General features: G+C 44.4%; 5 protein-coding genes across 9 annotated transcripts; 3 read left to right on the top strand and 2 right to left on the bottom strand.

Moving 5' to 3' along the window:
* Positions 1-39,824: 39,824 nt before the first annotated feature.
* Positions 39,825-81,512, top strand: SLC17A5 (solute carrier family 17 member 5). Of its 3 annotated transcripts, none has more exons than XM_075923773.2 (11): positions 39,826-39,995; positions 49,986-50,182; positions 51,615-51,848; positions 53,939-54,026; positions 56,679-56,765; positions 59,999-60,117; positions 60,897-61,055; positions 65,625-65,757; positions 69,078-69,225; positions 76,582-76,672; positions 78,471-81,512. In XM_075923773.2, the coding sequence occupies exons 1-11, from the start codon at positions 39,911-39,913 to the stop codon at positions 78,606-78,608; spliced, it is 1,479 nt and encodes a 492-aa protein (XP_075779888.2). In that variant the 5' UTR covers positions 39,826-39,910; the 3' UTR covers positions 78,609-81,512. The 3 variants fall into 3 exon arrangements, with proteins under 3 accessions (XP_075779890.2, XP_075779888.2, XP_014432423.1); XM_014576937.4 differs by lacking the exon at positions 39,826-39,995 and adding an exon at positions 41,588-46,337; XM_075923775.2 differs by lacking the exons at positions 76,582-76,672; positions 78,471-81,512 and adding an exon at positions 75,785-76,549 and having other exon boundaries at positions 39,825-39,995.
* A 42,443-nt stretch (positions 81,513-123,955) lies between these two features.
* EEF1A1 (eukaryotic translation elongation factor 1 alpha 1) lies at positions 123,956-128,059 on the top strand. The gene is given in 8 exon segments (NM_001286922.1): positions 123,956-123,984; positions 124,687-124,875; positions 125,601-125,780; positions 125,859-126,155; positions 126,376-126,526; positions 126,677-126,933; positions 127,129-127,363; positions 127,656-128,059. Coding segments are annotated over 7 exon segments (1,389 nt in total). The 5' UTR covers positions 123,956-123,984; positions 124,687-124,731; the 3' UTR covers positions 127,781-128,059.
* On the bottom strand, positions 127,828-150,612 carry MTO1 (mitochondrial tRNA translation optimization 1). Its single transcript, XM_006129889.5, has 12 exons — positions 150,206-150,612; positions 147,129-147,328; positions 146,169-146,286; positions 145,113-145,402; positions 144,434-144,546; positions 144,087-144,277; positions 143,645-143,775; positions 141,673-141,877; positions 141,424-141,595; positions 140,257-140,375; positions 139,575-139,732; positions 127,828-139,325 (listed from the first exon to the last, which is right to left on the bottom strand). The coding sequence occupies exons 1-12, from the start codon at positions 150,405-150,407 to the stop codon at positions 139,149-139,151; spliced, it is 2,076 nt and encodes a 691-aa protein (XP_006129951.3). The 5' UTR covers positions 150,408-150,612; the 3' UTR covers positions 127,828-139,148.
* A 14,144-nt stretch (positions 150,613-164,756) lies between these two features.
* On the top strand, positions 164,757-183,160 carry CGAS (cyclic GMP-AMP synthase). Of its 2 annotated transcripts, XM_006129891.5 has the most exons (5): positions 164,951-165,845; positions 171,739-171,961; positions 179,304-179,558; positions 181,334-181,436; positions 182,749-183,160. In XM_006129891.5, exons 1-5 carry the CDS (start codon positions 165,222-165,224, stop codon positions 183,101-183,103), a joined length of 1,560 nt encoding a protein of 519 aa, XP_006129953.3. In that variant the 5' UTR covers positions 164,951-165,221; the 3' UTR covers positions 183,104-183,160. The 2 variants fall into 2 exon arrangements, with proteins under 2 accessions (XP_089633268.1, XP_006129953.3); XM_089777142.1 differs by lacking the exon at positions 179,304-179,558 and having other exon boundaries at positions 164,757-165,845.
* A 4,860-nt stretch (positions 183,161-188,020) lies between these two features.
* DDX43 (DEAD-box helicase 43) lies at positions 188,021-261,343 on the bottom strand. Of its 2 annotated transcripts, none has more exons than XM_075923770.2 (17): positions 260,277-261,343; positions 259,049-259,119; positions 253,865-253,997; positions 252,119-252,268; positions 251,459-251,540; positions 247,520-247,676; positions 247,312-247,430; positions 246,901-247,011; positions 245,069-245,210; positions 241,782-241,882; positions 230,132-230,219; positions 229,882-230,009; positions 222,851-222,964; positions 221,615-221,749; positions 206,756-206,843; positions 193,056-193,189; positions 188,021-188,546 (listed from the first exon to the last, which is right to left on the bottom strand). In XM_075923770.2, the coding sequence occupies exons 1-16, from the start codon at positions 260,641-260,643 to the stop codon at positions 193,076-193,078; spliced, it is 2,100 nt and encodes a 699-aa protein (XP_075779885.2). In that variant the 5' UTR covers positions 260,644-261,343; the 3' UTR covers positions 188,021-188,546; positions 193,056-193,075. The 2 variants fall into 2 exon arrangements, with proteins under 2 accessions (XP_075779885.2, XP_075779886.2); XM_075923771.2 differs by having other exon boundaries at positions 259,049-259,104; positions 260,277-261,339.
* Between the last annotated feature and the right edge of the window lie 1,922 nt (positions 261,344-263,265).

Raw genomic sequence — 263,265 nt, 5'->3', positions numbered from 1 at the left:
GGCTGCTGCTTTTTTCCGGCTTGGGAATCAGTCTAAACGTGATTCTCTGGAAAATAAAGCCTTTTCTGGAGGATTTCTTATTCCTACTTTATGTATATAAAGTGTATTTAACCCTTTTTATTGTACATACTGTATACAGTATACTGTAATGTTTTCATTTTTTTAAGCCTTTTTTACCCTTTTTGCTCAGTTCAGCTGCTGCTGCTGTTACCGTGTGACTCATTTTTTGCTGAAGCTCACTCACTAGGCTCTTGCCATTTTGATGCCGGACTATCAGGAGTGCCGGACTATTGGATGCCAGACTATTGGAGTTTTACTGTAACTGGAAATCACCTTTCCACGCTCCCACCCCATTGCTGGATCTGGCCCCTGGGGGCAATGAAGCCCTTGGCACAAATGAGGGCTGGTTTACAGCTAATTTAACTTGTGCTGATTGGTAGCATTGAACTGACCTTGTTGAATTGTAGGTATACTGCAGTATAACTGTTAAGTAAAATCATAAGTAAGGGACAGTTGTCCTATCTGGTGACCTCTGGAGCTCCATTCTCTGCCCACACATCTTTCCTTGGGCACACACTTAGCATGAGTTCTAAAACAAACTCTACACTACCCAGTTTCCACCAAGTTGAGGTACCTAGGTAGGAGCCTTTTGCGCTGCTCCATATTGGAGAACAAGATCTGGTCCACTGTAGTAGTACCTAGCACTTATACAGGGATTTTCATCAGTAGATTTCAGAGCACTCCTACAAAGAAGGGCAGTATCATTATCCAGATTTTACAGATAGGGCAGCAACTGTAGATAAGTAAGTTGCCTTTCATCCAGGGGTTTGCATTATTAAAAGTCAAATGTACTAGAGCTGCCCATCTGTAGCTAGGGACTGAAGACCTCCAGTTCAGCAAGAGACGGAAGTATGTGCCTAAAGGTGAAAAGTCCCATCCAGAGCTTTTCATTTTTTATTTAGGTGCCTAAGTAAGGGCCTGATTTTCAAAAGTCCTCAATTCCATTGCTCATATTTCCAGAAAGAAGAAAATAAAGCCTGACATGCATTCTGATTCTATTGAAAACTTGGCTCATGTGTTGCATTTGAAAATCTTTTCCTAACCACAGTCTTCCATATTGAGTACCAAAAGTCATCCACTCTCTTATTTGCAAGTACACATGGCAAAAATGACTCAGGCTATGCCGTGGAAAATGAGCAAGTCCTGGAGCCTTGAGCTTAACTACTGTCCCTATAATCCTAATGAAGTGCTAACCTTTATGTTCTGTTAGGCTTAACTTCTGCTGTGGGTAGCAGTTGCCAGGCAACAAAAGTTCTCACAACAAACTTTTTGGTGGTCTATGTTTTGCTGGTGGCTGCAGTGACACTTTCTCTTAAAATATTTACCATTAGGAAAAACAAATAAATAAGTACATATACACATCCAAATCACTGTAATTTATTTATGTAGGGTTCGGTTGGGGGCATGTTTTGTTTTGGGGATTTTAACTCGGTAATAAAAATAATGTTATGAAAAATGACATTTGTATATTTGTTAATATCACTTTTTACAGCACACTTAGTAGCTACCTAGGAAGCTGTGGTTTGTTAATATTACAGCCTTGCAGTTAGCCACTAAGGATACAGCTACATTGCAGGCTATTTTAGAATACAAGTCACCCGTTATTTCAAAATATTTTTCAAAATAAGGGGTGTGCTATTTCGCAATCCCTATAAACCTTGTTGTAAAACCGTTAAGGCATGGCTTGAAATAGCACATACTTTGAAATTTGGGATTGTGTACATACACCAAATTTCAAAGAAGATATTTCAAAACAGATTCAAAATAAAATACGCAATTTGCATAGCACAAATTGTGTATCTTATTTCGAGTTTAGGGTTCTGTGTAGACCCTAAGGCTGTGTCTAGACTGGCAAGTTTTTCTGGAAAATCATCTGCTTTTCCAGAAAAACTTGCCAGTTGTCTACACGGGCTGCTTGAATTTCTGCAAAAGAACTGACGATCTAATGGAAAATCAGTGCTTTTCCGGAAAAACTATGCTGCTCCCGTTCGGGCAAAAGTCTTTTTCCGAAAGACTTTTGCACAAAAGGGCCAGTGTAGACAGCATAGTACTGTTTTCCGCAAAAAAGTCCCGATCGTGAAAATGGCGATTGGGGCTATTTTGCGGAAAAGCGCGTCTAGATTGGCCACGGATGCTTTTCTGGAAAAAGTGCTTTTCCGGAAAAGCGTCCGTGCCAATCTAGATGCGCTTTTCCAAAAATTCTTTTAACAGAAAACTTTTCCGTTAAAAGCATTTCCGGAAAATCATGCCAGTGTAGACGTAGCCTAAGTGTTCTGTGAAAAGTGATATTTTCATGTTTATTAATATCACTCTTCTCAGCATGCCTCACGGCAGATTAAGTCTTGGATAAGAGAGGAGAGAAGGTGGAGGCTGTGGGGACCCAGAGAGATGGGAGGGGTAATAGGTGACTGGTGCCTGCAAGGTGAGGTGTATGGAGAGAGTCACACAGAGGAACAGGGAAGGGACATGAGGGACTAGTCCATTTAGCAATCAAAATTTTAGAAGGGCATAAGGGGTGCTATGAGAGGGATGGTGTGCAGAATACATTTTGTTATGTGCATCAAGGCAAATGCAGATGTTCACGACCAATATAAACACATGCTACTGGCTGTGGGAGTCTGTGAGTGGTCTGCTAATCAGCTGGCTGGCACCTGAATCTCTCCTGGGTGGCCTTCCAAGTGCTCAGTTTACAGGGAACACTGGTGGTGTGCACCGAAGCTGCAGAGCCAGGAATTGGTGCCCAAAGCCCCGACACTGAAGCTAATCAGCCTACCATACCAAAGCTGAAGCCTGACCCCCCCCATCAAAATGAACTGAGATTAAATCACTTTGCTCTGCATAGTACTCACCTATCTCCAGAAAAGGTGTAGGACAGTGCATCCAGGAACAACAGGGAAGGAGGGGCTGTAGCATTTCCCCCTCCATCCTGCACAGAAGGGTTTTCATGGCCACAAAACAGCTCCTGATAACTGCTTTTGAAAATCAGTGCATTAGAGCACTATCAGGTTTCTCTGCTCTCCCTCATCCTATTTATCTCTATTTTCACCTTGCAGTTAGGTTTTGTCTAGAATAGGATTTAAAAGTCTGTTGTTGAATTGTGTTGGGCTTGGTCTACATTAGGGTATGTCTACACTACAAAGTTAGTTCGAACTAACGGACGTTAGTTCGAACTAACTTTCCTATGCGCTACACTAGCGCTCCGCTAGTTCGAATTTGAATCGAACTAGCGGAGCGCTTAGTTCGAACTAGGTAAACCTCATTTTACGAGGACTAACGCCTAGTTCGAACTAGCTAGTTCGAACTAAGGGCTGTGTAGCCCTTTAGTTCGAACTAGTGGGAGGCTAGCCCTCCCCAGGTTTCCCTGGTGGCCACTCTGGCCAACACCAGGGAAACTCTATGCCCCCCTCCCGGCCCCGGACCCCTTAAAGGGGCACGGGCTGGCTACGGTGCCCGTGCCAGGTGCAAGCCTGCCAGCACCCAGCTAGCAGACCCTGCACCTGGCACGGCAGAGAGCCACCCACCCGATGCCCCCCAGCCCACCCCCTCTTGCCGGGACCAGGCTGGCGGCTCCCGGGAGCTTGCCCTGGACCGCAAGAGGCGGGCACCTTCCTGGGCTAGTGCGGACATCGTGGACCTCGTCCACGATCTCCGCACTAGGCACAGGAAAGTGGCCGTCTAGGGCAGGAGAGCTGCCAGCCTGGCCACCCAGGACCAGGTGTGCATGAAAATCAAGGGGGTCCACTGAGACCCCCGACACTGAGCCCTGAGCTTACAATGGCCGTCCTGGGTCAGACCAAAGGTCCATCTAGCCCAGTAGCCTGTCTGCCCACAGCGGCCAACCCTAGGGACCCTGGAGGGGATGGACCGAAGACAATGACCAAGCCATTTGTCTCGTGCCATCCCTCTCCAGCCTTCCACAAACTTTGGGCAGGGACACCACTCCTACCCTCTGGCTAATAGGACTCCATGGACCCAACCTCCATGACTTGATCTCACTTCCCTTTAAACTCTGTTCTAGTTGTAGCCTTCACAGCCTCCTGCAGCAAGGAGTTCCACAGGTTAACTATTTGCTTTGGGAAGAAGAACAACTTTCTCTTACTAGTTTCAAGCCTGCTACCCATTCCTTTCCTTTGGTGTCCTCTAGTCCTTCTTTATGGGAACTCAGGAAGAACTTTTCTGAATGCACCCTCTCCACCCAACCCCTGCTTTTAGAGACCTCTATCCTGTCCCCCCTCCGTCTCCTCTTTTCTAAGCTGAACAGTCCCAGTCTCTGTAGCCTCTCTTCATCTGGGACCTGTTCCCAACCCCTGATCATGTTAGTTGCCCTCCCCTCTCCCAGCCTTTCTCTTCCCCTCTCCCACCTCCTTTTCCCAGTCTCCCCCAGTTTTTTTCAATAAAGACAGAGTCAATGTTGGAAGAAACGTTATCTTTATTTTGTACATCAATAAGAAGGGGGGCTAGGGAAGGGCAAGTGGAAGGAGGTGAGGGAGGAATGGGGTACGAGCCCCCGATGGGGAGGACTGGGCTGGCTCTGCGGGCTTCTGGGGGTGGAAGCTCTCCTGCAGCCCCCCAATTACTCCCTCTCCCCAGATGGCAGCCTGCGGCAAGTGCAGCCGGGCTGATGGCCGAGTGGTGTGATGTGCCCAGTGTGGGCACTCAGGGCACTCCAAGCCAGAACTTCTTTGCAAGCGGGGCACCCCTTAGAACTGTGTGTCCGGGGTGGGGGTCGGGACCCTTTAAGCGCAGCCCTCGGCTAGCCTGAGACAGTATCTCCATGCTCTAAGTCCTCCTTTTATGCCCTGCCGGCACTGCTTCCGGCCATCCTTAAGCCCTGTTCAGAGTCCACTCAATGTGGACTTACTAGTTCGAACTAGCAAAACGCTAGTTCGAACTAGTTTTTAGTTCTAGATGCGTTAGTTCGAACTAGCTTAGTTCGAATTAACTAATTCGAACTAAGTTAGTTCGAACTAGCGCTGTAGTGTAGACGTACCCTTAGAGAGTTAGGTTGATGTAAGGCAGCTTACGCAGACCTAACTCTATAGGGCTACATCTACACTGCAATGCTATTTCAGCTTATGTAGCCACCACTGGGTGGATTTGAACCCTGGAATATCTGAAGCTTAGTATAGGAGCCTGTACCCTTCGAGCTAAAAGCTAGCTGGCTCTCAGCCTATGTTGTAGAGGTCTCTTGTTCTTATCTGTTGCTGTGGTGTAGGTCAGGGGTGCGCAACCCGAGGAGGTCGCAGCTTTCTTCCTGGGGAGGGGGGGGTCGCAGCGCTGCGCCGGACACCATTTTGTTTTCCTGGCTCGGGGTGGGGGAGCAGACCGGCGCTTGAAATTAAAGCGGCCACAACAAAATGTTCTGGTCAGCATTTTTTTGCTCCTGGGTGTTTTTTTGTTTGTTTGTTTTGCTCAACCAAAATTTTCCCGGCCACTGGTCTAGGTGCCACTGCATAGGAGAGTAAACAACACTAGGTGTGTGGGTTACAGTAGCTCAATCCAACACATTCAAAAACTCTGGTTAAAGCAAAGCTTGTACTGAACTGGTGGAGTTAAATATTTGGTGGGAATTTAGGCTTTAACTCAAACATTTAAAACAGTGCTGAAGTAAATATTGCTGTGTGTGGACTATCCAGTTCTGCACCCAGTTAGTCAGAGCAGCCTCTGTTGTTCTGGGCAGGTCTACATTAGAAATGTGCGTGGAAGCAACTGCACCATGCAGTTTAACTGCTATAGTGCTTCTGGTGAAGACACCCTAAGCTGATGGGAGAGAGTTCTCCCGCTAGCTTAATAATTCCAGTTCTGCGGGAGGCAGTAACTATGTTGGCAGGAGGTGCTCTCTTACCAACATAGTGCTGTCTATACTGGGTGGGGGAGGCTAAGGTCACTATGACTGCACTGCTCAGAGGTGTGGATTTTTCATCTCCAGAGTAACACACTTATATTAAAGTAAGGGTATATCTACACAGCAAAGTTATTTCGAAATAACAGCCCTTATTTCAAAATAACTTTCCTAGCGTCTACACAGTCAAACTGCTATTTCAAAATAAATAGCGGAGCGCTTATTTCGAATTTGGTAAACCTCATTCTATGAGGAATAATGCCAAATTCGAAATAGCTATTTCAAAATAAGTGCTGTGTAGACAGTTATTTCAAAATAGGGGGCCTCCAGCCTTCCCAGAGTGCCCTGGTGGCCACTCCAGCCTCAACCAAGAACATTTCTCTCCCTCTCCCGCTCCCTGGAGCCCTCAAAGGGGTAGACTCTGGCCATCGTGCCTGTGCCAGCTCCAAGCCTGCCAGCCCAGAGCCAGCAGTCACTGCCCCTGACCCAGTGGCCCCAAAACATGAGTCAGCAAGCCACTGGAAGCCAGCCCTGCACTGCTCCCCAGGAGCAGTCAGCCAGCTCCCAGGAGCCTGACAGAGCCTTCCTGGCCCAGGGTGGAGATCATAGACCTTATTCAGGTTTGGGGGAATGCCCCCAACATCCATGATCTCCGCACTAGATGGAGGAACGCGGCTGTCTATGGCAGGATAGCTCTTCTCCCCTCTCCCGCCTACTTTCCCCAGTCTCACCAGAGTTTCATTCCTTCCCCCTCAGTTTTGGTAAATAAAGAGAGTTTGTGTTCATGAAAATATGTGTATTTTATTTGACATCACGAAGGGGGGTTAGGGAGGGGTAAGTGAAAGGACGTGAGGGAGGAATGAGACACAAGCCCCCAGTGGGGCAAACCAGGGTGGCTCTTAGTGCTCCTCAGGGTGGAAGCTCTCCCACAGGGACGCCTGGATACTGACCACCCCCCGAAGGACCTCCCGGCTGGCAGCCTGCAGAAAGTTCAGCCAGGTTCACAGCAATGCATCCAAGAGATGCACCAGAGTACCCAGGGGCAGCTCTGGCTCCAAGTTGCAGAGTGCTATGGTGTCCCAAATGAGGGCAACCAGAGCATACAGAGACAACATGCTTTGCTGTCCTTCACTGAGGTAGACAAGCAAGCAGGGAAAACTGAGAACTGGCTGTTGGGGCGGGGGAGGGTCCCTTTAAGCACAGACCTCAGATAGTCTCAGGCAGCACCCCACACAGTAAGTCCTGACCTGGTGTCCTGCTGGAACTGGTTCCGGCCAGCCTTAAATACGATTCAGAGTCCACTAAGTGTGGACACACTCTTTTGAAATAGCAAAATGCTATTTCGAAATGCATTGTGTGTGTAGACGCGTTATTTCGAAATAAGCTATTTCAAAATAACGCTGTAGTGTAGACATATCCTAAGTGTGTAGAGTAGGCCTGGCTTCTGTGCAAAACATGTACTGTGCTAAAGGTTCTCATAACAAAATTAAATGCAACTGATTATAATATTCTTATTAAAATACAAAGAGGTTTGTGTTCACCCAGGGGGCCAAAGGGTGGGGTCAGGAGGGCCATCTGACCTGATCCTCATGCTCAAAGGGGGGCTCAAATTTAGATACTTGTTAATTTTTTACATTTGATAAGTTTCACAAGTTATTCTTATGTGCATCTCTATTGGAGCAAAATATCGCACACACTCTCAGCTTAGTGATAGAAATGTAGCCGTGTTAGTCTGGGGTAGTTGAAGCAAAATGCAGGACAATGTAGCACTTTAAAGACTAACAAGATGGTTTATTAGATGATGAGCTTTTGTGGGCCAGACCCACTTCCTCAGATCAAATAGTGGAAGAAAGTAGTCACAACCATATATACCAAAGGATACAATTAAAAAAATGAACAAATATGAAAAGGACAAATCACATTGCAGAACAGAAGGGGAATGCGGGGGGGTGGGAAGGGGGAGGAAGGAAGGTAAGTGTCTGTGAATTGCTGATATTAAAGGTAGGGAGAGTGGGATGTTTGTGAGTTAATGGTATTACAGGTGATAATTGGGGAAACTGTCTTGGTAATGGGTGAGAAAGTTCAAAGTCTTGTTAAGTACTTGTTGGCAAGTGTCGAATTTTAACATGAATGACAGTTCAGAGGATTCCCTTTCAAGTGCAGATGTAAAAGGTCTTTGTAGCAGTATGCAGGTGGCTAAGTCATTTAGAGAGTGTCCTTTCTGGTTAAAGTGGCAAGAAACTGTTTTCTCTTTGTGATCTTGTCTGATATCTGTTTTGTGGGCATTAATCCTTTGGCGAAGTGTCTGAGATGTTTGTCCAATGTACATAGCAGACGGACACTTTCGGCACATGATAGCATAGATTATATTTCTGGATGCGCAGGAATATGTGTTCTTGATCTTATAACTCACTTGGTTAGGTCCAATAATGGTATCAGCAGAATGAATATGTGGACAAAGCTGGCAACGGGGTTTGTTGCAAGGGAATGTACCAGGGTTGGTATTAGTGTGGTATGTCCTGTAGTGGTTGGTAAGAATCATCTTGAGGTTAGGTGGTTGTCTATAGGAGACTATGGGTCTGTCTCCCAGAGCCTCTTTGAGTATGGTATCCTGTTCCAATATAGGCTGTAGTTTATTGATAATGTGTTGGACAGGTTTAAGTTGGGGGTTGATAATGTGTTGGACAGGTTAAGTACAACCCCCAACTTAAACCTGTCCAACACATTATCAATAAACTACAGCCTATATTGGAACAGGATACCATACTCAAAGAGGCTCTGGGAGACAGACCCATAGTCTCCTATAGACAACCACCTAACCTCAAGATGATTCTTACCAACCACCACAGGACATACCACACTAATACCAACCCTGGTACATTCCCTTGCAACAAACCCCGTTGCCAGCTTTGTCCACATATTCATTCTGCTGATACCATTATTGGACCTAACCAAGTGAGTTATAAGATCAAGAACACATATTCCTGCGCATCCAGAAATATAATCTATGCTATCATGTGCCGAAAGTGTCCGTCTGCTATGTACATTGGACAAACATCTCAGACACTTCGCCAAAGGATTAATGCCCACAAAACAGATATCAGACAAGATCACAAAGAGAAAACAGTTTCTTGCCACTTTAACCAGAAAGGACACTCTCTAAATGACTTAGCCACCTGCATTCTGCTACAAAGACCTTTTACATCTGCACTTGAAAGGGAATCCTCTGAACTGTCATTCATGTTAAAATTCGACACTTGCCAACAAGGACTTAACAAGACTTTGAACTTTCTCACCCATTACCAAGACAGTTTCCCCAATTATCACCTGTAATACCATTAACTCACAAACATCCCACTCTCCCTACCTTTAATATCAGCAATTCACAGACACTTACCTTCCTTCCTCCCCCTTCCCACCCCCCCGCATTCCCCTTCTGTTCTGCAATGTGATTTGTCCTTTTCATATTTGTTCATTTTTTTTAATTGTATCCTTTGGTATATATGGTTGTGACTACTTTCTTCCACTATTTAATCTGAGGAAGTGGGTCTGGCCCACAAAAGCTCATCATCTAATAAACCATCTTGTTAGTCTTTAAAGTGCTACATTGTCCTGCATTTTGCTTCACTCTCAGCTTAGAGCTGCAAATATAAGAAAATAAGAATTTTTTAAAAAGCCAGAAAAGCCTTTTTTTTTTAATTCAGCCTATGTCTCACTTTTTGTTGTGCCTTATTTTGTTTTCATGTGTCATCATTTTTTAATTTTTATTATGGCTAGGGGTCTCAAAGGTTAGAAGAGGCCTAGGCCTCTCTGGACCTCTGTTAGGGCCTGTTCACCCAAAAAAAAATGTCTTATCTGGAAGTTTCCAAGACCACAGAAATACCCACTGCGAAAAATCTCAGTCTATACCACCATTTTAAATGCTTGGCTCCTGGCAACACGAGAGATTAATTTGTGCATGCAACTAGAGAAGCTGGGCATTGCACAGCAAGTTACTGAGAGCACTCTCTGAGTAAAGTTTATCCTGAGACAGAATTCTGTATTTTCAGAATAATTTTGAAAGCACAGCACAGAACATGAAAGGATATAATCATCTTCAGCTGCCTCAGCCCAACAAAGTGAACACACTGAGGATTGCAGTTCTGAGGTATTAGAAGTCATCACTGCATCCAGAACACTGGGATTGCCAGCAGCAAAACCAGTGGAAAAATTCATTTCCATTTGTTTTCATGTTCTGGAGTTGGCGTACACACTGAAAACCTAAAGATTTACACACTTCTGATAGATCTTGCGAAGAAGATATTCTGCATGTAACATCTTTGTTACCAGCTGAACCATTTATTATTAAACTTCCCATCCTCTAAAAACTGAAAAAATCATTGAATTTAAATGAATACAGTTTGTGAACCAAATGCTGCTCATTTTCCTCAGGCAAGCAGTTTGACTGACATCAGAATAATGAAAACAACCTTTGGCTTTGTGATCACTGAAAGCCATAATACCCAGTAAGGCTGAATTGCTATGATGCAAAGACTAGAATAGAATGTCTAGCTAGTAGGGCAAGAACATCTATTTTTCTGTAAAAAAGCAGAATCATAGAATCATAGAATACTAGGACTGGAAGGGATCTCGAGAGCTCATCAAGTCCAGTCCCCTGCCCTCGTGGCAGGACCAAATACTGTCTAGACCATCCCTGACAGACATTTATCTAACCTACTCTTAAATATCTCCAGAGATGGAGATTCCACAACCTCCCTGGGCAATTTATGCCAGTGTTTGACTACCCTGACAAGAACTTTTTCCTAAAGTCCAAATTAAACCTCCCTTGCTGCAGTTTAAGCCCATTGCTTCTTGTTCTGTCCTCAGAGGCCAAGATAAACAAGTTTTCTCCCTCCTTCTTATAACACCCTTTTAGATATCTGAAAAGTGCTATCATGTCCCCCCTCAATCTTCTCTTTTCTAAACTAAACAAACCCAATTTTTTCAGCCTTTCTTCATAGGTCATGTTCTCTAGATCTTTAATCATTCTTGTTGCTCTTCTCTGGACCCTCTCCAATTTCACCATATCTTTCTTGAAATGCAGAGCCCAGAACTGGACACAATACTCCAACTGAGGCCTAACCAGCGCAGAGTAGAGCAGAAGAATAACTTCTCGTGTCTTGCTCACAACACACCTGTTAATGCATCCCAGAATCATGTTTGCTTTTTTTGCAACAGCATCACACTGCTAACTCATATTCAGCTTGTGGTCCACTATAACCCCTAGATCCCTTTCTGTCGTACTCCTTTCTAGATAGTCGCTTCCCATTCTGTATGTGTGAAACTGATTGTTCCTTCCTAAGTGAAGCACTTTGCATTTGTCTTTATTAAACATCATCCTGTTTACCTCAGACCATTTCTCCAATTTGTCCAGAAGACGAAATAAAGAAAATGTAAGTTGGAATACAGTACAGTAATTCTGAAAACGTGTTTGGCACATGAGTTCGATTTCCAGGGGAAATGCAGAAAAAGGAAATCTTGTAAGGATTCAAATGGCTAGTACATTTGGTATAACTGTCAACTATCCTCATTTTATCAGGAAAAATTTTGAAAATGAATTTAGTCTGATTGAGCATTAACCAAATCACTGGTCATTAGAAATATTGTGTTCTGTGTTCAAACCAAGTTTGGGTTCAATGAAAGGGAATGAGATAGGTCAGGGAAATTCTTAGCTTGTGCCGTCCAGGAGATCAGATGAATTATCACAATGCTCTCTTCTGGCCTCCTATTATACAAATGTATTACAAATATTCAGCAAAATAAAGGTTAAAGTTCATTTTATTTTAGTTTATCATTTTATTCTCTGTGCAAAATATTTAATTGTTCCAACAGTGGAATATTAAAACATATGTAACCCTCTTTTTACTCCCTGGGTTACTCAGGAGCAGGTCACACTCACACGTGTGCCTGGGTGCCTGATGGTGTTAACATACAAGAAGATGCTGAGTACCCCAGTGGTGATGTTGTTTAGTTGGGGAAACGCTATCCACCCCCTTACTGCTGTCCCTTGCTCATAAAGAACATATAATGGCGGTGCCTCCACCTGGCTGGCCCTGTAACACACTTACTGGTGTGCCTTGGGAACCTCCAGGAATAAACTTATTCCAACAATAAACTGGATCTAACTCCAGAACAACAATTATAAATCATAAATAATATACATATAATAGATTGCATTAGAATGCACAACCTTTACTTAACTTAAAGAAACAGGATTTTTAACATTAAAAAACAGTGTTAAAATTTTTAACATTAAAACATGTCGACGGAGGCATGTAGATTTGTGTATTCGAAAAAGGGAAATGAAGCCGCGATTAAAATAATCGCGGCTTCATTTAAATTTACATGGCTGCCGCGCTGAGCCGACAAACAGCTGATCAGCTGTTTGTCGGCTCAGCGCGCTAGTCTGGACGCTCCCCTGTTGAAATTAAAGCCTTTTATCGACATCCCCTGTAAACCTCATCCTACGAGGCATAAGGGGGATGTCGATAAAAGGCTTTCAGGTCGACGCGGCACATCCAGACTAGCGCGCAGAGCCGACAAACAGCTGATCAGCTGTTTGTCTGCTCAGCGCGGCAGCCATGTAAATTTAAATGAAGCCGCGATTATTTAAATCGCGGCTTCATTTCCCTTTGCCTATCTGTCTAATCTACATGCCTCCATCGACGGAGGCATGTAGTCTAGACACACCCTTAGATAGTGGGTAAGGCCTAATTAATGATGCAACCCAGCCAGAGAGGGGCCAGGTGATATTATAAGTAGAAGAAGTTAGAAGCAGAAGGGGGATATAGAGAGGAACTTTATAATATTTTTTAAAGTTTGGTAAGGAAAAGTCCAGGATAGTGATAGCCAAGAGTCTGATGGAGTGAGTTTTGACTGCCTATGCCAGGCTCCTGGACTGGAACTCATTGTCAGCGGTAAGCCTGGATTCCACTCCCAACCATAGGTGATAAGATGACAAAAAGCCCCTGAGAAGGGGATAGGAACTACAAGGAGCCCTGAGAAAGGTATATACAACACCAGAAGTGAGGGAGGCATACTGACTGGAAAGGTTAGAAAATGTGCTTTTATTGTGCTTTGTTACCCAGAAAGGAGGGATACGCGCTTAAGTGTGACAACCACCTTGAGCAGGAGTGACTATTATCAGGGTTTCCTCCCTGTGATGCCACACACAGCCATGAGGGGATACCCCAGCAATGAGTCCACTCTTCTACAAGCTCTTTTGTACCCTTTCTATTCTCCCCATAAAGGCACTTTAATCAGGGGTGGCCCGTGGATGCAGGCAACCTCGGCAGTTGCCTAGGGCGCTGTGTTCAATAGGGCGCCCAATGATGACATCACGCCATTGAGGGCTATGGAGGTGGGGGCGCTGATTTTTTAAAATAAGCTAAACCAGAGATGAAAGTAAGACAATGCACACTGGTGCACTGCTCCAGTAAGAACTGGCTATGGCTGTCTACTGCAGGAGGAGGTGCAGCTTTCTTTCAACTGGACTCCCAGGGCTCTCCTTCAGGGTGCCATGCTCAGCAGCAGCCAGCCAGGTGAAAGGGGCTGCCTCAGGGTGCACTCCTTCCTCTCCCCAGTCCAGGACGGCTCTAGGCCTAAGCCTTCCCACTCCCCACATCCCAGTGTCACCTTCATTCCTCTCCCTCCCGGCTGATGTGGGAAGTGGGCAGAGGAATATGTGTCCCATGTTTTGTAGGTTCCTCTTACTCCTTGACAGTGGTGTAAGGGGAACAGTAAGCAATAAGCAGAGTCTGTAGGAATCAAGGGGGAGACTTCAGCTCCCTCTTCCCTGCACTCCCTAAAAGTTGTCGTTACACCTTGTACTACTCCCACACACCCCCACCCCCTACCCTGAGCACCCCACATCTTCCAGACCCCTTCCCTGATTGTTGCACTCCACACACACACCCCAGACCTCTGCCCTGAGCCCCACATGACCCTAGCCCCAATTCCTGTACCCCTCAATACAAACACCAATCCTGACTCTGCACCACCCCCGATCCCAGCCCTAAGCCCCTCTTCACATACCCCAACACTGATTCCCACACCCCCACATCCACACCCCCTCCCTTGAGCTTTTCACACTCACACAAAGCACACTTCTTGCTCTGAGCTCCTGACACTCCACGCCACACGTTCTGTCATTAAGCATTCTCCCAACCTCTTGCCCTGAGCCCCCCTGGGGGGGGGGGGGGAAGGAGCAATACAAGAATATCTAAAAGAAATTTAAGTTACTTTCACCTCTGAGCAGAGTCACTGGAAGGCATTTTGTTTAGCCTTCAAATCATTTTCATGACTCTTTTCTGCATCCTCTCCAGCTTTTCTACATCCTATTTAAGAATGTGGGCAACAACACTGTATGTATTCTAGTAATGATCTCACCAGTGCTGTATACAGTGGTAAAATGACCTTCCTGCTTCTACACACTACTCTCCTGTTTATTTATACAAGTATCTCAGGAGCTCTTTTTGCATATGTCAAGGCTGTTCCCCATTCCTGCACGACAAATGCAGAAGTGGAGGCCCGTAAAAGCACCCCAAAACCATATCTCTACAGACTTTGGTACAAAAATTCACCCCAAAATCCTAACACCTGGATTTCGAGGAATATCTGCTGCCACCACTCAAGTATTTCCATGAAAAAAAAAAATCAAGGAAGAGATGACTTGGGGACTCTCATCCCTAAGGTAAAACTAGGACACCAAAATGAACCAATACCAGGTTAATAAGAAAAAGAAAACAAACTTTTATTATCAAAACAAAACTACCATTGCAAGCATAGCTGAGGTGGCTAGATGGTAAGAGCCACCAATTGATATACTCAGAGAAAATTCCCTGGGTTAGAAAGCTTCATTACAAAAGGAAGGGGGAAAAAAAGCCCTTTAAAGAAAGAAAAAATATATTTGATAGCACAGACCTCAGTTCCAAATTCCCAAACCAGAAAACAATAAAACCTGATGGGCTAACTAAACTTTGGCCTACTTACACATTATAAGAGGTCTTTTCTTGGAGAGATACCAGCCTTCCCATCTCCCTGTTACTTGGGAGGAAACTGCTCTGACTCAGACCAAGGAGAGAAAAAGATAAAAATTCCTTTGTCCAAGTTTGAAATACCTACCTGCATTGTTAGTGGCTGACTAAATACCTGTCTAAATTAAACTCTTAGCCATCAGGTCATCCCTCCTGATTATGACAGCATAGCATAGCTCATGTTCAGTTGATTGCCTAGGATGGTTGTGCTTTTATGCATTTTGCTTGAATGGGACCAGTTTACCAAGTGATTCAGATTAACTGTATCACTACAGCCTCATCATTATTTACCATTTCACCAGTCTCTAAGTCATCTCCAAATTTTATCAGCAGTGATTGTATATTGCAGATCACTGATTAAAATCTTGAATAGCATCAATTCTAGAACCAATCTTTGAGGGTATGTCTACATTACCCTCCTAATTCGAACTAGGAGGGTAATGTAGGTATACCGCACTTGCAAATGAAGCCCGGGATTTGAATTTCCTGGGCTTCATTTGCATAAGCCGGGCGCCGCCATTTTTAAATCCTGGCTAGTTCGAACTCCGTGCAGCGTGGCTACATGCGGCACAGAGTAGCTAGTTCGGATTAGGCTTCCTAATCCGAACTAGCTGTACTCCTCGTGGAATGAGGAGTACAGCTAGTTCGGATTAGGAAGCCTAATCCGAACTAGCTACTCCGTGCCGCGTGTAGCCGCGCGGCACGGGGTTCGAACTAGCCGGGATTTAAAAATGGCGGCGCCCGGCTTATGCAAATGAAGCCCGGGAAATTCAAATCCCGGGCTTCATTTGCAAGTGCGGTATGCCTACATTACCCCGCTAGTTCGAACTAGCGGGGTAGTGTAGACATACCCTGAGAAACTCCACCATAAAAAACCTCAATCAGTGATGATTCCCTATTGACAACTACTTTCTGAGATAATTCAATTAGCCAGTTCTTACTCCATTTAATGTGGGCTCTCTTGATATTGCATGCTTCTAGTTGTTCAGAATACATGTAATACTAAGTCAAATGACTTACCAAAGTCAAAATATATTACAACTATAAAGTTATCTTTGTCAGCCAAACTTTTAATCTCATGAAAAATACAAAAGCAGGTTTGTTGGGCAAGGTATAGTTTCCATAAAACCATGTTGACTGGTTCTATATTCCTGTCCTTTAATTCTTTATTGGCTGAATCTCTTATCAATTTTGCAGTATTTTGGCTGGGATGGACATCAGGCTAATTGGCCAATAGCATGGGTTCCCAAACTGGGGAGTGTGAAGAAATTCCAGGGGGGCGCGAAGCAACCCAGCCTTCCCACCCCATCCACACACCCCCAATCAATCCTCTCCCCCTAAGTTTTGCTGCTATTTTTGTTTTCAGCCCTGGTCAGTTCTTTTTTTTTGCTCAACAAGTTTTGCTGCTATGGGAGGTGTGTGAAGGTTTCTCAACAATCAAAAAGGGGGCATGATGCCAAAAACTTTGGGAACCACTGGCCTATAGAGTTACCCAAAACTTGCTCTTTTTTGTTTGTTTGTTTGTTTGTTTGTTTGTTTAATATTAGCACATTGTTGGCACTCTTTCCATCTTCTGGCATTATCCTGTTATTTAGGAAATAACATTTCCTATTACTTAGAATTATTAAAAATTAATATCAGTGTACTAGAAATGTCCTAGATTTTTAGAATTTGTGGGTGCAAGTTATCTGGGCATGAGATTTTTAAAATGGTTATCCTGGATAGATGATATTTAACATCCTCCTTTGTTACTGAAGGACTGTAAAATATTTCCTCATCTTTATATGATAAGAATGCATCTTGCTGCTTCTCTCAAATGCAGAACTGAAATTTACTGAACACATCATCCCTTTGTGCATCATTAACAATTCTGCAATCTCCAGCTAGTAATAGGTTTATACCAGCAGTTCTCAAACTATAGCAACCCAACAACCCCCATTTTGATTTAAACTTTTTCACAGATCCCCAAGCCAGCTTCTAATGTCTCAATCCCACCACTCCTCTTCCCCACAACTTTCCGCCCCTTCTCCTGAATCCAGTAGCAAAGCCAAGAGGGGACATGTGGGTTGGCCTGAATTTTGGGCAATGACAAGGAGGAGGGGTAGAAGTGATCAGGGCTACCTCTGCCTGACAACCAGCCTTGCATAAGGAGGTGATATCCACTCTGACCAGAGATCCCCAGAAAAATGGGAGGCCCTGTAAAAATGTGTCCCTGCATCCCGAGCCATTCCGCACTCCCCTTGACAGTTAACAAAGGGCTTGCCCTGCAGTGTGATCAGGGGCTTGCAAACCCCTGTACCCTGATGTTGCCAGGAGTGCTGGGAAGGTGGAGCCAGGCAAGCCCTGGACTCTACTTCCCGGCTGGACCGTCAAGCAGGCAAAGTGGGGCAAGTGCTGGGGCAGGAGCAGAGCTGGGGTTGTGGGGAGTTGGGCTTGGACACTAATTGGGTGGGCTACAACTACACAGATCCACATGTGGCTATGCCCCACCTCTCAGCACCTCCTGCACAATGCAGAATAGCTGTTCTGCAGCATGCAGGAGGCACTGGGAGGAAGGGGGAGGAATTGATCAGTAGGGGCATTGACGCCAGACATGACTTCTGAACCCCTCGCCCCACTTCGAGAACCATTGGTCTATCCCATTGTTATACTGATTTGTTCTGTTCCTGATATTCTTTACCCCTTCCTTACTATCCTTAGCCCTGGAAGCCATGGGTTTCTAATTACCTTAGTTAGTATCTTGAGACTTACTATAACTGATCCTGAACTGTCCACTCCTCCTCCCCTATATCCATGCCTATAAGTCCTTACCACCAGAGATTTTGCTCTCAGCATATCTGGTTGCACCTGCAAATTTAGAGTTTTGAAGCTGTGTCCCAAGAATAGAGAAATGGAATGCAGACCTTTTCTCAAAGGGAAATCATCCAAACATCAAATAAACAATATGTTGCATTGTTCATTATTCCCTGCATGGGAACTTTTATATAACAGTAGTGCATAAATAGAGAGAGGGAAGAGAAGAAGTATGCTGTGTATTCTAGTTGAGCAGTCTTCATCCAAAGCTGACGTGAAAGGAGTCACTGAAGAATCACATTCTAGTCAACTTCTCAGAAAAAAAAATTTAAAGAAAAATTTAAAGCAGTGACCCACTGTAACAAAGACTGTAAAAAATTACTATTACTGTGAGAAAATACTGACCCTATAAATCTACGTCAGAGTACAGCCAAGCAGATCAATATTGTCTTTGTGGCATAGGTCCACTAATGTCCTAAACCAGAAGGGAAAACTATGGTTTGGGGAGTACATTTGATCCACTGTACCCTGCTGTTGGACCTCTCAGGCATGTGTCCAGGGAGACTGGTCTCCACCCCTACCCATCTGTCCCCCGCACCACAAGCCCCAGTGCTCCAGGAACCACAGTCAGAGTGCAGGGAGCAACAGTGTTGGATAGAAGATGGAGAGTCTTGGGGACACGGAGTATGGGGTATTGAATAGGAGGCGGAGGATCCTGAGAGAGTGGGCAGAGAACAGGCAGGGTGTGGTCAAAGGGGCAAGGAGCAGGAGGGTTGGATAGGAGGCGAGAGGTCTCAGGGATCAAGGAGCAGAGGAGTTGGATGGGGGAGATCAGGGGGTGGAAAGCAGCAGGCTTGGACAGGGAGCAATACCACCTTCCCCATCCTTCCCTAACTGGGCCAGCATACAATTTCTGAACCTCAATGTGGCCCTAATGCCAAAAACATTGCGCACCCCTGACCTAAACCCTTAAGTCAAATGCTAGGCAAAAATCTTACTTTAGAAGTCAATGCTACTAAGTTCTTCTACAGCAAAATCCATTTTGTGTCCCTGAAATCAAGAGCTGGTTGAAATTTTTCAGACTAATCATTTATTTGCCAAAGTACACTACTTCAGTAGACCCAAAACTATTTGCAAATTTCATGCTGATTTGCCAAATAGTTTCAGCCAAAAAATTTTTGGCAGGAGGGTATCATTCACAAGAGATTCTCCAACTACTCAGAAAATGGCTGAAGAAAGTGATTGTTCTCCTCCCCTCCAACTTTTAACCCAGTGGCAAGGGCATTGTTGATGTATGAGATATAGGTTTAATTCTCACCTTCAGCTTATGCAGAACAAAGACTTGAATGTACATCTTCCACCTTTCAAGCTAGTGCCATAGCTACTGGACTAGAGCATATTCTAGGACATGAGGTGTCAGTCTCAGCTCTTGAATAAATTCCACTTCATATAAAATACCTGAATATTCACTGTAGCAGCAAGTAAGTGCGGATAACTCGATAACCTGGTGACTAAAGCAATGAGTGGGGGGGCCCAAGTTCAAGTCCATTGATGATTTCATTATTTATACATAAGGCACAGCTTTTTGAAAGTTGTTGGCCAATCAGCTGAAATACTCCAGAAATAGTATTGAACCAACTATTTTCAATTTTTTACAGGCAAGCTGCTAGCTGGCAGTGAGACACTTTGCTTATCTGCGTCTCTGCAGGTATGGGCAAGTGCAGCTCCCATTTGGTTGTGGATCACCATTTCTGGCCAATAGGAGCTACAGGATGTGGTTAGAAAGGGGACACCATTTTCTGCAGTTCCCATTGGCCAGGAACAGCAATCCACAGCCAACTGGAGCTACGATCACCCATATCTGTGGAGGTGCGGGTAAACAAAGAGTGTCATGGCCAGCTAGCAGTTTGCCCTTACAAGCCACAACCCAGAGATTGAAAACCCCTGGGATACGTCTACACTGGCCAGTCTTGTGCAAAAACAAATGCAAATGAGGCGTGGCAATGAATATTGCTGCACCTCATTTGCATACTTAATGAGCCACCATTTTGCACATGGGGCTTTTGTGCAGAAGGAGCAGTCTACACTTCTCTTTATTGCACAAAAACCCACTCTTGCGCAAGACCAGTTCTACCGCTTATTTTCTTTTCCATATGTTCTTGCGCAAGACAGGCCAGTGTAGACATAGCCCTGGTGTAAGTGAAGTCAAAATCAGACCCATAGTCTCTCAGTGCACCTATATATAAAAAGGGCATCTTAATTTCTACAGATTTAGAAAGACAATAAATTCTGATCTATACATAATTATCAGTGCAATAATAAAAAGCTTAAGCAAAGTAAATCTAAGATAATGCAAATCTTATCAAGATATAACATATGGGAACAAGTTAATGACCCTTAGGTGGGAAGGAAAGGTTGACTTTTTTTTTACTACCTCCCAGGAGTTGGATTTGGGTTTAAGCCAATGGGAGCTGAGAGATTTTGCTGGGGGCAGGAGCAGTATAACACAATTTCTCAGCTCTCGTTGGCCAGTTTCCAGCAAACAAAAGCTGAGAGATTTTGCTGGGGGCAGTGGCAGCATGGGAAACCACACATCTCCCCAGCGCAGAGAGCCACATGGAACAACCAGTTGGGGGCTGCTGGCAGGCAGGGAAGCCTTTTTGAGAGTGCTGCTGGCCAGAAGTTGCTTAACTAAGCACCTCCCACCCAGAGCCTGCCTCTGACACTCCACCCCCTCCCACACCCAACTCCCTCCCAGACCCTGTATCATCTGAAATACCCTCCCCCAGGCCAGAATCCTCTCCTGTGCCCATATCCCCTCCTCCCAATTCCCTGCCCCAGGTCACAACCCCTCCTTCATCCAAATTCTTTCTCAGACACCACATTGTCTCCTGCACCCCAGCTCTCTGCCCGGAGCTTCCTTCTGCATCTAACCTCTGTCCAAGGCTCTGCACCCTTCCATAGTAAAGAGCAGCCCTTGACCACTTACCAAAATCTTGGAGTGGGTCCCTCCTCAAAAAATATTGCCCATGTGATATATTGTTATGTCTTCCTTGAGGTCGTTAGCTATGCCATCACAGCCTGTTCTCTTTTATTCATCACCCTGTCATCTCTGCAAAAAAGGATGATTCTTAGCAATGGAAGAAATAGATTCTCACCTATTCTGCACTATGGCCATATTCTTCATAACATCTTTTTTGAGATCAAACAGAATTCAAAAGAGCAACAGTTACTCCCACTGAAGATTCCACGTTCAGCAGAGTTGCTTTTTTAGGAATGAAATAATTGTCCTTAAGTGGCAGCTGCAACTTGTTGGGTATTTTCAGTCCTTGGCATCTTCACTTCCCAATCCCAGCTGCCCTCAGGCTTTCCCAGCAAGAAGAAAGAGAGACCATGTGAAGAGATCAGCAGATGTCAGTGCTCCAGAATGCACATGGCTGCCTCACTGTCCTGCCACACACCCTTGATTATAATTATAATACAATGTATTCTACTGTGGCTTACTCCTATTTTGTTTTGACAAAGGCTTGCAGTAACATCCGTGTTACATGGTAGGTTCAAATAAGTCACTTAACACATTGGGGATAGTGAAGAGATGCAGTGCTTCAGTGGTAATTCCTGAAGGTGTTGTGTTACAAGTAGCACAGTCTCCAGGGACCCCAGGGGAGCACTCCTGCTGCACCTACTTGGAGGGGGTGTTGTGTACACTCCCCTTGCCCCATAAGTCCAGCATTGCTGACTGCAGTAAGGACAGGGAACTCTTTCCCAAGCCTTCTGATGCCCCAGCCAATGCCACTAACTGTATTGCAACACCCTGCAGGAAGATGAATGCAAGGAGTATCATTAAAATGAGTTGGAGAGAGAGTGCATGGAGCATAAAAATGTAGGCACACCATGATGGCAACATAAACAGGTTTCCTTTTTAAGAGCTCTTGGAAGGACCAGGTGACTCTGTCTCAGAGCTTACTGAAGACAGCATTGCCATGGAAATCACAAAAGTCCTGTAGATTGTGATCAAAGAGAGTGGGTGTGGCTGCATTCTCCCTTCCCAGCCTAGATCCACAGGCAGCAAAATCTATGTTGGTGCTAGGAAGCCCTGAGTCATCTGGAGCAGACAGAATGCCTCCAGACAGCTGGAAAACACATTGTACTGCCAAAGTCACATAAGCCAATGCTAACTTGGTCAGTATTACCTTACGCATGATTTAGTAATATTTTGTATACCGCTTTCTGATGTGAGCAGACTGCACAGGACAAAGTGCTTCCAAATTCTGCTATCCTTTGATTGCCTCTGCTCTTCCTTCCTCTTAACCCCACCATCACTGAGTACAGGGACTCCTTGCACGTACATAAGGAACATGCTTCATAACCAGGGTCGGATTTACACCTCATGTGCTCCTAGACACAGCATCTTTGGTGCCCCCTGCCTCCCCTGTGGCCCTGTCGGGAGCCCTCCTCCCACATCCCCATATGACCGACCCTGTGTGGTTCACTCTGCCTCCTAGCCTGGCTCTAAGAAGGGTGCTGTTAGCCTGTTGGCTTTTCATTTGAGGAAAAAATGCACCTGCTAGCTGTTTGCCACCACCCGCCTGACAAATCAACTTCAACCAGCTCACGCTGTTCTGATCATGTCAAACCCATCTGATAGCTTTCTTATATAGTATAACAAGTCTTGTGGATAAGGAAGAAGCAGTAGACTTTAGTAAAGCATTTGATACGGTCTCACATGACCTTCTTGTCAATAAACTAGGGAAATACAACCTAGATGGGGCTAAGATAAGGTGGGTGCATAACTGGCTGGATAACCTTTCTCAGGGAGTAGTTATTAATGGATCTCAGTCATGCTGGAAGGGCATAATAAGAGGGGTTCCTCAGTGGTTGTTTTGGGACCAGTTCTGTTCAATATCTTCAACGATAGATGATGGCATAGAGATGGCTTATTAAGTTTGCAGATGATACCAAGCTGGGAGGGAAGTGCTTTAGAGGATAGGATCATAATTCAAACTGATCTAGACAAACTAGAAAAATTATCTGAGCTAAATGGGATGAAGTTTAATAAGGACAAACACAATGTACACCACTTAGGAAGGAACAATCAGCTTCACACAACAGAATGGGAAGTGACTGTCCAGGTAGGAGTACTTCAGAAAGAGTCTAGGGGTTGTAGTGGACCACAAGCTGAATATGAGTCAGGAGTGTGATACTGTTGCCAAAAAAAATCATTCTGGGATGTATTAACAGGAGTGTCATGAGCAAGACATGATAAGTCATTCTTCTGCTCGATTCTGCACTGATTAGGCCTCAGTTAGAGAATTGTGTCCAGTTCTGAGCACCACATTTCAAAAAAGAATCTCCATCATTGGAAATATTTAAGAGCAGGTTGGATAGACATTTATCCAGGATGATCTACATGAGGGATCGGCAACCTTTCAGAAATGCTGTGCCAAGATTTAACTTATTCACTTCTATTTATGGATCTGCATGCGCCCAGACTGAGTCACCATGGGTACAAAATCCCAAAGAGCCCTGAGCCCACACCTGCATCCTGCATGTGCAGAGTCCTCAGCCTCAGCACTGCCTCCTCCCACTGCCCATAGTGCAACCTAACCTGCCTTTGGGGAAGGGAGGAGGACATTGGCCTCTCACACACCACGAGAGCCCATCCAGCCTGTTCAGGCCCCATGCAGCCCAATTTGCAGTCTGCCCCAGAGGTGCAACTGAGGTAAATGCCCAGCGGCGGGCGGGACTTTTCCATGGCGTGGGGCAGGGCAGCGCTCATCCATGTGTAGCTCTGCAGCCCACGTGGGAGAGGGGGGTGAGTTTGCTTTCTTCACCTCCCTGCCTGCCCTCTGGAGCTAGTGCTGCAGCCTCATGTCTGCAGGCAGGCCACGAGGCTCTAGCAGCAGTGCAGGCTCCCCACATACCACTCAAAATCATCTTGCATGCCACTTATGACACATGTACCATATGTTGCCGACCCCGACCTAGAGGGTGCTTGGTCCGGCCATGAGGGCAGGGGATTGGACTTGATGATCTTCCAAGGTCCTTTCCAGTTCTAGTGTTCTATGATTCTATGATGCCAGAGTGGCCCTTTGTGGGCAAAAGCAGAACTGCAGCATATTTTCTGCAGGGAAAAAAATTCTGCCTCCCCTGGACAAGAATTTTGTGCATGCTGCAAACACCACGTAATGGGAGAGAACATGTGAGTCAAGCACTGTGAGAGGTGTCTTGGCAGGGAATGAGGAAGATCAGGAGGCATCCTCTCACCCAAGAACTATTGAGCAGTGCAGCTAGCTGCAGCGGGGCAGCAAAATAGCCAAAAATACCATAACTTGCAATTGCTAAAATAACCCCAGTTGGGCTAGAAAATCACAGACTTGGCAACTTCAGTTGACCCCCAGAATGCCAGTACCCCTAGCCCTAAGCACATGTTTACTATACCTATAGAAATTTAGCCCTACTTATAACTGCCTTTCTTCTCTTAATATCTTAATTCTTCTCTTCCTTTCCTCTACTGTGCAAAAGAGGTAACTGTCTAATCTGCAAAACTGTATAATTCTAACATACTAGCAGGTATACTCATATTTCTTTGACTTCATATCTCTTCACTCTTTATCTGGGTCTTCTGGCATGACTAGAACATAAGAACGGCTGTACTGGGTCAGACCAAAGGTCCATCTAGCCCAGTAGCCTGTCTGCTGACAGTGGCCAGCACTAGGTGCCCCAGAGAGGGTGGACCAAAGACAATAATCAAGCGATTTGTCTCCTGCCATCCTTCTCCAGCCTCTGACAAACAAAATAGCTTTCTTTTAAAGCAGCAAAACCCCGTCACAATAATGGTCTTCTGTTGATATGTGTTTTAGTAGTTAAATTCCTGGACTGTCATTGCTCATTAAAAGTGCTGTTATATTAGTGGAAATTGGGTAAATATTGCATTTTATTAATATCAGCAGAACTGACTTAAATGGGGCCTGTGTGTTGTATAGTCTTGCTTTAATCTTTGTATTCATGCCCGTCAGTGTGAAAGAAACTATTTGCATATAACTGCATATATATTTGCATGTATAAGCAACCACACTTAAGTTGAGGCCCTTGGCATGTGCTGAGAGTATCACTGTGGCCCCTGGGGCTTCTAAAGTTGAGTAGCTCTGAATCGGGGCAACGGTGCTTTGTCATGATGTATAACTGCACAGACCTCTTCTGGACCATCAAGAAAACACAACAATAATGTCACATGCTTTCTTTCACCAAGGTAAGACTCAAATATGCAATCCTTTTTTCCAGTTAGAACTTTAAATGAAACAGTTCCACCTGCTGTTCTATCTAAGATATGTCAAAAAGTATGTCTTTTTCTACTTAAGGTAGAAATGTAATGCAATTGTGATAGGAAACCTTAAATATTAATTATATTAAATAATCTTTACAGGGTTAGAAAAAAATTGACAGCAAAGTGTGGAAACTAAAATACCTTGTGCCAACTGTGGATTCTGGTGTAATTAACCAGGAGTGACAGAAGACCTGAAGAAGAGCTCTATGTGACTAAAAAGCTTGTCTCTCTTGCCAACAGAAGTTGGTTCAGTAAAAGATATTACCTCACCTTCCTTGTCTCTCTAATGTCCCAGGATTGACATGGCTACAATTACAATGCATACATGTCGCTTAATGCTTGACTAGAATGCAATCACATACAATGGTGGTGAAAGCAGTGTAAGAATCTGGAGAAAACAGAAACCTCATACTTTTCCCACTGTCTTTGAATTTATTTTTTTAGCTGGCACACAGATTTAACAGGTCTCATGTGATGCTATTTGAGTACCTAAAAGGTGCACAACCTAGTACTCTAATAATAATTAGTGATCTCAATAATAAAAATGTGTTAATGTGTCACATAAATAGCTGTGGGGGTTATTTGTGAATTAAGCAAATATTTACCTAGACAAAAATCTTATACTCAGACCTTACATTCATTAGACTCAGGTTTTGGCAGACTGTTATTAAGAGTGCTAATGGAAATGCCCAGCTGCTGCTCCTGGAGAGTTCAGCTTAAACTCACAACAGGAAACAAATCAGTCTCATCTGCAGTGAATGCTGGTAGTGGGGCCAAATAGCCAGCTCCCAGACCTTTTAAGATCTTTAGAGCATGGGTTCCCAAACTGGGGGCGTGCCCCCCTGGGGGGAGCGGGAAGAAATTCCGGGGTGCGTGAGGCGACCCAGCCCCACAAAGCCCTGTCAATCCCACCCCAAGTTTTGCTGCTATTTTTTTGGGAGGGGGGGCATGACAGTTTCTCAAAAATTAAAAAGGGGGTGTGATGCCGAAAAGTTTGGGAACCATTGCTTTAGAGCATAAATAATACTTTGAACAGAATCCAGAAGTAAATGGGTGGCCTTTATAGATCACTGATATGGTGCATTTGTAACCCACACATCTTCCAGGTATGGTTCACTGTCCCATGTAGTGGCACTTAGAACACTTACAGAGGGAAAGAATGCATTTGCTTCTACTGCCTTAGCAAAGAGCCAGCTGGCTTTTAGCTGGTATGGTAGAGGCTCATGCACTGAGTTTCAGATAGCCCAGGTTCTATTCAGCCTATCAGTATTACATATTCATAACTCATTCTTCCTAAGGAGATAAACACTCTACACCAGGCATGTCCAAAGTCCGGCCCGCGGGCCAATTGCGGCCCGTGTTCCGGTTTAATACGGCCCCACAGGTAATTTGGCAATATCTATCTTTTATGGCCCCCAACGAATCCATATGTATTGAGATGAATACATTGTAAAATCTCAGTTAATGTCAGTTGGTCTAAATCAGTTATAAATATATTTGGACACAACATGTATACTTGGTGTTATGTTCCTGTTCATATTTTTTGAACTTAAAAGTTGACAGACAACCTTTATTACCAATAATATGTAATGTACTTTACAATGTTCTTGACATATTTCAGCTTCTTGGATTTTTTTTTCATCTGGCCTTCAGATATGAAAGGCAGAGTGATTTAACACCTGTTTAGATTTGTCATCCATGTGACGAAATGAAAAGTATGCCATTTGCAATAAACTTTGCATAAAATAGTTAATTTGCATTTAATTTTAATGGTTCAAGAATGTCAGGCAAAATGGTCGGCCCTCACGCTTGTTCACTTCATCAAATCTGGCCCTCTTTGAAAAAAGTTTGGACACCCCTGCTCTACACGTTTGCATACTGAGGCAATAACGTGGATTTTCAATGTTGCTGGCCCTTTTAAGGGAAGTCTGGGCCTTCCCACAATGGTGAGTTACCTTAAGGGGAAGGAACTTATTTAGGAAGCTAATAGCGTAACAAGCCCCATGGCCTGCTAAAAGGCCATTGAGTTTCAGTTGGAGGATGGTGCTGCTCCTCTTAGAAAGAGATGCTCTGTAAAGGAAGATGAGTTCCAGAAACCACGGATGAGAGCTGCGCAGTTCTTGAGCCGAAAGGGAGAGGACTTTTTTTCTTCAAGTATATCTATATTCAGGGCTCGACAAATCCGCTTATGTACTTGCCCGAGGAGAGTAGATTTCAGCCGGTCGCCCCATTCACCGGCAGTGTGCGCATGTGCAGTGCAGGTCTGGCACATGTGCGGTGCGGGGATGGTGAGTGGGTTTTTGCCACAGTCGTCGAGCCCTGTCTATATTTATTAAAGGACAACCTCAATAAGGGAATTTTTTCTTTCATGCTACCAGACTGTGTGAAGTTCAAAAGGGGTACACAAGGGGTTATAAAATAACTAGATAATTTCATGGAGGTTGGGTCCATCAATGGCTATTTGCCAGGGAGGGTAGGAATGGTGTCCCTAGCCTCTGTTTGTCAGTCTTGAAATGGATAACAGGAAAGCAATCACTTGATGATTCCCTGTTCTGTTCATTCCCTCTGAGGCATCTGGCATTGATCACTGTCGGCAGACAGGATACTGGGCTAGATGGACCTTTGGTTTGACCCAGTATGGCTATTCTTAGGGGCTCTGAAAGAAGGCCCCTTCCAGCACTATGTCACCAATTGGCCAACAGGGCAGGCATATCTATAGTGTCTAATGCTGTGGTTCTTCTTAAATAAACTGACAGGAAGAATCTACAGCTATAGAAAAAGAATTGCTTCTCTTATCCTAAACACAAGATCCAGAACAAATCCCAAATGTGCTTCTAGTTTGCTTCCTGCTCTCAGAAAACTAACACCAACATCAGTGGAACAGAAATTGTTATTCCACTGACACTTGCGAGCTAAGTCTATCAACTTTGTATGCGATGATGCAGCTGGCAGCAATATCAAGTTTTTTCTGATTTCCTCCTGCACTTTCTAGTACTACAGATAATCCAGGCAGTTATTTTTTACATAGCTGTGAAGATAAGGCATTGGACATCCAGCAGAGGATGTTCTAAAAGGATTACCAATAGAGTCATCATGAGTCTGACTGAGCAACACTCCAGTCTTGAAAAGGTCACAAAAACAGATGTGGTCTCATCAGCTTCCTTTTGTAATCTGCAGCCTTGTGTGTGATGTATTGCGCCACCCATTTCTTTTATGCTATTATGCTTCCGAAGAGGAAATGTGTGGCTCATGCACTTTCATGATCTCATGCTCTTTCCTTCCACATAAAACTATTCAACTTTGGCAAGCAGAATGACTTGCTCCAGACAGATTTTTATAAAGCCTGAAAGGTTTTGGGCATTGTCCTCTAAAAAGTTTTTTGGGCTGGGTTGGTGTATGGTGTTTGTTAGTTTGTTTTGTCAGCCCCTGAAATTTAAAACTTAATAGTCACTGATTTTTCTTCAATAGAGGTTACTCTCATATTTGCATACATATTTCAATTTTCACAAAGAGCCTAATTTTTGTGAAATGCTGATCACACACAACTCCCATTGGGCTATAAATATCCCTGAAATAAATATCCTGAAATAAGTGATGTTGTGCAGGTTTATGCCATGACTGTATTTTGCCTCTAGTCCTCTGTAGGAACAATGGTTGCTAAACATTTTTCAGGATCAAGCTTATAGTTTTAAAAAACAAAGAAAGAAAACCCAGCACCAGATTATGCCAATGTTAGTAATTTACTGTTGGAGGGACATGAGGGGGACAGAAAGCATCAATATCAGAGAAACATGGAGGAATGATGCCAGTAGGTAGAGCCAGTGTCCAGATGCCTGTCTTGGTGGGTGGTGTAGATTGAGTCCAGAGTACTAATGAGCTTTCAGAAGGGGGATGACAACAGGCTTTAAAAATCAGGTGTAAATTGAAGAAGGTGGGGAAGGGAGATATAGTGTGGTATCTGGCTGAATTACAGGTTGGACCTTTTTGGTCCAGCATGCCTGGGACCTCTCCTGACTCATCCCGAATGAGGAAGTTTGTCGGACCAGAGATGGTCAGTTCTGGCTCTTCTGCTGCCAGCCTCCAGGTTCTCCTCAGGACCACCAGGCTCTTGGCTGGGCTCCCTCATGGCTGCTGACCCCACTGCTGGCCCCAATCCCGGCATGCCACTGACCAGGCCAGGCTCTCTGCCCCAAACCATGTTCCTGCTTCACTCCTAGTTCTGCTCCTGCTTCACTTCCAGTTCTGCTACCAGTCCACCAGCTGTGAAACAGCCTCTGAGCCACCAGCCCCCCAGACATGGGACCAGCTCTGCTTCTAGCCCCCAGGCCAGGCTTGGGCTTCAGTTCCACTCCCAGCCTCCTGGCTGCAGGACTCTCTGGCCATGGGACTGGATCCACTCCTGGCCCCTGGGCCAGGCTGTGACTCCACTTCAAGCCCCCAGGCCACAAGCTAGCCTCTGGGCTGCCAGCCTTTTCCGCTCCTGGCCCACTGGCTGGACTCCAGCTCTGCTCCCAGCCCCCTCTGCCATCAGACTCCCCACCAGCCCTCGCGGTTCTCTGGCCAAGAGACTCTCTGGTTTGGCAACGTATGGACCATAGATGTGCTGGACCAGAGAAATTCAACCTGTAGTATCTGGGGTAAAGGCCTTGGACATTTTTTAGTCTTGGGAGAAGTAATAATTGGAAACAAGCTTTGTTGCAAAAGTTTAAACTGAGACCAACACTGCTGCGGGGAGACAGAAATCCCAGGACAAGCAGGAAGAAACAGTGTACCTTATGTAGCCAGCAGGGTCATTTCACATTTTGCCTGAGAAGGCCCATGGCAACCACTGACTCGCAGTGCAGTGCTGGAAATGCCAGCTGCACCCCAATCTCACTGACTTCCCACCACCACCAGTGAGTACAGGGGTAGGGACCCTTGCTGCCTTGCTTCCTTCTTCCAGGGGGCTGCGTAGGGCACCAAAAGTGCTAGAGACAGTGTTCTATCCAAAGTACAGGTTTCTGTATGGACCCAGGAAGGCTCAGAGTGCTGAGTGTATTAGTCAGATACTCCATATTCTTTGCTTGTGGGAAATGATCTTATAGCTTCAAAACAGAAGGGGTAAATGAGGCCCCCTCACTTTGCCTCAGGCAGACAAGCCAGAGTCTGAGTAAAAATGCAAATAGAATAGTTGACAAGGGGTGAGAAAAGGGGGTTCCCATTCCCTTGCCAGTGTCAAAAGGGATCAAGTTAGCTGTCCACCTTATGCAGGCAAATGCCCAAGGCAAGGTGGAGTTAGATAGCCTTCTCTGGAGAAGAAAAAAGATTTGAGGGGAAATTGTCTGGGTCCTACAGCCCAGATCAGGGAATTAAGCTCTTGGCCAACCCTTAGGAAAACTGAAGCAGAACAGGCCTTGATGTTGGTGTCTCCAGCTAAAAGTGGGGACATGGAAGCAGCTACAGTTCCCTGCCAAATATATTAAACACACCGCATGATGAGAAATGCCGTCGTAGAGGGCAGGGCAGCTGCTTTGGAGATGGTAACAGGTCTGAAGCCAGCTGAAACAGGGAATTCTGCTCACCTTAACTCTGTGTGTGGGGAACCAAAGACCAGCCCAGTGGGGCATGGAACAGGACTCCTCCTCTGCCCCCAGACAACCTAAGATTAGACCAACAGAGTTCCTGGGTACTGGCCTCAGGAAGAGACATGGAGTGGAGAAAGGAATTTGGCTATTCAGAAGCTTGAAGACTCTCCCTTTCCCAACTGTTCCGCTGTGAAAAGCAGTGTGTGGTAAATTACAAGACATTCAACATGGAGGCAGCCCTAATATTTCCCCTTGGGTCCAAAGAATGGCTGATTGTAATATTTTGAGGGGGAATGGGGAATCTCAATCCAGACTTGAGGCAACAGACATGTTGGGGAACCACAGGATACCAAACACTCTGCATAGAAACCACATGGGAGATGGAAGTAGGAGAATCAGGTCTCAGATTTACACACCCCACGGTTTTGAGTAACAAGGGTAAGAAGGGACATGTGAAAGATCAGCTACATTGGTTCTAAAGAACTTTTACAGGATGTTTGTGAAACAATTCAGCAGAGAGTTCTAAGGGCTTGCTAGCAGGAGGTTTGTTATATTTCAGGTGAAATGTGAAATTGTGAAAAATAATGGCATTTACACAGCACCCATACCTCAAAATAAGCTACATAATTTGTGCTATGCAAATTGTATATCTTATTTTGACATTATTTTGAAATAAAGCGCTATTTCAACAAATCCCTTAACCCTTGTGGAACGAAATATATTTCAAAATATATTTTGAAATAACGAGCACATTTAAAAACGCACAATAGCTATTTTGGTATCCAAAAATAGCTCCACTGTGTAGACGTAGCCTTACAGTGCAGGTCAGAACGACAGTTCAATCCACTTCTTTAGGAGGGGAGATGAGACACACTGACAATATCCTGTAATATTTTATACAAACCTATGAAATTAAGATAAATGTTATTGAGTTAGGGGTAATACCTGTGGATTATGTTGTATTAAAAAGGTAATTGTGTGCATGTTTTTGCATTGCATGTAATGAATTTTCTCCATTATTAGCTTTTACAGCTGCCCCCTCCCCAGGAACAGATATGCATATATGAACTCAAACTGGATTCTCTAGATAACAACATACAAAGAAAAGACTTTTTTGGATAAAAGCTTGGATTTTACACTGAATCAGGTCCATAAGGTTGCCAGCTTCACAAAACTAAACACCCGGCCTAACCCCCTTCCCTGCGGCCCTACCCACCATTCACTACATCCCCCCTCCCTTGGTAGCTTACTCTCTCGCACTCTCACTCACTTTCATTGGGCTGGGGCAGGGCGTTGGATGTGTGTGGGAAAGCGTGGGTTCTGGGCTGAGGACGTAGGCTCCGTGGTGGGACTTGGGATGAGTGAATGAGGTACAGGAGGGGGCTCCAGGCTGAGGAGGGGGCAGAGGGATTCAGAGTGAGGAAGAGGGCTGTAAGTTCAGGCAAGGGATTGGTGTGTAGGAGGGGGGTGAAGGCTCTGAGGTGGGGTTGGACATGAGAGGTTCAGGATGTGGGATGGGGTTCTGGGCTGGGGCAGAAGTTGGGTGCAGAGAGGGTGTGAAGGTTCTAGCTGTGAATGCAGACTCTGAGGCTGTGTCTACATTGGCATGACTTTGCGCAAAAGTGACTGCTTTTGCGCAAAAACTTGCTGTCTGTCTACACTGGCAGGGAGTTCTTGCGCAAGAACACTGATGTTCTAATGTGTGAAATCAGGGCTTCTTGTGCAAGAAGAATGATGCTCCCGCTCAAGAATAAGCCCTCTTGTGCAACTGTTCTTGAGCAAGAGGCCAGTGTAGACAGGCAACATGAATTTTTTGCGCAAGAAAGCCCAATGGTTAAAATGGCCATCGGAGCTTTCTTGTGCAAGAGAGCGTCTACACTGGCACGGATGCTCTTGCGCAAAAGCACATCTTTTGCACAAAGGCACATGCCAGTGTAGACGCTCTCTTGCGCAAATACTCTAACACAAAAACTCTTGCGTTAAAGAGTATTTGCGCAAAATCTTGCCAATGTAGACGTAGCCTGGGATGGTGATGAGAATTTTGGAATGCAGGAGGGATCTCCAGGTTTGGGGAGGCAGGACTGAGGTAGGGGGTTGGGGCTCAGAGCTGGGGTGTGGGCATACCTTGGGCAGTTCCAGTAAGCAGCACAGCAAGGCTAAGGCAAGCTAGTCCTGACCTGCCCTGGCACTGCACTGCACCCCTAATCAGCCAGTAGTTCCAGCTCCTAGGTTCCGGGGCTCCATGTGCTGCTCTCACTATAGGCACTGTCCCCCATCTCCCATTGCCGGGAGCTGGTAAATGAGAGCGCAGAGCTGGTGTTCAGAGTGGGGGCTAGTTTGCAGAGTCTCCTGCTCCCCCAATCCTGCCTAGGTGCTGGACCTGATGGCCATTTTCAGGGCACAACATGGTGCCAGGACAGGTTGGGATGGGACTAGCCTGCCTTAGCCCCACAGCACTGCCAACTAGACTTTTAATAGCCAGGGTCCCTTTTCAATCAGAACTAGATACCTGGGCACCCTAATTCAGGGCCTTCTCCCTGATCCACCAAATGGACAGGACCCCTAATTCACAGAGGGCCCCAATCCTTAGGGGAAGAATGTAAAGACTTGGCTTACTGAGGCTCCATACGACTGTGTACTTATTCTGAGCAGAGGAAGATGTAAAGAACCTCTCAAAGATCTTTGAGAACTGAACAAGATGTCAGGTACATGCCTAGGATTGTGAAATCCAATGAAGGGTGGCTGGTATAGTAGGTCAGAGGAGGCTAAGCGTCCCAAAACAGGATGCAGCACACTTCCTTTGGAGGCATGCCACCAACCTGCTACCTTTGGAGTCCTTTTGCTGAAAGGGTGCTCCCAGGTCCTGATCCCTTCCATGTTCCACCTCAACACCCCACACACACATCCCAATCTTCACCCAGGGTCCACCCACACTTCTTCTCTTCCTGTCCCCACTCTGTATCTTCTTCCAAGGGCCCCCTTACACACCACTTATGCTTCTCTGCTGCTTCACTCGTAGACCTCCCACCTGCCTCTTGCACCTCTTTGCCCCTTCCCCCCGGCCATCCCCTCCCACAGCTTGCACCACTTCACCCCCAAAAGGTTAAGAGGCATAAACAGCAGGCCAATCAGCCTCTCTGGGGAAGGGCAGAAAAAGGCATAAGCCCAGGGAAGGCCTTTTGGAAAGGTGGGAAGAGAGGCATGGGTGTTGGGATGGAGCAGGAGGCAGGGCCATATTCTGGATGGCAGTGCCCCCTCCCACTTCTAGGGTGCTTCCAATGCTCAGACTCAGCCTTCCCAAATGTGGGAGTCATGCACCACCCATGTTGCCAACAGTGCCTATTAGAAGAGACTTCCTTATTTCTTCATCTCTGCACAACTAGATCTGGAGTTGCTGAGTGATGCAAAAAGCAGCAATAATGCTCCTTAGCAAATCTAGGTGAGTAATAATGATGACGCTTATTGATAGTACTGTAGCAGTAATAATTAATACTGGAAATAGAGATAGCATTGGGGAGGAGTGCTGAGAAAACAATCTCTTATGTTTTAAATACAGCGTTGACAGCCCTATCATAGGCGTGCACAGGACATTTCATTAGGGTGTGCACCCAAATAATTTTTTTAAATATACTTTGTGTAGACCTAGCCTAAGTACCAGCCGTTCCAGCGGCTTGCAGAAGCCACCCCATGGAATCTTGGAGAAGAGATGGGTGCAGGGTTTTTGGAAAGGGTGGGGCAGGAGGCAGGGCAAGGATGTTTGAATTTGTTCAGTTAGAAAGTTGACAACCCTAAGAGTCAGAAGAAGTTGCCACAGAAGGGGGAAGATGGGAGAGCTACCTGCTTTTCCCCAAACGCATGCAAAAGGATTGCAGGCCACAGCAAGACTGCACTAAGAAAGGTTCAAACAGCTTGGCTGTGTCTAGACTGGCAAGTTTTTCCGCAAAATCATCTGCTTTTGCGGAAAAACTTTCCAGCTGTCTACACTGGCCATTTGAATTTCCGCAAGAACACTGACGATCTTATGTAAGATTGTCAGTGTTCTTGCGGAAATACTGTGCTGCTCCCGTTCAGGCAAAAGCCCTCTTGCGCAAATCATTTGTGCAAGAGGGCCAGTGTAAACAGCACAGTACTGTTTTCCGCAAAAAGGCCCCGATCGCGAAAATGGCGATTGGGGCTTTTTTGCGGGAAAGCGCGTCTAGATTGGCCACGGACGCTTTTCTGCAAAAAGTGCTTTGGTGGAAAAGCATCCTTCCAATCTAGACGCGCTTTTCCAAAAATGCTTTTAATGGAAAAGTTTTCCGTTAAAAGCATTTCCGGAAAATCATGCCAATGTAGACGTAGCCCTTCAGTGAAACAAAGCCTGGGCCCATAAGGGGCCCTTTTGTAGATGAGGTTTATTTCCCACTATCTCTTTCTGTCATGGGACCCTATTCTCTCTGTTTAGTGCCACAAATGGACCATTTTGGAGACCCCAGATAATACTCTGAATGACGTATTCAGCAGTTTCTGCTTACTGTTTTATAGCTGTCACTGACACAGCCACACCAAAAACCAGTGAGATTCAGTGGGATGGAGTCTCTCTGGGAGTGATGTGACAGGGTGGGACAGTGGGTCCCTCTGCTGGGAGTGCAGTGAGAATGGGGATGAGTTCCTGAGACCTGTGCTAAGTAGGATGGCCAACACTGTATTTAAAAAATAAGACTATTTTCTTACCACCCCAGCCCCACTCTGCCTCCCAATACTATTATTGGTATTATTAATAATAAAAAGCAGTACACACCTACATTCACCAGGTGTATTTCTTGCTGCTTTCTGAGCACTCAGCAACTCCTGATTTTGTTGAATGGAGATGAAAAAATAAGGGAGATCCCTTGTAATTAAGGGCTGTTGGCAAATCCTGATTGCCACTGCAGCTGTCGTTCTCCTAGCTCTGTTCCTCAGTGCTGGCCTCATCTCTGCTAGAGTTGCTCAGGCCTGGCTCAGAGCCTGTCTCTAAGGACTGGGCAGTTGTCAGAGGAGGATAAATGACCCCTACAGCTTCTACCTGCCCCTCCCCAGCTCCACTGCACTCCCGTCTCCACCCAAAACTGCTACCTCTGCTACCTTGGCTACCACCCTGCACCAAGCCCCCCAGATAATCCCCCACACAACCCTTGGCTCTGCCTATCCTGTCCATAGGCTAGTTGAGGCAGCTGCCGTGGAGCTCCCCCCCACAAGTGTGGTGCCTGGGTGGCCACCATGAACTTCCTATGGACGGGATGGCTCTAAGTGTTGATGGGGCTATATTGTTAATTTAGAACAAGACTTTTAGCCTTGCAAACACAACAGACACCAAATATTAAAATCATGGTTCTTTGTCAAAATTCTCACTGGGGAGTTGTGCCAGCAATCTTGGCTAATCACAGCTCAGCTCTTGCCTATCCACACACACCTTTTTGCACAAGAACTCTTACTCTTTGTGCAAAACAGCTGTTTTTGCACAAAAACCCTGCAGTGTAGACATAGCCTCAGGGATGTAGATTTTCCGCATTCCTGAATAACATAGTTATGCCAATATAAGTGTAATGTAGATCAAACAGCGGTGCAGGTGCCACATTTTAAGCAAAGACACTACTTATCTTGACTGAGAAGCACTTTTCTCATTAGTGTACGTAAGCTGTCTCCCCCAGGAGGTGGTCACTAGATGAACGGAAAAATTCTGTCTACCACAGGGGTTAGGTCAGTACAAGTTGAATCTCTTTAGTCTGGCACACTCTGCTTCCGCAACATCCATGATTTTAGTTAGCCAGATGTCCACTTATCATGGGTGTGGCCAAGTTTCCCACAGTCCCATAAATTTTATTTATAGCCACCAATCCTTGCTCTCAGTGTTCTGTGCTATTATTTAGTTCTAATTTATCCCTAAATGTCTTTTAAGAGCCCAGTAAACAGTGGAAGTGATGGGAATGCCACTAAGTGTAAGCATTTTTTATGCTTTATCTTATTTCCTTATGCCAGTAAAGTAAAATTGTGTAACAACACTAACACTTTGTTATGGAGGGTGTGTCTACACAGCACTCTAAACTTGAAATAAGATACACAATTTGCTTATTTCGAGTTTATTTCTAAATAGCTTATTTCATCCTTTTGTGCCAAATTTTGAAAAACAGCGCTATTTCAAGCCATCCCTTACTCCTCATACAATGAGGTTTACAGGGAGGGCGAAATAGCACTTTGGCTATACAGGCAGTCCCCGACTTACGCGGATCCGACTTACGTCGGATCCGCACTTATGAACGGGGCTTTATCGCCCCGGAGGTCGAGGTAGCGGATTGCTACCTGCGAGCTCCGGGGCGAGAAAGCCCCGTTCGTAAGCTGCTCTGGTGCCCCTGGTCTGCTGGAGACCGTCTCCAGCAGACCAGGGGCACCGGGCGGGTTCCCGCGCTTCTGAGGCTTTGCCAGAGCAAAGCCTCAGAAGCGCGGGGAACTGCCGCTGCTGCCGCTTCAGTCCCGGTGCCTGTGGTCTGCTGTGGTCCCCAGCAGACCACAGGCACCGGGACTGGAGCCGCAGCCGCGGGGGTCCCGCGCCTCTGAGGCTTTGCCAGAGCAAAGACTCAGAGGCGCGGCACCCCATTGCTGCTGCGGCTCTGCTCCCGGTGTCCCTGGTCTGCTGGGGGGGGGGCGCGGCTAGTGTGCCCCTCCCCCAGCAGACCAGGCTTTTGTTTTGGACCCTGGAGTAGAGCAGCTGGGGCGCTGCCGATTGGTCCTGCAGCGCCGCTCTGGGCACTACTGGACCAACCCGGCAGCACCCCAGCTACTCTGCCCCAGGTCCTGATTCAGCCGCTGCTGGTCAGTTTCAGCAGTGGCTGAATCAGGACGCCTAGGGCAGAGCAGCTGGGGTGCTGCTGGGTTGGTCCAGTAGCGCCGAGGAGCGGTGCTACTGGAGCAACCCAGCAGCACCCCAGCTGCTCTGCCCCAGGCGTCCCCAAGTCAGCCGCTGCTGAAACTGACCAGCGCTGACTACAGGAAGCCCGAGGCAGAGTTGCTCTGCCCCAGGCTTCCTGGAATCAACGCTCATCAGTTTCAGCAGCAGCTGGCTTGGGGAAGCTTGGGGTTCTTAAGTTGAATCTGTATGTAAGTCAGAACTTGCGGTCAGTTTCAGCAGCGGCTGAATCTGGACGCCAGTTCCGACTTACATACAGATTCAACTTAAGAACAAACCTACAGTCCCTATCTTGTACGTAACCCGGGGACTGCCTGTATTTTGAAATAGTGGACGGGTTCAAAAGATGAGGGGATATGTACTTATAAAACTTACTGCAAAAACGTACTATCTTGAGCAGCTCCCACTCAGAAGTGTAGCAGGGGTGCTAAGGCAGGCTTCTTGTCTCTCCTGGCACCACAGACCATGCTGCACTCTAGAAGCAGCCAGAAACAGGTTCCCAGCCAATGGGAGTGCAGAGCTAGTGGTTGGGGAAGGGGCCTGGTGCACTCTTAGTGCCGGGACAGGTAAGTAGCCTACCTTAGCAGTCACACTGGTCACCTGAGCCTCCTGCAGCAATGAGATCCAGTGTCTGACATTCCAGTTTGAAAACCACTGATATAGGGTGTATGAGTACAGTAGCATCACAAGTACTGTTCCATTTATTTGTCCTGGATTAATAAAGGTCTGGTAAATCCTCCTTCGGGCTTCCGTGTCATTCTGTTACACCGGTTTGAGTCCGGTACGGTTACAGCTATGTCTCCCAGGGTGTGAGTTTTTCTTACCCCTGAGCAACATAGCTATACTGATGTAAATTCATAGAGTACACCCAGCCAAACTGTGTTGCAAGATCACGTTGAAGCTATTATGGTTGATACCACAAAGGTTATGTACTTATAAAACTTACTGCAAAATGAATTTATCAGTATGATCACAAAAACAAATATAGCAGACTCTTTTTCACAAAGTTAGGAAAGCTGAACACTGCTAGTATACTGGAGGAAATGTTTTCCACTAGCTGTTTAGTTGATATAAATTGTGCAAATTAAAGTTTAAATAAGAAGCATCTCTTACAAGTTTTGTCTATTAGTTTTCCATAGTTGCCCTTTATTTCCTTGAAATAGGCATTTTAGTTATGTATGAACCAAAGCCATAAAACAGCTAATTTAATGTCTGTCTGCAACTGAACTCAGATTGAGAGAGGGAGAGTAAAGCTGTGATCCTTGCCCCCAGGCAGGGGCACAAATAGGGGCATACCGGACATGCTGCTCATGAAGGCCCACAGCCACAGGAGGCCCAAATCTAGAGGTGAAAGTAAGACAGTAAGCCTCAAAGCTGTGCTCCGGCAAGATGAAGACGGCAGGCTGAGGCACTCAGCTACAGAAGCTCCCAGTCTGGCTCCTGGAGCTCTTCTGCAGACTACCTTGCTAAGGCAGCCAGGCAGATGAAAGGGGCTGGCTGGGGATGTACATGCTACCTTAGTCTGGGGTAACCCCAGTCCCAGACACACCACTGCCCTTTAGGAAAAGTGAGAGAGGCCCTGCAGCCTCATGTACCCAGAACTTTCCTGCTCTTCCTCTTCCCCTGACTACCAGGGAGCCAGGGAAAAGTGTGCAGCCTGCGGGCCTTCATCTTACTCCCAGCTGCCCACTGGAAGAGCAGAGTCACACAATCTGCACACATCTGTTGCTCCCTGATCCTCAGGAAAAGAGGAAGAGTGGCACTGGCAGCGACCCGGTATGTGTGGATGCCCAAGCAAAACGGTGCCCTTGTCCCCCCTGCACTCACCCCACCCCTCCCCGCCCTTATTCATGAATCCCCCAAATCCTCCTGCCGAGCCCCCCACACCCTCAGCTCATGTGCCCAGCCCTCAATCTTGCACCTCTCACATTCCCCTGCCCCGCCCCCCCCGTCCTTGTGCCTGAGCTCCCCAAACCTCCCTGCCCTGAGCCCCCCACCCCCTCAGCTCCTTGCCCTGCTTCCTGCCCCTCGCCAGCCCGCTGCCCCATGATGCACGTGGCATGAAGGAGCCGGATACAGCAAAATCCTCCCCACGCCCAGCGGGAGAGACTCCGTGGGCCCCCGCCACCAGCCCCGAGAAGCTGCCATCACCAAAGATGGCGGCTCAGGGGGTAGCTCGTGACTGGGCGGCAGCGCGGCGGAGGCAGCTTCCGCCCGGCTGCAGTCACGTGGCCGCGGCCGGCCGCCCCGGGCCCCCCTGGCTGCAGAGCCCTGGCCGGGACTCGGGTCCACTTCGCGGTGGCGACTGGCGGGCTGTCGCTGGGCGCGATGCGGCCGCCGGCGGGCCGCGAGGCGGAGCCCGAGCACGGGACGGACCGCACCCCGCTGCTGGGCGAGTCCCAGCCCGGCCCAGGTGAGAGGGGCTGAGTCAGCAGCTGCCCGGGGCTCCCCTGCGGGCGGCGCGTCTGGCGGCCTCCCCGCGTTGCTAGGGCGCGGCCGGCGGCAGCTTGGCGGAGCAGGGAGCCCAGGGACTGAGGGGTCCCCCCGATCCGTTCCGCCGGCCCCTGCCCCGGGGACCGGCTGCGATGCTCTGGCCCCTGCTGAGCCACCCGCCAGTGCCCCGGGACAGGGCGGACCCAGGCGCCTCCTCTGCTGTAACCTCCCCTCTGTCACGGGGCTGGCCACCGGGCGGGACGGAGGCTCCCGCGGGGTCCGAGCCCCGTTATCCCGCCGGCTGCTAAAAGTCCCTTTTAGGGAACTGGGATTTTCCGCAGTGCCCCCAATTATTTGTAAAGGGTTGAGCATTTCTCCTCCCCCCACTCTCCTCCGTCTGAATCTCTGGTCCTTCTGCACAATTAACTGGTTGCTACGGGAGTATTATATTGTGAGTGATGTATACAGGTTAAGTAAAAAGAATAGGGCGGGGAAACTAAATCACAGGTAATTTTAAAGAGTGAGGCAGGAGAAGTAAATCAGTGCTGATCTTTAACAGTCTCATTATTATTTCTCATTATTTATTTAAAACTGATAGCTCCTTAGAGACCCCAGGCTTTGTGTTGTGTATTGTACAAATATGTGGTACAAGACAGTCTCTGCACCAAATAATATACATTCCTGGGCCCTGATCCTGTAAAGATTTACATGTATGCCTAATTTTAAGTGCAAAGGTGGTTATGTGGATGTAAAGTTAAGTACATGTATAAGTCATTGTGGGATCAAGTCTTGACCTTAGCACAACTGGTGGAAAAAGCAAGCAAATAGATTTCAAGAGAAGAGGAAGTTAACAAAACTGGGAAAAAAAACAACCCTGATTTTTCAGTTTGTTGGCAGTTTCAGAAAGTGGAAGGAAAAAATTGGAACTCTGCGATGGTATGCGCCTTTCTGCCATCTCTTGGCAGAGTTCCACAAGTTGACTGAAAAAATAATTTATTTTGTTTCTTTTAAATCTGCTGCCTATACATTAATTGGGTGCACTTCTTGTGTTATGTTAGTGAAGAAATAAATCGCATTTCCTTATTCTATTTTTCCACACCATTCATGATTTTCTAGGCCTCTAACATATCCCCTTACCCTTTAGTCATTTCTTTTCCAAACTGAAAAGTCCCAGTCATGTTAATCTCTCCTCATATGGAAGCTGTTCCTTACCCCTAATCATTTCTGTTCCTTTTCTGTACTTTTTCCAAATACAATTTATCTGCTCTACCACAGGCGTCCACAGAAAAGCCTGGTCTGCTGGGGGGGGGCACACTAGCTGCGCCCCCCCCCCCAGCAGACCAGGGAGACGCGGGCGGCGGGACCGCCCAGATGCGCCGCGGTCCTGCCGCCCGCATCCTCCGCGGCTTTGCTCCGCGTCTCCCTGGTCTGCCGGGAGCCTCCCCCCAGACCCCCGCCCCCCCCCAGCAGACCAGGGAGATGCGGAGCCGTTTTTTCACCCCGGAGGACACGGGCGGCGGGACTGCGGCGCGTCTGGGCAGTCCCGCCGCCCGCGTCCTCCGGGGCGAGAAAAGCCCCGCTCGTAAGTACGGATTCGACATAAGTCAGATTCGCATAACTCGGGGACTGCCTGTATGTCTCTTATTGTCTTTTATCTATTCCTTTCCTAATGATTCCCAATATTGTGTTAGCTTTTTAGTTTTTAGACTACCACTGCACATTGAACAGATGTTTTCAGGGAACTATTATCCCCACTGATTCCAAGATCTCTTTCTTGAGTGGTAACAGCTATTTTAAACCCCATCATTTTTTTATGTATAGTTGGGATTCTATTTTTCCGAGTGCATTACTTTGCACTTAGCACTGAATGACTCCTGCCCTTGTGTTGCCCAATCACCCAATTTTGTGAGATCCCTTTGTAACTCTTTGGATTAGTCACTGTTCACCCCATTTCAAGAACATTTGTAAGTTGAACAGCAGTGGTCCAAATGCAGAAACAAACTCCATGCTCCAAAGGCAAAGCCGCAAGCAGAACAAATTCTGTTGCAGTTAAGACCTGCCTCTGGAGTCAGGGCTAGGGATGTTAATGATCGGTTATTTTATTAGTCGAGTAGTCAATGGAATTTCCATCCACTAGTCGACAGGCATGTCCGCATTTCTCCTTTGAAATGTACAAGAGCCCCTATTGAGCCATCACTGTAAGCAGAAGAAAGTTACTTTATTTCTGTAAAAGAACTTTGGGAGATCTAGTAAACAAAACAGATTCTGTGAAAGAGAGTAAGGGACAAAAAGAGATAGAAAGAGTCAATTATGGACAGTGTTTCTTTCCTGGATTCACTTAACATGTTAAAGAGTTCTCTCTTAAAAACCTAAGTAAGATGCAGGCAATGACTGAAAATGCTTGTCTTTTTGTTTGTGTGTGAATTATGAAGGAATTCACTTGTAGGAGTTTTGATAAAAGAACTTTACAGACTTATCATTTTCACTTAGCAAATACTTAAGACTTTTCTTTTGATGGGAAGGGGGTTGAAAGTTTAGAATACAGTGCATACTATGATAATGAGGAATCATTAAAACATTTATTCTGTAAATTTTTATCTTCAAATTATGCAAAAGTAAAAAACAGACCACAGGTTGAACCTTTCTAATCTGGGACCGACTGGTCTGGCAACATCTATGGTTTGGCATCCTTTGGGACCCTGTGGTTGGAGCAGTGTGTGTGTGTGGGAGGGGGGACTATGGCAGCAGAATCATAGATGTTGCCAGACCAGAAAACCCCAGTAGCGGAGCCAGATTGACAGCAGGGGTCCAGCGGCCGAGGACCCAGCTGGGGTTGGGAGAGGAGCTGGTCCAAGTGCCCTTGGGTCTTCATTGACCTCCCCTAGCAAACTTCCTGGTTTGGAACCAATCAAGTACAGGGGTGCCAGACTAGGGAGGTCCAACCTGTACCTGCAGGTTAGGAGAAATGTTTTTGGTAATGTTCGGGATATTAATTATGAATTAAACAACCCTGTGTTCTTAAACTCTGTGCAAATATCAATTCTAATTTATAAAAATAAACCTTAAATATAAACACAGGGCCAAGTCCTGCTTATTTAAATTAATGTATACATAGAGTAAATCTGCTGACGACTCCAAATTATTTTGATTTACAGTACACTCATTAATTGAGCACAATTGATTAGATTTCCTAGGGGCCGAGGGGAGGGAATCAGCTAATTGTTACTGTTAAAACAGTCAAATCTAGCCTCATGATTACTGAAAATATTTCATCTAATTTTTTCTTCCAGACCCAAGAAACCATGTAATAGAGTACAAATGCAAATACGTTTATCTTAACTGACTGCATTCAGTTCCTTGTGGGCCAAAATTATGGATCTTTTAAACTTGATTGGAATGGCAGTCTCAAAAGAGCAATTTTTCATGGTTACAATGGGAAAATATACACAATATAAAAGAACGTATTACATATCCAAAAACACCCATCCTTACATACCTGCAGAATGTATGTAACAATACCTGATTCATGAGAACATTTGGAGTTACTATTGTCTGTCACATTTATCTCTTGGATAAAAACACTAGATAGTCACCCAAATAAAATATAAGCCTACACTTTGCAACAATCATCCTAACTACTTAACTAAAAAGGGTAACTATGAGGATACAGTTTAGCAATAAAAAGATGGTTAGAATTAATCAACGCTGTTGCCACAATGTATGTTTAACAGGAATTTTTAAACATATTTCTAGGTAACTGAGTTTTAAAAGGCCCTACATATTGGTTTCACATGCTCCAGAGCCATGACTTCAGATGCTGTAGATAATATAATTCACCCAACAGCAGAAAGATGGGAGGTCACAGTATTTACGAGAAGTGAAAAAATGAATAAAGAGTTTCTAATAAATATTTCAATCTTATTCCAGCATGCACTTTGATAGCAATCTACAAGCCATAGCAAAACTCTTTTGTAAGGAAAAAAACGTGCCAAATTAGCTAACTTATACTCAGAGAGTGTTTTGTTGGTTTTTTTATAAAAAAAGGTATAGATAAGAATCTCTGCACTCAGACCCCACTCAATTTTTGTCATTTATTGCAATTAAAAAAAATTTACTAAAACCAAGTTTCTCCAATGACTGAGTTATAAATTTTATACAAAATATTGTTCCAAAATCTGTTATATATGAAAAAACCGCCTCCTACAGCTCCCAGAAGGGTGAGGGCCTGAAGAACATTGCAAAGGAAGGGGCTATATTTGTTTTAATTTTAGAAAGTATTTGCTTTTGAGGGTTATTGATCAGAGTGTGGTTGGTTGCTTCAATATTCAAAAGAGTATTAATATCGTTGATATTCTTAGTTAAATAATTTTTTCTTACAACAGTGATATTGTGCAATAAAGGGAAACTGTTAAATGCTTACGGTTTCCAGTCCATTCTTACATTATTTAATAAAATATATATCGGCTAATAGGGCAAGTGAGGGGAGGGGACTAGACCCATTCTGGGCACCACCAAAAATTATACAAACCTGCCGCCCCTGGCACTCAGCTGTGTGGGGCAGCCACTTTGAATGCTGAGGTGGCGTTCAAAGGGACAGTGCTGCACAGCTGAGCTTGGGATCAGCCGTGTGGCACTACTGCTTTGAAGTACTCCCTGTCCCCCCCCCCCCCCCTTGCTGTCTCCCTCTGATAGAGGCAGTGGGGGGTCGGGGTGATCGACTAGTCGACTATCTGATAAGCATTTGCTTATCAGATACTTGACTAGTCCAGTGTTTCTCAACAGTGGTACAGGTATCCTTAGGGTTACTCGAGGGCAGTTTGGGGAGTACATCAACACAACTGAAATTTGAAGATAACTGAATTTTTGTTTTAAGTTTTACAGCGTTTTATTATTTTTGTGCTTTTTACATCCAAAAATTTCATCGTCTGCCTGGCTACGATTAAGTTGTTTAAACAAATGTATTGCAATCGTAGAAAAAAAATTGTGTGTGTCTGAAAACTGTAAGTACTGAGGGTATTTATTTATTTATTTAGAAAAAGGGGTACTTTATTTAAAAAAAAAGTTGAGAAACACTGGACTAGTCCTTAACATCCTTAGTCAGGGCATGCAGCTTTAAACATCCCTCAAATATGAAATCCAGGGGTTCCAACGTCAGGTGAGGCTATTATTCCCCCACCCCCAGTAAATGGCACCCTTGCCTGCAGGCCAGATCCAGACCCAGCTTGCTTTGATCAGACCCATGAGATTCGAGGCTCCCCCACCTGCTACTGGAAGCCAGTACTACTAATATGCCATCTGCAGTGTCCCTATGTGTCTGGAGTGTTAGCTCCCTGCTGGGTGGGAGGTGAGCTCTGAGTCTCAGAGACCACATGAAGAAAAGTCAAGGGCTGGATCCAGCTTGCAGGCCATAGGTTCCCCATCCCTGCCTTAAACTTTATAGATTTCATGAGGAAAATAAGTATTTCTCAAATTGTGAGTCCTGATCCGAAAGGGAGTTGCAGGGTGGTCGGAAGGGGGGTTTATGATATTGCCACTTCTGTGCTGCCTTCAGAGCTGGACAACCAGAGAGTGGTTGCTGCTGACTGAGGGTCCAGCTCTGCAGAGAGCAATGAAGAAGTAAGAGTGGCAGTACTATATCATGACATCCTTACCTCCACACTACCGCTGGCAGCAGCTCTGCCTTCAAAGCTGGACTCCTGGCCAGCAGCCACCGCTGTCCGGCTGCCCAAATCTGAAGGCAGCGTTGCCAGCAGCAACAGCACAGAAGTATTGCAACCCCCTCTTACAATAACCTTGCAACCCCTGCACATCTCCTTTTTGGATCAGAATCCCTACAATTACGACACTGTGATATTTCAGATTTAAATAGCTGAAATCATGAAATTTACCAGTTTAAAAATCCTTTGACTGTGAAATTGATCAAAATGGACCATGAATTTAGTAGTGCCCTACTTGTGGTAGAAGTTAGTTGTAAAGAGGATTGGTAATTGTTTTGCAGCTTTTGTGACAAGGAGTGGTGGTAGTTCCACCCATAAGGGATGCGTGGAAGAAAGCATGTTGCTCATAGGAGCAGCAGACGCTTGTGGCTTTCTACTTGTCAGTTGTTAAAGCAATACATTCTTAGGCTTGCACAATGCGCCATGCTCTCATTTGAGCGGCTCACCTCACCCACAAGAACAAATACAATAGTACAATATCCTTAAACTGAAAAAGTATCTAGGAATTTTCTGTACAGACTGTCCTCCTTAAAAAAGAGGGGGAGGAGACTATTTAAACATGGTTTTGAAAGCAACAGAGGTGGGAGCTGAAGGGTCTGATCAAGGTAAGGAATTGAACTTCATGTGTGTCTGTGTTGGACCCTGCAGTAGCCTTTTTCTTGTTCATAATCATTTTGAAAGGTGTGAGGAGAGTGAGATGTATCTTAGAAAAGTAAGTTTTGAACTTTCTAAGCCTTGACTAACTGATCGAGCATTCTCTAATAATGTATCCACCTGTTGATATCTCTGATAAACAAAATAGATGGTGAGCAATGTACTGTATGGTGGAGTCGTGTTTATTAGGTCACCTTAATTTCTTGGATTTTTGTACAGTACATTCATTTTCCAGACTTTATTTCTTAAGGAAGCGTAATAAAAATTCCAATTAATCTACATCTCCAATGGAGTGTTAGATCATAAAAAGTCATGAAGCTTCCATTACTATTATTTGTTTAACCTTTCTATTAACCATGATGTCTAAATAGATTTAGCCATAATTGTATTCATTCTTTGGAAACTGTCTCATAATAACCAATGGCTTTCAAAGCAATTTAAGAGAGGATAAAGTTGCTTGACTAGTTTTGCACACTGAGGACTTCTTGATCTTACTTAAAAGTTAGATGTACCTCTTCCAAATACTGTTTAAAAACAAGATTTTCAGAGTTATCACACCCTGTTAAAGATGGACCTGTGTTTCTTTTGCATAGGGTTTTTATGTAATTTAAATTTTTATGTGTAGAAAAATAAGTGCTTAGCATATACACAAGCATAGGATTTTAAGCTGGTGGTCATCAATCTATACTTCAATTTCAAGTGCATTGCTGGTAAAATGTCTATTAGTTCCAGATTTAGTTCAGCAGTAGAAATCCCATTCTCCTATAACCTTTTACAAATCCAACCTAATCCTTATTTGTTTTTAAAACTCCTTGAAATGTCTGTCTATAAACACTGGGCATCAGTTCAGATTTCTTTAGCAAAGTAGCATTATATTTCCCTCCTATGTGTTCAGATTTCTTTGAATCCGTCTGATCATACTAAACTTACCCAGGAAGCAGTGTATGCCCTGATATGTCTGCAGAGCAGATTGTTTTCTCTTAGTGTCATGCTCATAGTATAATTTTAGTTATGCACCAGAGTAATCCATTGCTTCTGAGTAGCAAGGTGTCTGGATCCTGTTCTTCCTCTGTTACATTTAATTCTGCAAATGTTGCTTTGAAAGTCTAGCCACACAACAGTTCATTTTCAACTCTTGACTATGTTCCCCATTCTCTCTTAAGTCCCTGTTCTGGCTTAATCTCCATGCTTTTAAATGTTAGTGATTTTGGCATCAGTTCAATTTACTTTTAAAGATGTGCATCTTAGAATTCATTCTTAACATTTATTTTATTCTGTATCGGATGTTTTTAATTGATCCATAATAAAATTTTTCACAGATGTTTTTCTCTCTTCTGGATTTCCTACCAAAATATCTGTTTGAATGTGTGTGTTTGTGTGGGTTTTTTTTAATGGGTGTGCTTTAAATTGTATTCATTCATGTCTTTTATCTCAGCATTTATCAGCTGTTTTGATTCTGGCACTGTCATTACTCTAGTCTAGTAGTCTAGTTCATAAACAGAGTTTATTGTTGTTGAATTATCTGGAGCAGGCGTAGGCAATAATGCAACAGGGGTAGGCAATAATTTTCAAAATGCAACAAAGTATCTCTAGGTCAGACATCCAATGCACTAATACACTTGCTGTTTTCTGATTTGCATGGTCTCCAGCGATTTCTGCTTTCATCAGGACCCCTTTCCACTAGAGCTGGGAAGCCAGGTAGCCTTGGTCAAGTTCATTTCTAAGTCACATTTCATTGCACCCAGGCAATTTGCCTAATTAGCAAATTTTTATTGTATAAAATAAGAAAGTGAATATTAGATTTTTTAATCTAATTTCCATGTATATTGAAATTAAATAGTCTAACTTTTATGAATATATAGTTAGTATATTAAAGTATATTGATTGTATTTAAAGTATTCAATCTAATAACTAAAAATGTTCTCATATTTATAAATTGTATATAATTTGCTCTGTCTCTCTTAAAGAAGGTGATTAGTTCCCAATTTCCATAGTGCACAGAGCAAAAAAAAAATTGTTATCTGGTTTATTGGGGTTGCACTATTTGAACTGTTGGAGTTACCTTTTGATCTATAAATGAGAAGGTCAGAGTGTAGCAAATGAGAGAGCTTCACTTTGCTGATCCAAATGATACATTTTTACTACTCTTCGATCCCATCAACTTGGAGAACATGTGCTGAATTTTCATGGGTCACATTTCAGTTCTGTTGTGCTACATTCTATTTATAGAATCACATTAGTACAAGTAGTGTGAAAGGCAATCAAATAAATCCCATTTATCAGCTTGCAGATCCAAGTCTGAGTTCAGTGCAGAGTTAGAAATCTCACCTTGTTATAGACTCTATAATATAGAGTACTATCCAAGCCAAAATTTGACCTGGAATCTGTAGAAATGTGACAACCGTGGAACCCTAAGTGGCCATTCTACAATATCACTTCAAGAGTATCTCTTAAGTCACAAATAGAAAAAGACTACTGCACACATTTCAAAGTATATACCGTAACACCTTGCCACTAATCTTGTTTTCTTATTGTGAAGCTTCAGTTTGAATAATCATGTTTCAGAAGACCACTTGAAACCACTGTAACCATACTACTAAATCCCTTTTGTAAAAACCATGCACCATATTTATACTTGAGGTTCAGACTTTTGACTGATACATATTTATACTTTTAACTGCCAAGAGATATAGGAGAGTTACAACACTTATATGGGTTAGGGATATAAAAAGTCATTTAAATAAGAAACCATTCAACTGCTAAAAATCCTAACAGGCTATGTCTAGACTATGCTCTATTTTCGAAAGAGGATATGCAATATCCGTGGGAATTTGCATATCTTCTTCCGATCTCACTTTCAAAAGCGGAGCTATCAAAAGTGAAAGTAGTCTGGACACGGTTTCTTTGGGGGGAACCCCTTTTAAAAAAATGCTCTTCCTTAAAAAAGGAGATTTACAGGGTTTTTTCGAAAAAGGGTTTTTTTCCCCAAAAAATAATGCGTCCAGACTGCTTATCTTCTTCCGATCTCACTTTCAAAAGCAGAGCTTTTGAAAGTGAAAGTAAATTCCCACAGAATTTGCATATCCTCTCTTGAAAATAGAGCATAGTTTAGACATACCCTATGCATATTGCAGACTCTGAAGTATAAAGCTTAAATTAAGAGCCTGCAGTGAAGCCTTCCTGGGAGCAAGGGCTGCCAGCTCTGCTTTCAGGGAGGCTTTGCTGCTGGCTCCCTGGGAGTGGGGCTGGCAGCTCGTGCTGGCCCAGCTCCCACGGAGCCAGCATGTTACCTGCAGCTGGGGATCAAGTGGACCTGTCACAGACAGGGGCTGCTCCAGCCAGCTTGTGAGACCCTGGGCAGGAGCTGGTGGGTAGGGACCTGCTCCAGCCCCTACTGGATAACTATTTACACCCCTAGTATGGGTCAGCAGGGAACTAGATCAAAATCTTATTTTCCCAACCCATTCAGTCACTCAATATGTAAAATACATTTTTGGGGTAAATAAACCATGTTGTCTGTCTTTTTATTCATAATTATTATGACTAAAATGCTTTTAACTCTTTTGTGTAGCATGTAACTTAAATATCTTGTGTTTCAGTGCCTACATGCTGCTCTGCTCGCTACAATTTAGCATTATTGGCCTTTTTTGGATTCTTCCTGCTTTATGCATTACGTGTGAATCTAAGCGTTGCTCTTGTAGACATGGTAGAGCCTGATTCAAGTTTAACAAAGAATACAACTTCCCAGGTGTGTCCAGAACATTCTTCTACCCTAAACATCCCTCGGAATACAACGGTAGGCTTAAATATATATTTTCTAAAATATGTGACATTATTTTCAACAGCATGTTGCAACTGAGTTTGATGTTTCTAGAGGAGGGAGGCACAGTTTCATTTTTGTATTTTTTACCGTCAGGCCTTCTCAAATATAGATTGGGTCTGTTAGAGCTATTCTGAGATCTAAGATGTTTAGATGAACAGTGTTCTGCTGTCCTAAAGGACAAGACTATTACATCCTTCTAAAATATACTTTGCAGAATGGCTACACTGACCTTGTAGGTTTAATATGACTCACTCTGCATAGTGTGTGAGAAGAGGACATTCTCTATTGTTGTATCTGCATCAGATCAATTGAGAACTCATTGTCTCTGCCATATTATGAAGCTGCATCTGTTTTTTCATAGTCTTCACTTTCTGTGAAATGTTGTTTATATCTTTACTGCATGCATAATCTTTATTTCCTCGCTCACAGTTCTGGCTGGTTCTTCGTAGCTATCCTGTTTCTTTCCTTCCCTCTCTCTGACCTTTGAAACTACTCTCCCTGATCTATTTCTAATAGACTTTGACTTTGTTTCTATTCTCCCTGGAACACCTGTTTGCCAAGCCATCTCTCTCCCCTGAAGCTCTTCCTTGAAACTTTGTCATTTCCTATGAAAAATGAATTGATTATTTAAAAAAAAAAAAAAAAAAGTCGAGGGCCCGGAAGATGTATGCATGTCTTAACTGGCAACTGTGCATCTAATTAGGGTAAAACTCATCCTGACTTTCCTTTTTCACCTTTTTAGCTCATTTAGGACTTGCTTGTTGAGTCTAATCTGAATTTAGACCAGAAGCTACTTGGGACAGGCACCAGATCCCTCCTTGTTTCTGTGAAGTGCCTGACAATGCACCTGGATGCTCAGAATTAATTAATGCTGATGCAGAACTTTTATCTCTGATGTTCTCCAAAACCACTTTCTCTACTGTGCCCTTCCCATCTCTTACATTTCTACCTATAAACTTCACAACTTTGGTCTCTGCTTTTACCTGTCCTCCAGTCTTCTGTTAAGATTATCTTCCCATTTCTGCTACACTGATCTCCTCACAGCAGTGCATTTTTCTCTTTTCTTGAATGTTATCACAACATTCTTCCCTGAAACTTTGTTACTCCCATATACAACTGTCTGCTTTCCATCTGCTGCCTTTCCTGCCCCCTTTAATCTTTTTGTCTCACCTCTACTTTCTCTTTCTTCTGTGTCTTAGCCTGCTTCAAGCCATAATGCAATGCCTGTTCCAAAAAATGTCTGCCTAAATAAAGGCTAAGTGAGTAAAATCCAAGATGAAAGGTATAGAGACTGTCATGGACCAAAACTTAATTATATTCTTTATCTGATGTAAAGTATTGTACAATGTAGAAAGAGTGCTAGTTAAGCTCTTTTTTTTTTTTTTCTTTTTTTTTCCTCCTTCAGGGGAAAAAGTATTCTTGGGATGCAGATACTCAAGGATGGATCCTTGGTTCTTTTTTCTATGGCTACATCATTACTCAGATTCCTGGTGGATATCTTGCACGTAAAATAGGAGGGAAGCTGCTGCTGGGGTGTGGCATCCTGAGTACCGCTGTCTTCACTCTGTTCACCCCCTTAGCAGCAGACCTGGGGGTTGGATACTTGATAGCAGTCAGAGCCTTGGAGGGGCTTGGAGAGGTAATGGTGTTCATTGTCTTGGAACAGTGGTCTCTAACCCTTTTAAGCATGAGATAACTTTTTGAATTTGTGCAATCCAAACCCAAATACCCTTGCCCTGCCACCTTTGTGCCCCTTCTCTGAGGCTGCCCCTTCCTGCTGACTCCATCCTTCCTTCCCCATCCTCACTCACTTTCACCAGGCTGGGGCAGCAGGTTGGGGTGCAAGCTCTGGTCTTGGATTAAGGGATTTGGAGTGTGAGAGGGGCTCTGAGCTGAGCTTGGGGCAGGCAGTTGGGGTATTGGAGGGGGTTGTAGGTGCAGGCTCTGGGAGGGCATTTGGATGCAGGGGTGCTCAGGGATAAGGCAAGGGGTTGGGGTACAGGAGGGGGCTCATGACTGGGGTAGAGTTTCAGGATGTGGGTTCCAACTGAGCACTGCTTACCTCAGGTGGCTCGTGGGTGGTGGTGCAGTGGGGATAAGGCAGGCTTGCCCTGGCCCTGCACCACTCCTAAAAGCAGACAGCAAACTCCATCCCAAATCCTGTGGTGTCCCTTCTCTGCTCTTTGGAAATAGGATACAGAGTGGGAGGGGGCACCTTGACATCAGCACCCGCCTCTTCCTCCCCTGCCTTGCACAGAAAGCAGGAGGCTTCTGAGGGGACAGTTCCAAGGCAAAGGACAGGAGATGCACAACGGTGGGGGGAGGGGAAGCCGAAGTGCCCACACTCGATGCTTCTTTGCTAAACTAGGGCTGTAAGCTACTAGTCAACTACCCGATAAGCCTAGTCACTTCCTTTCTCCCACCACCGGCAGCTCTGTATCAGAGGCACCAAGTGTGGGGGAGCAGAAGCCAGTGCTGTGAGGAACTGGTTTAAAAGCGCCCTCTCCACAGGATGATGCAGCAGGGGAGGCAGAGGCACAGCAGGGGAAATGGCACAAGGGGGACCTGATTGCTACGCCTCTCCCTTTGAATGTACAAGAGCCACCCGCAGCTCTTGTACTTTTCAAAGGGAGAGGCACAGCACCTCTGCCGTTGAAATATACAAGAGCCATGGAAATTCCATCAACTACTCCATTAGCTGATTAATCAAAATTTAACATCCCTAGGCCAAACTGGTTAGAATCACCCATCAGAGGCTGCAAGTAGATCAGTAGATCCAGATCTATTAGCTGGTTACCACTGCCTTAGAATGTGAAAATACCCTTTCAGAATCTGTCTACAATAACTGAGTCTTATGAAGAACATTGTCATTGATAACTAGAGGGCCACATTTTTGTGGAGAGCCATCATTCTGATGTGTGAAGGGAGGAATATCAATAAACTGCTTAATTTTACTTCTACTTTCATTGAACAACTTTTTTAAAAATCCTCCCTCCTATTAATTTACAATCACCTGCATAGTTGGGGTGAGGAATGGGTCTCATCTTGTATTAACTCTTAATCAAAATTAAAATAATTCCCTGTATCAAAATAGTTTTGTTTTTCTAGCACAGCAGTTCTTAAACTGTGGGTCAGGATCCCAAAGTGAGTTACAGGGGTTGCATTCCTGTTTTAATGGGGTCACCAGGGCTAGCATTAGCCTTGCCTGGGGCTGAGGCTGAAATCTCCAGCCCTACTGCCTAGAACTAAAGCCCAAAAGCTTCAAGTTACAGGTCCCCTACCAACAGCTGAAGATTTTAGGATTTGGCTTTCCTCTCTTCCTCTTTCTTGTCTTCTACCCCACCCCCAACACCCAAGGTGGCTAGGTTTGGGTGGGCTTAGGCTTCGGTCCCCCCTTCTGGGGTTCCTTATTTATTTTTGTTATCAGAAGGGGTATTGATCTAATGAAATTTGATAATTCCTGTTCTAGCATATGAGAAAACAAGAATTAAAAAGAGGGGTTTTTTTGTACTTTTGCATCCTCATTATGCACAAGGCATTTTCACAAGCAAAAGATTAATTCTGCCTAACTGTCTATTTGCATTTTTTGTCGAATAGCTTCTTGTTGATTCATGAGACTAATAGGTTGTGCTGATGTTCTGAAGTATATGGTTTAATTGAGACATGAACGTTTGAATAAATAAATCTGGAATTACCATATATTGAACAGAATAAAAAATTGTTTTCTAGGGGGTTACGTTTCCTGCTATGCATGCCATGTGGTCATCTTGGGCTCCACCGCTGGAACGCAGCAAGCTCCTTAGCATTTCATATGCAGGTGAAAGAGAATGAAATGTTCAGATTGATAATAGGATTGTACATTTTTAGTTTATCAACAATTTTTAAAACTATTCCCTTATCTAGTTAAAAACATAATTTACCCTCATTACGAGGTATGCTATTTTTGTGCTGTTTCAGTTCTCTTCAGGATAATGATTTAAGAAAATAGCCTATAACAATAAGATGAACGCTCCTTGCTGTCTGCTCCACACATGAAAACACAGTGCAGTACAACTTGTTTTTGTGGTCCTAAATAGGGATGTAAATCCCATTTAATTGGTTAACTGATTAAACATCTTGTTTAATGCCCCAAAGGGTGCCCCACAGGTAGGGCCTGCCGCAGATGGGACCTGCTCCAGCCCAACTAAAGCAGCCCCTGTCCATGGTGGGCCACTACGAAGCTGGTCAGCCTCTTGCCCCCTTAACTGGTAAAAATTCACATTTCTAGTCCTTACATACTTTGACAATTATATTATACATGATGATGCAACAAATTACTGAAAACTATGCTGCAAAGATGCTGTATAATAAATAAACTAATATATTTTAAAACCAAGAAGAAAAGAAAGTCACAGGCAAGAGTAAAAACAGAATTCTATGTTAATGTATGTTTTCTATGAACCTTGTGTTTTGTTTAATTAGCCAATCTGTGATTGAAACTTTCTTCCAAAGTGAACGTGCACATCTCTTAATATTGCCCTATTTCAGACACATTAATCTGTTTTTACTTTTTAAGCTGTCTGACCAACAGAGCAACACAATGATATCTGCTGGATTCAGATTAGGTTTGGAAAGTGATTTTGTAAGATCAATATTTTGAGGTTCTGTACTGATAGTGTTTAAATGATTCCCAGGTTAGATTGCCTTAGTTTACAAGTACAGGCAGTCCCCGGGTTACGTACAAGATAGGGACCGTAGGTTTGTTCTTAAGTTGAATCTGTATGTAAGTCGGAACTGGCGTCCAGATTCAGCCGCTGCTGAAACTGACCGCCAGTTCTGACTTACATACAGATTCAACTTAAGAACCCCAAGCTTCCCCAAGTCAGCTGCTGCTGAAACTGATGAGCGCTGATTCCAGGAAGCCCGGGGCAGAGCAACTCTGCCTCGGGCTTCCTATAGTCAGCCGCTGGTCAGTTTCAGCAGCGGCTGACTTGGGGACGCCTGGGGCAGAGCAGCTGGGGTGGTGCTGGGTTGCTCCAGTAGCACCCCTCGGCGCTACTGGACCAACCCAGCAGCACCCCAGCTGCTCTGCCCCAGGCGTCCTGATACAGCCACTGCTGAAACTGACCAGCAGCGGCTGAATCAGGACCTGGGGCAGAGTAGCTGGGGTGCTGCCGGGTTGGTCCAGTAGTGCCCAGAGCGGGTGCTGCAGGACCAATCCGCAGCGCCCCAGCTGCTCTGCTCCAGGGTCCAAAACAAAAGCCTGGTCTGCTGGGGGCGGGGGGGGCACACTATCCGCGCCCCCCCCCCCCCAGCAGACCAGGGACACGGGGAGCAGAGCAGCAGCGGCAGTGGGGTGCCGCGCCTCTGAGGCTTTGCTCTGGCAAAGTCTCAGAGGCGCGGGACCTTCCCCCCCCCCCCCCCCCCGCGGCTGCGGCTTCAGTCCTAGTGCCTGTGGTCTGCTGGGGACCGTCCCCAGCAGACCACAGGCACCGGGTCTCAAGCGGCAGCAGCGGCGGTTCCCGCGCTTCTGAGGCTTTGCTCTGGCAAAGCCTCAGAAGCGCAGGAACCTGCCCGGTGCCCCTGGTCTGCTGGAGGCGGTCTTCAGCAGACCAGGGGCACCGGAGCAGCTTACGAACGGGGCTTTCTCGCCCCGGAGCTCGCAGATAGCAATCCGCTACCTCGACCTCCGGGGCGAGAAAGCCCCGTTCGTAAGTGCGGATCCGACATAAGTCGGATCCGCGTAAGTCGGGGACTGCCTGTATGAGGATGGCTTTTTCTTACCCCTAACTGCCATATCTTCCATCTGAATCTTGGATTGGAATGTCAAGGAAGGGTCTTTCCTGCTCATAAGACATCACCAGTAATAGGTTTCAACATGAAATTCTTGTTATTTACACAATCCCACTGAAGTTCATAGGGTTTGCCTTGCCTAACTGAGAACAGATGTTGGCCCTACAAATGGAACCTATTTAACAGTTCTGTTGGCTATGGAAATACTATCCAGCTTTCACACTCATAGCTTTGGTGCCTTTGTATGGCTATCAGCAGTTAAGACCAGTATAAACTGAATGGGAGAGTCAGTAGATGCAGTCACTTTTCAAAGTAATATTGTGTTTTCAGTTTGCCTCCATTTCACATTTGGAGTCTGCCTATTTATCTGAAATCTGTAATAGGCCAAGAATTCATCTGTTTTTCTCATTCTCTTTCATAGTTCTATGGTGTGTTGAATGGCATGAGACTTTTCTATTCCATTTTTTCATTCTATTGAAGTAGTTACAATAATAGTGTTGAACTTCAGTGTCATTCCCAGTAGCTGAAATGACAGCCCTCTAGTGGTGGTGAAAATATTTATCTGCATACTTTCTAATGGTAAACTAGCAATAACAAAATCCTCTAGTAATTCTGACCATTGTTTGTTTTATTGGATCAGCCCATATGCCACTCAAATGTATATTGGCAAATTGAAAAACAAATTGTTTTCTTTTAGGTGCACAATTTGGAACAGTTGTGTCTCTTCCATTGTCTGGCTTAATTTGCTACTACATGGACTGGATTTATGTATTCTACATATTTGGTAAGTATTTAGGTTTTTAAAATTCTAAATGTACTCCTCTAATGAAGATTTCCTTTTGCATGTCTTTGACACCTCTTACCTGATGATTGAAAATAAGGGATTGAATACTTCGATAGGTGTGGTTACGGTTATCCATATTCTGGATCAACATAAAATGCAGTAACATTTTATTTCATGGGAAATCTAAAAGGCACTTTTCCTTGCTTTACAAGAACAGTGATTCACAAAGACTTCTTGAGGGAAAATAACTGCTTTATTAATAGTAATAATGATTCTGTATTTCTCAGGAAAAATATAAGTTTTATTGTTTTAAAGCTGCTAAACACATTTCCATTCTGACCCAAACTTCCAAACAAAACATTAAAATGTTGCTTGCCTTTGTTAAGCAAAGGAATTCTTTTTCCAAGAATTCATCCACACAGATAATACTAAGCAATTATCTTTATTATCAATGCATTGGGGAGGGCTCAACAGCAGCTTCCAAAGAATTATTAGCAGTACAAGTCTTATATATCAGTCACATATATCATGCATATCGTTATACCAACTACAACTAGTTTATCAGTACAGGCAGTCCCCGACTTACGCAGATCCGACTTATGTCGGATCCGCAGTTACGAACGGGGCTGCCACGGGCGAGAAAAGCTGCTCCGCGTCTCCCTGGTCTGCAGACCAGGAAGACGCGGAGCAAAGCTGCTGCCCGAACCCCCTCCTTCCCCCTCCCACGGCTTTGCAAAGTGGCGGGGGGGGACTCGGGCAGCGAGGCAGCCCAGGCGTGCCTGGGCTGCTCCGCTGCCGGCTTCCCCAGGCTTTGCAAAGCCGCGGGGGGGCTCGGGCAGCGGGGCAACCCAGGCGTGCCTGGGCTGCTCCGCTGCTGGCTTCCCCAGGCTTTGCAAAGCCGTGGGGGGGCTCGGGCAGCAGGGCAACCCAGGCGCGCCTGGGCTGCTCCGCTGCCGGCTTCCCCGAGGCTTTGCAAAGCCGCGGGGAAAGCCAGCAGCGAGACAGCCCAGACGCCCCGCGGCTGTCCCGCTGCCGGCATCCTCAGAGGTTTTGCTCCCCGTCTCCCTGGTCTGCTGGTCTCCAGCAGACCAGGGAGACGGGGAGCAAAGCCGCGGAGGACCCAGGCGGCAGGACCGCGGTGCGTCTTGGTCCGCTGCCCGCGTCTTCCTGGTCTGCTGGGGTGGGGGGGGGGGCGCAGCTAGTACCCCCCCCCCCCCAGCCTAGGCTTTTCTCCGGACGCCTGTGGCAGAGCAGCTGGGGCGCTGCCGGTTGCTCCTGCAGCGCCGCTCTGGGCGCTACTGGACCAACCCAGCAGCACCCCAGCTGCTCTGGTCCTGATTCAGCCACTGCTGGTCAGTTTCAGCAGCGGCTGAATCAGGACGCCTGGGGCAGAGCAGATGGGGTGCTGCTGGGTTGGTCCAGTAGCGCCGAGGAGCGGCGTTACTGGAGCAACCCAGCAGCACCCCAGCTGCTCTGCCCCAGGTGTCCTGATTTAGCCGCTGCTGAAACTGACCAGCGCTGACTAGAGGAAGCCGGAGGCAGAGTTGCTGTGCCCTGGGCTTCCTGGAATCAGCTGCTGATCAGTTTCAGCAGCAGCTGACTTGGGGACGCTTGGAGTTCTTAAGTTGATTCTGTATGTAAGTCAGAACTGGCGGTCAGTTTCAGCAGCGGCTGAATCTGGACGCCAGTTCCGACTTACATACAGATTCAACTTAAGAACAAACCTACAGTCCCTATCTTGTACGTAATCCGGGGACTGCCTGTACTTCAAGAAAGAACAGATCTTTGCAAAAGTATATGGGGGTAGGGTAAGGCGGGAGAAAGGATTGGGTGAGATAAGGAAAGGCAGAGCAGAGACAACAAGGTTTAACAAAACAGCTTCTTGTAAACCTGTGAGAAATAAAGAGGAGGTCACAATTTTAACAAGCTTAGTGAAAGTTTCAACAATGCTCAAGCTATGCTGTTATCTTAGTCAAGCCTTGAAGCCCAGCACAGGAAAATAAGACTTTGTCCTAATACCTTGTTGCTTGAGTCTTCAGAGAAACTACTGCCTTTAAAATAAGGTAAATTCCTGTAGGATGTTGTACATTATGCCTTCATTAAGCAAATTTGTTCTTATATTGGACTAAGTGCCCATAAAATATTCTGAGGTCAACCAATGTAGAAAAACCTAGGACTTCATTTCTTGTTTGCTATGTGAAACTGAGTTATCTTTGATCCCAGGAATAAATGTGCTTTTCTTATCTGAAGATCCTCAAAAGTAACTTGAATGGATTCTTCATTTATAGTGTGAAACTCAATATTGTTTCACTAGCAGAGCCACAGGAATTGAGCTTGGGATTCACTAAGGAATGCCTTGAAAAGTGAGACATAGTCCTCTTACCGAGAACCACATTCTAAAATCTGATAGCAGTTTGGTGCCAATGCTTCAATGAAAAGGGAGAATGTATTTGAATTGACCACCACAAGTTCCATTGCTTCAACAACCTTTCACCTGCATCTTGTGTACTCCATCATCTATCTCATATTTGGGAGTGGAGGCCAGGAATAAATTATAAATTATTAAACAGTTCCTGATTTCATGGTCCTAAAAAGCAAAACCAGCCCTAACCTCCAGACAAAAGTGGGTGGATAAACCAGTGGAAGAAGAAGATCATTTTTATTATATTGAAAACAAATACACTTGAGTAGTACTTCTGTGATCTTCTGGTATTCCATCACAGAAACTGTTTCCAGAGCTTATAGTGTAATAGTTATTGCTGCTACTGCCAATTTTATTATTGTTAAAAAAACAAATGTTTTTAACACAGCCTTTACTTACTATTTTCATATTTCAAAATTAGACATACTGCAATCCCTTAGGCTTTTCATAACTGTGTATCTTGTATATTTTTAGATTCATATATGTGTTTATTACTTTCTTCCTGTGTCATCCAAATACTTGTCTTGTAGTTATTCTGTGTAGTGAACTGACATCAGATCATTATAGCAAGTAAGGTCACTTTGAAGATGCCTCCTTGCCCATGCTAACTGTTAAGGTGCATACTCTGTCCTCATCTAGAGCAGAGACACTGTTGGTATGAGGGTAAGAGTTTGGCCCAAATATTCTATTACCATTTTTTATTTACTTGAGAGAATCATTTTTCCCTTTTATGGTTTTAAGTGTTTATCTGTATAGTACCTGGGAGCTTTCTTCAATTTAATATGCAGCATTTATTTATTTTCAATGTAAGGTGCACTTGGAGTATTATGGTTCCTCTTCTGGATCTGGCTGGTGAGTGATACTCCAGAAACTCACAGTAGAATCTCTCATACTGAAAGGGAGTATATTCTCTCTTCCCTTAAAGATCAGGTATGTAGTTTTAATACAACTTCTCTTTTACTTAAATAAGAGCAGGAGCTATTGTGAGACAATGTTTAGAATTTTTAAAAACTCTTCCTTTGACCTGTTGGCATATGATAAATGATTTGTGTGCTTACAGGAACACTTACATAATTCAGAACATGAATGCACTATAATGATTAATGCTTGCGTGTCTTGTAGTTATATATTGAGAGTTTATGGTGTTCTCAGTGCTTAAGATCTCAGATTCATTCACACGTATTTGAGGAGTGACTTTAAGTCTCTAATTGTTGATAATGGTAAGGAGGGATTTGTTACAGAAGGAAAAGCATTCAGAAAAAAAATCTGATTCCAAAATTATTTGAAATCATTGTTAGTTTGCAACATACCAACAGAGTAACATTTTTGTTTTCCCTATGTTTTTAATGCTGCTTCAATGAAAGCTGAACATACACACAAATAAATTTTGCCTACATAAAAAAGTAATTGAGAATAAACTCACTTTTATATTATGACTTCAGTTGCAGTGGTTTTTTTTAAATAAAAAGGCAAAAAATATAACTTTAATTGACAACATAATAGACTTCTGACTTTCCACTTGCTTCCTCATTTGTCAGGTTTTGTTTAGCTCAGTTAATAAAATTAGCAATAAAAATCATGCATTTAAGGGTTCAGACTAACTTTTGAATGTGTTCTTCAGAATCCAAAATCAGATTTAGGTACGATTCAAAATATCTAGAAGAAGTATTCCTATGAGTTGTCCTGATGATTCTTTTCCTTTTTCATAGCTTTCTTCTCAGAAGTCTGTACCTTGGGTACCCATACTGAAATCCTTTCCTCTCTGGGCTATTGTTGCAGCACACTTTTCTTATAATTGGACTTTCTACACTCTTCTCACACTATTGCCTACTTACATGGAGGAGATCTTGCGGTTTGATGCAAAAGAGGTGAGATAAATGAAAATATTCTAATCCATTTCCTGTTACAGTTCATAATTTATGGCATGTCTACACAGCAGGGCTAAAGCCGAAATAAGCTATGCAACTTGAGCTATGTCACTTATGTAGCTTAAGTTGAAATAGCTTATTTTGGCTTTTGTGCTGTCTACACAGCAGAAAGTCCGAGTTAGAGACCTCTTCCTCTGACTTCCCTTATTCCTCATAAAATGAGGGTTACAGATGTCAGAATAAGAAGTCCTTCTTCTCGGCATCATTTCAACATTATGTCAAAATAACTGCTTGCTGTGTAGATGCGGAGTGTGTTATTTCGGAATAACAGTTATTCCAAAATACTGCTTCTGTATAGACATAGCCTCAGTTTTCTTCTGTGTAGTAGAGTGGTGATATGGTCTAATGTTTAGAATAGGGATGTTAAGACACATTTAATTAGCTAAGCAAGTAGACGATTCTATTAGTCGATAGGGTGATGTTCACTACTCCCACTGTGGTTCTGCAATTTGAATGTAGTAGAAGCTAGGCGTGCAGGCAGTCAGGCTCCTACTACATTTAAAATGCAGGGCTGCAGCAGGGTTAGCTCTCAGGGGTGGCGCAAGCAGGGACTGAGCAATCCTGGTTCGTGCCAGCTCCGGGACCAGCTGGCTCTTACTACACTTAAAAGGCAGAGCTGCAGCGGGGGACCTGGCGCTAACTCGGGCTGCTTCGGTTCTGGCTCACGTCAGCTCTGGGACCGCTGCACCTCTGCCTTTTAAATATAGTAAGAGCCACCTGGCTTTTACTATATTTATAAGGCAAGGCCACAGCAGGAAAATCAGCAGTCCCAGCTCGCGCTGGGTCCCCGACTGCTGCGCCTCTGCTTTTTAAATGTAGTAAGAGCATCTGCCCCTCCCCCCCCGCCTGCGCTTCGTGGGAGACAGTGATGGGAGGAACCAAAGCCTGTTTCCCCCCCCCCCCCCCCCCCAGCACCAGCTTCCCCACACCCTTGCTGCCTCTGATACATAGGCCTGGCCTGGGGAGCACATGGTTGAGGGTTCAAAACCCACCCTTCTCCTCCCACCCTGGGAGCAACGAGACTGCCAACACAGGATATGGAATGTCGTGAAGGTAGGGACGTGGGGCAGGTTAGAGGCAGCAAGGGGGGGAGCAAGTAGTCAAGTAGTGACTTGACTACCAGATAAGCCTAGGCTTATCGGACAGTCAACTACTCAACTAGTTGCTTACATCTCTAGTTTAGAACAAGCTACTCAGCCAGGAAATTTGACTGCTACCCCCAGATTATAATTGGCATGTCATATCTCTAACCTCCACACATTGAATTTTTCCTGCTGATGCCCCTTAAATTATTCCTTAGCTAAACCTCCTAAATAAATACTTCTCATGATTTATTAGCCCAGACAGACAAAGGAAGAATCACAGAAAGTAGCATGAATTAGAAGAACAAGAGGAGGCTCCAAGTGTAGTTAGAAATTAGTAAAATGTAAATTAATAAAATATATATCTCTGACTAAATAGATCATCTGAGATCCTGACTATATTGTCATATTTTTCTGGGACCTAGTTATAGGGACATCAACTTCCAAATCACTTTTCGGACAGACAAAGGAAAACAGATAAAGAGGCTTGCCTATATTTATGCAGCTTAGTAGCCAGGTGTCCTGATTCCTACATGGGTGCCTAGGCTGCTTGACTGTAATGGTTACATTAAGAAGAAAGTTCTAGCATCATGTTGAAATAGTTTGCCAAGAGAAGTAGGCAGGGAACAAATTTAGAGGTGCTTGGAGTTAAATAAAAGGTTGGAAAGCATAGGATGGTGTCCTTCCTATTTAACACGGGTGGTTGGATGAGAGCTGTTGGTAGCTGTTGGTTAGAATCCTCAAGCAAGCCCATGACAGAGGTGTCTGCTACCACAGCCTTTAATTCTGCTACATTGTAAAACACTGTTGCTTAACTGTAAGTAGTACTGTGTGCAGTGCAACTTTCCTGGATCTCTAGTGTTTTTAGAGCAAGCTGACTTCAGGTCATTTGACATTTAAAAAAAACCAAACCCTCTTGCACAAGAGTGTTGACACTTTTTCAGTTGGGAATTATATTAATATTTAAAATGCAATGCTGCCATACAGTGTCAACACTATTCCGGTATCTGGTTTCAACAGAGGTGAAAGTAATGCGTGTAGTACCTTGGTGCACCGCTCTAGTAGGAAAGAGCTGGCCAGCAAGCACTGGAGCCTACTGCTGCAGGAGCAGGCGGAGCATGTTTCTAGCTGGGTTTCTGGGGCTCTCCTGCAGGCTGCCATGCTAAGTAGCAGGCAGTCAGGCAGGTTAAAGAGGCTGGCTGGGAGCGCCCTTCCCACAGTGATCCGGAACTGCCCCACCCCAGGGTACCCTTTAGCAAGGGCAGGAACAGCTGAGGTGCTTCTCCCTCCAAGATTCCCATGACAACGCTCCTCTTTTTCCCCTTCCTGTCACTGTCACCAACCCTCTGCCCTGAGTCCCTCCTCACACCCCAGCTTGGATTCCTGCATTCCTTCACACGCATTGTAACCCTTTTCCTGACCTTCCCCGCCCCCCCATGCCACCAAGCCCCTGCTCTGACTCCTACACCCCTTTGCCCTTAGCCTCCCAAATCTATAGCCCCCTGCCTGACTCCTGCACTTTCCCACACACCCCAACCCTGAGCCCCTCCTCATACCCCTTAGCCCTGACTCCTTCACCCTCCACACACACCCCAACCTTCTGCCCTGAGCCCTCCAGACTCTGCTCTGCACCCACATACAGACACCCTTCCCTGACCCTTAGGGATGCGAATGGTTAACCCGTAATCTGCACTGTTAAGGGTGAAGCTCTTTAGCCCCGCGGGGCCCCCTGCAGGCGGCGGGCCATCTGGAGCAGTCTGTTGCTGGCACACCACAGGTAGGGGTGCTCCAGCCTGACCAGAGCAGCCCCTGTCTATGTCAGCAACCCAGTTGCAGGGGGAGAGCTGCTACCTCTTTAATTGGTTAACCAGTTGAACATTGCATTTAATCAGCTAACCAATTAAATGGAATTTTACATTCCTAGATCCCACACTCTCCCAAGCTCCTGCCCTGACTTCTGCACCCTTCCACTCACAGCCCAGTCCTCTGCCCTGAACTGCTCCTCAAACCCCCAAACCTGACTCCTGCATCTCCCCACACACCCTAATCTTCTACACTGAGCTCCACACACCCTAAATCCCTGCACTGTCTCCTGCATCCCCACACAGCCACACCCCCTGCCCTGAGCAACAGCACCCTCCCTGCTCTGCACTCCAACTCACATTTAAATTTCTTACTGGTACTATCATATTGCAATACATACACCCCCAGCCTACTGCCCTGAGGACCCTTTAGGCAGGATGTTGTGATATGACAGTACTTGTAAGAAATTTAAGTTATTTTCACACCTGGATGTATGTCCAGCTAATAAAAGGGAACTTGTTAAAATATTGATAGATACTTGAAAGACACTTCAAAAGGGAAGTCTCTAGCACTGAGACTGATTTTAGGTGTTTTTACTTCTAGCTCTTCATAAAAACAGAAGTTTGAAAAACAATGGGCAGTATCTTTGAGTGTTGATTAGGAGGAATCCTGTTGGGAAGAAACTTGTGCCTTAGATTTCAAATGTAGCAGTAAGCTTTGATTATAGAATTAAATGTCATACAGAAGTTTCTATTGGGTTCTAGAACAGAAAACAAATATGAAGCAATATTTTATGCATATTACTTTATTACTGAGTTAGAGAAGTACCCCATCCAGTGAACATCCAAAAACCCCTTTAAGTCAAAAATTAGATGTTTGCAAGTTACACTGCAGAGAATAGTTATCAAGGTAAGTGAAAAGCCAAAAAGGTTAAGTTAATTTATAGTTTAGATGACATCAGATGAACCATTTGGAGTAGTACAGAGCACACTGGAACTAAACGCTGCTTATGTGGAAATCTCTGTGTGTGTTGCAGTTGGTTTAGTGACAACACTGAGTCGGCAGGGATGTAGAAATTACCATACTGGATAAGAAACCTAACAAAAGGCAGACCTTGGATAATCTGACCCATCTACATTAGGTCTCTATTGGATCTCTAATAGTTGTTGGATATTGGATTAAACTCTGAACCGGGAGGTTAATATCACTTTCAACATTTTTGTTAGCCTTAAGAATTGTGACTTAGACACTTGGCATTTGGTACATGTTCTGTGCTCTTTTGTCCTTTGAATTGAGTTGTCTTTCATCTGACAATTATTTCCAAGCCAATTTTTTGTTAAACGGAATACTCATCACACTGATTTTATGTGGTAACCTCTGAGCAGTATTCCTTCACTCCTACTTTCTAAAATTTAATAAAATAATGATGTAAAAAATGCAATGGTCTGCCTACCTTATCACCAGATACCTGATTGTCCTATGAAAGAACAGGCACCTATCCTGTTGGCTCACTTGACGGTTTTAGTAGAGCTAAGTATCTTCTTATCTCTGTAGCATAAATACTTCTTCAGAATGGTTTTTTTTTCAGTATTTTAACTTGCCCATCTTTTTGTCTATTCTCCAGAATGGATTTTTATCTGCACTGCCTTATTTTGGATGTTGGGTGTGTATAATCGTGTCTGGTCAAATTGCTGATTATTTAAGGGAAAAACAGAACTTGTCCACTGTGTGTGTGCGCAAAACATTTACTGTAATAGGTAGGTAAATTAGATGAATAATGTGCATTATTTTTCTTCAGTGTAAAACACTTAATAGGGCCTAGTTAGGGATAATATAGGCACTGTGAGTTTGACTCCGCACAAATGATCTACTGTGGGATCACTTGTGAGTGTTTGGGGTAAGGTACTGTTCAATGCTGTTATTCTTGGTGATTTCCTGGAGTTGGGGGTGGGGGACACATGCACAGTTAGGCCAAAATGTATGTATGTTTGCTGGACTAAGCATCAGTATTATGCTATTTCCTAGGGTTCCTTTGGACCTATGTGACTTAAGTTTGAGTGGTTTGATATGCACCAGTCATACACTGGCCTTGTCTTTATGTGTCTAGCTTTTAAAATAAAAGTCCCTCTTCCCATTTTAAATTTATACCCTGCTCTTAAAATGTGAGTTGCAATTTTTTTTGCAAATTTCTTCATCTATTGGATGTACTTATTTTCCCCAACAGTGAATGAGTTAAGAAGAATATTTGACACATTTTAAGTTTAGAAGTCTTCTAAACTTTTGTGTGCTGTGCTGTTGAGGACATGCTATGTATACATGACTGAAGAAATGTAAATACCAGACCTTTTTTTCTAATAATAATAAACAGAGTTTTTTCCTCACTAATCTGCACTGAAATGTCTTCTGGGGAAAAAGTTCATCAGTCCACTATGTTCATCTTTGCTTGTTAGAGGACAATATATCTATTTAAAAACAATGAATAGTCCTGTGGCACCTTAAAAACTAACAAAAAATATATAGTATCATGAGCTTTTGTGGGTAAAACCTGTTTCTTCAGATGAGCTAGAAGCAGCATCTATCATCTGTTTTCTCAGAAAAAAATAGATTCCACTAGAGTAGAAGTTTCTTTTACAATGCTTTCATCAAAGGATGAATTTTTCATCATCTAAGTAAGTGAGGAAACTCTTAAAGTCAACAAATGGTCTGGTAGCACTTTATAGACTAACAAACATGTAGATGGTATTATGAGCTTTCGTGGGCACAGCTTTGTGGTTTTGAAGAAGTGGACTGTATCCATGAAAGTTCATGATACCATCTACATGTTTTGTTAGTCTATAAAGTGCTACCAGACCATTTGTTGTTTTTTTTTCTGTAACAGACTAACTCAGCTACCCCCTGAAGCTATTAAAAGTCAGTGAGATTTAGCCCTGATTCACACCCATGGGCTATGCAGTTTCACCTACCAAAACTTTTAGTATAGTATAGACAGTACTATGTTGTTGGAAGGACTTCTCCCACTGACATAGCTACTGCCCGGAAGGTGGAGTACCCATAGGTAGCTTCTTCATTAGGCTACCCAAGGCTGCTATGCTGTAAGTGTTGACAAGTCCTGAGACTTGTAAATTGCTATCTGTAGTTCAATACACTTTGATGTTGACACTTGCCCAGGATCATTCAAAATGGAGACAAGTCCTACTCAATGGCTCCCTGCACCTTGAATTTGCCTGCTGACATGCTGAAGAGGAGAAGAGGTGCAGGAGGAAGGCAAGACTGGTTTCTAGTCATGGTCAGCAGCCTCTTGCTGTACTGGAAACATCTGTTCTCACTGTAATAGAACTTGTGATTCAAGGACTGGCCTTATCAGCCACCTGAGAGTCCACAACTCTGCAACAAGTGCGGATCATACTCCGCATCAAGTGATCGCCCATCATCATCACATTTTAGAATGTTAAGAAGTGGTTATCATGGACTAATCTTGGTATCTTCCAGGTTGCAGAACCTGGCTGATTTTAGTCACCCATGTCCAAGAAAATCTTTGTTACAATAAGTTTTGTACATACCTGTAAATTGGAGGGAAAACAGCTAGTTAATGAAGCCGAGGAAAGAAAAAAAAAAGATAGAACATTTTGAAATCCAGACCAGCCAAATTCAAAATGAAAAATCCTGAAATAGGTACACATTTTTAAAATAAGTTTTTCTCCTTTTCCTGACACATTGAGCTTGAAAAAGACGTCATAAAAGCCATGTCTTCATACTTTCATGCAGAACATCCATCTGCTATAAAGAGGGCAAGTAAGAATTCATAGTTTCCAAAGATATTACTAGACATGTATTTTAACTTTTTAAAAACTGACTGCCATCATTTCATGTGTGTGATATATCACTACATTGACAAAGTTCATATAAATCTAGACTCTTGTGTTTTCGTTGCTACTTGTATGTCTCAAGATACTTCAGAACTTACCTGTTGAAAAGAGCACCTTGGAAAGAACTATGACAAAATGCCGCATCAAAATGTTCTGAAATTAACGCTTTTGAGGAGCATATGGAACCACCAGTTGAAACTGACTAAAGTAATGTTGAGGGGTAGCTGTGTTAGTCTGTAATGTTAACAACGAGTAGTCCTGGGGCACCTTAGAGACTAACAAAAATATATTGGTATCATGAGCTTTACAGATGATATAATGTTGAACACAGAATTCATAATTTCGTTCCTGCTTGATATCTGATGGTTTGCAAAGCTCAGACTATTTTGAGTAATTACACATAGAGTTGCCTGAAGGTCAGAAAGTGTTTGCAGACATTCCTCTGAATTTGAATAGAAGTAACCCACCTTTATTTGATGTTCATGCAAAATTGTTTTTTGGTTACTCAAATGGTTGGGGAATGACTGTTCTCTGCAGGAAGATCTGTATTTGCATTTGAATTGGGATATTTGTGCCCTAAATCAGTGTTCATTGTTTACCTTTTGTTCATTCTGGTCCCTCAGGGGTGACAGGAGAATAAGCAATACCATGTGACTTAAGTGACCAGTTCTGATAGTGAATAGTCAAATTAAATAGCTCAACAAACACCTCACAGGCTGAAAGTTAGTCTTATCATGTTCGCGCAATTACAGTGATGAATCTACTTGCAAAAGTCAGGCTCAGTTCAACTTATTGTTCACATCTGATTCACGCAGTGATAGTCTTCCCCCATTTTATCTGCTGTGCAACCTCTGTTAATTTTATCATAATGTATAGGTAAAATGGACTTGATCTGATTGGGTTAGATTGATCAGTATCAATTACTTTCTGATGATCTTTCATCCAGTTAGTTTGCTCTCCTATAAGCGACTGGCATGGACATATACAGCACAGACATCCTAGATTCTCTTCTAATGGAGCCTTAAAATTGCAAATCTCCATTTTAATTTCAATAGTACCATCCTACATTTTGCACACTAGGTGGCAGTAATAATATAGAAAATACACCTAAATACATAACTTAGTGTTATGGTCTTTGTATGCTAAAATAACATTTAAGATCTGTGTGATAGTTAGTCTGGAGCTTTCTAAATGACAGTTGTTGTTTTTAGGTATGATTGGTCCTGCAGTGTTTTTAGTAGCAGCTGGGTTCATAGGCTGTGACTACACATTGGCTGTTGCATTCCTAACCATATCAACAACACTTGGAGGCTTTTGTACATCTGGTTTTGGCATCAACCACCTGGACATAGCACCATCGTAAGTATTGCTAAAGCTGTTTTTAATACAGATGACATTTTTGATGATCTTCATCATGTATTAACACTAAAGCTGAGGGGCTGTTACATTTAGGATTAATGATAACAATAGCAAAGCACAATTTTGTAGCTCCCAATGGCTGGAAAAGGCCAATGGGAGCTGCCTAGGCAGCACATGGAGCCCCCTCTCCCTCAGTGGGTGTGCTGCGTATAGATGTAGCTGGATGCTTTGCGTGACATGTGGGGGCATGGCAGGAAAGAAGCCCGCCTAAGGGTCCCACTAAGCTGCTGACCAGTAGCTTCCTTAGGTAAGTGCCTCTAGAGACTCCACCTAGCACCCCACTCTCTCCTGCACCCCAACTCCCTGCCCTAGATCACAATCCAAACCCTTGGCACTCTCGGGTCCTGCACTGGGTCATCAACAGGATTGGAACTGTTAGGTCCATCACACAGATATCTGCCACTGGAGCTAATGGAGTAACTGAGAGTAATAGTAAACTGCCAAACTCTACGTATACCAGCACTAAAAGAGGAGCCAGCAATGTTCCCTCTAATTTTTTCATTCACGTGCAGAATAAATTTTGTTGTGTGCCAAGGCATGAGCATATGTGCATCATCAGTAAAAACACATGCTGCCGGCTTTAGGTGCTGTGGGTGCTCTGCTAACCAGTTGGGCAGCATTTGAATCTCTCCTGGGTGGCCGCCCAAGTGCTTAGCTTAAAGGGATCATTTAGTGCCCTTGGTTATTAGTATGTTGGGTTCCATTCCAGACACAATGGATGGAATAGATCTAATAAATACAGAATCTTCTACTTATTTTCCCACACGCATGACCCTTTTCACCCTATCCCCTCCAACCTGTCCCAGTCCAGTCTTTCTACCTCTGAATTCTTCTTCTAATTCAGCTTCCTCACTTAGTCTGCCCCAGTCTCCATTCTTCAGATTTCTGTTCTCAGTCACTTTGCCCAGCACATCCTACTCTCGGTTCTCTGGACTCTCTATTCTAAGTGTCCTTGCCCAGTGCCGTAAATAGGAATTTTTGCACCTGGGGCAAAATATTAATTATGCTCCCCCTCTCCTTAGGTTAGTATCCATTGCACTTTTTACTTTTGCAGCTTATTATTTTTACTTACTGCATCTTCGCGCCCCAATTTATTATGCGCCCGAGGCGAGTGCCTCACTTGCCCCACCCTTGTTACGGCCCTGTCCTTGCCCATGCACCTCATCCTGCTGAGTGTGCTCAGTTCAGCTGGAATCTTCTGGAAATTTAGTCACTGCCTAAGAAGTCTCTAGAGAGCAAGTGAAAACTGCTGTTTTTTTCCCTCAGATCATATTTGGGCAGATATTCCTGGAGGGTGGAGGGATAGATCATTCAAGAAGCAACAGCTGCCAGTATTCCCATTCACCACCCTCCCCCACTCAGCCACATTTCAATACCCTGCTTCAGAGTAGCGAAGCCTTAGCATTTTTTCAAAGAAAAGCTTGCCCAAGTTTTGTCCATGTCTAAAAACAAGATCCAGGAAAAATAAGTCATGCTTGGAAGTAGGGATGTAAAAGGTTAACCGTTTAACCAGTTATCCAATAAGCATTAGGCTTACCAGCATGCTTACTGCATAACTGGTAGGACATCCAGCGACCCACCACCAGGCTGGAGCAGCCCTGGCTACTGTGTCTGTGTCATGCCGGAGACCCCAGCCAAGTAGGGATGGGCCAGCAGGACTCCAGCCCTTGTCACACCAGCAGAACCTGGCCGCAGCTGGGCTAGGTGGGAAGGTGGAGCCACAGCCAAACAGATGGGCCAGCAGAACTCTGGTTCCAGCCCCGACTAGAATGACAAGCCCCAGCCCTAGCTGCACTGGAGTAGCCTGGGTGAGACTCTGGATCCCCAGCCTCTCTGAGTTGGCTTTGGTGGGCCAGAAGGATGTGCTCTAGAGCAGCCAGGTGAGCATCTGGTTTTGGCTGCTGTCTGCCAACGGTTAGCCAGTTAAACATTAGTGTTGTCAATTGACATGCATTAACGCCTGCGATTAACACAGTCCAGGATTAACATGTTAAAATTTTTAACACGTTAACCACAGGTGTTTATGCTGCACTTCCCCTTTGAAGTGCCACTGTGGTGCTTCAAAGGGGCAGTGCAATGCAGAGCCCGGGATCAGCTGGGAAGTCCCCAGATGACCCCGGGCTCTACTGCCCCTTTGAAATGTGCAAAGGCAGTGTTACAAAGGAGCAGCCGCCTCATAGTTGAGCCAGGGATCAGCTGTGTGGTGGCTGCCCCTTAGAAATGCTGCCTCCACGTGTTTCAAAGGGGCAGTGGAGCCCAGGGTCAGCTGTGGACTCCCCAGCTGATCCCAGGATCCGCGCAGCATTTCCCCAGAACCCAGATCAGCTGGGGAGTCCCTAGCTGACCCCAGGTTCTGGGGAAGTGCCGCATGGAACCTGGGTTTAGCTGGGGACTCCTCAGCTGATCTCGGGTTCTGGGGAAATGCCATGCAGAGTTCAGGATCAACTGAGGTGGCGTTTTAAAGGGGCAGCCTTGGAGCCCGGGGTCAGCTGGGGACTGCCCAGCTGATCCCAGGCTCTGCATGGCATTTCCTCAGAACTGAGTGGCATTTCCCCAGCTGAGTTCCACTGCTGCACAGAACCCAGGATCAGCTGGGCATCATTACACAGCCTCTGTGTGCGTTTCAAAGGCATAGCCCTGGAGCCAAGGGTCAGCTGGGGCTCCTCAGCTGATTCCAGGCTCCTCATGGCATTTCTCTAGAGTTTGCATTTTAAAGGGGCAGCCGCAGAACCTGGCATCAGCTGGGGATTCACAGCTGATCCTGGGCTCCCCATGGCAGTGGAACCCAGGGTCATAAGGGCACTCCAGCTGATCCTGGTCTCCGTGTTGCACTGCCCCTTTGATGCACCACAACAGCGCTTCAAAGGGGCTGCGCTGCAATGGAGCCCATGGTCAGCTGGGGACTCCAGCTGATCCCAGGCTCCATGCAGTGCTGCCCTGTTGAAACGCCACCGCAGCGTTTCAAAGGGGAGGCGCATGCAATTAATTGCAATTAAATTTTTTAATCGCTTGACAGCCCTATTTAAACATTGATTACATTATTACAGTTTAACTGGTTAACAGTTTTCATGGTTATTTTTTATATCCCTTAGAAACAGCTGAACCACACTGATTGATGTTTTTTTGGAAAATTTCAAACTGAGGGTGTCCCAGCATTGAAGGGGGAGAAAATGAATTGTGGAATTACTGTGAATTTATAAAAGAATCTAGTGGTGAACTTGCTCATTGTCACCATAAGGGCCTTTTGCTATTCAAAACAATTGACACACCAGAGCAAGAATTTGTATAAGAAATATTATTTATTGCAAGGAAATACTTCCGTAAGTGAACAAAAATACTCACACCCAAGTAAAAAACATGAATTTATAATACACATGCATCTCTTATGTTATAAACATTTGAAATTATTGGAGAAAGGGCAAAATTATTAGTGTGGGGAAAATATGGCTTCTGCTTTTTTACTGAAATTTTAGCTAATTCAACCAATTACAGTAAGATATCTCCTTAATGATGAGGATTCTTAGTATTTCATCACATAGCTCACATATTGTTCCCACAGCTCTGGTGTGCTGAACACATCATGTATCTTACATTGTGCTCCTTATTCTGTCACTTAATCAGTGTGTCCATTGTATTCATGGATCCCCTAATATATGATAGAAGTCAACTGTGTCGCCAGAATCACAGGTCTGATGATAAATACCCAAAGGGGGAAGGACAGAACCAGGTGGACAGTTTTATCAAATAAAAAATATTTATTTATGACAGTGGTGAATTTATAGTATTTATTCTAAGATTCTTAATAGACCGTGTTAATAATGAATTTACAGTATTTATTATATTTATTCTATGATTTCTAGTTAAACGTGTCAGAGATATAAGGATGGGAATGGCAAGAGGAATAGTTTCTAATCTTAAAATATCCAGCTACTGTAATTAAATAACAGTGATAACTACAAACTCTTATGTACTACCCAAAAACAACTACAACACTAAGCTTATACAACAGGAAAAAATCAAATCATACATACCAACTTACACAGCACACGGAACATTTCACAGATATCAGTTTGGTTGCGAAGGCCTTGGTTACGCCCAAGAGTCGGGGGAGGTGGCTGGTCGGTTGATCAGGCCGGCAGCGCTTGGAAGTATACGAGAAGGCACACGCACGGTGGTACGTGTGTTGCGAAGACCTCCTAGAGCGAACTGTGCGATGGGTATTTATCCCCAAATCTGCACATCGCTTTCCCGCACTTGAATATTACCATATATGGCCCAATAGTCACCAAGTGGGGGGGTCTGTGTCCCAGGGGTAGGGCTGAAACTGTGCAGGTTTCATGCGACCAGGTAAGCCCCGCAGTTCTCACACCAAGGTGACGGGTGGGAGAGTCTGAGGCTATTTTCCCATTTTCACACCTTTCCTTTTTTCTAAAGACAATGATATGCAGGAAGGTTGCAGCCGGCTTCTCTCAAGGAGTAATGCAGCCCATTATAACAAGAGTGGCCTGGCCAAACTTTTTTACTGGGGGGGGGGAGCGTTTCTTTTCTCTAACAAACTGTTGGACCGTGCTTTGCAGATTTGTCATATTAAGCTTTCTGTTTCATGTTGATGCTTCACATTGTATAGGGAGTTGCACTGTGGTTATCTGCATCAGACTGTCTCTTATCATGTACACAACCTAGGTCAGAAACACAGCAGTGTAAGACGGTGAGCCAAAAATGAATTGCAAATGCTCCTCTGGGGCTCAAATGAGTTTTGGAAGTGCACATTAATATTGTTTCAGTGCTTACATATTTTAAGGAAGATTTGCTGCATGTAAGGTTCGTTAAGGGCTTTATAGAGTCTTGTTATACACATATCTGCCCCTAGAGGCTTTTACACTTTGACATTCAACTTCACAGAGCCTCATTAATTTTTATGCATTTTCAAGTTATCAAAGGAATACAAACCTTATTTAAAAGAAATAAACATCACTTCAGTCAAAACATCAAGATTTAAAGGAAAATGTAGTCTCTGCCTTGATAGGTTTGGTAAGTCTGTGACTTTAAAGAAAAATCAGCCAATAGACTCAAAGCTTGAATTTGTAGCTGCCTTGTAAATAGAGCCCTATGTGGATACAAAAATATGTGTCTACATGTGATCTACAAGCCACAAAAGTTATCTGCAGATACAGATAACAGTGGATTTGCAGGGCTATACATCAGGGGATGAGCTGACACTCTGAGTTACCCCCATCCCACCAACCGAGCCGGACCGGTGAGAGCTGTGTTGGCAGCTATGAGAGTTCACCCGGACCTTTGGACCCTTCACCTTCCCTCAGCCAGACAGGGAGCCTGGGAGACGGGAACGGTGCCGGGAACTGCCCTCAGTCCCACCTGTGAAGGTGGATGGAGGCTCTACCATGGTTTCTGGGCTGAGGTGCAAGCTGGTGTGGCTGGAGCAGTGCAGCCCAGGGCAGTTGGAGAAACCAGACTCCTTAAGCTTCTAGCCTGTCTTTCACCGCCCTGACTCTGGCCCAGGGTGACATGGAGGGAAGTGGCTCAGAGCCAAAGCCCAGCCATGGCAAGAGGGAGTCATGTTGGATGTCAAACAGCCCCTTGCCCCTGTCTCTACTTCCCAGCACCCCTGTCCAGGGCTAGTGGAAAATCTGTTTTTCACAGATTCCCACCAAGCTCTTGCCTTCTGATCCCTGTGCCAATACAAAATGTGTATCACATCCACTCTGCTATTTGCAGAAATGGTGCATGGAGGATATCTGTGGATATAAATCAGATACCCACAGATTTGCAGGGCTGTGATTGTAAATGTTTTATTCAGAACACACACAAATATACTGCTAATCCCATCTTGTGTGCATAGAATTAGCACGAATGAGGAGTCCTTGGGATTTGCAGCATCCCCTTGGTTTGAATTGATTTCCATCATATACAGGGTTTACAGTTTGGTTCAATGGCTTTCAGCACCCCAGTATACAAATTGTTCCTGCACTCCTGACTATAAATGTGCACCATCGCCTTTTATGGGCCCTCCCGTGTGAACTTTCTTCTGGAGTCTCCTATTGCTGTAAGTAGAATGGCAGGATATCTTTTCAGGAAGGCTTTTAGGTTCCATAATGTAAATACTGAAGTCAACATGAATTCTTCCATTGTACCTGGGGAAAGGCGGCAGGATTTTCTCTCTTTTGTGTTAAACGGTGCGTTAAACCAATATAGTTATTGGGAATATCTCTTTCCCCTTTGGTTAGCTCATGGTCAACCTCAATTAGTGGCTTTATATGGCTTCTGAGGGCAGCAAATCCAGCCTGCAAATAATGTCCCACTAAGCCTTTCTGCTTTTGCAATCCCTTGAGCTGTGAATTGGAAGTCTGAAATGTCTCGTTTTAGTTTTTCTCCTACCACTAATTTGCTTTAATGTTGTTCACTGGTAGAGCATTTTTCAAACATGGTGTCCATATGCCTTGCAACATCACTATAAGATATAAATATATTCATTTTACAGGCACAGAGAAGAGAAACTGAGGCTCAAAGAAGTTAAGTGATTGCTCACGATCACAGAGCAAGTTGTCATCTAAATAAGACTGTTGTGTGTGTTGAGATCAGCATACCCTGGGATCCCACAGAGATCCAAATGTCCGCAAGTGGACTTTTAAAAGTGGGAGTGGCAACTAGGAACATGGGTGGCTTTAGTTAAACCCACCCCCTATTTATGTGCTACAATCATGACCATACAAATCTGAAGGGAACAAAAGGAACTTGTGTTCTAAAGCCTTGTGTTGGTGAAATTTATGCTTTGCAATAAAAAGTAATTGGAGAAATTATTAATGCCTCCTGTCTTAGCAATGGCATCTAGGTCCTCTTTGTCTATCCCCACACATCACTCTGTTGTGCTCCATGTGCCACCCCACTTCACCTTCCACCCCCTTTTTCTCCTCACCTTTCCAGTGGTTCTATCCTCGACAAATTGGTTAGGGCTTCCCAAAGAAGGCATGGTATGGGGTAAGAAGCTGGGTAAGACTCTTGGCAGTTCAGTTTGGTTTGGGCTTACTTAAAAGGTGGCAACCCTATAACAAGCTAGCATGGATCAGCTAAACCAATAACTCATTTTAAGGTGACATGGAGTTGCTCTTAAAATAAATAAATGGGAGCCATTCCCACACAAGTACTAACTTGTCTTGGCTTTGTTCAGCTCATGTGATCTGACGAGACTATAATTGAGAGTGATTTGACTCCTATAACAAGCTGTTTCACTAAATATGGGAATAAGTTAATAAGCAATATGAACAATTTATTCTACAGGTATGCTGGGATCCTGCTTGGAATCACAAATTCATTTGCCACTATCCCGGGAATGGTGGGGCCAGTCGTTGCGAAAATCCTGACTCACCATGTAAGACTACTTGTTTATTGTTTCACTGATGAAGTTTTATATGCCCTCTTGTTTGTGAGATGGTGTTTTTTTTATACAAGAATTACACATAATGAGCATCCCAGTCTTACTGGGTTAGGTGGTTATAAAGTACTATACTCTGGCTTTTATTTTGGTGGCTGTAAAACTGGTAGTAAAATGTGAGGTTGCATTTTGAAGAGCCACATAGGAATTTAAATATTTAGCTGTGAGTGACTTTGGCCTTGTCTTCACTAAAGGTAGAGGAAAAAATGAGTGTACGTTATCCCAAGTTAGCTAACAAGTGAAAACTATTACAGAAAACCCCTGACTTCTGACGGCCTGTGTTATGACCCCCCACACTTACAACCATTTTTGTAAGTGCAGACTGGGCCAAAAATCCCTGACTTATGTCCTCGGTCCGCATTTACAACTGTGCACGGCTCCTATTGTAAATGAGGGTTCGAGTTATGACCCCCCTGACTTGCGACGCTTCCCTGGGAACCAATTGCGTCGCAAGTCGGGGGAGTGCCTGTATATGGTAAAATCCTATTGCGGACAAGGCTATTCTAGTTTTACACATGTTATCAGGTTGGAAGCAAACTCTGCCTTGGTTAGTTATGGAAAAATGATGGCATTTGAATCCTGAATTTTAAAAACTTGTCTGGTAGGCAAGGAAGGAACTGCTTTCAATTGTTGATTTGTAACATTTATTTGTAAATGTATATCCTGGGATTTTAGTGTATATTATAAAACACTGTAGAGTTCATCAGAGACTTGAATTAAATACCCAGTTTGAGACTTTTTATTCCTTGCACTACTGGCTCATAAAGTGAGAAACCATCATGTACATCTGAAAATGCTTTTCTTTTAGAATTATAGAATTATTTAAGAATACATTAGGGAGGGCAAGTGGGATGAGTGACTTTACTAGTACAATTAGTGAATTGAGTAACTTAGTAATAAATTGCTCCAACCGTTGCTTTGAAAAACACTGAAGTATTATTTAATATTGTGCGTCTAAACAGATCAGCTTTGTCTGGACAGCGTAACAAAAATTCTCTTATACTGTTTAGTGTGGTGTTAATACATTCTCGTTTGGCTACTCTTCTCCTTTCTTTACCAGTAAAAATACTTTGCAAGCTTGTTTGAATAGTGACCTGCTATTTCAAAATAGCTTTTTATACTTAAAAAAAATCTACATATATGTAAACTTCTATTTATTTATTATTAAAAAAACTAGCCAATACCATCCATGCATCCTAGACTTTTTTTAGACTGGCACCCTAGACCTCTTTAGACTACAAACCTTCATCCTAGTTTTAATGCTATCCCTTCACTACCACCAGTTGACTAGGCCAAAATTAGTCCAGGCTAAAATGTTGATGTAAAACTGATGGGGGGAATAGTAATATAGTAACAAATAATAAAACTAATTATCCATAAAGCATATTTGTGCTGCTCTGAAAACTGAATAGTCCTTTCCATTCTCCATGCAGTGGTTTAGCCAAAATGCACTTTGAGACAATACATTCAGGTCTTGTCTAGCTTTGTTAAACGAGAAACTGGGTGGACCAACGTTATCACAATGTTAGTAGAATATCATTTTAAAGCATTTTTTTACTGAATTTGATTCCTATTGTTATTTAAATTCACTTTTTGTATTTGTAATGCTTTTGATGTCAACATAAAATGGCACTGCATAGAATTTTCACTTAACAAGAATAAGTATGTTTTTTCTAGTAACTCTTCATGCTAAGATGCGGTGAACTGATTGCTTTCTTTTTTTTTCTCTTGGCAGAATACTGTGGGAGAATGGCAGATCGTTTTCTATATTGCTGCTTCTATTAACTTATTTGGAGCAATATTCTTTGCGTTATTTGGCAGTGGAGAAGTGCAAGACTGGGCAGTCAACAACCGCCACTTGCATAGGAACTGAAGGAGTTATTGAGATATCAAGGCTATATTGAATCACTGTTCTAAAGTCATGTGACCTGAAAAGTGCCTTTCATATTGATGCCCGGAAAGCTACAAAAGCTTTTCAGTTTAACCATTTTATCTGTGTACTGTTTGTACTAGAAGTCACTTGACGGTGCATGTACGTTATTTCTGTAATAAGAAACTACTTAGCTCTAGTAGAACAGCCTTATGCTAGGACTTTAAATCAAATACTTGATCTGAAACTTAGAATTTTAAATCATTGTGCTGGGCACCATTTTCTGCCACCTCTTAATATTTTCTAAACTGAAATGAGTAGGAAGATGTCTTCTATCATCGACATAGCAGAGGGGAGAAAAACAGGGATTGTAGTGTTGGGAGGTGGAGGAATGGCATGTAAAGAATGGTATGTAATAAGGAATCTTTTTTTTTATTTTTATGAAGAAGTTGACATGCTTCTCCAATTTTAATGTCCAGGAATTTCCTGGTTTTCTAGAGTTATCATATTTTAATTTTTCTTTTTACCAATATTTTAATTGGTGTTCTAGGACTCTTCTGCTACACACACTTCCAATATGTAAATGTTTCATGTTCAAGAACAGAATAATCAGAGAGCAAATTTACAACAAGCCTCTTACATATGAGATGAACAGACAGAGGGAGTTTTCTCCTTTCCACCCCTTCTCAGTGGGGTAAGATATTGACATAGCATATGTTCACTGGCCTGTGCATCAATAAAAGGAGTATGTTGCTATGGTTTGATCTCTAAGCATTGTGTAGATTGCACTAGAAGTGGAATGGCTAGGGGTATGTATTTCAGTCTGACAGCCAATTTTTTTATCATGACAAGCATTCAGAGCAATGGAAATCTCAAATTCTTCTGCTCATGTCAATATATGTAAATTTGTCAGTAGAAATGTACTAAAATGAGGCCAGTGCAGAGAGTAAGGACAGCACTTTTTAGTTCTCTTTGTACAATTGCTCTCACCCTGTTCACAGATTAAAAATCAGTGATATTGGGGGAATAAACTGTGCAACTTCATTTCTAGAAGTTGCCCTGGGCATTTTCTTTTTGGAGTCTGAGAGAATTGTGCTGTTAGTACAGAATTCATGCTTGAAATATTTTTTTTATTATTATTATTATTATTATGGACATTTGGAAACTATGCACCCAATTAAACCAGGACAATAGAAACTGAGTGAAAATTATAGTCTAGAAGGAATGGGTGATTGAAAATCTGAGGGACCCCTCTTAGGCGAGGTCTACACTACAAAGAAAAGTTGGAAAAAGATATGCAAATTGAAAACCATAATTTGAGTATTTTTTTCCGTTTTTCTTTCGAAAGAGGCTTTTCCAAAATTTGGCCCATCTACACAGGCTAAATTTCAGAAAAACCTCCTCTTTCAACATATCCTTTCTTCATCATACAATGAGGATTACAGAGGTGGCAAAAGAACATGTCTGCTTTTTTGGAAATTGTTCAAAAAAAGCAGATGCATTCCTTAGAGGCAGAGTAGCTTTTCCAGGATACTGCTGCATTCTAGACATAGCCTTAGAGTATTCACCATGTAGAGCAGGTTAAAAAATCCCATTTCCATAGATTCCTGGATTAAAGCAAGTTGGTGAAGGTCACTTTGCTTTGTTTTTTTCTACATGCCATCAAAACAAAAAGAGAGAAGTTTAGCATACCTGCTTTTGGGTGCTCCAATGGAGTTGTCTGACTTAATTTCCAGGAAATGGCTACTGCCTCTCCTTACCAGCTTTAGAAACCTTTTTGTTTGCACCTGCATTGAAGTGTCATGTTGGAAGTATGTTAAAGCTGTGTTGTCATAAATTAATTTCTACAATAAATGGCACCAAAATCATATGGAATTAATATTTGTACATGTAACCATAACTGGAAATGATTGCTTCCCAAAAATTGATCTCAGCAGAAATTAACAGATAATCCTAAAGATAGTTCAGTCTTAGTTCAAAAAAATGTATTTCCCTGCCATTTTGGAGTGATCCAGCAAGTAAGTGGTGTGGCAGTATAGGGCAAGGATTACATGTGCACTGCTAGTTTTTTTTAATTGACAACTATTTGGTAGACAGAGCTTTTGATGTTGGAGTTGTCAGTCTGACAGCTTGGTTACCACTAACATTGAATTTCCAAAAGAGAAATGGAATCTGAGCATTAATGTGATTGTTTTCAGCTCAGAGTTTACGACATTAAACATTAAATAGTGCCATTTATTGTTTGAATTATATAGGCCAGACTATGGAGTTTTGGAATTTCTGATTTTCATATCTATTTTTTTCTTCTTCTAATCTCATGTATTATTGACACAAATGCTCTGTGTTCTATTAATTTTTAAATGTAAAGCTTGTCTGGAAAGCAGGCACAGAAACATTACAGTAGATCCTGAGGTTTATTTCTAGAAAGCAGACCAAGGCTATTCTGAAAGAATCGAGGACATTTGTTGATACAGAGTTTGATCTGCAAAGCTTTAAGCACTCTGGTCCAGATCCAGCAAAACATTTCAGCATATGATTAGGCTTGATCATCCTGCAAGATAAAATTATAGAATAGAAAAACTATACTAAAATGTTACTTCTGCCTCCTCACCATGTTACTGCCCACTCCTCCTTTCTCAAGTCATCAATTTACTTTCTTCCTTGTACTGTTTCAGAATATTTTGGATACCCACCTTGACACCTAAAGGATCTTGATTTTTCACAAAGTGCTGGGTACCTCAATCATGTCCTATTAAGAAATTTCAAGCTGAACATCCAAAATCAATAATTTTTAAAAATTGTATATGTATATTTTGTATTTATTAATTTTCCTCCTTTTCATGTGTAACTGGTTCCTAATTTTATTTTGTCAGCTTTTATTTTTAATATAAGTAATGGTGTTCTATGCTTCTCTTTGTGTCGTACCTTACTGTAGTTACTAAGGGAAGACTAATTACCAGGTTAACAGCTGATCACTTTCCCAGAGGCGGAACACTTACTGTCAAACACCTTCTCAATCTGAAGCTCCTAGCCTCAAAATATATTTTTTTCCTCCCATCCTTATATCATTGGAATAGTTTGTGTCCACCCTTATAACTGATTGAGTCTAATTGACATATCAATATTTTCAGAATTTGTCATGAAGAGAAGACGATGTGAAACAAGACCTGGATATTGTAAAGGTAGCCTGATTTAGGTCACATCTTAAATGTTCTTCCTCCATATAAACAGTACTGTACTGGGAAGTCTACTGTCCACTATTATTTTGTATCTTTTATGTGTCTCAAAGTCATATCTCCTATAAACAGCTATAGGTGGTTGGCCAAGTCCTGTTCTGGAAGCAATAAGATAAACAAAATTTTTCTGCCTTTACAAAGAGAGTTTAATAGCCAGGCTATTACTGATATACATCAATGATATACTATTTCTGCCGTACTGTGCCAGTGCCAACATAATACCAAACTGATAAGTGTTAAATAAACTAGAACATTTTGCTGGCAAGAAGCCAAAACTCCAGCAGTACTAAGTTTAGTAATAATGAATTAAATGGTTCAGGATAGAACCTACTCACTAGGCAAAATATTCAAGTGGCAGAAATAGACTTCTGTAATGTCTTTCCTATTATGCAGATTTGCAAGAGACATTTTTTAAAATATGTACAATAGTTACTATGTACTTCTCACCATCCCTGGAAACTTCCCTCACCATGTCCAGTATCTGGTGAGGCAGAATATCAAAACTGGGCTAGTTCAGGATGCTGGTCGTTTCCAAGGAGCAGTCACAAAAGTGCATTTCTTTCCCACCAACCCGCTCTTTTCTTTCCGATGTACAGTACCACTCAGAATCATGTCTTCATGATCAAAGACCAGAGGCCTCAAAGGAAATCTTGGGAGAAATTGCAAAGAGCTGTCCAAAATATAGATAAACATTTAAAGTAAAATGGGATAACAGCCTGTATGATGTAATGATGAAGTGGGCAGTCCACAAAGTATTTTGATACCTTCATTGTGTTTTTAGGTACTGTTGCAAGCCAAAAAACTTCTGCTTGGCTTCCACATCACCCAGTAGATACACAAACTCGCTTGGCATCTAAGTATTTGAAGTAAAAGTCCCCAGGGTGCCTACGTTTCAGTCCCTGGGCATATGTACTGCTGCCTCCATCTGAGGGTCTGGGCACCTGTCTGCCACCTAATTCTAGTGCATACAGTGGGAAAGGTGGGCATTGGTCTGTCTAACTTGCATGTGTGGCCTGATCCAGCAGGCAGGCTCACAGCCCAGCTTCTGCATCAGGCCCCTCTGATATGTTCATACAAAATATCTGGGTGGCAGAAGAGGGAAGAGAACTTCCCTTTAATCTTTAGCTTAGTGGACAGAGAACTCACCCAGGATATGTGATTCACTCCTCACCAATGAAGAGTGTGTGATCTGAGGCTGTCCACATAGAGGTGACACCTGCAACCACTTGGCTATAGTGTCAGTCCTGTCACTCTTTGGCTCAACTAATATTTAATTATTCGATTATATAAAGTGGGACAACTATAATAGGAGAGATTGAGGGAGCCCCACCTGAGACTATCACATAGCATACTTGTGAGAGCACTCATTTGAAAGGTGGCTGATCCCTAATCCTATCTCCCCTTCAGGAGGAGGGGGCACTTAAACTGAGCGGGGGGAAGGGCAGTCTCATACATCCTGGATGAGTATATGAGCCAGCAGGCTAAAGATAATAAGGAGGGGCCTCCCCTTGACACTCATTGTGGTTTTGTTTTGGGCCTACATGCAACTTAGGCGTCTGAATGCCTGTCTTTTTTGGGTCATGGATCACAAGAACAGCTATGCACCTGTCTCCACGAGAGGGATGGGACATGACATACACGCCCTTCAGGTTACCATCTTCTCTTGGATATTAGACATCTCACTGCCTAGCATGCTGTTTTTGTAGATGATGGTCTAAGACACCTAGTTCTCCTTATTCACTGTATAGGGTGCCAAGGCGTCTAACTCAAGCTGTGTGAGTCACAGTGATGTCCTTGTGGTGTTGGGGTTTTTTGGTAGGCTCCTAAAAGGTGTTGTCATGCTGAGGCTCGCAACACTAACATCCCTTTGAAGATCCCACCAACCATGACTATGAATTCTATTAAGTACTTTTTAGCCCACCTACAATCTACCAGCTCTTGAACCAGAAAAAAAAATGGCTGCTTTGAGTCTGAATTACTTTGGCAGTCTGGCTAGTTTGGATGTTCCTGAGAACAGGGACCTTTTTTTTTCCCCTGTGTTAATTTTGAAATAAATGTCTTTAATGCCAAAGTGACCCAAAGTGCTTTTAAAGGAAATGTAGTTGTCTCTAGAGATCATTTACCTATCACCACTGAGTACAGCCACCAGAACAGTAGCTGGGGAAAGAGTGAAGACTGATGTAATAACCAAGGATGCTTCTGGAGAAATTTGAGATGTACAGAATATTTGTAAGTCAGCCCTGCACCAGCACTGATGCCCCTATCTCTTAACAAAAGGCACTAGACTCTGTAACAGTGGCAGTGCTTTAGATGAAGGCTTTCCATCAAAGCCTAGAGATGGCATTGTACTGCTGCTCTAGCATAGCAATAATGTTATTGTTTCCAGTTGTATTGCAAGAGTGCCTATGACCCCTTTGTGTTAGGCATCATGCAAACCATGTGCACTTAGTAAACGTTGGGCTGGGAGAGGAAAGCCCCCAGCTCCACCTCTTCTTCGTGAGACCCTGTCCCCCATGGGAGATAAGCCCCCGCCATTGCAGGGACAAGCTTCCAGCTCTCCATGGGCAGCACATGGTCCCAGCCTCTGAGCACAGGGAGGGCACGCTGCCCCAGTGTCCTCAGCAGAGCTGAAGCCCAGAAGCTGTGCTGAGCAAGGGGGCAGAGTACAGGCTGGGCCAAACTGAGCCGTTTAGGAAGGTATTGCCTTCCCCTGCCTCTTATACCTGCCACCCATGATGCAAACTCAAACAAACAGACTGTGCTGGGGGAAGAGACTGCTTATGCTGCTTGAGCTGCACCTCTGGGGGCAGTTTTGTGAGGCTTTTTCTTGGGATTCTCCAGCCTAGATCTGAACTGCCCTAATTCTACTTAACATGTGAGGTGTCTCTGTAAAACATTGCAAGCTGGTATTCAGCTCGGCCTTAGTGAGCTCATACTGTATAAAAAGCTTTACTTTAAAAAACTACAGAAGGAAAAGGAAATGCATTCATCATGGCAGACCTATGTTGAAATGTCATTGCTTTGTTAGGCATACCCTAGGGAGCTTACAGTGGTGCAGCGGTGCCACTGTAACACCGCTGAGGAAGCTACTCTAGGAGAGAATGCTCCCATTGACCTAATAAAACCTCCTTGATGAGTCACTGTAGCTTTGAGAGCGGGAGAAGCTCTCCCACTGATGAACACTGTGCACACTACCACTAATGCCAGCAAATTTACATCGCTCTGTGGTATGTTTTTTCACACCCTTAAGTGATGTAAGTTTTTATCAGCATGAAAGGTAGTGCAGACATGGCCTTAGTGTAACCTGGCTATTTAATATACCATGTAGAGCTTTTAACCCCAAAGTGTGTGTTGATTGTTATGGTTAACTTTCTGATTTACATGGTGCTATGTACAAGGTAATCCCAGATTTAATATAAACTAAAATGCTATGAGATACTACTTAGCCTTCTCTGTTAAAGAAAACAATTATAAACCCAGTAATTGATCTGGTCTAATTTATCACACTGTTAAAAAAAATTAACATCTTGTAAGAATCCATGAAAGAAGAAAGAAGTTAGAGAAGAAAACAGCTCAAAGGCAACTGATTGCATTAACCCTTCACTTATAGTGGTTTGCTTCAAACAACGGTTTGTAGTGCTCAAGAGGCCCTAAACTGGCAAGGCATATAGAGTGGATTATGTCAATATTTATCTACTAGTTTGTGTGCAATATGCTATGTACATATATCTCTGTACAGTATCATTGAACTAGTTTGCAGGTGGACTGGGACCATAAAGGAATCTTCATTCCCTCTTACAGGCAAATACCCATATGTCATAGAATGTAATTCTGTAGTGAGATACATTCCCTGTCTCACAATTTGCAATCTATGACAATTATTGGTGCTATTTTATACAACTGTAGGAACAGGAATAAGAGATGGAAAAAATAGCTTTTTATCATGTTTAAAACAATGGGTAAGATCTAATACAACATGCAGTAACTCCTGGCTGACACCTCTATGCACCTGGCTATTGCAATCTTCAAAGGGCTGTAACTCAGTACAATTAAATTTAATTGGGAGAATTAGTTCCATGGTAAATTTCTGTTGTTTATTTCCAGCCATTTCAACAAAGGGACTTAAAATTAGAATGACTTTATAATGAGAGACATACTTTTCCCGCTACTCTTCTGGAACTGAATTGTTTGCTTAGATTTTCTCAAGTGTATGTACACAAAAAACACTTTAGCAGTGTCCATACCAGGAAAACTTCAGCTTGACAGGTGAAAAATCAAGTAGGTGTGAGTGACTGAAGGCAGGGTTAAAGTTAAGATCACACGCTTGATTTAATAGTAGCTGCAGCTCGTACTATATTGAGATTGGGCTGCTGGACTATGCCTATCACGGGGGATAGCATTTTCTGTTGTTCCAGGAACATCTCTGGAAATGAAGTGTGGTTTCAGAAGCCACCTTCCTCCAAGGGATAGTAATTTGCTGCTGACTAGAACTGTGCAAAGGATGAAAGTTCTGTTTTGAGAAGGATTTTGTTCCAAAATGGAAAACATTTAAATTCTTGACAAATAACTTTTTTAAAAAGTCATTTGAAATGTTTCATTTTGATTTTGACTGTAAGTCTGTTGTTCTACATAAGTGGTTCTCAAACGGTGAGTGGAGGCCCAAAAGAGGGTTGAAACCAGGGCTAGTGTTAGAGTTGCTGGGACCCAGGGCTGAAACCCAAGCCCCACCGCCACTGCCCAGGGCTGAGGTGACAAGGATTGGGTTTTGGCCCTGGGTGGTGGGCCTCAGGCTATAGGTTCCTTGCCTGAGGCTGAAGCCCTTGGGCATTGGCTTTGGTCCCTCTGCCTGGGATGGCAGGACCAGCGCTTTGACTTTGACCCCCTGCCCAGGGCAGCAGGGCTCAGGTGGCTTCAGACTTCTGTCCACCCTCTTGGGGTCATGTAATAATTTTGTCAGATCACAGTACAATGAAGTTTGAGAATCCCTGCTCTATATAATAGAAGAGACAATAAACAAATTAGACATAATTACAAAACAACAATACAAACTAAACCTTTTGTTCCAACCATGAAAGGGGAGCCCTGTTAGAATTGGTGAGGAGGGGGTCTGCCAAAATGAAATTCTGACCCAAGCAACCCTATTTCATGAAGCATTTCTGTTTTAGCAGAACTGTGAATTCCACTGGAATATGATTCCATCAAGGACTTCAGCCAGCTCTTCAGCTGATCTGTATCTGAAGTAAATCACTAAACTTCCCCTGCTGTCTCGGCTCTATTGGACAATGTACTTGTTGGGCAGATCCAGGACTCTGCCCAGTCCATTCCACATCTCCTGCCCCCTGAAAACAATGGGGACTGGTCAGTAAACAGTTCCTACTTACGTCTGCAAGCCCAGCCCTAAAGTTTATTTGCGGTGTAAGGAGGGATGTGAGGGCTTACTCATCCATGTAAAGGAAGAGTGTCCAGATACTTACTCTGTTTTAAAAAGAACTGTCCCGTATTCAAGCTTTCCTGCAGGTCTGCTGACTGTCCTGTATTTTCTGTCTTCCCTGCTTCTCCATCACCCCACCCCATCCCAACATAAGTACTGGTATAACCTGCTTCTGGTGGGATCCCTGCTTGTCAGCTGCCTGCCCACCAGCAGTGAATGGAGAGATCCAGTGGCCAGTGTGTAAGGCTGGTAGCAGGGCAAAAATGTGTGGGGCTGTCTGCTAGTGGAACGAGGAGTAATGGTAGTTCGGAATAGGAAGCCTAGTCCGAACAACCTAGTTCGTGCCGCGTGTAGCCGTGGGGCACGGAGTCCGAACTAGCGGACATTTAAAAATGGCAGTGCCCGGCAACATGCAAATGAAGCCCGGGAAATTCAAATCCCGGGCTTCATTTGCAACTCCGGTTGACTACATTACCACCCTAGTTCGAACTAGGGTGGTAGTGTAGACATACCCATATTTATTAATAACTTGGGTGCCACAGTGACACAGCCAAACAAGCCACATGAACTCAGTAGTGGTGCACAACACAAAATTCATTCTGCTCATGGGAGGAAACTCTTAGAGGGAACACTTCCCCCAGCCTCTCCGCCCCCCGAGTTAATGTCACGCACATTGGGGTAATGCAATGCAATGCAATGCAAATGCAGGATAGTTGCGTGAGGGGTGTTGGGGGGGGCAAACTAATCCCTATTGGTAGGAGGACAGTGGGAAAAGTCCTTAGAGGGGAGTTACATGACACCTTTTGGTCATGTGTCCATCTTGCCCGGAGAGTGTTACCTCCAGAGATGTGTCGAGGAGGGGTCAGGGGTGTGGCTAATGGGGGTCAAAGTACATTTTTTAAAAATTCTTTGTGTGCACACCCTAATGAAATGTGCTGCGCACACCTATGGCCAAAAGGCTGCTGTTATCCACATTCTGGTGTGAACCCTGGCAGAAATCTGGGAGGAGGGAATGTGAGCCTGCATGCCCTCTGCCTATGTGTTGCCTCTGAAAGATGTATAACGTATTGAGAGAGGCAGGTCTGTCCCAGGGGCCCAGCCAGGCATGGAAGGTGAAAAGGGCCAAGCAGGAAGGGTTGAGTCAATCGGTCATGTTTCCGCACCCTCCCATTTGATAGAGGTGTATGGCAATGTGTGTGTGTGAGTGACCTCTCCTCATGTGGGGGAGGTATGCAAGGAGGGGGTGAACCCTAAAGCCTTAAAGAAGGTAAATAAAAATCCAACTATGCAGTATTTCTTGATAGTGATAGAAATGTAGCCGTGTTAGTCTGGTGTAGCTGAAACAAAAAACAGGACTATGTAGCACTTTAAAGACTAACAAGATGGTTTATTAGGTGATGAGCTTTCATGGGCCAGAGCCACTTCCTCAGATCAAAGAGTGGAAGAAAATTGTCACAGCCATATATACCAAAGGATACAATTAAAAAAAATGAACACATATGAAAAGGACAAATCAAATTTCAGAACAGAAGGGGGATTAGGGGGAAAAGGTAAATGTCTGTGAGCTAATGATATTAGAGGTGATAATTGGGGAAGCTATCTTTGTAATGGGTGAGATAATTAGCGTCTTTATTCAAATTTAGGTGTAAAGTATCGAATTTAAGCATGAATGACAGTTCAGAGGAGTCTCTTTCAAGTGAAGTCTTAAAAGGCCTTTGAAGCAGGATGCAGGTAATCAAGTCGTTGAGACAATGTCCTTTCTGGTTGAAATGGCAAGAAGCTGTTTTTTCTTTGTGATCCTGTCTAATATCTGTTTTGTGGGCATTGATCCTTTGGTGAAGTGTCTGAGACGTTTGTCCAATGTACATAGCAGACGGACACTTTCGGCACATGATAGCATAAATTATATTTCTGGATGCGCAGGAATATGTATTCTTGATCTTATAACTCACTTGGTTAGGTCCAATAATGGTATCAGCAGAATGAATATGTGGACAAAGCTGGCAACGGGGTTTGTTGCAAGGGAAGGTACCAGGGTTGGTATTAGTGTGGTATGACCTGTGGTTGTTGGTAAGAATCATCTTGAGGTTAGGTGGTTGTCTATAGGAGACTATGGGTCTGTCTCCCAGAGCCTCTCGGAGTTTAGTATCCTGTTCCAGTATAGACTGTAGTTTATTGATAATGTGTTGGACAGGTTTAAGTTGGGGGCTGTAGGTGATGACAAGTGGTGTTCTATTGTTGGTTTTCTTGTGTCTGTCTTGAAGTAGATGGTTTCTAGGTATTCGTCTGGCTCTTTCAATTTGCTTTTTTATTTCTCCAGGTGGGTAGTTGAGGTTTATAAATGCTTGGTAGAGATCCTGAAGTTTCTGGTCTCTGTCAGTGGGTTTAGAGCAGATGCGGTTGTATCGAAGGGCTTGGCTATAGATGATGGATTGTATGGTGTGTTCTGGATGGGAGCTGGAAGCATGTAGGTAACTGTATGAGTCAGTGGGTTTTCTGTTGAGAGTGGTGTCTAATTTTCCATTGCTGATTTGTACTGTGGTGTTCAGGAAATGGATCTCTCATGTAGAATGGTCCAGGCTGAGATTGATGGTGGGGTGTAGGTTGTTAAAATCTCTGTGGAATGTCTCCAGTGTTTCTTGGCCATGCGTCTAGATCATAAAGATGTCATCGATATAGCATAAGTAGAGAAGGGGTAAAAAGGGACGGGAGTTGAGGAAACATTGTTCTAGGTCAGCCATAAAGATATTAGCATAATGTGCGGCCATGCATGTACCCATGGCTGTACCGCTGATCTGGAGTTCTCAAACTGGAAATAATTGTGGGTGAGAACAAAGTTACATAAGTCTGCTATCAGATTGGCAGTGGTGTCCTCTGGGATAGTGTTTCTAATTGCTTGTAATCCCATTTTTTAAAATTGTATCCTTTGGTATATATGGTTGTGACAATTTTCTTTCACTATTTGATCTGAGGAAGTGGGTCTGGCCCACGAAAGCTCATCACCTAATAAACCATCTTGTTAGTCTTTAAAATGCTACATTGTCCTGTTTTGTATTTCTTGATGTTAATTTAAACATTTGTCAGCTTGGTGTTAATTTGAACATTTGTATTGCATTATTCTGATTGCTGTTGAATTTGCTTAAATATGAGTAATTTTACTGGGTGTCCTGTGTTCAGCATGTGGAAATATGGTCACCCTGTGTAAAGATGTGAAGCCAAGGGGCAATCCTACTTTAAGTAATAAGCCAAGAGTTACTAAATGTTTCCTTTATTGCTGTGCTGCATTTCACATCCTAAAGGACAGCAATCAAAACTGCATATTTAAAAGGAAAATGAAATGAAGCACATTTGGGCTTCTGAGTACTTGTTTGAATTCCAGGCCTCATTGTGCCATTCTTACTCAAACTGCTGAAGAGGCTCACTGGTGCTTTTTGCTTTTGTTTTGAAAGGTGAAGAAAAACACTTTTGTCTATTTCTGAGTAAAGGGGCCATGGGAGTTACAAAACAACGTCCTTTATACATTCTTTATAAAATTCCTGTCACCTTTTTTTGAACAGCTCTAAAGGGAAAATGGATAGGTGTGAAAACTGAAATTTGGTAAGAAATAAGGGGTCTGACCCTTTCATATTTGCATGCTGCGCATGTGCAGTACTCATTGTCTTTCACCACTACAGGCAGTCCCCGGGTTACGTACAAGATAGGGACTATAGGTTTGTTCTTAAGTTGAATTTGTATGTAAGTCGGAACTGGCTCCAGTTTCAGCCGCTGCTGAAACTGACCAGGGGCTGACTACAGGAAGCTGGAGGCAGAATTGCTCTGCCCCCAGCTTCCTGGAATCAGCCACTGATCAGTTTCAACAGGGGCTGAATCTTGAGCCTGGGACAGAACAGCTGGGCTGCCAGGTAGGTCCCTGCAGGACCAACCCGGCAGCACCCCAGCTGCTCTACCCCAGAGTCCACAACAAAAGCCTGGTCTGCTGGGAGAGGGGGGGCGCAGCTAGTGCGCCCCCCCCCCCCAGCAGACCAGGGACACGGGGAGCAAAGCCTCAGCGGCGGCGGGGTGCTGCGCCTCTGAGTCTTTGCTCTGGGAAAGCCTCAGAGGCGCGGGACCCCACCGCTGCTGCGGCTTTGCTCCCGGTGCCTCTGGTCTGCTGGGGACCGTCTCCAGCAGACCAGGGACACCGGGAGCAAAGCCACAGCGGCGGCGGAGTCCCACGCCTCCCCGGCTTTGCCAGAGCAAAGCCTCAGAGGCGCGGGACCCCTCCGCCTCCCCAGCTTTGCTCCAGGTGTCCCTGGTCTGCTGGAGACGGTCCCCAGCAGACCAGGGGCACCCGGAGCAGCTTTTCTCGCCCCGGAGGTCGAGGTGGCGGGATCACTGTGCTCTGGGCGGTCCCGCTGCCTGTGAGCTCCGGGGCGAGAGAGCCCCGTTCGTAAGTGCAGATCCTACATAAGTGCAGATCCGACGTAAGTGCGGATCCAATGTAAGTCGGGGACTGCCTGTACTGTAAAAGGTTTTGTACATTTAGGTCCTGATCCTCCAATACGCAGATCCTTACCTGCACACAGAGTCAGTGGAGTTTTGCATAGTGTGCCTGTGTGCGTAATTGAAGGATGGACTCAGGATTTGACTAAAAAGAGATTCTCACTGTCTGTTATTTGGTCTATAAATCCTTTGGAAATGTTCATGAAAATGCATAACTCTCAGTCCCAAATATTTTTATTAGTGTTTTTTGGCTTTTGTATCATGAAGTTTAGTTACATAATACACACATTTTTACATAATCTTCTTTATTGATATTCCATTCATGGTCAAACAGGCCTACAAAAAAACCTGTTTTTGTTTTAAAAAAACCCACTTCTATGGATAGAGAGGAGGAGACTAAAATATGTCAAGCAATTGCCATCAGCTGTATGAATACATATTAGATGGGATTGTAGAATACTTTTGGTGGGGAAATAGGGAAGTTAAATACCAGAAATGTACAAGTGCCAATACAGAACTGAAGAAATATCAGTAAAAAGGGATCAAATGTAGAGAAATATTCACACAGGAGTGATAGTAACTATCAAATATATGGAAGTATACAGTGTTATTGCAGATGTGGTCCTAGGACATTAGAAAGACAAGGTAGATGAGGTAATATCTTTTACTGGACCAACTTCTGTTGGTGAAAGTGACAAGCTTTTGAGCTTATTTAGACCTAAAAAAAGAGCTCTTTGTGAACTTGAAAGTTTATCTCTTTCAATAAGAGAAGTTGGTCCAATAAAAGTTATTGCTTTACCCTCTCTTGTCAATCTTTGGAAAGACAGGTGTGACTCAGTGGTCGTAAAGTGCTTTAAAGATCGTCAGCTGTAGGTAAATCAGTCTGTTTACTTGTGCAGCCTCCTACACTCCTCACAGCATTTCACAAAAAATAAGAGCATGGCTACACTACATGGATGCAGCTGTACTCTAATGTAGCTGCTGAAGCCAATTGAAAAGAGCTGTCCAAGTGGCTTAACCACTCAGCACCCCAAGAAAAGTTACAAAGGAAACTACGGCAGAGCTGGAAATCAAACCCAAACCTCTTGAGCCGTGTTCCTGTAGTGTAAGCTGAGTGCTTGGGTAGTCACCCAAGAAAGATTCTAATGCCACTCTGCTGTTTAGCAGAGCAGCCTCGTTTGGCAGCATGTGATTCTACAGGTGGTGCACATCTTTACATGCCTTGGTACACATAACAAAATTTATTCCACACATGGATGTAAACAAAACAAAAAATAGTGGGAACATTGCTCTTGAGTCCTAGGCCTTGTCAATACAGGAAAGTTGCACCAGTTTAATTCAAATCAGTTTTTAATTGAATGTAGTCTACTTGGTGCACACCCCTGCATCAATTTCAGAGAAACATTTTTGGTTTAGATTAAACCTGCTCCAACGAAATGTAAGTTAAACTGCCTTAAACTCTCAGACTGAAATAAGGCTGTCCTCAAAGGGATTTGGACCAGTTTAATTAAATCAGTTTAAAATCATACATTAACTTAATCCAGTGCAAACTTCTCATATAGGCAAGCTGCTACATGATGCCTTAGCCATTGCTTTCTATGGTACTGCTCATGTGAATACATTTATTCATGTAGTTAAGTGCTTGCAAAATCAGGCCACAGACCAGTCAGGCTTTGCTGTGTATCAGATTTCAGATAAAACATCACATATAAAAACAATTTTGCTACCTCTTACCATTTTATTAAAGTCCCTGTGCCTGGAGCCCTTGTGTTATCTGAGTATCTCAGTTTTAATTGTTAAAAAACTGTTTCTATACCTTGTGGTTGTGAAGGAAATCATTAATAACAATACTTCACTTAGGTCTTACAGAGCATTGCTCATAAGCAATGATTAAAGCACTTTACTAAGGAGGTCAAGATCATTGTACCCTTTTTACAGATAGGAAAACTGAGACAGAACCAGGGGTTATTTGCACCAAGTCACGGTCATAGAAATAGGGTCGTCTTAGTCCATGTCCAGTTTTTCCAATCATAATTGTTCAAAAATTACAAAAGTCAGAAAAGGAAAAGGCCCAAATGTTATTTTTAAATAGCTTATGATTTTTAGCCAATCTCACGGTTTTTGAACGTTTGATGTTTGCAATGCTGATAGCAATAATAATATCAGTAAGGAAGCTAGCAGTATGCAGACAGAAACTCCTTGATTTCAGGCTCTTGAGAAAAACATCTTGGTTTTATGAGAGTCATGGAGAAGCAAAAATGGCTTGGAATGCTGTCAGCTCAGATTAAGACACAATCTAAACCTGGCTGGTTTGCTTTTGCAGATGTTGGCTACATTCTGCAGGTCCACCATTTTCATTCTACAAGTACAATAGAAAATCAGTGTACGGCAGTCTTGCTTTATCTACATAAGAACAGACTGACCCACAAGGCCACTGAATAGTGGTTTTCCCCCATTCTCCTTCTCAGAGTGCTAACTTTGTTTTGGCCATTGAAATGCCAAGTCCATTAAGCAAGCGGTCAAAGCACCAATAGCCAGTTGGAATTGCTGAATTTAATTCTAAGGGAGCAGCTGGGTTCACTTTTAGGGTTGTCAGATGGTTTCAACAAAAATACCGGACACACTTGACATTATATCACAATCTACATTACATCTTATTTAGAAAATACCGGACATTTATATTTTCTCAATTTGTTTCCTGAACAGAAAGCTCAAATACTGGACTGTCTGGTTCAAAACCAGACACCTGGCAACCCTACTTCTGATTGAGGACCTATAGGAAAAACACAAACAGGACAAACAAAAGTCAAAACTAGGCCCTGTGTCTGCTCCATGACAAACACAATGTCCATCACTTCTAGCTAGACTTCAAAGATGAACGATTTCAGAGCATGTGCAACTTAGGCATGCTGCATAAGCACACTTTTACAAGGGCAGTTATTTTTCTATAAATTGCAAAACCATCTTTTTGCAAATCCCCCCTCCCCCCTCACCTCTACTCTTGCTGCCTAATTGAACTTGTCTGAATCATGATTTATGATTCAGGAATCAAACAAGAGTGGGGGTTTTCCAGAGATCACAGTTAATGGTAGCTCCTGTTTCTCTCAGGAGACTGCAGTTTAATTCATATCTTTTTAGCTGAGTCATGAGTCATAATTATGTAGTTGTATGTTTCTTTGTCTCAATGCACTAGGCAAGGAGGTTACTGTTTAGAGCCGCTGTCCCTGATTGCCAGAAAACACAAAGGAAGGGATTTAGAATGACTGAAAACACATTGCTGAGCTGGTGCATGCTTGTGGAACAATAGAGTGCTGGCTGGTCCCCATGCTATATAGAAAAGCTTGCAGTACACTCAGCATTCCCTCCCCCTCCCTCAAAATGACATTATGTTATGGACTCCCAGCAGCAAAGAAAAGAAGGTATATGTGGAGAATTACAGAAATTTAAGACATGCAGTTAATCAAAGTGAAAAACGCTTGGACCTAATTATAATTATATATTTAAAACTGATGCATTAAAGGATTTTTGGATCTGAGTCAAAAAAGAAACAGCAGAGCAGATAACACATTAGTTCAATAATACCAAAGCATTATTAGTTGTTTTTCATGATGTTGATAGCACCAAAATAGCACTTGATAATTTCAAACAGGTTTCAATCCTTTCCTGGGGAAGGCCCCTGCACTCACAAGCCGCTGGTTGCTTGATTAGCACCTTACGCTGAGAAGTTTTAAAAGCATAAGGGCTTCATGTTGAATTTTAACACCCCTTTCTTCAAGATCAAAAGGGAAAAAGCTATACAAGACTTGACAAAAAAAAACCACTTGATCTTGGCATACCAAGGATTTGATTAAAAACTACTTGGTTCTCTGAGAAAGGAGGTTGGTTGGTAAAATATAACCCTTATTCATGATGTGGTGATAAAGCATGAATAGCCATGCTTTATGCTTATCTACTGCTTTCTGTCTGGGGGTCTTAAAACAAGTTACAAGCAGCCAGTCTGCCATCCCCTCCCATTGGAAGGAAAGTATTAGAGTACATCTACCCTGCAATAAGACACCTGACAGCTGATTTGGGTTTGAGCAAAGGGGCTATTTAATTGTTTGGGCTCAGGCTGAACCTTGGACTCGAGGGCATTGCAAGGGGATGAAGGTCTCCAAACTTGGACTGAGCAGGGGCAGTCTAAGAATGGGCAGAAGGGGATAGACTGTTAGGTGACTGCCTTTTCTGTTCGGTCCTTCTGGGGCACATGACATTAGCTTCTGTTGGAAGACAGGCAACTAGGCTAGATGGACCTTTGGTCTGACCCAGTATGGCCTTTCTTGTGTTAACTGAAGAGCCTCTTAGCCCAAATCCTGCAAGTTTGAGTCAGTTGCCACAGGCTGATGGTGGTTATCTAATTGCAGTATAGGTGTGCCCTCACTGTCAAGACTAGCCTCGAGTTTGATGGATCATCCAATATTAGGATGATTACAGCCACTCTCCAAGTTACAAACAAGTTACGGACCAACATTTGGTCTGTAACTTGAACTGTTCGTAACTCGGACCCCATTGAGTTACACGTGACCACGCTGTTCGTAAGAGTGGGTCGCGTTCGTAACTCGGGAACCACCTTTATGACCGCTCCATGGGAGCTTTGGTTATAAGTGCAAACAGTCATAACTCGACTGTTCGCAACTTGGGGAGTGGCTGTATTTAACAGTCTTCTAGTGCAAACACAAAATGAGTAAGTAGCTCCTGGTTCCTTGCCCCCAAAAGCTTTAGGACTGTAACCAGTTTCTGATTGTCAGGAGGCATGAATGTTTTTTATTTCAGCCATTTGCTCAGGTTCTGAAGATGGTCTATGCAGTGATAACTATTAGGTGGTTTCCATTTTTTTCCACAGCTATGGTAAGCATGGACACTGATTCTACAGCTTGGAAAACCTGTGTACCCCAAAGACAGAATCCTGACCCCATTTTACAGAGAGGAAAACTGAGGCACACAGACACAAAAGGCTGTGCTTGAAATAGTCTGTGCCTGAGTTAGAAGGAGATCCAGGTTCAAACCACCAGACAGCTCTGTCTCCCAATGAAAGCTGTGATTGTTTGTAATGCTATTTGAAGTACCAAAGTTAAAATGACTTCACATTCTTTCGCAGCTAAGCCAGGGCTGGACTAAGGGGGGGCGGGGGGACTAGCCAGGCAGCTGCCCAGGGCACCAACCTATGGGGGGCACCTGATGGTGGCTCTAAGGAGCGCCACGTGCCTGGGGCTGGGGGCCGCACGGTGCCCCTTAGAACTGCAATCAGGTGTCGCGCGTCTGATTGCAGCTGTAAGGTGCGCAGCACGCCGGAAGGCAGGGCCCGTATGGGCCGTGCACCCGGGGGTGGAGCTGCGCATGCATCACGTGCCCGCTGCCCGGGGCGCAGGAATAGCTCGAGCCGGCCCTGAGCTAAGCTGAAGAAGATGCATTAGTGAAGAGAGTGATATGATGTTTTCAAAAACAGAGAAATTGACTACTATTGAATCCCTAATGTAGTCTAGTCCAGCTTGAAACTTTGAAAGACAAATATTTAAAAGAGATTGGGTAGCGTTCTCTGAAATGCTTCCAGTTCCACATACAGGGTCAGATAGGCAGGCAGAGCTTCAGAGTTTCAATACATGGATGAGATGATGGTGTAGAAAGGAGGGGTTTAGATTTATTGGAACTGGGGAAACTTTTGGGATATGGGAGCCTATGTAGGAAGGATGGGCTACACCTAAACCAAAATGGAATCAGACTGCTGGCACTTACATTAAAAAGGTTGTAGAGCAGTTCGTAAACGAAGGGCTGGGGAAAGCCGATGGGTGCAGAGGAGCACGTGGATTGGACAAAGACATCTCTTAGGGGAGGGTCTATTAATAGAGATTCTCTATGCTCTAGTCAAGAGAAGAGGATGGAAGTATGGGTCAAATAAGACCTAGTCAATTAAAAAGGAGTCTTAACACATCAGGAAATGGCAAACAGATAAATATTGACTAATTTTTAAAGTGGTTATACACAAATGCTAGAAGTCTAAATAATAAGATGGAGGAACTAGAGCGCCTCGAATTACAGGAGGATATTGATACAATAGGCATCACAGAAACTTGGTAGAATGAGGACAATCAATGTGACACAGTCAGATCAGGGTACAAAATATATTGGTGGGGGAGTGGCACTATACATGAAAGAAAGTGGAGAATCAAGTAAAGTAAAAATCTTAAATGAACCAAAATGTTCCATAGAATCTCTATGGATAGTAATTCCATACTCCAATAATAAGAATATAGCAGTAGGGATATATTATTGACCATCTGATCAGGATAGCGATAATGACTATGAAATGCTAAGGGAGCTTAGAGAGGCTATCCAAATAAAAAACTCAATAATAGTGAGGGATTTTAACTATCCTAATATTGACTCGGTACACATCACCTCAGGACGGAATGCAGAGATACAATTTCTTGATACTTTAAATGACTGCTCCTTGGAGCAGCTGGTTCTGGAACCCACAAGGGGAGAGGCTATTCTGGATTTAGTCCTAAGTAGAGTGCAGGATCTGGTCCAAGAGGTAAATATAACTGGACCACTTAGAAATAGTGACCATTATGTAATAAATTTAACATCCGTGTGGTGGGAAAAACACCTCAGCAGCCCAACACTGTGATATTTAATTTTAGAAAGGGGAACTACACGAAAATGAGAAGATTAATTAAACAGAAATTAAAAGGTAAGTGACAAAAGTAAAATCTCTTCAATTTGCCTGGAAACTTTTCAAAGACTCCATAATAGAAACTCACCTTAAATGTATGCCCCACATTAAAAAACAGTGAGATAACCAAAAAAGTGCCACCGTGGCTTAACAGCCAGCTAAAAGAAGCAGTGACAGATAAAAAGACATCTTTTTAAAAGTGGAAGTCCAATTCTAGTGAGGAAAATAGTAAGGAGCATAAATGTTGTCAAATTAAGTGTAAAAATATAATAAGAAAATCCAAAAAGGAGTTTGTAGGACAGTTAGCCAAAAACTCAAAAAGTAATAGTAAAATGTTTTTAAATACATCAGAAGCAAGAAGTCTGCTAAACAACCAGTGGGTTCCTTGGATGATTGAAATGCTAAAGGAGCACTCAGAGATTATAAAGTCATTGCAGAGAAGCTAAATGAATTCTTTGCTTCAGTCTTCACAGCTGAGGATATTGGGGAGATCCCGAAACCTGAGCCATTATTTTTTGGTGACAAATCAGGTATTGTCCCAGACTGAGGTGTCATGAGAGGAGATTTTGGAACAAATTGATAAACTTAACAGTAACAAGTCACCGGGACCAGATGGCATTCACCCAAGAGTTCTGAAAGAACTCGAATGGGAAATTGCAGAACTATTAACTGTGGTTTGTAACCTATCCTTTAAATCAGCTTCCATATGTAATGACTGGAAGATAGCTAATGTGACACCAAAATTTTAAAAGGGCACTAGTGATGATCCTGGCAATTACAGGCCGGTAAGTCTAACATCAGTACCGGGCAAATTAGTTGAAACTATAGTAAAGAATAAAATTGTCAGATACATAGATGAACATAATTTGTTAAGGGAATGTCAACATGGTTTCTATAAAGGGAAATCATGACTCACTAATATGCTAAAGTTCTTTGAGGGGGTCAACAAACATGTGGACAAGAGGGTCCAGTGGATATAGAATACTTAGATTTCCAGAAAGCCTTTGACAAGGTCCCTCACCAAAGGCTCTTAAGTAAAGTAAGTTGTCATGAGATAAGAGGGAAGGTCCTTACATGGATTGATAACTGGTTAAAAGACAGGAAACTAAGGGTAGGAATAAATGGTAAGTATTCCAAGTAGAGAGAAGTAACTAGTGGGGTTCCCCAAGGACCTGCCATGGGACCAATATTATTCAACTTATTCATAAATGATCTAGAGAAAGGGGTAAACAGTGAAGTAGGAAAATTTGCAGATGATACCAAACTTCTCAAGAAGACTGTGAAGAGCTTCAAAAAGATCTTACCAGACTAAGTGATTGGGCAAGCAAATGGCAAATTAAATTTAACATTGCTAAATATAAAGCAATGCACATTGGAAAAAATAATCTCAACTATACATACGATATAATGGAGATTAATTTAGCTACAACTACTTGAGAGAGATCTTGGAGTAATTGTGGATAGTTCTCTGAAAACATCCATTCACTGTGCAGCAGCAGCCAAAAAAGCAAATAGAATATTAGGAGTCATTAGAAAAGGGATAGAGAATAAGACAGAAAATATCCTATTGCCTCTATATAAAACCATGGTACGTCCACATCTTGAATACTGTGTACAGATGTGGTCACCTAATCTCAAAAAGATATATTGGCATTGGAAAATGTTCAGAAAAGGGCAACACAAATTATTAGGGGTTTTGGAACGGGTTCCGTATGAAGAGAGGTTAAAAAGACTTGGACTTTTCAGCTTAGAAAAGAGGAGACTAATGTGGGATATGACAAAGGTCTATACAATCATGACTGATGTGGAAGAAGTAAATAAGGAAAAGTTATTTACTTATTCCCACAATATAAGAACTTGGGGTCACCAAATAAAATTAATAGATGGCAGGTTTAAAACAAACAAAAGGCAGTTTTTCTTCTCTCAGCGCACAGTCAAGCTGTGGAACTCCTTGCCAGAGGCTGTTATAAAGACCAGGACTTTAACAGGGTTCAAAAAAGAACTAGATAGATTCATGGAGGTTAGATCCATCAATGGCTATTAGCCAGGATGGATAGGAATGGTGTCCTTAGCCTCTGTTTGTCTGGAAATGGATGACAGGAGAGGGATCACGTAATGATTACCTGTTGTGTTCCCTCCGTCTAGGGCTTTTTGTATTGGACACTGTTGGTGGACAGGATACTGGATTAGATGGATCTTTGGTCTGACTCAGTATAGCTGTTCTTAACCTCCTAAAATAGTATGTGGAACAGATTTTTAACAAAAGGCATCTGTATAATAACTCTTAAGAGTTGCAGCTGAGAATTTACTAGATTTTTTTTTTCTTTTTTAAAGACAGGTTTGTAAAGGCAGTGTTCATAGGGGCAGTCCCTGGAGCAGATTGCCTACATGCTGGGTGCAGACTTCATCATAACATTCAGAGATCAAAGGCAAGAATATTTAGAAAAAGCCAGGTACAGCTGCAGTAGACTGAACTTTTTCATTTAACAAGCAGGGAGAAAAGGACACTGGTGAGAGAGTGCATTACACTCATAGGGTATGTCTACACTACAGCACTAATTTGAACTAACTTAATTTGAATTAGTTAATTCGAACTAAGCTAATTCGAACTAGTGCATCTAGACCTAAAAACTAGTTCGAATTAGCATTTTGCTAATTAGAACTAGCATGTCCACATTGAGTGGACCCTGAACCGGGGTTAAGGATGGCCGGAAGCAGTGCCGGCAGGGCATCAGATGAGGACTTAGAGCGTGGAACTGCTGTCAGGTGAGGTCCACGATCTCCGCACTAGACCAGGTGGGCACCCGCCTCTTGCGGACCTGGGCAGGCTCCTGGGAGCTGCCAGCCTGGTCCCGGAAAGAGGCGGAGGGCTGGGTGGCAGCGGGAGGCTGGTTCGTGCCGTGCCAGGTGCAGGGTCTGCTGGCTGGGTGCTGGCAGGCTTGCACCTGGCACGGGCACCGTAGCCAGCCCGTGCCCCTTTAAGGGCTCCGGGGCCGGGAGGGGGGCAGAAGAGTATCCCTGGTGGTGCCAGGGATATTAATTTTTGTATTAATTTTATTTGTTGCACATGTTGTTAATTACACATATATTGAGATTGCAAATAGATAAGATAGTAAAGATATAAATGAAATAATATTTTAACTTTCTAATTTTTAATTTTGCGCCCCTAAATGTATTGTGCCTGTGGCAAGTGCCCCACTTGCCCCACCCTTGTTACGGCTCTGAACCTTTTTCATGGTCACATCACACTTTGTGGCTCATAGTCATCCTCTGATCAGCCACGACACCCTGGTCTTTTTCCTCCTCTGTAGCTTCCAACTGCTGTGTCCCAATTTATAACAATAGTTCTTGTTGTTAATCCCTAAGAGTATGTCTACACTACGGTCTTATTTAGAAATATCTTATCATCTTATTTCGAAATAGTTATTTCAAAATAGCTTATTTTGAAATAACGCGTCTACACACAAAATGCATTTCGAAATAGCATTTTGCTATTTCGAAATAGCATGTTCACACTGAGTGGACTCTGAATCACATTTAAGGCCGGCCGGAATCAGTTCCAGCAGGGCACCAGGTCAGGACTTACTGTGTGGGGCTGATGCCTGAGGTCTGTGCTTAAAACTGCCAGTTCTCAGGTTTCCCTACTTGCTTGTCTACCTCGATGAGGAACGGCAAAGCATTTTGTATCTGCTTGCTCTGGTTGCCTTCACTCGGGACACCACAGCACTCTTCAACATGGAGCCAGAGCTGCCCCTGGGCACTCTGGTGCTTCTCTTGGACGTGTTGCTGCGAGCCTGGCTGCACTTTCTGCAGGCTGCCATCCAGGAGGTACATTGGGGGGCTGTCAGCATCCAAGAGGCCCTGCGGGAGAGCTTCCACCCTGAGGAGCACTAAGAGCCTCCCTGGTCTGCCCCACTGGGGGCTTGTGCCTCATTCTTCCCTCACATCCTTCCACTTACCCCTCCCTAACCTCCCTTCCTGATGTCAAATAAAATACACATATTTTCATGAACACAAACTCTCTTTATTTAACAAAACTTGGGGGGAGGGAATGAAACTCTGGTGAGACTGGGGAAAGGAGGCAGGAGAAGGGAGAAGAGGAGGTGGAAGAGGAGAGGGGGAAACCTGGGAGGAGGGAGCTGGAAGGGAGAAGCAAGGGAAAGAAGGGGGAGGGGAAGCTCAGGGTTGGGGGGTCTTGCGGGACCAACTTGATTGTCATGCAAACCTGTTCCTGGATTCGGATGTGGCCTTTGGTGGCCAGGCAGGCAGCTATCCTGCCATAGACCGCCGCATTCCTCCATCTAGTGTAGAGATCATGGACGTTGGGGGCATCTCCCCCAAACCTGAATAAGGTCCATGATCTCCACCCTGGACCAGGAAGGTGCCTTCCTTCTCCGGGCCCTGGCAGACTCCTGGGAGCTGGCAGACTGCTCCTGGGAAGCGGTGAAGGGCTGGCTGTCAGTGGCTGGCTGGCTCATGTTTTGGGGCTACTGGGTCGGGGCAGTGACTGCTGGCTCTGGGCTGACAGGCTTGGAGCTGCACAGGCACTGTGGCCAGAGTCTACCCCTTTAAGGGCTCCAGGGAGGAGGGAGGGAGAGGAGTGTTCTTGGTTGAGGCTGGAGTGGCCACCAGGGCACCCTGGGAAGGCTAGAGGCCCCCTATTTTGAAAAAAGTGTCTACACAACACTTATTTTGGAATAGCTATTCTGAATTTGGTGTTATTCCTCTTAGAATGAGGTTTACCAAATTCGAAATAAGCACTCCGCTATTTCAAATTTATTTCAAAATAGTGGTTTGACTGTGTAGATGCTAGGAAAGTTATTTTGAAATATCTTCTCTGTGTAGACATACCCTAAGTGTGTGACTTTACACTATTCATTTTCATCACTTTTCTATTACTCAAGTTTCCAATCCAATCTTCCTCTGTACTGACTTCTCAACTTTGGCTTCTCTGTACTGTACTTCTCAACTCAAGAAAAGAGTTCTTTCAAAAAAAGGCATGTGTGGACAGGGAAGAGGGAGTTCTTTTGAAAGAAGAGGAAAGAGGAAAAAGCACAAGTGCCCTGGTGACCACTCCATCCATAGTAATCACAACTTAAATGCAAGATAGCATTTGAGTATGGATGCTATCTTTCAAAAAAGCAGATTGCTTTTTTGATGTGCTTTTTTAGTGTGGAAGCTCTATTTTGGAAGAAGTTTTTCTGGAAGATCTCTTCCGGAAACGCTTCTTTCAAAAGAAGCCTTGCAGTCTAGACATATCCTCAGTTATCTTCTCAAGGAAAGATCAAGTTGGGCTGGCATGATGTATCTTCTGTAAAACTATGTTGTATTTTATCCCAATTCTGTTTTCCTCTATGTCCTTCACTATAGCTGCCTTCTTTTCCAAATTTGTTCTAAAACCTTGCATACAATGAGACCAAACTAACAAGTCTGAAGTTCCTTTTCTCCTTTCCATTTGTACCAAGTTTTATTAAAAAAATAAGTAGTTCGCAATATGCCATCTGCTGCTAAGAGATCCCTTTTTACAAGCTATAAAAAACTGTTAGGTCAATACAGTCCCATAGTTCTTGAGGCAATCTTGGAGCTAGTCTACACGGGTGCACCAGTCAGCTGTACCACTGTACTGTGTCTGGTGAAAAACACCCTATGCTGATAGGAAAGATCCTTCCTGTCAGTGTAATAGCTACCGCCTCGTGTGGAGGTGGTTTTATGTCAGTGGGAGAAGCAGCCTTATCAAATAGTACTGTCCACACCAGGACGTAGCTGTTTAGATTGGTGTTATTTACGTTACGAGGGAGGTAACATTATTGGCATCATTGAGTGACATAACGCAGCTAAGAGAATCTGTATCTAGACAAGCCCTCACTAAGAAAAACACAAACAAAACACATCTCCATAACACAGACCCTTTTTTACTTTAGCTAATTTTGCTCTTTTCTTTCCCATTTGCTTTGGCTTGCACTTGCTGCACTATGCTGATCAGGTATACGTGGTGAAGGAGAACACCCAGGGGGCACCAGCCACATGATCTCCCCATCCCAGGACAACCCCCTCACCGCTCTCGTGCTCCACCCCCATCTCGCCTCGTCTCTCCCCTCCACTTCTATTACCTCCCCCAAAAAATGCAGCCTGAGGAACCTCTCTCCCCACACTCCTCAGCAGTGGGAGGGAAGGTGGAGAAATGTGGCCACAGCTCATTCTGCTCCCCTGGCCATGCTGCTTCCTGTCCATGAGTGCAGGGGCACTCCTGCCCCCTCCCTCCAGTGACATGGCTGGAGAAGTAGAGCAAGCTTGGAGCCACCTTGCTCTGCTTGCCCACTGCTGCTGGTGAGTGTGGAGGAGGGGGCTGGACCCCTGCTGCGGGCACAAGGCCACCCGGGACTGTGGCACCACTAGCTGCTGGTTGGCCCCTTGCCCTTCCCACTCATGGCATTGGGGAGCATGTGCTCCCACACATTGTCTATGATACTAACCCTGTGAGATATAACCAAGACAAGAAAAGTGACAGCTTCTGCCCCATAGTTGAAAATAGGAATGGTCTACTTACTAGGACTTAGATTGAATGTGGTGTTAAAGATTGGGAGTGGCTGATGGATTACTTTCACCCAGTCAAAGAAAGTAGTAGAGAGGTAGTTGTGTTAGTCTGATCTTGCTAAAACAAAAGGAAAAACTATGTAGCACTTTAAAGACTAACAAGATGGTTTAATAGGTGATGAGCTTTCTTGGGCCAGACCCACTTCATCAGATCATATTCTGAAAGAGAATTGGCATGACCATATATACCAAGTGAATACAATGAAAAAAGTGAACACATTATTAAACTGACAAATCAGATTTAGAACAGAAGGTGGGGCAAAGGAGAGGGAGGAATGGAATAGCTGTTTATAAGTCAATGAATGGCTAATCAGAGGTGATAAGTGGGGAAGCTGTCTTTATAATGTGTAAGGTAATTAGCATCTTTGTTAAGGCCCATTCCTAAAGTCTCAAATTTATACATGAATGAAAGTTCTGAAGTTTTTCTCTGTCATCTGGTGTTAAAGTCTCTTTGAAGTAAGATGCATGTAGTAAGGCCGTTAAGACTATGTCCAGGTAGGTTGAAATGCAAACTGACATGTTTTTCCTTGTGAAGATTTCTGATTTGTGGGCATTAATTCTTTGGCGAAGTGTCTGAGAAGTCTGTCCAATATACATAGCAGAAGGACATTGTCAAAGAAATACTGTGTAAAATAGTTAATAATAATCTTTGCAGTTAGTTTCACCCCTCTCCCACCAAAAAATGATTCTTGAAACTCTCTACAAAGTTCTTTATTTGGGTTTGTCTTTATTGTGAGCTATTGCTGGTGAGCACTGCTTCCCACAGTTTCCCCTCTTAATATGATTATGGCAGACAAATAGTTTCCATTTCCCTGCTTTATTTAGGACTGAAAGCATAACTTGGCTACATGGCTCACTGTACAGCACTATGAAGTAAATATTTATGAATGTGTTAGCATACGAATGAAGCAGAAGTTATTTCCTTCAGCGATGTGATTTGCAGCTCACTTTCTATGACTCTGAAAAGTTGAATTTAGAGATGAAATCTAAAGTACCTTAAAATAGTATGTAGGGTAACATTCTGTATCCAGGTATTCACTTACTGTATCCACTTGTCCTGTTTTTCACACTGAAAAGATATTCTAATTTAGGTGCACATGTAATGGAAAAATAGTGCAATCTGTGCATGTAACTGAACTGTAAAATACCTCCTAAAGTTGAAATTCTTTATGCTCCTAAATCAGTCAAGATATTTATGTAAATTAAAATTTCTAAATGTATCTGACACTTGGAACATCCTATTTTGTGTGTGTATGTTTCAATGTGCTCTATGATCTTAAATGATCAGGAAATGTCCCAAGCAAACAGTTTTGACAAAAGCTTTATTAAAAAATGGTTTTCCTCAAAAAAAAAAATTCAGCAATTAAAATACATTGGGTAAAAGTTTTTGGTTTTATTGAAAACTTTCAGCACATACGATAAAAACTGTCAGTTGCCAAAAACCAACAATATTTGGAATATTGGGCTTTTAATTAATTGTTCCCTCTTTCCCCCAGAAAAGGTCTGGGGTAGGAGCTTTGAATAAGAGTTCAGTCAATTCTGATAATCATATCCATCTGCAAGCACCTTTAACAGTAATTGTATGTGTCGGTATTGGAACAAAGTTCTACTATGATTACTAGTTAGTTACACCTTGAATTGCTTTAGTAATTAGGCTTCATTGTGCTGCAGAAAGTATCACATTTAAGTATCCAGCAAAAACAGAACTTTATAACCTCTTGCTGCATCTACCACTTGGTTTTAGTTAGCAGTGTAAGTACCATACACATCTGAATAGTTCCAATTCCAGCCAGTAGAGGGTAATAACACATGACTCACTGGGTAGTTTATTATCAGCTGACCTCTTTCTAAACGGCACTGCCCTTAAGCATGTTTAACTTGTGTAATGATTCCCTGACTGTAATGTGACTATATATTTTAAGTTCAGATTTGTGTGTCATATTTCTCCCACTTCATCCTTCACTCAACTTCTAAATCCTCTCTCTATCTGTGGCATTAGAGCTTGGCAGAGTTTGACAGTTCGGCATGTCAGTCTTGGCTGATGTTCATTCTTGAATTCCGCTTGAATGCCATGGGAGCTGACTCACATGAGTTGATGGTTACAGGGGCTAAAGTCTACTTTTCGCAACCTTAAATACAGGCTTTTAACCTGTACCATTCCTCCACACAAGCATGACTGTTATTTTAGAGAAGCATTACAGTTGAATAGATTAAGAGAGCAAGTAGTATATATGAATCTATGCTCATGATATTATATTATTTAACTGTTCAATAGCCATATTTCCAATAGCCATATCTGTTTTACTAACAACTGTGGGAAATCACAGGCTGTTGTGAGCACATTTTTGATCCTCAGTCAGGAATACAAGCTTTGCCAGATGGGTTATCGTGTATGATTGTAGTTGTTCATCTAGTCCAATATCCCTTTCTTAAGATTGATCAGTACCAAATGCATCAGAGAAAGATGGAAAGATCAGAAGGAGCATGTGATCATGTAATCTAATGACCTGCAGAATGCAGGCCTGTAAATTTCACCCAGGAAAAATTTTCATTCCTGTTTTCAAAACTCCAAGTGGTGGAAAAGCTACCACTTTCCTGAGAGGCTGTTTGGTTAATTTCTCACTATTAAAATCTTGGCCCTTCATTTCAGGCTTTTATTATTCTAGCTTCCACTTCCAGTCATGGGTTTGTCTTATCCCTTTGTCTCTAGATGAGATTCTTCTAATGTAGGACAGTCTGCTGACATAGGTCCCTATAATATAGACTGGCCTGATCTACACCTAAAACGTAGCTTGACCTAGCTACATCATTCAGAGCTGTGAAAATGTTTGCTGAGAAGCTGCAGTGCTATAGCTGTCACTCTGTAGCATAAATGTATTCTATGACTGGATTACCTATTAAAGAGTTGATTTAGATTTAGCACCTCAAGTCACTGTAAGGCGTGTTTTCCAGACCTTGAACTGTTCCCATGGTGGTTCTCTGAATCCTCTCCAGTTTTCCAGCATCCTCCTAGATTTTTGCAAATGGCTTGATGTGGTAACCATGGTTACCAAAGTGATGGTAGGCAAGTAGTGGAACTGCAATAGTATTCTAGGGACTGACTGACTTGTATGTTGCCACAGCATCAAGACAGGCTGAATGAAGCTAAGAGGTAATACTGAAACTGAACAAACTACTTGACATAGCCTTTCCTTCCCAGATTTTTCTGGAAGGAAAAAAAAGCTAATTTTGTTTGGTTCAGATTAAATTATCAATGGCACGAGAGGCAAGAGATTTAACCTTTTTAAAAATGCACTATGGAGACGATAAAGCATGTATAAAAAACTGAGAATAATCCACCTGACTGGCCCCAACCAGCAGGCTTCAGTACATGTTCATGGCAGTCTGTCACTGTGCACAGTGAATACACATATCTTTTGATGAATTCCTTAGCTATTCCTTACAGTGCATAGGGGCTGCATAAGGTATCTGTATTTTGAGGTCTTTGCATGATTTCCATAGAAAGTGGTAATATTAAAATACCAATGTTTGTTTCACTACAAAATAAATAGGCACACCAGAAAGAGAGAGGAGAATTTTGTAACACACACACATATCAAAAATATTCAGGCAAAACCACACAACAGTTTAACACTAACAAATTATATCGTAGTGGTTATTCCTCAACTTCCTCTCCCTTTTACCTCCCAAATACTCTGACTTGCATTGGTGTTTGGTCACTCTTTCAATGCCTGGGGTGGGGCCATACTGTCAGCTGGGTTAACACTAAAGGATGTGAAGCTATGTCAGTTTATAGCGGTGGAAAATCTGGCCATTTTGCTTGGAATTAAAAGGTTCTAGTATTCTATAGTGATAGAAATGTATTCTATAGTGATCCTTGGTCTCTTCCCCATTCCTTATCCTGCCCCGGAAGAGGTAACTTTGTGAAATAGCTGCCCCTATGCAAGAGATTTGTTTTTCATGATGACTTGGGATATGTAGAATAGTGATAGAAATGTAGCCGTGTTAGTCTGGTGCTAATTATCTTACCCATTACAAAGATAGCTTCTCCAATTATCACCTCTAATATCATTAACTCACAGACATTTACCTCGCCCCCTTCCTCCTTCTGTTCTGAAATTTGATTTGTCCTTTTCATATGTGTTCACTTTTTGTAAATTGTATTCTTTGGTATATATGGTTGTGACAATTTTCTTCCACTATTTGATCTGAGGAAGTGGGTCTGGCCCACTAAAGCTCATCACCTATTAAACCATCTTGTTAGTCTTTAAAGTGCTACACATTCCTGTTTTTTGGGATATGTAGTAGGAGAGGTGAAAGTAGGCTGGTACGCAGATTTGGCAAGAGCTGGCTGAGCTGCAGCAAAAGCCAGCAGAGAGCTATTTAGAGTTGGCAGGGGCCCGGTTTTCAATAGGACAGTACATGTAGGAAATTGTAAGTTATTTTCACCGCTGTGCAGTAGAGACAAACTATAAGCAAGCCCCTTTTTCCTTTTAAAATGGGAATGTTCAAGCTGCCATGGAACTATTCTCTCCAGCATAGGTGAACTATAGAAGTTCAGCATCAATGAGGCTGTGTCCAGACTGAGTTTTTTTGAAAAAAGTGGCCTTTTTTCAAAAAAACTTCACCTGCATCTAGACTGCCGTTGCATTCTTCCGAAATTAAATTGAAAGAACATGGCAGGTTTTTTTCAAAATTGTTAAACCTACTTTTACCAGGAAGAACACTTTTTTCAAAAGAGCTTTTTCGAAAAGCGTTCTTGAATGCAAACAGGGCTTTTTCAAAAGAGAGCATCCAGATTGCAAATCGCTTTTTTGAAACCCTTTGGCTGTCTAGATGACCTATTTGAAAAGAGGCTTTTTCAAAAGAGCTCTTTCAAAAAAGCTTCTTTTGAAAGAGGCTTGTAGTCTAGACGTACCCTGAGTGTCATTCCATACACCCAAGACAGTCACACTGGCTTTTTGTTTTTTATCATACTGGGGCATTTATCAGGCATTGACAGTCTAAGATGGTCCTATCAAATATTTACAAATTACATATTTCCCTGTAAATGACAGAGTTAAAGAAGTGCCCAGAACACAGCTTTTAAAATAGTTCAGACAAGAAAGAGGGATTCGGAAACAGCACTTAACCTGGAACAGTTATGGGGGAAGCTTGTGCATATCTGTACATACTGTGTCTGATTTAAACCAGCATCAGTCCATTTTCATGATCAATAAAATATTCACGTGTGTAAAATCCTGTTTGTTGGGCAATAGACTTTCTGTTCTCTGCTGCTATGTGGCTAATCCAGTCAGGATGCTTTGGAATGGTAACTGCTGGGGTTTAGTAAAAGTTGCTCAACTATAGGCCGTTCTCACTGATCTTAAACTTCTCTGTGATTTGATAGTAGAGATCTAGTCATGTCCTGGATGTCATGTGTTTTATGAGCAGGTAGAATGAGTGGAAAATCTGGCTTCTCTCTGAGTAATGGACTTGCTCATTGGCTTAACAGTTTAATAATGAAGAATAAATCTCTCAGCTGAACATCTCAAGAATCAATGTAATGCATTTTCCAAAGGATTAGGTAGTAAAGTGCTTTTTAGAGGTTGTGAGCAAGACACAAGAAGTCATTCTTCCCCTCTACTCTGCATTGATTAGGTCTCGGCTCTGGTATTGTGTCCAGTTCTGGGCACCACATTTCAGGAAAGATTTGGGGAAGCTCCAAAGAAGAGCATCCAAAGTGATTGATTCTAGGTTTAGAATAGGGAGTTTAACTGACTAGTTAATTAACTGATATTCAACTCCTGAATTTTTATTGGTTACTCAACTATTCTATAGACCTGGGGAGGGGGGCGGCAGCCAGTATGCTCCGGCCCCACTCCCAAGGAGCCCCCTGCCACTCTGCGCTGCTGCCTCTGTGCCAGGCAGAAGCTGGTCCATGAGGGGAACCAGTTTAAAAAGCAGCTCCACTCACAGGACTGGCTGCTTCCTGCCCTGTGCTTTTTCCGTTGATACAGAGGCATCAGCGCAGGGTGGCAGCAGCCCCTGTCTAGACTTGATTATTCCATCCACTTCTAGTATTCCATGAAGTCTCTTAAAAAAAAGTTTCCTATTTCTTTTACATCTGTTCCCCACTATTCATACATCTAAGTGCTTGTCTACATGTGGAGCTATTCCAGAAGTTATTCCTGAATAACTTCATGTGTGGACACACTCATTCCAGAACAAGTGTCCTGTTAATGATGATTAGAAAGTAACAGGTGTTCCCTCTGTCAACTCTTCCCATGCCTACACTATAGGCCTGACTTATGAGTTTCTATAGCACTCTCACCCTGTCACCCTCAGGAATTAGGACATTCCTTGCATATTTAGCTGGTGGGTTCTTGGTGATTCTTATGAGGTCCAATAGAAGGGACTCCATGAAGCTGGGATAAGCCATGCTGCAACCCATGAAGGTACTTAGACATCTAAGTACCCTATTTTAGACTCCATTGCAATCTGCTAAACTTCCATTTGGGGGGCTAGCGACCCCTGTAAGTGCCTAAACTAACTTTGCACCTAAGCCTTGCCTCAGGACATGCATGCTGCAGTCCCATTCTGGGCACCGATCCTCCACCTATGTGCAATACTGCCTCCGGATAGGTGTCCAGACACTTATCACCTCTGTAAACCATAAAGCAGTTCTCAAACTGGGGAACAGATGGTTGGCCACGTAACTGATATGTGGGGACCCAGTTCAGGCGCACAAACCTCCTGAAGGAGAAAAGAGATGGGACCAGAGAGTTAGAATGACTCTATTTCCTCTAGTGTTTAGGAAACCTGAGAGATGGTAAATCCCTGCTCAAATCCCTTCTCTGCCTCTGGAGTAGTGGAAACTTGAATTGGGCGGGGGAGAAGGTTTCCTGAATCATGTGTGAGTACTCTAGACCAGTAATTGCTGACCTTTTTATTTTTTCATTTCATTTATGACCCCTCAAAATTTCAAATAGAGGTGCAGACCCTTTTGGAAATCTTTTACAGTAATACATAGTGGAATCCCAAAGTCTGGTCCACAGGTTGAAAATCACTGAGCTAAACTAAAGCTTGTAAGGAAGGTTGCTGCCTCTCCCACTGTTTGTATTTGACTCCACTTTAGTAAACTGTCAATGCCTCTTCCATTGATTACAAGCAGAGCTAGGCACCTCAGCATCTCCTATTGGCCTAGGCATTTCACCATCTACTGTACAAGCTTTGTGGATTTCATTCAAAGACACCCATCTCTTCCCATTCACTGAATAGGAAACCTTGTATTTATGCTGTTCCTGTAGTGTTTTTTTTTCTAAACACCTGAAAGTTAAGTGTGTTAGTACTTGATGTTGCAAAACCTACCTTGAGTAATTAAAAGGTATCTCTCATAGAGGAGCATGTTATTAGGACAGAGAAATGAAAAGGCAAGTAAACTTGCCATGCAAAACTTTTTTTGTTTTAGTCTGGACTTTGAGCCCCTTCGTGATGTCTCAAGTTGGACACTGAAAAATAAGATGCCCAAAATTACACATCACTTTTGGAAACCTTGGCCTTTGTCACTGTCACTTTGTAGCCCCTTCTGAAATGTCAGACAGTTGTATCATGCCCCATGTAGGAAGGGCAGGTTACAACTGCCATTCATATAAAGAGAGAGACTACTGTTGACTCTGGCAGGCAGATCAATAGTCAAATAGATATTTCCCATGAAATCCACAGACTTTCAGCTGAATTACCGAAGTTGTTACTATCTTCAGGAATACGACTTCTGATTCAAAATTACTTTATTGCTGTAAATATAACTTCCTTTATGATCTTGGTATAATACTTGGAGATGCTGGATTTATAAGTGGCTATCAAGAGAAATAAGAAGGATTTTTGGTTTGGTTTTTGCTCAATGTGAAACAAAAGTCACTGAATACTCCTTGAAAGACTAAAATTGAACTGTTTGCATTCTAAATTAACATTTGCTTTAAATAGTCTCGTTTGTGAACATTCCTGCAAGCAAACTGAGATTGGTTGACTTAGAAGGGAAGATGCCAATTTCTAATGTTCAGGACAAGGGAGAAAAGGTTCCATTTGTTAAACTCGGCATTTATCACCTAAGAATAGTTCTGGGTGGGGAACAGTGAGTGCTGCAATTATATCTTTTACAACTTTTTAAAGATAATGTTGTCAACCATTCAATACATTCTAATCTACGTACCAGAATGGGTGGAGGGAACTGAAAGATACTATTTCCAAAAGCCTTTCTTTTTAAAGTAAAGGCTAGAAATGGTGTTCAATTTTCTGATCAGACAATACTCTCTCAACCCAGATTTCAACCTTTGCCTCTGTTAACAATAAAGTATGTTGTCTTTTGGTTTAGAAAAGGCACCAAATTTCATGTCAGGGACTTCATTTCCCTCTCACCATACTGCATGTTCTCTTAGGTGATTGTTTGCTGTGACTGAATTAATTTTTTACCTTTTTGGTATGATCTGTAATATTAACATTCTGAAAAATAATTGAATTGCATTTAAATTATCCATGCTTTTCCTTGTATACATTTTTAGGAAGAAAATTGAAATTACCAACCTTTTACAATTTGTCTTTTTCCCTCTTTTATAAATCAGTGAGCTGATTTAATATTATCTGAACCTGTTTAACAGATTGTTATTGTTTGTCCTTACCCCTTCTTATTTGTTAATTATGCACTTTATTAAATAAAAATATTTCAAAATCAATTAACATTTGTGAAAAATAGGCTTTGAGCTTTAAAAACTCCTAGTTTGGCCAGATCTGTGTAAAATATTATATGCATACACAGGATGCAGTTAATTCAGGCAAACTTATCAAAAATTATGTTCACTTACATGTTGGAGTCAAATTCTAGTCTTCAGTTATTTTAATGTTAAAAGAATGCAACAGTTCACTACAGCTTGAAGAGAGTTTCATGCGTGTCTATCTTCTTAGTTGGAAAAACTTCCAGTAAGATTGGATTGCTTAACTTAAAGATAACTATTTAAAACTGAAAGTTCTCTTTGCAATATAATGCTTCTCCACTTCTTTATTGTCCCTGTTGAGTGCAGGCATATGTTCAAAAGCATGTGAACAGAGCAGTCTCACTGATTTCAGTGGACATGACTTGTGCTTAGTCACACGTGTTTAAGTGCTTTGCTCCATTGAAGGGGTATTTGTATGTGTGCGTGTGTGTGTATATATGTGTGCATTAACTTCTAATAGAGGCACTTATCATAAAGAATAGCTATGGGTAAGGAACAGTGAGGGCTTCGATTAATTTTACCATTTGGAAAGAACAGTTATTGGAAGTGGTTGGGTATGTTTCTTTAAATATTTCCCCTCATCCCTATTGTGAAAGCCCTCATGCTGTATAGACTTTTCTACTAACTTTCCCTATTCTTTCCCCCAACCCCAATGATAGCCAAAGGAAGTTGCAGCTAGAAGGAATCACTAGCAGTGCAGCTCCATTGCAGTCCTGAAAGACTGATAAGGGACACAAGATGCATTATGAGTGTTGGATGTGAAGTGGAAGTGTTCTCACTATGACCAGGATTTCTATCTAGTGTGAGTATATATATGTATATTTGTGTGTGTCACACATACAGGCTACAACATTTCAGTCCTCCTCTGGAGCATGATGAAGCTTCCCTCCACCCCCTGGTTTGCAGGGCACCTTTAAAAGTGACAAATAGAAAACTATTTTAGTCTGTTGTCTTCAAGTAATTTCTGTTCAAACTGAATTTCCTTTTGATACATTTATGTCACTTTTGGAATATTCCTGAGTTGGTTTACATAGTTTATTTTCAGATTTCTTACTTAGATTACTCAAGAGAATAGGCCAGAAATAATTCAATCCATGTAAATCATCAAAAAATTATCCCTAACAATATCCTCTTTTGTGAGCTGTTTTATACCTCACATAACCCTGACAAATAAGTTCTCATATTATCAGCACACTCAATGGTTCTCTTGCTCCATTGACATGTAAATAGAATATGTCCTTTTTTACAAAAAAAAATCTGACTTCTTGCATTTTAGAACATTGTAGAGGCTCAAAAATTTCTCTCAGCTTAGATTTTAAACTTTTTGTTTCTTACTCTACTAAAGATTCAGCCACAGTTGCAAAAAAGATGGACAAGAGACTACTTTGACAAACGCCTTTGGGAAGTGTGGCCTGTCTTGATGTAACTTTGAAGATGTATGTATAAAATGTCAATCACCTTTTGTATTTTTGTCTGATGTGAGGAGAAAAGTCCATTAAACCAAAATCCACCATACCACTACAAGTGTATCCACTGTGATAAAGCTGCTTTGATTTTTGTCATTCCTGTGGAAGTCCTGAGATAAAATGTCTTTCTGAAATTCTTATGTGTTGGATTGAAAAACATTTTCCTATTGCCAGACTGAAGATCTTTGCATCTGTGTTAAGGAGCAGAATCGGTGTGTCTGAGGGCATTCACTAGGACAGAGCTATTCAACTTTGGAAGCCCTGGGGGCCACAATCATACAGCACTTGCCAAGGGCCGCAACTTAAGTGTGGTTGCATATACATGCAAATATATATGTACAGGGCTTGACTCGCCATCCCCACACTGTGTATGCGCAAGACCCGCATGGAGAAATCTACTCGCCATCCCCACACTGTGTATGCGCAAGACCCGCATTGCACATGCACGTGCCGCCGGTGAACAGGGTGACCAGCTGAAATCTACTCGCCACGGGCGAGTAGATTCACTGATTTGTCAAGCCCTGTATATGCACATATATATAAACAGCTTCTTTCATGCTGTTGGGCATGAATACAAAGATTAAGGCAAGACTACACAACATGCAGGCCCCATTTAAGTCAATTCTGCTGATATTAATAAAATGCAATATTTACCCAATTTCCACCCATATGACAGCACTTTTAATGAGCAAAGACAGTCTGGGAATTTAACTACTAAAATGCATATCCACAGAAGACCATTATATTGACTACTTTTTTGTTTTGGCTCCGACCTGAGGATCGCGTGTTGATCCCCACATAAACCCAAATCACTACACAGGCCACAAACAAACAGGCCGCATGTTGAGTAGCCCTGCTCTAGGAGGTTTGTTAGTCTTATAGAAAAGGGCTCCCTGTTCTGTAGCAAATGTGGCAATAATCCAGTTAGCACAACTTGTGCCTTCTTAGTGGCACAAATGTGTGTGTCAGGAGGTGGTGTATGTTTAATTTTTATTAGATAACCAAACTTGCCCCATCCTATGCCCTTTAGGAAGAGAAATTACAGCAGTATCCTGCAGAGGAGTTGCTGATCATTGTTTATCTGTCTGGCTGAACAACTCCACCCACAATTCTCCCGTGCAGAAGCAGCTTTATCAGTAGAAGAAGGCTCCTACTGACACAGTTTGTGCAGAGAAGTGGTGGTCTTACACTGAGGCTGCGTCTAGACTGGCAAGTTGCTTTTGCGGAAAAACTTGCCAGCTGTCTACACTGGCTGCTTGAATTTGCGCAAGAACACTGATGATCTAATGTAAGATTGTCAGTGTTCTTGTGCAAATACTATGCTGTTCCCGCTTGGGAAAAAGCCCTTTCACAAATGCTTTTGCGCAAGAGGGCCAGTGTAGACAGCTAAAAACTGTTTTGCGTGAAAAAGCCCCGATGGCAAAAATGGCGATCGGGGCTTTCTTGCACAAAACCACGTCTAGATTGGCACGGACACTTTTCCGCAAAAAAAATTTGCAGAAAAAACTTTTCCGTTTAAAGCATTTGCAGAAAATCATGCCAGTCTAGACGTAGCCTGAGAGAAAAGGCCCTTCTATTGGAATAAACTGCATCCACATTATAGGGTTACACTAACTGTAGTCTCCGTTGTGTAGATGTACCCTAATCTTATCCTAGGAAAGGAAATAAATCTTGATTCTTCCCACATGTTTTAGGTAAGGAAATGAGGGAATTGCTCTGGGTAAGAAGAATCAAGGTGATGTATATGGAGGTTAAACAGGCTGCTTTTATGCCCCACCATAGAAACCAAATGGCAATTATTTGTTTCTGGCGTGGTCAGGGAATCCTATCTACAAATAATCCAGATCATCTGGCCCCTTTCCCACTCTCCACTTGCTGCAGCTTTTATTTTGCTGTTCACTCAAAGCAACTGCAAGGGGACTTGGGAGAGGATTGAGAGGAGAAGCAGGGAAGAAGTAGTGGGTAGGGGAATTTGTAGGTCCCAAGGGATGTTACTGTCACCACATTTGTTCCATCTCCCTTTTTAACATAAGAACATAAGAACGGCCGTACTGGGTCAGACCAAAGGTCCATCTAGCCCAGTATCCTGTCTGCCAACAGTGGCCAGCACCAGGTGCCCCAGAGAGGGTGGACCGAAGACAATGATCAAGCGATTTCTCTCCTGCCAACCCTTTCCAGCCTCTGACAAACAGAGACCAAGGACACCATTTTATCCCCTGGCTAATAGCCTTTTATGGACCTAACCTCCATGAAATTATCTAGCTTCTCTTTAAATTCTATTATAGTCCTAGCCTTCACAGCCTCCTCTGGCAAGGAGTTCCATAGGTTGACTACACGCTGTGTGAAGAAGAACTTTCTTTTATTAGTATTAAACCTGCTACCCATTAATTTCATTTGGTGTCCTCTACTCCTTCTACTTAGGGAACTAATAAATAACTTTTCTTTATCAGCCCTCTCCACACCACTCATGATTTTTTATACCTCTATCATATCCCCCCTCAGTCTCCTCTTTTCTAAACGGAAAAGTCCCAGTCGCTTTAACCTCTCCTCATATGGGACCCGTTCCAAACTCCTAATCATTTTAGATGCCCTTTTCTGAACCCTTTCCAAGGCCAAAATATCTTTTTTGAGGTGAGGAGACCACATCTGTACCCAGTATTCAAGATGTGGGCGTCCCATAGTTTTATACAGGCGCAGTAAGATATTCTGGGTCTTATTTTCTATCCCTTTCTTAATAATTCCTAGCATCCTATTTACCTTTTTGACCGCTGCTGCACACTGCGTGGAAGTTTTCAGAGAACTGTCCACGATAACTCCAAGATCTCTCTCCTGATTTGTCGTAGCCAAATTAGCCCCCATCATACTGTACATATAGTTGGGGTTATTTTTCCCAGTGTGCATTACTTTACACTTATCCACATTAAATTTCATTTTTCAATTTTTGATGCCTAGTGCCACACATCCTATATGAACCAATCTAAGATTGGCCTTTGGTGGTGGTGGTGGTTGTTTTTTAATACTAAGAATATTAATATGGGTGTTAGTGGCAGCAAAAGGATCCATTAAATATAGATGTATTTCTGATCTTCATTTGTTTGAAAAGAAGGTGGTTGCCTTAATTTTTTCATGTCTTCACACCTCAATGCTAAACCAATGGAAAACCATTGTCTGGTGTAACCATCTTTCCCAAACAAATGTCTCCTAGAAGTAAGAAATAATATGGAACAGTGAACAGAATGGAGTTAAACCAGTGGTCTCCAACCTTTTTGAGCACAAGATCATTTTTGGCAATCCAAGATCTACCTCAAATATAAATACTCTTGCCCCACCTCCTTCCCGCCCCTTCTCCAAGGTCCCACCCCAGCTCCCTCCAGCCTCCCTCTCTTGTCCATCCTCACTCACTTTCATCAGGCTGGGGCAGAGAGTCGGTGTCCAGGCTCCGGTCTTGGATTAAGGGATCTGGAGTGTGAGAGGGGCTCTGAGCTGCTCTTGGGGCAGGCAGTTGAGATGTAGGAGGGGGTTCTAGGTGCAGGCTCTGGGATGGTGTTTGGATGCAGGGGTGCTCAGGGCTAGGACAAGGGCTTGCGGTGCAGGAGGGGGATTTGTAGTGGAATTGAGTCCGGTACGGTTACAGATTCATGACTGGGGTAGGTGTTTGGGAAGTGGGCTCCAGCTGGACACTGCTGGTGGCTCCTGGTTAGTGATGCAGTGGGCTAAGGCAGGCTCACCCCTGCCCTGGCCCTGGCCCACTCCCTAAAGCAGCCAGCAAACTCCATCCCAAGTCCTGTTGTGCCCCCTCTCTGCTCTGTGGAGAAAGGATACAGAGTGGGAGGGGGCACCTTGACATCAACACACCTCTTCTTCCCCTGCCCTGCACAGAAAGCAGGAGGCTTCCAGGAGCCGGGAGGGGGGCGGGGGGGAGACAGCTCCAAGGCAAAGGGCAGGAGATGAGCAGCAATGGTGGAAGGGGCAGCTGAAGTGCAGGCATTTGATAGCATCTTGGCCAAACCAATCAGGATCACCTATCAGAGGCTCCAGGATCTACCAGTAGATCCCGATCTATTGGTTGGTGACCACTGAGTTAAACAGATGAGTTTCACTTAAAATGTCTTGATCATTATCTTCTTGTTCATTTCTTACACCCTTTCTTATTAGGTTCGTGGTAGGGCTAGTCATGGAGAAATACTGCACAGTGTGTAAACTTTCTGTATCTTTTCACTAAAAGATAAGACTTGTCATACTGGATCAGCTAGTCTATTGACAGTAGCAAATGCCATCTACTTGAGAGGAAGGTGCAAGAAAACCTGTGATGGATACTTATAAAATAACTTGCCACCAGAAGTTTCTATTTATCAGTCAGTGGAGGAAAGATTTAAAAGTATCAGGAACTGAATATTTGAATGGTCAGACCTGAGTGGTTAGACTATTAGAATACTTTGCACGTACACATACAAAAGCATTTGACTGATATTATTCCTATTTTTCAGATGAGGGAAGTGACATGAAGTCATTGCAGAACATGGATTGGATGTTGCACAGTGCGCAGCTTACAATAAACTGCTCCTAGAAGACCTAGAATCTAGATCAGCTCCTCCCCAGTGTTTATTGGAACTTTATTTTTCTCACCTTTCATCTTTCTCAATCATATCTGCCACCAGCCTGAAGGCTGAGAAACTCTTTTTATGCCATGTGGAACTGAGAGATCACTTGAAATTACAGCAACAAATTAAAAATTATTGCAGATACTGGATGAATTGGGGCACCAATGGTTGGACAGAGAGCTCTTTTACCTCCAAGACTGATGGTTGAGTGTTCAGAAAATACTGCCTATTTGACTGGTGTAGGAATAAATTGAGTAGACTTTCTAGGAGACACTATGTAGAACTCTGACTACTCTTGAAAATAGTCACTTATTTGCATGCTTAATGTGGACTCTAGACCAGTGGTCTCCAACTTTTTAAAGCACAAGATTACTTTTTCAATGTAAGTCAATCCAGGATCTACCTTAAACCCAAATACACTTGCCACCACCTCCTTCCCCCCTACCTTCTTGGAGGCCCTGCCCTGCTATACTCTTTCTCAGAGGCCTCACCCTGCCCACTCTGTGGAGATGTGGTACAGAGGTGGAGAGAAAGGGAAACCCTGACATCACCACTGCCTTTTCCCCCCTCCCCCACCCGCACAGCAAGCAGGAAGATCCTGGGGTGCAGCTCCAAGGCAGAGGGCAGGAGAATCATAGTAGTGGGGGGAGAGGCAGCCAAAATACTGGCAAGTGATAACCTCCTAGACAAACCGGTTAGGTTTTTAAATCAGTTAAAAAGCAAATAGCTGTTTATGCAAGAGCTTCCACTATTTCAAGCCCTGGTGGAACTGACCTGACGATGGCAACCAAAGGATATCTAAAGGAAAAACAAAGACTATCCTTTCTCCATACAAGTTTTTATTCCCTTCCCCAGATTTGTTTAGAAAATGATCTTATAGGCTACATCTACACTGTAGCCTTCTTCCGCAAAAGCTTATGCAAATGAAGCACAGAGTGGAATATTGCTGCGCTTCATTTGCATAATTAATTAGCAGCCGCTTTTGCGCAAGAGGTTCCTTTTTTTGGCGTAGACGGCTCCTTTTTGTGGAAAATCCCCCTTTTGCGCAAGAGCCATTCTTCCTCATTTTTTCAGGAAGAACGGCTCTTGCACAAGAAGGGGTTTTTGCATAAAAAGGAGCCGTCTACACAGCTCCTTTTTGCGCAAAAGCGGCTGCTAATTGATTATGCAAATGAAGCATGGCGATATTCCACTCTGCACTTCGTTTGCATAAGCTTTTGCAGAAGAAGGCTACAGTGTAGATGTAGCCATAGAGTGGACAAGAGCAGTCTTTATGGATTGTGGTCATTCCAAGCACAACTAAGCACAGCTCCAACAATGTGAGTGTTGAATAATATGTCTCCAAACTAATTACATGAAGAATTTCAGAATAAAACATTGAAAAATATACCCCCGTCATAATCAGTGGTCAAATTCAGTTAAAATGATTGCTAATGCATGTCTCCGTAATATGTGATAATCCACTGTAACACCTCAGTATGATTAAACTAAACTGTAATTCTTCAAATATACTCATGTACACATACCATGCAATAGTCACATAGAAGACTATTATCTAAATATGGTTAAATATCTACAAATACATTGAAAATTCCTTTGATTACCCAAAATCTCAAATATCCATTTGCTAAATGACAATGACAGGAAAGGTGGTGGTATTGAAGCTGCACCTTTATTTCAACATGTGCTCTGCTAATTTCTAATCTGCTTTAGTTTCGCGGGCTGGGAACCCTAATAATATGATGTACATCAGTCTCAAAATTCAATGTCCTGTGAAGTGCATCACAGATTCCCCAGGTAATAAGAACACTCTTGAACAGCTTTCACAACCATATTAGAGCAAAGTTTTACGCTAATGGCTGCGTCTAGACTTCCTGCTTTTGTGGAAAAACTTGCCAGCTGTCTACACCGGCTGCTTGCATTTCCGCAAGAACACTGACGATCTCATGTAAGATTGTCAGTGTTCTTGCGGAAATACTATGCTGCTCCCGTTAGGGCAAAAGCCCTGTTGCGTAAATGCTTTTGCACAAGAGGGACAGTGTAGACAACGCAATATTGTTTTGCGCAAAAAAGCCCTGATCGTGAAAATGGCGATCGGGGTTTTCTTGCGCAAAACCATGTCTAGTTTCGCACGGACGCTTTTCCACAAAAAGTGCTTTTGCAGAAAAGTGTCCGTGCCTATATAGACGCTCTTTTCCGCAAATGTTTTTAAAATGTTTCCGTTAAAAGCATTTGCGGAAAATCATGCCAGTCTAGACGTAGCCTACTGAGTGTCTATCCAAAAATGACAACACACATAAATATAGGGAGCAGACCTCATGAGTATTCAGTGATATCTGTTTATTCTAGTGAGCAAATTAAATCTTTGCTGCAGATAGCACTGCAAATTTGTGATATTTGTGCAAATAAGTGCCTTTGTCACAGAGAAGGAATCAAACCGTTGTTTTTATTCAGAGGGTCCAGCTAAATTCATCTATGGAACCCCACAGGAGAGAATAGCATGCATGCAGCACCACAAAATATATGTAACGCAGAATCTTATTACTAATGGCGATGCATAAGAAAATCCCAGCTTGACTTTGAACGAGGAAGACTGAGAAAAATAATCTTTTAATTTGTAAGAGCTTGTATACACCTGGAATTGTAAAGAAATAACTATTTTGGAAGAGAGTCTCTCTTTGGAAGAGTAATGGTGTTAGTCTGTAACTTCAAAAACAATAAGCAGTCCTGTGGCATTTTAGAGACTAACAAATATATCATGAGCTTTCATGGGTAAAATCCACTTCATAAAATGGGTATTTTGGTAGAGTTAGTCAACAGGTGAATCCTTGAATTTCTGAAGTCCCAGTTTAGCTTAATTCATGCACTAACCAAAAGCAAGGAACACTTATTCTGGGGTAAGAATGTCCATGCATTGATTTACTCAGGTTTCAAATTCACACACACCTTCCTTTAATTCAAATTAATTTAAAAATGCTGACAAGCCCTAACGTAAGCACACTTAATCCAGAGAAACAATTAATAGTGGAACCTTAAGTTGTCCTTTTTATAAAAAGCTGTTGTAGCAGTGTTGGGCCCAGGATAGTAGACCTAACAGATAGTACCTCTTACAGGACCAAGTTCTGTTGATGCAGAATAAATTTTATGTGCACCATGGCATGTGCAGACATGAATCTCCAAAAGAAACACATGCTGCAAGCTATTGGAGGCTGTGGGCGCTGTGCTGATCAGCTGGATGGTATTTGAATTTCATATGCAGCTCCCCAAGTGCTCAGTTTAAAGGGAACACGGGTGCATTGGGTGGGGGTAGGGGACTAAAGTAGTATGGTGTTTTCAGCAGATATATAAGGATAGAGTAGCACAGGTGGCGGAAAAGGTGATTTTAACACGGAAGGAAGCGTCATGATCTCTGGGGATCAGGAATAATGAACGGGATGGAAAGGGGCAGTCGGTGGAACATAAGGAAAGCGGGAGATGAAGGCGAGGCTGCACATACCCAGGGTGGGTAGGAGAGCTTGAACGTCTGAAGGGGAAAGCAAGTAGCTATGGTGACTAGACAAGAGGACTGGGCGCCTGGGAGCTTGTGTGAGAAAGAGACGGGCTGCGGGGCTTGCGGGGCACGGGGAGCAGCTGGAGGAGGCGAGTGCCGAGGGACGGTGCGTGGCGGGTAGCACTGCGCGGGCTGCTGCCTCGGGACAGGCCCATGGGCAGGGTCTGGGGGGCAGCGCAGGGGGATGGGACACAGGCCAGGAGATTCCTTCCCCCCGACTGCCCTGCCCTGGTGACCGTGTCTGAGTAGGAGCAGGTCACGCTCAGAGAGGGGGGAGGGGCTGCCGCGATTCAGGGCGCGCGGGAGGGGTCATCACCAAATTCCGAGCGGAGACACCCAGCGGGGCTGCGGCTGGCAGCGCCCCCTGTCTCGCAGCGCGCAGAGATATTTGTCCCGGCTCCCTGCCCAGCCCGACGCCAGCGGCGGTGGGAAGGAGGAGCGAGTGGAACGCTGGGAACGGTGACGTGTCCCGGAGGCTCCGCCCTCGCACAGGATATATAAGCGCAGCGGCTCACATTGTCGGTCTTTTTCGCCACGGGTTTGCCGACGCTTAGCAGGTGAGAGGCGGCCGCGTGGAGCAGGCCTCGGTGGGGGGAGGGGTAGGCCCGCCCTATGTGGCTGGAACAATCGAGCGCGAGGCGCATGGTGGTTGAATGCAGCCCTGAGCGGGGAAGTTGCGGCGCGTGCTGGGGCTGGCGATAGGCAAGGGAGGCGCGAGGCGATGGGGGCCCTTCTGTGGGCGGGGGGGGGGTTCACAAAATGGCGACGTGGCCACGCGCTGCCCCCGGTGGGTAGCGTATGGAACCCGGACTGGGGAATCCCCTTCGCGGCGCGGGAGGGGGGGGGAGGGCTCCCCGTCTGCCGGGCGGTGTGGGCCGGCCAGACGTGCGGGGGGTGGGAGCGGGGTCGCGCTCCCTAGTGCGGGGCCGCTCCCATTCCTCGCCGCCCCTTTCAGCGAAAATGGCCGCGTCTCCCGCACACGCGCCACAAAATGGAGGACGCGGCGGTCCGGGCGGAGTGAGTCAGTGACACAAAGAGCCGGGCCGGCCGGCGCTCGCCAGGCCGCATGGCCGCTCTTTCGCTCGCGGTGGGAGGGAAGCGTTTCTCGCCTTGTGTGCCCCCTCCCTCGCGGGGTGGGCGGAGCCGCGGCCCTCGAGTGCCGCCTGGGCCTAGTCGCGGCCGCCACGCCCTGGGCCGGGCGCCGCCCCGTTAGCGGCGCTCGGGCCCGGGCTCATTCCTGCCGCCTTTTCCCTGCCTAGGAGTTACCCTTGTAACGCGAGAGCGGCCGCCGCGAACCACCCAACATGGGCAAGGAGAAAACCCACATCAACATCGTCGTGATCGGCCATGTCGACTCCGGCAAGTCCACCACCACCGGGCACCTCATCTACAAGTGCGGGGGCATCGACAAGCGAACCATCGAGAAGTTCGAGAAGGAAGCCGCGGAGGTACCGCCACTAGCTTGCTTGCAGTGCAGAATGGAGGCTCAGCAGCTGGGTGTGGTTGCTCCAGGCCACAGTTGGTGAAATAGCACCTCTTTTAAACTGCTGCAGACTGTAAAGATAAATCCATCCGTCCGGACTGGGAGAAAAGACCTGACCTAAGTACAGCAGGGATTTTCAGAGTTCCCAGCCTCTGGCAGGGGTTTCAATTAGAGAACACTAAGCTGCTCTATATCAGCAACTGTTAATTCTAGGTTTTTTTAAAGGCTGAGCAATACATGGCTCTTGTACCACAAAGAGCACCAATGAAAAGCATTACAACAGACTGCATCTCAAACTTGAGTGACAAGATTACCCTAGCCAAAAATTGCCCCAGGGTAAATAGTACATACTCTAGCTGTGGAAGAGATTACAGTACTATGAAAACAAGAGCTTATAGTGGACACTTGATACAGCCTTGGCTCTGCTTGGTCTAACTTTAAGAGATGTATTAAATATAATTAAGAGATTGAGGGCCAATGTGGTGTCAGGTCAAATACCAGAAAACAGATGGTATTTCTCACCAGTGATGCCAAATGTATTCAAGCCAAAGTGCTCTTAGCATTACAGAAAACTAGCTGCAATGGAAGCTCTTTACTACTTTGAGAGATGTTCCCACTAGCATTGGAAATAATTTAAACTGCTATAAAATAGTGCAAGATGTACTAACACACTTTTTTAAACACCTGTAGATGGGCAAAGGTTCCTTCAAATATGCCTGGGTTTTGGACAAGCTGAAGGCTGAACGGGAGCGTGGCATCACAATTGATATTTCTTTGTGGAAATTTGAAACCAGCAAATACTATGTCACCATTATTGATGCTCCTGGACACAGGGACTTCATCAAGAACATGATTACTGGCACCTCACAAGTATGTAAATGTGAATTCAGTTGGGTTTGTTATCTATTTGTGGTCTGTGTAAAAAACTAATTATCCTCTTCTCCAAAGGCTGACTGTGCTGTCCTTATTGTTGCTGCTGGTGTTGGTGAGTTTGAAGCTGGTATCTCCAAGAATGGGCAGACTCGTGAACATGCCCTTCTGGCTTACACGCTGGGGGTAAAACAGCTGATTGTTGGTGTGAACAAGATGGATTCCACTGAGCCACCATATAGCCAGAAGAGATATGAAGAAATTGTCAAAGAAGTCAGCACTTATATTAAGAAGATTGGCTATAATCCAGACACTGTAGCTTTTGTACCAATTTCTGGTTGGAACGGGGACAACATGTTGGAGCCTAGCTCTAATGTAAGTTTGCATTTATTTTGTATATCAATTGAATTGAAAAGACTGCCAGAGTGAATTGTCACAATAATATGCATTTGAATGGAGATTAAATTGTTAAACTTGTCAGATCAAGGCAAGTTTCAATGTTTCACAACTTAAGATACAAAGAAGAAATACTCGTAAATATTCAGATATGTGAATAGGAAGGACACAAGTTATGTTTGTGCTGCTTTTTGTTTAGATGCCCTGGTTTAAGGGATGGAAGGTTACCCGTAAGGATGGCAATGCAAGTGGAACTACCCTGCTAGAAGCTTTGGATAGCATACTGCCACCAACTCGTCCAACTGACAAGCCTCTGCGCCTGCCTCTGCAAGATGTCTACAAAATTGGCGGTTAGTATTTTGTGTGAAGACTAGTTCTGTAAATTTGTCAGTTTGCTAGTGACATTCCAACCCTTAAACTGCAGAAATGGTAACATTTGTCAATCTTTGTATAAGTTTAAGTTTTAAGAAATAAACATCCTAGAGGGTTTTTTCTTTCAGGTATTGGTACTGTGCCAGTTGGTCGTGTGGAAACTGGTATCCTGAAACCAGGCATGGTGGTAACATTTGCTCCTGTCAACGTAACAACTGAAGTAAAATCTGTTGAGATGCATCATGAAGCTTTGAGCGAAGCTCTGCCTGGTGACAATGTTGGTTTCAATGTCAAGAACGTGTCTGTGAAAGATGTTCGCCGTGGTAATGTTGCTGGTGACAGCAAGAACGACCCCCCAATGGAAGCGGCTGGCTTCACTGCACAGGTACTGTTTGGAACCATTTGAAGGTCTTTGGAATTCAGTTTATGGATTGATTCCAATTGTAATTCTCATATCTCCTTCAAAATGAATACTTTGACATTCTTTCTAGAACATAAATTACTTTTGACTTGCACTGGGAAAGTCTGATCAAACTCAGTTACTTGGTGGTTACATTAGGGTGTGGTTTTTTCCTTACAGGTAATCATCCTGAACCACCCAGGCCAAATTAGTGCTGGTTATGCCCCTGTACTGGATTGCCACACTGCTCACATTGCTTGCAAATTTGCTGAACTGAAAGAGAAGATTGATCGTCGATCTGGTAAGAAGCTGGAGGATGGTCCTAAATTCCTGAAATCTGGAGATGCTGCCATCGTTGACATGGTCCCAGGCAAACCCATGTGTGTCGAGAGTTTCTCTGACTATCCTCCTCTGGGTAAGTGGTCCTCTGAAATGCTGTATCTGTGGCATGTTCGTCCCTTGCTTTTAGTGCCTCAATTCATTTCTCTGGCATGATCCATGTTTGTGAGGTGTCAAACTTAAAGCTTCCTTTAAGCACAGTGCTCCCGTAACACTTTCTATTGTGAAGGCCAAATTCCAGTTTGAATTCAGATACCTTGCAGTTTGTTTACTTTCTACCTATGTTGTGGGGGGGGGGTGGTGGTAGAAACAACCCTGAATGAGACAACCTCTATATATGAACATGACAACTTTGTATTTGTTTCCAGGTCGTTTTGCTGTGCGTGACATGAGACAGACTGTAGCTGTTGGTGTCATCAAGGCAGTTGATAAGAAGGCTGCTGGAGCTGGCAAGGTCACAAAGTCTGCCCAGAAGGCTCAGAAGGCTAAATGAAAATTCTATACATCAGCTGCCACTTCAGTCTTAATCAGTGGTGGAAGAAAGGTCTCAGAACTGTTTGTCTCAATTGGCCATTTAAGTTTAATAGTAAAAGACTGGTTAATGATTACAATGCATCGTAAAAGCTTCAGAAGGAAAGGAATGTTTGTGGACCATTTGTTTCGTGGCAGTTTAAGTTATTAGTTTTTAAATCAGTAAATTTTTTTAATGGAAACAACTTGACCAAAAATCTGTCACAAATTTGAGACCATTAAAAACAAAGTTTAATGATAAGTTTGTGTGTGGATTAATGATGCTATAGGAAAGCTATACACAATTACAATAAAATTGAAATGTATTTGGGTGAGTTAAGGTGAACTGAAGAGCAGGAATAAAAATGGAATCTCTGCTGATTGTCCTTTTAATAGTTCAGTGGGATTCATCTCTAATTCTCTTATCCATTTTTATAAGCCTTAAACATGTTGACAATCTTCCACTGCACAAATCAGATTCCCAATGTGCTGCATTCTACAGAGTAATAAATGCCTAATGTAAAAACGTGGGATACAGTGAAGTGAAAGTGCCTTTCTGTGCCAAGTACAACTAGATTAGTTGGGTGTCTTGCACATAGCTGAATCAGTTTGTCAACTTAAATGCATAGGTAAGTGAGCAGTATATTCATGCACTTAGGTCACTTGAATAATTTTGATTAGAATGTATGGAATAACTTCAGTTGACTGACTTAAATCAGTTGAAATACCAAAGAGGTGGTCTTGTCAGCAATTCCAGTTATTTTGATAAAATATACTTGGAATTGTCCCACTTTATGGTAACGTTTGGAATCTAGAGCAAAAGTCATGGAGACTGCTTTGAAATTGCTGTCACACTTTTGTGTGAGCCTGTTGAATCTAGTTAATGCCATCTAAAAATCTTCATAGGAATTTTCAGTTACCTACTTAATATCTTACTCAATAAGTAAGTAAACAGTAGTTCTAGGCTTCCAAGTTTCAAAACTAGTGTGACAATGGTTCAGAGTAAATGTTAAAGGTGCATCTATACTTAAAGGGCTGGGCCTACTGGGGTTTGAAATATTTTTGGCTGTTTGACATGAGCCTTCTGGGTGCTAAAGGAATCAAATCCAAACCTGCAGGAGAACTTGAAGGACTAGCTTAGTTTTTTCATGCTCTTATCAATTCTTAACTAGTAGGTGTGTAATTACTAGCAAATGTCTCTGCTGTATGAAATGTTATCAGTCCACTAGCTTTTGATACCCCTCAGAATAAAGTTAGTATGTCACCTTTCTCTGTACATTGAAAGCTTTCATCCTCCTAAGATGAGTGTTACTACAAACCTTACCCATTAAAATGCAGGATACTGTCACAAAGTGACCTTTGTAGCATAATGGCTTTGAAAGGTGATGGAGAAGTATCTACCTTTTACTCAAAAGTAGAAAATAGTGCAGGATGAGCAAAGCAACAAGATTTCTGGGAGCAGAACTCAGCCCAAAAAGTTAGCTGATCAGATTCAAACTGCAGGAGCAAAGGTCTGACAATCTAAAAAAATCTCCCCTCCAAAAAATTCAAGAGTTGGTTAATTCTCTCAACTTATGCAAGAACCACCAGACTTTAGGTCAAAGGCAAGTTTATTTTTGTATGGTCTTAACTCAAGCTCTTAACTGTAGACCCTTACTAAATGCCATCTTTGATTATTAAACAATTTACAGTTAACAGTCTCAATTTATGCTAGGACTTTGTTTGAGCACTCCAGATTTGACCATGTAACTAGGCTAGTTTTGCTTTTTTTGCTCTAAGAATGCTGTGGGGGAGGAAGAACACCTTTAAAAGCTATGAATATAGTCTTAGATTTTTGTAAGCTAAATTTTGGGCTTAGTCTAATACCACAGCTGAGAGCAACATCTGATCTGATGGGTTGGTTTCCTAAGCTATTGTCTTCCCAGCTTTTAGGCTGTCCAACTTATGTAACTTGATACTCATTTGTGCAATGCTTGATTAAAATTAGTTCAATTAGGAACAAGTTGTACTCAACCACAATAAACCACTATTAAAATTGACTCTGCAGGGATGAGTGCCTTGTGCCTTCTTCCCCTCTTAATCAAAAACTCACTCAGAGTCTGCTCAATGTTTGAAAGCTGCTGCCTTATAGTAATAGGCTAAGCAAATATGTAAAGCCAAGGCTATGTATAAAGGACAATTTTGGGAAAAGCCAAGTAAACTGCTAATGAGCTTGTCTGAGCATGTACTCTTGTTCATGCATGGTCAAAGTAAGCCATATCGCAATTAGTGGGGGGAAATGTCCTGGATAAGCTATAATGCCCAACTAGGATGTTAGATTCCATTTATCTAAGTGTATAGTCCATACAGTTTACTAACTACATGACTAGTCAATGAGGATCTCTGCAGAGTTGCAGCAGGGGTTGCTCCAGGAGCCAGCTTGGGTTAGGTTGCGCTCCCCCCCCCCCCCCCAGCTCCATGTGGCACTGCTGCTTTGAAGCACCCCTTTTTTTCCCCACCCTCTTTGCTACCTCTATTAAAAGGTGGGGAGGAAGCAACTAGCTGATAAGAATTTGCTTATTGGATAGCTGACTAGTCATTCACATCCCCAGTTGGGTTTTTCCTGCTGAAATCTTTTGTCCTGGCTTGTGATAGCTTCACCATGATAAAATACAGAAGCTGAAAGATGGAACTACTGGATCTTATCCACACATGTTTTGATTACACAATTCAAAAGAATTTTCTTATACCTGCTGCACCCCTCACAATTCATTATTTACTGGCTCATTTGTTTAAGAAGCACCCACTTCCTTCAGAATGACTGACTGTAAAGCCTTCCATGGTGTGAGAGGGTGGTTGTGTACAGTGGTCAGTAAGCAGAGTGCAGGACACAGTGCATGGGCATGCTCAGCCATGATAAGGATGTGTGGGTGAATATTCCAATTTAAAAGCTCTTTTATTCTTTGGGGCTGACAGAGCTGTCTTAGTAGTTTTCTTCCATAACATTTAAAATATGTGAACATGGTATTTGTCAGTAACTGGTGGGTGCAACAATGGCACACATTCTAACAAGTGTACATGACCTCAGTATTAATGCACAAGACAACACTCACTCTGCTCCTGGCTGAAAAATCTTAAATGGAACACTAGCAGTGTCTTTGCTGGCACCTCCAGGCCCTATGCCAAAACAAGGCTGCTGTTCTTTTGTTTTAAAACTGTTTGTAGTTCCCACAAAATAACTAAGTCTGAAGTAAAAGGAGACAGGGCCCTTGTTAGCCACAATTGAATATGGTTTTTCAGTTAAATGCTCATTTTACCCTGTCCAACAAAAGTAATGACCCACAGAAGTTACTTCTTGCTTACAAATCAGAAGGACAATCTTTCCCTGGTGTACCCAGAGATGTGACAGCCTCTCTCAAGACTGTAAAGAGGAAATAATTCAAGCACTTTGCCTAGGCTTACTGATGGAGAGAGGAGCAAGTGTAGGAGCACTGTTTAAGAACGTGGTTGTATGCTAACCAGGTGCCTGCTAGACCCCCATTTACAGAATGGGAAATAAATTCTATGGCACTATCACGTACAATGCTAAGTAACAGAGCAGCTATATAAAGGAGAAGGGAAGAGGTACTGGTCACCCTACTGTAAAAAGCCCTGATCTCCCAGGCAGTCAACAAAACCTGCCCACCTCAGTGCTGAATGCCCTGGTAAAAGAACACTCCTGTGAAAAGAGCAAAACATCAGGAAAAATATTCAAACCAACCCAAAGGATTTGCCTGGATTTAAATCTTGGCCTGACAAATGAGTACTGGTCAGACATTCCTATTGCCCACATAATCAATGCTACATTATTTGCAAGAGTAAGTAAGATGTGTTTGCATGTCTATCAGTGCTAGGCAAGATGGTCCTTCCACTTGTTCATGTCTCCACCAAACCTGCTAAAATAGCTGTAGAAACCATTGTCTGGCAAAGTGCCTTATCACCTCCAAATGCTTTTCCCAGACTCGAGCACATGGGTCAACTTGGACATTAGTTGGGTTTTGGAATCCATGTGCTTAGTTTTGGCCAGCTGGCAATTATGGATTTCAGCAATGGCAGATTGAGCAGGAGGATGAATTAACATGAGCAGCCTTCTGAGCCTCTCTCCATCCAGGTATTTAAAAAGTTATTTTGCTGGAAGAGGCTGTCTCAGAATCTCCCTTTCCTGAGTTGGTTGTGTGCATGGACTGTTAAAAGGGTTCCTGCTACTTGTGAGACTGCTTCTTAAAACCTGCTTTATTTCAGCTTGTGGTTTGAGCTGCTGAATAATCTCAGGTCCTGTGAAGTTGGGCCTACGTACCTGCAAGCAGCCAAGATTCTGTAAAATGACTTTGCATAGAGGGAAGCCAGCTGACCCCAGGGTGCAATAGGGAGCGCAAAGAGCTCTTTCAGTTCCAGGGTTGCAGTAGTGAGAGATTGGGTGTGGCACTTTATCTGCCACCCACCCCTACACATCTACAGGGCATCAAGGTCAAGGGCTTTTTCCACTCAGTGTGGAGATCGGGTTAGGCATAGGGATTTGCCCTGTTGCCCCATGGTTTCTGCCAGGGATGGAGTTGGGGGCTTCCCATATGCTATGGCTTCTGCTTGGAATGGGGTTAGGGGCATATGCCAATTTTGGTTGGATGCATGCCTGGAGGTTTTATTATGACAATCTTTCATTAAAGATTACTTTTTAATTCATGGAGACTCCAGGCCAATCCTAGATGATTGGCACCCTACAACCCAGTGGCTAATCATGCAGGAGGCAAAAGACATCACAAGCCTGTTGCTTGGAGGAACTGCACGAGTTACAGATCTCATTCTTGTTAGCTCTCGATTTGTTCTGAAGGATCTTTCCATCTTATTCCTCACCATCACTTCCACTTCTGCCTTAAAAAAACTAATCAATGCAGAAGAGTCTTGCTGTAATGAGGTTGCTTTCCCCACCCGAATAGCTGTCATCTGATGTTATCTAGTTTCCCAATTCCTGTTTTTAAATCTTGGGCTCTGATTATTAAACTGTTTATATACCATTTTGGACAGCCCAGAGTCCCTACTTACAATAAAACTTAAAAAATATTTGTTAGCAAGCCCACAGGAAGATGATGTTTAAAATGATGTTAAAAACATGTTGCCCATTTCCTTTGTAGGTGTGCACCTGCCTTAGAGGTACCGCTGGGGCTAGCTGTAGCGCCCCTTAGCCTGCCATGATCATACTGCAGAATATTGGGTGTTGCCAGTCCACATCCTCTCAGTTCCTTCTTACCACTTGTGGGTAGTCAGAGTGCCTCTCTTGCTTGTGAAGACCAAGCAGTTTTCTTCCGTAGGTTTTTAGGCCTTCTGGCCTTTGTTTGATTGCAATTAGTATTAAGTAGTTGTTTAGTAATGAATTTAGCTAATGGGTAAGATCCCCACTGGGACTTCATCCCAACATGACATGCCCTAAGTTCCTGGGTTTACACCCTGCTTGGCCTGTGGCAGGCCTATGCCTGTGAGTGATCCCCTGCAACAGTTGTCTTAAGTGCTTGGGGGAATCTCACACATCAAGGATAATTGCTGGTTCAGCAAGCACTTTTAGCTTCACACCCAGGAGGAAGAGGACATTCATCTCAGGGAGCACCTGATGGCATCAGTTCTCTGCCAAGCTTCTGAGCCTGCTATGCTGCCCTGAGTGCTATGGCCTCCATTTTCAGTGCCCGGCTCGGTTCAGCACCAGTCACTAGTGCTGAAGGTGAAGAAGCGCTTGCCAGTGCTAAAGAAGATCCAAGGTCATCCAGTAGAGAGACTAGGCCAGTTTGCCAATCGGCTCTAGAGCAGCACGAGTACCCCAGAAAGGACCTCTGAAAGGACTCTGATAAGCAGTATGAGACCCACCACCCTGCATGCACCATCATCATTCCAGGGACACATCCAAAAAGACTACAGGTCTCTCCTCTGACATCTCAGGTGCCACCAAAAGTTATAGCTCTCCAAAAGGGCAAGGGAGTGCCGCCTGTTGCTGAACAACCCTGCAGCAGGTTGCTACCATTCTGCTAATTGCTCAAACTCTCTCTCCAGTCATAAAGACTTTCCATGCAGGGTTGACTAACAACATTCTATGACTAACAATGTTCACCCTCTCGTTGATCAACATCAGGCACTGGCAGCGTGGGACCACTCGCCTTGTATTACTAGTCTCTTCCGCACTATTCCCCTGACACTGATGGCACTGGCACTGATGGCACTGGGACTGTTCATGCCAGATCAGTGCCAGCTACGTACATGCCAGATCAGCGCTTTCTGGTAGCCACAACCAGCAACAGACCTAGGCATCAATTGCGAAGCCCCCTCCTGTATCAACAGCAACACCATCACCCCAGTCGACAGAAGATAGCTGCTGTGATGCAAAGGTCCAGTTCAACCTATCACCCTGGTCTCTGAGGCAGGATTGAGCACCAGTAACTACTCTAGCTTTCACAGCTGTGCAGTGGCAGCAAGGCCAGTGGCCAACACAGTGGCCATAATGGAGAGCATGAGACATGCCGGTGATGACAATACCCCCTTTGCAGCACACACCAATAGCTGCATTGGAGCAAAGATCAATTGGCCAACTGGCACCATGCCCAGAGCTGGAAGCTTCCTCAAAGTTTGGGGTGTAGGGTCCAGTGCCCACCCCCAAATCTCCCTTTCCAGTGGCTGCTGAGCCCTCAGTGCTTCCACTGGCAGTCAGAACCTCCTTCACGTCCCCATATGGAGGCAGTTGCAGGGCCTTCCCGGGATGGCTCTCTTCATGAATTTATAGAACACCAGGCCCTTCCCCAGGCAGGTGGTCGAGAACTTGGAGCTGGAAGTGCAAGGGTTCCCTGTCAGATGCCTTCTGGATTACATAGTTGGGAGTGCTTGTGTATTGCCTTTCCACCAGTGGCACTTAGTTCTGTTAAAGCTGAAGCAGGACAAAGTGCAGGTCAATCTCATAGCCCTGGTATGGCCTCACCAGCACTCGTTTGGCGTCTTTCTGTGGCTGGCCAGCGGCAGTTACCTCTCCATTCAGATTTGCTGTCCAAGGATCACTGGACTCTACTGCATCTGAACCTAGCATTGCTGCACCTGACAGTGTGGCTGAGTATGGACCAGCGAAAGTGCTGTGTTGGTCCAACAGATCCTTCTGGGCAACAAGAAGCCATACACCCAGGCTACTTATATGTCCAAGTGGAAGTGCTTTGCATGTTGGATCTCAAACAAGCAAGTTTGCCCTGAGGCGGCCTTGCTGCAGGTCATCCTCTGCTTCAGGCAGGTTGGTTTTTGCCACCGCATGATGGCTCAATTCTTGAAAGGTGTGGAGTGCCTGTACCCATACATCTGAGACCCATTTCCCCTTAAACCGTTAGCTTCCTGCTCCCCTCCTGCTCTTTCCCTGGAAGGCATCCCTTTTTGGTCACCAGAATGTTGGTGCAGTGGGTGTCCAAGATCAGGGCCCTCATGATGGAATCTCCTCTACAGTCTTCCACAGGGACATGGTCCAACTGTACCCACATCCAGCTTTTTTGACCAAGGTTGTTTTTCATATCCACAAGGACCAGGATATCTACTCACCAGACCTCTTTCTGAAGCCCATGCATTAGATAAAGAGCACTGGTTGTATACTCTCAATGTCAGACAGGCCATGGACTCCTAAATTGATACAATGCGACCATTCTGTAAGCTATTTGTTGCTGTTGCAGAAAGAAGAGCTGTCCAGTGTAATCCCATGTAATTTCGTCCTTGCTAAGAGCTGTTAAGAGTGCTCCTGCCAGCAACTGCAACAGCTCATTCCACTAGAGCACAGGCACCTTGGGCGGGTTTCTTGGCTCAGAAGCCAAGACTCTTAATACATCTAAAAGGCAGAGTTGCAGCGGGATTTGCTTGCGAGCCGGGAGCTAACCCTGCTGCAGCTCGCTGCTTATTGACTAATCGACAAGTCAATGGAAAATCCATCAACTAGTAAATTAGCTGATTAAACTAAATTTAACATCTCTAAGCATGAGTTGTTTGTCAGGAACACAAATGCGAGAATGGGTGAAGATAGCAACAAAAGTTCCTTTGAACTTTCAAAATAGGTCTAACTTTTCTACATAAAATTGTTGATTAAAAACAGAGCAATAGCAGGGAAATGACATGTTCCTTTTCCAGTGAATCACAGATCAGCAAAACTCAGCTGGTGTAACTGGTATAATGCCAATGAAGCCAACAACAAAGCCCTGTGGTTTCGTGCCAGTCTAGTTTCTGGTCAATTTCTTTAAGTGCTGAGTATAGTATGCCACTTCCACCACAAAAAGTTAAAATTCAAGACTCTCAGGTAGATTGAAATTGGTATTATAACAAATGAAGTTCCACAAGATTTGTTGATGCTAGGCACTGAACAGTTCACAAGCAGAGGGGCAGAAACTCCTGAGCCTTCCAAATCCACTTGCAACCAAGTGCCAATCTCACCAATTGAGACTGTGATAATAAATTACACATTAATACTTTGCATTACAGCAGCCCCTAGATATGCCAACAGAGGTGGTGACACTCTTCCCCCCCTCCCTCCTTGTGCCATGCATTGTACACACAGATAATAAGAGAAAATCTCTACCTTGAACAGCTTCCAGGTTAAGTGATGCACATAATATCAATCTGTATTGGGTTCTGAACCCTTATAAATTTCATTCAAGCCTCTGGGCCAGACAAAGCAGCAATATTTGTTTTTTCATATTTTGTTTGCATTTGCTCACATTTAATCTTTTTAAAAGTAACAGTCAGTTTGCAGGAAATGTCAATCTCGGCCTTTAAGTGAGGTACAGCCACAATGTACTTCATTACATGCTATTATTTTGAGTTGTTAATATCACAGTCTTCAGCACAAATATGTTACTATCACACTGCTGGATGGCTGGAGTTTAGAGATCTAGGATTTCTTCGTATTGCTTAAAATTGCGCCTAGGTAACAAGATACCTTTTCCTCTTTTATAGCAGCGGAGAGTGGCGAGCCTCCTTCCCTGAGCTGACAGAGCATTGGATCTAGGGGATAGTGAATAAGCCTGCTCATTTGCAGCTTTCATACTTGAAAGGAAATACCCTTTAAGACTCCTCCTTATCCCAAGAAACAGATATCCTGGTTACTTCCAAGGGCTGGTAATCAATTCCTAAGACACTTGCTGAATGTTAAGCAATTCTTTTTTGGAAAAGGCACTATCTTTTTAACATGGAAGGAGATGGGAAAAAGGCCTATAGCTAGACATGTTCTGCAAAGCCAGTTCCAACATGGAATTTATAGCAGCGCTGTTTTCTGTTAAAAGACAATATTTATGTCCTTCAAAGATTTATAGGGAAAAACAACTAAGAGAGTAACTGAATGTAAACAATGATTTCCTGTGTACTAGTCCTAACATGCTTCTCTGCAGCACTATTAAGTCTATATTATGTTCCATGGACAATAGGTATTTTAAGCTCTGTTCATCCTCAGAAGTGTGTGTTGCAGCATTGTAAAACTAACTGCAATCTCCAAAAACAGCATTATAAATATATTCTCCATTCCCATTGCTGTTTTTGCAATAAGTGATTTACCCCTATGTTTTCAAACAGACAAGACACACTTGTGCTATTGTTTTGACATTGGTGAATTCAGGCTTATGACAAACTCCATTCAGTTTCCCAAGAAGCCACGCAGATGAAAAAGCAGTCACTTGAAAGCTATTCCATATCTGACCTAAAAAAATGTAGTGCTGCTCTGAAAGATGCCTGCAGAAATGGCATGGGGAGAGAGGACTGTGCATTTGTCTCATATTCACTAAATAAAAAGATGTTTTGTCTCTTAAATGCCAACCCTGCAAACTCAACCTAGAGTAAAGCTGGGGTCTTTCTCTCTCACACCTATCAGCCAGTATTAAAAGTCAAATCAGTCCTTCAGTGAAGCCCATGCAAACGCGTTGTCTTTGCTGGGTTATACAGGTGTAACCAATAGAAAGTTAACACACAACTCCATTGGTGGTGTGAAAGAACAGACAGACTCTGGGTTCCAAAGCCTTACCAGTGTTGATTATGAAGGGCTAACAAGAACAGAGTTTAGTTTTGTCACTGAAGTGAGCAAGTTTGTTGAATGAAGATGACATTCTGCAATATCACTTTTCTGAGGAAAAACAAATAATGGAGTACAACCAAACATTAAGGCTACGTCTACACTGGCACCCTTTTCCGGGAATGCTTAAAACAGAACAGTTTTCCCGTTATAAGTATTTCCGGAAAAAGGGCTTTTCCAGAAAAGCATCCTGCCAATGTAGACGCGCTTTTTCCGGAAAAAAACCCCGATCGTCATTTTCGCGATCGGGGCTTTTTGCGGAAAAGACTACTGGGCTGTCTACACTGGCCCTTTTCCGGAACAGTTCTGGAAAAAGGACTTTTGCCTGAGTGGGAGCAGCATAGTTTTTCCGGAAAAACACTGACAATTTTACAGTAGATCATCAGTACTTTTCCGGAAATTCAAGGAGCCAGTGTAGACAGCTCGCAGCTTATTGCTTTTCCGGAATAAGTGGCCCAGTGTAGACACAGCCTAAGTCTTCCCATCCTACCATGCTCTGGGGTAACCATTTCTCACTTTATATGCATGGCATGAGTGAATAGCTTCTGGAAAATAAATAAACAAACTTAATAAAAAGTGTTCCTAAGCTTCATCTCAATTTGAAAGCCAACTTTTCTTCATGATCATATTAGAAACCAGCCCTCAGATGAGTTACCTTCCAAAGTTAATTTTAAAATTTGAGGCCCAGGGGGTTGTATTTGAACATTATCATCAGCCCACTTCAGAACTGGCGACAAATATAAAATAGCAAGCATACTGAAGACAATAAGCCGAGAGTTACTGGGCTCTTGGCTTTCTAATTCTCACTAGCCTCTCACGCTGCTTGCTGCTCAACACTGGGCGAGGGAGACAGGGCGTGTCAAGGACCATTGAGTGATTTCACTTGGGCCCCCTAGGCTGTTGGCTGTGTAAGTGAAACTTATGCCATGAGGGCAGGGGACTGGACTTGATGACTCTCGAGGTCCCTTTCAGTCCTAGTATTCTATGATTCTATTCTATGATTCCTCCTCGGTCAACACCTCTGAAAAAATTGCTGAAAAAAATCACTTCTTGCCTGATATCCCCACCACCACTTTATTTTAACTCATGAGATGCATGGCATACTGATGAGCTACTTAGATTGCTGGTCACTCTAGGAGTTCATGGGGCTACTGACTTCAGCTTAACCTGATGACAGATATAGGAGACAGCTACAATGGTTTTTGGCTCTAGGTGTGCCATATCCATCTGCATACTGTCTATAGAAGGCATTTTGACACAGCCATTCTCTGGTTCCTCCTCATGAAGCACAGCTCAAGCTTGAGTTCTGAAATTTACTCTTCCCAAAAGCATTTCCCTCTGGTAAGGACTTGCCAATCCTTCTGTGCTCTGTGTTTTGCTTATTGGTCTTCACAAATCTCAGCAGGTTAAGGATGGCGGCTGGTGTAATTCCAGGAATACGGCTGACTGCTCCAATCTGTAGACACAAATAGTAATGAATCAAGTGGTGAACACCCATTCTCTAAAGCTTTCCAGTGACCCTTATTCTAGCCAGTGAATTCTAACTCCAAAATAGACACACCCAGTGTGTAATTCTATCCCAGCTCCCCAAGAAGGTAAACATTAGACACCTGTACAAAGAGTCCCTTGTGTAGACATGGACGCATATAGTGCTTAGATCAGATTCCATAACTGTTCCACCCCAGCCCCTGACCCAATGCCTCACCGTCTGGGGGCGGTTGGAGTCTAGTTTTTCTCGCACTTCCTGTGACAATGATGCATCAATGGCAAAGTAATCTAAATCCTCAGGCAGCTGGAGAGCTTCATCTCGACGTACCTCCTCTATTTCCTGTTGCTGGCTGGCTACATGGCACTCATAAATAGCTGCAGTGGGAGTTGGGGTGGGCAGAGAGGAAAAAAATTATAAAAATACAATGTATTTACAGCATAGGAGCTCTTGCTCCCAGAACTGGAATTCTGAGTAGTATTTACAAAAGTACCTAAGAAAATTAGGCCTCTAACTGTTAGGGACTAGAGAGCTTAACTCCTGTATGTGCTTTGGAAAGTTTTACCAACTCAGCTTGTAATGGGAATAAATAAACTATGTTCGTCTCACCCCAGGAGAGGCTGGTCCTTTGGGGCAACTTGCAAGCCATTGTTGGAGTGGCATGGTAGGAAAACACAGCACAGAATGAACATGGAGACAATTCCTCTAACACCCCAAGAGGAGACGAATAAGGGCCTGTCCAGGAGAGTTGATGAATGGGTCTCACGCTGTGGTAACAATTCTTCCTCCACTGAAATCCATGCAGAGATGACAGGGGTTTCTGCTCTATACTCATTTGCCACTGAACAAGCTCTAAAGCCGTTGAACAGTTCTAGTTACGGAGGACTCACAGACCTCCTACCTTCTATTTTCAACCTCTCTGCCAGTTCTCGCCATTCAGCAAACTTTTTCAGGGGCTCTGGAACAACTCGTGCCAAAAGCTCCATGGTGACCTCTGGATACTGAAGGATGTCCAGGGCACTGTGACAACAAAAATAAATTTCCACAGTTATCAAGGCCAGCAAATTACCTAGAACACGTAAGCAGCTGTTCACAGCAAGAGCCCCTGAATATAGCTTTGGTAAGGTCAGTTCAGAGATGAATGATAACGGAACCTGTCCACTTTTGGCACCACACCAGATGAGTAAGGGAAAGCAGCTTTCTGTGGAGAAGATGGCACATGGGGGTAGGTGAATAGAGAGGATGTAACTAGATAAAACTGGAAAGTACCTACCGAGGGAGTTTTCAGGTACTGACCTGAAAAACAACAAAAGGAAAGATGAAGAGAGGGGAGATGAGGGAGTAGGACCACAGTGTCCAAGAACTGCTACCACCTGGCTTCATGAAATGATTTGGTGATCTCTGTTTAGCTCAGGGGTGGGCAATAATTTTTGCCCAGGGACCATTTTAAATTTTTTTTGAAGTAGCCCCGGGCCACCCCAGAAGGGGCAGGGCCTAAACATGAAGGGGGGGTGCTTCTCCCCCACCTCCAGACCATTACTGATCTGGGGGAGGGGGAGCTCCTTTGCCCCCCTTCCCACTAGGCACCATGCCCTGAAAGAGGCTTGGCATGCTCCCCCAGGCCAATCAAGGCCTGGGGACAAGGGAGTGTGGGAAGCCTCCTCCCACCCTGCGAGGAGCACGTGGCACTTTCACACAGCTGCCTCGCCCTCAGGCCCTAATTGGCCCGCAGAGGTCCTATTGCCCACCCCGGTCTAGCTCATAGTGCCCACATCATCAAATCATAAACTCCTTTGCCAGCAGTCTCAGCAGAGGTGGGAAGGGCTGACCTGCATTAAAGAGGGAAGAACCTTCACACAACCAGGGAGATAGTTACTCCAGAGCAGGGTTAAGGTTCACTGCAGAGAAAGTGCTACTTTGCCACAGCCTCTTCGGTTGTTGCCTGCCTGCCACCACACCACCTCCACAAAATTAGATTTACCGAGTTTTAAAAAGTAGAGGAGAGAAAAGGGGTCTTCTCCAGAAGCACACTCTAGACAGACAAGAAAGGATCAGCTGTTGCCTTTACCTGGCGAGTGACGTTCGACCAGAGCTTATGGAAGCCTCTGGAACCAGCTTGGACCATTTGGTGGCACTGAACTGAAGAGATTTTAGCACTGCAATTGCCTCCTCTAAAGCAGCCTCCATCCGAGATGCTTGTGCATGTCGTTGTTGGGACACACAGCCAGCTTCCTCAAACCCTTTACAGAAAGAGTGGACATGAGCGAGAGAAGGTGCACAGTCAGGGCAGTGGACATCACCAGAAGAGATTGCCTACCTCGGAGGGTGAGCCTTCTGTCCGCGTTATCAGGCCGCAGAGACATACGGAATTCCGCTCGGCTGGTGAACATGCGGTACGGTTCTTTGGTACCCAGGGTGGTGAGGTCATCAATCAAGACTCCAATGTAACCCTCTGTGCGGCTAATGATAAAAGGGGGCTTGCCTCTGACCCGCAGGCCAGCATTGATCCCAGCAATTACTCCCTGCCAGAGAGTAAAATGATCACAAATTGCTGCAAAGCCAGCACAATGGCAATCCCTGATCCACACCTGCTACCAAATATAAGCCACTAGGTCTGTATAGCACACTCCATATCACAGGAAGTGTGTGATGGTCTGTGATGCTTTAACAAACCTAGTGGTCTTTTAGAAAAGAAAAGATTCTTCACAGCCCTTCCAGAGCTCTGAGGATCCCTTCCTCATTCTCCCCTACCTAAAAGCAGGGTGTCAGGTGACTATCTTTCAGCCTCAATGCTAGGCCAGACTGCTTACAGTTATCATCTTGATATTTAATCAATCCAGAGGGGCTCAATGGTGAGCACATGTCCCCCACTCTTCTTCTGCAGCTCTTCCAGCTGCATTAGTTCATGCTACCAATGATCACACCTAAGCACTAGGGCAATAGCCTCTCGGGTGGATATTAAGATTCATTGGTATTTTTAGAAACAAAGTTTGTAGAAAAGCTGTCCTTTGCTCCTGAATGCTCTGACATTCATGTGTGCACAGTCCCAGAATATATCCAAAATGCAGGCAGTGCCTAGCTGGGAACAGCACTGGTATCGCTCATAGGAGGAGAGCAACAAGGCAGCCACTGTCCGATGCAGTATATGGTTTGCAATGCTGTTCAGTAACACTAGATAGTGGGTTTTTTACTGCTAATGTTTTTCCCCTCACAGTCTACTGCTGATTGGGGTTAGAGTTCTAAGACACTGTCAATCGGTGCAGCCACTGGAGATTGTTCACATGTGCTCCCAGTCATGCTCATCAGGATTACAGCCTACACACTACCCATTTTGCTGTGTCTACACTAACAAACTTCATAGATCTAATTCATCACTGGTATGAATTCATCAGTGGTAACTGTCATGGAAGCCAAGTGCAGGCAGGATGCAGGCAGGCTGTGAGGAGAGTTGGATGGACACGGGCTATGTCTATACTGGGAAGGTGACAAAAGTGCTCTCGATATGCAAAAATCACAGAAAGTGAAAAGGTCAGACCAGATTTCTGTCTCCCACTGTCGACATTCATTGGCCATACTGCTACCACCCTGATGACAGACAGAGCAAAGCTATGTGGGTAAGCATCCCACAATATAGTGTTGTGGGAAGGGAGAACTGATCCTTGTGTTTGTTGAGATTCCCTTGTAGCTCTGTGAGCTCTCTGTCCTAAGGAATGTCAAAGTAGCACAGCAGTCTCTCTAGCCCTCCCACTACAGCAGAAAAGCAGCATTCCAATTATCTGTTTTACATTTGTTCTCTAAAGGGAGCAGCTCACTCAGCTGTCAGATACTTCCTGGAGCTTTGAAATGGGAGGGGCACATGCCTGCAGGGCAGCAGAGATCAAAACACTGAGAAGAGCCATCAAGGCAGGCACTGTAGGATACCGTAGGAATCCAGTTTCTTTCAACAAAATAAACAGCAGAGTTTATTTTGGATCTTTGTTGACAATAAAGGGAGGGGAAAAGATAAAAGTCTTTTGCAGGGGTGGAAGTTTTTTGTTGCCAAAACTGAGTGTTTTTCTGACAAAAGTTGCATTGTAGTATAAACATTCTCGCTGTTTTGTCACCAAAAGGCAGGTTTTGGTGACAAAACATGCCAGTATAAACAAGTGGCAAAGTTGTTCCCTGGGTGCTCTCCAGTGAGGACTTCACTGGAGATGTATTACAGCTCCTACGTTTGCAAATTCAGAGGCCTTTCAGGGAATATCCATTTCCCTTCTGAGTATGAAGCATACCCTCCCAGATCTGCTCACCTGAGCTGCAGCTTCTTCATAGCCTGTGGTGCCATTTATCTGCCCAGCAAAGAAGAGCCGCTGAACAAGACGGGATTCAAGGGAAGCACTGAGCTGACGGGGGTCCAGAAAGTCATACTGAACCCCATAGCCTATTATAAGCAAATCAGAAACACAAAACCAGTCAGTCACCAGAAGAAGAAATTCAAATACCCTTACCCCATTCCACACTGTAAAGTTATAAGAGTTCCCACTGAAAGCCCAGCAGGATATAATCCGCAACCCCCCACAGCAAATGCAGCAGCTTGTATGCTTTATCACATTCCCTCTGGATAGAATAGGAGAAATGTTTCTAGATACCTTTGCAATGTAGATGCAACGTAGACTCCTTGGCAACCCCTACAGAGGAAAGCTGAGAAAGGGACAGCTTACACTGGTTGGAGTGATCTGACCCTCAACTCACCTGGCTGCACCATCTTGGCTTTCTCCAAGCCACGGATGCAGGCAATCACCTGCTCCTGTAGCTCCTGTGGTAGAGTCATTGACATCCCTTGGGGGTAGATGACATTGGAATCCAGACCTTCAGGTTCCAGCCATAGCTGATGAATGCGATTTGGGAAGCGCAGAACTTTTGATTCAAGAGAGGGACAGTATCTGCAAGAGGGAATAGCCATCAGTACAGGGATGTTGGTGTAGGAAAAAAGCAATCTGTGACAAGCCTCCCTGAAACCACACAAGGAAGACCCACAGAGCTTCAGATACGATGTCAGATCACTACACAAAGATCTCTCCAGGATGCCCTATACTCACCGGGGCCCTCTTGTCGTCTCCTGTACATGGTTGTTCAGGTGCAGGTTATCATGGATGATTCGATCCACTTTGGCATTGGTGAGAGTCCGGTAGCATGAGAGCTGATCTTCTGGCTAACAGAAGTCAAGAATCACTTGGGCTTAACTCAATAATAATACTTTGCTCTTATTTAGCACTTTCCATCTAAAGACCTCAAAAATCTCTACAAATGTTACCTGACATTCATAACAGCACAGAAAGGGGGCAGTGTTGTCATACCCTCTGCACAGATGTTCAGTGATGTTAAACAACAAGCCAAAGAGCAAGTCAGTAGCAGGGAGCAGTAAAACCTTGGATTCCTTGAAACCAGGTACTTTGCTCTAATCAACACATGCCCTACCAAATCACAGCATCTCAAGGAAGGTGATGGGAATGGGGTGAAGTTCCATGGCATTCCAGATGGCCTTAGTTTCCCATCTAAGGGCTGATGTCTCAAAGAAGCTAATTTCTAAGTCACCAAGGTGAGGTAATTGGACAGCCTGACTGCATGGGTCCAACACTGACAAGACAACTTCCTCAGCCAACAGATCCCTCTCACACACTGACTTAACAGTGCACATCACAGCAATACAATGATTACTCCGAGAGCACTCTCCCAGCTCACCCCAACTGTATGTGCATTATCAGCATTCCATCTCACCTTGATCCATACAGCCTCACTGAGGAAGCTGAATGGCACAGGAGCGTTGTCAGCCGTGTGTTCCTCCAGCACATTGAAGTCAATAGAGTCTTTGGCCAGTCGAGGTGGGGTCCCAGTTTTCAGCCGCCCCACAGCAAATCCCAGTTTCTCCAAGGTCTGAGCCAGCCCAATGGAAGGCTGATCCCCTAATCGTCCAGCAGGATGCATCTCTAATCCAATGAAGACCATCCCCCTCAGGAAAGTGCCCGTAGTCAGGATGACACTCCTAGCATGGACTCTGCTTCCATCCCCTGGAACACAATCGGTTTATAGAAATAAGCACATTTCATAATAACAAGCCCTCCCTGTTTCTAGTGCTAGTGCCAGCTCACATTCTCCACTGAATTTGCGGTGCCTCTTGTCAATACAAAGAAAACTAATGGAGACCCAAAACCAGGTGCAGTTTAATCTCTCTTCAGAGCCTTATGTTTATAACCTTCCCAGTATTCTGTCTCATCCATACCTGAGAAGACAAGACCAAGTGCCAGAGACCAGAGGAAAGCCAAATAAACTGGGGACCCAAATTTCAATGACTCTGCCCTCTCCTTCCCACCATAACTAATGACTACCCTGAAAAGATCACTTCTACAAGCCGGTCCCAGGCAGTCTTTCAGCTTCATGAGACCGTCAGAAAGGAAGTCAGTTGGTGCTACATGTGATGGGTCTAATTAGGATAACACTCAATAGACACTGTAAAAACTTGTTAGAGGGAAAGGAGTTTGTCTTCGGCACACCTGATTAATTGAACAAAATCTTCTCATACAACCTGGGACATATTCTGAATGACCAGTCAAGAGATAAAAATGTTTGTAAATCTGTTCTCCAAACTACCTAGTTCTCACATTTTTCTTTGTGATAACTAGATTGTTTTGCCCGTAATCAGCCTAAACCAGAAAGACTCCTTATCCTTATACCCAGTCAGTCAGTTTGAGGAATCAGACATGTTTACACTCATGGTCTTACTTAGAACCAAGACATAATCAACCCAATGCAACTCCTTGAGCTTCCACAACATACCTAGAATGACCCCACTGACTTGGCATTTCCCAGGACGATCTGGCTCTGGTTCCAATAGGAGAAGATCCTCTACAGATGCTTCATGAACAGTCAGCAGTGGAGTGTTAAGGATTTCTTTCTACCATGAAAGAAAGGAAGTAGTGAATGTCTATCCATACATCACTAAGATGGGCCAGCCGTCCTTTCAAAATAATATCTTAGAACCTCTTTCCAAACACATTCAGAAACAGCTTCCCTCCTGAGCTTTCCTCGCCCCATTCATTTCCCACTGTCGTCAAACCATTTCACAGTACTTGTGAAACTCTCTGTCCAGGAGATCCAATCACTGCACTGTTTGGGATTTATTAAATGTAAAAAAAAACCTAGCAGATTTTAAGGGCAGAAGGAACAATTAGATCATCTACTTTGATCTACAACAAAGGACGGTGTTTAGCTAGTTACCCTGTATTGAGTAAATAATATAAAATAGCCTGTGTTTGACAAAAGTATCTTGCAGAATGGCTTCCACTCTTGAAGGCTTATGAGATGGAGAATGTACCATTTCCTATTCCATAGTGGTTAATCATGTTCACTGTTAAAAAACTGTGCCCTTGTTCCACTTTGTTTAGTTCAGTTTCCAGTTATTGGTTCTTGTCATGTTTTTTCCACTAGTTTAAAGAGTCCTTTAGTAGCCAATGTTTTCTTCCCGCAAAGTTACTTCATCATCGCTAGATTTTGTCTGATAAGATAAACAAATTGAGCTCTTTCAGTCTCATATTGTAAGATGCTGTTTCCAGCTTCAAATTAATTGTTTTCCCCTCTCAATTTTTCAACATCCTTTAAAAAATGCAGCCTCCAGAACCGCAGTGTTATAATTAGACCAAAGTATTACTTTTCTCCCATTTATTCTGACAAGTCAAAAAATTCCCCCAGCCCATTTTGCCACATTATTTCTCTTCTTCCTTGCCACGTCATGCTCACCTGCATGTTTTCTTTATAGAGTTTTCTATCAATCTGTGCACGGAGACCCCACACAGCAAGCCCCTTACGCCGGTTGAGCACCTTGTAATGAACTCCAGACTGATCACAGATCCGAGCACACAGCCCATCCAGGGCATCTACTTCTCTCATGAGATGCCCCTTTCCAATGCCACCAAAGGAGGGATTACATGACATTTGCCCTAGATAAAACACAAGAGAGCCTTTAACGTCAGCTAATGGCTGCCCTACATTTTCTGAACTCTAGCATTTATTATTACTGTTTAACAAGAAGGCATCACAAGGCCACAATATCAGTTCTAGTATTAGATTAGTTATCTTGGCTCCTAGTCTCATACTCAGTCTACATACATCACAGAAACTACTAAAAGTTGTTTTTGCATAGCTACAGAATCCACTGGGTTCTGCCACATGTGCAGAGCTGCTAAGGGAAACAGACTGTGCACAAGTATCCTGGTGAAGCTTAGCTGTTTCTTATAGTTATCTTTCCAAGACAATGTAGTCACTCAAGCTCCTGTTAGCTAAGGACAGTGTTTCAGTGACAGATAGTTAGACATTCAACCTGAGGTCTGGTCTACCCTACAGATTTATATGGGTACTGTTACCCAGCAGTGTGAAAAATGCACATCTCTGTGTGATGTAGTTATTCCAACTTACCCACCCCTGATGCAGTACTATGAAGTACACAGAAGTACTATGTTAGCGGGAAAGCTTATCTCATTGACATAGCTACTGTATTTTGGGGAGTCAAATTAACTATGCCCACAGGAGAGCTCTCTTCCATCAGGATGAGTGTCTTCGTATAAGCACTACAATGGCACAGTAGCAACAGTGCAGCTGCACTGATGCAGTATTTTGAGAGTATACCTGCCTGCCCATAAGATGGAATGGAAGTTATATCTACACTACCAAGTTTTAGTGCCAAAAGCTGCCTTTTGGCAACAAAACAATTAGAGCATTCACACTGTAATGCGATTTTTGTTGAGAAAAACCCCCAGTTTTGCAAAAAAAAAAAACTTCCATGTCTACTAGAGACTCTTTCTCCCGCTATTGTCCACAAAGATCCACTGTAAACTCTGCTGTTTCTTTTGCTGACAGAACTGGCTTCTACCACTATCCCACAATGGCTGTCTATACTAGGAAGGTGTGGAGACAAAAGTGGTGTCAACATGCAAAAGTTGCCAAAAGTGAAAACCAGTCAAAGCCAGTTTTTCTGCCTCCCATTGTCTATATTTCCTGGGCACGTTGCTAGCACCTTGACGATAGATAAGCGCAAAGCAAGGTGGGTAAGCATCCTACAGTGCAGTGTTGTGGGAAGGCAGAGAGGATTCCTTCCTAGCTCTGTGAGCTCTCTGATGAGGAATATCAAAGCACCACAACAGTCTCTCCAGCCACCCCCTGCAGCAGCTGTCTGCCTGCTATTGAGTTTCTAGTGCAGGACAGAACAGAAGCATTCCTACAATTTTTTCTTTGTTCCACAAATAGAGCAGCTCACTCAGTTGTCAGATACTTCCCACAGCTTTGAAAAGGAAGGGGCACATGCCTGCAGGGCAGCAGAGATCACAAAACATTGAGCAGAGCCATCATGGCTAGCATTATGGGATACTGGCAGAAGCCAGTTCTCTTGACAAAACAAACAACAAGAGGCCACACTGGCTCTTTATAGACAAGAAACGAATGGGAAAAGGCAAAAGTCTTTTGCAAAAGTGGAATTTTTTTGTCACCCTGACTGGGTGTTTTTCCCAACTAAAGTTGCATTATAGTGTGTACAGCAGAGGTGGAGAGCCTTTTCTGGGTCAGGGGCTGTTGACCTCAAGAAAAATCAGTTGGAGTGCTGCACACAAGTGAGAAGCAAATACAAACAAGCTCTCACTGACATGGCCCCCGTCTGAGAAGAATACTCTTCACACATTCCCCTTGCACACCAGAGCCTGGGGAGAGGGGGAGCCCAGCCTAGTAGATTGTGTGTGCTCCAACCCTGTGGTGAGGTGACAGGGGAGAGGGGAAGAGGGAAGGCTGAAGTCTAGGTCCAGTGCAGGTTATCCAATGTTGGCCCTAAGTCTTGGAGCTGGATCCAGGCAAGCTGGGGGCCACAGCCAGCCACCAGGATTTAGGTCTCTCAACCCTGGTGTACGCTCTCATTATTTTGTAAACAAAAGGCAGTTTTTGGTGACAAAACATGCCAGTGTACACAAAGCCAAAGCCTACCCTGATGGCTCTGCTCAGTGTTTTGTTCTCTGCAGTCCTGGGGGCACGTGCCCCTCTCCTCTGGTTTATTGGAATGCTTTTTGTGGCAGAATAACTGCTGCTGAAGCAGGCAGGGGACAGGCTGCTGTTTTGACGTTCCTCAGCACACAGAGCTACTCACGATGCAGCTCCCAGCAGCTGAGGATGCTGTGGGAGAATTCATGGGGAATCCCAAAATGTGCAGGGACAAGTTCTGCCTTCCCACAACATTGCACTGTGGAATACATACCCACATAGTTGATGATGGTGCCCCCAATGTGGGCATGATCTGTGGACGAAGTGAACAAGCATGAACACCCTTTGGCAATTTTTGTTTTGTTGACTTTCAGGAGTCAAGGTAAGTTTTGTCAACAAAACATGGTAGTGTAGACATACTCACGTTCTAGGTAAGGACATAAATCAGAGCAATGAAAAACATCTACCTTTTGTGATTATGGCCACATCTACACTATGGGTGCCACTGCGCTGTAGCTATGCCATGACAGCAGTATAAAGGAGACCAACGGAAAGTTCTCTCCAATGTATGAATTCCAGCTCCCAATGAGTGGCAGCTAGTTTATGAAGGAATTCTTCCCTCCACCGTGGCGCCACTGCCCTCGGCCACATGCCCCCTCCCCCCAAGCGATGCAGCAATGTCGAGCTACAGTGAAAGGGAAACCAGGCCGAGGGCTAGCAACGGACGTGCCCGACTGCCCCACAGCACCGAGGGCCAGGAATGCGCTCCCGGGCTCCCCACGATCAGCCGGGGCTGGGGACCGAGCGGCCACAGCGCAGCGGAGGCGGCTGACGCGGGCCCCGGAGGGCGCGGTTACCGATGGTATCGGCCTTGTGCGTGAGGAGCAGCGTCCGGGCCCCGGTCCGAGCCGCCGCTGCCGCCGCCTCCGTCCCGGCGTGGCCCCCGCCGATAACGAGAACATCCCAGCAGGCCGCGGCGCCATCGCTCCCCGCGCGGCGGCGCCAAGGCAACGGGTCGGGAGGCAGCGCGCGGCGGAGGCAGCGGCGGAGCAGGAACATGGCAGCGGGACCAACCGCCGGAGGGGCGGGGCTTCTCTGCAGTCAGCGGCGCGATGCACCGCGGCTCCGGCGTTCCACCGGGCTCCCTCTGGGCGACGCCATGTCTGTGGCGTTCTGACCCCGCCCCGAAAGTCGCCGACAACGAGCGGGCGGAGCAGGAAGCAGGGACCATCGCGCGTCGCTGCTGCACTGGAGGCCTGAGGGAGATGAGGTCGCTCCGCCTCCCCCGCCCGCGGAATTTCCGAGGCTGCGCGTCACGTGACCTGACAGCGTGTGGCTGTGGAGAGAGAGAGACGCGCGGGACCCCGCCTTTCCTCCCCATGCAGTGACTGCCTGGCTGGCAGTGTCTGACGTCAGAGGCTGGGCCCTATCGATGGCCCACGAGCTCCCATGGCTAGCAGGGCTGGGGGCTCGCCTGCCCCTCCCCCAGGGGATCGAGCTGCCATGGCGGGGGGGGGGGGGTTAAATGTGGGGGACACGTGCTGCAGAGCCGGGGGGGGGGGTCGTTGCTTTGTTGTTTTCCCCAGTAGGTTAGAAACTGTGGGGCCCACAGTGCGGATGGAACATTTCGGTTAACGGATTAAAATGGGTGCGGGGGGGGGGGGGGGCTGGAGCAGTCCTCTGCCCATGGCGAGCTGGGGGGTGGGTGCTGTTACCAGGTAAGCCTCTCCCATTGAGGGTGTTGCTTCCCTGCTTCAGTCGCATCCCTAGCCTGCCCCTAGCAAGAGTCTAGTGCTGGCAAACCAGTGAAGCCTTGTAAGTGCTATTTGCGATATTCAAGCTATTAGGCAGAAACTCTGCTTTTGATGCAGCCTCTTCACCACCTACTGTGTTGTCACTGTTACGCACAGTGAGTGTGTTTTCAAAACAAAATTCGCCCTTCTCTGTTTCAGCCCAGATATATTGCCTTCTGATCCTGTTACAGAGAAGTTTTCTCAGGCTTCTTCCCTCTGTGGCTTGGTTGGCTATGGAAGCATATAAGCATAGGGCAGCTTATGTAGACCTAATGTCTGTATCTACTCTACTACCTCCTTCCCTTTGCTCCACCTGCCATCCCTCTGCACTCTCAGTGCATTTCTCAGCCCCAGGACCCCCAGCCAACACCAGCAGCCCTATGATCCCTGGAGAGGGGTGGTTCTCTGCACTGTCCATACCCCAAGCACCCTTGTGGCCTAAGGGAGTTGTGGGAGGTGGGGTGGGGGCAACAGTGTGTGGAGACCTCCCACCTCTCCCTGCCTAGGAGCTTCTACCAGAAGGGAATGCTGCACCCTCTCCTATACCCCACCCCTTCTTAGAGCATACACCCCACTCCCTCTTACTCTTGTCCCCAAACTCCCTCCCACTATCCCCTCTCACTGCACCCTCTTCATCCCCCAATCTTTCCCCAGAGCCTGCATCCTCATCCCCTCCCACACTCCTAGCCCTATCTCAGCCCAAAGCCTCCACCCAGCACTCAGCCTTCATCTCAGAGCCTGCACCCCAGACCCTTTCCTGCATCCAAACTCCCTTCCAGAATCTGCATCCTCTCCTGCACTCCAATCCTCTGCCCCAACTCAAAGCCTGCACCCAAACTCTCATGGAGAGCCTGCACCCCTTCCAGACCCAAATTCCCTCCCAGAGCCTTAGGAAGGCTGGGAGGAGGTAGTTTGGGTGGGAGCAGAGTGGAGGTTCTTGATGTACTAGGCATCACCAACATTTCTGCAAACCTGCCACCCTATGAGTGGATTGCACAGGGTATGGAGAAGGACTATACCAAGGACACACAGCAGTACCACAAAGAAATCGAAGAACTGCAGCAAGCTTACCAAAGGTAAGGAAGGTGAAGAGTTGCTCTTTTGCAGCACCACAGACACACCACTTCTACAAAGAGGTGGATGAGATTCTTGGATGAGGAAGAGGAGGAGGAGGAGAAGAATGGGAAATGACTGCCTAGAAAGAAGTACTGCAGAAAAAGATTTAGGGATTATAGTGGATCACAAATTAAATATTAGTCAACAATGTAGTACTGTTACAAAAGAAATGAACATCATCCTGGGATATGTTAGCAGGAGCATTGTAAGCAAAGCACAAATGCTACATCTACATTGCACTCTCTTGTGCAAGAACATATGCAAATGAAGTGTGGTGATGAATATTGCCATGCCTCATTTGCATACTTATTGAGCCGCCATTTTGCACAAGGGGCTTTTTGTGCAAAAAGGAACAGTCTACACTGCTCCTTCTTGAGCAAGCACCCCCTCTTGCGCAAGAGCCGTTCTGGCAAATGAGGCATGGCAATATTTATTGCCATGCCTTATTTGCATGTGTTCTTGCACGAGAGAGCACAATGTAGATGTAGCCATAAAGTAATTCTTCTGCTCGGCACTGCCAAAGACCTCATCTGGCCACAGAGGATGCCTAAGCTCTAGTTGAGTGGGCTCTGATGATTGTCAGTGTTGGGACTCCTGCCAGCTCACAGCAGATCTTGATGCATGAGATAATCTGTTGGAAACCCTCTGTGAGGAAACTGGAAGGCCCTTCGTCCTATCTGCTGTAGCAATGAAGAGCTTAGTTGATTTATGGAAAAACTTGGTACATTCCAAGTAAAAAGCCATGGCTTTCTGGACATCCAGCATATGAAGATACCTCTCCTCCCTGGTTTTGTGTAGTTGGAGACAGAACACTGGTTCATATGGAAAGTAGACACTACTTTCAACAGGAAAGCTGAGTGGGACCGTAGCTGAACCTTATCTGTATAGAAGATCATATAAGGTGGTTCTAAGGTCAAGGTTTTAATCTCCAAGAGTCATCTCACTGACGTCACCACCAGGAAAGTGACCTTCTCTGACAGGTAGGAAAGGAAGAAGGAGCCTAGTGGCTGAAATGGCAGGTCAGTGAGCATACTGAAAATCAAGTTAAGATCCCACTGTGGAATGGGAGTCTGCACCTGCAGGAAAAATCTCTGAAGGCCTCTCGAGAATCTGACCATCATGTCATGATAAACACCATCTGGAAGAGTATGTCAGAATCCTGGTTTCTGAGATGCAGTAGGTAATCTAAGATGGTCTGCACCAAGGAGTGCAAGGGAGAGATGCTCAGATGCCCAGTTGGAAAACCTAGCCCACTTGGCGAGATAAGTGAGTCTGATTGATGGCTTCCTATTTCTCTGGAGGACTTGCTGGACTTCCTCTGAGCAGGTACACTCCTCCAGGTTCAGCCATGGACCTTCTACACTAAGAGGTATAGAGACATATGGCTGGAGTACAGGAGCTGACTGTGGTCTTGCAACAGGAGTTCTGGTCGATTGGGAACGGGCCAGAGAAGGACCACCTTCATGTTCATGAGCATGCTGACCCAGTGCCAGTGAGGCCATGCTGGAGAGATTATGATAAACTGTGCTTTGTTCCTCTTTACCAGGACCCTGTTGATGAGAGGGATCAGAGGGAATGTGTACATCAGGCCCTGTGAACATGATAGGAGTCATGATATCAGAGAGGGAGTCCTTGCTGGCAGCAAAATCGATGGCACTTTCTGTTTTGCCTGGTGGTGAACAGATCTACTTGGGGAGTTTCCCACATCTGGAAGATCATGCAGGCGGCTTTTGGGTAGAGTGGGCATTCATGGTGAGAGACGTACCTGCTGAGATTATCCACTAAGACATTCTGACATCAGGGAGGTGACAACCTTCCAGAAGGACATCATAGCTGATGTACAAGTTCCAGAGATGGAATGTCTCTTGGCTGAGAGCCAACAAGTATGAGGCAAGAAGACCTGTAGGCCAGTCAGACCACTTTGAATTTTCTGGTGTTTATATGTAATATTATCTCTTCTGGGGACCACTTCTCTTAAGAATATAAGCATGGTTATACTGGGTCAGACCAAAGGTCCATCTAGCTCAGTATCCTGTCTTCCAACTATGCCAGGTGCCCCAGAAAGAATAAACAGAACAGATAATAATCAAGTGATCTATACTCTGTTGCCTATTGCCAGCTTCTGACAAACAGGCTAGGGACACCATCCCTATCCATCCTAACCATTGATGAACTTTTGTAGCTCCATGAACTTTTTAACTCTTTTTTGAACCTTGTTATAGTCTTGGCCATGACAACAACCTCTGGCAAGGAGTTCCACAGAGTGTGTGCATTGTGCAAAGATCTATTTTTTTAATTTGTTTTAAACCTGCTACCCATTTATTTCATTTAGTGACCTGTGGAAGAAAACAAGCCTTCACTCTGCGTTTGTAAGCAACAAGTAGCCAGAGGCAGTTTTATTACGAGCTGAAGCAAGAGAAAAACTGATTCGAACGGGCGAGGGGGCGGAGCCCCCCACCAGGCAGATCTTCCAATACAAGCAATTATGAAGCAGTTTATATACTGTCCATTACATATAATAACAATAAACAATTAGTCTCCTTCCCATTACAAACACCAATGGCTAACAGTTATTTTAGTTCCACCCAGATGCTCCTTATCTCAAGGTCCCTGCCAGAGTCAGCATTCTATCCTTATCTCCATATGGAGGTGAGAGGCGAAGGCAGCGTCTTATTACAGTTCTTGTGTTGTCAAGAGTCAGAATTAGCCTGACTCTTGCTAACAAGACTAAGATGGCTGCATACAAATCCCTTGCTTCCACACTCCCCCCTTTTGTGCTTTTAGCACAAGTAACTTTCTAAACCTCTATTTTCATTAGGCATTGTATTTCTATTTCCAAATCAAGGGGATCTTCCCTACAAATTTTGGACGGTTATAACAGCAATACATAATTAGTATAAACATAAAAGCTATTTCTTTTATGACACCAACAATACAATAATCCTAAAATAACCAAAAGCAATAAAAGCATTAACATCCCAATATAATTCTATGATGGAGCTGTAATCATAGTAACATAACACAACATATCATAATTAGTACATGAGAGATATCCTATAGGCTAAATAAAAAGCATGCTTCTCAATCTGATATGTATTTTTGGGGCACATAAATTTGACCTTGTAATACAGAAATTTTCTGAACCTCTGATAAGACTGAAAGCAAATTTTGGAATTGGTCAGCTACTAAGGTAATCCAATTAAAGGGTATTTGGAACCTAAGGGTTAATTGCATTTAAAAGCCAATTAGGGAGGGCAGTACATGCTGATGGTACCTGTCCGTAAGCACAGAGCCTAGACCCTGAAAGAAACCCAAACCACTCCTACAAGTTTCTCCTTGCCAATATACAATACTTCACTTCTTCCACCAAGGCCAGTTCTTAATGTCCTTTTGTAGTCAGAAATCTTTGGGCTTTGGTGGTGTCAGCAGAACGGACATTCCTTTTTTTTTTTCCTGAAACAGATGTGGTTCAGCATCATGCAAGGGAGAGGTTACTAGCATGTCACCCTGTAATATTTCGGTTCTTCTGGCATCGAATGCATGGTAATGCTGTCAGTGGACAAGGGAGAGGTTACTAGCACTTCACCTTGTACTCATCTCTTATTGTCCTGCAGGAGGAAAAGCAGGACCAGAAGAAGAGAGAGGCTTATCAGCAGTCGGGGTTGAGTCATCTCGAGGTGAAGGGGTCTTTTTTTCAGTGAGAGCATGGGTCCAGATAGTCAGTTCTTGGAACTTCACAGAGGTATTGGTGGTTAGCAGAACTTGGTAAGGGTCTTTCCTGCAGAAGGCTAGAAAGGTCTTTCGCTGATGGACCTTTATGTAGACCCCATCTCCTGGTTCTAACGGATGTCAAGGTTGCTCAGGGTCCTTGGGTAACGCTTCCTTTACCTGGGAATAAAGAGACCTAACATATTTCATTAATACTTGACAGTAAAGAAGATAGTGTGAAAACTTCAGCCCAGCTTATTATGGCACCAGTCACTTTGATAAGGCCCTGTTGGAATGTGGTTGCCAGAGAAACCAGGGTCAAGTTAGTTGCAAGGCTGCATGAAGGGATCTGTGTATATCTTGGACCTCAAATTTAGGATTTATGTTGAAAGTTCTCAGCAAGATACCATGGACTGCCTCAGTTTACCCCTACAATTCCTTCCTCTTGACTTTAGGGTTCTTTAACCCACCGGGTTAAATACAGCAGTTTCAGGGTTTTTATTTACTTTGGAAGCACTGGTATAGCACCAGCACTATTATAAATGTTATAATCAAAACTCCTCACATAATTTAGCAGAACACTACCCAAATTCATCCCCAAAGTATTCCATCACCAATAAAGGTGCTGCCCATGATTATAGATTTGACCTCTACTACCTGGTTGAGTGCCGCAGAGTAAGGTGTTTTGGCATGGTCCATGGTTCTCCTATCTGTGTGTACCTCAGATGGCCAACCCTGATATGCCTTTGGGCGTCAGCCACCAACTCCTCAATCTCTGCCTGCAGGGCCAGCAGACCCTTCTCTAAGTATTTGCTTCCTCCATGCCACTCAGGATCCCATGTTAGGTTACCCGTCATTGCCGAAGTGCGGTAGAGCCGCGTCCCATCAACAGACAGTTGAATGGAGTGGTCTGTCTGTGTAGTCAAACACCAGTAGGTACCGTTTATTTGGACCAGCTCGGTTGGTGTGCATTTGTTTCTAGACAGATTCGTCATGATGGTATATGGGCAGGTACATAAGATTTCCTTATCAAAGTGGGGTACAGGGAGGCTCCCACACCTTCAGAATAAGCGATGCCCTTGACTCTGTCTCTATGTCCCTGCTTTGGTACAGGCAGGGAGGTTACCATTCTGGCTCACTGTGAGTGAGGAATCCCCAGAGGGGCCAAAAAGCTAAAGGTTATACTATGGCCTGTCCAGGTGGGCCTTTGGGCCCTCATGGATTCTCTACTTCCTCACTCCCATGGGTAGGTATGGGAGAGATGGGGACTCACCACCTCCATAAGGGCTGGTGGTCAAAGCTTGCCCTATCCTCCAACATTGCTCTTCTAATACTTTTAATTTAGTTTCATTAATTAGCAATCCAATCAGTCTCTGGTCCAAATATCTCGTTAGGTCTAGTGAAGTTGACACAGAGCTGGACAGATCCTTCAAACTATTCAGGATCAAGTGGTTGGCTTGGCTGGTGTCTAGGCCTCCACGGGCACTAGATATTACTGCATCTACTAGCCTGGATTCTATACAATTTCTGGGCTATGACATAAGTGTTGCTGACAGAGTTTCCAGGCCCAAACCAATCTACGATGGTATCTGCTAAGCCCCATTGTTGCTGAATCAGGCGCTTGCCAATTTGATTAGCCAATCTAGCGCACAGGTGGTCTATCCCCTCTAGGGCAATGTGGACCACTGGTCTGTTATTACCAGCCTTGGTTCTGGGACAGGGGTCTGTTCGGGGCATGATGCACAATCAGGAGGCTCTATTTTGTCCTTGTGGACCTGATTAATAATATCCAAATGAGAGCAAGTCAGTGATGGCTATTGGTTAACAAATAATTGCTATGCCTCAGGGGTTACCTTGTCTGGGCTTTAAGTGGTAAGCCCCAGTGGGAGTCAGTAGGTCCAACTTCAATGGCCTGATGTTAGTGTTTAGTTTCTTTCCCACAATATTCCATACAAATTTTAACACAGAGGACTGTGTATTTTTTTGTCCTTGTAGTGTCCATGTTATTACAATAAGCAAAATAATTATGTGTGAATGAGGGGCGGCCCAAAGCCGTGTATTCCCCATCACTATTAGTGTGTATTTGTTCTATGTATGTGACTTGAAGGCTGGTTACATTGATTGGAGTTACTGTTTCTCCTATGAGACCACAGCATGGTTCCAGAATGTTTAAATTATTAATGGGACCCCATGCAATTTCATAATTCTTGAGGCCTTTTAAGGCATCAGGCTCCAATGAGTAGCAGGTCAAGTGGCTATTATTGCAATGGTGAGGTTACTAGTTTCTCATCGTTGTGGACATCGATGTTGTGGGCATTTTTACTTAAATATTCTGATGTCCCACTTACCCGTGTTGTTTTACTCACAGATTTTTTGTTATTTCTGGCCAAACCATTCTCATGGTTAATGTGCAAGTTGCAAAGCTAAATATTTCTTTAGTCTGGCAATTAAAGCAAAGTGAACCCAGTGGAGGTTGGTACCCCCAGTCCTCCTTTTCATGTGGTGCACTCTTTGCTCCTTTCCTTCAGCTATAGGAGTAGCAGGAGCTGCAGCAGGAATAGCCGTATGGCTATCTTCTTTTTGTTTACCTGTGGAGACATTGTTAACATTCTCCTAGCTTAAACAATTACCAAACTATTATCCTTTCACTACATTTTAGAGTTCCCAATTGATTAAGTTTAGAGTTGCCAATTGATTGGGTCCAATTATTAATTTTGTTTTGTTTAAACTCACTCTTCTGCTTTACTTAAAATATTCTTTCATTAAAATAACAATATTCTACACACAACAACGTTTGCAATACCTATTAATTAAAACACAAAACAACAACAAACAGAACACAAACAGCATTATGTCATGACAGATAGGGAACCAAGGTTGTTGTTTTTTTCAGTTACTTGTCAGCTGGTACCAGCACTTTCTGACGTTCTGAAAGACAAAGAAAACATTTCTACCACAGTCGGGGTGGCACATTATACTTTAGAATACTTGTCTTATATAGATGTTCCTTACTAATTTTTTGAACAGCCTGTTGTTACCCAATGGTATGCTTTTATTTTGCACACCAGCTTCAGAGAGTTTGAGTGGATTACTTCATTGTTCAATTATTAAGTTAAAGGTGGCATGCCTCAATTTCCCTCTTGTACCGCGGATCAGGGTTAACGTGTGAAGCTTCAAATTATTCACGGTGGTAACTGTGAGGCTTTACTGCTATAGAAACTTTTCTTTAGCACAAGGTGTTGGCCAGTTACTGTTCCAGCAAGCAAAAAGCTTTTCTTTTCCTGAAAAGTATCATATTCAACTTTACAGGTTTACTTATTAGCACTATGTTAATAATAATAATATTAGCATTACATTTTCAAATAGGTGCTTATGAATATCTTGTTTGTATTTGGACAATTTACTTCAGGGGACAGTGGATTTTATATTTCTGTGAAATAGGCAGTCTGTATTCACATGCAACTTTGGATCTGAAAGCAAGCCAAAAGTGTTATCAACTAAGCCTGGAAGAGAGACACTGTGACATTCCCAAGCTTGGATTCTTAAAACAATGATTTGTTATCTTAGAGAGCAAATTTAACCTTGAGGGTTGTATGCCCTGAGACAAGTCAATTTGTGCCTTGTCTGTTTGCAATTTTAAATGAGAGGGCATTATCGAAAACAAAAATAAAACACATTCATTTGAACCTTACAAAGCAGATATACAAATTTACAATGCATTCTTTTATGCATTTAACCAATTAAAGTGTCAATAGAATTCCTTATTTCCTCTTTAGTAGATTTAACAAAGTGTCTGTAGCCAAATGTTTGAGTTTGATTGTTTCTTTGCCTACCTTATTGAAAGAAGCTGCAAGAAACAAAGAATCATTTTTTAAAGCAGGTTTCCTCCTCACATATTACAATTGCTTAATCCCTTCTATACTCCCACGGAATCACTTCTCACCTTCGCATACCCTTAATCACTTGCTTTTTCCTTCATATGGTCTTTCTTGATTCCTGCTAAATGGCCTTATTCAAATATTTATTATTGAAGTCACCTAATTGTAAATTTTAAACTTCTTAGTACAGGGTTTTTCATAACAGCCACACTGCAGCAGGGGTGTTCTATGCTGCTGGCTCTGGGGTGGCTCTGTAAGGAGATTTATGCCGCAAATGTGTTTCCTTGTTAGGGCAGATTTAGGTTCCAGTGATTACATCTTCAAATTCAATTTCTACCGGTTGGCTTAGGGTGACTTTTAATTTACCTCCTCCCATACCCTCAAGCCAAATATAATCGTGTGTGAGGGGAAGGTTTTAACTGTTTATTAATATTTTTTCCTTGAGAAAATATTTCCTTGGGGCTTGAGAATCACCTGAAGTTGCTTGGCAGCCCTTTCCTGCTCCTGCGTGCTGCTCTGTATGTGTGTGTTTCCAAACAAAATGCTTAGGGCCAATATGGCTTGATGGTCAGCAGGCATTCCTTCCTTCGGAATTTGGAGGAACACTTCTCACAAGCTGGTAAGTCTATTCCAAAACTTGGTGTTTTGCTTTGGATTGGGCAGATTTGTTACTAGAGCCCATTTTTCCAGAGGGAAGAGCTGATTCCTTTCAGTTATCTTTTATGCCTCCTCTCTATCTGTAATGATGTATAGCAATGGCCCATATGGGGCTGGGCATAGAGAGGAGCAGAGGGGGTGATGTTGTGCCAAATTCCGCCCTAAGCTTAGGAGAGGCAGCACAGTTAGTACGGGTGCGCTAGCTGAGAAATCCTTTCCTCTAACTCCTAGTGCATTCTATTGGCCCAGAGGCGCTACTGCTTGTGAATTACATTTCTCACTGTAGGGAGGACTTTTGCTTTTCTGAGCTTCAATCTCATCATCCTTCAGGGCTTTAATTTCTTTCTCTTTAAGTGTGAGGGTTTTTTAACAATGTTATTACTACTTTCTTGGTGTTTCCACTCTCCTTTTCAGTTCCCCACTTGATTAAATCCTTCTCTGCCAATCTGTTAAATGCTTACAGGTCCTTGGAGCATGATGCACATACATGTAGTATGCAGGAGTGCCTTTTGGTGGTGAGGGGGTATGCTTAGACTGATCCCCACCCAGTTTAGTCACTCAGGGGAGTATCCTGTCTACTCCCTACCCGCTTCTGCAGTTCATCCCTGCCCACTCAGTGGTTCATAGGAAACTAACTCCACACACTCCAAAGAAGGGGTCTGCTGGGTCTAGAGAGTCAGACCTTATCAACAGCTCATAAAATGAGAGTCGTCACTCCCTCACATATTCACTGGGTCTCGAAGTTCGGCTGACCCCCCCCTTGCTTTCAGAACTCCCTCGTGAGAAAGCTCTGGTGCAGCTAGAATCAGCATAAGTCTCAGACCTGGGCAGCGGCATTCATACTCCACTCATTACATTCATACTCATTCATTTCTCATGTCTAGATGCATCTCTCTCTAACCATAACCATATTGGGGGCAACAAACAACAATTTTCGCAGCACCGTGTGAACCTTAGTTCCTTATGTCCGGACTCAATACAACTTTTACCTTATTTGGGGGCAGCAAAAACAAATTCCCCAGCACCGCTATAACTTAACCATATTGGGGGTGGCAACTACAATTTCCCCAGCACCGTGTTCACTAACCTTATTGGGGGCAGAAAAGAAATTTCCCCAGCACCGCTTTGCGTCTGACCTTGTTGCAGATTCAATAAGTTCGGATGGCGTTAGCCCACAAGAGACAGCCGGCTCCACAGTCAGTCCTCCCTTGACCCCCAGTAGAGATTTCAAAAGGTCTCTTACCTCTTGTTTGGTGCCTTGGGGGTTGAAAGGGGAACTGTCCTCAGCCCTCTGCTGTGTCAATCAGGCGTTGCCATCCGAGTCACGGCACCAAATTGTGGAAGAAAACAAGCCTTCACTCTGCGTTTGTAAGCAACAACTAGCCAGAGGCAGTTTTATTACAAGCTACAGCAAGGGAAAAACTGGTTTGAACGGGGGAGGGGGCGGAGCCCCCCACCAGGCAGATCTTCCAATACAAGCAATTATGAAGTAGTTTATATACTGTCCATTACATATAATAACAATAAACAATTAGAATCCTTCCCATTACAAACACCAATGGCTAACGGTTATTTTAGTTCCACCCAGATGCTCCTTATCTCAAGGTCCCTGCCAGAGTCAGCATTCTATCCTTATCTCCAGGGCTTGACAAGCAGTGGCGAGCCCCACTCGTCAGCCGTGCAGTTTGGCACGCTGCGCATTTGCAGACCATGCTGGACACGCGCTGATCGCGCTGCGGTGCCATGCTGGCTTAAAATCTACTCTCCTCAGGCGAGTAGATTGACTAATTTATCGAGCCCTGCTTATCTCCATATGGAGGTGAGAGGCGAAGGCAGCATCTTATTACAGCTCTCACGTTGTCAAGAGTCAGAACTAGTCTGACTCTTGCTCTCTTGCTAACAAGACTAAGATGGCTGCATACAAATCCCTTGCTTTCACAGACCCCTAGTTCTTGTGTTCTGGGTAAGGATGTTAAAGACTAGTCTACTATCCAATAAGCAGAAGAGGGAAGTTGTGTAGACGTAGCCCTAGAGACCGGAGCATATTCACATTCTGGCACAGGAGAAAGCCCTGCCTCTTACCACCACTGCTCTGCCCTCTCCATCCCCCATTGCAACCCATCCTCTGAGGGATGCAGCTTTGGGGATTACCGGGGTGGCCTGGTGTGGGGCAGCAGCAATTGTCAGGCTCCCACACTCCAGGATCTGCTGGGAAGTGAAGCAAGTGTGCATTGAGTGTGCTCCACTTCCCTGCTGCAGGGGGGAGGGGGTAACCACTGCTGTTGCCTTGAAGTAGTAATCCCTGAGGCCACATCCCTTGCCCAATGTCCGTTGGCCCACCGTAGACAGGGGCTGCTGCCACCCCGCTGCTGCCTCTGCATCAAAGGCAGCAGCATGCGGGGTGGTAGGTGGGAGCTGGTATGCGTGGGGAAGATAGGAAGCAGCATGGGTTGGCAGAGGGCTCCCCAGGAATGGGGTTGGGAGTGCAGTGGCTGCTGGTCCCCCTTCTGGGGACTATTGTTGTGTAGCTGCTAAAATTTGATGCAGTTACACAACTATTCAGTTACACACTACCATCACTAATGTATAGCCTATATTAAGGAGATGTTTGTATTTGAGAAGATAACACATTGTCCTTTGGGCCTGTTTTATAAAGGTGTTTAGGCAAGTAATGGTACTTTCAAAAGCATTTAGGTGCTTTTATCCTTTAAAAATCTGGATTGTGATGAATATTTGGAGTCTGCACTCAAGAGCTGTGTCTATACTTGCCAGTTTTTCCGGAAAATCAGCCACTTTTCCGGAAAAACTTGCCAGCTGTCTACACTGGCCGCTTGTAAGTTTGTCAGTGTTCTTGCGGAAATACTATGCTCCTCCTGTTCGGGCAAAAGTCCTTTTGTGCAAAACTTTTGCGCAAAAGGGCCAGTGTAGACAGCTCAGATTTGTTTTCCACAAAAAAGCTCCAAGCGCGAAAATGGCGATCGGGGCTTTTTTTGCGGAAAAGCGCGTCTAGATTGGAACGGATGCTTTTCCGCAAAAAGTGCTTTTGCGGAAAAGCCTCCGTGCCAATCTAGACGCTCTGTTCCCAAAATGCTTTTAACGGAAAACTTTTCTGTTAAAATCATTTCCAGAAAATCATGCCAGTCTAGACGTAGTCAAGTTGTGATATGTGACTAAGCACTAAGGTTCTAGATAGAGAGGTGGTAATCCCCATTGGTGGAGCAAAAGCAACTGAAGAAGTTTTGACACTAGCTGATTCACTCTTAAAGACTCCAGACCAAAGAGTAAATTTGTGTATTAAATTTTTTAAAAAAATCAACAAAAAATTAGAATGAAAACTGCCTCCATACAAACATGAAGTATTCTATTAGAAAGTCTTTGAGATGTGCCTGCTGATGATAGTTGCAACTATTAGGCTACATCTACACTGGCATGAATTTCCGAAAATGCTTTTAACGGAAAAGTTTTCCATTAAAAGCCTTTTCGGAAAAGCACGTCTAGATTGGCAGGATGCTTTTCCGCAAAAGCACTTTTTGCGGAAAAGCGTAGGTGGCCAATCTAGATGCAGTTTTCCACAAAAAAGCCCCGAAAGGGTCTACACTGGCCCTTTCGCGCAAAAGTCTTTTGGAAAAAGACTTTTGCCCGAATGGGAGCAGCATAGTATTTCCGGAAAAGCACTGATGATTTTACAGGAGATCGTCAGTGCTTTTCTGGAAATTCAAGCGGCCAGTATAGACAGCTGTCAAGTTTTTCCGCAAAATCACATGATTTTGTGGAAAAACTTGCCAGTCTAGACACAGCCTTAATGTTTTCAATAACATTTGCTATTATAAAGCAAACAGTGTCTGGAATCCTTGTGCAAACACAGGTAAATGATGAAGTGCTAGAAGTAATAAAAACGATATTTTAAAAAGTAAATAAAGGCGTGAAACTCTATGAACAGTGGATGGGAAGAAAAATGTGGTCCAGTTCAGGCAATGAGCAGCCAAGACAAAGGCTTTATGCAGAGGCATACACGGAGAAGGAAGTTTTTCACTTTAAAACACATAGAATCATAGAATAATAGGACTGGAAGGGACCTCAAGAGGTCATGAGTGCAGCCCCCCCCCCCCCCCTCAAGGCAGGACCAAGCTCCGTCTACACCATCCCTGACAGATGTCTATCTAACCTGTTCTTAAATATCTCCTTTGGCATCTCATTACAACCCAGGGGAAAGAGGGTTCTGGGCTGGGGGGGGGGGAGGGGTCTCTAACCACGCAGCCCTGGGAAACTGGCGCCGAGTGGAAGGAGACGAAACTCTGCGCCCATCAGTCACCCTCTTTGGCCGTCACTGCGGGTGGCTCACACCTGCCACTTGAGGGGCTCCCAGCGCCGCCGGCTCTCCTGCAGGGCAGCTGAGCGAGCTCCCCCAAGACCCGCCCTTCGCCTGCAGCCACCTGTTCCGCCCCCTGGCTGTCGGTGTCCCCTCCTCGCCGGTGCGCTCGTCTCAGGCCAGGGGGCCGGGCGCAGCGCGCGGCGGATCTGGCCGGTTTTGCCTCAGGGGCGCGGGATGAGCCTGGGAACGCGGCCATGCCCCTCCCTGAGTTTCGTTTCTCCAGTGGCGGGCTCTGGGCGCGGAAGGGAAGTTGCCCGCCTTGGAGGGGGAGCCCGGCAGCCTGAGCCTGGCCTCGCCCTTGGCTCCCCGGTGTCCCGGGCCAGAGCGCGCGGGAAGCGAGAGCCGAGCCATGGGGGACCAGTGCGCTGCAGCCAGGAGGGCGAAAGGGGCGAGACAGGTGCTGAGCCCGAGTAGCGCCCCCGAGTGCCCGGGCAGCCATCGCGCCAAGCCCCCTGCGCGGGGCCGGAGGCGAGCTGGGGCAGCCGCTGGCGAGCGAGAGCGACCCATTAACGCCGGAGATGCCCCTTCTCCCACGGCCCCGCAAGGAGCCAGGCCGGCCAGATCCCGCCCAGAGAAGGGCCCTGCTCCCGGCCAGAGGGGAGCCGACCACGCTGGGAAAGGCGCGGCCCCGGCACAGAGCCATGCGGTCCCCGCTAGGACGGGAGCAGAGCCCAGCAAGAAAGACTCTGCCCGTAGAAAGAAGGGAGCGGGCCCTAAAGCGAAAGCCGCTGCCCCCGGAGAGCTCTGCTGCGCGGGGGCAGAGAGCGGCAGCGCTGGCCAGGCAAGCGGCGTGGGAGCCCGGAGGCTCAGGGATGTGCTGAAGACGCTGAGGCTGGGCCGACAGGATACGTCGGAGGCGGCAGAGCGTGTGAACTCGCTCATTCGCACATTGGTGTCAGACATCAGAGCCCGGGAGAGCAGCTTCAGCTCCATTGATGTCCTGGGCACGGGGAGCTACTATGAGCATGTGAAGGTGAGGAGAAGGGGCGGGGCTTCGCTTCAGCACTTCGTTGGACTCAGGGGTGACTCGCTTTTGTGGGGGTGACTTTGTGGGTCTAGCGGGTGCTTGGGTACCTGAAAACTCTTGTGTCAGAAAACTTACCGTGCTTCTGTCATAAGAATGTCTAATCTCGATATTGTAGAGCGTTTGTGGCCTGTCTGTGTGTCTGTCTGACCATCTGTGAGTCCCTTTGTTCAAGGTACCTCGGTCAGGGCTTGGTTGTGCCACACAATGGGATTTGCATGGAATGCATCAAATGGAAAGGGAGGGGTGTGATAGCAGGGACACCACGAGTGACCACAAGAGGGCAGCAAGCACCTCAGTGGGGAACAGCTGCTGGGGGAAGAAGCCAGCTGGAGGCCTGCGCAGCCTGCCTCTGCCCTGGACTGGCCCCAGGTTGCGGAAGGCTGGGTCTTATAGCTCCTGTATCAAGAAAGATTAAATGAGCTCTAATATTAATATGTTCTGACAACTTCTGTCAGTTCATTTAAGGGATGCTGGTCAGAATTAACATTTTAATATGTAGTCTTACTTTGTTACTAATTCTTTAATACAATTGAAACAATTGTAGAAAAATCTAGATTATATTCTGTCACTTTTTTTTCAATTCATCAAGGTCGGAATAAATAATTTACCATTGCAAGGGCTCATGAGTTAATACTACACCTGCATGTGGCTCAAGGGGTGCTACCTCACTATAAGTAATAAGACTAGGTAGAAATTGACTTTACATAAGAGCGAAACTGACACTGTCAAGTCACTTTCATAGTACTGTATTGCCAATCCCAATGTTGAAAAATCAAGAATCAGGCTCATCATATTAAAAAAATGTAGTTGAGATCTGCTCCATAAATCGATGTGGACTGGAGGCAGGCTTGATTTGCGATTGGTGACCTAAAACACAAAGGCAGGAGATAGCTGTTGTTTGCATTAGGGATGTGAAAGGTTAACTTTCTCTAGTGATGCTTACCAGTTCCAGTTAATCAGTGGGGGCTGGAGCAGCTCCCCACTCGCTGCTCCCTCACACCTGCTGTGAAGACTGATGAAAAGAGCTCATTTAACTTCTCCCTAATAGCTTTGTCTTTTTTCAGTGCTCCTTTAGCACTTTGATCATCCAGTGGTTCTACTGATTGTTTGGCAGCAGTGGTCCCTCTAAGCAGCAGCACACTAAACATTTTAGGTCTGCCCATGTCATTTTAAGAGCCATGCAGCAGCACTCATCACTCGCCTTCCTGCTGGAATGGAAGGTGAGTGGTGGCGGCGGCAGCGGCTGGTGGTTCCTGGCAGTGGGAGGCTGCCCTTTTGCTCCTCCTGGAGCCGGGGCATATGAGGTGAGGCTATTCCAGTGAGGCTGCCCCAGCTAGAATAGGCTTCATGCAGTTGCTGCTTTACTCCAGCTGGAGCTGGGGGCCACCTGTGGGGACCAGGACCGTGATACTAAAATTAGCACCGTGGGCAGCCTCTGCTCCAGTCCCAGCACACATTCCCACCCTAGGAGCAGCTGGGGCTGTGGAGGCTTGTGGGGCCAGGACCCCAATACTAAAAATAGCCCCACAGCCTTGGCGCCAGCCCCCGCAACTGCTTTCCACATTTAAGGCAGAAAGCTAGCAAAGGGGCAGGGGGAGAACTGAAGGGAAGATGGGGTGAAAGAGGAAGGGGCGTGTGCTGAGGGGAGAGGAGGTGGCCTAGGCAGAAGAAAGGATTCCAGTTAATCAGGCACCACGGAGCAGAGTGGAGAAGAGACAAATGCCAGGGGGCCAAGAGGAGACAATGAGGAAAAGGGTAGGAGGGAGGAGGGGAGGGAAGGTGTCAGTGGGGGTGGCGGAAAGGAGGGGACAGGGTGATGCTGGGGGAGGAGAGGGGAAGGACAATGGGGGCAAGAGGGAGGAAGAGGGTGCCAGGAGAAGAGGGGTTTAAAGGAGGGGTGGGCATGAGGAAGGCAGGGGATGGAGCAACTCCTGTGTGAGGACACAGAGGGGAGTGAGGAGAATGAGGGCAGAGAGTGGTGAGGGGGTGGGCACTAAGGAGAAAGAGGGCAAGGAAGGCAGGGGCAATGAGGGAAGTGGGGAGGCACCAGGAAGGGGAAGAGGTAAGGGAAGGTGCAGGTGTCAGGGGTGTTCTGGGGGTAAAGCAGAAGGGAAGACACATGGAGGGGAGGGACAGGCATCAGAGAAAAAGAGGAGAGAGGCAGGGCAGGTGGGTAGAGGGAGGTGTTATGAAGGGGGGGAGGTAGCTACAGATGATCAGAGTGGTACTAGAGGAGGAGTGGGCACAGGGGGAAGAGAATGGTGGGTACAGGGGTAGAGGAGGATGGGGAGTCCCAAAGGACTGAGGGGATTGAGAAGGGCAAGAACCAGAACAGCAGAGGAGAGTAAGAGATGGGGGACAGCAGGCACCAGGGGAGCAGATGGGATGAGGGGACGGTGGGAGACATGGCAGCAGATGGGATGAGGGAAAGGTTCATATTTATTAATAATCTGGATGGCACGGTGGCACACATCTGAACAAGTGGACATGAACTCAATACTGGTACACAAGACAAAAAGCACTCCGCTCATGGGTAGAAAATCTTAGAGGGAGAGCAGATGCATTATTTGGATGTGGCAGAGTTTTCCTGGGAAAACTCTGCAGTCTAGACGTACCCACAGTCTGAGCTAACACTAGTTATCTCTTATTCTGTCCAGCACAAACCACATAAAGCGTGGGCATGCATCCAAATGGTTTAGTGTATCTAAATAAAAAGCATGTTCCCACAACTTCCTGGTTATGTCTACACTGCAGGCTTCTTGCACAAGAACTGTTTTGCACCAGAGTTCTTGCATAAAAGTTCTTGTGCAAGAGCACATCCACACTGCCATGTGCTTTTGTGCAAGAGTGTCCATGGCAGTGTGGATGCTCTCTTGTGCAAGAAAGCTCTGATGGCCATTTTAGCCATACGGGTTTCTTGCGCAAGAAACCCCTGTTGCCTGTCCACACTGTCTTCTTATGCAAGGAGCTCTTGTGCAAGAAGGCTTATTCCTCATGGGGGGAGGAATAACGCTTGTGCAAGAAGCCCTCTTTTCTGACACTTTACTGTAAATTTACTTGCGCACGACGCACCTGCAGTGTAGACATAGCCCCAGTGTATGGAGTCTCACTTGCCTTGGGGGGAGTGCAGTTACAGAAGACCATGAGATGAACAGATTACATGGAAGTCAGAGATCAGTTTCAGCAGGATCTTGGGATGAGGCCTGAATGTGCCTGTGCTTTTGAAAAATTGTGCATGATAGGTGTCATACCCCTTCATGCCTCATGAAAATTGGCTTATAACTATGAATATTCATAACTCAAAATGCTTTAGGCAAAATGTATCATATGCTAGATAATGTTTAAAGTTAGTCTCTCCTGAATGGATATATTCTATTTCTGTGCATGTATCATTCTTGTATGGAAAGTTAGAAATATGAATCTGTGTATAAATCTAGATGTGCTAATGAGGGCCATTTATGATACTGTGCAAACATACTCAAACCAACGACCTGTGAATAGTCTAATTTTTCCTAAAAGCCTGGATATTGGTTGTTTCTGCATGTGCCCAGGTCACCTGATGCTGAAACTCATTTTGGATCTTGTACTTTTCCACTCAAGGTAAGAGAAGTTTGAACTGAATACAAAGAATTCCCCCCTTGGATATAAAGGTGGGAAACCAAACAATAGGGGCTGTTGCCAGGCACTTGGAGACCTCCACTTCCTACTCAAGATGCCTGCTGGAAACATCAAAGACCAAAGAAGGGGAAGGATCAGGTTTGAGAAGGCCCTCATTATCTAGCATGGCAAGCTACCCTCAGATGGAAAGCTGCAGAGTGTGGAGCAGTTTATGCTAATTTTCCTGTATGAGTGTCAGGAATGGGGGGGGGGAGGGGAAAGATATTTGCTTTCCTGGTTGAGCAGGTCCTGAAACACTTTCAATTCATGCAATGAGATAAATAAGGGCAGGGTGACCACTTTGTCTGCAAAGGAAAATATAATGGCTGGAGGTGGGACCAGTTCAGGGGATTTCTCATCTCTGCATTCCTTCTCCCCCTCAGTCTGGGGTTAGAATTAATGATAAATGCTTTGGCAGTGAGGTGGATCTGGCTCAGGAAGCCACAGGTCCTCAGAATGGCTATAGTTGGCATAGGAATTATGGAGGACAGACAAGTGGGTATTGGAAGGGGTACTCCTTGTATGATCCAGGGGTTTCCCAGATACCCTGGTGTAGTCATGACACTGCTATCAGACTCCATGGTGGAATAGCAGGATATTCTACAGCGAATGAAGGTGATCTTTCTATTTTGCTTTATCTTTGCACTTATAATGGAGGTAGCATAGTAGCACTCCTGTAATTTGTCAGAGGGGCAATTTTGGTAATGATCAATCTCTTGGTGCAGTACATGGTGACTGTGCAGTGAGAGAGAATGGTAAATCTCCACCAGGATTTCCACTGATCCTAGGGTAGATACTGGCAGAGGCAGGGGGGGCAAAGTGTACACGGTCAGCTAAGTTAGACCTGTAATGCATGGTATTGGGGAAGAGGGCAAAAATAGGTGCAATATTGTTCTTCTGTGTCAGTGTAAGCACAGGCTTTAAGCTAGTGACTGAGCTATCACCACCAAGGGCTTGGCATAGCTTTTAATTGTAAGAGTCCTCAGTGCCAGGGTAGTAGGGGAAGCCTTCCATCCCTGCCTCCTAGATAGAAATTAGTGCCAGCTTCATTCTTGGAGTGCCATCCTGGTGCCATCACTGCTGTAGCTAATGCAGAAGGTTAGTGAAAGGCAGTACAGGAACTTGGGCAGTGCTTTGATTAGCCACCCTGCCTTGTGTGCATGGATTGGTACTGGATTTGTCTCTGATGGGCTTCCTGGGTCAGAGATTGTTTGCCTTAAAAGCAGCAGAAGGAGTTGCTGTTGCTAATGGTCTTCATAGAATGGTCAAGATTTGAAGCCCTGAGATTCGGGTACACAATCTTGCAGGAATATACATATCTGGGGGTATGCTCTTGAATAGGGAGCGTATATGGGGACTGAAGAGAGAAAGACCACCCCAGGGAGAATAAAATGCCTACACTACTTTTGTTTACAGTATAAAACACTGAAGGAAACCTATCAGAACTAACTAGAATAAACTTTAATTGAAAAACTGAGAAATAGATTGTGATTAAGGAAAATGGACACCACAAATTCTACCTTGTACGATGGGCAACAAAAAAGAACTGAAGATGGGTTGCAGCCACCCAACTCTGAATCCTCTGCTACAGCCACAAAGCGTGCTACTCTATAAATATAATCTGACTTCATATGCATGAGTATGCACAAGAATAGAATCTGTATAGAAAATCATTCAAACGTGTGGATATAAAATAAAGCACATGGCTCCATCATCTTTGCACCTGTAATTAAAGTTACTAACTTCAGTAAAAGTAGGCCCTGACAGTGGTGGGAGAATTGAACAGCATAATGTAGATTTTTTTTTTTGCTGCAGTTCCACTTGTATATTCATAATCTATAAATTTTGCTAGTTTCACTTTATGCAATGTGTAGTTTACTCCCCTGCTTTAACAGGATGATTAAATCACTCCTAATCTACAGCCATTCAAAAATAAAACTTTCTGAAGGAGTTGAGAAGAGTGTCTGTGACAGCGTTGTATGGTCTTTCTCCTGTTGGTGAGTTTGCTGGTCTAATATATTTTAAATTGCAGTAAATGTTGTTCCCCTCTTCACTGCACATGGAAGTAGATGGGGGAATAAAATCCATCTGTTCTTATGTTCACAGAGGCATTTATAATGGAAATACAGGCTAAAACTTTACCTGAATAACACAGTAAGCATTGTATTTCTGTGATTCACAGATTTCTGCACCAAATGAGTTCGATATCATGTTTACCATGCCAGCTCCTAGAGTGGAACTGAAAAACTGTGATGATTCTGGTGCCTTTTATGATGTGAAATTTAAAAGAAATCCTCAAGGAAACAGTCTGGACAAATTTTTACAGAAAGATGGAAAATTAGCAGCCTGTAAGATGCTTTTGGCACTCAGAAACATTATTAAAGAAAGTGTAAAGAGCATGACCAGTAAGTATTTAGTAGACAATATTTTAACTTACAGATGTTACTGTCCAAATTAATGTCTGCATACATAAATCACTGAAAATAATGTTCTATATACAACTTGCGTTCCTGTCAGCAGTGCCTTCCATAGATGTGTGGACAAAATGCAAGAAAAATCTATAAATGTCTGAGCTTTTTTGCAAGAAGAGGAACCACAGACATACCGGGCCTGATTCACTCCAGCGTGTAAAATGGACGGGTTCTGTTGAATTATGATTCTGTTCCTATGCAATAGGCTGCTCTTTGCAAGTTGACAGGAAGGACAGTCAGGGTCTGATCTAGGGCCACACCTATGCTTGCCCAGCAGGCTCACTCAACATGGCCTTCTGCAAAGGTTTTGGTGATAGTCTGGTAGCAAAAAAGAATACTAAAAAAGTAGCTTTTTAAAATTCCTTTTTGCTAGTCCTTCCCAGCTTCAATAGTTTAATAAGAATTTTAAATCACTGCTTGTGCTGTAGATCACTCATTCTTCATCTTGTCTCAGTGAAATAGTGCTTTTAAAAAGTAATAGAAATGTAGCTGTGTTAGTCTGGTGTAGCTGAAGGAAAATACAGGACTATGTAGCACTTTAAAGACTAACAAGATGGTTTATTAGATGATGAGGAACAGCGCGACCAGGAACAGCTAACAGGAGAGTTTGGAGAGGGAGTTCTCCAGGTAAAAGAGGAGTAAAAACGGGACCCTTGTGGTAAGTGGCTGTCTGGAGTGTGTGTTTGTGTGTGGGGGAGTTATTTGCAGTGTGCTGAGCTTGTGTTTGTCTGTTTGGTTTGTTTGTTTGCTTTGTTTGAAGGAGCTTCTAAAAGGTTTGAAATCTAGAAGCCTCTGTTAATTGGCTGAGCCTCAGTCAGGGGGAGGGGCTACCAGAGCTATATAAGCCTGTGACTCAGCGGCCAGGGAGAGCGTGACCAGGAACAGCTAACAGGAGAGTTTGGAGAGGGAGTTTGGAGGGGGAGTTTAGAGGGCACTAGTGACTTCTGACCTTCTTTAAAACATAACTGTTAAAATAATCTATACTCCAGAGGTTTAAAAAGAATCCCAGTTTATACTTAAACTTATTCATTAGAAAAATGGAGACAGAAGCCCAGCAGCAGAGTGAGGGCTATCCTGTTTATTGCGTCGAGTGTAACATGTATGATTACCTGCCCTGTGGGCGGGTGGCGTGTGTGTGCACCCGTTGCAAGGAGCTCCTGACCCTCAGAGACCGAGTTCGGGCTTTGGAGGCCAGGGTGGCTGAACTGGAGGAGCTAAGGGAGGTAGAGAGCTATGTTGATGAGACTTTCCGGGACACTATAATACTGTCCCACCTCCAGTCTGAGAGCCCCAGTGTTAAGGAGGCTGAGAGTCTCAAGGGAACAGAGCATTCAATGGGAGCAGAGGGAAACCATCCCATAGTTGAGACCCTCCTCTCAGAGGATGTTGCGGTATCCTCTTGCACTGAGGATACTTCTGAGGGGGAGGGAATGCCAGTTAGGAAGAGGCAGGTGTTAGTATTGGTTGATTCGATCGTTAGAAACATAGATAGTTGGGTTTGTGATGACCGGGAGAACCGTATGGTCACTTGCCTGCCTGGTGCGAAGGTTGCGGATCTCTCGAGGCATCTAGACAGACTTATGTGTAGTGCTGGAGAGGAGCTGGTGGTCGTGGTACATGTAGGTACCAATGACATAGGGAAGGGTAGGAGAGATGTCCTGGAGGCCAAATTTAGGCTGCTAGGAAAGAGACTGAAATCCAGGACCTCTATGGTGGCATTCTTGGAAATTTTTCCAGTTCCACACGCAGGGCCAGGTAGGCAGGCGGAGCTTCAGAGTCTCAATGTGTGGATGAGACGATGGTGTAGGGAAGAGGGGTTTAGATTTATTAGGAACTGGGGACACTTTTGGGAGAGGGGGAGCCTATACAGGAAGGATGGGCTCCACCTAAACCAGGGTGGAACCAGACTGCTGGCACTAAACATTAAAAAGGCCGTAGAGCAGTTTTTAAACTAAGAAATGGGGGAAAGCCAATTGGTGCGGAGATGCACGTAAATCGGAGGGAGACTTCTCTTAGAGGAGAATCCATTGATAGAGATTCTCTAAGCTGTAGTCAGAAAGAGAGGAGGGAAGAGGGCAAACCATGGGCCAGAGCAGACAAACAACCGCATACAAAGGAATCCAATGCATCAGGGAAGGGCAGACAAATAACCAGTGGCAAATTTCTAAAGTGCTTGTACACAAATGCTAGGAGTCTGACTAATAAAATGGGTGAACTAGAGTACCTCGTATTAAATGAGGAGATTAACATAATAGGCATCACTGAAACCTGGTGGAATGAGGAAAATCTGTGGGACACAATCATACCGGGATATAAAATATATAGAAAGGATAGAGCAGGCCGGGTGGGTGGCGGAGTGGCACTGTATGTGAAAGATAATGTAGAATCAAATGAAATAAAAATAGTAAATGAATCAACATGTTCAATAGAATCGCTATGGATAGTAATTCCATGCTCCAAGAATAAGAAATTAGCAGTAGGGATATATTACCGACCACCTGACCAGGACAGCGATACTGACATTGAAATGCTGAGGGAGATTAGAGAGGCTACCAAAATAAAGAACTCTATAATAATGGAGGATTTTAATTACCCCCATATTGACTGGATACATGTCACCTCAGGAAGAGAAGAGGAGATAAAATTTCTCAATGGCTTAAATGACTGCTTCTGGAGCAGCTAGTGCAGGAACCCACAAGGGGAGAGGCAATTCTCGATTTAGTCCTGAGTGGAGTGCAGGATCAGGTCCAGGATATAACCGTTACCGGACCGCTTGGGAATAGTGACCATAATATAATAACATTCAACATTCCTGTGGTGGGAAGAACACCTCAGCAGTCCAGCACCCTGGCATTTAATTGCAAAAAGGGGAATTACACAAAAATGAGGAGGTTAGTTAAACAGAAATTAAAAGGCACAGTGACTAGAGCCAAATCCCTGAAAGTTACATGGAAACTTTTTAAAGACACCATAATAGAGGCCCAACTTAAATGTATACCCCAAATTAAAAAACATAGCAAGAGACTTAAAAAAAAGTCACCGTGGCTTACCCACCATGTAAAAAAAGCAGTGAGGGACAAAAAGGTATCTTTTAAGAAGTGGAAGTCCAATCCTAGTGAGATAAATAGAAAGGAACATAAACACTGTCAAATCAAGTGTAAAAATGTAATAAGGAAAAAAAGATTTTGAGGAACAGCTAGCCAAAAACTCAAAAAGAAATAATATTTTTTAAGTACATTAGAAGCAGGAAGCCTGCTAAAAAACCTGTGGGTCCCCTAGATGATCGAGCTATAAAAGGAGCAATTAAGGACGATAAAGCCATTGCGGAGAAACTAAATGATTTCTTTGCTTCAGTATTCACGGCTGAGGACGTTGGGGAGATTCCTGAATCTGCACCGTCCTTTGTGGGTGATGAATCTGAGGAACTGTCCCGGATTGAAGTGTCATTAGAGGAGGTTTTGGAACAAATAGAAAAACTAAATGTTAACAAATCTCCGGGACCGGATGGCATTCATCCAAGGGTTCTAAAAGAACTCAAATGGGAAATTGCTGAACTGTTATCTGTGGTTTGTAACCTATCCTTTAAATCGGCTTCCGTACCTAGTGACTGGAAGGTAGCCAATGTGACACCAATATTTAAAAAGGGCTGTAAAGGCGATCCTGGCAATTACAGACCGGTAAGTCTAACTTCAGTACCGGGCAAATTAGTCGAAACAATAGTAAAGAATAAAATTGTGAAGCATGTAGAAGAACATAATTTATTGGACAAAAGTCAACATGGTTTCTGTAAAGGGAAATCCTGTCTTACTAACCTGTTAGTTCTTTGAAGGGGTTAAACATGCGGACAAGGGTGATCTAGTAGATATAGTATACTTGGATTTTCAGAAAGCCTTTGACAAGGTCCCTCACCAAAGTCTCTTGTGTAAATTACGTGGCCATGGGATAAGAGGGAAGGTCCTTTCTTGGATTGAGAACTGGTTAAAAGACAGGAAACAAAGGGTAGGAATAAATGGTAAATTTTCAGACTGGAGAGGGGTAACTAGTGGTGTACTCCAAAGGTCAGTCCTGGGACCAATCCTTTTCAACTTATTCATAAATGATCTGGAGAAAGGGGTAAGCAGTGAGGTAGTAAAGTTTGCAGATGATACCAAACTGTTTAGGATAGTCAAGACAGAAGCAGACTGTGAGGGACTCCAAGAAGATCTCACCAAACTGAGTGATTGGGCAACAAAATGGCAAATGAAATTTAATGTGGATAAGTGTAAAGTAATGCACATCGGGAAAAATAACCCCAACTATACGTACAGTATGATGGGGGCTAATTTGGCTACGACAAATCAGGAAAGAGATCTTGGAATTATCGTGGACAGTTCTCTGAAAACTTCCACACAGTGTGCAGCGGCGGTCAAAAAGGCAAATAGGATGCTAGGAATTATTAAGAAAGGGATAGAAAATAAGACCCAGAATATCTTACTGCCCCTGTATAAAACTATGGTAAGCCCACATCTTGAATACTGTGTACAGATGTGGTCTCCTCACCTCAAAAAAGATATTTTGGCCTTGGAAAGGGTTCAGAAAAGGGCAACTAAAATGATTAGGGGTTTGGAACGGGTCCCATATGAGGAGAGGTTAAAGCGACTGGGACTTTTCAGTTTAGAAAAGAGGAGACTGAGGGGGGATATGATAGAGGTATATAAAATCATGAGTGGTGTGGAGAGGGCCGATAAAAGTTATTTATTAGTTCCCATAATAGAAGAACTAGAGGACACCAAATGAAATTAATGGGTAGCAGGTTTAAAACTAATAAAAGGAAGTTCTTCTTCACACAGCGTGTTGTCAACCTGTGGAACTCCTTGCCAGAGGAGGCGGTGAAGGCTAGGACTGTAATAGAGTTTGAAGAGAAGCTGGATAAATTCATGGAGGTTAGGTCCATAAAAGGCTATTAGCCAGGGGATAAAATGGTGTCCTTGGCCTCTGTTTGTCAGAGGCTGGAGGGATGGCAGGAGACAAATCGCTTGATCATTGTCTTCAGTCCACCCTCTCTGGGGCACCTGGTGCTGGCCACTGTCGGTAGACAGGATACTGGGCTAGATGGACCTTTGGTCTGACTCAGTACAGCCGTTCTTATGAGCTTTTGTGGACCAGACCCATTTCCTCAGATCAAATAGTGGAAGAAAATAGTCACAGCCATATATACCAAAGGATACAATTTTAAAAAATGAACACCTATGAAAAGGACAAATCAAATTTCAGAATAGAAGAGGGATGGGGGAGGGGGAAGGTGAATGTCTGTGGGCTAGTGATATTAGAGGTGATAATTGGGGAAGCTATCATTACAAAGATAGCTTCCCCAATTATCACCTCTAATATCATTAGCCCACAGACATTCACCTTCCCTCCCCCCCCCCCCATGACCCCTCTGTTCTGAAATTTGATTTGTCCTTTTCATGTGTGTTCATTTTTTAAAATTGTATCCTTTGGTATATATGGTTGTGACTATTTTCTTCCACTATTTGTTCTGAGGAAATGGGTCTGGCCCACGAAAGCTCATCATCTAATAAACCATCTTGTTAGTCTTTAAAGTGCTACATAGACCTGTATTTTGCTTTTAAAAAGAGTATTTGTCTTAACTATCTGTACAGAAAATACTGTTTCTAGCGATAACTTGGACTGTAACAATTGCATTCCCTCAAGAAGACTATATTGAGAAGTTGTACTATACAAAAATAAAGTTCTCTGGAAAAATGGAGACAGTGTTTCGGATCGCATATTCCCCTAAGATACAGTCACTCCCTTGAGGATAAAGCAAATTAGGGTTTAACTCAGGTCAGTCACATTATGAAAACTAGAGAGATGACTAAAACAAGTTTGTGGTATCTGGAAAAAAAATGTTAGCCCATATACTGATTAAATTTCTTCTGTTTAATTCCAAGTGTTGATTTTTTACTGGAAGTAAGCTTTTTGTACTTTCTAAAAACACAACCCACTCCTGTAAAACAAAGCAATATTTTCTTCCAGCAAGATGGGTGGTAGAAACATTCACGCTTATAAGTTTGTAAAGTAACTCAAACTGCTTGTTGTAACACTGACATAGACAAATGACTGATATGGTTTTTGACAACTGAGTTTCTTTTACTTCAACATTATAAACTCGTCAAATTACCTTGCCCATCGTGGACCAGTTCAGTGAATGTGGATTTTATGAAAACAAATTCTCTGTCTTGCATTTCAGTGTTCTTTTCTTTTCATGAATATAGTGCTATAATCATGGGTGATATCCACAGGAAAAGAGGGGCAAATCTATGTATAATTATAGTCTGTAGACAAAAGTATACAGCAACAAATATAATGGAATGCCCATTGATGGCAGTAGGGGATGTGGTTATACAGGGATTAGGGGAGAATATGACCTTCATTAATTAAATGGTTTGTTATGTGTTTAGGAAAAAGAATATATTGTTACTGTTAAATACGACTAAGTGAGAAAATAGAGTCTCCATTAACTGACAGCCATATATGTTGAAAATTGTGGCCATAACTAACATGTACAATATATTAAAAATAAATACATTGGTTCTAGGGTCTAATGTATTCACGCACAAAAATATTACTAAACAAGACAAGAACATTCTACTTTTGAAATCAGTAGTCACTGCAAATATAAGTTCTTGTCAAATAAACTTAATTTCAATTGTGTTACCAATAAAGGCATTCTTTTCATTACATTTTAGCTTAGAATCATAGAACACTAGAACTGGAAGGGACCTCGAGAGGTCATCGAGTCTAGTCCCCTGCCCTCACGGCAGGACCCAGTACTATCTAGCCCATCCCAGGATAGATGTCTATCTTACCTGCTCTTAAATATCTCCAGAGATATGTTAATGAAACTAGTCAAGTACTAAAATCTGATAAGATTGTACATAAGCTCCTTACAAAAATGGCTTCTTTGTTCTAGATGGGGGCTACTGGCAATTCCTTGTTCCTAATGGAGTTACAGGCAATTTCATGCATTTTCCTTTGTTCACTTGGTCAGTTTTCTGCACATACTTTCAAAGATGAACAATTTGCATTATACATACTGATTTAAAAATACCTAATATCTTCACTTGTTCTTTAATAGTTAGTAATTAAAGCTTAGTATTTTAGTTGGACATTTAATACAACTGCAAATTCTAGTTAAATAAAAACCAAAAATCACTTTCAATGATTTCCTCCATTAAAAAGTTTAAATATTAAAAAGCTAAGGTGATTGAAAAAAATTCATTTTTTTTAATAGGAACAGAAATGAAAGTGAGTGTGGATAAAAAAAAGTCTGGAAGTCCTGCAATAACACTTAGCATTGGAACTTCTCCAATGGAGATATCAGTGGATATAATCTTGGCTTTGGAAGTTAGGAGTTCCAGCTGGCCTGCAAGTACCCAGGATGGCCTAAAAATTGAAAAATGGCTAGGAAGCAAAGTCAAACAAGACTATAAATGGAAGCCAATATATCTAGTACCCAAACATGCTAAGGATGGAAGGGTGCTAAAAGGTACTGTTTTTATTTTGAATACAAACTAATTTTTTTTTTTATGAGAGGTCTTCCGCTTAATTAGTAATTACCTGACAGCTGTAAGGGGAAAACTACATATTACTATTGTTTTTGTTAGTAAGCCAGGCATGCAGTATTCTTCATAGTCTGTCTTGGCCCTGACTACCTCTGGATCAGTACTCTCATCTAAGAAAATCCCGTATTTGAATTACTAAATTTGTCCTACTTTTCATGTTGTGGAGACGCTGTATAAAGAAATCTCCTACCCTCAAGATCTTACATAAAGGTGGCTACACTGAATTAATTTGAGATAGAGCCTCTCTGAAGTATTTATCACCTTTTTCTGTTCTACAATAGAAACCTATGAGAATGAAAGAAAGGATGCTTTTTCACACATAGAACATCAAAATGAGTTTCTGTATGTGAAGTTGAATGATTTAGTCTGAACAAAAATGCATGCAAAACCTCTATGTTTTGCACTGTGAGGGTAATTTACTGGATCCTCCTCTATCAAGTTCAGTTTTTTTTTTTTTTTGTAAGTGCACCACTGTCATCATTTTATTTAACTTGTCTGATCTGATCTGTGGTAGCAGAATACATCTAGGAGAATATTGACTTTTCTATTTCAGCAATAGAAAGCATTATGCTAAAGGCTTTTTTTTTTTTTTTTTTAAAAGCTCACCGCAGATTTCACCTATTGCTATTTGAGTAGTATGACCTTAAATTGTTGATCTCTTGTCATTAGAAAATTAAATTTAAAACAGTGACTATCAGCTTTTTGGAGTGGAAAGCTGATCTATAGTTCTCTCTCAGGGTAAGTCTACACTACAGGCTTCTTTCGCAAGAGTGCCTCCACACTACAAAAGTGCAATGCAAAAGCAATGCGCTTTTGCGCAAGAGCATCCAGACTGCATGTACGCTCTCTTGAAATAAAGCTGTGATTGCTATCACAGAATAGTCACCAGAGCACTTGTGCTTTTGTCGATTGGCTCTTTTTGCACGAAAACCTCATTTGCCTGTCCCCACACACCTTCTTGCACAAGAAGGAGTTATTCCTTGTAAAAAGAGAAATACTTACACCACAAAAACTCTTCTGTTTTTTTGATTTACTGTAAATTTACTTGTGCTAAAACGCGCTTGAGGTATGGATGCTCTGCGGGTTTTTGTGCAAAAACAAAAACCCTGTAGTGTAGACGTAGCCCCAGTGCTATAAAAATAATGTCGTTTAAACCTATTATTTTTGTTAGGGCTGTTAATAATTTACTCAAATCGAATGCCTTGCCTTGTGTGGACAAGACTACTCTTGCAATTGTACCCTAAAACAAGATCAATGAAAGAGTCTTAAGAAAAAGTTATGCTAAACACTACCATAATTAGCTTATCCCAAAATAAAAAATTGTTAAGATTGAAAGTATATACAAATAACTTTAAAGATGGAAGGCTTCCTAGTGTATTGCAATTATTCCCAAACCTAGGAAATTAAGAATTACATTTAGACCTCTTTGAAGTGTAAACATATTTTGGTATGGATATGCAGTTAAGGCCTCCAGTCAACCTTGACTGTCTTGCACGGACATCATACAAAAACATACTATTAGGGGATTTTAGCATTTTGTGGATTAGATTAAACTGGTATTTAAAGTCAGAAAAATTTGCATTTCCAAAAAGTTAATTTAAGGATGACTTTTCCTTAGCTTCCAAAACTCTGTAAGAATGATATTGTAAATGGGTAAAATATCAATAAAAAATGTTTGTATTTTTTATTACATATATAGAAGACACCTGGAGAATCTCCTTTTCACACATTGAAAAGGACATGATTAAGAACCATGGCAACACAAAGACATGTTGTGAATCTAACGGAGTAAAGTGTTGTAGGTTAGTAGTTTGTCTAGTATTTTTTAAAGTCTTTTAACCACTATATCAATTTAGTGTTTTCTTTCTAAATTTATAATTTAATTTGTGGTTTATCCCCTTAAGGAATAATTAATTACCTTTATGAAGGTTTCTTTTAATTTGCAAAACATTTCATGCATATCATCTAATCCTCACGAAACCCTTCTGTTGTAGGCAAATAAACACAATCTTGTGCAGTGCTGTGTGTGCCTGGCTTCCGTTGAAATCTAATTAAGATGGGGGCAGATTACATCACAGATTCAGATTCTATTTTTGCATTATAAAGCAAATAGATGAAATCTATGAAAAAACAAAGCAATTTCCTATACTACTTAAGTCTGATAAAAAAAGCTAGCCCCAATTTGTTAGCTTGAGAATTCTATGGACTCAGACTTTAAGAACTTAGCCACTGCATGTACTAGATTTTGGGCACTAAACAAATTACCTATTTGAGGCAATTCATTAATAAGTTTGTGGGGGGGGGGGGGGGGAGAGAAGGAGGAGGAATTAAGTGAAGAATCACCTGTTGCGTTTTAAACACTATAGTTTAAGGAACTGATTGACAGAATCCATTTTTCATGCTGTAGTTTTACAAATCATAAACTCTCCTGAATTTCATTAACAATTTTTAGCATAGGAAGAGAGACTACAGTCGTCATCAAGTAGTTTACATTATGTATCAGATTTTGAGAACTGATACACAAGATATCAAATTTTTAGGAGAATCATTTTATTTTTGGCTACAACAGTAATTTAAAAGTGTTTTATAAACTGGGGTTCACTGAAGTTGATGTAAACACATGTACATTGGTATGGGAAGGTGCAATTGTCTCCTGTCCAAGGGAAAGCAGTGTGTTCGAAAAGGACAGCTTTAATTCGCAGAAGTCTCCAAAACTGCCTACTGGTGGCACCTGCTTTAGGGAGTGCAAAAAGGAAGCATATGGCTGCCCGACACTATCAGATTCTAGTTTCTCAGTTACAATGACTCCCAATGGAATGAAGTTTCTTCTATAATGAATCACTGAAGCTTCCCTTGGACACGGACCTTCAACTTGGGGAGCCCCGTGGGAAAGCTAATACATCCCAGGATTATATCTGGCCAATAAAAATGCATTGAGTTTCCATACTTTATAGGCAAATATTATTGGCAAGATTCTTGATCTCAGCGGTTAGGGGTCAGAGCATCAGATACCTCACAAAAAGCAAAATGTTCTGTTCTTTGACAAAATTCCCAGAAACACTGATGTAACATACATTAGGCATTTCCCAGTAATAATGTCTTATCCTTCAACAGGAAAAGTTGTCTGAAACTTCTGAAGCATCTTCTGGAGCTGCTTAAAGCAAAACATGGAAACAGAAGGGGGCTAGACAAATTCTGTTCCTACCATGCCAAAACTGCTTTTTTCCAAGCATGTGTCCTTTGGCCAGATGACAAGCAATGGCTGCTTACAGACCTTGAGACCTGTTTTCAGAAATTTTTGGATTACTTTCTGGATTGCCTAAACAACGCATACCTTACACACTTTTTTATTCCTACATACAACCTTTTTAGCCGAGACCTGATTGATAAGGCAAGCAGTGACTTCCTTTCAAAGGAAATTAAATATGAAATAAATAATAGATTCCCAATATTTGAACTGCAGAATTAAAGAAATATTCTATTATATTTTCAAATTTTTCTTTATTAAATATTCTGATTTACAGAATGTAAATGAATCAGGTTTTGAAGTTATTCCTCGGGAGTTTCTGGTGCTATGAATAATGGTGGTAATTGTTACTTAGTGATACAGGCAAAGGAACAACAGGACAAGCTTTTCAGTTTTAAAATCTGATGCCAAACCATTTTCACGAGATCTCTCCAGATATAATGATATACTGGCAAAGGGGCAAGAACTATCAATACTTTCCTGCTCTTACTTCGATGGGATTGTCTACACAGTGCAGCAATGTAAATTATGAGGAAGCGATTCCTCAAGTGAACTACCATTACACATTAACTGGCCTGCATAGTCCCTGTGGGTGTGCACTAACTGCTCCTTCATGCACTTTAACACAATACAGATGCATACTACAATGCTAGGAAACTCAGTGTTCACTAACACGGTTTACATGGACCAATTAGTGTGCAAAAGAGTGTGCCTTACAACTCTCACACAACTGTAGTAGACAGTGCCACATAGTGTAAATAAGCTCTCTGATTCTAAGGCAGCAGTGATTCAGTAATAAAAACAAAATAAGGATTTGATGTAGAAAAATGACAAACATTTACAGACAAATGGCCATATTATGCTCCTGGCTACACTGGTGCAGTCCTGAAGTCAATTAAGCTGCACCAGTATAAACAGAAGAGATTACTAAGACAGCCTTCCTGTGAAGGACAATCATCAGTGGCTGACAGAAGCAGTTACTGACTTAGACCCCCCAACTAACAGCCTTTTTCTATGTATTTTCAGAGATGCTCCACGGATTTGTGTTTCCACAGCAATTTGCAAGAACAATTATAAATATTAAGTATAAATATATATGGAGTTGGTGGAAATACTGTTTGAGGAAGGGATATAAGCGACCAGTCGCTTATGCTTATTGGATAGTCAAGTAGTAACCCAACTAGTTCCCCACACCCCGCCTTGCTAGAAAGAGACAGTAAGTGGGGGTGGAGCAGGAGCCCTTGCTGGGGGGAGCCAGCTCCCCCCAGAACTGCCTTTCGGTGAGGGGGCAGGGGCGCAGTGGGGAAACGATGCCCTTGTGGGGCTCTTGTATATTTCAAAGGCTGAAGCGCTGCAATGGGAACATGGGGCCAGCGGCGACTGCTTCAGTCCCCACTGGCCCTGTGCTCCCTGTGGTGCCCTCCCCCCACGGACCCTATGAAAAGGCAGCAAGGGGAAGGAAACAGGAGCCAGTGCTGTGGGGAGCCAGCTTAAAAGCTGGATCCCTGTAGCACCGTGACAAGGGTGCCATCTGTTCCTCCCCACCCCGGTTCCTCTATCAGAGGCAGTTGGGGGAATAGGAGAGAGAGCTGCGAAGCAGCCCCTGTTTGCAGGGGTCCCAGTGGGGAGCTGGGCCCCACTGCAGACAGGGTCTGCTGCCGCCAAGCAGCCCCTGTTCATGGCAGCCAGAGCTGGCTGTGGACATGGACTGCTGCCAGAGCAGCCTCTGCCCACGGCCAGCCCTGTCCACTACGAACAGGGACTGCTGGACTCAGTGCAAGCCAGGACCAAGCCGTCCTGGCTCGTGCTGATCACTGCGCCTCTGCATTTTAAAGGTAGCAAGAGCTTGGCAGCTCTTAATACATTTAAAATGCAGAGCTGTAGTGCGGGTGGCTCCTGGAGCTGGCACAAGCTGGGACTGTTTAGTCCCAGCTTGAGCCGGCTCCTGGAGATACCCCCACTGAGGCTCTGCAGAGTGGTCCTATTGACTAATCTATATGAATTGATAACCATATTTTAACATCTTTGGTTTGAAGTCAGAAAATGGAAGAATGCATGTCAATTCTGATAGAACTGATGAATACAAATGTAACCCTTCCACTGGGTAGGCCTGGCAGCAACCAGGGCCGGGTTCAATATCTAGGGGTCCATCTTTCACAGAACGAGCTCGAGCCCGCACCCAGTAGCCTGGGAAATTCACACACCCCGGGTGCCTCCGAGAGGCAATGCTTCCCCACTCGCAAGCACAGAGTCTGTGTGTCAAAAAGAAACTTTTAATGAGAGAGAGGGGGGGGGGGGTCACATGGCATGATCTTGGGAAAATACCACAGAGTTCATAGCCCCCTCCCCTATGAGTAACTTTCCCAGCTCAAAAGGATTGAGCAATGTCTTTTGCCTCTCAGGCTCCCCAGTTCAACAAGGTAAGTATTCTGTTCAATTACCCAAACTTTCTCTGTACCCCACATCAAACGCCCCACTTACGGCTCTGTCTAGTCAGTGCAGACCCTGACGACTCTACTCCTTGAGCCTGAGGCTATGCCACCTTTGTGCTGCTCCTACCGGCCGCCGCTCCTGCTGGCCACCTGCCGCTGCTCCTGCCAGTCATTCCCACCAGCTGCTCCACTGGCTGCAATGGCTCTGGCTTCCGGCCAAACCATTGATTTCAGCTCTTAATGATTTCAACTCTATCCACCATCTAGGATGGCCAAAGATTCCAGCTTCCACTGGACTAGCAAAAAGACTCCTCATGAAGTCTGCTTTAGGTTTGTCCTTAAAACCAGGGGGAAAGGGGCAGGTTGAGCCAGTCTTACAGCTCACATCTGGCAGGCATGAAGCAGGCTGACTCAAGCCCTCCGCCCCCCCCCCCCCCAACTCAGTTCACTAAACTCTGACAGGGGGGAGGTTTGTTCCTCTGAGACCTCTTACAATGATGGGGTCTCTCCTGTAAGCACTGGTGTCATATTTTACAGTTCCCACATTTAGGGGTAGCATGACTTAAGACTCCCACAACAGCCCCAAATTAGTTACAATACACCACATTCCATTCCAACACTGATCCTCCATCAGGGCTGGCTAAATTGGATTTACATAGCCACACCTCGGATTCCTTCACCCTCCTGGCATGAGCTGTATTTACATAGCAACAATTAACAGCTCTGCAAGATAATTAACTAAACAATTGGAGTGAGCACACCCACTCCCAGTGCAGCGCTCTCCTTTTAGCTGGCTGATAGCAAGCAGAAATTCAGCCCCACCCTACACAAGTAACAGCAAGTTAGTGACAAAAAGCAGTTAGCAATGCCAGTGTTATCACAGTACTACAGTCATTATAGCTACTTTATATATTTGGAATACAGTTTCATTGCACGCTGTATGTATCCATGTGGCTTCTGCATTTGCAACCCACAAACAGGGCTATACGAAGGAGGTATACATATTTTATAGCCACATACACAGGGATTATAGGACACAAGAATTTAAAGGTCCTTGTGGATCACTGAGTCCAACCCCCTCACCACTACACTCTTTCTTAAAACTAGCTAGGTTGTTTTCCTTCTACTCTTATTAGAAAACTGTTTCTATACCTCATTCCTTTGATGGTTGGAAACCTAATTTCCAACCTATTTTTATCCATGACCAGTTTGTACTCAATGATCTGGAGAAAGGAGTAAACAGTGAGGTGGAAACATTTGCAGATGATACTAAACTGTACAAGATAGTTAAGACCAAAGCAAACTGAAGAGCTTCAAAAAGATCTCACCAAAGTAAGTGATTGGGCAACAAAATGGCAAATTAAATGTAATGTTGGTAAAGGTAAAAAAGCATCAGAGGGGTATCTGAGTGAGTCTCTGATGGGAAAAAGTTAAAAAACAACAAATAGTCTAGTAGCACCTTAAAGACTAACAAGACATGTAGATGGTATCATAAGCTTTTGTAGGGGCAACCCACTTCATCACATGGTAAATGTAAAGTAATGCACATTGAAAAAAATAATCCCAACTATACATACAATATGACGGGGACTAGTTTAGCTACAACTACTCAGAAGAGAGATCTTGGAGTCATTGTGGACAGTTCTCTGAAAACAGCCACTTAATGTGCAGCAGCAATCAAAAAAGCAAACAATATTAGGAATCATTAAAAAAGGGATAGAGAATAAGACAGAAAATATCTTATTGCCTCTATATAAAAACATGGTATGCCCACATCTTGATTATTGCATGCAGATGTGGTTGTCTGATCTCAAAAAAAGATATATTGGCATTGGAAAAGGTTCAGAAAAAGGCAATGAAAATGATTAGGGGTTTGGAATGGATCCTATATGAAGAGATTAAAAGACTGGTACTTTTCATCTTAAAAAAAGAGGAGACTAAGGGGGGATATGATAGAGGTCAATAAAATCATGACTAGTATAGAAAAGTGAATAAGGAAAAGTTATTTACTTATTCCCATAATGTAAGAACTAGGAGTCACCAAATGAAATTAATAGGTAGCAGGTTTAAAACAAACAAAACCACGCAGCATATGGTGGCCTGTGGAACTCCTTGCCAGAGGAGTTTGTGAAGAGCAAGACTTTAGCAAGGTTCAAGAAAAAACTAGATAATTGCATGGAGATTAGGTCCATCAATGGCTATTAGCCAGGATGGGTAGGAATGGTGTCCCTAGCCTCTGTCAGAGGCTGGGAATGGGTGATGGGAGAGGAATTGTTTGAAGATTCCCTGCACTCCCTCTGGGACATCTGGCATTGACAGAATACTGGGCTAGATGGACCTTTGGTCTGAACCAGGATGTTCTTATGTACCCATTTGTTCTTGTGCCAACTTTGTCCTTTAGCTTAAATTGCTCTTCTCCCTCACTGCTGAGTATCTCCATATGTATTTACAGATAATCATAAGTGGCCTCTATATTTATTCTGAAGAGGCAATACTTCATAGTAACTTGCAAAAACTAAAATCATAGTCCTGATTTTCTTTCATTTGTTACTTTTGTTCATCTTGAGGTATTTTGTTGAATACTCGAGTACTGACGATTGAACTTGATCCTTTTTTCCTGAAGATACTTCATGAAACAAGAGCACATAGGAAAGATACAGCCAGTTGAAAAGCTATTACATTTTGAATTTTTTATTTAGCAAATGCAAATATTTTACAGCACTTGAAAATTTCAGTGGTGTGCATAACTATGTTCCTTTATTTTCTTTTCATAGACATCAAAATAAATAGGAAAATTGAAATTTTGTTTTGAGTTTGGAAGTTTTGCCATTGACTTTAGAGGAATCAGGTTTTTATCCAAAGTATATACACTTAATGTAAAGGAAAGTAAGAGGCCCACAAGAATCAAAATAGAAAGCATGTAACTTTATTAGAAAAAAAAAAGATTCAGGCCCTATAAAAATTTGCAAACTGTTATTTTGTTAGGTGTCCATCCACTCAGTAGGACACTCAATGAAATAATAGTTCAGAGATGTGTTCAGCTGTTATTGTAGGAATATGTTTAATTTTACAAGAATGAAAGAAGATATCCATCAGTATACCATGCTTTATCTGTCCCAACCAGAGATATATTGCACTCCACTAGCATATATGGTGGCACAACACGTCAAGAGCATGTAAGTTATTTTGAAACAAAGTTGAGAAGTATTGGTTGTATGCACCAATCTGATTCCCTGAAAATATAAGGGAGAAGTTAAGTTTTAAATTATTTGTATATAAAAAATGTCTGCAGTTTGTCAAATTAAAAGCAAAATCTTAATTTCTCCAGCATCTTTACAATTTTTAAAAATTGCCACCACAATTACTAACTTTGACCTATACTGTTTCCCCCCCCTCCCCCGCCCAAGTGTGGAATAAAGAAAAATTGATGGTGGGGTCTTAATATACAATGTAAGGAGAAACAGATTTTCAAAAAGAAGAAGTTACCTGTGAAGTAACGATTGTTCTTTGAGATATGCCCCGGGGGAGCTCCACTCTTGGTGTCAGGTCCCGTCCCATCCCGGTGCCGCGGTTCAGAGAATTCTCATAGCCGTGCTCTGCCGGACCGCGCACGTGCGGCTTCTCTGAAGTGCCGTTTGCGCCTTTGATCAGCCATGCGTGGACCAGCAACCGTTAGTTCCTCTCACCCACTCATCTGAAAGAAAAAGAAACAATCCCGGAGCGGGGAGGAAGGGTGGGTCATGGAGCACCCACGGGGCACATCTCGAAGAACAATCGTTACTTCATAGAGTGAGTAACTTTTTCTTCTTCTTCTTCGAGTGGCCCCATGGGTACTCCACTCTTGGTGACTTTGGAGCAGTACCCAAATTGCCCAAGGGCTCAGGAATTAAAGTTTATGACCACGATTGAGTACTGCCATAGCCACCGAGGAGTCTGAAGCAAAATGCTTAATTATGGCATAATGTTTCATAAAGGTAACATTAGAGGACCACGTTGCTGCCCTGCAAATGTCACAAAATAGAACTCCTCTAAGAAAGGCCGTAGTAATAGATACCGCTCTGGTAGAATGGGCCTTAGGAGGGCACAGCAGAGGTTTTCCACGTATAGAAGAACACATAGATATGCATGAAACTATCAGTCTCGAAATGCACTAAGCCAGTGGTTGCCCTTTTGAACGGTCCGCTAATGATATTAAACGGTCTGTTTTCCTAAAGTCCTTCGTTCTGTCAATGTAGAACACCAAGGCTCTCCTTATATCCAGTGTGTGTGATGTCGCTTCTTGTACTGAGGCATGGGGTTAGGAAAGAAGCATGGTAGGACCTCCGGTTCATTGATGTGAAAATCGGAGAAGACCTTTGGAATAAAGGCTGGGTGAGATCTCAGCATCACTGAGCCTTTAGAAAAAACGTATAAGAAGGCGAAGCCATGAAGGCTGCTATCTCACTCTACGAGCTGAGGTAAGGGCTAGGAGAAACAAAAGTTTGATGCTAAGTATGTGTAATGGAATGGTGGCTAGAGGCTCAAACGGAGGGCGAGTCAAAGTTTCCAATACTAGATCCAGATTCCACGGAGGTGGAGGGGGTCTCCGAGGTGGACCAAGGTTTGTGAGCCCCTTCAGGAATCTCTCTGTGGTAGGATGTGCGAATAAAGAGGATGATGGAAAGCATTAAATGCTGCCAAATGCACCCGTAGAGAAGCTATTGCCAGCCCATTGTCATAGAGCTGTAAAAGTACTCTAATATACAAGGTAAGGTTGCAGAGCGAGGATCCAGATTATTGTTCGCACACCATGTCTGGAATCTGGACCATTTAGCTGTATATGTCGCTTGTGTAGATTCCTTCTTACTGTGCATTAACACCTGTTTGACCCGTTGAAAACAGAGTTGTTCAGAATCCCTAAACCAGCGAGCACCCATGCCGTGAGGTGAAGAATCTTGGGTCTCAGAGGCTCAGGGATCCATTGTCCTGGGTCAAGAGATTCGAGAAAAGAGGTAGGGGGTGTGGTACCCTTATCGACATCTGGTGGAGCATCGAGTACCAGGGTTGGCGAGCCCACGCCTTGGCTATAAGAATCACTCGAGCGCCTTCGATGTTGATTTTCCCCAAGAACCCTGGGTATTAGAGCCACTGGGGGAAAGGCATACAACAGCATCCTTCCCCAATGGAGAAGAAAGGCATCTCTTAGTGAATGACATCCTATGCCGCCTCTGGAACAATAGGCGGGACACCTCATATTGCTTTCCGTCGCAAACAAGTCTATTGTCGGAAACCCCCACCGAGCAAATATCTGACCCAAAACGTCCATGCAGATTTCCCACTCGTGGTCATGGGGAGAGCACCTGCTGAGTGAGTCTGCTATTGAATTGTCGACACCCGGTAGGTAGGATGCTGTTAAAACAGTACTGTTGTGGATACACCAGTTCCATAATCGGACGCTTTCCGCACAGAGAGAATGGGATCTGGCGCCTCCCTGCCTGTTGATATAAAGCATGGTTGCAATGTTGTCCGTCAGGATTCTGGTAGTTGTATTCCGTATCTGGGACTGAAAATGCTTGCAAGCATGCCGCACCGCCTGTAACTTGAGCACATTGATATCCAATAGCATTTCTTGTGTCGACCAGCGTCCTTGGATCATCAGATTGTTCATGTGTGCTCCCCGACCCATAAGGGAAGCATCTGTCGTTATTTGCCTTGTAGGTTGTGGGTGATGAAAGGGGATGCCGGTAAGACGATTGCTCGGTTTGGTCCACCACTAGAGGGACTATAGTATATGCTGTGGTACCACTACTGGTTTGTGGACACTGTGCTTCGCTGGGATGTAAACCGTGGCTAACCAATGCTAGAGGCAACGAAAATGTAACCTTGCGTTCTGCACTACGATGGTAGAGGCAGCCATGTGGCCCAATAGTTGTAAGCAGACGCGTGTGGGAGTTGTTGGAGCATGCATCACAGTATGCACAAGGTCTTGGATTGCCGCAAAATGTTCCGTCGGTAGGTAAGCACGTGCCATGGTTGAGTCAAGCCGTGCACCTATAAAAATCAGATCTTGAGACGGAACCAGTGATGATTTTTTTACATTTATGAGAAGGCCCAGCGATGCAAACTCATTGGACACTGTTTGCACCATTTGACATGGCTCCATATATGTTGAGCTCCTGACAAGACAATCGTTTAAATAGGGGAATATTGTCACTCCCATCCTGCATAAGCGGGCCGCCACTACCGCTAAGGTTTTGGTGAAAACCCTGGGGGCACACGCTAGTCCGAACGGTAAAACCCGGTATTGAAAATGTTTGTCTCCCAGCTGGAGTGGAAGAAAATGTTTGTGTGCCATGTGAATAGTGACATGGAAGTAAGCGTCCTGCAAGTGGAGGACTGCAAGCCAGTCTCCATTGTTCAACAACGGAATAATAGTTGTTAAAGTCACGATCTTGAATCAAAGTTTTCGAAGGTGGCGATTTAACTTTCCAAGATCTAAGATGGGTCTCCATCCTCCCAATTTCTTTGGTGAGAGAAAATATCGGGAGTAAAATCCTTTTCCCCAAAATTGTTTGGGTACTCTCTCTATTGCTTCGATTGCGAGCAAACGCTGAACTTCTTGTCTAAGCAGTTGCTCGTGAGAGGGGTCCCTGAAAAGGGACGGGGTAGGGGGTGAGGTAGGGGGAATGGAGAGAAAGGGGATGGAGAGACCGGACTGTATCACCTCTAGTATCCATTTGTCTGTGGTGATGCTGGACCAATAATGGTGGTATGGTCTCAGCCGATGGTGGAAGAGGTGGAGATCATTGTTTTCCGCGTTGACTGTGGAAGGCATGCCTGCATCCTCAATGGAGGAGTCAAATCTGCTGTTTGGCTGAAGATTGATTGGACGAACGGTTTTGTTGGGGTTGTTTTCATTGAGGACGTTGCCTAAGGCGTTGGTTCTCCATAGTACACATTTGTTGTCTCGGGAAATTAAAATCATATCTCCGCTGATAAGGATAATAGTGCCTACATCTGAAGGGAGGTGTGTACATCCCCAGTGTACGTAGGGCAATGCGGGAATCTCTGCCCTAGTGAAGGACTTCAGCGGTGTTTTTCGCAAAAGCTTAAGCTTATCAAAAGGCAGATCCTCAACTTTGCTTTGTAGCTCTCTTGGTGCTCCTGCAAATGAAAGCCATGAAGAGGCATTGTTAGGGCTGGTAAGGGTGGCTGAATGTCTGCTTGATCCCCGCTTTCGCTGCTTTGTGCTTTGTCAATTTCAGTTCTTTAGCACTTAGCCGTAGCGCTTTCAAAATAACAGGGATTCTGAAGAGAATTTTTTTTTCTTTAAACAGAAGAACAGGAACACGACTAACAGTCAAACTTCTAACTATTTACAGATGAAAAATCTACTAGGATCATTTCTGAGAGAAGAAACATAGAAGAACACAGGAAGCTCTGACTGCCACCTGAGGCGGTTGAGAGGAACTGACGATTGCCAGTCCGTGTGCGGCTGATCAAAGGAACGAACTGCACTTCAGAGAAGCCGCACATGCGCGGTCCGGCGGAGCACGGCTATGAGAAGTCTCTGAACCGCGGCGCCGGGACGGGACCCGACACCAAGAGTGGAGCACCCACAGGGCCACTCAGAGAAGAAGTTAATAGTCCCTAATTAATTCATACACGACACACATGCACAAATGTACACCTACTTAAAAATCAGTCCCTAAATTCAAATCCATTCCACTACTATCCCACTACTCCTATAAAAGTTAACTTACTTTAAATAGCTCCAAATGGATTAAAAACCTTTCCGGAACTTTCCACGAGGTCTTCCTAAATCCTTTTCGATTTCTTTTTTCAGCTGAAATTGCTTGAATCTTTCTGCCATTGAAATAAGCTCTTCAGGAACTGGCTGAAAATTAGAAAGCTATGTTATGGAGAATGTTGATTCTAAGTGATTCTTTACGTTATACAGTTATATGCCCGTGAAGTCAACAACAAGTATTTATTCAGAATGTTTTCTATTATTCTGTGACTTGTTACTTTGCAACTGAATACTAGATCAGCACATCAAGAAAAACAAAGGTAAGGGAAGATATCTTTCCACCTAAAAATTTAGAAAAGTCTTTTGTACCTTAAACGATAAATTCGTTGGTGTTATGGCACTGTATTTCCAGTGTAGATAGATGAAAAAACAACATCTTTGCAGCTAAAAAAAAATCCTAGAGTGTATTTCAAAGACTTCTGCCTTTTGAGTTAAATTGAGAAAAAGTTTTGAGAAAATGACAAAATTAAAGTAGGTTAAAATTGGGCCCTTGATAATCCACTTGAATTGTATGTGATATACTCCATTTCTGCAGCCATAGTTTTACACCTACAATTTGACTAGCCAAGTTCCTTACCTATATATTTTTAGTTCTTAAAATGTTTTTAAGGTGACAAATTCTCTTAGGATTTTTCATCCAAATAAGTCTTAGTACCAGACCTTCAGATAACTGAACTTTGGTTATGAAAAGATCAAAAATTCAAGTTCTTAACCCCCCCCCCCCCACTACAGTTTAATATTGTTGTTTATGAACATTATTAGCCTCATTCTATGCAACTACAGAATAGAGAAATATCTTAGCTCTACATTTTGTCCTAGACTAATGAAAATGGTCACATAGTTGATGGAAGTTTGTCAGAAAAATGCAGGTCTGGCAAATGCTTTGTAAAATCATGTCAATTTCACTAAAAATGTTTTGGGAGAAAAAAGGGAAAAGTTCTAATATCAAAGTATCCCATGCCAACGCCTTCAAAATATAAAATGGTTGATTTTTCCTTTTCAAATGTGATATAAGATATAGAAGACATCATTGTAGAGGGGAAGGAGAGCAGCTAGTGAAATACACGAGACACCCCACCATGCCTCAAAGAACTCAAGTTTCTATAAGGTGACTCTTGAGTACTCTTCCATATATATTCCACTCTTGGCTCAAAACAGTGAGCTGATGAAAGACAGGCACTTGGGAGTTTACATAAAAAATCATTATAGCACGGTCTACTAGAAGTAGCATCCAATCTAGATATTTTCTACCAGGGAATAATGTCTTTTACGTATGGATTCAATTCCACATAGCCATCCTGCATATTACTGAAATGTGTACACTTCTCAATGAAGCCAGAGAAGCTGCTTGAAACTTATTGGAATGTGCCCTAATCAGTTTCCAGAGATCTCAGCCTGCCTTTTGATCTGTATGCAAATACAGAGTCTCTTTGAGACTCTGACTTGGTTCTATGAAGGCAAAGCAAGACTGAGGCCATCCAAAGTCATTTCTCTACCTTCTCCCTGGTTAGAATATGATGTTGGGAAACTCACCAACAAATGAATCCTTTATTTCAAATGAAAATCTAAGATTACTTCATGCAAAAATATGGGCTGGGAGCTAAAGGTAATTTTATTTTTATGGAATACTACATAATGAGGGCCTGTATAACTGCCTGTATTTTCCCAGTTCTTTTGGATGATTTCAGTTATTGGTGGATGAATCCATCTGGGCTGTTGGTTGGTAGGTGCAGGCAGAGCAGATCCATGCTGTTTGAGAAGGCTTCCTAAGTGTGTGAGCGCTTTTCTGGACATTCATATAATTCTTTGCAACAGTTGTTGCTTGGTTCTGACAGACTGTGGCATTTAGGATTGATGAAGTAACTTACAATATTGGAACAGGATTTGGCAGCCTCAAATGGAGGCGGATAGCCTCAATTGACCAATTATAAATGTGAACCTACTACCATAACTGCACAGTGACTACGAACTCCTCAAAATACTTTCTTCTGTTCACCGGTATTCTCTCTGTTCTGCTCAGGTTCAGCTTCATTCAGGTATTCTTCATTCAAGCACTGAGCCATCTTAGTTGTAGTGGTATAGTTGTATTGTAAAAAAGTAAGTAGAACAGAATATTGCTGGCACTTTAGTAGTCAGGTCAAATGACCAGTTCACCTAGTAAAAAAACGCAAATGCTAAAAAAGACAGGAGAGTTGATCCTTGTGAAACCCCTTAAGTGAGGAGTCTAGTTGTGGAGGTGCATCACTAGTTTTGAATGAGAATCATACCATTTTAGTGTATTATCCTGAACTTCTGCTATGATTCTCAGGTGAGACAGCAGTATCTCATTGTCAAAAGTGTCAAATGCTGTAGAGAGGTCCAGGAACATGAGAATGCAATCCACTGGCAGCATATCATCCACCAGTGCCAATAAGAACATTTTCAGTTTCATAACCCGGCGTTAATCCACACAGCTGTGTCTAGAACAGTAGCTTTAGTTAAATAAGCTTGTCCGGGTCCATTGTTAGCTTCTCTATGAGCTTGCTCAGGAATGGGAGGTCTGACCCTGGGCAATAGCTGGCAAGGACTAAAGTATCCAGGGTGGGGTTTTTTCAGTGTTGGTCTGATTACTGTGTATTTGAAAAATGAATGAGTCTCTCTCTGAATGTGTTACCTCTTAGTCAAGAGAGGTACCAGCTATTCAAAATACTCTCTCAAGGGCAGAGGTTGAATTCACAAATCTTGGATGTGAACTTCTCTAGGATTCTTAGAACTTCTTGAAGAATGCATTTCCTGAAAGGGAAGTTACTCACCTTGTGCAGTAACGATCATTCTTTGAGATGTGGCCCTGCGGGTGCTCCACTCTAGGTGTCGGGCTTGTCCCGGCGCCGTTGATGGGAGGCTTTTTATAGCTGTAGTCGGCTGGACTGCGCATGTGCAGCAGCCGCCGCACGCCATTCGCACAGTTTCTCCCGTCGTGTGGTCCGGCCCCTCCGCCAGTTCCTCTCGCCATCCAGAATCTGTAACGAGACAGGAACAATAGACCCGGAGCAGGAAGGAGGGAAGGACGTGGAGCACCCACGGGGACACATCTCGAAGAATGATTGTTACTACACAAGGTGAGTAATTTCCCCTTCTTCTTCGAGAGACCCCTATGGGTGCTCCACTTTAGGTGACTACAAAGCAGTAGTCAAGATGCGCACTGGGTCAATGATTTTCTGCAGAGGCTAGAACCGCAGATGCTACCGCCGTGTCTGAGGCCCAACACCGCACTATAGCGTAACGGTGCACAAAAGAGGTGCTAGAGGACCAGGTGGATGCCCGGCAAACGTCGCTGAGAGGGACGCCTCGGGCAAAAGCGGTGGGGGTGGCAACCGCTCTAGTGGAATGAGCAATAGGCTGAGAAGCGAGTGGCCTTCCCCTGAGTGAATGACATGTCGTGATGCAAGTAGTGATAAGTCTAGCTACACATTTGACTTGAAAGAGGGTTCCCTTTGGAACGCTGCGTTAGCGACACGAGCAGCCTGTCCGTACGTCTCCATGAGCGGGTTCTCTCTATGTAAAAAGAGAGAGCTCATTGCTCGTCAAGCATGTGTAACAAGGTCTCTGAGGGAGAAGTGTGTGGCTTAGGATAAAAGGAGGTTAAACTATAGACTTGTTGATATGAAAAGACGAATTAACTTCAGGGATAAACGCCGGATGTAGGTGCAATGTCACTGTGTCCTTTGAAAAAGATGTGTAGGGAGGACTTGCCATTAACGCCCCCAGCTCGCTGACTGTGTGCAGAGGTAATCGCTAGTAGGAATACGACTTTCATTGTTAACATTTGCAGCGATATCGACGCCAAGGGCTCAAAAGGAGGGTGAACAACTGTGCACAGCACCAAATCCAGGCTCCAGATTGGTGGAGGCAGTCTGCGAGGTGGGTGCATGTTCGTCAATTCCTTCAAAAATCTTTTCATGGTTTGATGGGGAAAAAAAAAAAAAAAATCGAGGAACCTTGCACTGGTTCAGGGAAAGCACTGATAGCTGCTATGCAAACCTTCAGGGTTGACATGGAGAGGCCAGTCGTGAAGTTGGAGGACGTAATCCAGGACCTGACGCAAAGGAGAGACAAGGGGTTGCGCGTTTTGAGTACGACACCATTAAAGCAAGTCTGCGCCACTTTGCCAGGTAAGTTTTCCGAGTAGAAGCTTTCCTACTGCTCATCAAAATTGTCTTGACTTGTTGTGAACAAAGGTGCTCGTCATTTTTGAGCCAGTTATCAGCCATGCTGTGAGGCGGAGTGAATCGAGTCTGGGATGCAGGAGAACCCCTTCCTCCTGTGATAACAGGTCTGTGTGAAGAGGGAGTGTCCATGGTGGGTATATTGACATCCTGTGCAAGAGTGGGTACCACGCATGTCTCGTCCATGCCGGGGCTATCAGGATGACTGTCACCTCCTTGAGCATTATTTTCTTGAGAGTCCTTGCGACTAGGACTGTTGGGGGAAATGTGTAAAGGAGCGGTCTGTGCCAAGTGGTCAGAAGGGCGTCACTCAGAGAACCTCTTCCCACCCTCGCTCAGGAACAGAACTGGGGACACTTGGCATTGTGTGTCGTGGCAAAGAGGTCTACCATCGGCATACCCCACCTGCAAAAGATGTAATGTAGCGCGTCTGATCTTATCTCCCACTCATGATCCACAGGGAATCGTCTGCTCAACGAATCTGCAACGATATTGCTGATGCCAGGTAAGTAAGACGCTGTGATGGTTACGTCGTTCCTTATGCACCAATTCCAGAACCGCACTGCTTCAGCACAGAGGGAACAGGATCTGGCACCTCCATGTCTGTTCATGTAGTACATCGCTGCCATGTTGTCTGTGAATATCCTGATTGTGGTGTGCCGTATGCGTGAAAGAAAATGCTTGCGTGCCAGAAAAGTGGCACGTAACTCCAAGAGATTGATGTGATAAGTCTTCTCTGTGGAGGACCACCTGCCCTGAATGCGGTCATTGTCCATATGTGTGCCCCAGCCTATGAGAGAGGCATCTGCTGTTATGAGCACGGAGGGCTGAGGACGACGGAACAGGACTCCTGAGAGGAGGTTTCCTGTATGCTTCCACCAACGCAGGGAATCGTAGACATGTGGCTGCAGTGACCGTCTTGTGAATGCTGTGGTTTTGTGGTATGTATACCCTTGCTAACCAGTGTTGAAGATCCCTGAAGTGAAGCCTGGCATGAGGGACGACAAAGGTGGTGGATGCCATGTGGCCCAGAAGACGAAGGCAGGTATGGACGGATACAGTCACAGCGGTCTTGAGGACTTTCACTGGTTCTTGTATCGAGTGAAACCTGTCTATAGCTAAGTATGCCCTTGTTGTGATAGAATCTAGATCCGCCCCTATGAACTTTATATTTTGTATGGGGAAATGGTCGACTTCTGTTCATTTATTATGAGGCTCAGAGAATCAAACGTGTTTCTGGTCAACGAGATCATTCGCATGGTCTCCTGATGCATTGGCGCCTTTATGAGACAATCGTTCAGATAAGGTAATATGAGAACGTGTTGGCGGCAGAGATATGCAGCGACGACTGCTAGAGTCTTTGAGAAAACTCTGGGAGCCGATGCCAGGCGAAAGGGGAGGACCCTGTACTGGAAATGTTCGTTGTTTATCACGAAGCACAGGAAGCGTCTGTGCGCTGGATGAATCATAATGTGAAAATATGCGTCCTGCAAGTCAAGGGCCGCAAACCAGTCGTCGTGATTCAGAGATGGGATTATTGTGGCAAGAGTCACCATTTTGAAACGTCTTTTCTGCAGATAATGATTGAGCCGATGCAGATCAAGGATCCGTCTCCACCCTCCTGTCTTCTTTTGCATCAGGAAGTAGCACGAATAAAACCCTTTCCCTTTGAACTCGTTTGGGACCCTCTCTATAGCTCCGATGGTAAGTAGGCGTAGAGCTTCCTGTCTCAAAAAAGCATCTCTGAAAAGGGACGGGGTTGGTGGATGGGTAGGGGGTACAGACGCAAAGGGGATGGTGAAGCCTGATATTTTCCATACCCATTTGTCGGTGGTTACTTTGGCCCAACGATTGTAATAAGGCCGAAGGTGATGATGAAAGATGGGTATGGTATCGGCAGTGATGGCAACGACGACTGGTGAAGCTGCACCCTCGACAGGCGAGTCAAACCTGCTGTTTTGTGTCCGGTACGTTAGTCGCCCTAGATGGTTGCGGACGCCTACGCTGTGGCCTTTGTTTAGATCGAGTCTGATCAAAAGGACGAGGTTGTCGTCTTTGGAATTGAAAGTCATATCGCCTCTGATATGGGAAGTACCTTCGGCGATGGGACGGTGGTATGTACATGCCGAGCGTACGTAGGGTCGTACGCGAGTTCCTGCCAGTGTGTAACACTTCATCGGTTTTGTCCGCGAATAGCTTCAATTTGTCAAAAGGAAGGTCTTCGATTCACACAAGCAAATGCCTAGGGGCGCCCGCAGCAGCCAACCATGATGCTCTGCGCATGGATATTGCGGTAGCTATTGATCTGTGGCAATATCCGCAACATCCATGGCTATCTGTAGACTTGCTCTAGAGCAAGCATACTCCTCCTGTACTACGGTGCGGCGTATGGCCTTGTCCACTTCGGAAGCGTTCTGGGAAAGCCCTGCCAACTTGGTGATGTTATCGAACCCCTGGTTGGACAGAAGTGCCGCGTAATTGGCAATTTGAAGAAGGAGGGTGGACAAAGAATAAACTTTTCGACCAAAAATGTCTAATTTTTTTGGCCTCTTTCTCTACTGCTGCGTTTTTCACCTGTGGATTCTTAGCACGGTTAAGGGCTGCATCCACTACAAAAGAATTTGGCTGGCGGTGGGTAAAAAGAAACTCCAAACCCTTGGAAGGGACGAAATATCTCTTTTCCGCCCGCTGTGATGTAGGTGGAGTGGAATCCAGGGTGTGCCAGATTTCCGAGGCTGGTTCGAGAATGGCCTCATCAATCGGGAGTGCTGCTCTTGACTGCTGTCTCGGGTGTAAATTTTTCAGCAACCTGTATTGCTTGGTCTGCACATCTGCCAGCTGGACATTCTGTGTCTGCGCTACCCATTTAAAGAGATCTTGGAACTCTCGACCGTCATCCGGGAATGAAGTGTCCCCTTGAAAGACAGCCTCGTCTGAGGAGGATGACAAAATGTCAGCTGGAGACATGGTGTGCGGAGGGGCATTATCGGCCGAAATCTGACCCTCCTCTGGTTCGGACATCTGAAGAGGTGGAGGGGCGGCCACAGGAATCTTGGGCAATGGGGCTGTCTGTTAGAGCGAGCCCAGCGGGGACTGGCGTCTATCCAGAGATGCACGGCAACAACAAGAATGGGAAGGAGAGCGAGATCTTGTATAATCAAGAGAAAAGTAATCTCTCCCCCCATGACGATAGGAGTAGTCGGGAGACGGCCTCCTGGATGAATCGGCAATGCTGTATCTACTGCAGTAAGACCTCAAAGGCGAATGAGTTGGTGAATGAGATCTACTAGTAGGCATCCCATAATGTGGCAGAGGGTGCATGTACACGTAAGTATAGCGAGGCCCCGAATGCCGGTGCGGAGAACGCGGGCTGCGCTGATAACGAGGCTCATGTGGAGAGTGGTACCGTGGAGGGGACGGAGATGGTGCCGGGGAAAACATCGGTGAGGGAGACAGGGACACCCTTCTTGGAACCGATTTCCTCTGAGCCTTTGTAGGAACATCTGAAGGCATGGTGCGGGCCTCATCAACAGAGGAATGTTTTGAGGCTTGATCTTCATCGTCCAAAACCAGTATTGGAGAGTGCCGTACCGATGAAACCGGGGAGGCTAACTCTCCTGCCGGTGTCTTACGTAGAACCGAATTGCGGTGATCTGTCGGTGCCGCACTCAGCTTCGTAAGAACTTGTGGTGCCGCCCCCGGCACTGTAGTGTGCCTTTCACTCGGCACTGTAGTGTGCCTTTCACTCGGCACTGTATCCAGCGCTGTGGGCATTCGGTGGCCCAGTGCTGACTGAGCTGTCGGTGCCGTCGATTGGAATGGTGCTGGCCTCGGTGCCGTATCATGCATCCCATGCCGTTGTACCGTCGGTGCCGAGGTCCTTAGATCCGGCACCTGTGTAGACGGCGGCTTGTGAATTGGAGGAGCAGCTTTCTTCCCCACAGCCGTAAAAGCACTCGAAGGCGTGTGCACCAAAGAGGAGTGCACCAAAGGCTTATGCCTTTCAGATTTTTCTTTCATGGACTGACGGGTCGTTATAGAGAAGCCCAGTTGGTCACCCTAACTGATCTTAGTCAGAGGGGCCGTGTCCAGGGATCATGCCAGGGAGGTTTTCTTCCCTTTCTTCACGGTCGACTCTCTCAGCGGTGACTCCCTCCGCTTGTGCTCCAGAGAAGTCCTCTTGAGCTGTTTCAGAAGGCTGTAAAGCCTTGTCAAAGAGAATGAGCTTGAGCCTCATGTCTCTGTCCCTACGTGCCCTGGCCGTTAATTTCGAACAGTGGGCACACTTGTTCGGTATATGGGACTCCCCCAAACAGCATATGCATGCGTCGTGTCCATCAGACGCTGGCATGGAGTCCTTACGCTGGGAGCATTTCTTATACCCCGGTGAACCAGGCATTTTGACGTGGTTCAACCAGATTAAAACATAATAAGAAACTAGAATTAGCAACAGTAACAGTAACAGTTAAGTTAGTAAACTTAACTAAAGTTTAACTTTAACTTTTTTTTGTTTTAACTAATGAATAACTAACTAACTAACAATAATCTGAAGAAAACTAATGAAATTCTGAACTTTTCAGTTGAAAGGAGCTGCCTCTGAGGAGAGACAACGGAGCTCAGTCAGCAACCCAGGACGGCTGAGAGGAACTGGCTGAGGGGCCGGACTGCGCGACGGGAGAAATGGTGCGTGGCAGCTGCTGCGCATGCACGGTTCGGCTGACTACAGCTACGAAAAGCCTCTGATCAGCAGCGCCGGGACGAGCCTGACACCTAGGCTATGTCTACACTCGCAGTTTCTTGCGCTAGTAATATGCAAATGAGACTAAGCGTGGAATATCGCCGAGCCTCATTTGCATACCTAATGAGCCACCTTTTTTTTTTTTTCAGAAGAGGCTCTTGTGCAAGAAGGAGCGTCTACACTGCCCCTTCTTGCTCAAGAAAAACCCTCTTGCGCAATGCCGTTACACCTATTACTTTTCAGGAAGAACGGCATTGCGCAAGAGGGTTTTTCATGTGCAAGAAGAGGCAGTGTAGACGCTCCTTCTTGTGTAAGAGCCTCTTCTGAAAAAAAATGGTGGCTCATTAGGTATGCAAATGAGGCTCGGCAATATTCCACGCTTAGCCTCATTTGCATATTATTAGTGCAAGAAGCTGCAAGTGTAGACATAGCCCTAAAGTGGAGCACCCACGGGGACCACTTGAAGAAGAACTATGGGAATGTGTCTGGGCTGTTGGTGGGTACAGGCAGAACAGACCCATGCTGTTTGAAAAGGCTTCCTAAGTGTGAGAGCTTTTTTGGAAATTCAGATGATAATTCTTTGCAACACTTGTTGCTTGGTTCTGACAGATTGTGGGCATTTAGAATTGATGAAGCAACCTACCAGGTTAGGGTAGGGTTTGGCAACCTCAATGGAAGAGAATAGGAAAGTTATTTTAGTCTGTAATACTGCTTCAACACGAGCTTTAAGAATTTGTTATTTTTGACTCTGCTGGAAACAGCCTTTGCTTTTGCACCAAGCTTCTGCCCCTTTCTTTTTATCCTGTGCAAGGTGTTTGAAAACCTATGAACAGCTGCGTGGATCAGTGTGTTAATGGCTGAGACCAGAATAGTAACAATTAAGGCTCAGAATGTTTCACGGTTATTTTTAATAAAAGTCATGGACAGTCACAGGTAATAAACAAAATTCAAGAGAACCTGTGACCTATTTGTGACTTTACAGAAAATAACTGGGCCGGGGGGGGGGGGGGGGGGGGGGGGGGAGGGGGAGAGAAGAGAAGTAGGGGGTAGAGGTTAAGTAAGGGGCAGGAATGAAACCTAAAGTTCCATGGGGGAAATTGACAGCTGACAGGGGTAAATCCTTGGTTCCATTGGCCAACAGCAAGGAGTGCAGTCTGAGGACCATATCAGTAGATGTCTGACTGCAGCCCTCACTACCAGCTGTGGGGCAAAGGCACACAACCCAACTGCAACTCACAATGCAAGCCAAAGGACAGGGAACACCACCGTCCTGCTTCCAGCCCTGACTTCAGTTCCTAAGGTCCTATAAAGAAGGGCTTGTATGGGCAAGCTGCTAGCTGGACAAGAGACTTTTTTTTTTAATCTGAGCATCTGCAGATGGCTGCTCGCAGCTCCCAGTGACCACAGTATACCATTCCCCACCAATGGGAGCTGTGAAAAGTGGTGTAGGTAGGCCACCACTTCCTGCAGCTCCCATTGGCCAGGAAAGGTCAATCTCAGCCACTGGGAGCTACCAGTGACTGTACCTGTGGATGCTCATGTAAACCAAGTGTCTTGTGGCCCGCTAGCAGCTTACCTTTACAAGCTGTGACCCAAAGTTTGAAAACCCCTGCTATAAAGTCACAGACTCCATGACTGTTGAGACTAAATCACAGACTTAGTAATGATTAATCAAATCCTCAGTTCCTCATCCTATGGGTGGGGTGCTGTTGCCCCTCACCAAGTTTTAGAACAGAGGTCCCAAAAATGTGGAGTGTGCCCCCAAGGGAGAGAAAGACTATTTGGAAGGTGCATGATGGGGACCAGGCCAACCCACTCAATTCTGCATTGGCCCCAGTCATGGCTTCACTCCCAGCCCTGGCTTTAGCCTCCCAATCATAACCCTAGGCCCCATTTCTGCTCTCCATCTACAGTCCCACTCAGCCTCGGTCTATCCCTTCCAGCCATGGCTCAGTCAGCAGCAACCTCAGTCCCTGACCCCTGTCTGTGCTTCCTATAGACGCCAAGGCCTTGCTCCCAGCTCCCGAGAAGGGTATGGATAAGGGTTTACTGGGGGCACAATAGTGAGAAGATGGAGGATCACTGCTTTAGAATTTGGAGTCCATAAGGCTTTGTGGTCAAATCAGGATCATTTGTCTTTCTTGCCTGGATGCTGTCTCGTAGTCTCTAACTATGGCCTCAGTCAGATGATGGTCTGTCCAAGATTATGGCTGAACTGTAATGCCCTCTATCTTCATATGAAGGACAAAGATCAGGTTCAGGATATAAAGAGGCTGAAAGACTCCTTTTCTGGAATACAGGAAGTCCCCGACTTACACGGATCCGACTTATGTCGGATCCGCACTTACGAACGGGGCTTTCTCGCCCCGGAGGTCGAGGTAGCGGATTGCTACCTGCGAACTCCGGGGCGAGAAAGCCCCGTTCGTAAGCTGCTCCGGGGCCCCTGGTCTGCTGGAGACCGTCTCCAGCAGACCACAGGCACGGGGACTGAAGCCGCAGCGGGTTCCCCCGCTTCTGAGGCTTTGCCAAAGCAAAGTCTCAGAAGCGGGGGAACCCGCCCGCTGCTGCCGCTTCAGTCGCGGTGCCTGTGGTCTGCTGGGGACCGTCCCCAGCAGACCACAGGCACCGGGACTGAAGCCGCAGCCGCGGGGGGGTCCCGCGCCTCTGAGGCTTTGCCAGAGCAAAGCCTCAGAGGCGCGGCACCCCGCTGCCACTGCGGCTCTGCTCCCGTATCCCTGGTCTGCTGGGGGGGGGGGGGGGCGCGGCTAGTGTGCCCCCCCCCCCCCCCAGCAGACCAGGCTTTTGTTTTGGACCCTGGAGCAGAGCAGCTGGGGCGCTGCCGATTGGTCCTGCAGCGCCCTCTGGGCACTACTGGACCAACCCGGCAGCACCCCAGCTGCTCTGCCCCAGGTCCTGATTCAGCCGCTGCTGGTCAGTTTCAGCAGTGGCTGAATCAGGACGCCTGGGGCAGAGCAGCTGGTGTGCTGCTGGGTTGGTCCAGTAGCGCCGAGGAGCGGTGCTACTGGAGCAACCCAGCAGCACCCCAGCTGCTCTGCCCCAGGCGTCCCCAAGTCAGCTGCTGCTGAAACTGATCAGCGCTGACTACAGGAAGCCCGAGGCAGAGTTGCTCTGCCCCAGGCTTCCTGGAATCAGCTGCTGATCAGTTTCAGCAGCAGCTGACTTGGGGAAGCTTGGGATTCTTAAGTTGAATCTGTATGTAAGTCAGAACTGGCGGTCAGTTTCAGCAGCGGGCTGAATCTGGACGCCAGTTCCGACTTACATACAGATTCAACTTAAGAACAAACCTACAGTCCCTATCTTGTACGTAACCCGGGGACTGCCTGTATTCCTTCAAGGTTCCAAGAATTTCTGCTTGAAAACAAAATCCTGCCCTGGCCTATGTGTGGTATAAGGCTGCCTCCTTCACTGTTTTCTTCAGCTGATAGGAGTATACACACCTGCTGCTAGGAAACCATGCTGGGATTTTACAATGCAGAGCACCATCTGCATTTGTGATGATGAATTCAGAGTCTCTGAAGAGATCTTCAAATGGTTGTCTGCACATCTCCAACCACACAATTTTGAAGACCTAGACAGAAGTTGCCATGTATCTAGCTGTGGTACTGGATGCATCAAAAGGGGCCTGGAAAGATGACAATCAAATGTCCCTCTTTCTTGTTCTCCTGAAGAGAGTTATTAGCAAAGTCTAAGACAGTGCATCAGTTCAAGTAATTCTATCTTACTAACAAAGGGCTAATAGCATTTTTTTAATTGCAGGCTAACTGATCAGTAATTTGAGACACTTTGGCCTCCTGTCTTTTCATGTAATTTTTGGTTTCTACTTTCTTATTTTCCTCATTGGCCACCATGACCACAAACTGAACCCAATACGTCAAGTATTATGGGTACTATCTTCCACCTACAAATACCTAATACAGTTTATTTGACTTCTCAGATGTCAGTGAAACGGATGCTTGAGTCTCCCAGATATCCTCTGGCAGTTCCAACCAGGCTTCACATATAGACCACCCCTGCGGACTAGACATGGGAGTAGATCTAACAGCTTGCTGAAGCGCTCTTGTCCCACCTTCACAGGAGTTTCTATTCAACTTTGTGTATGGTGGATCAAGTCCTGACAATTTGGTAATTGGTTGAGAGGGAGCTGAAGAATCCATGGTCTTACTTGGTAATGAAGAAGCAGCAGCCACAGAAGGACCGAATTCCCATGGAAGGATGTTTTTTTTTTTTAAATACCCCAGCTGTGCTTAGTGTATTGTAATACAGTTTGAGTACTTTAAGATGGTAGAGAATTAGTCCATACCACTGGAAAATATTTCCCCTTGAATAAGAAAAATAACTATATCTATCACTCCTCAATGTACTTCAGTCCGAATCCTTGCACACACAGAAGTATCTACAAGGAAAATAGCATTGAGATGTGGATATTGCCAAAGTTTCATTTCACAGTTGCAAGGAATAAGAAAGAAATTAGAGGAGGCTGAACCTACTTCAACTTTAAGCCTGTGGACTGGGCAGAGGTACATTGAATGTGTATAATAAACGGTACCAGTAGATTCTGCTGGCCAAAAGACAAGCACATGTATAACAAGAGTGGATTATGTATGGACAAGAACTTCAACAATGGATTTAGTCACATTTAAACAATTGAAAGGTACATTCATCTTTCCCTGCTAAGGTATATACACTTACTTGATTTGCTCTTTCCAGAATGTTGATCAGTTCAGAAGCAATCCTCCAGTCATTCCTAGTGACAAGTGTTACTGCCTCCCCTGTGCGTCTGAGAGAAAAATACATTGTTACTCCTTAAGAGGAAAAAAACATGTTGCTGGACATTTCCTACCTGTATATACTTGAATGGCAACAGAACTGACTTTAGAAGATACTGCTGTACCTATAGCAGAAGAAAAAAAGGGTATCTGATGCCAACCTATTTTGAAGGAGATTAAATGTCTGTTTAGAAACAAAGTGCAGAACTTCAGCTAACTTAGAAAAAAGGGCATAAGAAGCTAAATGTATGCAAGGACAGGAGAAAGTCAGAAGCTCGAAGTATTGAGATTTCAGACATAACTTTGCAATTTGTAAATTAAGTTCTTATTAACAGAACTAGTGGAAAAGGCTAGACTCCTCCTCAGTGATATGGCCTTTATGTAAACTGATTTATTGCTACTCTGTTAACATCTTTAGAATTGGTCATTAAATTAGTTTTATAAAAAAATAAATTAATTTCTAAATATGGAAATTAATCAACCACTTTGAAACAAGTTAGCAATTAGTACATCACTAATTAACACTAATTTGAAGCCTTCTAGGAAAACTGAACACCGAACACGATAAACCAAACTCAGAAAAGCACATAATGGTTCCACAAGTTAAGTAACTTCATACATTGCAACAGCTGCCTATGTATTTTTATTCTGTCTGGTGTGAAATGATCTATTCCCTTCTCCTAACAAATTACTCCAGTCAGAAGCAGGAATAATCTACCGGGGAAACAATCACAGGGGGAAAACATGGTAATGAATCCATAAACAGTAGTACAACAATCCTGCCTCTTTCCTGCCCTAGTCAGAGCTATTATATGAGAATCTCGCAACTTGTAGAATCGCTATTTGTGGTTCCGCATATATGTGGGTGTATCCTGGCCTGGAGGGCCCAGCCCCTTGGTAAGTTCTCTGCGGCTCTGGCCCTCTCCCACGGTGAGTTTGGAAGCTGTGGGAAGCTCACCACAGGGGCTGTGAGCTGCAGATCCCAGTATTCATGAATTTTGCCATTCATGGTGGTGCCAGGATGCATCCACCATGAATGGAGAGAGTTTCCTGTACTTTTATATTTTATGGTGTATCCTTTCTACTGGCCCTGAAGCCAAAACAGATAACAGACAATGTCTGAGCAATTTACAATAGCTCTAAGGCACAACCAGTGATTGGTGCCTTCTTGTGTAGCTAATTATTGGTTTTCAGAATTTGGCCCAATGTTTGTGTGTCTTTCCAGTATGGCTTTTCCCCACAGAATGGATTTTTTGTGCATAAGTTTTCAAGGGAAACATTTACTGTCACACTGTCTGGGCTAGGAAGAGACTGGGTTTCCCTTTGTTTCATCTATAGACTCTGGAAAATGTTTTGTAGCTTCATAGCAACTGCAATAGATTGGTATAGTTTTTTTTAAAAAGTCTGCAGCTATGCATAAGATCTGGCAATCTGCTGCTGAACAATTTTTCTATCTTTTAGATTTTTAAATATCTTCAGATAGCATCAGAAACATATATACATTCAAAGAGCTGACTCTTGCATCCCATCCACATTAGGCAGATGTTTTACATTCTTATGCCTTGTCCATAAGTAAAATTTGCAATAAGATCATACTTCTATGACTTAATAGCAATAGTTCTGCATTAAATGTTCCCTAAACACTCTTTTACTAACCACTTAAGAGTTTCATCTATAGATCTCACAGTACTCTACATAATGGGGTAGATCATTCCCATTTTACAAATGGGAAAATGGAGGCACAGAGGTTAAGTGCAACTTCAGTTGAAGAGCAACTGAATGGCAAAACTGAAATCAGAAGTCTGGTCCTAGCCCATGTCTCATCTACTGGACTGTGCTGCAAGACACATTGATCACTTTCAAACTTTTTTTTACCTCCTCTTATTGTTGGAGAACTTCATTTATGAAATTTGTAGTATGAACATCTAATATTCAAGTCTGAACAGTCAGTTTTCAATCTGCTTAATACTACGTTAAAAGAATAAAGTTTACATAGTAAAATGACTTTTCTGACACCGAAGTACTATAGGCATATGCATCAATAGCTTTAAAGCAATGCAATTTCCACATATAAAGAGATACAAAATAAATGTATATTCCATATCTGTAAGAACAAACCTGTACATTAAAATGAACCCCCCAGAATGAAATCCAAGAAAAAAGAAGTTACTCACCCTGTGAAGTAACGATTGTTCTTCGAGATGTGCCCCGTGGGTGCTCCACTCTAGGTGTCGGGTCCCGTCCCGGCGCCGCGGCTCGGAGACTTTTCATAGCCGTGCTCCGCCGGCTCGCGCATGCGTGGTTCAGCAGGGTAGCATTCGTGCCTTTGATCAGCCGCGCGCGAGCCGGCAACCGTCAGTTCCTCTCACCCGCTCATCTGAAAGACAAATTAAGAGAGAAAAACTCCGGAGCGGGGAGGACGGGCGGGTCGTGGAGCACCCACGGGGCACATCTCGAAGAACAATCGTTACTTCACAGGGTGACTAACTTTTTCTTCTTCGAGTGGCCCAGTGGGTGCTCCACTCTAGGTGACTCCGGAGCAGTACACGGAACAGAATCAAGGCGCTCCGGAATCAAGACTACCAGCACGGTGTAGAACTGTCGTAGCCACAGAAACATCTGAAGCAAACTGATCGACTATAGCGTAGTGCTTCATAAAAGTCACATTAGACGACCATGTTGCCGCTCTGCAAATGTCACGAAAGGACACTCCACTGAGGAAGGCTGTAGTAGTAGCAACTGCCCTAGTTGAATGAGCTTTTGGAAGAGAAGGGAGAGGCTTCCCCCGTAATGAATGGCACATGGATATACATGAAACTATTAGTTTCGAGATACGCTGAGAAGTTAGTGGTTGCCCTTTTGACTGACGCGCTAATGATAGTAGTAAACGGTCTGTTTTCCTAAAATCCCGTGTTCTGTCAATGTAAAACGCTAAGGATCTTCTCACATCCAGCGTATGCAGCTGTGCCGCTTGTGATGAGGAGTGGGGTTTCGGGAAGAAACATGGTAAAACCACCGGTTCGTTTATGTGGAAGTCAGAGGAAACCTTTGGAATAAACGCCGGATGGGCCCTCAGTGTCACCGATTCCTTCGAAAAGACTGTATAGGGCGGTGAGGCCATAAAAGCTGCTATCTCACTCACCCTGCGAGCCGACGTAATGGCTAGGAGGAATACTAGTTTGATAGTAAGTAGGTGCAATGACACTGTAGCTAGGGGCTCGAAAGGGGGACGAGTCAGAGTTTGAAGGACTAAATCCAAATTCCATAAGGGAGGAGGAGGCCTTCGCGGGGGGTGAAGGTTCGAGAGCCTCTTCAGAAATCTTTTTGTAGTAGGGTGCGCGAACAAGGAAAAATCGCCATCCCTGTGGTGGAAGGCATTAATTGCTGCCAAGTGCACTCGTAGAGATGCAAGAGCCAGGCCCTTGTCATGTAACTGCAGGAGGTATTCTAATATACAGGGTAGGGTTGCAAAACGAGAGTCCATATTGTTGTCCGTACACCATGCTTGGAACTTCGACCACTTAGCCGCATAAGTGGTTCGTGTGGACTCCTTTCGACTATGCATCAGCACCTCCTTGACTCGCTGAGAACATGATTGTTCGAAGTCGGTGAACCAGCAAGCATCCATGCGGTGAGGTGTAGAACTTCGGGTCTCGGGTGTCTGAGGGCTCCATTGTCCTGGGTCAACAGATTCGGAAGAGGAGGCAGAGCAGACGGCGCTCTCACTGACATCTGGTGGAGCACTGAGAACCAGGGCTGACGAGCCCATGACGGTGCTAGAAGGATCACCCGGGCTTTGTCCATGTTGATCTTTTCCAGAACCCTGGGAATTAACACTACCGGGGGAAAGGCGTATAGTAGCGATGTGCCCCAGTGGAGAAGAAAGGCATCTCCCAGGGAGTGGCGTCCTATTCCGGCTCTCGAGCAATAAGCGGGACATTTCGAATTGAGTTCTGTCGCGAACAAATCTATTGTTGGAAATCCCCATCGATCGAAGACACGAGTCAGTACGTCCGTGCGTACCTCCCATTCGTGGTCATGAGGAAAACGTCTGCTGAGAGAGTCTGCTATTAAATTGTCGATGCCTGGAAGGTAGGATGCTGTGAGAACGGTGTTGTTGGCGATACACCAATTCCATAGACGAGTGCTCTCTGCGCAAAGAGAACGGGATCGGGCACCTCCTTGTTTGTTGATATAAAACATAGTCGCCATATTGTCCGTTAAAATCCTGGTCGTTGTATTCTGAATGTGGGCTTGGAAATGTTTGCAAGCATGTCGTACCGCTCTTAATTCGAGCGCCTTGATATGCAGTAGCATCTCTTGTGTCGACCAACGTCTCTGAACCATGAGGTTGCCCATGTGAGCTCCCCAACCTGTAAGGGAGGCATCTGTCGTGATTTGTGTTGTGGGTTGTGGTCGATGAAATGGAACGCCCGTGAGAAGATTGGCCGGGTTGATCCACCACTGGAGGGAATCCCGGACATACCGTGGCACCACTACTGGCCTGTGGACAGTGTGCTTTGACGGAATGTAAACCGTGGCTAACCAATGCTGGAGGCAACGAAAACGTAACCTTGCGTTGCGCACTACAATGGTTGTGGCGACCATGTGTCCCAACAGCTGCAGACAAACACGTGTGGGAATTGTTGGAGCATGCACCACGGTATGTACCAGCTCTTTGATTGCCGTAAAACGTCTAGTGGTAAGTATGCTCGCGCTGCAGTTGAATCGAGTCGCGCACCTATGAACATAAGGCTCTGGGAGGGAATTAACGATGACTTCTTTGAGTTTATGAGGAGGCCCAGAGCTGCAAATTTGTTGGATACTGTCTGGACCATGTGACATGTTTCCATATACGTTGCACCCCTGAGGAGACAATCGTCTAAGTAAGGAAATATTGTCACCCCCAGTCTGCGTAAATGGGCCGCGACCACCGCTAATGTCTTGGTGAAAACTCTCGGAGCACATGCTAGACCAAATGGTAGGACCCTGTACTGATAATGCTCGCTCCCCAACTGGAAACGAAGAAAACGTCTGTGTGCCACGTGAATCTCTACGTGGAAGTAGGTGTCCTGCAAATCGAGGACTGCAAACCAATCCTTTTTGTTCAACGACGGAATGATGGTTGATAAGGTTACCATCTTGAAACGGAGCCTTCGAAGGTACCGGTTTAGCTTTCGAAGGTCTAGAAAGGGTCTCCAACCTCCCGACTTCTTTGGTGTGAGAAAATATCGGGAGTAAAACCCCTTTCCCCAGAACTGTTTGGGGACGCCCTCGATCGCTCCGATGGCGAGCAAGCGTTGAACTGCCTGCTTCAACAGTTTCTCGTGAGAGGGGTCCCTGAAAAGGGACTGGGGAGGGGGAGTGGTAGGGGGAATAGAGAGAAAAGGGATGGAGAGGCCGGACCGAACTACTTCTAGTACCCATCTGTCCGTGGTGATTGCAGACCACCGGTGATAGAATGAGCGTAGGCGATGGTGAAAAAGATGATGATTTTCCGTGTTGATTAAAGGTAGTTGGCTTGCGTCCTCGACAATGAAGTCAAATTTGCTGCTTAGTCGACGACTGATTAGCCGGACGATTCTGCTGTGGCCGCTTGCGCTGAGGGCGCTGTCTAGGATGCTGGTTGTCGAAGGGACGTGTCTGTTGTCTAGCAAAATTGAAATCATATCTCCGTTGATAAGGGAAATAACGTCTGCGTTTGAAGGAGGGAGTGTACATCCCAAGCGTACGTAGAGTTGTACGGGAATCTTTCCCCGAATGGAGAACCTCATCAGTATTTGCCGCAAAGAGTTTTAGTTTGTCAAACGGCAGATCCTCGACCTTATTTTGCAACTCCTTTGGAGCCCCTGCCGATGAAAGCCAAGATGATCGCCTCATGGCTATACCTGTAGCAGCGGCTCGAGCTGCTGTGTCAGCCACATCCATGGCAATCTGTAGTGCAGTACTACATGATGCGTAGCCTTCTTGAACTATTGCTTTCAGGAGTGGCTTTTTGCTGTCTGGAAGATGGTGTAACAGCTCTGTTAACTTCGAGTAATTATCGAAATTATGATTCGATAGATGGGCTGAGTAGTTTGCAATTCGTAACAACAGCGTGGCTGAGGAGTAGACTTTCCTGCAAAAAATATCTAATTTTTTATTCTCCCTGTCTGTAAGGGTACTTCTGTATTGTGGCGCCTTATTCCTACGTTGAGCCGAGTCTACTACCAACGAATTAGGTTGGGGATGATTGAATAAAAAGTCCAAGTCTTTCGCTGGAACAAAATACTTCGTCAGCCTTCTTACTCGTAGGGGTAACCGATGTTGGGGTTTGCCATATCTCATCCGCCACTTCCATTATTGCGTCATCGATTGGTAATGCGACCTTTGCACGTTGTTGTGGACGAAGGTTTTTCAAGAGGTGGTGTTTCTTAACTGGAACATCCTCCAGCTGTATTGCCTGCGTGCCCGCCACTCGTTTGAAGAGATCCTGAAAGTGTTTCAGATCATCCAGCGGAGAGATGTCAATCGGGCATATCGCCTCATCTGGGGAAGACGAGGAACAGTCTGCTGGAGGAGTCCCCGGCTTAGGGTCCTCTGTTTCAGACAACTGTCCCTCTTCGGGTTCAGACTGGTCCAGCTGGATTGTTGGACTCTTAGCTGGAGAAGGCGAATGTAATGGCTGTGATTGGTGAGGTAAGTATTTTGCTGTTGGTGATTGGCGAATGCAGGAAGATCCTCTGCGTGATGATGGAGTATAGTCACGTTGGGGACGATCGTAATATGATCTATGATAGCGGTCATAATAGCGCTCGGAGCGCAACGGGGAGGAGTGCCGAGAGGAGCGTGCACTATCAAGGTGGATATAGTAGACGCGGTATGGAGAACGTCTAACAGACCCGTACCTCGAAAAACAGGAGGGTGAACGGGATCGTGAACGGGACCGATGTGTGTCTAAGTACACTGCATCCCTGTAGTCATGGCGGCTGCGCCGAATTCGTGAAGGAGATACGTAAGTACGATAGCGATCATGAATTCCCGATGAAACAGCTGGAGAAAGGGATCTGTCCCTATAATGGGTCTTGGATAGTGACTTTCTAGGTGTAGAAGCCCCATCCATCCCCAGACGCATGGGGGAGCCAGGCACCGAATGAAAGTGAAGCGGTGCTGGAGAAGTCAGATGTTGTGGTACGTCCGGTGCCGTGGTTAACAACGGTGCCGGTCCTGAAGCATCAGCCCGTTCTGGCTCAAGCGGTGCTGGAGGGGGCGGTGCTGACGCCGGGGCAGGCAGGATAGGCACCGATGCATCAGGCGCCGCTCAAGCCGGTGCGGAGAGGCTGGTCAGTTGCAGTCCCGGCGTGTCTGTCAGTTTCAGGGAGCGCGCTGCTGAAGCCGGTGCAGACTTGTCGGCCAGCTGTGCTGCCGCTCCCGATGTCGGCGCTGAAACCGATCTCCCTCTGGGCGTTGGGGGTTCTCCCCTATCAGCCCCAGCAGGGTTACCAGACCTCCGGAGGGTCACCTTGGAAGCTCCTGCCGACGCTGTGGCTGCCGCAGGGAGAGAGCGCGTCGGGGATGGCTTTGTTGACTTGGAGAGAGCCGACCCCGGAGAAGCCGCTCTCCTCTTATGCCCCGAGGCTTTTGTGGCCGCAGGAGGGATCGGATCAGGCTGCAGTGCCTTGTCGAACATTAACATCCTGACTTTCATCGCCCGCTCCCTTCGGGCTCTTGAAGTTAATTTTCTACAATGAGTGCACTTGTCAAGGACATGAGTTTCCCCCAGGCACCTGATACAAGTGTCATGGCCGTCAACCGTTGGTATGGCTTCACGGCACTTTAAGCATTTTTTGAACCCAGTTGAGCCAGGCATTGTCACCAAAAGTAAGGGATGCCTGTGTAATCCCCCGGGTAGTCAATTTCACCAGCAATGTGCGGCGGCTTTCGCTGAAGTCTTGAGAGAAAAGTTTCTTCTTCTTCTTCTTCTTTTTTTTTTTTTTTTAACAGAGAGAACAAGAAAAGGAACACGACTAACACTAACTTTAACTGACTAACTATTTACAGTAGAGAACTATCTAAAGAAACCATCAGTAAAGAGAAATCAGGGAGCTCCGACCGTGACCTGAGGCGGTTGAGAGGAACTGACGGTTGCCGGCTCGCACGCGGCTGATCAAAGATGCGAACGCTACCCTGCTGAACCACGCATGCGCGAGCCAGCGGAGCATGACTATGAAAAGTCTCCGAGCCGCGGCGCCGGGACGGGACCCGACACCTAGAGTGGAGCACCCACGGGGCCACTCGAAGAAGAACATACTAATACAGAAGCATTATGAAAACATCCATCAACAAAGCTCCAAATCATTATAGTCTTAACATAGCCTTCTAAGACAACCTGTACCTGTGTTTATTTTGCCTCACTAAAGTACCTTCATAGAAGTTGCTGTTCCTTTTTGTTAAATCAGAAGTTTCCAAACTGTGGATCGCATCCCCAAGCGGAACAGATCCATCAGCAGATAAAGTCGCAGAAATCCCAATATGCAAAGGCTGCTGTTTTGCAAAATGGCACCTTCCACACAGCATGGCCCCACATATGAAATGTCACGCCGCACATAGGATGTTATTTAGCTCTGCAACTGTATATGCGTGAGGTCATGCTGTGTGAAGAATGATATTTTGTGGAGCTAACATCCTCTAAGGCATGACCTTACACATACAGGCTGTGTCTACACTGGCATGAATTTCCGAAACTGCTTAAAACAGAATAGTTTTCGTTATAAGTATTTCCAGAAAAAGAGTGTCTACATTGGCAGGCTGCTTTTCCAGAAAAGCCCTTTTTCCGGAATAGCGTCCATGGCCAATGTAGACGCGCTTTTCCGGAAAAGAGCCCCGAGCGTCATTTTCGCGATCGGGGCTTTTTTCCGGAAAAGACTACTGGGCTGTCTACACTGGCCCTTTTCCAGAACAGTGTTCCGGAATAAGGACTTATGCCCGAGCGGGAGCAGCATAGCTTTTCCGGAATAGCGGCTGATTTTGTACAGTAGACCGTCGTTGCTTTTCTGAAAATTCAAGGGCCAGTGTAGACAGCTCGCAGCTTATTCCGGAAAAGCGGCTGATTTTCTGGAATAAGTGGCCCAGTGTAGACACAACCACAGTGTGCATGAGATCATGCTGCACAGACGATGGCACTTTTAAAACTGAGTCCTCAATATTGTCTGGAGTTACGGGAAGCAATACATGTGAAACGGGGGGGGGGGGGGAGGGTAATGTAGGGAAAATGTTCAAGAACTGCTGAGTTCATGTTGATATAATGGAATTGTTTGTCCATCTTCTAGACTTTTAAGCCTTTTTAGGCTCCTTGCATTTGTCTGTATACAGCACCTATTAAACGAATCTCCAAACTGAATGCCATATGAACGGTCACCATCCCACAGGGATCTTTTTTTTAGGATGAACAATATTATATAAAGTTTAACAGTCATGGACAAAACTGCAGCCCATCAGGTTTGTGTGTGTGGGGCCAATGAGATATTTTGTTTACTGTTGCCCACATGCACGGTTGCCAGATTCTGTTGGTTTCAGTCTGTGTTGTTTTTTTCCCTACTGGTCTTACTAAAATGACATGTACGTAAAGCAAGAGCATGCAACTCATGTCACATGCCAATTGCATACAATGATTGTGAGAGCTGTATGCTTGCTCTGCATCCAATCAATGTGCTTGCTATGGTTTAATTGGCACACCCCACACATTCTGGGTATGCAAACACAGTTAGCAAAATTCCCTATCCTGGGAGACCACGTTAGTTACAACAAGCTTGCAGCCCATAAACGGGGCAGTCACAAGGCCCACTAACTACCTTTGGTTGCCCATCATTGAGTTATAATATCCTCTGCCCTCATTGTTATTTGGTTAAAGTAGAATGGGAACAAGTTTAGAGTCCCACGGTACTGTCAGTGATAGTCAAGAAATTGTAGCACAATGGCTAAAACTATAGCAAGAAGTTCAGAAATACCAATTATACTTTCAAATTCCACCTCTCAGTTTACTATGGAGACAAATACTTAATCTGTAATAGAGATGTAGCCGTGTTAGTCTGGTCTAGCTGAAACAAAAGACAGGACTATGCAGCACTTTAAAGACTAACAAGATGGTTTATTAGGTGATGAGCTTTCATGGGCCAGACCCATGCCAATTTTCTTCCACAATTTCAGCTGAGAAAGTAGGTCTGGCCCATGAAAACTCATCACCTAATAAACCATCTTGTTAGTCTTTAAAGTGCTGCATAGTCCTGTCTTTTGTATCAGCTAGACCAGACTAACACAGCTATATCTCTATTACAGACTAAGTATTTGTCTCCATAGTAAACTCAGAGGTGGTAATTTGAAAGTATAATACATACACTGACAGAAGGCTATATAGAAAGTGTGTTTATTCATCATCTGATTTATTATGTTAAATTTCAGGAGTTAATCTGACATTCAAACCTCTCTTCGGGTACGTCTACACTACACACTTATTTCGAAATAAGCTATTTTGGAATAAAAACTCTGAAAACTATTTAGAAATAGTGCATCCACACTACAAATGCCCATCAAAATAGCAAAGATCTATATTGAAATAGCACGTCCATATTGATTGAAGGTTGAATCGCACTTAAAGCCTCCCAGAAGCACTTTGGGCAGGGCATCAAAACAGAAGTGACTTCCTGTAGCTGCTGCCTGAGGCTCATGCCTAAAGGGGCTCCCCTCTACAGCCATGTCTCAAGTCTTTTCAACTGATGGACAGGATTGTCATGGAGAAGTGGGACAACCAGCAGTGGCTCCAGAACTTTTGCATGTGAAAGGACACCTTCTGGAGCTGTGCGAGTGGCTCGCCTCTGCCCTCAGGCAATGGGACACTCATGAGACTCACCATCCCCCTCAAGAACCAGGTCACCATCACACTTTGGAAATTCACCACGCCGGACAGCTACCACTCGGTCAGGAACCAGTTTGACATGGGGAGATCAACCACCGGGGCCATGCTTATGCAGGTTTGGAGACCTTGTGCTACTGTCCCAGGAGGGTGGTAAACCACTGGAGTGGGGTTCCCTAGGGAAGGGAGGGGTGGACTCTCCCCCTCTGGAGGTTGTGTAGTCCCGCCTTCACAAAGCCCTGCTGGGGACTGGGTAAGTCAGGGTTTCTCCTGCTCTGGGAAGGGGTTTGGGCTTGGGGACCTCCTGAGGGCTCTTGCAACCTTGTGATTCTATGTTTGTATCCTCCTACAGGTGGTAAGAGCCATCAACACCAGTCTGCTGCGCAGAGTTATCATCCTGGTGACATCGACCCCATTGTGGCCGGCTTTCCTGTCGGGGCTTCCCCAACTGTGGGGGGCCATTGATGGCACCTATATCCCCATCTGGGACCCTGACCACCGGGCTGCCAATTACATCAACTGGAAGGGGTACTTTTCCATGGTGCTGCAGGCCCTCATGGACCACTGGGGCTGCTTCACTGATACTAACATTGGGTGGTTGGGGAAGGCGCACGATGCCTGTCTTCAGGAACGCCAGCCAGTTCCATAAGATGCACACCGGCACTTTCCCCTGACTACACCATCAGGGTCAGGGACCTGGAGGATGCAGCCTTCTCTTTGGTTCCCTGGCTAATGAAGCCCTACACAGGACACCTGGACCCCACCAAGTAACAGCTCAACACCAGGCTCAGCAGGGCCCACGTAGTGGTGGAGGGCACCTTCAGTCATTTGAAGTAGAGGTTCCAATGTCTCCTAATCCCGCCTGGACCTTGGTGAATGGAATGTCTGATAGGTGGTGATGTTCCTGCCAGGGTGGGGGGCAGATCCGTTGGCCAGGACCTTTAAGCAGCTGCGTACCAATACCATCCAGCAGGGCTGTGTGCATCTGGGAGTCCCTGAGGGAAAATTTCAGACAAGGACACCTGTGATGCTTTCCCCTGGGCCTCCCACAATGGGTCTCTGCATTGCCTCTCTGTGCCTTTACTCTTCTGCCCTCTCTTCCGCCCCACTCCCACAGGTACAATAAATCAGACTGTTTTGAAAGAATAAACTGTTTCTTTTTTGGGGGGAGGGGTAAAATATATCCGGGGAAAGAACCCGGGGGGAGGGGGAATGAGGGAGTTGAAAGGGGAAAGAGGGAAGTGGAAGGGGGAAAGGAGAGGCTCAGGGATGGGGCTGGTGGCCTCCGTTGGGTGGTCCCACCACCCTGTGTGCAGGGCCCTCGGTGGCCGGGGGTGGGGTGGGGGAGGAAGGGATGACTAGGGGGAGAAACCAGAGGGGCAGGAAAGGTATCAGGAGCAGGGAGGTGGGCAGCTGCTGGATTGCTCAATGGCAGCCACCAGGTGGCAAAGTGTGCTGTGCTCATGCTCTGGGTCTCCTGGGACAGCTCCTGCCTGATGGTGTGGCGCAGCTCCCTGTCAGCATGGTGCTCCTCCAGGTCACGTCCAACCTCTACTCCCGTCACTTGAGAGACCACTGCAGGGCACACAGGCAGTCATCCCAGGAGACAGGGTGCCTGAAGCCTCGCCCTAACAAGTGAGCTGACACCAAAAGATCTTGGTTTAGATGAAGGCGATGTGCTTCGAGCATGGCCATCTGTGGCCTAGACAGTGGGCACTTTCCTGCAGGGGCATGGACATCCCAGGGGAAACCTGCTACCCTCATGTCCCGGGGGACAAGCAGGCACAAGGTGGTCAGGTCGGGAGCTTGTGAGTGAGGGGGGTGACAGGGCAGCTCTGCTTCCCTCTGAACCACACACATGCTGGGTCTGGCAGTGACAGCATCCCACAGGGAGCCGGCGTCTATTCCTGCCTTCTGGAGGAGAGGGAAGTAGTGGTGTGTGGGAGATGTGTGTGAGTGGCAGATACTGCTTGTCCTGGACGGTGGTACTGGGGTCCCCTCCTCTTCCTGCCCTCAGCAGGGTCCCCTGGCAGAGGCTCGATGTCCTCTACCTCACTATGCTTGCTCAGGAGCGGATGCTGCCCCGAGAGTGTGGACATGAGGCTGTGCCATGTGCAGTACTGCTATGTGTATCTATAACCCCAGCCTCCTTAGTGGTGGGAAGGTGTCCCACCACAGGGTCGGGAGTAAGGCAGGCCTGTGCAGGAACCCTGTGAGCAGGAGTGCAAGATTTCTATGTGGCAGCCTCATTTCAGCTGTGCGCTCTGGACTAGTGCTCCATCTGCACTGTGCGATCCTCAGGCTGAGAAAGCAAAGCGAGGAGCACGCAACCCCCTTGCCACCCACCCTCTCCCCCCACGCGTGTCTAAGGAACTCACCTAATAGGCTTTCCCTGGCCTCAGCTGAGCATTACATGACATTCCTGGGAGGGGAGCACTGGCTCCAGGGAGAGGCGGACCTCCTGGCTGGCAGGCTTGGTGTTGGCCTCCTCCACCTCCTCCTTGTCCACAGCCCTGCCCTTGGGAGGCTGACGATGGGCATCTCCAGCCCAGAGTCCACAACAAGGTGGGGGAAAGTACTGACCCCCCCCCCCAGAATGTTGTGGAGCTGTTCATAATAGGGGCATAATAGGCTCTGAGAGGGAGCTCTGCTCACTGCCCTTCATGTAGGCCTGCCTCAGCTCCTTGACTTTCATGCACACCTGTTCCTGGGTGCGCATGTGTACCTCCCGGCCCAGGCTGTCAGCCATATGGGCCATAAATGTCTGCATTCCTGCATCTGGTATGGAGATCTGGAAGTTTCCCTCCTCTCCCCAGACCTCAATGAAATCCAGGATCTCTGCACCAGACCAGTATGGGGCCTCTCTCTTTTGCTAATGGCCAGGGGCCTAGAGAGCTGGCTGCAGCTGTGCAGCTGTGGGGGGCTCAGATGGAGTGCTGGGGTCTGCCATGGCAACAGGGAAGGCAGAGCAGGGCACTGCTGTGGGGCACAGTGCTAGCAGGGCTCACATCATGCCACAAGCGGCGGTTGCAGCTTTAAAGGCTGCAGAGGAAGGGGAACTATAGAATTCTGATGAGTGTGGACACAGTGGCCACCAAGGCAGCTGTGAGAAGCCCTGGAGGCCATTTATTTCAAAATAACCACAGCTGTACTATCCACACAAACTCTGTTTCGAAATAACTATTTCAGAATAGGTGTTATTCCTCATAAAATGAGGGTTTACTATTCTAGAATAAGAAGCCTGTTATTTCAAAATTATTTTGAAATAATGGGCTTGCTCTGTAAATGATCATATTGTTATTTTGAAATAATGCTATTTTGAAATAATGCTGCAGTGTACACATGCCCTTTGAAACCAACAAACTAGCAAGATGAAACTCATGAAATTCCAAGTATGCTTGATGGAATTTGTAGGGAGCTGATTGAGAATTTTATAGAGTCGTTTATAATGCAGAATAGATTTAAGACAAGGAAAAGGCAAAAGACTTATGCAATCTGAAGAGAAACCAGAATATTAAATCGAGAACATGCTCAAAAACATGACATCTGAGATTCAAACCTGTTTTCATTTTTTGTTCATAACCCAAGTAACTACCAATCTTACACCAGAACACTGAAGTGCCTTTTCCTAATTGAGTTCAAATAAAAAATGCCAGAAATGGACCCTTTATATTTGAAATATAATTTCCTGTACGCATCATACTCTGGAAGCATAATTTTCTGTTGATCTCATGTTGCATCGGCAGTAAGATTTACATTATGTGTTGCTGTACATCTTACAGACCATATATTAAAAAGTTACATTAAATAAAAGAAAGTAAACCCAAGTTTTACTGTCATTTTAAAGTGATGGAAAAAAAAAGAATTCAGTTTACATATAGAAAAATCACTTACCCCGCTCGTCCAGTACGACCTACTCTATGAACATACTCTTCAATGTTCCGAGGGAAATCAAAATTGAAAACATGAGTAATATCTTGTACATCAAGCCCACGGGATGCTAAATCTGTAGCTATCAGTATTCGCACTCTTCCTGCAATAAGCATGTATGTAAAATATACATTGGTCTTTTATCTAGCTAATGTACAATACATAATCTATCCACCTTAAATGTTTATATAGCTCCCATTAGCCTTGTATAAGAGCACCACATAATCCAAAACATCAGCCTCCCAGCATCATGTGATGAAAGTAATTGCTATTACTACTATTTTGCAGATGGAGATGAGAGGCATAGAAAGACTTGGCCAAAGCTGCACAAGAAAACTGTAAAATAGCCTTCATTTTAATGTTGTTCTCCTAAGCAGGACATAATCATGGACCTGGTAGGTTTCAATACATAAAAACCACCACCCGCCAACATAAATTTCATATTCATATAGCCTTTATTTTAATAAAATACTGTTTTTAAAAGAAATTTCCAAAATAAGGAAGTAGTCAGCCGTACTTTAAACTGGGATCTCATTTTCACTAATGGCCATTTCAATTTGTAATGGATAAAGCACTGGTTCTGAACCTATTTGCAGCTCTGTGTTTACGGGCCACATCCACACAATATATACATTCCCCGTATGGTCCTGAGGATGTCACATGGGCCACAGTTTGAGAACCCCACTGGGATAAAGCAACAACTTCTTTCCTCTTCCTGACCATGTTTTCCTACAGCTAGTATTTGGTACATTGTGTCAAGAATCAGAGAAGTAGTCATGTTACTCTGTATCTACAAAAACAACAAGGAGGCCACAAAATTTTGCCCATGAAAGCTTATGCCAAATAAATCAGTTAGTCTTTAAGGTGCCACAGGACTTCTCATTATCTGTTTTTCATGGACATCTGCTTTATATACAAGGATATCCACATCTGCAGATGTCAATATGAATATCTGCAACTCATTTTTGCAGATACAGATGTGGATACCAATTTTGTATCTGTGCAGGGGTTTAGATATTTGGTACGTTAATACAATTACAATTAGTCCAAGTCTTACTCCCAAACAATTAACATTGAAGTTACTTTATTTTTCACTGCTACGTGTTACAAAAGCCATTATAATAATAGTATGGATATTAAGTTTTATACAGTATAGATTGAAACTGCTAGGCTCAACAGAATAGCATTGAAGAGCAATACTTGCCTTTCTTAAAGTCATCCAAAGCTTGTTCTCGATCACACTGTTCTCTGTTGCCATGAAGAGACTGAACTGGAATTCCTTGGAGACTAAAATCACTTGATAAGTCATCAGCTCTAGAATTAGATAGCGGTAGCTTTGAATACTTTAAAATAGATGAGGAATGAACTACTAGCAAGTAAGCACTCTTATGTTCATATCTATTTTAGACAAAAGCCTGTTCTAATTAAAAAGGTACTTATTGTGACAAATATGTGTTTGTCGAATGCTCATGGATGTCAAGATCAGAATGCTTAGAGTTGTTGCCTAAGTTTTAAGGGGAAGTTCAGGAGACAAACTAAACTAGAGTACTTGCAAATAATTATAGGGTCCCTATCATAGTAACAGCTCTCTATATATTTTAGAGGCGTCCGTCAAAGTCAGTCTGTTCAAGAACTCTTCCTAAAAAGTAACAGCTAGGGCCACCATATTTGGCATGCAGTTTCCTCTTATTCTAACTTAAAGCAAGGTCAGGATTCGGGGTTGGTTGCGGCAGGAAAACAGGATGTGCCAGGAATTCGATTGCTTTCCATAACATGGAAAGGGATGGGGCTGATTGAAGGGATACAATACTGCAAAGTCACAACTGAAGGCAGCTAGCACAGGGAACAGCTGTACTGCAGAGTAATCGGTGGCTGAAGCCACACTAGGAAGAGAGGATAAAGTGATTATCTTTCCTGCCTGGCCCTTGGCCCCAGCGCTGAACTGGGTAAAATGTGGAGGGAGAGAAGTGTAAGCTCCGCTGGCCCCACCACCATGCCCTCCATCCCTCCAAGGCTGGGAAATGCAGCCCTGCACTCCACCCCACAGATCCACAGGCAACACCCTCACTGGACCTGGGGAGTGCTAACAGGGATGGGCTGTACAATTCCTCCCCAATAAGGGCTGGTGCGAGGCTTCCACCCCTCCAAGCCAAACCCGGGCAAGTCTGTGTGTGTGCGCTGCCCAGGCATTGATGGTGCTGAGACCTCCTAGCGGTGCTGCCCAGAGGCAGAGGATGGTGGCTGGCAAGATGGTTAGCCCAAAAGGTAAGAAAGCACACAGCAATGGATCAAGCAGAGTGTCCACACTACCAAGCCCATTATTTCAAAATAACAGGTTGGTTATTAACACTTATTGCAAAATAGTTATTTCAAAGTAGCGGTAGTGTGGATGCTCCACTGCCGCTATTTCGAAATAACTACTCCCCAGTGCCTCCTGGAGTTCTAAGTTGAGGCATCCGCATTAAAGAAACCTGCCTCAGACTAATTTTGAGGATTCCCTGTAATGTGGGCACACTATTTCAAAATAGTTATTTCAGGAGTTATTATTTCAAAATAATTTCCTGGTGTAGACATGCCCTGGCTTTGCTCTTTGGGAAAATTCCTGAATTGTGCCCTGCACATGGCCCCCGGGTCTGAATACAGCTATTTGGTGGGAATGGTACATTTGGCTGCAACTACGTTAATCCCTGACAGGATTAGAGACCAGAGGCAGTTTACATATACAAGATGAACTGGTGAAGGGAAAGTCCTCCTCCTCCTCACTGAGGAAGGGAAGTGCTATCCCTGGAGGAGAGGGAGGAATGTCATAAGTCTGGAGGGAAGGGTGGGAATAGGCCCTGTTGGAGAAGCAGAAACTTAGGACTGTCAAATACCAACAGGTCCTTAGGGTATCTGAAGTCTTGTGGCAGGGAAGAAGCATCTCAGTGCCATTGCAAAGCCCGGTGCCAAAGAGAAGGTGTATGTCCCTGAAATTTCAGAAGATGGCGCCAGAGACTTGGACAACGCTGAAAATTTCTGTGTCAATGATTTGGTCTGTGCAAATGCATTGGCTGGTGACAATGATTTTGATGGTGCTGAGAGCTTAATGTGCCAATGCCTTCACTGGTGCCAGAAACAGCATCAATGCCATAGCTCCTGCAAGCAGGATGCCTCAGTCTCCAGAGCTGGGAAATGGTGCCAAGCTGTGAAGGTATGCCCAGACAATTTCTTTGAGGTAATACCAAAGGTACTCGGACAATCTCTGGGGCTATATCCCCTATCAATGGAGGCTGAGGCCACTGACTTAGCTAGGGATAGTGTTCTGATGGGCCACGCCTCAGAATGTGAAGAGAAAGACAGTTTCTTGTCATCCACACAATTACAGAACTCTCTTTACAGGTTTGGAGAGTGGAGGTCCGCAGATGACCTGGTAATGGGTGAATCTCTGGGGAAGAAACCGGAAACAAGTCTAATGCTGGACACAGTGATTTCAAGAACACAAGAACATAAGAACGGCTGTACTGCATCAGACCAAAGGTCCATCTAGCCCAGTATCCTGTCTGCTGACAGTGGCCAGCACCAGGTGCCCCAAAGAGGGTGGACCGAAGACAATGATCAAGCGATTTGTCTCCTGAAATCCTTCTCCAGCCTCTGACAAACAGAGGCCAGGAACACCATTTCTATCCCCTGGCTAATAGCCTTTTATGGACCTAACCTCCATGAAATTATCTAGCTTCTCTTTAAACTCTATTATAGTCCTAGCCTTTATAGCCTCCTCTGGCAAGGAGTTCCACAGGTTGACTACACGCTTTGTGAAGAAGAACTTTCTTTTATTGGTTTTAAACCTGCTACCCATTCATTTCATATGGTGTCCTCTAGTTCTTCTATTATGGGAACTAATAAATAACTTTTCTTTATTCACCCTCTCCATAGCACTCATGATTTTATATACGTCTATCATATCCCCCCTCAGTCTCTTTTCTAAACTGAAAAGTCCCAGTCACTTTAACTTCTCTTCATATGGGACCCGTTCCAAACCCCTAATCATTTTAGTTGCCCTTTTCTGAACCCTTTCCAAGGCCAAAATATCTTTTTTGAGGTGAGGAGACCACATCTGTACACAGTATTCAAGATGTGGGCGTACCATAGTTTTATACAGGGGCAGAACGATATTCTGTGTCTTATTTTCTATCCCTTTCTTAATAATTCCTAGCATCCTATTTGCCTTTCGGACCACCGCTGCACACTGTGTGGAAGTTTTCAGAGAACTATCCACGATAACTCCAAGATCTCTTTCCTGATTTGTCGTAGCCAAATTAGCCCCCATCGTACTGTACGTATAGTTGGGGTTATTTTTCCCGATGTGCATTACTTTACACTTATCCACATTAAATTTCATTTGCCATTTTGTTGCCCAGTCACTCAGTTTGGTGAGATCTTCTTGGAGTCCCTCACAGTCTGCTTCTGTCTTGACTATCCTAAACAGTTTGGTATCATCCGCAAACTTTACCACCTCACTGCTTACCCCTTTCTCCAGATCATTTACGAATAAGTTGAAAAGGATTGGTCCCAGGACTGACCCTTGGGGGACACCACTAATTACCCCTCTCCAATCTGAAAATTTACCATTTATTCCTACCCTTTTTTTTCTGTCTTTTATCCAGTTCTCAATCCAAGAAAGGACCTTCCCTCTTATCCCATGGCCATGTAATTTACACAAGAGCCTTTGGTGAGGGACCTTGTCAAAAGCTTTCTGAAAATCTAAGTATACTATATCTACTGGATCCTCCTTCTCTGCATGTTTGTTAACCCCTTCTAAGAACTCTAATAGATTAGTAAGACATGATTTCCCTTTACAGAAACCATGTTGACTTTTGTCCAACAAATTATGTTCTTCTACATGCCTCACAATTTTATTCTTTACTATTGTTTTGACTAATTTGCCCGGTACTGAAGTTAGACTTACCGGTCTGTAATTGCCAGGATCGCCTCTACAGCCCTTTTTAAATATTGGTGTCACGTTGGCTACCTTCCAGTCACTAGGTACGGAAGCCGATTTAAAGGATAGGTTACAAACCACAGATAACAGTTCAGCAACTTCCTATTTGAGTTCTTTTAGAACCCTTGGATGAATGCCATCCGGTCCCGGAGATTTGTTAACATTAAGTTTTTCTATTTGTTCCAAAACCTCCTCTAATGACACTTCAATCCGGGACAGTTCCTCAGATTCATCACCTACAAAGGACGGTGCAGATTTGGGAATCTCCCTAACGTCCTCAGCCATGAAGACTGAAGCAAAGAAATCATTTAGTTTCTCCGCAATGGCTTTATCGTCCTTGATTGCTCCTTTTATAGCTCAATCATCTAGGGGACCCACAGGTTTTTTAGCAGGCTTCCTGCTTCTAATGTACTTAAAAAACATTTTGTTATTGCTTTTTGAGTTTTTGGCTAGCTGTTCCTCAAAATCTTTTTTTGCTTTTCTTATTACATTTTTACACTTGATTTGACAGTGTTTACGTTCCTTTCTATTTATCTCACTAGGATTGGACTTCCACTTCTTAAAAGATGCCTTTTTGTCCCTCACTGCTTTTTTTACATGGTGGTTAAGCCACAGTGACTCTTTTTTAGGTCTCTTGCTATGTTTTTTAATTTGGGGTATACATTTAAAAAAAAGCCACAAAAAAGTTTTAATCTAATGTCCCGGTCCTTGCTGGCTAAGGCAGTGGGAACCCTGGTCCCTCACCCAGACAGTGAATACATTGCAAGTGGTCATCTGTTATTGAGAAGGCTGCTCTCCTCAAACTCGGGAGAGCTAGGGATAAGGGTGAAGGGAAAAGGCTTTCTGATTGGGAAGGGCAGGATAATGGAAATCTTTAGTTAAAACAAGATTTATTTATTTACTGATAGTATTTTCCTCCTTTTCTTTCTCCTAACTCCACTATCCAGTATGGTACTACCTATGAGGGAATAAGAAGCAGGCTCTGGTCTGGGATAGAATCTACCAGTAAAGGCAGTGGTGAGAAGGAACTGAGTGGTTGGACTTAACAGTGTTATATGTACATCCTGCACACAGCGTCAGAAAGGGGAGGCGTGCACTTTGATCACTTTTTAAAATTACCAGTTCACTACAACATTCCTTTGATCTTTACATGCTAAAATGTCCATAAGTAACTATTCTATAGTCACTAATGTTTTAAGGAATGGAAAGATGTTTGCAACACTGTACAACTTTTAGACATCAAGTTAGGTCAGAGATCCATGTCATGTTTTCCTCATATGTCGGATCCGCACATATGAACGGGGCTTTCTCGCCCCGGAGCTCACAGGCAGCGGTCAGCCACCTTGACCTCTGGGGTGAGAAAAGCTGCTCCCGGTGCCCCTGGTCTGCTGGGGACCGTCTCCAGCAGACCAGGGGCATCGGGAAGAAAGCAGCAGCCCCGGCGGGTTCCCCTGCTTCTGAGGCTTTGCTAGAGCAAAGCCTCAGAAGCGCGGGACCCCGCCACGGCTGCGGGTTTGCTCGCGGTGCCCCTGGTCTGCTGGGGACCGTCTCCAGCAGACCAGGGGCACCGGGAGCAAAGCGGGTCCCGCGCCAGAGCAAAGCCTCAGAGGCGAGGCACCCCGCCGCTGCGGCTTTGCTCCCCGTGTCCCTGGTCTGCTGGGGGGGGGGGGGGGAGGGGCGCAGCCAGTGTGCCCCCCCCCCCCCCCGCCCAGAAGACCAGGCTTTTGTTGTGGACCCTGGGGCAGAGCAGCTGGGGCGCTGCCGGTTGGTCCCGCAGCGCCGCTCTGGGCACTACTGGACCAACCCGGCAGCACCCCAGCCCTCTGCCCCAGGCGTCCTGATTCAGCCGCTGCTGGTCAGTTTCAGCAGCGGCTGAATCAGGACGCCTGGGGCAGAGCAGCTGGGGTGCTGCTGGGTTGGTCCAGTAGCGCCAAGGAGCCGCGCTACTGGAGCAACCCAGCAGCACCCCAGCTGCTCTGCCCCAGGCGTCCCCAAGTCAGCCATTGCTGAAACTGACCAGCGCTGACTACAGGAAGCCCGAGGCACAGTTGCTCTGCCCGGGCTTCCTGGAATCAGCGGCTGATCAGTTTCAGCAGCAGCTGACTTGGGGTTCTTAAGTTGAATCTGTATGTAAGTCAGAACTGGCGGTCAGTTTCAGCAGCGGCTGAATCTGGACGCCAGTTCCGACTTACATACAGATTCAACTTAAGAACAAACCTACAGTCCCTATCTTGTACGTAACCCAGGGACTGCCTGTATTGCAGTCACTAATAGAGATCCTGGAATGGGATAAGTGAAAAATACAGTTATACTGAAGTTCCACTGGAGGGACTTATTAATAGCAGTCAGCTTTTTTAGGAGTGACAGAGAGGTGCCAGTGTCTCTCACACATCATTATCCATCTTAAAGATTCCCTCATTAAGAGGCATCACTTGTCTGCTACCAGTCACAGTCAGTTTCCATGATTTTTCTTGGACAATTGCTAAAGGGATCTCTAAAAGGTGTCTGTCACTAGTTTCAAGAGATCTAGAAAGGCCTCAAAATCATTATAATCAGACAGAACAAATTCATCTGTCAAATTACCATAGATGCATGAGGAACTGAATATTCCTCCTGATGATCACCAATATGATAGGATCCCCAGGGCACAGCCTGGAACTGAGGGACTGCTGTTCTCAACTCATCAGTCTGGGCTGTCACAAAACTTTTCTAGTGACAAGCAGCAAATCTCTCCTGGTCATGTTACCACTCCTCATAACTGCATATGGAACACCACACACAGCTGCTAGATGCCATGAATGCTCCCAGAGCCACTCTGATTCCCTCACATTAAGGCACCAGCCAAGTCTTTTTCCCATTCAAAACGGGACAAAAAAAATGCCACTCACATTTTCATGAGCTGATAGCCCAATCAATCAATATTCAGGTCAATCAAAATGTTTCATTTCAATAACTTCAATGCATCTAATTTAACTAACATTTTTTAGTATAGAAAGTCTTAAAGCCTGCTTAAGTTTAAAGTAGGGCAAACACATTCCAATGCATTTTAATAGTTTGACAGTACTAGAGAACTTGTGTAAAATGTAACGGCCATGTATAGTGCTGGGGATATATAGTAAGTCAATGTTAACACTACACTGTGGTTGAAAATAAATAAGTGTCATAATTATGATCTGAAAATAACCAATTAATTTCTAAAAAAACAAGCTAGTAGTTAACCAGACAAATGTAATATTGGTAAAAAATTACATACGTAAGTTTCTTTCCGACAAATATGAGGACTTTATCTTTAGGCTTCATAGTATCGATGAAGTAGCGCATGAAAGCTCTCTTTTCTTCTTCTGGGATAATAACAACCTTCTGCTCTACTGTATTTACTGCCTTTGAAATATAAAAAAATTACTCTGAGTAAAAACAAAATCTGAATAAAATGTTCTCATATTACAATACCTGAAACTACAAGGAATAACGCCACTGAGTTATTTTACGAAAAACCAACTTACCGCTAAATCAAGAGTGCCCACATATACAATCATAGGATCTTTCAAATATGATTTTGCAAGGCGGCGAACACCATCTGGCCAAGTAGCACTGGTGGGAGGAAAGCAACACATTTTAATAACAGTGAAAGAAGTCTCTATTACACTTCCCTCATTCTCTTCCCACCCCCAATACATTCTAGCAGTGTCTTACACCCACATTAGCTGTCATGCATATGACTTAATCTTAACAAGAAAAATTGGAATCTCTTATTTATCATCATAAATTTAATCCGGTTGGTATTACTAAAGCCTGATGGAATGATTTATATAACTGAAATGTTAAAAATCAAATTTTATAACTTCTTTAGGAAGGACTACATTCTTACACAATTATCTACAATGGGCAAGAAAAACTAAACAATGATCAAGGAGGACATATGTTGGAGTTCTCATGCTGCCAGAACAAAAACATCTTTGGAATTTCTAACATTACAGACAATAGGTCGATAAGGGTGCCTCATCTGTCTCTCCAGGCCCCTGTGCAGCTGCAGAGATGTTGGAAAGACAATGTCCTGAGTCAGAAGACAGTTCTGTCAGAAATGGTGAGCTCCAATCTGATGAAAAAAAAAAGTCCTCTCCGCAACAGGAGAAGTTGTTCATCCTCAGGTGTGGGGATGTCCTAGAGAACAGACAGGCCCAAGAGGAGAGGAGACTGCAGGTATAGCAAGAACACATCCTCCGATGTTAGGAATGTCTCTGTATGTCCTGGAGTCTGTGGGGTGCCCAAGTAGCCAGAGCTAGCTGGTCTGCATATTGATAAGTTGGTAGCAATGGGGCATCCAGAGCAGCAATTGTAGAGGGATGCTGTTCATGTCCCCGGAACAAAGGTAATCAGGTGGTAGGGATGGATCCTGAAGCGTCTTTGCTTTACCCTTCAGCCAGGGGCCTTTGGCGCTGTGTCCACTGGATCCAAAAGCAACATCTTACCAACCTGGCACAGCTCAGAGACAGAATATGTTTTTATAAGCAGGATGATACTGGGATCTGCATGTTTCTGAGTACTGCAGTGGAGGCAGTGGGACATAACCTCAGCTAGGCAGAGCCTAAACATAAGAATGGCCATAGTGGATCAGACCAAAGGTCGATCTAGCCCAGTATTCTAACAGCGGCCAATGCCAGATGCCCGAGAGGAAGTGAACAGAATCAGGTCATGATCAAGTGATCCCTTTCTTGTCATCCATTTCCAACCCGACAGAGACTAGGGACACCATTCCTACCCATTCTGGCTAACAAGTATTGATGGACCTAACCTTCATGAATTTATCTAGTTCTCTGAATCCCGTTAAAGTCCTGGACTTCACAACATCCTCCAGCAAGGTGCACCAAAGATTGAAGTGTGAAGAAAAACTTCCTTTTGTTTGTTTTAAACCTGCTACCTATTAATTTCATTTAGTGAACCCTAATTCTTCAGTTATGGGAACACGTACATATCTTTCCCTTATTCACTTTCTCTATATCTATCATGATTTTATAGATCTCTATCATATCCCCTCTTACTCTCCTCTTTCCTAAACTGAAAAGTCCCAGTCTTTTTAATCTCTCTTCATATGGGACCCATTCCAAACCCCTAATCATTTTTGTTGCCCTTTTCTGAACCTTTTCCAATGCCAAAATATCTTTGAGATGAGGTGACCACACCTGTACGCAGTATTAAAAATGTGGGCGTACCATGGATTTATTTAGAGGCAATAAGATATTCTCCATCCTATTCTCTATCCCTTTTTTAATGATTCCTAACATTGTTTGCTTTTTTTGACTGCCTCTGCACATTGAAAACTATCCACAATTACTCAAAGATCTCTCTCTTGAGTAGTAATAGCTAAATTAGTCGCAATCATTTTATAACTATTAACTAAGTATACAGCATCTCTCAGAAATAAGAGTGAAAGAAGAAGAGGGGTTTTGACTCAAACCTTCAGTCAGAAACAGGGAACTGGAGTAGCATTTTTTACACCCTTGACAAAGCACAAGGAGACATACCGAGCATATACAGTCCAACATTTGTTGCTTGGAGAAAACTCTTTGATTCAGCATATGTGCACCCATGTATGGTATACACATAGGGATCATCACTCAAAGAACAGATCATTCTGAACCAATCATGGCTGCAGAGGAGGCATACATAGCCTTGTGCAATCAGCTGCAAAAGTGCAAGCTGTCATAGGTCTCCAGAACTGAATACTGTTCCTAATTGCAGTCCCAAGGCTCTCCTGAATTGCCCGTACAAAACCTGACAATCTTTCTAAGGTAACATAGCCCCTAGTCATGAATGAGGCCAAAGACACCGCTATAAACTGTGAGGTTTAACAGAAGGTTAACAGATTTTTGTATCTTCAACTAAAGATCCAGCTCCTAGAACAGAACAGAACAGAGGCTGTCTATGTGGAAGACAGCACCACTTTGTAGAAATGTTCCTCAATTAACTAGTTGTGAAGGTACAGGAAAAAATGGTTACTTACCTTCATAACTGTTGTTCTTCGAGATGTGTTGCTCATATCCATTCCACATAGGTGTGTTTGTGCTGTGTGCGCGCATCATCAGTTTTTCCCCTTAGCAGTATCTGTTGGGCCAGCAGGGGAGCCCCTTCCAAGTGGTGCCAATATATCAGCTAATATATACTCCTGCTGGGTTCCTTCTTATCCGACTACTCTGAAGAAGGGGAGGCAGGCGGGATTTGGAATGGATGTGAGCAACACGTCTTAAAGAACAACAGTTACAAAGGTAAGTAACTATTTTTAATTCGAGAGATTGCTCATGTCCATTCCATGTAGAGGACTCCAAAGCAGAAACCGTAGGAGGTAGGGTTGGAGTTCTAACCTTCAACTGAGTGGAGGATAGCCCTACCCAGGGCTGCATGCTCCCTTGCCTGATGGGTCAACGCATAATGCTTGTCAAAAGTGGGGACTGAAGACCATGTGGCAGCCCTACAGATGTCCAAGACAGGACATCTGGGCCCTAGTGGAAAGGACCGTGAAGGGAGGAACTGGCACCTTGGCTAGGCCATAACACTCCTTGACACAGGATGTAATCCACAACGAGATCCTCTGCACAGAGACGGGCTGCCCCTTCAGCCCCTCTGCAATTGCTACAAGGAGCTGTGGGGACTTATGGAAGGGCTTTATTCTTTCCAAATAATAGGCCAGAGCTCTTCTAACATACAAAGCAGGGCTATTCAACATTGGAAGCCCTGGGGGCCACAATGATACTCACAGCACATGCTGAGGGCCACAACTTAAATGTGGTTGCATATGCACGAAAATATATTGAAAATATATGCAAATAGTGTCTTTCACATTAACAGGCATAAATACAAAGATTAAGGCAAGACAACACACAGGCCCCATTTAAGTCAGTTCTGCTGATATTAATAAAATGCAATATTTACCTAATTTCCATCCATATGACAGCACTTTCAATGAGTAATGACAGTCCAAGAATTTAATTACTAAAACTCATATCAACAGAAGACCATTATATTGACTACTTTTTTGCTTTGGCTCCCACCTATGGGCAATGTGTTGAGCCTCACGTAAATCCAAACTGCACCGCAGTCCGCAAGTTGAGTAGCACTCATCTAAAGTGTGCAATGCCTGTTCCTTACCTGAAGCATGGGGTTTGGAGTAAAAAAACTAGGAGAAACATATCTTGAGACACATGAAAATAAGAGGACTTCAGGAAGACCACCGCCGGGCTGGTGTCTTGGCACAGACTAGAGTGGTGCCGACCTGATCGTGATGGTCTAGCTGCCCTGCTCGTCGCTCCTAGGTCTCTTCTTCTGGGGCACCAGGAACTGCAACCAGCACAGAGGCCTGCATAGTGCTGGGGAGGTGCACGGGTGGCTGGGTGCCTCCCAAAGCCAGCATGCTCTGGATTGCCGGTGCCAGATCGGACACTGGTGCCAGGCGTAAAGCCGCCTCCATTAGGATAACCTTCAAATGAAACTACCATTCTCGGTTGGTGCATGGCTTGAATGCTTTGCAGATCTTACAGGCCTCAGACAAGGTGTCATATTACTGGATTTTAAAGTGAGCAGACAGATCATTGTTGCACCCGTGGGTGGTGTTTGCTCCAAATTCTGTACAAAGTGGGCCATGTGAGGTATCAAATGAAAGCTTATGCTCTGCTGATTCTATGCATGATACTCATGTACTTACATGATCTTTGTAAGTGGAGTTATGAATATAGGTTCTGTTCTTGTACTGTAAATATTCTCTTTCTGGAAGAGAGCAATAGGCCTGGACTGCCTATTGTGTGGAAGGATTATTCAGCAAATGGCTGTGCTAACCAGCACTGCTTCATGGACAACGGCTCTCTGAGATGGCAATGCACACCTGAGGAATACGTCTGGAAGTCTGCAAACCAGCCAATGCCTCATGGCTACTTGCTTGTGAAACAGACAGGTCACTAGATCATGTGACTAGCTCCAATTTGGGAGACACCAGCAATATAAAAATCCCATGAGGGCGTCTCCATCTTGTCTTTAATCTAGCTCCTGATTCCAGATGCATCCTTGCTAGGGTCAAAGAGCCAGGAAAGACTGCTGACCCATCCTAATATAGGATGTACACCAGACTTCTAAGCTAGCAGTTTGTAACATCTCTGCTAAGAGCCTGCATCAAGAACTTGGTGACTGATGTATGTAATGTATTCTCCTTAATCTTACTCTCAACCTTTTCGTAATAAACCTTTAGATTTTAAGGTATGTCTACACTACAGTGTTATTTCTAAATATCTAATATCAAAATAAAGCAACGAGGAGTCCTGTGGCACCTTATAGACTAACTGAAGTGTAGGAGCATAAGCTTTCGTGGGCAAAGACCCACTTCGTCAGATGCATGTAGTGGAAATTTCCAGAGGCAGGAATAAATATGCAGGCCAGGATCAGGCTGGAGATGACGAGGTGGATCCAATCAAGGAGGATGAGGCCCACTTCTAGCAGCTGATCTGGAGGTGTGAATATCAAAATAGTTATTTCGAAATACCTTATTTCAAAATAACACATCTACCTTGCTGAGGGATAACAAAGCATTTTTTTCTCTGCGTGCGCTGGTTGCCCTCACTCAGGACCCCACAGCACTCTGCAGCACGGAGCTGGAGCCGCCCCTGGGCACTCTGGTGCTTCTCCTGGACGTGCTGCTGTGAGCCTGGCAGAACGTTCTGCAGTCAGTAACAGTCTCCTTGGTGTGCACCCCACTGGGGGCTTGTGCCTCATTCCTCCCTCACGTCCTTCTACTTACCCCTCCCTAGCCCCCCCCTTCCTGATGTGCAACAAAGACACATATGTTGAAGAAAACAAACTCTCTTTATTGAACAGAACTGGGGTGGGGCGGGGGGGGGGGGGGGGAATGAAAGCGGGAGAAGGGAGACAAGAGGGTGGGAGAGAGGAAGGGTACACCGGGGAGGAGACAGCTAGAAGAGGGAGGGAAGGGGAGAAGAAGCTCAGGGTTGGGGGTCTTGCTGGCCCACCTGTCTCCCAGAACTGCAAGTGCATGGGCCTCAGCATCCCTGGGGCGGGGAAGGAGTGAGAAGGGGGGGGAGGAAAAGAGGGAGGGGAAGCAGGAGTGGCAGGAGGAGCGGTAGCTGGGGAAGCAGCAGGGCCTGGAGCAGCAGGAGGCACCTATCCGTGCACCAGGGTCTGCAGGTGGTTGCACATGGCATGGCCCTAGGCAAGCAGCTCCTAGCAGCTCTCCCGCTGAAGCTGCAGGTCTTCATGAACCCAGTAGTCCAGGGTGTGGTGCTAGCCTCGCAGTATCCCCAGGTGCTGCCGCTGGTGGTACTCCTGGTTACAGGTCAGCCTGATGGCCTGGGTGAAGGAGGATGTCCTGGGTAGGGTGGTGCGCCCTGCACTCGCAGCTGCTGTGGAGAAACAAGAGAAGTGGTCAGTTATCCCTGGGGACACAGTGGATGAAGCCCAGCCCGCCTCTGTAAGGCGACGACAGGCCTCTGCACCATCGGAGCCAATGTGCTTGCACACAGGCCATGTTTAGCATGTCCTGCTATCCCCAGGAATGGGAGCTGGGCTGGGACTGCACCCATACCCGTGCTGTATATAGTGTGAGGGTGGGGTGGGGTAGGGACAGATGTGCCCTACCTCTGTGTAGAGGGGGCTTCTGGAGGGAGGGCATTGTACAGTGTCCACCCCAGGGTCAGGAGCATGTCATGTGCCTTCACACATCACGCGTGTGGGTAACAGGCCAAGGCCCCTATGTGTCAGTCAGCTGGGGTCATGTGTCCAGGAGTAGCATGACACTTGCACAGGTTGCTGCGTGATCCGTGGTCAGCAAGGGGTGTGTGTGTGTGTGTGTGTGTGTGCTCCTCTCCCCGCCCCCTATCCCGCATAAGGGGACAGTGATGGCACTCACATGTTGTTGCCTCCCTGGCCTCGGATGACACCAGCAACAGGCCTGCTGGTACAGCTGGAGGATCCTGGATGTTCAGCACACTCCCTCTAGGCTCCTGGCTCTGCCCCCCGTTTCCTGGTCAGGGCCCTTTGCCCCAGGGTCGATGACCACCTGGGGGGCACGGACCATCCCGCCCCCTAGGATGCGGTCCAGGGCATTAAAATAGGTGCGGGAGTCTGGGTCTGCCCCTGGTTGGGAGCTGCCCCCTGTGGCCCTGGCATAGGCCTGCCACAGCTCCTTTATTTTCATGTGAACCTGCTCCTGGGTTCGCATGTGGCCCTTGGTGGTCAAGCTGGCAGCCATCTGCCTGTAGACGGTTGCGTTTCTCTGTTTAGTGCGGAGATCATGGACGCTGGAAGCATCCCCCCAAACCTGAATTAGGTCCATGATCGCCGCTGGATCAGGAAGGCGCCTGTCTTTTCTGGCCCCTGGCAAGCTCCTGGGAGCTGGCAGACTGGTCCTGGGGAGCGGTGGAGGACTGGCTGGCACAGGCTACCTGGCTCATGCCGGGGCCACTGGGTCAGGTGAAGTCTGCCCCTTTAAGGGCACTGGCGGGGGGGGGGGGGGCGAGGTTTGGAGTTTTCCTGGTTGGGGTCAGAGAGGCCAGCAGGGCACCCTGGGAAGGGCTGGAGGCCCCCTATTTCAAAATAAGCGTCTATACGGCGCTTATTTTGAAATAGCAATTTCGAAATTGGTAAACCTCATTCCATAAGGAATAGCACCAATTTCAAAATAAGCCCTTCGCTATTTCGATTTAATTTCAAAATAGCAGTTTGGCTGTGTAGACAGTGGTAAAGTTATTTCGAAATAACGGCTGTTATTTCTAAATAACTTTGCTGGGTGGACATACCCTTAGATTCTAAAGGATTGGTCCAGCATGCTTTTGAGGGTAAGATCTAAAGTGTAAATTGGCCCAGGACTGTGGCTGGTTCTTTGGGACCGGGAGGATTTGTTCAGAGTTGGTGAGATCGGGTTTTATCATCTCTCACCTGTGTGTAAGGTCCGGGGCTGATTGTGGCACAGAGAAAGCTAGGGTGTCTGAGAGGTTTTGCTTGTGAGGCTTTCTGCTGGCCAGATTGGCAGTTGATGTGAGTTGTGTAACTGGTTTGTGGCCTATTTGGGAAAAGTCTTCAGTCAAGTGCTGTAAGTAGCCCTGGATCTGAGCAACTCGCCCTGAGCTGATGCCCTCAGAGGTGCCCAGACCAGGCCTGGTCCATCACACAAGGCACCTAAAGCAGGCTGTGTGAGGGTCTCTACAGGGCATAAACTTCTGGCACTTCTTGCAGGGCTTGAAGCCTTGGGGCCTGGGCATGCCCCGCCAGATGTGCCAGGGACACAGAGTGAGCCCTGCACTTGGTTGCTTAATACTAAGCACAACACTTTACAAGTACTAAAAACCTAGATAAGAACAATGAACTGCAAAAATTTTAACTATTAGAACAACGAGAGAACTGCTAAGAAGCGCTTGCAGAGCAAGAGCAAAGGCACATTGCAACAACTGTCACAAGTGGTAAGAAGGAACTGAGGGGGTGCAGGGCCACCAGAGGTATTTACTGGCCCATATACTGGTCAATATACCGGTGCAACTCCAGAAGGCACCCTTGCTGACTCAACAGGTACTGCTAAGAGAAAAACCGACATGGAATGGTCATGAACAATCTCTCAAAGAAGAAGAATAACTGCAACAAGAAGCAATCCTAAAGGCCTTTGAGAAGACCCTGAGGGTTAAAGACAGGCTGAAGAAGAGACGTATCAGAAACAATCGTGGCTTATAACATGTAGGTGTTTCCTGATAATGGATGTGTCTTTAAATGGATATAGGCATCTTTTGTTAGAGGGCTGAAAACCAAAAATCCATGTTAACTTCCTTCATGATAAGCATTCTTGAAGAGACACAGGGTGGGGATTTGGGTAAGTGGTTGGGAGGTGAAGGGGTATATTCCAAACGTACTAACCCTAAAAGCCACTAGTCTGATATTATTTGATGTCCAGATGTGATAAAACACGGGAATGGATTGGGCTGAAACATTGGTTGGTGAAGGAGGCCTTTCAAACCTTCAATCAGAGCTTCAAAATTGTGATTTGCAAGGTACCAACTGGAAAATTGGCACCTGGGATTGAGATGTTCTCCAGTGCTGTGATTGTTGACATTACCATAAGGCCATTGTTGTTGTCAATTGGAGTCACTGTCTCTGGTTCTCTAATAAGGTTTGTACCTTCTTCTCTTTGCAAATGGGGTTTAAATCCCCTCATTCACAATTACCTGAATTATGACAGTTTCTCCTCTGAGAGCACTGCTATAAACGAGCTATATTTCCCTTAGATATCAATCTCATTTTGCCAATAAGGTAGTCTAGTTTGCGACTCTGAATTATAATGTGCTTGATAAATAAACTTTGTGCCTGAACAGTCTCTTGTGTTCCTTAGAGGTTAATCTAAACTGGGGCTTCTTGCACTGGTTTATCTGCACATTCTCCAGAGGGATGTCCTGGCTTGGGGTGACCTGATTAAACGCTTCCTGGAACTGCTTGAAGTAATCTACAGTAGGTGGTCATAGAATAATCACCTCGTCTGGAGAAGAGGAAAAATTGCAAGATGGAGATGTAGCTGCCTGGCTTGTGCTCATTTCAGTGTTCTCTCCGTCTCCCTGAGCCTCTGTAGGGTGAGAGATGTGATATGAGACCACAATTTAGCTCTATGGACTGTGGGAGACTTGGAATATGAGCCCCAATAAGTTGTCCAGTGTGCCCAATGAATTTGGAAGGCCATTGGTGGATTCATCCACAGTGGTCTGTACCATACTTGAACCATATGCAGGCCTGTATGCAGGGGAGGTGCAACAGCACCCCTCAATGGTCTCCCAAGTAAACATGCTCCAGCTGGCATGGGGAAGGCAGGAGCAGCACGCTGCCCAAGTCTCCCTCCTCCATGCTCTGGTCGGCCAGGGCAAGGCTAGGGCTGATTTCCCCACTTAGGGGACCATGAGGGTGCATTCACACCCCTGTGTTCCACATTTCCAAAAAACACCTCCCTACACAGAAATTCCTGCATATAGGAATCTGGTTGTAAGGCCCCAGGCTAGTTGTCATTTTTTCAGAGATGGTGTAGTGAGAAAATGCATGGTTCCTGCCCCTTATCATATTTACTAGATGAGTACCACTTTGCAAGACATATGGGGATCTCCTCTATAACTCATGGTGGAATTGTGATACTAAGTAATGGAGAAAGTAGTGCCAATGATACAATGAAGTCTCTTTGGGTAGCACAGACTAGCAGTTCTGATATTGGTATCGTTGGTGCCAAAGATCCCTTGCTTGTTGATGCCAACACATGCCCCATCAGTTTGGTTGGTGCAATTAGTGCCAACTTAGTTTTCTCTACCAGTGTTGACAGTGCCATGGCGCAGAGGCATTTGTGCCTGAGGAGACACTTGGTGCCAAGTCAGGTCTGGGTGACATGGACAAGGCATGTCTTTGTGCCTCTACTCCATCTCCTTTGCTTGGGGCTTAGCAGTACTAGAGGTTCCTGGCGCAGCATAGTGCTCACCTGAGCATGTGCTGACAAGAGGGGTAGCAACCTGGCAGGAGACAGTGCTCTCTGAGAGGACATGTGTGCCCTCTTCATCTTTTGAAGGGTCTGTTTCCCTGTTCCTTTGGGAGGAGTGTGCAGAGAAGCAGTCCTCGTGTTTGTTTCAGGATAGAGAGATTTCTTCATCAAGATCATTTTTAGCCTGAGATGAGGAAGTTACTCGCCTTGTGTAGTAATGATGGTTCTTTAAGATGTGTCACTGTGGATGCTCCATTCAGGTGTCGGTGTGTCCTTGCACCGGCAATTGGAGATTTTTAGCATAGCAGTGCCTTCCCGTGCCATGCACATGCAGTCACTGTCTCGCGCTGTTCTGTCCATTAGCTGCATGCGTAGCACAGATCCCCTCCATTCCTTTTCTACCAGAATCCTTAGTGAGGAGGAAGGAAAGATAGTGGAGCACTCACAGGGACACACATCTTAAAGAACCATCATTACTGCACACGGTAACTTCCTCTTCTCCTTCAAGTGGTGTCCCTGTGGGTGCTCACTCAGGTGACTAAAGAGCAATACCCGCATTAGGCAGAGGCGAGCTTTGGAGTCACGCCCCAGAGTGGCAAGGACAGCCTCACCCACAATGATTGATGGTACTGGTCCCTGCTGTAATGCATAATGTTGCTCGAAGATATGATGGAAGGACCAGATAGCCACCCTAAAGATGTCAACAAGGGGCACATTATGTAAAAAGGCAGTCAATGTGGCCATCATTCACATGAAATGACCAGTGACCTTCCAAGGTGGGAACTTATTGCGAAGTCTGTAGCAGCTTGATATCCAATTTGAGATGAATTGGGTGGAGACGGCTGTTCCCTTATGGGGACCAGATGTGGAAATAATAGAATCATCATCATTTCAAAGCAGTTGCAACCCCTCCCAGAATTACAGCTCTTGTAATCTTGTTAGGTTACTGTGAAGTCCTGTATGTTGAAAGGATTCTGCATCAACACCTGACATGATAAATATTTTTCTTTCTGAAGTCAAATACTGGAGAAGAATGAGACTTACCATTGAAGACCACTGGGATAACTAAAGGATATGAGAGACTGATATAAGCAGAGTGCATGCTCGAATATCACACCGAGCAGCAGCTGGCAATGTGCAGTGGATATGTGCATCACAAGCTTGCAAAAACAGATAAAAAATTAAAACCTCAAGTTATTAGTGTGCTGAATGCCTCTTTCAGCCTACTTTGAGATAAATAGTATATACTAATTAGTTAAAAATTCCAAATGTGCACACTGTCTAGATACCCTCACATTTTTCCATTCAAGATTTATCACCAATTAAGTTGGACAGGCAGGACTATGGGAGTTCTTCAGTCTATTTGTCTTTGTCTGAAGTCTAAGACCCAAGTAGTTATTAATTCTTATCCAACTAGTCAGTATTCAAGAATACCTGAAAACTCTCATGAAACGGAATTCAACAAAAGGAACCTAACATGACATCAAGAGAATAAATCAAGATTATAATATACAGTTATCCACTATCCCATAAATATGAGCACAGTAATTCTTTAGGAAACTTTATATGTAAAAAATGCTAACATTATTCTTTAAAACTGAATAACTACACAAGTTTACAATGACACCAGCCTTAATTCTAAGCTTCTGAAAGCATTTACATACCTAGTCATTACTGTTTGTCTGTCAGGACGTACATCTAGTAGGATCTTCATTATCTGAGGTTCAAATCCCATATCCAACATCCTATCAGCCTCATCTAAAACCTGTGCAAAACAAGGTTAATTCCTATGATTCTTAAGTTTCAACAAGATGTTATGTAGCAGGCTTTCCTTCAGAGGTATTTCTCACCCCCCCCCCCCCCCGCATCCTTAAAACCCATTTTAAGAATCTACTTATTTCCATTCGAAAAACTAACAACCCTTTTTGAGTTTTCACCATCTAAATTGTTGTTAGTGCTGCTCCTTTTTGAAGAGGCAAACCCGGTACATTTCTAGACAGGAAAATGCTTTAATCATACCCCCATGAACAAAAGTCAGCGAATATCAAGATTTCAAAGAGTTTTCATTTGCTTATATTCTCCCCCCACAATCTGCTTGGCATATAAATTCATATAGGTTTGATTGTGTAATAGTGCCGTTTTTTGATGTGTCTATTTCAATCAAGTGGCTTCAGAAACTTTAAATTGAAGTTTACTGTTTTACTTGTTAGTTTTTCTATGCCACTCCAGAAAAATGAATCAGATTATTTCATCACAACATTTGTAAGGGGCTCGCCAATTCTCAGAGTTCAATCTCCTTTTAACCAATAAAGTGCACTTGACCACTTCTTGAGCTTCCCTAGTACTCCTGAAAAATTAATAGTTTTTGAGGCGTAAGTCTTTGAGTCAGAACTTGTAATGGCCAAACACTGGTTAAACCGTGACTGGCAAAGAGTCAGGACTCTAAAATAATAGCCTAACTACAATGAAAGAATGGTACTCTGAAGTTGAAATTAGGTGTGATTCCGCACAGAAAAGGAGACTGGTTTTACACTTTGGACACATGGCTAGCTGACCTTTATTGGAGCCCCAGAGACCTTCTGCCACACACAAATGAAACGGATGATTCTATACAGGGCAATATAGTAAGTGCTATCTGGAAGTCTAGGACTTTTCAAAGACTTAGAAAGCTTTTATAACCTCCTGGCCTTTAATAATCTAATCTGCTCTGGAGATAGTGATGTGTTTCTTTTTAAGTGCTGCACTTTACTAAATGGACCTTTAGGGATACACCCCATACTGTGAGAATTGGAATTAGTTTGGCCAACTGAGAAGCGATCTTCCCAGCAACTTTCTATTAAAATATCTTCCTTGGAAAGAGGGCATAAGATTTCAATTAATTGGAATGGTTTTGTAATCTGAGATCCACTCATGATCCAGTCCATTTCTAAAACATAGGCACACTAGAGAGAATTGCAGAATTCAATACAAATTTAAAAACATTAAGCCAATTAGAACCATGTCCAATGGACTTTCCTCCTTTTAATTTTCAGGTTATAGGAGTGATGGGCAACCTATGTTAGTGAGTGACCCGCATGAATGGCCCTCCTACATCTAGTGCAAGATGGTTATAACCAAGAAGGTTTCCCCAGGATAGTGTAGTTTTGCTAACTGTCCTTGCTTACCTAAAGTTTGTGGGGTGTGCTGACTGAACTGTAGTACTTAAGATTATTCTTCACTAACTATAGATATATTTGATGGAGCATAAAGGCTACAATCTCTATTGTGTGTTACAGAGAGCAGTGAGCTCCTCCTCTGTGACTGTCCTTCCTAACAGAATGGAAGATATTTCCTTGGCTACAAAATGAGCTATTCCTATAGCTAGAGGACAGGGAGAAAAACATATGAAGGTGCAAATTTTAAAACACTCAGTTGTGGGTCCAATTTTGGATACTTATGGACTGCAGTATGGGGTGTGCATTATTTCTAGAAAGTCAGTTTACAGGTACCTAAAATTGATTACTTTCAAAATCAATTTTAGGTACCTGCAGGTCTCCTGTCTACTGGAAAAATGTCTGGATTGACAACTGAAGTTCAAGGAGAACCATTCTGTCGCTTTGTATGTGATTCAGAAAGATTACAGTCAAAGCCTTTGGTTAACATGAAACATAGCCATCAAGTTATTTTCAGCATGGATAGCTTTTTGTTCTATTTCTAGCCAGCACCACTACCTTTATTTTCTAAAGGGAGCAAAAGTGTCTGAGGCTAAAGTCAATATTTGGCTGTTCGAGCACTGAAAACTAACAATTATTTTCATTACCACAGAAAAGGGAGGGACCAGATGTCCAGAATAACTTCCCTTTCTCTAAGCAGGAGCCTTTGTTCCTAGTTTACAACCAAAATAAGGTTGTACTCTACTTCCACTACTATTTTCTCTCTCAGCTGATAAAACTCCTGATGATGCTTGTCTCTCTGCTATTACCATTTCTACATATTTGGGGTCTGCAGGTCAGCTATTATTTCTAAACCTGGCGTGCTGGCACCAGGGGAGGCATGCTATGATACTATTAGCTGCTCATGACTGGATCTTCTTAACAGTCCCAGTTTACTCATTAACGCAGGAGTAAAAGGAAAAGTAGTATTATTCGCCGTATGCAGATATTATTAATCTGATGTTCTTTGAGATGGGTGTCCCTGTGGGCGTTCCATTATAGGTTTCTTGGCACTCCTGAGGTTATCATCATAACTTTTTAGCAGCATTATTCCCCCACAGATGCTGGCGTGCCTGTGACGCAGTGAACATGCTGACGCGCTGTCAACCTTCCCTCAGTTCCTTATGTACCGTGGAGAAATGTTACAATCCAGAAGCAGAGGGGAGGAGGGAGGGTCGTGGAGGGTTGACAGGGACACTTATCTCGAAGAACACCTCAACTGGACAAGGTGAGTAGCCTCTTTTCTTCTTCAGTCCCTGTGATATTCTCAGGTTCATACAAGTGGTGTGTGGGGCCCACAAAATACGGAGAGCTACATTTGTGACCCACAATCGTGATCAGGTTGAGAACCACTGACCTATAGTATTAAAGATGATTGAAGAGGATAAGGAGGACATTCTACAGTTAAGTAATCTAACAAAAATGGTCAGGAAGACTTAAGGCTTTTAGTACGTTATACCATTACCATGACAAAGCAATCTAAAAAAAATTATTTTCAAGTGACCTTTAGAAGGGAGGGCCATATGTTTCCCCTCACCCCCATTAAAAAACCACTGACTGTGTGTATCAATTGTCTAGTTTTTCCTGGGTGGCGTTCAGTGTTTTCAGCAGAGATATTCAGTTTAGTAATAAGATTTTCAAATTTTAGGCTTAAAGTCTCAATTAAAATTATTTCATACTTTAAAAAAATTAAAGATTTGGTTCAAATTAATCCACCTCCATTCCAGTAAGTGCATTACTTTTCCCTGTTGACTACTTGCCAAATATGTTATGCTCTTCAGATTTATGAAGTTGTTCATTTGAAGGTCATTCAGTCTACCAGGAGTAGCAATAACAATATCCACACCTTTGGTAACCACGTTTATCTGTCCTTTTCGGTCCCCACCGCCATATATGCAAATACTAAAGAAAAAAAAAAGTTTTCCAGAAGCTGAGTCATACAATTCAATTAAAATCAATCTTTCAAAATTGAAAAAAAGTGACAGTACTTTGTTCCGTAATATTTAAAGGACACGTTTGTATTAAGCTATCAAGAGGCAAGATTATAGTCACAGAATAGGTCAAAAAGCAACGAGGATTTATTTATATTTTCTACTTTATATAAATATTTGTTATTTTACGTTATGCCATAAATAATGTGTTTTTAAGTTTAAATACATTAAGCAAGACATACATTTTAACAAAATAACTACATTAAATCATTTTCCTAACAGTTTGTCATTGAATGTGTTGCTTCAGTTTCTATATACAGGCAGTCCCCGGGGTTACATGGATCCGACTTACATCGGATCCCTACTTACAAACGGGGTGAGGCAACCCCGCACTAGCTGCTTCCCCCCCAGCAGACCAGGGAGATGCAAAGCTAGCGCCCCCTCCCCCCCCAGCAGACCAGGGAGACGCGGAGCAGCTTTTCTCAGCAGACACCTCAGCTTGAGAATAAAGGACTGAGGGAAGTGAGGTGTGGGAGAATAAAACTGAGCTCTGGAGAAATGTTTGGCTAGAGTTTCCCCTACAGTATGTACCAGTTCCGACTTACATACAACTTCAACTTAAGAACAAACCTACAGTCCCTATCTTGTACGTAACCCGGGGACTGCCTGTACTACCTTTGGCAGTTTTAAAAATTTTCATCCCGTATGTAGCAGAGAGAAACACGCAATGATTTGCTAAAAGTACATAAAACTTTTAGCAGGAGATAAAAGATAGCAGGAGGCCAACCTAATGACAAAAGATCACAGAGTAGTTGTGAAAGGATTTGGACATGAGCACAAATTATATGACCATCTAATAAAGCACACCGAATTATCAGAGACGGAAATAGGTAACATTTAAAAAATTAATCTAGCAGCGAACATGGAAATCAGAATTTTCCAGGTACTATAGCACCTTATCTCACATCTTTCAACATGTAAGAAGATCTTCTCAAGTAAATTGCAATAAAGAACTGATGGAATGTTGGGTATTCACAACATCCTATTTTATAAGATAATTTTATGAAGAATAAATTATTGTAAATTTGGTTCACCTCTAGAGGGACAGGTAGTGCAGCCTAACTATCAATTCAGAACTACTCTGGGGAACAAAAATGGTCAAGAAAGAATAACCAATAGCAATCTTAAACCACAGACTGGAAAAAGGAGGAAAATTAATAAAGATGAAGAAATACAGCTTCAAAGACGACTTGAACCAGAAGGAAAGCTGTAAATAAAAAGGTACAAATTATGGACCTTTTTAGACTTGACATCACCAATAAAATATTTCCACTCTCAGAATACACAGGAGGAAGAGGTTTGGCCAAGGGGAAGCTCAACTACTGACCAAGTACTGAAAGGGAGCCCAGAGGAAAAGGGTCCATTTAGCAACTTCATAATAAATATGGCAGACATCTGTGGCCCAGACAAAGTAAACAGCATGTTTTCTGCTACCTAATGCCAGAATAGAATATCAGATATCCTAAAGGCAATAGAATAATTTATTTATTTTTGCATTTGTTGTAAGGCTTTTGCTTTTTAGTGACAAGGTTTGCTGTAATGCAAGACTTCTGCCAACATTTATATTTTAATATTAAGAAACTAGTGAGAATAAAGATTACCTTTTAATGCTTTTGTATGTATACTTTGAGCACTCTGCCTCCACTTGAAGAGCTAGTTCTCGAGTGGGAGCAAGGACCAACATACCTGGCCCACCCCGCTGATCTTTTGGGCTTTAAGAAAGAATTAAACAATTTTAAAAAATGCTTTATGCAGTAGTTATATGAAGCCACAGAAAAAACTGATACTGAGTAAACACACATTAAAATATTAACTAATGTAAATATTTTTCTAGACTCTCTCAATAGATTGCCACATTCTGCTACTTAAAACAGAACACCAGTTTCTTAAACCATTTTAGAACCACTGATTGGACTCGTTTACAAGTTGTGTTTTAATGCCAATTTAGAGTTAAAAAAAACAAAACATAGGCAATACAAGACTCAAAAAGTTTCACTCTATCAAGACCTTACATTGGTTGTGAATCCAAATGAATGAATCCAGGCATTAAATAAGCTAATGTCTTCCCAGTGCCAGTCTGTGCAATACCAATGAGATCAATTCCTTGAAGTATGATTGGCCAAGCCTGTGACTAAAATAAAATAATATAAGTGCTTAACACAGGAATGGCAAATTTCTCCTTAAAATATGAAATTTATCAGAGTGAATGCTACATCATACCTGAATTGGCGTAGGCTTCTCAAAGCCCACTTTTCTGATATTTGCCATAACATCAGGATAATATTTAAATGCATCTTCAAATTTACAAACAGGATTGGGAATATGGCGCTTCTCACCTTCTTTCAAGTCATCACAAATTATATTATTATTTTCTTTTCTGTACAGAATTTAAAAATATTAATGTAGTAGCTTTAAAAATCAAAGAATTTTAAACCCCCAAACAGGAAAATATTCTAGAAATTGAGAAACTTTGTGGTCTATAAGAAACAAGTATAGGTTTCTTGGAAAAAAGTACACCATGGCCACTCTTATGTTCACAAAGGATGTTACTTGGAAGACACCCTTTCACATCATTCAGTTCTCACTTTCGCTTTTAGAAATTCCCCTGCACAATTAGATGGGCTAATTAGACCCTAGTGACCTTGACTTTCTTGAATGAAATATACATTTTCAGAGAATATTCATGTCCTATTGCAATCCAATGATAGAATCATAGAACACTAGAACTGAAAGGAACCTTAAGAGATCATTGAGTCCAGTCCCCTGCCACCATGGCAGGACCAAGCTCCATCTATCTACACCATCTCAGATAGAGGTCTGTCTAATCTGCTCTTAAATATCTTCAGAGATGGGAGATTCCACAACCCCCCAGGCAGTTTATTCCAATGTTTAACCATCCAGACAGTTAGGAAGATTTTCCTAGTGTCCATCCTAAACCTCCCTTGATGCAGTTTAAGCCCATTGCTTCTTGTTCTATCATCAGAGGCCAAGATGAACAAGTTTTCTCCCTCCTCCTTGTGACACACTTTCAGATACTTGAAAACCACTATCATATCCCCTTCTCAGTCTTCTCCTTTCCAAACTAAACAAGTCCAATTCTTTCAGTCTTCCCTCATAGCTCATGTTCTCTAGACCTTTAATCATTCTTCTTGTTCTTTTCTGGCCCCTCTCTGCAGTACTCCTTCCTAGACTTTCACTTCTCATTCTGTAGGTGGGAACAGATTGTTCTTTCCTAAGAGGAGTACCTTGCATTTGGCTTTATTGAATTTCATCCTATTTACCTGAGACCATTTCTCCCGTTTGTCCAGATTAATTATGACCTTATCCTCCAAAGCACTTGCAACCTCTCCCAGCTTGGTATCATCTACAAACTTAATCAGCATACTCTCGATGTTAATATCTAAATCGTTGCTGAAGATATTGAACAGAACGGGTCCCAAAACAGACCCCTGAGGAACCCCACTTGTTATGCCCTCTCAGCATGATTGTGAACAACCAACATCTCTGCTTCAGCCAGGGAGCAGGGAAAGAAAAGCACTTCCAATTTCCCCCTTTCCCTCATTTATAGTTATTTTAAAAGGAGTAAACAAAATTACAGAAACAGTAATTATTGATAAGCATATAAAAGATGGGAAAAGAGAAGAGGAAATACTATATAATATTTTTACTTGCCAATGACTGTTGTCCCACACACTCCCTTTTTTGAAAAGAAATTCTATATATCATAGAAAAGTGACAAGTAGAAGCATACACATATACTTCCAACAGACAATTAGAATCCCAGTTCAGATTAAAAGTTACATTTCCTAACACAGAGACAGAGGTTAGTGGTACTGACAATGGTGCTGGAGTGGCACATATGGCTACTATCTTTTTTCCATTCCAACAAGTTAGGGCTGCGAAATTCATTACTAATAGCAGAGAGAGAATACTAGAGTAAACACGAGGGAACAAAGCAGCGGGGATCCCCAGTTAAATGTTTAACTGTGATAGAATTTTAGTCAGTTACACGGTTATTCTTTTTACACATTATTTACATCTCTAATGGCAGTGAGAATCAAAGTTCTAACCACAGTAAACTTCTGATAATCCGGCACCCCCTGGGTCCTAAAGGTGCCGGATTATCAGATATGCCGGACTATCGGAAGGGGGGGCTATGAGGGGTCTGGGGTGGGGTGGATGCCACCCTAGACCCCTCATACTCCCCCCCCTCCAATAGTCCGGCTCTGCCCTAGGCGTCCCTGATTCAGCCGCTGCTGGTCAGTTTCACCAGCTGCTCTTGGGGACGCCTGGGGCGGAGCAGCTGGGGTGCTGCCATGTTGGTCCCGCAGCGCTGCTCCTTGGCTGCTCTGCCCCAGGTGTACTCAAGTCAGCTGCTGCTGAAACTGATCAGGGGCTGATTCCAGGAAGCCCAGGGCAGAGCAGCCCTGCCTCGGGCTTCCTGGAGTCAGCCGCTGATCAGTATCAGCAACGGCTTAATCGGGGACAGCTGGGGTGCTGCCGGGTTGGTCCCCCAGCCCCGAGGGGCAGCACTACGGGACCTACCCGGAGGCACTCCAGCTGCTCTGCCCCCGGCTTCCCTGATTCAGCCGCTGGTCAGTTTTAGCAGCAGCTGAATCGGAGAAGCTGGGGGCAGAGCAGCTCCAATGGTCCGGCTGCCCAGAGCACTTCCGGGTTCCTGATGGTGCCGGACCATCAGAAGTGCCGGACCATTGGAGTTTTACTGCACTTAGAAGATGTTTGAGGTTTCAGTGAAGAAAAGGGGAGTTCAAAAGGCATTTAAGATTGACATACTGTTCAGAAGATTACAGCCTGAAGGAGTTAATGAACGCCAACCCACTATCTCACAATTTGCCCAATTCCAGTAGGTAGATGCACTGAAGGATTTTATGCACCACCTTCACTGTCAATGCCAGCTTTTTGTATTACAAAAGCAGAAATTCTGACATTTAAGAAAAAAAAGACTGTGGACATTTGCCTGTTACAGATATTTTAGCCCCGTTTGCTACCAGCTTGAAAAAAAAGCAATGCCTGCTTGTCTAGTGCTCAACTCATGGTGGATAAAAACACTCGATTTAATTAAAAAACTGGATTTTTAAAAAACTGGAAGTAAAGGGGTTTAAAAAAAAAATAAACCAATAAAATTATAATTATAATGGACAGCCTATGGTAAGGCCTAAACTTACTATAATGCATTAAAATTGTTTAAATTAAATAAAATATATTAAGCAATTCATTTGCTGCCAAGTTTTAAAGAAAATTAACCCCTTTACTGGTTGAAGGCTCTGAAGTGCCAGACCAGCTTTTGGCAGCAGTAAGCTCTTATGCATGTGCTGAGAGAATGTTTTCTTATTTTCAGGCCCATTTAGATCAAAGATAAGCACCCAGCTGGATTCTTGAAAAACAGGAAAGTTTGTTCTCATCTTCATTCTATGAATAAAAGCTAAGTGTGAGAGAATGAATCTGCTAATTCTAAAAATTTTGAAGGCCCTGATGATTAGAGACAATCAGTTCAATACACTAACTACAGATGACACTTGTTTAATAAGTCAGTACTAAATAAAGAACATGTCTTAAACTGGTTTCTTATATATTAGAATATTTAAGGTAGTTTTATTTAATAAAAAATAAAAAAATAGTTTTGTGCAGTCTAGCTGAATATTAGTTTCCAGCCAAATAAAGCTTGACACAAGTAAAAAATTAATCCAGTAAATTAAAAAAAAAAAACATTGTCCAACATAATAAAAAGTGTGAAAACTAAGAATCTGAATAAATGGAAGACAAGCTATATAATTATTTAAGTGCAGAAGGATATAGTGTTTTCTTCTGGTTAGCAAAAAGGAGATCTAAATTTAGCAAAAATATATTTTAGTGTTTACCAATGAGAACTGAGCTTTCTTTATGAAAGTAAGTGGCACAATGAAAACACAATGAAAACTGATTTTTAAATCAAGGACTCCTGCTCTCTGATTTAAATTATTAAAATTGGTGACTTAGATCACCTTGACTTAAAAATTAATCCACGATGGTTCCATCCCAAATCAAAAAATATATCTAACTGTTAATAAAAAGAAAATTGTAACATTTATACAACTCCTATGTAACAAAAGAAATTTACAATTCCAAAACAAGCAGTTACTTCCCATACAAAAAACTTACCGCCATTTCTCCACTTCTTCTTTTGGTATGGAAGAAACCTCTGGAGATTCTTTGTAGAAGTTTTTCTCAACTGGAGACAAATCTTATACGGGAAAAAAGCAAGCCATTGAAAAATCTGGTTTCCAAATTGGGGAGACATGTTCATTCAGAATTACAACACATAGTTTAAAAGGAAGCAGTTAGTAGTAGAAGTACCAAAATTATGATTAAGATTTAAGATGCAAGAGCCCAACACCCACACAGTGTGAATCATCAAATCATTCCCTACTAAAACTTTTTAGTAGTAGGGTAAAAATTTCTTATTGGAAACATGCAAACGCTTCAAAGCTCAGGCAGATGTAAAATTGCGGGTTTTAAGTATTTTCTAAATAAACCACCTGACAAAATTTTTAGCCTAAGCTTATAGGAATTATTCCTCTAACAAAAGCTATATTTTAGAAAATTACAATGCCTAAATAGTTATATTTAATTGAAACTAAAGAAAGTGTAAGAGTCTATCAGGAATTATTAATGTTAACACTGAAAAATATACATTGATTTCAACATAAATACACGATCAATGTTCTATACTACAGTTAAAAAAAAAAATCTATAATTGGCTATCAAGATTTTATATTTTCTATACTGGCACACCACACTCCTTAGAGCCTGTATACTAACCTGCCCACTTCATAGCTTCATATTTAGCTTTATTTTCTCGAAGAGATGCCCAATTAATCACTGATTTATGTGAGCCAATTCCAGACTTGACAAGATCACGGCAGCTTTCACTGGAATAACACTTGCCAAAGTCCTGGTGTTGAAGGAAACCTGTTGGGAAACAGCAGCTTTATTTTTAACAAAACCTTCTCCATTTGAATTATAAGGAGACTTTGGCTACGTCTACACTGGCCCCTTTTCCGGAAGGGGCATGTAAATTTCACCAGTCGTCGTAGGGAAATCCGCGGGGGATTTAAATATCCCCCGCGGCATTTAAATAAAAATGTCCGCCGCTTTTTTCCGGCTTTTAAAAAAGCCGGAAAAGAGCGTATAGACTGGCCCCGATCCTCCGGAAAAAGTGCCCTTTTCCGGAGGGTCTTATTCCTACTTCGAATAAGACCCTCCGGAAAAGGGCACTTTTTCCGGAGGATCGGGGCCAGTGTAGACGCTCTTTTCCGGCTTTTTTAAAAGCCGGAAAAAAGCGGCGGACATTTTTATTTAAATGCCGCGGGGGATATTTAAATCCCCCGCGGATTTCCCTACGACGACTGGTGAAATTTACATGCCCCTTCCGGAAAAGGGGCCAGTGTAGACGTAGCCTCAATGTTTAAATGGAGCATTCTTTCTTGGAGCATATTGTTAGAAGCTTGATTTGATCTCCAGATCCAATCTTATTATATACCAGAAAAATCTACAAAAAACGTGTAGATGCATTGCAAGGAAAAGGATAGAATTTAGCACCCCAATGGACAATTTCAGCTATTTCTGGATACTTAGGAGTAGTACTGACAGGTTCTAAAGAGAACATCAAGCACCCCTCTCAGCTAGAAGAATGGATTTCTATAATATGGGTTCTATGGGGACTGGGTATAAACTAGGGGAAAACAGGGAGGGGAGGGAGATAAATTCTCAGAACCCTAGGGATCAAGCAGAAATTTCTATTTTCAACAACTGTAAGGAAAAAGAGGTATTTCTATGGACAAGATGATAATTAAGTCACACATACTAAATGCATAAATAATATATTTAAATTAAATTAAATTAGGATCTCTCAGAAAGCAGATTTAACTATAGTGGCATTTCACAGTTCCCCTGTCACACAGCTCCTCACTCTATTTCTCCTCTATTTGAAATGTGGAACCTAACTGTCAGTTCTGACTAATTCCTTTCTTTCCTTCTAGAGCCTCAACCTGGATCTGAAGACATAAATAGTCTTTGTCCGTAAGGGCTTTCAATATAAACAGATAACAACAAGCAACAAACAAAATATTAGAATGGAAAACGTAGTCATTGCTTACATATCCCTATAACTTACCAATAACTGTACATATTATAATTTGCCTAACATATAATGTAAGGGTATGCTGAGGTCAGAGTCATAGTTCAATAAAGTGAGCAATATAATGTATATAGTTTTGATGCATTTGGAGGCAGACAGGATGTATTTATAGAAGGACAATGATTCTGTCAGTACAAGTGGTAAATGCAAGTGTTTTATTATTGCTTCCTCTTATCTCCTTGTTTTTGAGGATTCCTGGGTGGTGTTATCCTGAATTAATTTTAACTGTTTTTTATAAAGTTCTTTATATGTGGTCACACCACATAACCTCTGCAATATGCCTTTGTATAAAAAGTTAAATACAAGTCACATGTTGTAAGAGATCACGGGTCAAAGATGCAACAATTCCGCTATTGTAAATTACTTACCTCTCTCAGTTCTGTCTTCAGGGTAATTTTGGCCACATCTCTTAACAAGATCATCTATCAACATTTTGGCTTTGTTCTGTGTATCATTATTGCCAAAAATCTTTACTTCAGCTTCAGATGCTCCCCTTACAATCTAAATTTAGAAGACCTAATTAAATATTTATATAGCATAAGCTTCACACCTATATATACATATATTTTATCCACATATACATATATTTTATCCACATACATTTTAGAGTCCATCTGTCAGAGTCCCACTTGTTCCAGAACCTCTCCTAAATAGTAAGAGTTAGGGCCACAATATTTGGCATACAGTTTCCTCTTACCCTAACTTAAAGCAAGGTCAGAGCTTGGTTGTGCCAGGAAAACAGGAAGTGCAGAGAATGGAACTGTTTTCCAAAACACTGAAAAGGTGTGAGCAGAGAGGAGGGAGATAATACTCATGGTGATCACTGGGGATAGGTGCACTAGTAAGACACTTGCCAGCTGCGGACAGGGCTCAGTATGTCACTGGCCAATGGAGCAGGTAAGTGGCCCTGCTGCCCCAAATAGTGCCAGGTGGGAGCCCCCCTGCCCAAGAGACCTGCCCCCCCCTTTCCTCTAGGTCTGGCCTCAGACAGGCTGTAGGCCTGCAGGGGAGCCGCTGGAGGCCAAAGGCAGCCCCCAGAGCCTTGCCCTCCCCCTCATGTAGAGCCTGCAGGGGAACTGCTGGAAGGCAAAGCCAGCTCACGGACCCTCACGCCTCTACTATGCAGGCCAGTTGCAGGCTGGGGGAAGGAGTGCTGCAGGCCAGGGCCAGTCCCCAGAGCCTCACCTCCCACTCCCCAGACCAGCTGTAGGGCTTTGCTTTGACTCCTGCACCCTCCACGCTCATAGCCTGCTGCACTGAATCTCTCCTTAGTGATTCGAGCAACACCAGGTGAATTTGTTATCCCACTCAATTTTTTTAGTTTCTGCAGTCTCATAATTTCCTTGCCTAACATAAGACATACAGTGGGCTACCCAGAAGGACTTAGGCACAATAATGGCTAATATTTGGGAATCTAGAAAAGTCACTAGAACAAAAGTGTAATCCACAAATCCAAGAGTTAAGTGCATCACCTTCTCTACACAATGAATGGTAGTTAAATGCTTAAGGATATGTCTACACTGGGAAATAGGTCAGTAGAACCTTCCTGAAGTGATACACTGTTAGGTAAATGGACGGCAGCTTACAGTGGCCTAATTATGCATGTGCCTCCACTCAAACTCTCCTGTCAACATAGCTCTAACAGGGATATTAGCAATTGTATAATTGAATAGTCGTGTAACTGCATAAAATATCATCAGTTACACAGCTATTCAATAGCCCCCAGAGACGGGGCCTGCAGCCAGTGTGCTCCAGCCCCACTCCCAGGAAGTCCTGTCACCTCGCACTGCTGCCTCTCTATCAGAGGTAGCAGTGTAGGGCGGCAGGCGGGAGCTGGTCCATGAGGAGAGCTAGTTTAAAAACCAGTATACAGAGGCAGCAGCCTTTGTCTGTGAATGTGGAGCAGCACAGGATGGTGAGCAGCCTCTGTCTGCAGGAAGCTCAGACCCCCGCAGACAGGAGCTGCTACTGCGAAGCAGCCTCTGAACATGGAGGGCCCAGGTTCAACAGGGATAGAGACTGCTCTGTGGGATGCTGCTTTGCAGCAGCCTCTCCTGCCCTCCTTCCCTCATGCTGCTGCTGCTGATAGCAGCAGCAGCATGGGGAGGGAAGGCAGCACCATGCAGCTGGTGCTGCAGGGAACTGGATTTTAAGCGGGGAATCTACAGGAGGCAGCAAGCAGGGACAGTTGGGTCCCTGGGAGATATGTTCTGGGGAAGGTTGGAGCTCCACAGGCATATTTGCTTCCACCTTCCCCCCCCCACCCTCCACGCTGCTGTCTCTTTATTAGAGGCAGTAGCACAGGGGCGAGTAGGGGGGGGGGGAGCAGGCCGACCTGGTGCTTGTGGGGAGCCCATTGAAAGCCTGAAACAGAGGGAGCAAAGGGGAGGGGGAAAGAGTGCATGTAGTCAACAGGATTAACCGATAAGCCTAGGCGTATCAGTTGTTTATTCTACTATACACTAACATCCCTACTGTGTACACTGCTGGGGGGGGAGGGAGTAGGGAGATTAAGTAGGTATATCTACATCCTTCAGGATGTGGATTTTTTACACTCCTGACTAACCTAATTATGCTGAAGAATGTAGACCAAGCCTAGGTGCCTGCCTCGCTTCACACACAAGGATGAGTGACTGGACTAAGGGTCTCCAGGAGTGAATAACAAATTCCTTACAAGTATTGTCCTATCACCCCCCCCCCCTTTGAAGAGTGACTCAGGACAGGAGGTTGCAATATGATGATACCTGTAAGAAATTTACGTGTGGTCTTGAATGTGTGTGTGGGAGGGAGGGGTGTGGGGGAGTGTTCAGGGCAGAGGTGTGTGTGGAGGGGTGGAGGATTAATATAAGAATGGCAATACTATGTCAGACCAAAGGTCCATCTAACCCAGTAGCTTGTCTGCCGACAGTGGCCAGCCCCAGGTGCCCCAGCGGGGGTGGACCGAAGACAGCGATCAAGCAATTTGTCTTGTGCCATCGATCTCCAGCTTCTGACAAACATAGGCCAGGGATACCATTTCTATCCCCTGGCTAATAGCCTTTTATGGACCTAACCTGAGGGTTGGGGGTGTAAGGAGGGGTTCAAGGAAGAGGGTTGCTATGTTTGGGGGGGTGCGGGAGTCAGGCTGGGCGATGGGAGTGTGTGTGTGTGGGGGGGGGGAGACTCAGGATAGGTTGATGAGAGTGTGTGTGGGGGCAGGACAAGGGTATGGAGAGGCTCAGGGCAGGAATCTTGGCAGTTAGATGTGTGAGAAGTAAAGGCAGGGGGCAGGGAGAATACATGGGGGGTTGGGGGCACACACTAGGGAAGTCCTGGTTGCTGTTGAGTCACCTTACCTGGCTAGTGGACGGGTCCCTTCCTGTTTGCTGTGCTGCCACAAGGGAGCTGTGGGCTGGCCCAGGGGCCACCAGCAGCAGTGCACACCAGACTGCATGTATACTGCTTGGCATCCGGCGAGCAGCAGGGAAGGCGCGGGCACACCAGGATGCACCTGACGCTGACTGGGATTGAGCACATCTCCCTTACAGCACACCCTTGGCTGGCTCCTTTCACATCTGCCTGCCTCACATGGGCTACACGTTTGGGGCTGCCAGCACCAGGAGCCCCTCTGAAAGAGTGTATGGCAAGCCACTCTGTGTGTGCCTACAACAGAACACCCCAGGCAACTCTTGTCAAAATGGTGCAACAAGGTGCACTATCTTACCTTCACCTCTGAGTGTCTCCCTTCTCCCAAGTTGGTTCCCTAACCATGTGCCTACAGAGTCACTGTAAATCTCTGACCCAAGGTCTGTTTAACTTTTTATCTACAGCAGGACAATTACTGGGCAAGAAAGAGGGAATGACTCTGTAGTCCGATGGTTAAAGTATACACCTGGGAGGTAGAGGATCCTGACTCCAGGCCCCTTGCTCCACTTTTGTTATTTATCCATAGTCAAACAACTCCAGGAAGCCCACATCAGAAGATCCCACAGCTCAGTGGTTAGAACACTCCTCTGACAGGTTGCCTTCCACATTCCAGGCAAGTGCTCTAACCATTAAGCCAGGGTTGGGCAAAATACAAACTATGGGCTGAATCCAGACCACCAAGCCACCAGATCTGGCCCACGGATGCAGCAAGGAAGCTCCCTGCTTGCCCCCCTGTCCAACGCTACTGAGAAAGTCGTCTGCCAGGCCATTTTTCTTTCACAGATATGAGTCTGGCCCTGCCCCCAGCACAATCCCATTGGCTGGTTTCTGGCCAATGGAAGCTGCCTGTCTGAATAACAGGCAGCGGGCGAAGCACCTCTTCCCCCTCCCCTCTGGCTCTTGCTCACAGACCCTCATGGCCCCTGCAACCTGTGTGGGGGAAGGACAGGCAGAGAAGATGCCTGAGAAACATGCTGGGCTGCTTGCTAGGAGTTGTGCAGGTAAGTCTCCCAGTCAGAGCCTGCCTCTGGCACCTCAGCCCCTCCCTCCCCATACCGCAAATAACCCACAACTTCTGCCCTACTCCTGAACCCATACCCCCTCCAAAATCCTGCACCCCAATTGCCTGCCCCACGACAACACCCCTTCCTATGCTAGGTCACAACCTAAATCCCTGCACCCCAATCCACTGCCCTATGTCACAATCCAACCCCCTGCACTCCAATTCATTGCCCCAGGTCACAACCTAAATCCCTGCATCCCCTCCTGCACTCTAGTCCAGTGCCCCCGAGTCACATCTGCCTCCTTCACCCCACCCTCTTCCACCTTAACATCATGGAAATGTGCAGCCCTTGAGCAGTTTCCAAAATCTTGGAATGGCCCCCTAGCAAAAATTATAGCCTAATGCAGAGGTGGGCAAAAGTTATAAGGAGGGCAGCTCACCAACAGATTTTGAGTGGAAACTGGTCCAGTAGATTGAGGCAGCCTCTGCTCATACCTACCAGATATGGCCTTGCATGCACTTTAGGCTACCTGAATGCCTATCTGGGAGTTAGGTAGGAGACAGGCATTGAGGCATCTCAAGGGGGCTGCAGTATACGTGTTCAAACCCTAAAATATAGGTACCAAGAACTTTTCCATTGAAAATATAAGTGCCAAGTGAGTATGGGCAGCTGGTGAAGGCAAGCCCCCACCTCCACCCCCACAGGAGCCAAGCTGCCTCCCTGCTCCACACCATAGTCCCAGAGTATGGGGAGGAAGGAACACACATGCCCCCAGACTTCATGGTCCTGGGGCACAGGGAGGAAGGAGGGCACCTGTCCCCAGCCCCAGAACATGGGGAGGAAGGAGGGTGCACGTCCCCACCTCAGATCATGAGGTGGGTGGCCCCAACATCCCCAGACTGCACATGGCCCCAGTGAGAGTGCGCGGCCCCAGCCTCCCAGGCGGCCTCAGAGCTTGGGGAGGAAGGAAGGTGCACATTCCCAGCCACAGAACACAGGGAGGGTGGCTGGCTCTGTGATATGACAATCTCTCATATCACAGAGCAGCAATCACTGGAATGTACAGAATGTATAGAAGTAGAAGTGGCAAGTCCTGGAGAGAGTTCTGAGCAATAAGCTCTGACAAAATGTAGTGCACTTTACCTGTATTTTAGAACCTGAAGAATCCTCAAGTTCTCTTATTTTAGTTCCAGCCCGACCTGTTACGAAATGCACTGTAGACATTATATAAATACTGAACACAGACCAACTCGTGCCAAGAGTTGGAAATATACCACTATCAAACATTACTTTGCTACTATTTACTGTCACCAAATAGAGTCTTTGCTTTCTTCAAAAAGGGCAGATCATTTAACAAGTAATCATAGCTTGAAAATGCAAAACAAAAAACCAGACAGAAAAAAATTAATGGGGGTGGGGGGCAGGACCCACAGAGAAATATGGTCCCAGAGACATGCTTCAGATTCCTTCTCTGGCCAGCAAGGGCTTTGTCTATCTCCCCCTCTTCTAGCTTAAAGTAAAGTTCACACATCCACTGGGGCTGGCCAATAAAGGCTGAGCAAGCATTTTGTGATGAATCTCTCCCATCTTGCCCACCAAGCAAGCAAGCAAGCAAGCCAAGTCATCACCTCCTCAGGGTGACCAAATGGGAAATTAGGCAAGCAGCCAGTCAAGCACACAGACTGGTCTCCTTAGGTTAGCATGCATTTGTTGAGGAGATGGGTACTACAGAGAGTACATAACCCCATCAGCAGGGACCAGGGTCAACAAGAGATCAAAGGGGCCAGGCAGGTACCACAGCTGGCCCACATCAACATGCTCCACCTCAACAACCCATCATGTGCCTTGACATCCTCTGGCAGGGGTAGAGACTAGGAGGGCCTGGGGAGTGTTGCTCCCCCCCCCAAACCAGAGGCTACGCACAGGTGGGTATGCATAGTCATATGTCCCCTGCAGATTTCTGCCTTGCATTTACCATGCTGGTGTGAGTGTGTGTATGCAGGTACACTGGGCCAGCCGCACAGCAGGTCTCAGGGAGCTGAGTCAGGAAGTGACACTCTCTTGCAAACCCTACTGCATGAAGCTGGCCCAAATTGACTGTCAGCATCATTGTCTACCCGGTTCCCTCTAAAATGTTACCCAATGCCCCTGTGGGAGGCACATCCCAGTGTGAAAGCCTCTATGCTACATGGAAGGCAGAGATCAGGGGAGGGGAACATGAGAGCGACACACTCCCCCACCTTGCCTCTGACCCCCAATACAGACATCGGCCAGCACCCGGGCACGCCTCACAGCCGCCCTGCCCGGAAGGCGGGAAGAGCGCGGGCTACCTGCGCCACAGTCAGGCACTAGGGCAGGGCCCGGCAGTTACCTATGAGGGCCCCGATCACGGCGTTGTCCAAGTGGAAGCAGAGCGGCACCCCCGAGCCCCGGTCCCTAGGGGGGCCGCGGGGCCGATATTCCAGGGGACCCGACAGCCAGGGATCCCGCGGTGCGTGGAGCTGGACTTGCCGCGAATCCTCCAGCCTCCTGCAGCCGCCGCCCCTCCGAACCGGCCCCTTCTGGCCCTCGGCCCACGGCCCGCCGCCTCCGCTCCGCCCTATGCCGCCCACCGCGGGCGCCGGGCTTCTCCGGCCCCAGGAGGGGGCCACTGTCGGCTGCCACTCCGGCAGCGGAGGGCCTGACGGCCGGCTCCCGGCGCGGGACTCCTCGTCGCTGTCCGTTTCCCAGTCAGACATGGCAACGGCGGGGCCCAGTGAGCGACCAGGATCCCCCAGTCGGGCTCGCGCTACCTAGCGCGTGCTTTCCAACCGCCAACACGCGCGGGCAGAGCAGGCCCAGGCCGGGAAGCGCTCTGATTGGCCACAGCATTTCGCCTCAATGATTGGCTAGTCAACTTGCTGCCCGCTGAGTGGATTGCCCATTGGCCTCTGGAAGAGACGGACATTCTGGTGGGTGTGGAGGAGGGAGAGCCGCGCCTCAGCGCCTTGCTCCTGCGGGTTTGGCTTTCCAGCGAGAGAGCAGCCCAGAGTCGCCCAGCGAAGCGCTTCTATCAGTAGGATGGCGCTACCCGCAGCCATTATCGCGGGCTACTGAGTATCCCCAGTAGGTCCATGGGGCAGGTGCGACTGGCAGCCCAGCACCTGCTGCTCACTGCACACACTCGTATTTGGGGAGTTGGGTCTGCACCACCCACTCTCTGTGTCACATACCTGCGGTGTAGGCCCCAAGCAGCAAATCGCATGACTACATGGTGCAAGGAGAGCATATGGATGCAGGGCATGGCGGTGAAATTGATCTCTTTGGTGCAGTCACAAAAAACCCTGAAAACCCATGACAGTTAATAAGATTCCCAATTGGGCAACAGCCAGGCTGTGTCTACACTGGCGTGATCTTGCGCCAAAGCGGCCGCTCTTGTGCAAATACTTGCTGCCTGTCTACACTGGCCATGTGTTCTTGCGCAAGTAAACTGATGTTCTACTGTATAAAATCAGGGCTTCTTGCACAAGAATTATGATGCTCCTGCTCAGGAATAAGCCCTCTTGCGCAAGAGCTCTTCCGGAAGAGGCCAGTGTAGACAGGCAACATGAATTTCTTGCGCAAGAAAGCCCTGTGGTTAAAATGGCCGTCAGAGCTTTCTTGCACGAGAGCGTCTACACTGGTATGGATGCTCTTGCGCAAAAGCACATCTCTTGCACAAAAGCACATGCTAGTGTAGATGCATGAGAATGCGCCAGTGTAGACATAGTGCCACTGTTTGTGATACAGAACATGCTATGTGGTCACTAAGCAATATGCACTGTATTTTCACTTAATACTGTTTATGAGTCTATCCATGCTGCCAGGTCCTGTTGTTATAGTGGTGGGTCTGTTGTTTGAAATTAATTGGGTGGCATTAGCCCAGTTCCCAGTTGGAAGGAATCCTCACAAAAACAACCAGCTCCATTTGTATGCTAAAATACCTCTACTATCATAACTGCTAACTTTAGGTCAGATTTGAGCTTCTGTTTGGCATAGCAGAGAAGTGGGGACATTAGGGAGCAATTTAAATAAATATTTTACCCTAATGCTTAAAAAAAATCCCAATATTTAGGCTACTGTGTGCTGAGACCACTGCCTATTGTGTTGCAAGTACTGTTTCCCATCTGTATATATTCACATTTTGATTCCAGTTTTACACTGTAAACTTTCTGGGGCAGAAAGCAGCTTTTTGTCCTTTGCACATTATTCTGTGAGCTTTTGTTCCATGACTCAGGCTCCTGAGCGCTACAGTAATATAAATCAATCAGTCAAGTATTCCTTGCTTACAGCTTCACTTTACGATCTGATTTACAGTCTTCCTTGCCCATATTCATTGCTGCTTACTCATGGAACTAGTTTTAAAAAATCACTCACATCACAGATGTCCAGAGCAAATATTTCCCAGGTAAAAGCCATTGCTCTCTTCTGAACAAAAACTTTCATTAAGAAAAAAGAATATTTTTTGCTTGATTGATTGCAGCAACCTCTTGCATTGAAAATAGAGCTTGACAGGAGAGGGCAGGATCAGAAAAGAGCTGAGTAGCCGTCCACAGAATGGTGAGATTATGAAACAGCAAGGAAGAAGTTACTTTGCCCTGGTATACACTAGGGAGTTATTTCGAAATAACTCCCCTTATTATGAAATAACAAGCAGAATGTGCACACTACCAAACCCATTATTTCAAAATAATGGGCTGGTTATTTCAAAATAACAATTCCTGCTTTCCACAAGGAATAATGCTTATTTTGAAATAGTTATTTCAAAATAGTGTTAGTGTGGATACTCCACTGCTGCTATTCTGAAATGACTGCTCCCCAGAGTCATTGATTCAAAGTAATTAAAGCCCTGTGCTTCCTGGGGCTCTAAGTCAAAGTAGTGAATCCACATTAAAGGAGCCTGCCTTGGACTAATTTCAAGGTTTCCCTGTAGTGTGGACACGCTATTTCAAAATAGTTATTTCGGGAGTTATTTCAAAATAATTTCTTAGTGTAGACATACCTTTTGTGCAGTAGCAATGGTTCCTTGAGAGGTGTGTCCCTATGGCCCACCCTCCTCCCCCATACTTTAATCAAAAAACAAAAATCAACTAACATACAAAAAATCCTACAAGTATTCACAGTACCTACTTTTTAACCATTTTTATTAACAACAATATGGATTTACTTTTGTCATGAAAATACAATTAACATTGTAATGTAATGGCTAAAGCCATTGCAGTGTCCATGGAAGTGTCCCTTATACTTTCCATAGCCATTATAAAACTGACATTTTAACACCCATATTGGCTAGCAGAAGTGTCTCAAGAACACGTTCAATAGCAAATGATGTTTGGTGCCCA

This window comes from Pelodiscus sinensis, chromosome 3, assembly GCF_052426305.1.
Source record: "Pelodiscus sinensis isolate ZL-2025 chromosome 3, ASM5242630v1, whole genome shotgun sequence".
In the NCBI taxonomy this organism is placed as follows: domain Eukaryota; kingdom Metazoa; phylum Chordata; order Testudines; family Trionychidae; genus Pelodiscus; species Pelodiscus sinensis.
This window is presented reverse-complemented; position numbering and strand designations above follow the sequence as displayed.

Excerpts from the sequence above, each read along its gene's own strand:
- SLC17A5 (XM_075923773.2), top strand. The coding sequence starts at position 39,911 with ATGCGGCCGCCGGCGGGCCGCGAGGCGGAGCCCGAGCACGGGACGGAC. Across the intron at positions 50,183-51,614 it reads ACATCCCTCGGAATACAACG|GGGAAAAAGTATTCTTGGGA; the intron begins GTAGGCTTAAAT and ends TTCCTCCTTCAG. Across the intron at positions 56,766-59,998 it reads TTATGTATTCTACATATTTG|GTGCACTTGGAGTATTATGG; the intron begins GTAAGTATTTAG and ends TTTCAATGTAAG.
- MTO1 (XM_006129889.5), bottom strand. The coding sequence starts at position 150,407 with ATGTTCCTGCTCCGCCGCTGCCTCCGCCGCGCGCTGCCTCCCGACCCG. Across the intron at positions 143,776-144,086 it reads AGCCAAGATGGTGCAGCCAG|GCTATGGGGTTCAGTATGAC; the intron begins GTGAGTTGAGGG and ends TGCTTATAATAG. Across the intron at positions 139,326-139,574 it reads ACTCCAACCGCCCCCAGACG|ATTGGAGCAGTCAGCCGTAT; the intron begins GTGAGGCATTGG and ends TTGTGTCTACAG.
- CGAS (XM_006129891.5), top strand. The coding sequence starts at position 165,222 with ATGGGGGACCAGTGCGCTGCAGCCAGGAGGGCGAAAGGGGCGAGACAG. Across the intron at positions 171,962-179,303 it reads AAGTGTAAAGAGCATGACCA|GAACAGAAATGAAAGTGAGT; the intron begins GTAAGTATTTAG and ends TTTTTTTAATAG. Across the intron at positions 179,559-181,333 it reads GGATGGAAGGGTGCTAAAAG|AAGACACCTGGAGAATCTCC; the intron begins GTACTGTTTTTA and ends TTACATATATAG.
- DDX43 (XM_075923770.2), bottom strand. The coding sequence starts at position 260,643 with ATGTCTGACTGGGAAACGGACAGCGACGAGGAGTCCCGCGCCGGGAGC. Across the intron at positions 259,120-260,276 it reads CGTGATCGGGGCCCTCATAG|TGCATTTCGTAACAGGTCGG; the intron begins GTAACTGCCGGG and ends TAATGTCTACAG. Across the intron at positions 251,541-252,118 it reads TGAAGCTATGAAGTGGGCAG|ATTTGTCTCCAGTTGAGAAA; the intron begins GTTAGTATACAG and ends TTCCCGTATAAG.